We start from the raw sequence: 288,358 nt of genomic DNA on the forward strand, positions 1-288,358 counted from the left end.
TTAGATCATGTTCAAGCTGCTGCCCACAAGGCCCAGATCCCCTGGCCCTTGTGCAGTCTCTTTCTGCTCAATGCTGGAAGCTGGGGTGGGGCCCAACATCTAGTCCCAGCCAGGGTCTGGAAGGGGCCACTTGTTCTGCAAGGCATCTGAGAATGTGCTGAAGCCCTGCTTGTTGTGCAAGCTTGAGTGACCCCACTTGATATGGGACAGGTGTGGACAAGGTGGTTTCTTGTCCTTTCCAGTTAGAATGATCTCTGATTCTGTGTATGTACGTGGGTTCACCTTCAATCCTCAATATATGCATTGTTTAAAACCCTGCATGTGTGTGTGTGTGTGTGTGTGTGTGTGTGTGTGTGTGTGTGTTACTGGGAATTGAACTCAGGACCTGTGAAGTAAGCTACTTTTCAGCTGTTTTTATTTTTTTAAATTTTGACATGGGGTCTTGCTAAATTACTAAGTTACCCAGGTTGAGCACAAACTTTGTGAACCTCTGGCTTCAGCCTTCCAGTGTGCTGCAATTACAGGTGTACGCCACCATGCCTAGCTTCTTTAAAACTTCATATTGTGTGTTTGTTTGGTTTTGTTGTTTTGAGACAAGGTCTCATTATGTAGTTTAGTCAGGCCTTGAACTCATAGCCATCCTCCTGCCTTAGGCTCCTGAGTGCTGGGATTACAAGTGTGTGTCATCACGCATGGCTAAAGCTTCTTATTATGTTTTACTGTAGAAAATTTGTTGTATATATATTTTAAGTACTTTATGAAGTGAAAAAAATATTTCAGGCATCACAAATTGAGCCTAGCCTGGACAACTTAGTGACTTGCCGAGATTTTGCCTCAACAAATAAAATGGTTGGGGATGTAGTTTAGTGTGAAGGTCTTGGGTTCAGTTCTCAGTACCATAATACTATTGTAACTTCAGACTAGTGTAACTTCACTCAAAAAGAATCTAATCTAAATCAAGAATAAGATAAGGCAACCAGCAGCAGCTAATCGAAACTTAAAAAAAAATTAAAAAGATAGAAAGAAAAATGTTATTTACATTACAAACTTATTAGAGAATTGCTATAAAATTAATAACCAAAAGTAACCAGGGCCTATGTGATAAAAATTCCTATACTACAAAAAGGGAACCTATGCCACAAATACAATTCCCTGCTTGGCAAGCAGCCAGAGTTGGCTGTTAGTTGTTTCTTGTTGGTTACTTAAGGTGACTTGCAGTCAGATCTCTGAACTGACCCTCTGAATCATCCTGTCCTGTGTTGTTGGTGCAGTGGATCAGCCTTGTACTGTGAAGAATCTTAGAGAACCAAGTTAGGTGCTGGAGAGCAAGATGCAAAGACCAGTTCAGTGAGGCCTTGCATTTTGGAGCCAGGAAGGAGATCTTTAAGTTATTTAATAAAATCCTTCATTTTTCAGTTGAGGAAATGGATCCAGAGAAGACAAGGATTTACACAAAGTCATTTACAAAGTATGTCGTCAGTCTGAGAATAGGGCCTGCTCTCCCCACCCCATCCCACTGAAAGATTTGCTGTTTTCCTTCACCCATCTCCTGTGAAGAACCATCAACTGGCTTCACAGTTCTAGGACTCTGAGCTGCAGGACTCACAACCAGCCACTGGAAACTCAAATTGTAGCTAGACTTAAAGGAGAAGAAGCTACATGGCTTCCAGCATAAAATCCTGGTGTTTCTACTTACTGTCTTTGTCGGCTTTGGTAAAACATTTTATCCCTTTAGGTTTACTTTCATCATAAATAAAATTAAAATCCCAAAAGGTAACTATAAGCAGGGTACATGGCACATGCCTGTAATCCCAGCACTCTTGGGAGGTAGAGGTGGAGGAATTGCAAGTTTGAAGAGTCCGAGCAAGTTAGTGATTTAGCAAGAGCCTGTCTCAAAGTAAAAAGGGCTGGAAATGTAGCTCAGTGAGAAGGCTCTAGTTTTAAACTCCAGTATCACCTTAACAACATTTAATTTGCATACAAGTAAAATTATAATCTCAAAGTAGTTCAAACAAACTGTCAAAACTACAAGAAGAAAATGAAAACCCAAAGCCATAAAGATAGATTTTTAAATATTTGTATTAGTAATTGATAAAGTAAAATGGCAACAAAAAATCAGTAAGAAATAGAAAATTTGAATAATTCAGTTAAAATTATTTAATGCACAAATATAGAGTGCTCCACAATTGCAGAATAACATACACTTTTCAGGTACATGCAGGTTATTTATGTACTTTTAAAAAATATTCTGGGCCTTAAAAAAGGACTCTCTTGCATGAGAAATCTAAATTATAAATAAAGAGCCAAATAAAAGATAAGAGGAAGTAGGGAGATAGATCTTTCTCAAAAGTGAAAAACAAGAGATGGAGAGAAGTTGGAGGGAGGAAAGAGACAAGAGATAAAAGAAGGAATGGAGATGTGTTACGTACCTGAACCAACTTCACGAAAGGTAAACGTTATGGACTCCAAACACGTACTTTAAAAAGGGTCTCAAAATATTTAAATGCAAATTATGTTCTCAATATTTAAAGTTATTTGTTATGAATTAAAAATGACAATTATAGAATTTCCATATATTTCAAAATTTCAATGATAACTATAGAAGCTCTATATATTTGAATTAATGTCTAAATAAACCATGGGTCAAACTAGAAAAGACAGTAGAAACTAGAGAAACTATTAAACTTGATAATGAAGAAATTATAAATCAAAACGTGGGATACTGCTAAAGCAAATCTTTGAGGGAAACATACATGCATCTTTAAATGCATACAGTAGCTGGGCATGGTGGCACACACCTATAATCCTGTAATCCCAGCACTTTAAAAGGCTGAAGCAGGCAGATCATAAATTTGAATCCAGCCTGGGCAACTTAGGGAGACTGTCTTGGAACAATTTTTAGAAAGAACTCACAATGTAGCTCAATGATAAGGCCTAGGGAAAACAGACAATAGACTTCATATTTATTGATAAATATAATGAAAGAAACTAAGATAATGAAAATAATAAATATTTGGAATTAAGGAAAAAGAAAATAAATATGAAATACCAAAGTAGCTAAAATTGTTTCCTATAAAAGCACTAGTAAATTTGACAAATACTTGAGCTGGGTGTGATGGCATAGTCCTATAATCTCAGAATGTAAGAGGCTGAGGCAGGAGGATCTTGAGTTCAAGCACAGCCTGGATAACTTAGTAAGACCCTGTCCCAAAATTAAAAATAAAAAGGACTGGTGATATAGCTCAGCATAAAGGCTCTGGGCTTACTACCTAGTACCAAGAAAAATTTAGAAATTGAAAAACCCCCACAAAATTTGGATGAAATAGACACATTCCTTAAATATTTTATCAAAATTAACTCATGAGGAAATAGAACACCTACACAAAAACAGAATCAAAAGGCAAAATCTACTAAAAATAACATTTTTAAGGTCAGTTTGTTTTACTGAAGATTTACAACAAGTAGTTCAATAAAAATAATCCCAATTTAACAAAAACTTTCGGAGAAGAAAAACAATCTGGGGCCGGGATTTAGCTCAGTGGTTCCACTGCCTGCCTCGTAGGCACAAGGACCTGAGTTCAATCCCCAGTACCAAAAGAAAAGAAAAAAGAAAGACAATCTGCAAAACAGTTCAACTCATGATATCAAGTAAATATGAGGTTGATACCAAAATCCAAAAAGGGAAAATTATAGCCCAACCTCAATTATATGTATAAATGTATATGTTCTAGATAAGCATTATCAAACCAAGTCCATCATTATGCAAAAAGAATAAAAAATCATGATCAAGCAAGTATAACATTTCATCATATAATTCTACCATAAAATTTGATCAGTAACTTATGTTAAATATTTAGATCATGTCTCATTTTGTGTATCTATTTCTGTGTGTGTCCATGTATATTTGAATATAAGTAAATATCTCTCATTATTAGATTAGAATCTTAGCACTATGGGGTCAGAGATTTATGTAACTTCCAAATTTTTTTGCATGTTACAAATTTTCTGATAAGGTTGTATCAATCTTTATTTACTGGGGCCCCTGAAACATCACTGCAAACCTCTGCAGTAGAGTCCAGCCTCCTACTTGGTGTACAATGCAGGCCCAAGGGAAAAAAATCCCTAAAAGACAGAACTAAGAGAGACAGAAAGCAGGATGCCAGGACGACCAACGCTGGTACAACTGAAAAAGGCCTTGGCCAGTCCAAGCTACTGATTTTTATTGGTAATTAACTGGGGTAAAGTTGAGCTAAGTGCACGGGCAGAACTATGTGCAAGGATGCAGGTTGTGCAGTTTCTGTGGAAAGTAATGTAAGCAAGGCTCATGAAAGACAAGACAAAGCATTCTCAAATTAGGAACAGAATAGACAAAATATAGGTTGTAATTAGAACATTATCTTTCTAGCAAGAAGGTTTTAGTTGTGGGAATGGAATTTGGGTGTGAATTACTCTGACTTCAGCCTGTGGGCTTTGGCTGGACTCACTTCTATAAACAAGCTAATTGTGGGGTTAACTCTTTACAGCCTGCAATGCCACAGTCTGTTTGGGGGCATAATCAATATTGCCATCTCCTGCGTTTATTTAAAGCAACAATTTCATAAATATATCTTTATCAATTAAGTATTTGTAATGTTTTTTCAAACTAAAGGTAAACAATATATGACCTAGTTTTTAAGTTTACATTATTTTTATTACTATTGAGGATTATGTTTTAATCATATAATTATTTATCATTATCAGTAATTTTTTCTTCTGAGAAAATTCTCATGCATACCTTTTATTTGTGTTTCTATTGAATGATTTTCCTTGTTGTACATGCATTCTGTAATATGAATGATAGCAACCTTTAATATTATGTTTTAGAAACATATTCCAGTTGGCCCATGATACTCTGGATAAGTAATTTTGCTTGTCTCCTTGTATAGACTTCTTGGGTGTTGTACAAAACAAATGCAGCATATAAAAAGCAGATTAGCAGCTCCCGGACATGGTTTGCCAAAGCATAGGCATTGTGTTGGAAAGTACAGCAGGTCATAAAAAAACTCTTCTAGCAATTGAAAACATTAAAAATTTCTTGAATACTATAAAATAGAGACAGATTGCACATGAAAGAGCACTGTATTTAATATTGGAATTCCTGAATTTAATATCAGGTCTGAAACTAGCTAATAACTAGGCTTGGCTTAGAAAGTGGCTCTTTGATGTGAGGTGCATTGAAAATTGCTACTTAAATATAAGGTAATGTTTCTAGCATATGTGATCTCTTCTATTTTTTCAAGAATTTTCACTTGTGAATCAATTTTGTGGAAAATTTAGAAATGCAAACATCACAATAACTTTCAATTCTGTATTAATTTTTAATGTGTAAATAGCAGTTGTCTGGTCCATTCCTTTTAATCAATTATAAATTTCTTTCTGAGTGACTTTAATATGCCTTTAGTAAACAAATGGTGACATTTATTATAACACAGGACCTAAGGTTCAAAGGCTAGGCTTGTAAATAATCTGTGCTGTGTGTATGTGTGTGCATGTATGTGATTACTTTTATATGTGAAAAAGAGTTTAGAATTTCAACTAAATATGAAACACACACAGACACACATTCACCCTGAAAAACATAAGACATTTTTTAAAAAGTCATGTATGGTAAGCTGTTTCTTTAATATATACATATATATGTATATATATGTATATATATGTATATAAAATTCCTTTTGATTTATTAATTTTATTGGTACACCTTAGGCATACAATATGTTGACATTCATTATTGGGAATTTGTACCTTTACATAATATATCTTGGTTCTTATTTTTTTCCCCCCATTCCCCTTCCCTCTATTCAACTCCTCCACCCCCCCCATATACAAAGACTTTGTTTCCATTTTTACCTTTTCTTGTATTTGTTCCTTTCCCTTCTTTCCAACCTTACCCCTCCCACTTCTCCTTCACTTTAGACATTTTCTTCCTATTTCACATGATCTATTACACATTTTGATCCTCATTTACTCTTTCAGTTTCTAACACCAGAGAAAGTATTCGGTATTTAAATATGTGTGTCCGATTTACTTCACTTAAGAGTATAGCCTCAATGTGCATCCATTTAGCTATAAATGTCTCCAGTGTCTCATTTTTTATGGCTGAGTAGTACTCCTTTTTATTTTAAAAAAACAACATTTTCTTTATTCAGTCTCCAGGCGATAGGCAATTGGGCTGTTTCCAAGTTTTAGCTATAACAAATAGTGCTGCTATGAACATGGGTGTACATACATCACCGTGGTATGATTCTCTTAATTCTTTTGGGAAGACACACAGCAGGGGAATAACTGGGTCAAATGGGACCTCTCATCCTAGAGTTTTGAGGTAGCTCCATACCGATTTCCATAGTGATTGCACCAGTCTACACTCCCACCAACAATGGAGAAGGGTTCCTCTTTTCCTAGAGCCCTGCCAACATTTATTTTTGGCTGATTTCTTAATAGCAGCCATTCTTTCTGGGGTGAGGTGGAATCTCAGCATTGTTTTCATTTGCATCTCTCAAATGAGCAGTGATTTATTTTCTATTTCTATATCTTTGTCTGATAAATGGCTGTTCATTTCAGATACCCATTGTTAGATTGGGTCTTTAAATTTAGGAGGTCTGATTTTAAAATTTTTTTTATATATTCTAGATAGTGGACCTTTGTCTGAAGAACAGCTGGTAAAAATTTTGTCCCACATTGTGGGTTGTCTCTTCACATTGTTAGTGGTTTCTCTTGCTATGCAGAAGCTTTTTAATAAGATGAGATCCCACTTGTTGATTCTTTGTGCTAGTTCACTTGCAACTGAGGTTTTTTGTTCATGAGATCTTTTCCTATGCCAATGTCTTCAAGAGTTCTACCTAGGGATTTAGCTCAGTGGTTCTACTGCCTGTTCAATCCCCAGTACCAGAAAAACAAAGTTTCTACCTAACCTCTCTTCCAGTGGGTTTAGTGTTTCTCTTTTAATATTTAGATCTTTGATCCATTTTAATTTTAGTTTAGTGCATGGTGAGAGATATAGCTCATTTTAATCTTTGGCAAGTTGAAACTCAATTTTTCCAGTACCATTTATTAAATACCCTCCTGTAAGGGTATTTGGCCCCTTAGTCAAAGATGAAGTTGTTGAGTATGTCTGGAGTTGTTTCTGTATCTTCTAATCTATTCCCCTTACCGTGGGGCCTGTTTCTTTGCCAGTACCATGCTGTTTTTATCATAGTAGCTTTGTAGCATAGTTTCAAGCTGGGTATTGTGATACCCTCAACCTTGACTTGGCTGCCTAGAATTGCTTTAGCTATTCTAGGTCTCTTCTGGTTCCAAATGAATTTTTGGATTTTTTTTCAAGGTCTGTGAAGTATGCTGTTGCAATTTCAATTGGGATTGTATTAAGTCTATAAAATAGTTTTGGAAGTATGGCCATTTTCACTATATTTGTTCTTCCTACCCAGGAGCAAGGGATGTCTTTCCATTTTCTGATATCCTCTTCTATCTCTTTTTTCAGAGTCCTATAGTTTTCAGAGTAGAGGTATTTGCTTTCTTTCATTAGGATGATTCCTTGGTATTTCATTTTTTGGATGCTATTGTGAAGGGAGTTGTTTCTCCATTTGCTCTCTCAATCTGTTGTTCATGTACAGGAAAGGTGTTGATTTTTGTGTGTTGACCTTGTATCCAGCCATTCTACTGAATTTGGTTATTCAGTCTAGAAGACTTCTGGTGGAGTTCTTGGGTTCTTCTATACAGAGTATCCTGTCATCTGCAAATAATGACAATTTAACTTCTTCATTTCCTATCTTTATTCCTTTTCTGTTTCTTGTCTAATTTCTGTGGCTATTGTTTCCAGAACTATATTGAAGAGGAATGGTGGAATGGACATCCTTGTCTTTTTCCTGATTTTTAGAGTAAAGGATATCAGTTTTTGACCATTTAGTATAATGTTGGCTGTTGGTTTTTCATAGATGGCTTTTATTAGGTTGAGATAGAGACCATCTAGGCCAATTTTCTATAGGGTTTTTATCATGAATGAGTGTTGGATTTTGTCAAATGATATTTCTGCATCTATTGAGATGATCATATGGTTTTTATCCTTGGCTTTATTAATATAGTGTATTAGATTTATTACATTTATTGATTTGCATATGTTGAACGATCCCTGCATCCCTGGGATAAATCCCACTTGGCCAGCATATATAATCTTCTTGATGATCTGCATTCTGTTTGCCAGAATCTTATTGAAGATTTTTGCATCTAGGTTCATTAGGGAGATTGGCCTATAGTTCTCTTTTTTGGTTGGGTCTTTCTCTGCTTTGGGGATCAAGGTGATACTTGTTTCCAGGAATGAATTTGGGAGTATTGCTTTCCTTTCAATTTCATTGAAGAGTTTAAATAATAGTGGAAATAATTCTTCTCTAAATATTTTGTAGAATTCAGCAGTGAAGCTATCAGGACTTGGGGTTTTCTTAGTTATTACGTTTTTATTCATGTTTTCGATTTTGTTGATTGATATTGAGTTGTTTAGAAACTTTCAGTCTTTTTCATTCAGCTTTGGTAATTCATATGTATCTAGAAATCTGTCCATTGCTTCTGTGTTTTACATTTTTTTTTGGTGCACAGGTTCTCGAAGTAGGTATTGATGAGCCTCTGGATTTCTGGTGGGTCCATTGTAATTTCACCCTTTTCATTTCTAATTGAATGGATTTGGGCCTATTCTTTGCTTTTTTTGATAAGGTTGGTTAAGGGTTTATTGATTTTGTTTATTCTTTTCAAGAAGTAACTCTTTGCTTCATTGTTTTTTTCTATAGTTCTCTTTGTCTCCATTGCTTTGATTTCTGCTCTGATCCTTATAATTTCCTCCTTTGTATGAGCTTTGAGTTTGTCCTGTTCTTCTTTTTGTAGAAGCTTCAGGTTCAGCATTAGGTGGGTTATTTGAGCTCACTCTATTTTCCTAATATTAGTATTCACTGCTATAAATTTCACTCATAAGGCTGCTTTCATTGTGACCCATAGATTCTGATATGTTGTATTGGCATTGGCATTTAATTGTAAAAACTGTCTGATTTCTTCTTTAATTTTCTCTGTGACCCATTGGTTGTTCAGAAGTGTGTTGTTCAATTTCCATGTGTTTATGAAATTTTTGCAGCTTCTTTTGCTCTTGATCTCCAATTTCATTGCACTATGGTCTGATAATGTACAGGGGATAACTTCAATTCCTTTGCATTTACTTAAACATGTTCTATGAGCGAGTATGTGGTCTATTTTGTAGAACAACTTGTGTGCAGCTGAAAAGAATGTGTATTCTGATTTTGCGGGGTGGAATACTCTGTAAATATCTGTTAAGTTCATTTGTTCAAGAGTTTGACTGAGTTCTAGTATTTTGTTGCTTATTTTTTGTCTAGTTGATCTATCTATTTGTGACAGCGGGGTGTTGAGGTCCCCTACCACTATTGTACTAGTGCTTATTTGATTTTTCATGTCCATTAGTATTTGTTTTATATAGTTGGGCACACTAGTGTTTGGTACACATATGCTTATGATTATCATCTCTTCCTCTTTGATTATTCCTTTACAAGGATGTAGTGTAGTTGTTTGTCTCTCTTAATCAGTGTTGGTTGAAATCCACTTGAACTGCAAAGAGGATAGCTACTCCTGCTTTTTTTTTAGTTCCTGTCACATGGAGTATTGTTTTCCACCCTTTAACTTTCAGTCTATGAGTTTCTTTTTGAATGAAATGTGTTTCTTGTATGCAGCTTACTGTTGGATCTTGCTTCTTGCCCCTTTCTGCCAGTCTGTTTCTTTTGATTGGGGAATCGAGACCATTAACATTGATGGTTATAACTGATATATATTGACTTATCATTGTCATGACGATTTCTTTTTGTTGGATTCTCCCTCTATGTATGCATGTATTTATTTATTTATTTATTTATTTATTTATTATATTTTTGGTACCAGGGATCGAACTCAGGTCCTTGTCCTTGCACAGCAGGCGGCCAAACCACTCAGCTAAATCCCTGCCCCCCTCCTTTGTATTTAATTTCTTGTCTTGCCTGATAGATTCATTCTGCTGGGCTTCTTGGTGTCATGATCCTCATTGTTTTTTCCTAGGATCTTGTTTAAAATTTTTTGGAGTGCTGGATTTGTATTCATGAAGTTTATCAGGTGTTCTTTGTCATGAAAATATCTTATTTTTCCATTGATTTTGAAAGATAGTTTCGTAGGCTACATAAATCTGGATTGGAGTTTGTTTTCTTTTAGGGCTGGAAATACTTCACTGAAGGCTCTTCTTGATGTGATGGTTTCTGCTGAGAAGTCTGCTGTGATTCTGATGGGCTTTCCTTTCTATGTGATTTGTTTCTTTTCTCTAATTGCTTGTAGTATTTCATTTTTCAGTTGGGTTTCTGGATTCTTGATTGTTATATGCCTACATGTAGATTTTTTTTTTATTATGGCTATTTGAAGTCCTATATGCCTCACTTATCTGTATGTCAAGTTCTTTTCCTCTGTTTGGGAAGTTTTCTGCCATTAGTTCTGTGAAACGTTCTTTTAAGTTATTTGCATTCTGTCCTGTTTCTTCATTGACTTAAATTAGTCTTATATTATTCTTCTTACATCATCTAGCAGGTGCTGCATTGATTTCTTATGGTCCCTTACTATTTTTAAGAAATTTTTCTTTTCCTGGTCACTAAATGAAATTCTGTCTTCTATATCTAATATTCGGTCCTCACATTGGCTCATTGTCCTGTGTAAACTTTCAATGGAGTTTTTAATGCCTGAATATCTGTTTGCATCTGTTTTATGGATTCCATTTGTTTTCTATACTGGGATTCTATCATGTTTCTCAGCTCCTCTATGTTTTTTATCTGTGTCTGCTCTAGAGTTATTAATCATGTCTTTCAAAATGGACACAATATTTGTTGCTACCTGTGAAATAATTTCTGATTTTATTTTTTCCATATCCTCTTTCATTGCCAGTTTAGGGAGTCCAGGTGGTCTCCTTGTCCCTTGGAGTTCCCTTAGGTGATCTGGAAGGCTGGTTTTGAGTCTTGTTTAGGTGTCTTCTTATTTCAACAGATGCAGCCTGTTGAACCTTTCTTGATGCAATTCTATGCTTGCCCAGTGGGCTTCATTTCTTAGCAAGCCTCAGATAGGCCTTCTCTCTTCTGCTTACCACTGTGCCAATTTCTGAGTTCAGAATGTTGTCTTTCTGGATCCCTGCATTGCTCTGTTCTCTGGACAGGCTTCTGGCTGGAGCCTGTGCACACTTAGGATCGTATCTGTGCATCTCTCCAGCTGGGGCCTACCCCCTGCGTAGCTGTTGTCTGGGAGGGCCTTTGGCTGGGGGCTGTGTACTGGAGTCACTGGTGTCTGAGTGGGCTTCTGACTGGATGGCATGCACTTACTGATGGTATCTTGGTGGGCCTCTGGCTGTTCTCTGTGTGCTGGCACAGTTGTTTTCCAGGCAGTCCTTTGGCCTGTGTGCCCAAGTTGCTCATTTCTGGGTGGGGCCTTGGCTGGGACCTAGGTACCTATGCTGCTGTTGTCCAGTCGGGCTTCTGGCTGTGGTCTGTGCACACTTACTGATTGTATTTGGGTGGGCCTCTGGATGTGGCATGCACACCTCCATGCTTTTTTTCTGCAAGTTGTTTCTTTTACACCTCAAATACTCATTTCCATTATTGAGGTCTAAAAGTCATGGTTGCAAAGGTATGTAGCTTTCTGTGAAGTAATTTCACAAAGCAAGAAGTCAAAGAATAATATAATATAATATAAATAATATAGGTAATTTTCTCAGTTAATCTCAGAAAGTCTATATAACCCTGATTCTTTCTTTCTTTCTTTTGCCTTGTGCCATTTTGCCTTCCAGGAGATTGAAACTCTTAGCCAGGGCCTCAATAATAAATAAATACACAAAAATTCTTAGCAAAGTGCAAGCAAATAAAAAACACCAATATCGTCGGGGATTTGGCTCAGTGGTTCCGCTGCCTGCCTCGCAAGTGGAAGGAGCTGAGTTCGATCCCCGGTACAAAAAAGAAAAAAAAAACAAAACACCAATATAGAAAAATAATAGCAACACATTGGTTAAATATGAAAATCAAACAATATGATTTATATATTAACTTAAAGAGAAACATTATATAATAGTTGAATAGGTACAGAAAAAATATTTGTCAAAATCCAACTCCAATTCATGATTAAAAATTATAAAATAAGAGTAAAAGAAAAGTTATCAGTCTAATAAAAGGCCCATATAAAAATCTAGAATTAATCCCACTCTTAATGGCAAAATACTAAATGTTCTTCTTCAAATATAGGGAAGAAACATGACAACCACCATCCTAATAGTTGGGCATTAATTTTCAATTCTGTAGTAACAAATGATGTAGGGCATCTTTTCATATGGTCACATATCAGTTGTATATTTTCTTAGGAGAGGTGATTGTTCAGGTATTTTGCTCATGTATTAATTGACATATTCATTTTCTTGTTATTGATTATTAAGACTTCTTTCTATATATTGGATATATATCCTGATTGGACATATCTTTTGCACATATTTTCTGCCAGTCCACAGGAGGTGATAGAAAGATATCTATCATATAAAAGGCACATTACCAAGAATGATGGAACAAATGAGCTTAAAGTAAGGATGGGTATTTTGTGGGAGATTAATGGAAATGTGTCTTTTAGTATAAGAACTGTTCTTTAACTTTAAGCCTTCATTGTATGTTTTCATCATACCTCATAGTATGGCTTGTATTTTAACTCTCTTGAAAGATGTTCATTTTTGTAAGTTTATTCAAAATCATAGTACGGACCATAGCTAATGCAATTTTTCAAGAAAAAAACTAAAGACATACAGATAAAAAGGAAGCAATAAATCTACCTATATTTGCAGATGACATAATTATACTGTACTTGTAAAAATTTCTAAGTCACCTGCATAAAAGGTATTTGAACTAATAAATGACTTTGACAATGTTTTATAGTTAAATTCAAAAAACAGAGGGAAATTGTATTTGTATTTTCTCAAAATTCAAAGTAGATTAAAAATAGCATTAACATCAAAAACATAAGATACTTGGGCTTAATTTAATGAGATGTAAAACTTCTACATGAAAAACTATAAAATGTTTATGAATGAATTATTGATTTTTGCTTCCTTTTTTTCTTGGTATTGAACTCAGGACCTTGCACTTGCAAGGCAGGCAGTGGCACCACTGAGCTAAATCCCTGGCCCTGTTTTTTTTTTTTTTTTTGAGACAAGGTCTTACTATATAGTCCATGGTGACCTTTAACTTGCTATATAGTCCATGTTGGCCTTGATTTCATGATTCTCCTGCTTCAGCCGTCTGAGTGCTGGATTACAAGCTTGTGGCACAGTGCTTGTCTTTTTAAATTCATTTGGAGGTGCTAATTTTACTTGTATGCAATTTAAGCATTATTAAGTTTTTCTGATTAATTAAACTAGGATATTCATTGTAATGATTATAAAATTAACTTTAATATCTAGTAATATTTTACTTAATATTCTATTTGTAGTGACACTAATATAGCTATGTCAGTTTATTTTGATTATTGTTTGTACCACACCCAGCTTGATGAGAGAAATTAAAGAAATACATACTATATATAGAGGTAAATCATGCTCATGAATTGTAAGAATCAATGCTGCTAACATGTGAAATTATTCTCAAATTTCCCTAAATTATCTGTAGATGTCCTGTAATCATAATTTTAGCAGATTTAATAAAAGTAGAAGCTGACAAGATACTAATAAGATTTATATAGAAATCGACACTACCTAAAATAAAACAAATTTAAAGTGCAGTTTTATTTTCAATAAATGGTACTGAAACCATTGCAAATCCATATGGGAAAAAATGAAAGAACATTGATCTCTATTTCAAGTCAAACATAAGTATTATTTTAGATGAGTCATAGCCATAAAAGTAAAATTCAAAACTCTGAAACTCCTAGAAGAAAACATAGGAGAACATGATCTAATTTTTTGCTGGAAAATATTTAATAGAGGTGACACAGTAGGAAGCATGGAGATAGATATTTTTGCAGATGGGAAGAGAACCAAGAGAGGGAGGGAGTAGGGCAGAAGGGGAGGGGAAGAGGATGTAAGAAGAATTAAGCTGTATTATATACATGTATCAACTCCCCATGATAAATGTAATCATTATGTACTGCAAACATGTACTAATAAAAATAAAAATTTTAAAAGAGGTGACACAGAAAGCTGAACTTAAAAAAATTAGATAACAAAATTTAACATTTCTGCTCATTAAGAGACATCACTAAGAAATGAATATGCAAGTTATAGATTGAAAGAAAAGTATTTTCATCATGTATATCTGAAAAAAGGATTATTATGGTCAGTAGACACATGAAAATATGTTCAGTGTCCTTAATCATTTGAAAACTGAGAATTAAGACTATCATGCGAGATCATTACTGGAAAGCCTAAGATGGGATAAAACAAGCAAAACAAAAAATCCTTACAATCAAATGTTGATAAAGATGTAGAGCAAATAAAACTCTCAATAATTTCTGATGGGAGTGTAAAATGGTTCAATCATTTTTGAAAACTATTTGGAGAGTTCTGAAAATTTTTTTTTCTGTACTGGGGATTGAACCCTGGGCCTTCACAGCACTAAGCTACATCCTCCCACCTCCCTTTTTACTTTGACACAAGAGTCTCCCTAAGTCATGGAGTTGCTCAGGTTGGGTTCAAGCTTGCAGTTCTCTTGCCTCAGGCAGATAGAATTCTGGGATTACAGGCATGCACCACTATGCCCAGCTTAACACACTTTTATCCTGGTCCCCCTCCCAATCCCTTTTTAGATTTTTAATTAAGAGAAATAAAAATCTATAAAAATCTACCCAAGAAGTTTCTCTAGTGTGAGAAACTAAGGATGAAAATGATTAAAATGAATAATTGATAATTTGAAATAGGAAAAGGTCCAAAGGTGTAGGGGTGGCGGGAGGGGAAGGGGAAAGGGAAGAAGGGAAAGGAAAAATTATGAGAAAGGAAAAAAAAATGGAAACAAAGTCTGTGTAAATAGGGAAGGGTGGAGGGGGTGAAGGGTGCACAGGTAATGGAGATAAAATAAGAACCAAGATACATCATGTACAGGTACAAGCACCCAATGATAAATGTAAACCTATTATATACCTAAAATGTACCAATAAAAGAATAAAAAAAAAAAATCTACCCAAGAACATTAACAGCAGCTTTACTTACTATAGTTCAAACCTAAAACAGCCTAGATTGGTATCAATAAATGAATGGATAAACAGAAATATAATGGATTAATAATCAGCCATTAAAAGGAATATATTAAAGCTACATATTACACAGAGTAAAAGAATCTTGACAAAAATATGTATTCATATGAAGTCATAGAACAGGAAAAATTAATTCATTATGATGATAGATTTTGAAGTGAAGTTGCTTCTGAGACAGAAAGAAGTGTAAGGGAACTTTCTGGGGCCATGTAAATTCCATTTGATAAAAAGTGGGTTGTATGAGATTATCTATTTGTTAAAATTGATAATACTGTACCCTTATAATCTTTAATTCACTGGAATAAAACAGATCTCAATAAAAATCTTTAAATGGTAAAAGCATATATTAATGGGAAATCAATGTTATTAATACAAGGTACTGGTCTTTCTTTAGATAGTCTACCTGCCGGGCAGATTGACATGAAAACTTTTCTTGTCCTCACCTCCCCAGACCCTTCAGGCTCTCAATGGTCCACTGTCTTCTCAGGCAGCAGGAGATTCATACAGAGCAGAGGACTGACACCCATGACGGAAGCTGAAACAGTCTGCCTTAGTCAGTCACTGGAAACCAGAATCACCTCCTTTGTGCATATTCCTTTCCGATTCTGCTAGGCTGCCATTATTAGTTAACCTCAACTCTGACCTGGCAAACTCAGGACATTACAAAACATGATTTCCCAACATTATTCCGAGATCGGTCACTGAGTCTCTGTTGCTAAGATATATTTCTTTCTTGTCCATAGACTATTATTCTTTTGTGGTCAAAGTGATCTTTGATGTGATATTTCTTCTGCCCAAAATTTTAAGGCCATAAACCAATGTACAGTCTGTGGTAAAGGATTTTTTATTTTTACAGCTGTTCATTTTTGTCACTTTCTCTTTGATTCAGTGGCACACAGGGAGAAATGAGTGGCAAGCTGTTGGTTTCCTAGGTTACAACAAAAATTCCACTTTTGTATCCTATTGTGTTTTGCATTATTCTTTCCATGTTATTATCTACCCATTGTATGAGACTGAGTGAATAGTGCTAATAAGTAACCAGTAGTACCATAGAAACTGTGCCCCAGGCTAATAGTATATCAGAACTCTATGATTTATGGTCTAAAACCTTTTATTTTCATTTTACACAGATATATTCTATAGAGAGAAGATACAAACATTTTGTCTTAACTTGGTGGTATGTACATCTACTAAGAGACATTACTTTTTCTTACTAAAGAAGCTTTCATATGGCAGCAAAGTGCTCAGGATTGCAGCTTTTTTCAGGAGGTATTTCCTTCCTTTAGTGTGCTGCCTAATTCATTGTTTCAGTTGAGTATGTGAGCAAACATTTGGAGACCTGGATTATTTTGGTTACATACTAAACAACCAGATAAATGAAGTAGACTCAAACATCTACTCACTCAGCCTCCTGTGAAAACCAAACATTGTTTTAGGGATTCTGGCAATACTTGTGAGTCTGAACAGGAAAAAAAAAAATACGTCATTGAAAAGCTCAGGTGTAGCTGAACTACACTAATGACCTTTATTAAAGATCTGCCAGTAGAGATTGGTTTGCCTCAAGCATAATCTCCTGGGATTTCTATGCTTGAGAGATCTAGGACATGTTTTCCATTTAAAACCAAATTCAATACTTATTTTTTAATATTTACCTATCTGAGGAGCTGAGACCTGATAGAACTCACTCTCAATGTGTTGACAGGTAAGGTTGGGTGAAAGACAAGTAATTCAAAATTTAATATTATGCTCCCCATGAAGTCTTCTCTGTTCTAGTCCTTTGCTTAGTCCATTCCACTTCTGTAATTTGTACAGATCACAGGTTTGAACTTAATTACTGTAACTATTTTTGTAAGTTTTTTGGGATATAATTCTTGTCCTATAAAATTCACTCCTTTATAGTGTATACTTCTGTGGTTTTTACTATATCCTAGAAATGTGCAACCATTACTACACCTTAATTTTACACTATTTTAATCACCTATGAAAGAAACTTCATACATATCTGTAGTCATTTTTAAATTGGCTCCTTTCACTAACCTTTATTAGCAAAGAACACTTCATTGTTCTATTTATTCATTCATCAGTTGATGAGCATTTGGGTTGTTACCATTTTTTTTTTTTTTGCTATTACATAGTGCTGCTATGAATATTTGTGTACAAGTCTTTTTGTGCACATGTTTTTCTTACTATTGGGTAGGTACATAGAAGTCAAATTGCTAGGTCATTTGATAACTCTTTAATATTTTGATGAACTAGCAAACTGCTTTAAAAAATGACTACCTCATTTTACATAGCTAATCAGAGTGTGTAAGAATACTAGTTTTTCTACATCTTTGCCAATATTTGCTATTGTATCTAATTTTGATTAACATCATTTTTTTTTTTTACATTGAAAGGCATATCTTTTTATTACTATCAGGAAACATGAAGCCCAGGGGCATTAAAGGAAGAAAATAACTATATATAAATTTTTAACTGATGAAGTTAAACAAATCCTTATATAAACCAGATCTACATATTTTAATGTTACATGCTGCATAGTATTTTAAAATTTTTTAAATAAATGCATCATCTTATTTGGTGCATTTCCCTAATGACCTGTGGTTTTGAGCATATTTTAAAAGCAAATTGGCCATTTTTTGAGAAATGTTTATTCAAATCTTTTGTCCATTTACAAATTGGGTTACTTGAGTTTTTTATTATTGAATTGTAAGAGTATTATGGAATATATATATACATATATATATACACACACATATATATATGATTTACAAATGAACACATTGCATTTTAAATATTGTCTCCACTTGCAGTCACAACCTTTTAGAGCAGGCCCAATAGCATATGTGGCTGACTGGAGATAGATAGATAGATAGATAAGATTTATATGGGAACTGGTTAACAGGATTATGTAGACTAAGAAGTAATTTATCCTCATATGGAAGAAACAGAAAAGCCTGTGGTGTATTCAATCCAAGAAGTAAGGCCTGAGGACCTATGGAGCTTGAAACCGTAGGTCTTAGAATGTGGGGGTTGCCAGTGGAAATCTCATAGTCCCAGGGGTCGACATCTAGGTGTTCTTATGTCCACAGCAAGAAAAGATGGATGTTCTAAGCTAAGGAGAGACCACATCTGTCTTTTCTTTGCATTTTTATTCTATTTGGCCCTCATCAGACTGGGTAATGCCCACCCACTGGTGAGGACCTTCTTTACTCAGTTTATTGATTCAAGTTCTAATTTTTTCAAGAAACTCCTCTACTAACACATTCAGACATAACATTCTACTAGCTACTTGAGCATCTCTTAGTGCATTCATATTGACACATAAAATTGTCAGGTGGCTTTTACTTAAAAGTGAAAATCTCAAGAAATGAGTCTGATTGTTTGATTGTTCAAGCTTGTATACTCATTCCCTAATTGTGCCCTGGGGTTGACAGGAAAAGAGAGAGAGAGATCTCTTTACTTCCTGAATGGGAGGAAGCCTCCCAGCCAATTCCTCAAGTGAGATGATTCTCTTAAGAAAGGGGAATCAATTATGAATAGCAAAAGTAACTGGAAATATTCTATGTTATTCACTTGGCATTCTTTCTTATACCATTGCACTAAATGACATTCTCTTGGGATCTCTCTTTCTTCCTGGTAAATAATAAAACTCAACAACAAATTAGTTTAACGATTGGCAATTAATGACAATTTGTTAATTGACATCTAAATGCAATGTTCTTTTTTTCAATCATTCATCCTTCCATCCATTTATATACTTGTTAATTCATTCTACAATATATGTGTGATAATAGTTGTTTGCCATTCATTGAGCTGAGTGCTCAGGAAAAGGACCAGCAAAAAGACACATAATTCCATCCCTCATAAAGCTTATTGTGGGCAATAAGTAGACAACGCTCAAGTTAGGTGCACAAGTTTAGTGATTAATGCCTTTAAAGAGATAAAGTGCTCCAGTCCAATTTATCGAGTCAGAGTAGGGTTTCCTGAGGAGATATTTGGACAATTTGAGGGAAAAATAAATTATTAGATGAAAGGACTTATGAGAGATATCCTAGGAAGAGGAAACAGCAGAATGATCCTACAGTTTAAGGGTCATGGTATATTTCAAATCTGAAATAAGCCAATAAGTTTAAATGAGGACTATTAGAAATAAAGTAGCAGGCAAGAAAACTGGCTGAGGTGACTCAGGGGTATCCATTGAGAGATCCATAAGATACATTAAAGTGTCTCTTCTTTATCTCAAGAGCAATCTGTTACCTTTGAAGGGTTTTAAGAAGAGAGATGACATGATGAGGTTTGTATTTTAGGCAGTTCATACAGATTGCTGTGTGGAACAGAACAATTATAGCAAGCAGAGGTTTGGATGGGGGAAATTAGAGAGGAGGTGCTGTAGGAGACATTGTTGCTTTACTGTAGGGTCAGGAGAAAGGGAGAGAGAGAGAGAACGATTGGTGAATAGTTTAGAAGCACTGTAAAGGGCCTGGTAATAGAGGGTATCAAGAGAGAAGATATCATGGATCACAATAAAATGTATATCTTTCAATGAGAGAAGTGACACCAGGAGAGGATCAGATGTGAGACAAATCAAGTGTTAGTCTCACTGAGTGCGTCATACCTAAGACATAGTTGGCGATGTCAAGTAGAATGGTGGATGCACAGGTCTAGAGCTTGGAATTTTAGATACCTGGAAAGGTCAATGAGAAGAAAAGATATTTAGTTTACTAAATCTCATAAGGAAAAAAATACCCTGCTTATTACAATGTGTAAAGGCCTTATAATTAAATGTGGGGATAATAGTTACAAAAATTACAATACATTTTTGTGATAGTGAAAGAATAAAATAAAAATACCCCAAAATAATAGTCAACTTTTTCATAAAACCTTATCAAACTTGTTCCTCTTTCTCAGTACCTTTGATTATGGCAGAAAGCAATTTGTTTGACTTTATTCCCAAACTGCTAATTTTTTCCCTTTCTGCTTAGCAAGAATTTTTGTGACATACCCCAGAGCTTTATTTATTAGTTTGGGCTTGTTCAGGTGTATTTCTATGTACTTGTATTTTCCTATACTTTTAAATTTAATTTATTTTAATTTAATTTTGTGTTCTTGAGGCAGGGCCTCACTATTCAGTTTACTCTGGTCTTGAACTCACTATGTAGCACAAGCTGGATTTGAACTTGCAGCAGTGCTCCTGCCTCAGTCTCCGGCAAACTGGGATTAAATGGATCCACCACTAAGCACATCTTTTTTTCACTTTATTATAAACTTTTCCTTGAGTAGCACAGGATGTTATGTACTAAAGAAATTATATAGCCACAAGCAGACCCTTGAAGAAACAATCAGACTTTCTCAGGTTAAAAAAAATCCAATAGCTCATGTAACTCATAAACCTTAATGGTCATGATAATTCTTCCCACTCACTGGGCTCTGCTTGCTTTTGGGTTTCCAAAACACCAGTAAATATTTACTTTCCTCATTCAACGTTGTCAGTCCCGAATCAGCTTTTAAATCTCTCAGGAAGAGAGACAGTCCTTCTCAAATGATCCTTTATCAGCTTAAGACCTCTGTGGGAGTTTGAGTAGGAAATTGTAACTCATTTCAAACGATAACATTTGGATTTACAAATGGAACTCCTGACAGTGTCTGAGAGTAGGAAATTTTACAGTCAGTTTCAGAAGCCAAACTGAGTTAGACAAGAAGCAGTAGTATAGTGCTCCTTAACTTTACTATTTGCTATTTTGGAAGTATTCTTTACTTTATGCTGCATATGGTTCCTCACTTTCTAGTTGTTGTTGTCATTTTCTTTTAACAGCTAAGAGACCTCTAGAGTCTATCTTTATGTAGATTAGTGATCATCTCTCCACAGCCCGCAGGACACTCTGCCACTGCTTCTAGCTGGGTCCAAAACAAACCCTTTCACACAAATGATGCCTGAAATTTCACCATTACTTTTTCATTTCTTTATAGTAAAGTTTATGTTTCCTGATACAAGTATTTTGAGGAATGGTAGTTAGTAGAAACCTAATTTTTCAAGTATATCTTAGTGTAAATCAGATAACTTCCTGCAAAGTACTTGAGCAGGAGAGAATAAAATAGGATCTCAAAGAAGCCAGGGCAGAGAAGATGGCATCAGGAGGGGAGAAAAGGTAAGGGGAGGCTCAGACAAGCTTTGCAGGTAATTTTTTCTCAAACCATGTTTTAGTATTTCTTATACAGAACACTTCTCACAAATCTTTTAAGCATTTTATCATTTACAGATTTCAGTGCTCCAGTATTAGAGGGTAATCAATCCTCCAACTGCCTAGAAAAGTGGACAGCAAGGGCTAAAGAAAAAAAAGACATGGAGCGGGTGAAGCGTGCACAGGGAATGGGGAAAAAAAGAAGAACCAAGATACATCATGTACAAGTACAAGCACCCAGTGATAAATGTAAGCGTATTGTATACCTAAAATGTACCAATGAAAGAATTTAAAATCCAATAATAATAATAATAATAATAAAAAAAGACAGCAGCGACTTGCGTAATTTCATAGTACAGGAGGGGCTGGGAGGTTAGTGCCTCAGAGCCGACAAAGACAAAGACTCCCCGAGCTAGCCGTCATTTATTGGATACACATAATAATTGGAGGGAGCATCAGGTGATGCTTAAGGGGCAGCAGTAATCCCAGCACAGTGAGGAATTTATGCTGATGAAGATCTTAAGTCACTAAGATTTTATGTGAGGAGGAAGACTGTATGGAGAGCATTCTTCAGTAGTGGGTGGGATGAGTTAAATTATATAAAGAATTTGTCCCTCCCCAGGTGAAACCTCTCTCTCTCTCTCTCTCTCTCTCTCTCTCTCTCTCTCATTACTACTCAGTTCTCAAAGAACCAGGATGTCTTCAGCTGACGCAATCCTGCCATGGAGTGCCAGGACCATGACGGGACCATTGAGGCCTTAGCTATGACTGGAGGCAAAATGGAGTCATGTTTCCACACGCCTTAGGCAGCTCAGAGGCAAGATGACATCAGGCCCTAGACAGCTATGGTCATGCTTTAATTATGAAATGATTTTTCCCTGAAATTTACGTAGAATTGCTCTCAACATTCCAGAACCTTCAGTCTCACTGTTGATTTAATAACACTCTCTCCAAATATTTCTTAAGTATGACCTTGTAAACAACATGGGGTGAGTTGTTTCTCTTTTTGAAAATATAGGACAAATTCATGAGACAATTCATGGTGAAGGAAAATCACAGTCAGAGAACCAGAGTTCCTACCCATTGTTTGAATTTCCCCAACTGATTTGATAATGTTTTATAAGCTAATGAGATGTTATACATTTTGGCTGTTGATTTAACCATGCATCAGTGATATGAGAAACATATTCTACCCTTAGAACAATAAAATAGAATGAAAGTGGAGTAAATTTAAAATATTACATTTGAGACTATTGATTATATTACTGTCAAATAATTAAAATAATGCCAATAATTAGTGAGTGGGAAGACCAGGGATTGTTTAATTCCTTTCAACTCGAAGTTCTCCTAGCCACTGAGTAAACAATTCATTTTTATTTATTCATAGTTTTATAAACTTAAGTAGTATTATGTTTTTGTAAAAAAATTATTCCTCTCATTTGTTGTGGGTTATGGTATTCTTTTTTTCCTTCTTCTCTTTCACTTCAACTATATTTATTTTATTACTGATTTTCAAATAGGATTTTTTTCTAAGGATGTTGGGGAAAATCTGGGCAGAAAAACTAACAATAGTCTCTGAACAGACCAATAATTTCATTCATATTTAAGAGTAAAAATATAGTTGAAGTGAAAAAAGAAGAACGACAATGTAGTGAGACTCTGCCTTAAAATAAAAATTTAAAAACAAACGAAAACAGGGTAAGGAAAATAGCTCAGCTCTCTTGGTTCAATCTCCAGCACAGAAAAGCAAAAACAAAGCAAAAACCAAAAGAAAAATTATGAACCATGGCTGGCCCAAAAAAGAAATCTTTTGAGCATCCAAACTTTAAGTTAAATTTTAAAAAATCAGAGATTTGAGACCAATGAGTTGAATTCACAGTCTATTACTTTTTTCTCCCTTCTACTGTTATGACAATATAATAAAAATCTTGGATGGAGAGGGCATGGTTATAGGCAAAACACACAAAAGAAGTGCCTAAACAGAAGTAACCACATGACCTTTGGTTGCAAAATACCCTAAGATGCTGGAGACATGTTCCATTTTGAGTCTTGTCCCAGGAGACAAAAGAATGCTTATAATGTGTTTCAAACTCATTTCTTAAAGGAATATTGACCAAATACCAAGAGAGACTCCCTTCTTTGTACACAGCCAAAAGGTATTTATTTGCTTTTCACATAAAATATTAAGCACTCTAAGAAAAATTATCAGACATAAGTATTTTTTACCATTGTCGTTTACATATTTTATTCCAGATAAAAATAAGATAATTATTACCCACTCTTGATTCCTTAGTTCTCTACCTCAACTCTTGCAAAGGCTTTTTTTAATATGACAAGTTACAACTTCTCTTTTTAATTTGGAATTTTAATACATAGGCTTTTTCTTTTCTTTTTTTTCCCTACAGTACCAGGGATGGAAGTCAGGACCTTGTGCTTGCAAGGCAGGTGCAGCGCCACACTAAATCCCTGGCCTTTTCTCTTTTCTAACAGAAATGTGATAGAAGAGCAACCAATAGCAACTTATAATGCTCTTTTTTCCCCCCAAGTCACCACCTAACAGCCTAAATGCTTGGCCAACCACAGAAGATTTTCCTAAGGGTCTTCACGGAGTATTTTCTAATCCGGAAATGGCTGGTCCAGAAAGCTGGTGCAATGTCTCCTGAGGTTTTGGCCCCTGCCTCTGGGGATGGAGCTGCCTTCGCTGAGGGAAGTTTTGAAAATACCACATCATTCCCCTGGCCTAACGCTCAGTACTCTCAGGCAGAAGGGGCTACGCTCAGTGTCTAACATGCACTCACTGGGCAGGGTCAGCAAATTTCCATGGTGTGATATCACAATATTAAAGGTGGCTCCCGCACGTCGGCATGTTGGCCCTCTCTTGCCTCTTTTGCTTGTGAATCTGGTGTGGTAGGTGGGCTTGAAGAATCTTTCCCGTCTCTGTCCTTGAGTCCAATTATTCAAGGTGGGCAGCCATTTTCACTGTGTCCTCTAACTTTCTATGGCCAAGTGGCTGTAGGTATAGAGCTTGTGGTTTAGAAGAGAGAGCTAAGGCTGTGGCCTTGGTTGAGTTCTCCAGAGTTCTTTAGAGACTATGTTCAGGGGTTGTGCAGATTAGTGAAACTGCTGCTTTGTTTCTCATTTTGTTAACGATAGAAATGGCTACAAATGTGTATTCTGTCTTGCTCTGAACACCAAATAGAATAAATGATATTCCTTATTCTTAGCTTATAATAATTTTAAAATGCTAGATTATTCAGTTCATATTGTGGTGTTTTCCAAAAATGGAAATGCTGATTAAACATCACTACAATTTTTTAGCTCTAAAATCAACTATTTCAAAATGCTTTCAGGGTTTGACATGAACTTGTGTAATGGTGTAATCTGGGTCCATGTTTCATGAAGTCAAAGGTTGAAGTCTAAAACAAAAGAGGTAGACAGGAAGAACGTTTATTAAGAAGAGAAAAATAGCCCCCAGTAATTGGGAGGAGACCTGAAAGTGGGTTGCCAAGGGGACTCTTTGTGTAGGAGTTTTTATACCAAAAAATGCCAAGGACTCAGACCACTCTGAGTCAAACTAAAGTCAACCCACAGGAATAAAACAAGCTTACTTAAACTAGAAAGGGGTGGATGAGGAGTCAAGGCACATAGCAAGTATGTCTCAGGTGCATCTTGGCCTCTATCTTAAAGTGGTTTATTAAAAGAACAAAGTGAAAAGAAAGGAGGGTAGGAGCAGGAGCTGTTTTAGTGGGCAGCCATCACCTTGCTTGCCCCCCGCCCCCCAGAGATCGAACTCAGGATTTTCAGCTTGCAAGGCAGGTGTGGCACCACTGAGCCAAATCCCCGGCCGGCCCTCACCTTTCTTGTTATCTTGCTTCTTACATCCTGGATTGAATCTGATTACTAACTTGATCTCAGGCTCCCGATTATCTGACTAAGGCATGGTCATCTTGACTCTATCTTGGGCTCAGTGACTCTCTAGCTGCCTGCTATCTTCTGTCTAACTTGTCTGTGTATAACACTTGGGTGCTAAGACTTTTTTTACATAGCCTTTATAAGGCAATAGAGACTACGAATTAGAAATGTTCATTGCTGCAACTCTTACAAGAACACATCTTTTCCCTTTATTCATTATCTCTGTGGAAGGTGCCATAATTAACTTTTATCCATCTACACATCCAATCATTTAATGAAAATATATATTAAATACTTAATATAAATGAGATACTACAACTGCTGCCTTGCAGAAACTTACCTAGAAAACAGTCTAACTAGAACTTGGGCATTATTCCAGTGTCCCTTCTTCTAACTATCTCCAGGATTCAGATTCCAGGTTCTGTAGATTTTTCTCTTTCCTTAATTTTATTAGATTCTATTCTCTTTTTCTTTATTCTTACTGCCACCAGCTAGCCTAACTCCCAGCCAGTTCTCACATAGAAAACCACAGTATCCTGTAAGGCAGACATCATGATTCTCCAAAGATACACAGATAAGAGATGGGAATTTTTTTTTAATGAGAGAAGTCTTTGAAAATCTTCTCTCTTAAGTCTTCAAGAGGAAAAGATTTCAGGGGCAGATAGAAACATACTAGCCCATACCTATGTGTCAGTATTTGAGTTTTCAAATTTTACTTTCTTTATAGTCTCCTTTTTATTGCCTACAATTGCTTTTCAAAGGAGAGCCTTTAAATTCATTGCTCGGAGAAGTTGAGGTTTCTATAAATGAGTGCCCATCCATATGTACTTATTTTGAGGTCTTTTATTGAGTGATCATCTTGGAAAATGTGGTCCTACTGGGTACTAAAGGATGAATGGATGCTACTGAAGAAGAAAAGTTAATAAAGGAGGTGTTAGAGATACTGGAAAACAAACATCTAGGCTTCAAACTTGATCTTTTTTTCTTGTGGCTGGTTGTCATTATTTCCTGGAAAAAAGTTGGTTTATGTCTGGTTCTCTTTATATAATAGTGATTATGGTATATGCTATGACTATGAGAATTCATTGGTATCATGGTGTATTCTAAAATATACCGCAACCTATTAAGTCAGTTTTTTTCAAAATAGTCAAAAGATTGAAGTAGTTATGAAAGTTTATTGGAGACCCTGCTCAGAACAATGGAGCCACAGCTCCACAATTATTCTGAATGAAGTTTCACTCTTCAGTGTGTGTGTCAGAGTTCCAGATCTCCAAACAGGATATTGCAATTTAAACAGTTTCCTTGGGGAAAGGGAAATAGTTATGGTGTTATTCTTTAACCATGACAAGCTTTGAAATAACTGAATAGAGTACTGTATCCAGAAACCTAATGAACTATGCTGTAAATTCTATTGAAACTTCAGTTTCAAGAGAGGACACGGTTATTATGCAGTCATTTTCTCAAGGGCACACAGGGTTATTCACACCACAGCCTGTTGAATACCTACAACTCACAACCCCATGTAGTGTTTTAGAAACATATTATAAACAGTGAACACACTTAATAGTACAGAAATTTAGTGCAATGTGTTTTGAAATACTTATGACCCTAGAATGTGAACTTCTTTGATAATAATAATGAATCAATTTGTCACTGAAAATCTTCAAGCACTTAATGTTTATATTCTTGCACTCTTTTAGGGGTGGTTACCTATGTTAAATAGCTAGAAAGTGTATATTACTTATGTTGACTGTGTATACATTGGTAAATAATTAGATACAAATTTAGGCTGAAATTTTTTTGTGCAATATAGTTTTCTTTTCTTTGGAAGCATTAATCTTTACTCAAACATTCATGAATTGTCCTAATCCATCTCTTGAATCTGGATTTCCTGACTCACTTTAGGAGTAAAAATAACTAGCCTGATGAAAACTGCTTCCACGATGAAAGAAGGTCCAAAGTCCAAGTAGGTCCTGAGTGGCTGGAGCTATTTTTACCTACTAAAGGAAAAGACATTGTGTAATTAGCTTTCTTTCCACCTTCTCTTCATCATACAAGTTGCTCAAATCAGGTTGCAGTAATCCTGGAGAAGAGATAGTAGATGCGAATGAGTGCACAGATCCCAGGAATGGCAACATAGCATGTGCAAGGCCAGGTTCTAGTTTTCTTTGGTAAACAAAATGAAATGAGAAGACAGCAAGGTTTTTCCTGATTGTTCTTCCTCAAATACTACCTTATTCTTATCTTTAATTTTTTAGGGTTTGAAAAAAGTCAAATTGCAGTTTGCTTTGTTTTATATTTGGGCCCGTGAAACGTTTTAAATTTCCTCCTCCTCTCTTTCTCCTCATCTTCATGTCCTCCTCATCTTCTTCTTCTATAATCAAAAGGGAAAACTTTCTTGCTTTATGTCTCCTACTCCTTGCCTTGTCTTCAGTTCTGCTACCTTCACACACCCAGAAGATTTTGACATCACTTGTGATGACCATGTGAGATTTTGATATCTTTCAACATGTCAGGCCAATATGTATTTGTACAGTATGAGCTGTATCTCTTAATTGCATGATTTGAATTTCATGGAAGAAAATCTTGCCTGTTTGCTCATAATACAACTGCATGTGTCAAAGTTCCTAAATGATTACCCTCTGCAATGAGAAATTTTTCTTGAGCTGATTTTGTTATTATTTCTTTTAGGTTTGACTACATCAGCCTTCTCATTGCTGGGATTACAGGCATGTACCACCACACTGGCACTATCTCTTTTGAGAAGCACAGAAACCTGATTTAATCATCTTTTGAAGTAGGAGGATTTTTTTCTTTTTTCTTTTTTTTTAACATTTTCATATTTTATTGGTACATTTTAGATATACAATATAATGACATTCATCATTGGAAATTTGCACCTTTACGTAATCTTTCTTGGTTCTTATTTTTTCTCCCTTCCTCTACCCTCCCTTCAACCCCTCCACCCCTCCCTATTTACAAAAACTTTGTTTCCGTTTTTTCATTTTCTCATATTAATTCCATTCTCTTCTTTCCTTTCCCCTACCCCTGCCACTTCCCCTTCCCCTTTGTCCCTTTTCTTCTTATTTCACATTATCTATTATACTTTTTAGTCCTTATTTACACTTTCAGTTTCTCACACTAGAGAAACTATTCGGTACTTACCCATGTGTGTCCTATTTATTCCACTTAAGGTTATCGCCTCAATGTGCATCCATTTAGCTATAAATATCTCTAATTTCTCATTTTTATGGCTGTGTAGTACTCCATTTTATTAAAAAACACATTTTCTTTATCCAGTCTCCAGTTGATGGGCACTTGGGTTGTTTCCAAGTTTTAGCTATTACAAACTGTGCTGCTATGAACATGGGGGCACATATATCACTGTGGTATGATTCTTTTAATTCTTTGAGGAAGATACCTAGCAGGGGAATAGCTGGGTCAAATGAGACTTCCAGTCCTAGTACTTTGAGGTATCCCTATACTGATTTCCACAGTGGTTGCAACAGTCTACACTCCCAACAGTTGTGGAGCAGGATTCCTCTTTCCCCACAGCCCCACCTGCATTTGTTATGGGTTGATTTCATGATGGCAGCCATTCTTTCTGGGGTGAGGTGAAATCTCAGTGTTGTTTTCATTTGCATCTCTCCAATGACCAATGATGTTGAACATTTTTTCATATGTTTATTTGATATTTCTATTTCTTTGTCTGAGAAATGTCTGTTCATTTCAGATGCCCATTTTCGGATTGGGTTTTGAATTTGGGAGGTCTGAATTTTTTAAGTTCTTGATAGATTCTAGATAGTTGACATTTGTCTGAGTAACAGTAGGTGAAAAAGTTTTCCCACATTATGGGTTGTCTCTTCACTCTGTTGGTGGTTTTTCTTGCTGTGCAGAAGCTTTTTAGTAGGAAGAGATCCCACTTGTTGATTGTTTGTGCTAGTTCACAAGCAACCGAGATTTTTGTTCATAAAATCTTTCCCTACACCAATGTCTTCAAGAATTCTACCTAACCTCTGTTCCAACCAGTTCAGTGTTTCTGTTTTAATATTTAGATCTTTGAAAGTGGGGTTTTTTGACAGTGATAAATGAACACATGCTTCTAAAAAATAAGCTAAGAATTTTAAATATGGCAAAGTATTAATTTTCTACAACCTTATTGGAAAGTAGTACTGAAAATCAAAATAAAACATTAAATGAATGGAAAAAGCCAACATGGAAGAGTCACAGCTGCGTTGGATGAGTTTCACTTGGATACTTGTTCATTTAAAGATTTCTTCCATGATTATAAGGTAGCAAGAAGAAGGCTGGTTATGTGCCACCCTCTGCTGACCTGCAGGAGAATGCTTGGTCCTCACCTTCAACACTGAGGCCAAGGCTCCAGGACTTTTCCATCAATCACTCGGGGATTGGTGACGCATTATGCTTTTCACTCAGATTTCAGTGCAAGTTGGAAATTGCAGAAAAGCTTACAAAGTTTGAGATCTTGACCGATATTTGTTCTTTACTGGTACTTTTCTGGCACCAAAATTTTCTTGAAATTTAACATGAATGTGCTATTTTGGAATTACATTATATTGTCAGCTATGAATCATTCTAAATTATTTGTACCAATTGTATCAGACCAATTTTACAAATACATGGAAACTAGGTTTATTAAATATTTTAGATAAAATGACATACGCTAACTAGATTTTTGTGTGTTTGTTTTTGTTTACTCAGTGTACTCTGGTGAAAAGAATTTCATTTTACATTCTCTCCTCTACCTACCCTTCCTCCATTTGGGTACATCCACATTTTTCATTAAAGTGAAAAAGATATCAAATTCAAACTTAATTCAGTGCGTAGGATAGAAGTTGGAATGTAGTAAAGGCTCATAAATAACAGCAATTATTTGAATGCACTAGAGTAGCAGTTTTAAAATGTGACAGACAGATAATTGCATCCCCTGAATTCTGTCAGAAGCCTACAAGGCAAAATATTCTCTTAGTGTGATAATACTAAACTACCGTTTCCCTTGTGGTTATCATTTTTATCTTTTTTGTTTTTTTATTGGCACATATTTGCAGTACATAATGCTTACATTCCTTGTGGGGAGTTGGTACATGTACATGACACATCTTAATCTTTTTTTCATTCCCGCTCCCTACATCTCTTCATCCCCTTCCCTTTTGCAAAAGACCTATTTCCCTGATTCCTCTTGTCTTTTATTTGGCTCTTTATTTATATTCATATTTTGAATTTCTCATGTCAGAGAAACCATTTGATATTTAAACTTGTCTGTCTGATTTATTTCATTTAACATTATGGTCTCAAGGTGCATCCATTTTCCTAAAAGTGACTCAAATTTATTCTTCTTCATGGCAGAGTAGTATACATTGTGTATAAATGCCACATTTTCTTTACCCATTAATCTGTTGATGAACATATGCATTGCTTCAAGGTTTAATTATTATTAATTGGATACTATAAACATGGGTATGCATATATTACTGTAATATGATGTCTTTGACTATTTTGTGGAGATACCTAGAAGAGCGATAATGGGGTCAAATGAAATTTCTAGATTTAATTTTTTGAGGGAGGTCCATACTGGTTTACATTTGAAGGACTTTGTGTTAAGGACAGAGAAAAATCTCAGTCTATTCGCAGTCCCATGGTCCCATTCCAGCACCATTTGTTAAAGAGGCTATCTTTCCTCTAGCAATATTTTTGACACCTTTCACAAAGATCAGATAGCTGAATGTGCCTGGAGTTGTTTCTGCATTGTCTATTCTGTTCCACTGATCCATGTGTCTGGTATTATTTTTTTTTACAATATCATGCTATTTTTATCACTGTAGCTTTGTAATGTGAAATCCTGGATTGTGATGCCTCCTGCATTGCCTTTGTTGGCCAGGATTGCATTTGTTATTCAGGGGTCTCTTCTGGTTTCATATAAATTTTAAGATTATTTTCTCTAGTTCTGTGAGTTACATTATTGGTATTTTCATTGGCATTGCACTGAATTTGTATATCAGTATTATAAGTATGGCCATTTTGACAATAATGGTTCTGTCTATCCAGGAACAGAAGGTATCTTTCCATTTTGTGATGTCGTCTTCAATATCCTTTTTCAGAGTACTACAGTTTTCATTGTAGAGATTTTTCACTTCTTTGGTTAGGTTAATTCATAAGTATTTAATTTTTCTTGATGCTATGGTGAATAAAAGTGTTCTCTTATTTCTTTCTTGGTGAGTTCATTATTGGTGCACAGGAAAGCTACTGGTTTTTGTACGTCAATTTTGTATCCTGCTATGCTACTGAATTTGGTTATTAATTCTAGAAGGCTTTTGGTGAATTTTTTGCTCTTATATATAAATGATCATATCATCTACGAGTATTAATAATTTGATTTCTTTCTTTCCTATACATGTTCCTTTTATTTCTTTCTCTTATTTGGTTGGCTTGGTCAATGTTTGGAGAATTACATTAAACAGGAGTGGTGATAGTGGACATTCTTGTCTTATTCCTGATTTACAGGGAAAGGGTTCAGCTTTTCTCCATTTAATACAATGTTGGCCATTGGTTTGTCATAAACTGCTTTTATCAGATGGAGATAAGGTCCTTCTATATCTATTTTCTTCAGGGTTTTCTTTGTATCATGAAATGATGTTGAGTTTTGTCAAAGGCTTTTTCTTTATCAATTGAGATGATCATGTGATTTTTGAACTTGCTTCTGTTTATGTGGTATATTACATTTATTGATTTTCATGTATTGAACCATCCCTGCATCCCTGGCATGAATCCTACCTGATCATGATGTATGGTCTTTTTTTATGACTTGTTGCATACTGTTGTGAAGTGTCTTGTTGAGAAATTTTGTGTTTATGTTCATTAAAGAGATTGGCCTATAGCTCACTTTTTTGGTTGGATCTTTCTCTGGTTATGGAATCAGGGTAATATTAGCTTCCAGATATTATGTTGGGAGTATTCCTTGCCTTTCAATTTCATTAAAGAGTTTGAGGAGTATTGGCATTCCATGTTCTCTAAAGTTCTTGAGCTTTCTGCTGTGGTTGGAGGGGGTGACACCGATGGCCATCTGCAGCACCATCAGTGCCAAGGAGCAGAGTTGCTGCCAGGGCCAAGGAGGTGAGCCATGCGGGCACCAGCAGCACACTCCACCCCCACCCCACTGAAATGAGAAGACAGGTAAACAAGTTGCAAAACCAGACTTTCAGATCACCTAAAGCAACCCCAAAGGGAAACGAGATGGAACAATCTGATACTCAACCACCTGGACTCCCTGAACTGGCAACAAAAGAGGATCTGGAAAAAATGAAATCAGACATAAATTTACAGATAACAGCAGAGATTATGGCCATAGTGTAAGACATGATTAATAAAATTAGAGAGGACACTGATAAAAAAATAGAGGAGCTGAGGAACGTGATGGAATCCCATCATAGGAAATCAATGGAACCATAAAATAGATGCAAGCAGATTTCCAGGAGATTAAAAACTTCACTGAAAGTTTACACAGCAGAATAAGCCAATGTGAGGACCGAATTTCAGATATAGAAGATAAGATTGTAATTAGTGACCAGGGAAAGAAAATTTTCTTTAAAATAGTAAGGAACCACAAGAAATCAATCCAGAAGCTGCTAGACAATGCAAAGAAGAATAACATAAGACTGATTGGAGTCAATGAAGAAACAGGAGAGAGTGCAATCAACATAAAAAAAAAAACAAACTGTTCACAGAAGTGATAGCAGAAAACTTCCCAAGCAAAGGAAAAGAACTTGACATACAGATAAATGAGGCAAATAGAACTCCAACTAGCCCTTGATCAAAAAAATCTACACATAGGCATATAATAGTTAAGATTCCAGAAACCCAACAGGAAAACAAAATTCTACAAGCAGTTAGAGAAAAGAAACAAATCACAAACAAAGGAAAGCCCATCAGAATCACAGCAGACTTCTCAATGCAAACCCTTAAGGCAAGAAGAGCTTGGAGTAATGCATTTCAAGCCCTTAAGGAAAACAGCCTCCAATCCAGATTGATGTACCCTGCAAAGCTATCTTTCAAAATGGATGGAGAAATAAGATACTTTCATGACAAAGAGCACCTTAGGAACGTCATGAATACCAAACCACAACTCCAAAAAATTTTAAACAATATCCTAGGAAAAGACAATGAGAATCACAACCCCAGGAAGCAAAGCAGAATGAATCCATCACGCAAGACAAGAAATTAAAAGCAAAGGGGGAGAATCCAACAAAAAGAAAAAGTCATGACAATGATAACAAAATACGTATCAGTTATGACCATCAATGTTAATGGTCTCATTTCACCAATCAAAAGAAATAGACTGGCAGAATGGGTCAAGAAGTAAGATCCCACAATATTCTGCATACAAGAAACACATTTCATTCAAAAAGAAACTCATAGACTGAAAGTTAAAGGGTGGAAAACAGTACTCAATGAGACAGGAACCTCCCAAAAAGCAGGAGTAGCTATCGCCTTTGCAGATCAAGGAGATTTCAAACCAAAACTGATTAAGAGGGACAAAGAAGGACACTACATCCTTGTAAAAGGAACATCCAAGAGGGAGAGATGACAATCATAAACATATATGCACCAAACACTAGTGCACCGCCCATCTATATAAACAAATACTAGCAGACATGAAAAATCAAATAAGCACTAATACAAAAGTAGTGGGGGACCTCAACACCCCACTGTCACAAATAGATAGATCAACTAGACAAAAAATAAGCAATGAAATACTAGATCTCAATCAAACTCTTGAACAAATGAGCTTAACAGGTGTTTACAGAGTGTTCTACCCCATAAAATAAGAATATACATTTGTTTTAGCTGCACATGGGGCATTCTCCAAAATAGACCACATATTCGCTCATAGAAATATTTAGGTAAGTGCAAAGGAGTTGAAGTTATCCCCTGTGTACTCTCAGACCATACTGCAATGAAATTGGAGATTAATAGCAAAAGAAGAATTTCATAAACACATGGAAACTGCACAACACACTTCTGAATAACCAATGGGTCACAGAGGAAATTAAAGAAGAAATCAGACCATTCCTACAATTAAATGACAATGACCATACAACATATTGGAATCTATGGAACACAATAAAAGCAGTCTTATGAGGGAAGTTCAGAGCAGTGAATATACATATTGGGAAAACAGAGTGAGCCCAATTAAATAGCCTGATGCTGAGCCTCAAGCTTCTAGAAAAAGAAGAGCAGAACGAACCCAAAGCTCATACAAGGGAGGAAATTATAAAGATCAGGGGAGAAATCAATGCAATGGAGACTAAGAGAATGATACAAAAAAATCAATAAAGCCAAGAGTTGGTTCTTTGAAAGAATAAACAAAATTGACAAACCCTTAGCCAACCTTATCAGAAAAAGAAAAGAAAAGGCCCAAATCCATGCAATTAGGAATGAAAAGCATGAAATTACAACACACCCAGCAGAAATCCAGAGGATCATCAATACTTATTTTGTGAACCTGTACACTAATAAGGTATAAAACAGAAGAAAGAGACAGATTCCTAGATACATATGAATTACCAAAGTTGAACAAAGAAGACCTAAAAATTCTAAACAACCCAATATCAATCAATGAAATTGAAAATATTATTAAAAATCTACCAACTGGGCCAGGGATTTAGCTCAGTAGTTTTGGTGCTTGCTGTGCCAGCACAAGGACCCAGGTTCGATCCCCGGTACCAAAAACAAAAAACAAAAAACAAAAACCAAAACAAAAAATAAACAAAACAAAAAATCTACCAACTAAGAAAAGCCCGGGTCTTGATGGCTTCACTGCTGAATTCTACAAGATATTTAGAGAGGAACTCCTCCCACTACTGTTTAAATTCTTCAATGAAATTGAAAGGGAAGCAATACTCCTGAATTCATTCCTGGAAGCAAGGATCACCTTGATCTCCAAAGTAGAGAAAGACCCAACTGAAAAAGAGAACTATAGGCTAATCTCCCTAAGAACATAGATGCTAAAATCCTTGATAAGATACTGGCAAATAGAATGCAGAAGATCATCAAGAAGATCATACTCCCTGATCAAGTGGGATTCATCCCAGGGATCTAGGGATGGTTCAACATACGCAAATCAATCAATGTAATACACTATATCAATAAAGCCAAGGACAAAAAACATATGATCATCTCAATAGATGCAGAAAAAGTATTTGACAAAATCTAACATGCATTTATGATAAAATCCCTACAAAAAATTAGAATAGATGGTTTCTACCTCAATCTGATAAAAGCTATCTATGAAAAACCAATAGCCAATATCATACTAAATGGTCAAAAACTGAAATCCTTCACACTAAAATCAGGAACAAGACAACCACTCCTGTTCAATATAGTTTTGGATTAGACAAGAGAAGGAAATGAAATGAATAAAGATAGGAAATGAAGGAAATGAAGGAAAGAAGGAAATGAAGAATTCAAATTGTCATTATTTGCAGATGACATGCTACTCCATATAGAAGACCCCAAGAACTCTACCAAAAGTCTTCAAGACTTAATAGCCAAATTCAGTAAAGCAGCTGGATACAAGGTCAACACACAAAAATCAATAGCTTTCCTCCACATGAACAGCAGACTCACTGACAGGGAAATAGGGCAAAAAATTCCTTTCACAATAGCATCCAAAAAACTGAAATACCGAGGATTCAACCTATCAAAAGAAATCAAAACCTCTTCTCTGAAAACTATAGCCCTTTGAAAAGAGAGATTGAAGATAATATCAGAAAATGGAAAGACATCCCTTGCTCCTAGGTAGGAAGAATCAACATAATGAAAATGGCCATACTTTCAAAACTGCTATATAGATTCAATGCAATCCCAATTGAAATTCCAGCAGCATACTTCACAGACCTTGAAAAAACAATGCAAAAATTCATTTGTAACAAGAAGAGACCTGGAATAGCCAAAGCAATTCTAGGTAACAGAGACATGGCAGGAGGTATCACAATCCCCAACCTGCAACTATACTACAAAGCTACTGTGAAAAAAACAGCATGGTACTGGTAAAGAAACAGATCTGAAGATCAGTGGAAGAGATTAGAAGATGCAGAAAAAACCCCAGACACACTCAGCCATCTCATCTTTGACAAAGGAGCCAAACACCCTCACTGGAAGAAAGATAGCCTCTTTAATAAATGGTGCTGGAAAAATTGGGTTTCAACTTGCCAAAGAATAAAACCAGACCTATATCTCTCACCGTGCACTAAACTAAAATCAATAGGGATTAAAGATCTAAATATCCAAACAGAGACGCTGACCTGGATGGAACAGAGGTTAGGTAGAACTCTTGGAGACATTGGTGTAGGAAAAGATTTTATGAACAAAACCGCAGTTGCCTGTGAACTAGCACAGACAATCAACAAATGGGATCTCTTTTTATTAAAAAGCTTCTGCACAGCAAGAGAAATCGTCAACAGTGTGAAGGGACAGCCCAAAATTTGGGAAAAAAATTTTACCTGCTGTTCCTCAGACAAAGGTCTACTATCTAGAATCTATAAAGGACTTTAAAAAAATCAGACTCCCCCAAATTTAAAGACCCAATGCAAAAATGGGCGTCTGAAATGAACAGACATTTCTCACCCAAAGAAGTAGAAATATCAAATAAACATATGAAAAAATGTTCAACATCATTGGTCATTCAAGAGATGCAGATGAAAACAACACTGAGATTCCACCTCACCCCAGAAAGCATGGCTGCTATCATGAAATCATCCAATAACAAATGCTGGTGGGTTGTGGGGAAAGAGGAACCCTGTTCCACTGCTGGTGGGAGTGTAGACTGGTGCAAGCACTGTGAAAATCAGTATGGAGATACCTCAAAGAACTAGGACTGGAAGTCCCATTTGGCCCAGCTATTCCTTTGCTGAGTGTCTTCCCCAAAGAATTGAAAGAATCATACCACAGTAATATATGTGCACCCATGTTCATAACAGCACAATTTGTAATAGCTAAAACTTGGAAGCACCCTAATTGCCCATCAAGTAGAAAGTGGATAAAGAAAATGTGCTTTTTAAAAAAAATAAAATAGAGTACTACTCAGCCATAAAAAAGAGAAATTAGAGACATTTATAGCTAAATGGATGCACACTGAGATGATAACCTTAAGCGAAATGAATAGGACACACATGTGTAAATTCTGAATAGTTTCTCTACTGTGAGAAACTGAAGATATAAATAAGGACTAAAAGGTATAATAGATAATATGAAATAGGAAGACAAGGGGCAAAGGGGAAGGGGAAGGGGGGGGTTGGGGAAAGAAAGAAGGGAATGGAATTAATATGGAAAAATGTAAAAATGGAAACAAAGTCTTTGTAAATAGGGAAGGATGGAGGGGTTGAAGGGAGGGCAGGGGAAGGGGGAATAAATACAGACCAAGAGAGATTATGTAAAAGTGAAAATTTCCAATGATGAATGTCATTACATTGTATACCTAAAATGTACCAATAGAATTAATTTTAAAAAAATTAAAAAATGAAGTTCTTGTGAAATTCAATGGTGAATCCATTGGTTTTTGGGCTTTTCTTAGTTGGTAGTTTTTTCTTTTTACCACTTCAGTTTCATTGCCTGTATTTTTTTTTATCTTGGTTTAGTTTTGATAATTCATATATATCTAGGAATATACCTATTTCTTCAGAATTCTCCTATTTATTAGTGTGTAGATTCTTAAAATTGTTACTAATAATCTGGATTTCAGTGGTGTTCATTGTAATTTTGCCTTTTTTGTACCTACTTGCATTGATTTGTGTCTTTTCTTTCCTTTTTTAAGGTAACATTGGCTAGGGACTTGTCTATTTTGTGTATTTTTTTTGATGAAACAGCTCTTAGATTCACTGATTCTTTGTATGTTCTTTAGTCTTAATTTCATTAATTTCTGATATGAACTTTATAATTTCTTTCCTTTGGCTTTCAATTGGGAGTTTTCTTGTTTTTCTAGACCTTGAGCTACATTGTTAGGTTATTTATTTTGGTTCACTCCAGTTTTCTAACGTGGGCATTCATAACTATTTATTTTCCTATTAATAGACTACTTTCCTTGTGTCTTATAAGTTCTAGTCTGTTCTACTGGCATTATCATTTGCTTCTAGGAACTAAGTTTTTCCTTGGTGTTTTTGGTGACCCAGTGATTACTCAAGAGGGTATTGCTTAATTTCCATGCATTTGGATAATTTCTGTGGTTTCTTTTGCCATTGATTTCTAGTTTCATTGTACTATAATCTGATTACACAGGATAATTTTGATTCTTTTGCATTTATTTAAGCTTATTTTATGGGTTAGGATGTGGTCTATTTTAGAGAAAGTCCCATGTGCTGAGAAGAATGTGTATTCTGCTGTTCTTGGATGGAACATTGTGTAGATAGCTATATTATTAAGTCCATTTGTTTGAAGATTTGATTCAGTTCTGATATTTCTTTGTTGGTTTTTGCTGTCTATTTGATCTGTCTATTTGTGTCAGTTGAGTATTGAAATCCTCCAATATAATTATGTTGGCATTTGTTTGATCTTTTATGTCTAGGAGTGTTTGTTTCCTGAAGTTGGGCATGGCACTGTTCAATGGGTATATGTTTATAATTGTTATTTGTTCCTGTTGATTATTCCTTAAGTCAATATCTAGTGACCTTCTTTGCCTCTTCTGATCAATTTTGACTTGAAGTTCACTTTGTCAGAAAATAGAATACCTAGTCTTGCTTATTTTAAGGTTCCATCTCATGGAATATTGCTTTCCATCCTTTGATTTTTAACTGATATATTACTTTTGGCTTAAATGTGTATCTTATATACAGCATATTGTTGGGTTTTGTTTCTTGATCCATTCTGCCAATCTATGTCTTTTGATTAAGGAATGAGACATTCACACTGAGATTATATCTAAAAGGTATTGCCTTATTCCTGTCATTACATTATGTATTGCTGGTGATTTCCTTTTTTCTCCTTTCTGCTTAACTGCTTGCCCTGCCTAGTGTGTTATTTCTGTTAGAATTTTTGGCATTGTTGGCTTCATTGTCTCTTTCTAGGATATTCATGAGAATTTTTTTGTAGTGCTGCTTTGGTGATCATGAATTTATTAAGGTATTCTTTGTCATGGAAGTTTGTTATTTCTACATCAATTTTTTTTTTGTATTGGGGATTGAACTTGGGTCCTTGTGCTTACACAGCAGGCGGCAAAACCACTGAGCTAAATCCCCAGGCCTCTACATCAATTTTTAAAGATAATTTTGTAGGATATATAAATCTAGGTTAGAAGTTGCTTTCTTTCAGGACTTGGAACACTTCCCTTTTGTGTTATAAAGTCTGCTGTAATCCTAGTGAGTTTACCTTTACAAGTCATTCATTACTTTTCTCTTATAGCTTTATGCCTTTATTATCCCTTTGTGATTTTGGCTTTCATGTGTTATAGAGAGATTCTGTTTGATTGTGGCTATTTGAAGTCCTATGTGTCTCACTAAGCCATATGTTTAATTCTTTTCCTATATTTGGAAAGTTTTCTGCTATTATTTCTGTGACTAGGCTTTTTATGCCATTTGTGCTATCTTCTGAGTTTTTCACTAGTTCAAATTAATCTTAGATTAGTTTTCTTTGAATTATCTAGTAGCAGTTGGATCCGTTTTTTCATGTATTTTGTGTTTTTGTTTTGGCTTTTTGAGATGGTCTCGCTATGTAGTTCAGGCTGGCCTCAAACACACTATGTGATCCTCCTGCCTCAGCCTCCTTAGTGCTGGGATTAAAGGCATGTGCCACCAAGACCAGGTGATGTATTTTAAGGTGTTTCTGAATAGCTGGTCTCCAACAGTAGCCCTATCTTCTAGTTCTAACATTCTGTTTGCATGTTGGTCACATCTGTTGCCCATATTTTCAATAGAATTTTTAAACTCCTAGATGTTTTGGGTACATTTTCATGGGCTCTGATTCTTTGCTAAACTGGTTATTCATGCTTTATATCATTTTGTTTAGCTCATCTAGCTTTTTATTACTATCTTCTGTAAACTTTTTAATCATTTTGTTTATTACATCCATTATCTGTTTATTTATATCTTCTTTAAGCTCACCAAACATATTATTGATCTGGTTTTTATCTCCTTTGTTATTATTTTGAATAATTCAGCTGCTTTTGATTTTATCCACTGATGGCTTGCAAATTGGCTTTGGGGGATTTGGGAGTTTAGGGGAGGTTGCCTTGTCTTCTAATGTTTCTATTTTGTTTTGTTTTGTTTTATTTTGTTTTGTTCTTGGGTTTGTAGGTGCTTCTAGTGGAAAGACTTTTTTCTAACATGGAGATCTCTTTAGTTAGAGTCTGCTTTTCAGAGATGCACTCTGGGCATAGCTAACTATAGGCCTTTGCCTCTGTCCAAAGATCTGACCACCTCCATTACTTTGGGCAAGAAGGATGTAGTATAGTTGGCCAATCATCCAGTTCTCCAGGGAAGGATTGCTGTATTGTTAATGACACAAAGGTAATTGGCATACAGAGAAAACCTATTAATAGCAACAACTATGCCACCCTGGCAATAGCAAGTAAGTTAGCAACAATAATAGCATGAGAGACAAACTGGATATTGACATACTATAAGAACCAACAATGTACTACCCATAACTATAGAAGAGATATACAATCATAATATAAATAAACACTAAAACAAACCAAATATTGACACATAGTATCTACTAAATGTTACAAATATATCTCCACTAACAGGAGAAAAAAATTTAACACTAGTAGTACAGAATTAACTATCTAAAGATTGAAAACTTAATGGTTATACTGGTATAGATAGAGGGGGTGGAGAACAGGAGAATTAAAGAAGAAAAATTTGAAAAATTAAGCCATATAAGATGAGAAGGCAGAGAGTAAAGTGAGCTAAAGTATTGTATTAAGGTTAGAAGAAAATTAGTAGAATTAGATAATCAAAGAAGAAAAGGAGGAAAAAAGAAAACAGAGAATAAAAAGAAAAAAAAATTAAAAGCAAAAATTATGCAAAAGAGAAAAAGAAAGAGAGAAAAAAGGAAAATCCTCCAAGCTCTCAAAAAACCAATAAAGAAGAATGAGAGAAAAAAAAAAATGAGACCAAAACTAAATTTTTCTTTGTACTTTTGAACGAATGGGTTTTTTTTGTTTGTCTGTTTTGTTCTATTTTTCAATGTGTATAGTTTTGGTATCCAGGAAGTCACAGTTTTCTCTGCCCAGCTTTTTGGGCTGTGGATTCATGAAGCGTACCCTGTTCCAGAAAGCCTTTCCACCCTAGCCTGAGGCAACCGTAAAAGCTGAGGCATATCCTTGCTCACATTGGCGGATGGGGAAAGCAATCAGACCTCTAATCTATACTAGTGGTAGGCAGCAAGGCAAGGGTTCCAGAAGTCTGCTGTACTTAATGCTAACACTTTCAGTCTCAGTTGTTTCTGGGAGCCACACAATCCATGTCTGGCTGCTCACCATAAAGGGTGGGACCCCATGTTTAAGCTCCCAGCCTGAGCTTAAACTTCTTAGGGGGCCTATGTGTAACCTGCACATTCTCCATGACTGTCTCTTATGGCTGTCTCTCACTCAGTCACTGTGGGACGGTTACACTGAAAACCCTGAAGTGGAGTTGTTTTTCAGTTGTTCTGAGGTTCAGTCTTAAATAATAAACCCTTTCCTGAAATGCACCTGATTAAACACTCTGGCAATGTGGCAGGTTTTGCACTGGATTCCTACTTCACCTGTTGTGTGGAAGGAATTACTTTTAGATAAAAATTCCATGCTGTTTTAGCAATTTACAATAGCCATGGGTGTTTCTTAGGGCTAGAGCTACTGGCGTGGTCTGTTGTTTCTCCCTGGAGATGCCAACCCTGGGGGCTTGCCTTGTGTGTGTAGAGACAGGTTCCCTTTCCAGGAAGCCATGTTAAGCTTCTAGACAGCTTTGTTCTTTCCTTCTAATTGTGATCCTACAACTTCTCTGTATCTTCTAATTTTCCTGCCATTTCCTTCACAATTTTTAGAGATCTATTTTTTTTTCCTGTTCACCATATTCTTCTTATTTTCTAGGTGTCTTGATTTTGGGTCCTGGAAAGGCTGAAGTTTGTTACTGATTACTACTTTGCCATTTTGGTTCTCCTTTGCTTTGCTGTCATCATTTAACCACTACTAGCAATTATTGTACTCTCTCTATAAGTACAGTTACTGATATTATTAGTCATTTCATTCTGTAGCAATTTTATAAAGTGACATTTATTTATGTCTATCTTTAAAAAGTAGTAAAAATTAGTAATTTTCTTAAATCTCAACTCTAAAGTAGTGATTTTTCTTTTTTTGTGTTACTTTAGATTGAACCCAGGAGAGGTCTACTACTGAGCTACATTCTTAGCCATTTTTATTTTTATTTTGAAACCTGGTCTTTCTGAGTTGCTCTGGTTGGCCTTTAGCTTGTCATCCTACTGCCTTAGAGTCTCCAGTAGCTGAGACTGTAGATGTGTGCTGCTGATTAGGGACCTCTTAAATATGCTGCATGATGAAAAGGAAAGCATGCATGAAACTCTTATTTTGCTGCATTCTGATGCATATGAGGAAAAGCACATGTGCAATTACTTGAATTGTGAAACAAACTACTGATATTTTTCATGAAATACTATTTTTAATTGAAGGTTCAAGTAGCAGATAAAATATGATGATTTAGACTTTAGCATTTGGCAGATATTTTCTAAAAAATGAATGAAGTAAACCTGTCACCTCAAGGAACACAATAATATTTGTTGCCAATAGTAACATTTGAAATTTCACATGAAAAGCTTTTTAAGATTTGCCTCCCCACCCAAGCTTATATTTAAGTTTCATTATACTGAAGTTCCATTCTACTCATTTCTATCAAGCGGTAAACACAGGCTGAGGATTTAGCTCCGTGGCACTGTGCCTGCCTCACAAGCACAAGGTCCTGAGTTTGATCCCTGGTACCAAAAAAAAAAGAGGTAAACAAATCCAAATGACACAAAATAGGGAAAACATAAGGATTTGTTTTGTTTTTGAATAAGAGCTATGAAACAACAGAAAATTCTTTGTAGAAATACATAAAAAAATTTTTTCATAAAAGTTGATAGACCTTCCTCAGGCATTAAGACACATCTCTGAAAAAATAATACAGCCATATTTTTATTCAATGTGAAAAACAAGTCTATCAGTAAAAACAAGGTATTTTACCACATTGATCTGTAAAGTTCATCACTAAAAGTGTAATTACACACACCAATTTCTGACCTTTTTGAAAATTCTACATAGTAGCTTTTAATCATTGGAATGAATAATTGCTCAGAACATCTGTCCTGCCTCTTTGGGATATGGTGGTTAGTATTCCAGTTTTCCAGTAAAAACAAGATTTCATGAGGAGAAACACTGAGCTGCCTGTAGTTTCACTGTTGAAAGAATGTTTCTGAGGAGCTTCTAACCAAATATTTCTTCACAGGTTGATCACAGATCTAGCACCTTCACTCCGCATAATAGGATATACACAATCATGTTAACTGCTGCCCTGCACATTTATGAGCCCTGTTAGGACTTATTCCAAGATCCACCTCTATACAGGAATTACATTCTTTGTCAGTGAATCTCCTACCTTACATTATCAATGAATTCTTTTCATCAAAACCTGAGTTCCTTAGTCAGAATGAGTCATAGTGTCAAATATTGAAATATAGTTTGGAGTTTGACAGCAATGTTAATCTTCATCCCATTCTCTGGAAAGTCTTTAATCAAAGCCTCTGTATTCTTGGTAGCTTGGAGATGAGAAGTATAAGTATATTGATTGGCTCCTGATACAGCCACTTGCTCACCTAGGTACCATCACGTTCATCCTAATGGAGAGGTTTGGGCCTAACTGATTCCAGAGGCTTTATAACAGAGTGACACAAAGGCAATATAGGGAAAGGAGAATGCATAAAATCTACCTTCAACAATAGCAGGGTACCTTCAGATGCAGATAATATTCCCAAGTATAATATCTAGAATCACTTGTTCCCTGATTTGGCAAGGTCACAGTAAAGGATGGATAAGCCAATCTTTCATCCTGAAGCCATGGTTCTAATGTTCTGATAATTATAATTCTGAGACACTTATATTCACTGTTGTAATCTCAACAGCTTCCCAGTGAAGACATTTCTAGTGATATTGGCCATGATGTTAACAAATCTCATTTTTATAGTGAAAGAACTACATAGTGATTTAACATTTTCAAAATGATTTTACAGCACATCATGCAGAGAAGAGTAGCATTATTGAGCATTTTCTGTAAATATTTTTTATGTTTGGCTGAACTGAAAAGAACTAGATTCTTACATTTCTTGTAAATTTGGGATTTTGTAATATATTGTTTTAGTTAAAGTATGTATGTGATTCAGAAATCCAGTCTCGTAGAGATATGCCATTGAGAAAAGATAAATATTGTAGTAGCCTTTTAAAAAATTATCAGTACTGTTCTTTGATATAATATCAAAACTCAGTAAATGGTGGATTCTTAAAGGTTATTTGAAATCTAATATCTGAATCTAAGTATAAATAAACTTTTTGTATTTTTTTTTACACTAGAACTCACTGGTCTGTCTTAAACTTTATAGATTTTTTTATTTGAAAAATGTAATTATTTTCCTAAAAGCACATTAAGTTGAATATACAATGGATTTATTATTGTTATCTTAAGTGAATATTTAATTATTTTAAATATTTATGTTTTGATTTCAAACGTAGTAGATATCAACAATTATAATCCATATTATCAAACGCTTGCTTTCTGGGGTTCTCATTAATTTTTTTTTCACTGTAACTATCACACTTTATTTTAAAATTTCCTCTTCCACTTAGAAAATGACTTTACTACAGATTTAATTGTGTACTGGTATTAAAACATTGATACCCCAAGTACTGATTCATCCGTAATTGAAGCTGGATCAAAGAAATGAGGCTTCAGTTCTGTTCTCTTTCATCTGTTCTTTGATGTTCTCTTCCATTGTGTCAAAATCCATCCCCTCATTAAGATCCTCAATTCTTCCTTCTGAGGGCATCATAGCATCTTCAACAACTGGCTCTTCATCCTCTTCCATTAGGCTTGTACCACGCCAAATGACATGCTGAAAATTAGTTCGCAGTTTAACATAGCTCATTGCTGCTCTCTCTTGCTGTTGCCTTGCTTCTTCTTGTTGTCTTTGAGCTAGCATCTATGTTACCTTATGTTACAATCAAGAGGTGTCCAACAATGCATTGGATAGAATCATGAAGCTATCCTCAGGCCATAATCTTTTGAGTTCTCTCATAATAATGCAGGTAAGCTGTGGTGTCTGCCTCACAACAGGGATGAGCAGTGTCTGTTTCTCACTAACTTACAAGAGTATAAGAATTCCTGAGACCAAAGAGTTTGAGAAGCACTAGTGTAGAATAAATGCTTACTGTGTGCCCCTTCAGTCCATAGAATTACTTCCATCTAGGACTGTAGAAGATGAGGACTACAATTCTGTGCAAAAGATTAGCAAAAATATGATAATAAGAAATTGATTCTAGAAATTATTTGCTTTGAAATAAAGGAGAGATTGATTTTGATTAAGGAGATTAATGAACAAAATGTATTGAGAAGTTGTTTATAAATCAGTTTCATCTAGGAAACAGTCAAGAACTATTCACTGTTCTTGGCATTATAAGGATAAGTTACCAAGGACAAGATTTAGGAGCATATACACATTTCAGTAATTTTAAAAGAGAAATCTTCTTGAGACTTTGTCCATGAGTGCTAGCTTCACAATACTAATTTCTTAGGTTTTCTTCTCCACTCTTCAAACCAATATAATAACTTCACCACTGTCTTTGTCTATTCTAATTATACCATTACCTGGGCTAGAAATCTCATGTGGTCTTTGATGTTTTTCACTACTTTATTTCTAATCAGTCACAAAATTTTCCTGTTTGCTCTTCAGAAAGTTGTTTCATATTTGTTCTTTCATTCTCCATCCCCACTGCTCTCCTATAAAGCAAACAGTCATCACTAGTGACTAGATTTTTATAGCAGCTTCTTAACTCTCTGCTTCACAAGGCACAGGCACACAAATCTTCCTGAAATAGGGATTTGATCATCCACTTCCACAAAAAAGCTCTTGCCGAAGCTCACCGTTGCCTTAAAAGTAAAGCTCCTCAGCTCAGTATTCAGGGACTGTCTATATCTATCTCAAGACTATGTGTTCACAGCAACTTTCTCTACAGTTTTTCATGAACCCTCTATCTTAGCCAGGGAATCTTTTCCACTGTCCTGCATAAGACATAAGAGCTTTACTTATGTTACCTTTCTTCAAGCTTCCTCCTTCTTCTGTTATGTGTCCCCTTCTCATTCTTTTTTGAAAGTTCAAGTCCCAATTTTTCTTTGAAATGCTATTTCCTTTCTTGTAACACATGAAACAAAAAATGTCAATCAATAATATGATCAGAGGGCCAGGGATTTAGCTCAGTGGTTTAACCGCCTGCTGCACAAGCTCAAGGACCCGAGTTCAATCCCCAGTACCAAAAAAGAAAAGAAAAGAAAAGAAAAGAAAAAATATGAACAGAGTGCTTACTTTATGTCCCACTTTGCTCTAATACTATGTATATATGGTTCATGAATGCTTCTGTTGGCAAACAGTTTGGTTCATGAACAGAAGCGTTCTGCAAAGTTTTGCTTCCATTCACAAACTCCCCATCGGGTGGTGATGAACACAACTGTGGCTATCTTCCCCAGAATCGTGGAATGAATTAAATTCATGAACTGAGGTGCTACTGCAGAAAATACTCAAATAGCCAAAAATAATGAAAAAAAAATTTTGGAGCATGTGGCTTAATGAAGAATGAAGTTAGGCATGATGGAGAAAATAGTTGCAGAGAGGCAAATATTCAGTTTCTATTGTAAGAAATTAAAATATAATGTTTAAAATGGAAAATAAATTACACTCTAGTTGTACTGTTTACATCATACAAGTAAATATCAGGTAAATATTGCTTGAGATAGAAAAAAGTCTTTTCTCTGAATCTCAGAAATCACACTAAGTAACAACCTAATTTTAGTACGTACTATGGTAATAATTTTAAGACTGAGCTGATGCAGAGATGTGAGATTCTCCATAATATATCTAATGAGATCAAATTTTCCCTTTTTCTCCTTCTCTACTCCCCATCCCCTCATTATTCCACAGGCAGTAACCTCATGTCTTTAATGAGCCACTTTGGATATTTATCTCGGGCCATTAATGTCAGAGAAGTTTTCTTCAGATTCTTAGTTGATTTCTTTTTTTCTTTTTTGATGATTTCCTTTCCTTTCCCACCCATCCTGGAAATTCCTGAATTCAGGATAAGTATTCATGGTAATCTTAGTTATAGTCTTTCTGAAATGTTAGCCAAATAGAAGTTTAAAATCCATAAAATAATATATAAAGAGCTTCAATCAATAAATACATATGAAAAAGAGGAATTTTCAATTGCATCATTTCTGGACTTGTCTTGGACATCTCACTTGTAGTACAGTGGTACCTTGGTTCACAAACTTAACTCACTCCACAATTCTGGGGAAGATGGCTGTGTTGGTGTTAGCCACCTGATGCAAAGTTTGCAAGGGATGCAAAATTTTGAGGAATGTTTCTGATCTCTAACAGACTTGTCACAAACAGAAGCATTCATAAATTGAGGCATATACGTATTATATACATATATAACTAATATCACCTTTTTAATATTTGGTTTCTCATCTATAAATGAGGATACCAATAACAGTCACCTCTCAGAATTATCATAGGATCGACATGAGAATGTCCCTTGAAAATAGTAAAAGTTCTCCAGAGAAACAGAACAATAGGATGCGTGCGTGTGTGTGTGTGTGTGTGTGTGTGTGTGTGTATGTGAATATGTATTAAGGGGAGATTTATTGTGGCAACTGGTCCATGTGTTATGGATGTCACAAATTGCCATCTGCAGGTTGGAGAACCAGGAAAGCTGATAGAGTCATTCAGTCCTAGATCAACGATTTGTGCACCAGGAGAGCCTATGTGTAATTCCCAGCCTAGGGCCAAAAGTCTGAGAACTTGGAAGATGCTGGTATCAAGCCCCAGAATCTAAAGTTCCAAGAACCAGGGGCCTTGATGTATCAAGCAGAAGCCAGCTGTCTTAGCTCTAGAAGAGAGTAAATTCACCCTTCCTTTGCACTTGTGTTTTGTTCAGATTGAGTGATGGTGGCCCACATGGGTGAAGGTAGCTTTTCTTTTCTCAACCGGTTAATGTAAATGCTAATCTCTTCCAGAAATACCCTTAAAGACACACCCAGAAATATTGTTTTTTCCAGTTAACTGGGTATTCTTAGCCAAATCAAATTGATGTAAACTTTACCATCACACTGTATATGAATGCTTATTATTATTGTTTCTGTGTCATAGCTTCATGTGTGTATATGTATTTTTATATCTCCAATTAGTTTATGAGCTATTGGAAGGGAAGTGTTGAGTCATTTGCTTTTGAATACTCCACAATAACTAGTATGTAATAAAGACTTTAATTACACATATTGAATGTATAAAAGAATTTTTACAAAAAGAAAAACCAGGAGGGCTGTGGTATCCCACAAGTAATTTTCACTTGTTTTGTTAAGGAAAAGAAACAACAGGACAGTGATGTTAGTAATGTGGAGACTAATGCTGCTTTTAATGAGGGATTGTCTCATAGTAATAAAAATAATCTTACTACTAGAATCTTTAGAACCACAAGAATTTTTAAAAGATTCCAAGATAAATCATTCATAGCTCCTCAATTGAGATGAGGTCAAAATTCTACAGGGAGGGAATGAAACAAAAAAGAGACCTAAGTTGAATCAACAAGAAAAATAAAAATGTAATAGAGAATAAGTTTAGCTGAATTCTGGGAAGGTAAGTTGTCTCTTACACAAAATAATTTATTAAAAGATTAAAGCTGAAGTCATTTATATATTTAAACCACCAATATTTAATCAACTGAAAAATAAGCAATTTATATGAAAGCTCATGGTGCTATAAGGAGGGTGAGATTAATAAATTTTGGCACTTCCAGAATTAAAAGACACACTATTAAATTTCCAATGAAATGCCGACTTCAGTCAGCATATACTACAACCATAACTGAATTCTGATCCAATCAGAAGGTGCAACGTTAAATGAGGCTGAAATAGGCTCACATGAAAAGGGGCACAGCATCATAGATATGTGCATTTATGAAAAGGGAGAAATAAGCCTCATCAACAGAAGAGTCAGATGGGCATGGTGACATCAGAGGGGACACCTCTTGGAGAGTCCTGCCTGATTCTTTCTCCAGTCTTTATCCTGGGGCCTGATATTCCATGTAGAGCTGACTCTGCTTTAGACTCTGGAACCAAATCAAGGTGAAGTGTAGAGTCTTACATTAAACATTTGCTGGCTCAGGCCTAAGTAAAAGATGGTACCATGCCTCTCTAACTTTGAGCCTTTTCTCCTTCTTGTTTGTCTCCTGGGTGATGGAAGTGAGTTCCTCCTGCTTCTTTATTCTTTTGTTCCCAAGCAGTGGCTCATTTGCCATCCTGCTCAGAAACTTATAACTCTTCACTGTTTTCTTCTTTGCTACAGACACACAACCCGTTCTTTATTTTAACTTTGCTATACAATTTCAAAAATTGATCACAAGACTTTAAAGTTGTAAGTTGTAAGTTGAAAAAACTCCTATACTATTAAAAATCAAACTTCCTTCCCTTTAAGGAAGGAGTGGATATTCTGTTAGGAAGGAAAAGTTAAGAAGAGCATTGGACCATTTATCTTTGGTACTAAAGTGTAGGGTCCATGAGCAGAACCATTTGTATCTGACCCACTGAGTGCAAAGTTAGCTTTGTCTACAGAAACCAAAGCAATGGAAACAGTGCTTCAGTGTCAGACTCAAAACTGTTAATGGAGTAAGCATTCTGCACTGTGCTCCCCAACACTTGAAAATATTGTCTAGGCATTCAATAATGTTATCCTATAACTTGCTGTATTCCAACCACTATGTTGGTTATTAAGCATTTATAGACACATGTGGTATGGTTTCTACCCTTAAGAGGTTTACTATCTTGGTGATGTCACATGAAGTATTATTGATGTAAAGAGGTAAAAAAAAATGATTGAGGATCTGACGAAATTCAGTCACTGAATAGTCACAACAGCAAACAAAATTGCACAATGTCTAACATTTACTGACCATTATTATGTTCCATACAACGTTCTGTGATGCCATAGGGAACCAAACACAGTTGGCTTCAAACCTTCCTGCAACTTATGTTTAATAAAAGGAGTCCAAAATGAGTGACAAAAATAATCCCATGAGAAAATTACCTGATAATTGCAATGTAGGCAGTGAAAACAAATAATACAGAAGAGAGAAAGACTGAGTTGCTATTTGAAATTTGGGGGTCAGGAAAAGAGAAGAGAAGGATTCTTTGAGGTATCATTTAAATAACTAAGACCTGGAGTTACACACTCAGGGATATGTGACTGGAAAAATCATAGTTGGGTAGAGCAGAAAAGTTTGTAGGAGATGGAAAAATTCAAAATCCTGTGAGACCAATGTGGTCAAAAAGGGTCAGCAAAGAGACCAGTGGCTAAGCAAGCAAGATGGGTAAGAGGTTTCAGGAACTTAGACTACAATTCTGAGGTAGATAGAAGGAGAGCCTAGCTCACAGTGAAAGGAACAGGGACCAGGGCGAGGATTTAGTGACAGACAAATTGAGTAGTCAGAATTCAGTAAACAGTTTATGGTAGGTAAAGAAACTGGAAGTTAGCTTGACAATGACAATGAGCAGACAGCTCGTGATTGTTATGAATTTTTTGATTTTTTTAGGCAATGAAGAACCATTTAAAATTTTGAGGGATAATAATAGTAACAACAATGGCAGTAATCTATTCATATCCATAACAGCCTTTTTTCCACTTTTTGCTTCATGATTTTTATTCATCTTTGCCTATCGACTGAAATCAAGTGTCCTACCATCCTTGACAGAGCTATCTTCTTGTATATAGTTTTACTATTCCTACCTAATTGCATGGCTTCAAATTTGTGAGTTTATATGTTGCTTCTATGTGAGATTTTTTTTTTTAGAGTGAAGGAATAAGTTTTAACTTCTTCATATCACAAGTAACTAACATGGTATCTAGCTTGAGGAAGTGCTCAGATATTTATTGATTGAATAAATGAAAGAGTAAGTAGATGATGGCTTTCTCAAATTTTCTGGGAGATTAGGCATAATAATAAATAATAAAATTAAAGTACACAGTGAAAAGTATATCTAATACATGCCAAGTGCTTTACTCTCATTATGTCTATTAATTCCCTCAGTAACTCAGTGTAGTTAAGAGTGAAATCATCCACTTTTTAGAGATACAGGAGCTGCATCTCAGAACTGGTGGAGTAGCGTAAAGGTCATATGTTTAGTTCCATGCAAGGCTGGGAACTATGTTGGCTCCTTTCCCCAACCTCACACTGCATACCCTTTCTACTTTGCCCATGTAACAGATTAGCCTACAGCTGCATGTGCAAGAAGGGCATTTTTCTGCAGGGGAAGAGACAGATCATGATTGCTGTGTACTTTTTGAGTTAGTAGTCAATAAATCATTTAAAATTTGAAGGCTAGGATTATTTTATAATGGAAATGATTATTTGGATAATTTTTCTCATTATTTTGTCTATTTTGTAAGAGATTAAATTACAGAGACCAGATAGGAATTTATGATGATCCTCCAGTTATAGAGTTATAAAGAAGTAGAGTGGTGGCCTTTGACATGGAAAATCAAGAAAAAATAATTTAGGAGATATTGAGTAGAAAAAATAATAGAACATAAAATCTAATTAAATGGGATAACAATGAGAGAGTTCATTCAAACACCAGGATTATAAGCCTCTGGGTCTTAGCAGCATCAAAGAATTGGGGATGACATTTAATTTAAGGAAAGTGTAAAGTGCTGTGTAAGAGTCATTACAAGTTTTAGATGTTCTAAAATCCTCTTTAAAGCCATGGAATGGTTTAATGTAGCTTAGTGCAACACCCACGGCTCAGTTCCTCACCTATGTACTGTAACGGTTTTCTTGGGTGATCTCAGTGGTTACTGTCTTCTCCAAACTTGTAAGATTCTTGTAAATTGGAGCTCTTTCCTTCCTGTAGTCATTGCTCCCCTTTCTTCTCTCTTTTTTATTTCAAAATAATGTCCCTGAAAGTGATCATTATCTGGATGTGCAAATATGCTAAAATAAGGGTATAAATAGAAATTGTTTCCAGATTTTGTACCTAAAAGAGTGCATTTTTTGGTTTCCAGGGCCTAGAAATGTTTGTGACTTTGCTTCTTGACTCCAATAAACATTGCTCAACCACTGGAGTTTTCTTTTTTAAATCATTACTATTATTACTTAGGATGGGACTGATCTGCTTTCTATTGTGGCTTCCTGTACAGAAATTACTTGACAAGGTGGGGGGATTTAGCTCAGTGGTTCTGGTGCCTGCCATGCTAGAGCAAGGTCCCGAGTTTGATCCCCTGTACCAAAAAAAGAAAGAAACCCTGCAGAAATTACTTGACATAATGCACCTTCTGTTTATTCTAATTTAAATCATTTCATTATGGCCATTATGTTGTCTTCATTCATACAGTTCAGGCATATTGCAGAATCTTAAATATTTTTTCTAGGGCCTTCATGAAAGAATAGCACCATATCAGCTGATGTTAACTATAGTCAGAATTCAAGCATTATGACTTTTTTTAAAAAAACAAGATTTCAGCAGAGTAAAGGAGTATGATTTGGAAGCACAAAGGAGAGACACAAAAGAAAAACATATCATTATTATATATTGATGAAAGAGCAGTGGAGCCTTGGAAATTGAGATGTTGTTCCATCACATTATACGTTTTGAATTGAGATGAGTTGTGGACTATAATAGAAAACTAAAAAAAATGAAAGAAGGGCTTAGAAGGTCAAGTAGAGGCAATCCACACATTTTAAAAATATTCTTTGAATAACAATTATTCACATGTGCAGGCATCATGTTAAGCATTGGATATACAAGAGAGCACACAACAGTCTCTGCCTTTTGGAGCTTATAGGCTAGAGTGGTAGGGAATGTGAGTATTGCACAAATCATTAGAAAGTTTAAGACGGAAAATTGCAGGTTAAATAAGAAAAAGGACAAAAGTCCTATTTTAGGTAGAGAAATGAGGTGTTGACCTTGTGAGATCTTTGAGGAAAAGGTGATCTTTAAATTTAAAACTGAACGTTACATAGGTGTCAGTATGTAGAGCTGTTGGGGAAGAAATGGGATACAGGTGAAAAAAATGAGATAAGAAAGCATACAGAGTGTTCTTGATATTGACAGAAAAGTCCACTGTGGTTTTGGAGTACAGAGGAGTGACTGACTTGAGCCAAACTCAAATCCAGGTATCTTGAGCCCATAGGAGACTCCCAAAGGAAGTGTGGAACCATTAAGGGGCAGAAATGAGAGAGATTTGTATATTAAGTATTGTGGAAAATATAGCTACTTGCTCTAAATCTGCACTGCAAAAATGCTATTTGGTGGATTAAATTAACTGAAAAAAGAGTGTGGAAAAGCGTAAGATAATGATTTATCACATTGTTGTCCACTGTAATGATTTCTGCCTTCTAGATGATCACATGCGTGAGCTGATCAAAAGCATTTGCGCTGCTGAAAGGGTTTTATGAGAGTAAGGTTCTTTTGTCCTGCACAGGTTTGAAATCATGGTTCTCCAACTTTTGGATATCAAGTATCAGGAAATCTCTTCTCTCTCCCACTCACCAAACACAAACAAACGAGGCAAAATAAAACTTTGCAATGGCATTTAACACAAAAGTTAAGAATGACATACTCTCACAAGCATTAGTAAGCCCTCTAATTCTCCTGAAAGGACGGCAAATAACATTATTGTGTACATAATTTCCCTCAGGACCTTGTGCTTGCCAGGCAGGTGCGGTGCCACTGAGCTAGATCCCTGGCCTGCCGATTATCTTTTATTTTGTTCTTTATCTATACTTTGGCTTTCTCATACAAGAGAAACCATGGGATATTTAAGCTTCTGTGGTATATATAACCCCAAATAGCCAAAATCTCAGAAGAACTCCACGACACATCATAGTCAAAATCCTGTAAGTCCAACACAAGGACAGAATCTTAAAAGTGGTTAGAGAAAAGCAAAAATAAAAATCCAGTATAACTGCAGCAGACATCGCAACACACACCTGGAAGGCTAGGACAGTTTGGAGTGAGGTGTTTCAAACTCTGAAAGAAAACAATTTTCAACACAGGCTGAACCTATATATTGCAAAACCATCTTTCGAAATTGATGAAGAAATAAGATATTTTCATGAGTTTACTGTATTTTAATTTATATGGTAACTACTATTTCGAACATCTAGATCATGGCCCTCTCTAAAAATGTTTGCTTTGTATTACGTTTTTGTTGTTACAAATAAAGTGAAAGGGGGTAACAGGTATAGAGAAAATTTGATGAGTACTGTCTTCTTTTAACTTTAATTCATGAGTTCATCAGGTAGAAGAGAGGTTTGCTACTAGGAAAATGTGTAAAAGCAGGTTTGTGAGTTTAGTCCTAACCTGTAGGAGAGTAAAATATGCCCACAATTCCCATTATCAAACCAAAAATAACTTTTCCAGAAACTCAAACCTTTTGTTTCATCATTCTTTTTTAGAATTTAGAGTAGAATTTATTTATTTTATACCAGAGTGAATACCATTATTATTAGATTAAGTCCTGCTTATACAAGATGATAGTTGTTTGAATTATTTTATACATTTATATATGTAAACAAACAAAAAGACATGAGCTGTGAAATCAGAAAGACTGATGTTTGCTTGTCTGCTCTAAAATAGTAGAGTATCCTAGGCAATTTAATCAGTTTATAGTTTAGTTTCTCATTTATAAAGTATGGATATTCCTTTGTTGCAGTGCAGTTGAAAATTAAATGAGGTAGTATAAATGTGATTTCTGAACCCTCAGAATGCTAATGTCCTCTCATATTCCTTCTCTCTATTTTTGCATCTAAACCTCCCTTTCTACATATGTTCCTTTGAATGCTCCAAATGTTTTCCACCCATCTGCTTGATGAAGACATAGAAATATTAGCATTCTTATTACAGTCACATCAAAACTTGCTCCTTCAGTTAACCATGGTATTAAACTCAGGTTTAATTTCAAATGTTTTATCCAAGTTTTGTTTGCAATAGTGAAAAAAAATTAAGACATGACTTCTTAAAATAAGCTATTCTTTAATATAATGTACATATATATTGCAATATAACACCCCATTAAAATATGTTATTGGCGTAGAAAGACAACTCTATCATTCTGTGAATGAGGAAAAATAGAGATTATAAATAATGTATAAATATTTCTCATTTAATGACCTACCTGTTTAAGGACTTTCGGACTTAGGAATGAGGCACACTGTTTGGATTTACAACTCACTGCTTGGACTTAAAACCAGTCCTTTTTTTTTCTTCATGGTATAGTTCTGTACATCTTGTTGATAGAACTTGAATGTCTTTTTTTGTACCACACACTTTGTTTATACAATACTATAATTTTTACTGATTGTACTATACAGCAGAGTACTATAGTTTTATGTTCTGTCATACATTATAGTACTGCATGTAAGAGTTATGCAAATAAAAACAAAGTCATCAAGTTGAAGTTTCTTTTAACCATTTCTTTGTTGTGAATATTGTAATGTACATGATAGAGTTCTTCATTTAGCAATGAACTCATTTAACAACCTAGTCTCAGCAATAAAACCGCATTAAATGCAGAATGCCTGTAGCCTACTGTATTTTAGGCATGTTCACTAAGACTGTTGTGCAAATAAACACAGCATTCATGAAAAGACAAATACCTTCAAAATGTGTATTATTTCACAATATCTGATACTGGGGAAAAATAAGCTACCTGACATTTTTTGGATATTGATATCATATGAGGTTGCTTGTTTGGCCTCAATAGCCACAAAATACATGGTTTGCCTGTTTTGATGCAGAGGGGAGTGATTTGGAGCATGGTCTCATGAGACCTGTGGATCACCTATGTTACAGGCAGAGCAGCTGTGCCAAAGGGGCCAGAAAAATCTGTCGGTGCACTCTTTCTACTGGGCTCACTTCTAAGGAATATTTGCTTCTAACAATTCCTCAGGTGATAATAAAACAGACTCATTTGGAGGTAAATAAATTCCCAGATATAAACAAACTCTTTAGAAAGTGTTGTTACCTTTAAAATTTTTTGATATGTAGAAATGTCTCATATCATATGGATGTACCTATTTTCTCAAGGGTTATATGACACGGGAAACAGTTGAACATTAGTTATCATTGTTACTCTTGGCTCTGTGATTGTTTTATGTGTTTAATAATTGTCTTACACTCCTGGCTGGTAAGCTCCTGTACTACGTATTGTATCTGTCTTTCTAACCTTCAAGGTATTTACTATAGAGGTGGACAGAGATGTGGCTCCCTTAATGCAGGTTTCACTGTTAAGGCTATTTGGCATTTCCAATGATTTTTACAGAGTCAAGTAGGTTCAAAGTTTTGTGATATCTTTTTTTGGGGGAGGAGGGTTGAGATAAGATCCTGCTATGCTGTTCAGGCTGGACCTGAACTTGCTATGTAGCCCAGACTTCCCCTGAATTCACGTTGATCCTACTTCCACCTCCTGAGTACTGGGATTATAGGCATGCACCACCATACCTGGCTTTGTAATATCTTATTTCATAGTATTTAGTTTCTCTGGTTCCTTGCAATGACCCTCAGAAGCTCCTTCATTAATGAGCTAAAGCTGCAAATCCAAACCACAGCTCCCAGCAACATCAACTACATGATCAAAGTGACCTTGAAGGAATTACAGAAGCTGCTAAGATGCCAGGAAAGGGCATGTGAGGAAATATAGGAATAGATGTTTTATTGATTTGCTAAAGGTCATTATCTGGATTGCATCTATTTCCCACTCATAATTATTGATGAGCACTTTATATCATCACTGTATCATAAAATATCCTGGATTTTCTGAATAATTTTCATCCTTGCCTTTTCTGATATGTGATAGATCAATATTGCCTGAACCTGGCTGATGTGATGATTTATTGGTGGATGCTGTATTTCAAAGGTTATTGGAGAGCATGTGTTCTTAAGAAAAACAATTTTCATTGAACTATTTTGATAATACAATGTCTAGTGCTGATATTCCTTGTTTAATGACATAACTTTTAATGATTGTTCCGACTTGTGATCAAGGCATGCTGCTCAGAATAATGACCAGTCTTTTCTTTCCCTTTTTTAATACAGTTCTATGCATCTTGTTGGTAGAGCTGGAATGTCTTTTTTATATGGTACACCTTGTTCATACAGTACTATAATTTTTGCTCATTGTACTGTAGAGTCAATTACTGTGGTTTTATGTTCTGTTATATATTACAGTACTGCATATAAGGGTTGTGCAAAGTTATCAAATTGGAGTTTCTTTGACCATTTCTTTGTTGTGAATATTATAATGTACATACTATAAACAATTCCTCAATTAGTGAACAATTCATATAAAGACCAAGTCACAGGGTGGAACTTGGTTGTTAAACAAGGAGTGTCTGTATAAACCTATTAAAATTACATCTACATTTCTAAATGAAAATAAAAATGGCATGTAACAAAATCCTAACAAGTGTTACTTCTGAGGGATGTGTGATTTTATTCCCTTTCTTTTATACAGAGTCTGCCAAAAAATGTATACATCAGGAAAAGAAAAACTTGTATAAATATTTTAATACTTAATTTATTGAGACGTCATGAGATTAATACAAGCTACCTTTGGACTCTATAATTTACAAGAGGTGCTCAAAGTGGTGGCCATTTGCTTCCAGACATTTATTAGTATGGTGGACTGCTCAAGTGTGCATACATTTTTGGGGCAGATTCTGTAAGAATAGGTACAGTGTGTATGTCTTTATAACAGGATAAAAAATGCCACATTGTTTTTATTTTAATAAGTTAGACTTCTCCTAGCCTCCATCTAGATTGGAATTTAGTTTTAGGGATTTGTGGAGAGCAGTGTGTGGAGAGCGGTGTTAGCCAAAGAGGCTCCATTTTGAATCTTACCCTCCATTGTATAGAGCAAGGAGACTATGTTACGAGGAACCGCGTCCTTGCCGAATTAGATTGCCCTGGAACGTGATGAACGTTCTGTAACCCCGAGAAACAAGGAAGCCCATGAGGGTGGGGAATTCCCAAAGAACTAGAAAACAAGGAAGCAGGTGTCTCTGGATAAAGGTCATGATTAACAACCAAACTCACCTGCTGTATAAAAGAGAGGAGAAAAATAAACTTGGGCGCTCGGTCTCTGGGAGCCCTCCCGACTCTATCTCTTTGTCTTTCTTTTTCTTCATCCTCACTCCCCCATTCAGGTGCTGTTCGACAAGTGACGGCTGGCTCCCTCAGGGATTATTGAAAATTCTTTCCACTTTAAATTATTCTAGTGTCCTGTGGGTCTTGTAAAGTCCAGACATTTAAATAGCATCTTTTGGTTCTGTTCTATACTGATTACCAATGACAGAACAATATCTGAGCCACATCATGAATACCTTAAAATTGAAGATCTGTGATCTTTCCTCTATACCGAGTTTGAGTCTAAAGAACTCTTGAAAACACACATATAGTGCAATGTTGCCATGGGCACCATACATTTTGCAATCTTAAATCTCTTCACTCTCCCTCAAATTGTTTTTCTAATTTTCATACAGCAAAATTATTTAGCAGTAAGAATAAACTCATTTGCTCAGGCATTAATTCATAAAGTAAGTGGCAATTTGAACATATTTTAAATGTCAAATATTATTATGTTCATACTTAATACACACTGCTGCATAATACTTAAGTATTACTAAGTATGGTGTATTACTCTGTAATAATGTGTTACCCTACCCTATATAAGGCACTGAGTCCTTAATTCTAAACTAAGTCTCTGAATCTTGAGTCGTATATAAGTTATCTTCTGCTACCACATGGCCATTTTGCAGAAGTCTTGTCCCCTGCTGTTATCTGGAGAAATGGAGGTTGCAGGTGCTCTCTAAATGACACAGGTCACTTGCATCCTTTCTACTTGTCTAGGTGTTTGTCATTCTCATGGTTCCCTATAAGAATTTGAGCTGTGCCAGCAGAGTTCAGGGGGTGATGGAGAGAAGTGAAGAGGAGGAGGTAGCGAGTTCCATGCTTTGTGCTTTTTTTGCTGTAGTTATCCAAACTTAAAAGACTCTGCCAGTGGAACATCAAGTTACGATTTGGAGTAGACAGGAAAAAAAATAGCCATAGCCATAGCATGAAAAGGATAGAATATACATTTTCAAAATTTTACCAATGAATTTACTTTTCTAATACAAAATTTTTTAAATAGTAAAAGTTGCCAAAAAACAAAACAAAGCACAATAATGTTTCTCATGATGACATTTTGGTCAGTAATTGACCAAATATGTGACTGTGGTCCCATAAGATTATAACAGAGCTGAAAATTTCCTTTTGCCTGGTGATGTTGTATCCCTGGTGGCCTCTGGGCACAACATATTAGTCATGTTTGTGGCAATACTTGGTGTAAATAAACCTACTGTGCTGTTAGCTGTATAAAAGTATAGCACATAAAATTACAGTATGTAATATTTGTTAATGACAACAAACCACTATGTTACTAGCTTGTGTATTTATCATAGTTGATTTACAACATACTCCTAATTATAGAAACAAAGTTAACTATAAAGCAGTGCTTTATGTCCTTCAGGAGACATCCAGGAGCAGGGTGTTGTTTTCATAGAAGGTGACAGCTGCATGACCGTTATTGCCCTTGAAGACCTTCCAGTGGGTCAAGATGATCCTGGCCAAAAGTTAAGAAAAAAAATTGAAATTTATGAAATGAAAAATTACTTTAAGCTCAGGTTAATTTATTATTGAAGAAAGATTTTTGAAAATCAATTTAGTGTAGTTGAGGAGTACACTGTTTATTAAATCTACAGCAGGGTACAGTCATGTTCTAGGCTTCATGTTCTCTCACCAATCACAGACTGACTCCTGCAGAACAACTTTCTCTCCTGCATGATCCAGTCACAGTATGTGTCCCATACAGGGGTGCCATTTTTAAATCTTTCATGCTATATTTTTACTGTACTTTCTCTATGTTTGGGTACATTCAGATACACAGATATTTATCATTGTATTACAATTGTGTTTCACATTCAGTACTTTAACATGCTGAACAGATTCTGCCACACAAACTAGATGTGTACACAGTAGGCTATACTGTCTAGGTTTGTGTGAGCAAGCTATGATGTTCGCATAATGATGACATCATCTAACCACGTTTGTTAGACTGTATCCCTATTGTTAAGCATAATATGTGATCAAACATTTATATAAAACCACTAAACTTTAATTTTTCATTTCCTATTTACTTGGGAAATGTTTTACTTAACCTCTAAGGTTCAATTGATTTATCTGTGTAGAGGCACTGAAAAATAGGGAAAAGATAGATAAATCGAAGTCAAAGGTTTGGTTTGAATTCCAACTCTGATGTTCTATCTTAGGTAAATCACCTCCCTCTGGAAGCCTATGGTTTTTTTCCTTGATAGTGCAGCTATCTCAATGAATGCTGCTAAGATTTTCCAGATGGCCCTGGCTCATGTCCAAGGTCACAGACACATGTGTGTAGGACTCCTGTATCCTGGGAGGACTTCTTCCTTAAGCACTCAAGTCTGTGTCTCTGAGGACTTAGACACAAAGGGTACATTTCCTAATGCTCCCCCAATTTTTTTCCATGTTGGTCTCACAATTTTCAAATGACAAAATTTATTCCAGCTAAGACTAAACTGGCTTCCTAGTTTGGGCATAATTTCTCAAAGTAAATGGCAACTCAAAGATAAAAATCTTAATAAAATAATACATTAGAGTCTAAATCATCAGTCTTAAATTATGTTTTCTTGCTGTGTGGTATGGTTTATTTATGTAGTTGACTTTCATCCAACTATATTAACATTCTGCTTCTATCTTTTCCATCTTTTCTTGTTTGTGGGTTTATTTAGTTTTTTTCTTCTTCTGTTTATTTATTTATTTAGTATTTTTGTGATAGGGTCTTGTTACATTGTTCAGGTTGTTCTCGAACTCTCTATGTAGTCCAGGTTGGCCTCGAATCCTTGATACCTTTGAAATGGCTGGGATTACAAGCTTGTGCCACCATGCTGGACTCTGGCTGCTGCCCAGTTGTATTAGCATTATACTTTCCTTTTATCCAGCTTGCTGGGACTCCTCCCATTCATCTCTTAGTGCACCACCATTGCTTGTAATCACTTCATTTCTTCCCTTTTCATATTACTGTCTCCATTATATTGTCTACACTGCTATCTTCCTGCATACCAGTTTAATGATGTTATTCTCTGCTAAGAGCTAAAAAACCAATACCTATGCTCCAACAATCAACTGCCAAAATCAAAGCAAAAATAGTAAAACTACTCACTGACATGTTTAATAGCTGGAAAGTTTCTTGTTCACTCTGGGTCTAAATCCCTGTATTTGTTAGCCAAAACTTTTTAAAGTGTGACCCCTTCCCCCCATGTATGTTTCTAAAATTACCTCCTACTGCTCTCCCTACAAACTCTCTTCTTCTCTTAAAATTGTCTTTGGATTTATTTTACAACCATTAACTCCTCCTCCCTTTGCCTTTGGTACTTCAACTTATCCTAACTACACACTGAATTCCAACCCTGGCTGGATTTCTGATTTAATTTAGTCCTACTTTATTTCTCTTTGCTTGTTTCAGCACTTGCTGTTGAAGGCACGCACAATGGCACTGCCATGTGTAGCTTTCAAATTCCACATGTCAATTTAGGTTTTTATAGGCACACTTCCTGTCTCCTTTGTCTGGAACATTCCTCCTCCAGTTTCGTTTTTCAAGTCACAGCTGAACTATATCCTCAGAGAGAACTTTCTAGGATATTTTGGTGTCAAAAGTATTACTTTGTTCTGGGCCATCCCTGTCCACTAGGATATAAACTCCACGAAAATATGGATGTCATCTATCCTGATTCTCTCTCTCTCTCCAATGCCAGGCAATATGCTATTTTGTTCTACTCAGGCCTTAGAGGCACTGGATGATGCTATACCTACATGGGCTTAGTCTATTGATTCCAATGCTAATCTCTTCTAGTAACACCTTAATGGATGTACCCAGAAATAATGTTTGACCATGCTCGTTAAGTTGACAGTTAAGTTGACCCATAAAATTCAGCTAACATAGTAGGGGGTTTATTTAAGAAATAAATATTTATGTTGGTTGTGCCATCATTGCTTTTCTTAATGGTCTTATCTTTAGAGAAAAGCAACTAGATCATTTTGCTAACGTTGGAATGAATTTGATTAGGATTAATTATTTTCATAGCAGTTTGGGGGATTTTTTTTTTTTTTTGTACCAGGGATAGAACTCAGAACCTTGTGCTTGAGAGGCAGGTGCCAGAACCACTGAGCTAAATCCCTGGCCCAAATGGAGCATCTTTTTTTTTTTTTTGGTACTGGGGATCGAACTCGGGACCTTGAACTTGAGAGGCAGGCCCCGGAACCACTGAGCTAAATGCCTGGCCCCTGGGGGATTTTTTTGTTATGGATTATCTTAATTTTTACTTCACTTTAAAAAGTAAAATTGGGATAAATTGTGGAATTTGAAGCTATATCCTAAGTGTAATGAAACTGAATCCTGGTATATGATGATTTTTGTTACTTGGGTAAAGATTATGAGGTTACTTGTTTGCTTTGTTATATTTCCAAACAGAGAAAAATTACACATATGAAGAATGAAGGAAGAAATATTTTTCCAAAAACTGTTCTGGTGGCTGACAACATACTTGAAAAGTGAAAGAGTAAAATCTTCCTGAGGCTGCTGAGTCACTGGTTTTATAAACATAAGTATAGGAATGCTGTTATTATCTTAGCCATAGACAAACAAAAATTCTATAAAAACCCTCTAGTGACATCTGTGAGAGTTGTGCCTTGAGTAACACTGGAAATTCACTTAGCAGTCATTCTTCTTACTCAGGATTACCTCAACACAAAAGACAGGGGCTCAGCCTTCCTCCTTGTCATCAGTACATTTAAATTCCAAGAGCATAAATATTTTTAAAATCCTGAGTTGTGCCTTCAAGTCAGTCTCCAAGCTGAGTAATTGGTCCTGTGCCCATTCTGACAGGATTACCAAAACTACACGTTCACTTACTTTACCAAATTTAGAGGGATCCTGGAGAATAGGAAACAACTTGTCAGATGATTGCCATTAGTACTTAAATGAATTAGGACATCCTGGTTTTGTCAAAAGTTCTTGAACGGGATTTGTCTGCAGCCAAAATTTTCTACTGTGGATATGACAGGTTAATTTTGTCAGCATTAATCTTTCCATTTGTACAATATAAATTTATGACTTATGATAAAATCTAAAGGAATCGTGATGTGCTTTTACTTCCAGTTTGTGAATGAAAAAGGAATGTCTTTAAAGTGTGACATAAGTCTATAGGGACTGGAGAAAACTGGATCATGTGATTAAGGCAGTGGAATGAACTGACTTGGTTATGGGAAGGTGAAGATATTAGTGAGGCCCAGAATGACTTTAAGAGGGGGAAAATGATACAGGAGGAGAGAATATGCAGTCGTGTATGCAAGAAACACTAAAGCAAAGCATAAATTAATATTTTGACAGTAAAATGGGAAGAAAAGCAAAAACGCAGAAAAAACTGAAGACAGCAATCAAAAGGAGCTGAGCTCGGTGGCTCGCACCTGTAACCCCAGCACTCTGGGAGCATGAGGCAGAGGACAACAAGTCTGAATCCTGCTTGGGCAATGGTGGTGAGACTGTGTCTCAAAAAGAAAGAAAAACAAAATAAAAGAAAGGAAGAGATAGATGAAGGAGTTCTGGGGGAAGATGAAGGGGCAAGACAGTGACCATGCAGACAGGGAAGAGAACAGCCGAAAGTTCCTAACCTGGTACTAAGGGTAATAGGAGCTCTGTTTTGTACTGGTAGCTCCACTAACACCAAAATCTAATACTCAGGGATTTTGATTGACTTGGGAAAAAGCTGAGAGATGAGTAAACAAATCTTGCTGTAAGAGAATATGATATACATATAAAGTTGTGGGCCTTGGAAATGGGCAGAATTGGATTGAAATCCCAGCTTCACTACTAACCTTGAGTGCTTACATAAAAACAGAATTCTAAACAAAGATAGTAATGTCTAATTTCCCAGATATAATGATTAGTGATATAGCAAATGTAGTAAGAATATAAAGTATCTAGTTCATCATATTACTAGAACATTATTTGTTATCATCCTTTTATATACTTTTTAAAAATAAAAAAAGAATTACAATGTATTATGTACACATACCAACTCCCCATGAGGAATATGATCATTATGTACTACAAATATGTGTTTATAAAAATAAAAATTGAAAAATTAAAATACAAGAATTAAAAAGAAGAGAAAGTTTAATAAAATTTTAATAATCTACCTAACATATCCAACTAAAATAAAGTTATTGTTTTTGCTTTTTAGGTCAAAAGATTGATGCAGATGTGCAAGAAACTACTGATAGATTTTAGCTCTTAAATTTTAGTTTTATTGCTCATAAGCACTCTTTCTAAAGAGTTATGCTTTCAATATGATAACTAAGTTTTAAATTCATGACCCATGTATTTTAATTAGGGTCCATTTCTCCCTTACCTCTGATTAGTTTCATATTTCCATTTATTAGTATAGGAAGGTGGTATAAAAAATAAAATTTCTCTTGAAAGAAATGATGCAGATGGTAGTGGTGAGTTGAATATTATTTGGGAGTGGTTTTAAAATTCATTTGATTCAACATCATGGACAACAAATTCAACAACCATCCATTAAGCTCCACATGTGTTAGGGATTTCAGGTGGAAAGTGTGTCTTCTAACATTTAAAAACATTTTGTCTTCCTATCTCATGGAACAAAAGCTTTTTATTTTCTTGTATAGATATAGATAAGTACAACACATAGCCAGGGCTACGAGTGTTCTTATTCAATTGGAATAATGAATTCTGCTGGGTTCTTATGGAGTTTATCCCAAGCACTTTCTCCATGTTGAGTTTATCAAGCATCTCTCTTTACACTGAAAATTTCCAATTCAACCCCGTGTGATTTTTTTGGAAACTAAATCTCAATATATGTATCACAGTCTTCTGAAGCCTACCTATAATCCTAAATTTACAAACAAATGATTATGAATTCAGGTGTTTTCAGTATGGGGAGAAAATGTTTGAACACATTCGATTTTTAAAGTAGCCCAACATTTTTCATCATATATATATATGTATATATATATGGTATAATATTATATTTTGCCTTTGTTATAAACTTTGCTTTAAAAATAAACAAAATGCTCAAGCTCATCCACTATCTTGTCAATTTTGTTCTTGTTTGGAAAAAGGAGGAAGTACTGACTGCTTAAGGGCAAGATGTAGCTGTAGACACACACATACACACACACATACACACACGCAGAAACGCATGGTTCATACAATTTAGAGCCAGCTAATTTACGTATTATTTAAGCATGTTTTCTGACTTCAAACGCCTGGTTCTGAAAACTAAAAATTTGCATTTAAAATATTAGCTTCTACCAGAAGAGTGCTCTGCCTCTCTTCCTCTTTAATTCCACCTTAAAACTAATTCTCAAAAGCTTAAGGAAACCAGCCCCTATTTTAGCCCCTCCCACCAGGGATAAGACTTCGCAGAAGTCTGGACTGAACTTGGCTCCTGACAGAAAGCTAGAGACACACAGAAGCCTGAGGATTCTCATGTGACTCTGGGAACTGTAAGCGATATATTTACTCTTCCCCTGTTCCGCTTCTTTCTCCCACTCCCCTGCGCTGTTACTGTGTAGCTGACTTGGAAGAAAGGACCGACGCAGGGGAAACCGCTCTGCTTTCAGTCTGCTTGTCCTCAGCCAGCTGAAATGATGCACTGATCAGGGAACCCAGTCTTTCTAACCAATGCAAGTTTGCTTTCCTTGGTCTAAGTGCCTTGCGGAGTCAAGGATAAGTTGTTTCCTTCAGTGGAAGCCCGGAAATTTAGCATTTAAAAGGAGCGGTGAGGTAGCCCCTTTTTTGTGTTACACGTGGTGCCACCCACTATTAAAGATTCCCAGCCTTGAGCAGCTGCCGTGGGACAGCCCTAAGAATCTTTAGTAACAGACTTTGTTGAGTCATGTGTTTTAATTTACAAATATAGTCATTTTGGTTACTTATGCACAGCACCCCTGGGTATTTACTGTGTTGCACTAAGTGAAAGAGAGTATTGAAACATTAAATGTAATCGTCTGGTTTTCTGATTCAATTTTCCCTTGGGTTACTTGGCATGTTGAGAGAACAGCTCAAAACTAGACTCTCGAAAAGATTTAATCAAGTTACACAGTTACATTTTGAGTATGAATACTGTCTTAGTAATTTTATTTCAGAAGAAGCAAGGGAAAAGGCATTTGGTTTTGAAATAACTGCCTTAACCTAGTTTAGTCTCCTACAACTTATCATGATGTTAGTCTTAAAAATAATTACTTTTTTGTCTCAAAAAATAGAACAAGAAGTATTCCTCATATGGTTGATTTAAGCATTTGTTAAACTAAGGGAGGTGGAGACTATGAGGCATATCATTTGAATAGGTGTCAATTTCAAAGTTGTATTTGCAACTTTGGGTACAAGGAAGATTTGTATTTTGTTTCTGTTTGTTGTATAAATTTCAAATATTGAGAGAGATATTTGCAGAAAATCTAGGGAAACAAACCTGTGAAGAGTACATCCCAAAGTTCTCTAGACCTTCCCAGTCAAGTTAGATGTTGGGACAAGAAAAAAGTATTTATTTTCAATGAGCTCCGAAAGAGTTATATTTTAAATTAAGCAATAATTGTGCAATGCATAGAGAAGTGTTTGATATGCATTGGCTCAGAGGAGTTTTACAAACTTCCTGTAGGGTCAGCATATTTTATGGGACAAGAAACTACTCCTTTTTATCCTTTTAAGTTACTTTTGAAGTATTTTGCATTGTGTTACATTAGGAAAAAGAAAATTAGTAAATAGACCTCTTAGAACCTGATAAAATTGATTGCATAGAGTTATTTGACTTGTGTTTCTAACCCATTATTATCTTTTCTAGTGCTGCTGCTTAGAAAGCAAAGCCATAAAACACAATCATTTACATATTAAAACTGTTCCAGGAATAAAAAACAGGAAGACAATTCCTTGTGGTTCCTTTTTCCCTTGTATACCTTTTATTTATCATAACTTTTTTCCTCTGCTTGCATGCTGATTTTATATTTTTTGTTATTCTCAATCTTTTGTTTTCTTTCTTTTTGATCATTGACCCTCTTACAAATCTTGTAACAACTCGGACCCCTCCCTTGAATAATGCACATATGAATTTCCAACACACACACACACACACATTTAGAAACACCTTATGGAAGTTCACAAACTCCCAAAGGCAGTTTGTATTACATAAAAATGGAATTTGTTAAAGCATTGGAGTTTTCTTACAATCTGAGATAATTACCAAACCACTGGACTTGGACGTAAGGACGTGCCTGTCAGTGGCTGTTGCAATGCCTGTTGTCACTTATCCACCAGTACCTTGGAACTCCAGGCAGCTTGATGCAGTAGACACCAACTTGCCTGGAAACCAACTGACCTAGATTCTAGTCTCAAGCTTCATAATTACTAGCCATTTAATACTGCATTTCTTTTTTCTGTAACATCTGATTTTTCAAAATTGCTTGAATCCAGTAAGTGAAATATGATTCAGGGAACTAAACCGCAAATTTTTCACTGGATTGTGGGCTGTTTTTATTTTCTACTTTTATTCCAAAATGCCTAATGATATTTCCCATAATGATTATGTTTCCTTAAATCATTATTATAATAATAACATCATGCTTATTGTTTAAATTTTGTTAAATATAAAAAATGTAAGAGAGAGACAGAAGAATTACCTACAATCTTCATGAAGCAATTATTTTTGAAATCTCATTCACCCATTGGTTCAATCAATGATTTGTTTTAAAAAGGCACTAGGGATTGAACCCAGGGCCTTTGCATTGAGCTACATCCCCAGGCCCAGCTTTTGTACTTTTATTCTTGGACAGGATCTTGCTCAATCGCTAGTTGCCCTGGCTGGGTACCAATTTGCTATCTTCCTACCTTGGCCTACCAGACTGCTGGGATGATAGACACGTGTCAGGCCCATCTTAAATCAATGAATATTTATTAAAGAGCAGGTATCCATCAGGACAGAGACAGGCAAGGAATTCATGTATTTACATGTGTTTGGGCCAACTCTTCATCTTCTACTCAACTCTTCATCTTCACCTTCTCCTGAACTGTTAGGACAGTTAAGAGCTGAAGGAACCAGGACTGATTCCCGAGTTCTTTCCAGAGAAGACAATAAAAACAGCAGACATTGTTCTGATCTTTTAATACTATCACTTCCCTAAGGAAAAAAAAAAGAATGTGCTGTCTTTTTACTGCTCCTGTTATGTGAGTTTGTTTGTTAATTCTTAATATAACCTTATAATATTCTTTAAAAGACAGTTTAACTCTCCCTTTACACAATACAAAATAATATAAATATACAATATAAGTAATTCATTTCTTCCCATAAGCAATTTTGCAAAGATGCACTACCAGTTTAATTACAAAATGAGTACGTTTGACGTTAGAGAAACCCAGCAAACAGAGTGATCCACATCCAAGTTTGGCCCCCTGTGGGTCAGCGATAACAGGCCAGGGGGCACTCAGTTTTCTTCCCATTCCGCAGCACATGTGGCTGTAAAATAGCTTTTCCCTTTTCCTTAGTCTGACTCCTCATTTTCCTAACTTCTGGAGTGTGCGGGAAAATTTAGGTGTTTTGAGCTAGAAAATAAATGTCAAGAATATATGTAATTTCAGTGTTCTCTGGTGTAGAAAGATAATGTGTTTGCAAGACTCAACTTATCCTTGCTCTCTTTTTCATTTTGTTATTATGTAATGTATGAGCTATTTTTGGATTATGTAGTTAGAAAAAATAGTAGAAAGTGGATAATATCTCCCATTTACATACACTTTATGGTTTATAGAAAGACCGCACCAGAACTTCATGAATTCTCACAACAACTACACACATTAGCAGAACAGGCATTACCACACACATTTTACAGATGTGAAAAATAGATGGTTAAAACAATCATATGGCTTTTTTTGGTTCAGGTCTTATGATTTCCATTTTGACTAATTTAATATTTTGATTCATTTATTGCTTCATATTCTGCATTTTGATGTATAGTATTTAAATTGTGAGGCTCTTCCTAATCAGGTGAAAAAAATTATAAAGGAAGGTCCAGAAAGCAAAATGTCCCAATGCACATTTCCATAATAGCCCAATTGTTTTGCCTTTATAACTTGGTTACTGATTGACAGGATAGAGGAAGCAGCACAGACCCTGGAGAATGACTGAGAGCATAGTGTATGATTTGAAATTGTTTTTTGGAACTGCATCGTATTTTATATAGGTATATGCTGTCTAAAGAAAATAAAAGGCAATGATATTTTATCAGAAATATAAGAAACACATTAAGGAGCGATTTTATAAGTCATGTAAGAAGTATTGATTTTACCAAAGGTTTTGCTTCCAAGTTGATACTAGAGAATTTTCTTAGAATGTACTTTTAAGTAGAATCTACAGAACCGACAGCTCTTCATGACTCTTACTGTTCCTGTCAGTTGGCATTTTGCAACAAAATGGTTACTCTGATCTGGACTTATCATTCGTAGAAAAAAAATTGTTTTCTTTTTCTTTTTTTTTTGTATTAAATTCTTTTATTGGTACATTGTAGGTATACAACACAATTACATTTCTCATTGGGAATTGTACCTTTACATAATGCATCTTGGTTCTTATTTTCTCCCCATTCCTAGCCTTCCCTTCACGCCCTCCACCCTTCCCTATTTACAAAGACTTTATTTCCATTTTTTCCATTTCTCATCATTTTTTCCTTTCACTTCTTTCCTTTCCCCTGCCCCTCCCACTACCCCACCCCTTTGGACCTTTTCTTCCTATTTTACATTATTGATTATTCATTCTAATAATTGGTACATTTTAGGTATACAATATAATGACATTCCTCATTGGAAATTTGCACCTTTACATAGTCTCTCTTGGTTCTTATTTTTCACCCTTGCCCAGCCCTCCCTTCAACCCCTCCAGTCCTCCCTATTTACAAAGATTTTGTTCCTATTTTTCCATTTTCTCATATTAATCCCATTCCCTTCTATCCTTTCCCCTAGCCCTCCCACTTCCTTCCCCTTTGCCGCTTTTCTTCCTATTTCACATTACCTATTATACATTTAATCCTTATTTACACTTTCAGTTTCTCACACCAGAGAAACTATTTGGTATTTACACATGCGTGTCCTATTTATTTCACTTAAGAGTATTGCCTCAATGTGCATCCACTTAGCTATAAATGTCTCTAATTTCTCATTTTTTATGGCTGAGTAGTACTCCATTTTATAAAAAAACCCACATTTTCTTTATCCAGTCTCCAGTTGATGGGCATTTGGACTGTTTCCAAGTTTTAGCTATCATAAACTGCGCTGCTATGAACATGGGTGCACATATATCACTGTGGTATGATTCTTTTAATTCTTTGGGGAAGATCCCCAGCAATGGAATAGCGGGGTCAAATGGGACTTCCAGTCCTAGTTCTTGGAGGTATCTCCATACTGATTTCCACAGTGCTTACACCAGTCTACACTCCTACCAGCAGTGGAGCAGGGTTCCTCTTTCCCCACAGCCCCGCCAGCATTTGTTATTGGTTGATTTCATGATAGCAGCCATGCTTTCTGGAGTGAAGTGGAATCTCAGCATTGTTTTCATTTGCATCTCTCAAATGACCAGTTTTGTTGAGCATGTTTTCATGTATTTATTTGCTATTTCTACTTCTTTGTCTGAGAAATGTCTGTTCATTTCAGATGCCCATTTTCGGATTGGGTCTTTAAATTTGGGAGTTCTGATCTTTCTAAGTTCTTTATAGATTGGAGATAGTAGACCTTTGTCTGAGGAAGAGCAGGTGAAGATTTTTTCCCACATTGTGGGTTGTCTCTTCACACTGCTGGTGGTTTCTCTTGCTGTGCAGAAGCCTTTTAATAAGAAGAGATCCCATTTGTTGATTGTTTGTGCTAGTTCACGGGCAACTGAGGTTTTGTTCATAAAATCTTTTCCTACACCAATGTCTTCAAGTATTCTACCTAACCTCTGTTCCAACTGGTTCATAGTTTCTATTTTAATATTTAGATCTTTAATCCATTTTGATTTTAGTTTAGTGCATGGTGAGAGATACAGGTCTAGTTTTAATCTTTGGCAAGTTGAAGCCCAATTTTTCCAGCACCATTTATTAAAGAGGCTATCTTTCCTCCAGTGAGGGTGTTTGGCTCCTTTGTCAAAGATGAGATGGCTGAGTGTGTCTGGCATTGTTTCTGCATCTTTTAATCTGTTCCACTGGTCCTCAAGTCTGTTTCTTTGCCAGTACTATGCTGTTTTTATCATAGTAGCTTTGTAGTATAGTTGCAGGTTGGGGATTGTGATACCCCCTGCCATGTCTCTGTTACCTAGAATTGCTTTTGCTATTCTGGGTCTCTTCTTGTTCCAAATGAATTTTTGGATTGTTTTCTTGAGGTCTATGAAGTATGCTGGTGGCATCTCAATTGGAATTGCATTAAATCTATATAGTAGTTTTGGAAGTATGGCCATTTTCACTCTATTAATCCTTCCTACCCAGGAGCAGGGGATGTCTGTCCATTTTCTGATATCATCTTCAATCTCTCTTTTCAGAGTGCCTTAGTTTTCAGAGAAGAGGTCTTTGATTTCTTTCGTTAGGATGATTCCTAGGTATTTCAGTTTTTTGGATTCTATTGTGAAAGGAATTATTTGCCCTATTTCTCTCTCAGTGAGTCTGTCATTGGTGTAGAGGAAAGCTATTGATTTTTGTGTGTTGATCTTGTAACCAGCTACTTGATTGAATTTGGTTATTAAGTCTAGAAGACTTTTGGTGGAGTTCTTGGGGTCTTCTACATAGAGTATCATGTCATCTGCAACTAATGACAATTTGACTTCTTCATTACCTATCTTTATTCCTTTTATTTCTTTCTCTTGTCTAATTGCCATGGCTAATGTTTCCAGAACTACATTGAACAAAAGTGGTGATAGTGGGCATCCTTGTCTTGTTCCTGACTTTAGTGTGAAGGATTTCAGTGTTTGACCATTTAGTATGATATTGGCTGTTGGTTTTTCATAGATGGCTTCTATCAGTTTGTGGTAGAGACCATCTATTCCAATTTTTTGTAGGGTTTTTATCATAAATGCATGTTGGATTTTGTCAAATGCTTTTTCTGCATCTATGGAGATAATCATATGGTTTTTGTCCTTGGCTCTATTAATATAGTGTATTACATTAATTGATTTTCGTATATTAAACCATCCCTGCATCCCTGGGATGAATCCCACTTGATCAGGGTGTATGATCTTCTTGATGATCTTCTGCATTCTGTTTGCCAGTATCTTATTAAGGATTTTTGCATCTATGTTCATTAGTGAGATTGGCCTATAATTCTCTTTTTCAGTTGGGTCTTTCTCTGCTTTGGGGATCAAGGTGATGCTTGCTTCCAGGAATGAATTTGGGAGTATTGCTTCCCTTTTAATTTCACTGAAGAGTTTAAACAATAGTGGCAGCAGTTCCTCTCTAAATGTCTTGTAGAATTCAGCAGTGAAGCCATCAGGGCCTGGGCTTTTCTTAGTTGATAAGTTTTTAATTACATTTTCAATTTCATTGGTTGATATTGGCTTGTTCAGAATTTTTAGGTCTTCTTCGTTTAACTTTGGTAGTTCATATGTATCTAGGAATCTGTCCATTTCTTCTGTGTTGTCCATCTTATTGGCATATAGGTTCTGGAAGTAGGTATTGATGAGCTTCTGGATTTCTGCTGGGTCTGTTGTAATTTCACCCTTTTCATTCCTAATTGCATGGATTTGGGCCTTTTCTTTCCTTTTTCTGATAAGGTTGGCTAAAGGTTTGTCAATTTTATTGATTCTTTCGAAGAACCAACTCTTGGCTTCATTGATTTTTTGTATCGTTCTCTTAGTCTCCATTGCATTGATTTCTCCTCTGATCTTTATAATTTCCTCCCTTGTATGAGCTTTGTATTTGTCCTGCTCTTCTTTTTCTAGAAGCTTGAGGTGCAGCATCAGGTTGTTTAATTGAGCTAGTTCTGTTTTCCTAATATGTGTATTCACTGCTATGAATTTCCCTCGTAAGACTGCTTTCATTGTGTCCCATAGATTCCGATAGATTTTATTGTCATTGTCATTTAATTGAAGGAAGTGTCTGATTTCTTCTTTAATTTCCTCTGACCCATTGGTTATTCAGAAGTGTGTTGTTCAATTTCCACATGTTTATGAAATTTTTTGAGTTTCTTTTGCTATGGATCTCCAATTTCATTGCACTATGGTCTGATAATATGCAGGGGATAACTTCAATTCCTTTGCACTTACTTAAACATGTTCTATGTGTGAGTATGTGGTCTATTTTGGAAAATGACCCATGTGTAGCTGAGAAGAATGTGTATTCTGATTTTGTGGGGTGGAAGACTCTGTAAACATGTTAAGTTCATTTGTTCAAGAGTTCGATTGAGTTCTAATATTTCATTACTTATTTTTAGTCTAGTTGATCTATCTATTTGTGACAGTGGGGTGTTGAGGTCCCCCACTACAGTTGTATTAGTGCATATATGACTTTTCATGTCCCTTAGTATTTGTTTTATATAGTTGGGTGCACTAGTATTTGGTGCATAGATATTTATGACTGTCATCTCTTCCTCTTGGATTCTTCCCTTTACAAGGATGTAGTGTCCTTCTTTGTCTCTCTTAATCAGTGTTGGTTTGAAATCTACTTGATCTGCCAAGAGGATAGCTACTCCTGCTTATTTTCGGGTTCCTGTAGCATGCAGTATTGTTTTCCACCCTTTCACTTTCAGTCTATGAGTTTCCTTTTGAATTGTGTTTCTTGTATGCAGCACATTGTTGGATTTTGCTTCTTGACTCATTCTGCCAGTCTATTTCTTTTGATTGTTGAATTGAGTCCATTAACCTTGATGGTTATAACTGAAATGTATTGACTTGTCATTGCCATGACCTTTTCTTTTTGTTGGGTTCTCCCCCTTTACATTTAATTTCTTTTCATGCCAGATGGGTTCATTCTGCTTTGTTTCCTGGGGTTGTGATCCTCAATATCTGTTCCTAGAATATTGTGTAAAATTCTTTGGAGTGCTGCTTTGGTGTTCATGAAGTTCCTAAGGTGCTCTTTTTCATGAAAGTATCTTATTTCTCCATCCATTTTGAAAGATAGTTTTGCAGGGTACATCAATCTAGGTTGGAGGCTGTTTTCTTTTAGGGCTTGGAATGTGTCACTTCAAGCTCTTCTTGCCTTGATGGTTTGTGTTGAGAAGTCTGCTGTGATTCTGATGGGCTTTCTTTTGTGTGTGATTTGTTTCTTTTCTCTGACTGCTTGGAGAACTTTGTTCTTCTGTTGTGTTTCTGGAATCTTAACAATTATATGCCTATGTGTAGATTTTTTTTGATCAAGGCTATTTGGAGTCCTATATGCCTCACTTATGTGTATGTTAAGTTCTTTTCCCCTGCTTGGGAAGTTTTCTGCCATTATTTCTGTGAAGAGATTTTTTATGTCATCTGCACTCTCTCCTGTTTCTTCATTGAGCCCAATCAGTCTTATATTATTCTTCTTTGCGTCATCTAGCAGCTGCTGGATTGATTTCTCATGTTCCCTTATAATTTTGAAGCAATTTTTCTTTTCCTGGTCACTAATTGCAATCTTATCTTCTATGTGTGAAATTCTGTCCTCACATTGGCTCATTCTGCTGTGTAGACTTTCAATGGAGTTTTTCATGTCCTGGAAATCTATTTGCATCTGTTTTATGGATTCCATTTGTTTCTTATGTTGGGATTCCATCATGTTCCTGAGCTCCTCTCTAGATTTATTAATGATGTCTTGCACTAGGGGCACAATTTCTCCTGTTATCTGAGAAATTATTTCTGATTTCATTTTTTCCAGATCCCCTTTTGTTGCCAGTTCAGTGGGTCCAGGTGGTTGAGTATCAGAGTGTTCCATCTCATTTCCCTTTGGGGTTGCTGTAGGTGATCTGGAAGTCTGGTTTTGAGACTTATTTATGTGTTTTCTCATATCGACTGGGGTGGGGGGCTGTTACTGCCTGCGTGGATTACCTCTTCTAAGCTGGGTGAGGTGGGACAGGGGCCGGGAGCAGCGGTAGGGATGGTGACCCAAAAGCCCTTTCCTGTGGGCTGGGAGCAGCGGGAGGGATGGTGGCCAGGAAGCCCCTTCCTCTGGGCCAGGAGCAGCGGGACAGAAGGTGACCCAAAAGCCCTTTCTTCTGGGCTGGGAGCAGCGAGAGGGATGGTGACTGGGAAGCCCCTTCCTCTGGACCAGGAGCACTGGCACAACGGCTCAGAAGCCCCTACCTCTGGGCCGGGAACAGTGGGACTCAGTACCTTGGTCTGGTGGTCTGCTGTCCTCTGAGTCTTTGTAGTGTGGAATCAGGTGGCTGCCTGTCTGCAGCGGGCTGATTCATCGTGTTCTGTGTGACTCAGGACCTAGATAAGGGATGGGCAGACCTGCTTGTCTGCAGCGGCGTGATTCGGCGTCTTCCGCGCGACTCAGGACCTCTGTTTTATTTTTCTAAACAAATAAGTAGCATGTGGTAAAGTAGTTGTTCCTTCTCAGGGCTAAAAAACAACTTTTGTTACAAACTTGGCATAATTCACATATGTATGACTTTGCAAGAAATGCTACGTAATTGCTCCGGTTTGACAGCTGGATGTAACTTTGTCACTAGAAACATTAGATCAGCAAAAGGCTTCTGAATTTCAATCAGTAAACTGACACACTTCCTATTGCCCCTGTATGTTTTTGCCCACAGCTTTGAAAAACTAGCAAGTGGAGCACTGTACATTGCTGGCAAACTGAGATGTATCTGAAATGTATCTTTTTAATGCTTAGAAAGAGAACAGATATTGTATGAAGCAATTTAGTTTGTACTCTCCTTTTTTCATATAAGAATTTTCTTTCCAAAAATTATTGATTAATGGGCTGTGTTCATTTATTCTTTCTTTAATTCAGTAAGTTTTAATTAACGCTGACAATGTGGTAGGCACTGTGCTACATTTCAGACCTACTTGCATTAATAAAGCACATATGAGTCATTCCCCATTGGAGGAATCCGAAAAGTAAACAAACAGGTAGTAGGGAAATGGGCTTCCACAATAGAGAATAACATGGGGCTGAGAGATAAAATTTCAGCATCAAGATTGGGATTGAAAAACTCTCTGGGAGGTGAAAGGAGTGAGGATAGCAGGGCTCAGGAGGGGCTCCTGGTGGGGCACAGCAGTGTAAAGGAGTCCACAAAGAAGCAACTGAGAAATTAGATGGAAAAGTGGGGATTTAGGGTGGTATCATGAGAACACAGGAGGGAGAGCAGGTTCAGAAGAAAGATGGAGCTTAAAATGTGGTTGGGAAAGTGAGCACGAAGTTTGAAAAGCACTGTGGTCATTCAGGAAAGAAAGCCATGGCTGTAGAATGAAGCTCTTGAAGAAGAGAGGGATTTTCCACCCGGAAAGCCCTGTGGAGCCAGCTCTGTCCAAGAGAACTACCTCTTTGTGACAGGGAGGAGGGGCACCCATGTGCACATGTACAGCAGTTTGAAGATTTGCTGAAGCAGGAAGCTGAGAAGCTTCCCTCTGGTACTTCCTATTTTCTCTCAGTAAAGAAAGATGAGGTTGGGGCGGGGATTTAGCTCAGGGATCCCTCCACCTGCCTCACAAGCTCAAGATCCTGAGTTTGATCCCTGGTACCAAACAAACAAACAAACAAACAAACCAAAGAAAGATGAGGTCACAAGCTAAGAGTAGGTGTACGGTGAGAGCCTGGAGGGAGAGAAGAGAACAGTCATTTTCTGGACTGGGAACCAAGCTCACTAGAGAAACTCAGAGAGATAACTGCTAGTGTGGGGAGGCTCGTTAGGCTTTGAGAATGTGAACCTAAAATAAAACCAGTCCACCAGGTTCCATGGTTCCTCTAGCTATGTTTAAATTCTAGGTGCATAAAAGCTGGAAGGTTAAGTTCTTTTGAGTAGGAGAGGTTTTCGTTGCTTTTTTAGAAACAATGCTGGACACCCTTAATGAACCAGTTCAATAAGCAAAGCCAAAACCAAAACCAAATGAATAAACAAAGAGCACCTCAAATCCAAATGATAGAAATCCAAAAGCTTGTAGAATACAGCTCTCTTTAAGGTAATTGGTGACTGGTGGGGAGTAGTCACAGCTTGGCTTAATTTGCAGCTCCAGTGGGCAGGAATTCAGCATTTGTTCTTTTTCAGACTTGGATTCATTACCTTGCCAGTTGCTAGGCCTGTTCTACACATCATCGAATCTAAATGGCTTTACCGTTCCATGAGAAGCCATCATTTTGGAATCTGTTTTCTTAAAGTCCTCATCTGTGGGATTGTTCCTATTGTCCTTTGGAGTTTTGAATACTTTTGCCTCCCCTGCCTTTATTGGATCCCTAGCCAAGTTCTTGGGTCTGGCCTCTAGTCCTCTGAAACTTTTGTCTGCTTCCCCATATTCCTGAGGGCATATTAGTACTCCCTCAAGATAAGGCCTGCTTGCCTATTTATTTATTTATAGTCAGGGTCTTGCCTTGTAGTCCAGGCTAGCTTTAAACATGCTATAGAGCCCAGGCTGCCCTTGAACTTGGAATTCTCCTGCCTCAGCCTACTGAGTGCTAGGAGCATGCTACCATGCTCACTGAGATAAAGTTTCAGAGAATTTGAACCATTACAATTCTACGATATAGAGGTGAGACTGTACCTTAGTAGCAGAGCCCTACCTGAGCACAGGTGAGGCCCAGGTTCCATCTCTGGCATAGAAAAACAAAATAGAACAAATACATTAAAAAAAAACCCCTATAAAGTAGAGATTTCTAAAACAATTAGTATTAATAGTTGGCCATTAAAGTGAGGCTCTTCTTACAACACTGCTATCAGGATGTTCTTTCTTCGACCTGACATAAACCCTTCAATTGCTTCCTTCTTTTTCAGTTGTTAAAGTTTTACAGAGCAGCTGGTTATCGTAATCAGTGTAGCATCTTCCCAAAGACCAAAATAATATTATGGAAATATTGGCTCTCATGTTTCTTCAGTACTAAAAAGTTCTTTTTCTCTCTTAAATCCATTATCATTTCTCATAAATTCTTTTAGGATGAAAGTGTTTCATTTTGCACTCGCTAATGAAGGCCAAGCTCTTCCCCAGAGGGGTCACCCTGGCTGGTGAGGTGATGGTAATGAAGACCCCTTGAGGTCAGGGGCACTGGGGTTGTCTTCTGCCTCTGCCCTTTGCAGTCCTGCTGAGGGCTCATGAGCTGCTGTTTTCTTCCATTGCCTCCCTACCTCTGTGAGACATGTCTCGAAGTGAAAAGTTATTGTGTGCTTTATTCCCAGTTCTGACCATATTTGATAGGCAGTGGTTTAGCTACAATTATCTAACTTCCTCCTGTCTAATTCCCTAATCTGTAAAAAGGTGGAGTATAACAATTTCTTTTTTGCTAACTTTTTTATTTTCAAAAAATTCATTGTAACTCATCAGTAGAAGTTTCAACTGAAACCTTCTTAGAGATTACTACAGTCCTTGGCACAATTTTTTAGCTCATTGACCAAGGTTGGGGAAATATTAATTTTGTATTTTGGAGCAAATCACAGTACTTCTAATTTACTTCAATTTGTTTTTACTGTGCATAATATCTAAGTTCACCGTGCTGCTGTCAGAGGCAGGTAACACAGAAAGAGTGTCTTTTCTATCATTTTACCCCTTAGGGTACTAGAAGTTACGCTGTCCTCAAAAATTTTATATCAAACTTAGGGTGGAGGAGGGAGTATAGGGGAAGGGGAAGTAAAATAATTAAGATGTGTTATGTACACATACTGCCTCCCCACGATGAATGTAATCATTATGTACTGCACACATGTACCAATAAAAACAAATATTTAAATTTTAAAAAGATTACAACTGCACTAGTGTTGATCATTGCAGCCTTCCAAAGGAGCCAGAGATGGTGCTGTGGTGTAGTTACATTTATGAGCATAAAATTTGTATGCTGGAAATTAACCCAAGATAATAGTGCTATATTAAGAGTTGAGACATTGTGGAAATAATTAAGTCCTGAGGGCTCCACTCTTGTGAATTAGATCAATGCCCTTGTAAAGAAGATTCAGAGAGCTTCCTTTTATTCTGTGCCTTCTACAAAGGGAGGAGCCAGCTATAAGGCGCCATTTTGGAAGCAGAGAGAGCCAGTGTTGCTGGCCTTGACTTCCCAGCCTCTAGGGCTATGAGAAATCAATTTCTGTTTTTTATAAATTAAACAAGCTCATATCAAATTTTCAAGCTATGTAGGTCTACTGCACAGAAGTAGAAGGGGGGAAATGTGCTTCAAGGCTCCCAAGCATACAAAAATATCAGTTAATATCTACTGACTGCCACAATTCCACATATTTTATAAGAATTGGTTTCCTTTATAATTGGTGCTTTTATTTAATGAGTTTAAAATATCATAGTGATATAGTGATGTACTGATATAGGACCTCCAAATGATATATGGGAAATAAAATAGCTTCCAACCTGCTAGATGTCAAATACCCAGAGTTTGTATTTCCCCAAATTGAAGGCTTCTAAGGAACAATGGAGGCTAAGAGTAGGAAATATTTATTGAAGGAGATAGATTCTGAGAGCAGGAGGGGACTCAAGTGGGTTGCCACAGACCCCACTTTACAGAGGAAGTTCTATAGAGCAAAATCATGAGATTGGTACAAAATCACAAGGTAGGTACAACATGGGACAAAACTATGGTCAACCGATAAGATTACAAATATAGCTGCTTGGGTAATATTGACCCTGTGGGGAAGCAGGTCACGTAGCAAGCATACATGGAAAGAACAAAGGGTATTTTGGGAAGAAATGAGTCAGGAGGTCCTGGTCACCCACCTGGGTGGCTGATGTCTATCTAGACTCTATTGGACCAGGTGATGCCAATTATAATATATTACTTATCCCTGGAGGCATGTAGGCCTGATCATTCTGTCTTTATCTTGAGACCTGGCCTTCAACAGATGCTCCTGCAGCCACAGTTGTAATATATTCTCACCTTCTACACTGACTCCCTGGAGGGTCTAGCCCTGTCTGACTGCCTCTAATATTTCTAACTTAGCTGTCTGTGATAATAGGATCCCTATGCTTCTCTAGGCTGTGGAAAAATATGGAACAAAAGAAGATTCCGAACCCCAGGACACTCCTCTCAAATGCTTACATTTTATTTACAGAATTCTTAATCCTGTGAAAGATTGGGTTTATTATTCATTTAAAAGTGAATTGTTTGTCATTCACAGCATCTAGAAGCGCATTTCTAAAATTTAGAAAAGAATGATGAACTTGTATTTCTCCTTCATGGACCCATAGAATGCTGGCACAGCGGTGCCTAGTAACAGTGACTCTAGCTCTTCTGATCTTCCACAACTCCTGTCGTATCGTTCTGTCAGTTCATCCTATTCCGAGGTCATAATCAACATTCATATTTTTAAACTACAAGAGAAACCTCACCAACGGTCTGAACTAGTCAGTGTGCTGGTGGAGAAGCAAAGTAAATCCAGAATGCTGATAACTACATCCAGAAATAAAATACGGCTCCTAGAAAACATTTAAGCCAGTAGGATGACTTTGCTGGAGGTTTTCCCTGGATTGTTTTCCCTAGAAAAAGGATAGGGCTTTCCCGCTGTGGCAATTTTAAGTCAATCACAAAAGCCAGCAATTAAAAAGGGAGTGGAACCCTTAACAAAACACAAATACTCCCTAGGGAGCATTTTTGGAAAACTTTCAGTTTGGAGAAAGTTGTAGAATTGAAGCAGTTCTCAAAACACATTTCATTTTTTAGCATTTTGTGCTCCATTGTTTAAAAAAAATTTTTTTTTAACTAACATTGTTAGTTTCTTTCAAGTAGAAAGAACATTATTCTGCATTTCCTGAAAATGAACTTAATATATTTGACAACTGTAAATATGATGTTATTCCATAATAGTCTGTGTGGGAAAAGGAATTTTTTTTTTTTGGTACCGGGGATCGAACTCGGGTCCTTGCGCTTGCGCAGCAGGTGGCAAAAACACTGAGCTAAATCCCCGGCCCCGGAAAAGGAATTTTTTTAAAAACAATCTAATATTTATAACTAAAAAACTTGTAACTATGGTTCAAACATAGGAAAGTATAAAAGATGAAAGTAACTCTTTTTAAGGTATCTTTGACTAATAATACAGAGAAGTTTGGTTTTTCATTTCTCTCAAATTCATATATTGAGCCTTTTCTACACAACCAAACAATAACGTAGTAACATAAAGTTACGGCTGAGCTAAAAAGTATACATGTCCTGATTTATTTTGACTGTTCCTTTTTTATCCAGGGCGTGGGATTGTGCAGGTATAAGGAAAAGGGCATGGTTGGAAGTAAGAGGTATGTTCAGTTGTTTCCTTAATTGAGGAAACTTGGCTTAGTTTGTTTATTCTTTAGGCCTCAGCCTACAGCCTTGCACAGTGAGCACTTTCTAGGTGGTGATAGTGAATATTTCCTCCAACTTCAAAATTTCATAACCTTAAAATATAGCCAGAATGGCCATTTGTTTTTTTGGCCACCATGAGATGAAACAATGGAAAGTAACAACAAGCCACAATGATCGGGGAAAGAAAGCTAGCAAAGTGGATGAGGAGGCAGTCTCGGTTCATTTGTACAGCAGTGTGTAGAAATGGGCTGCAAGAAACCTGACTCTTAAAACGGACAGTTTCCCTGGATGAGACTATCTCAGTTGTGAAGTGGTGCAAGAAACTTCATTCTGTACCATGTTTCATCTATATGGAATGTTTGGGTGTGTGAGCTTTTAAAGTCAGGTGAGGAAGGCTGCCTATCTAAAAGGTGCTATGCTGTCTCCTTTAGCATATCCACAGTCCTGGCTTAGATGCCGATCATATCGCATACTCTGGATGAGTATGTTTTTCCCTCCTTGAGCAACATCTCTTTTCATTAACGATTGTGTGCTTCTTTTTTTAACTGCTGTGTTTACACTACTGACATGTATAATGAATAAAATGATGCCCTTCCCAAGTTCATACTTGAAAGATCTAATCCCCAGAATATGACTGTTTGGAGATAAGGCCTTCAAAGAGGTGATTAATTTAAATCAAGGGGAGTAGGGTGAGTCCTAATCTAATCAGACTGGTTCCTTACAAGAAAACGAAATTTGAATGCACAGAGATACCAGGGGCCACTGTGCATGGGGGAATGGCTGTCGAGCACACAGTGAGAAGGCTGCCATCGCCAGAACTCCAAAGAACCCTGACCCGTGGCATTTTGATTTTTCACACCTAATCTCCAGGACTGTGACAAAATGAACTTCTGTTGTTTAAGCATTCAGTCTGTGGTATCTTCTTACAGTAGAGAATGGCACTTCCATCATGCCACCTGCCTGCTAAGGCTTTCTGATAACACTAAAGCTTATTTTATAATTTCTCAGCTCTCTCTGCCTGTCCTCCAGAGTCATTTGTGGAGTGGCAGAAATGATGTAGAAAGAAAGAATTGGTCTGAGGCAGGGAGGGTCAAGGTTCATTGAGCATGGGTGTGAAGGTCTGTTTCAGTTTGAGCTGTCAACTACACCATTCACTTAGCCTTTGTGGACTCCACTTGTTTTAATCTCAAATATGGCAGTAATAATTCCCATTTTGTTATAAATATTAATGAGATGGTAAGTATCTGGTATATGAGAAATGTTTAATGAGTGAAATTTTAAGAGTCTTAAAATTAGCAATTACTAAGATACCCTGCAGTTTATGAAAAGGTTCTACTTCCCTTTGATTATTTCTTAACACACTATTTCATCTATCATCTGGCCAGTTTTCCCCAGTATGCTATGCAACTTCCCAAGTTTGTTTATTCATTCTTCTATCAGTAGTAATTGAGCAATCCCTCTGGGTCCAACAGGAGTACCAGGAGGAGAAGGCAGAAGGCCCCTTTTGTTGCTCATAGTTAGGGGAGAATCACATGATATAGAAGGGTGATATAGGATAGAACATGGTGCTACGAGGGATCAAGGAGAAGTACAGGGTGCTGACCCAGTAGACAGAGATACCTTACCTCAGAGTCAGTTTTGGCAGAACTCTGAACAGCAGGCAGACGTTCCCTGGTAGGGCTGTAGGGAGGGGGACAGCACCAGCGAAAGCCTGAGGAGAAAGTGTGCATGTCCAGTATGGTGACGTTTTCCCATAGCAAATGCTTCCACTTTCCTTTCCTGTACATCTATGCCTTTTCAGCTCAGATATTTATCATTTCTATAAAGCCTTTTCTGTTTTAAACTATTGGAATCTGTCCCTTCTCTAGTAGATATTCTATGTATACTTTTCTATTTAAATAATGAGCTTTCAATAATAACAAATCTGAGAGATAAAAAAGTAGTATCAGATATCTAAGAATACACCTGGGAAGAGAAAAAATCAGTTCAGGAGAAATCATGTGGATGGCAGCACTAGTGCACCAGGCACCTCACTGAGGATGGGGTATGAGATTGTGTTCATTTTGGTTCCTGGCTTGAGAAGCAGATCCTGTTATTTAACTTGGGCCTTTGCCTCTGGGGACAGGGCTTGTACATTCTCTTGGGAGCAAGGAAGTTCTCCCCAAGTTTTCTATACTAAACTGAGCTATGGCTTGAGAGACGCTTCTAATACAAAGCAGCTCATTTAAAATCTTAATTCCTGTGTGTCCACTCCATTTCTGAGTGCTTGTTGGTGCTATCAAACTCTTTGCTTAGCAGAGGTTTCTAAAGCATTAGCAAAGCCATCTATTCCTTTTAGAACATCTTTCTATGGTATACATAATGGAGAAAGCTTGGAATTTGGCCCCAGAGAGATCAGAGGCCTAATGCTTTTAATTTTTAAATTTTTAGTGGCTAGAAAGAGCAATATTTTAAAGTTTTCATGAAAAACTTTTTTTAAAAGTATGTAGTCTTTATAAGAAGTTACTGGAAACTTCTTAGAAATCTCCATGGAGCAAAACAAGTCTCACAAAGTTGAGGCAGTTTGGGGAAAAGCATCAATTTCATAAACAGCAATTGTAATAATAAATGATCATTTTATTTATTTATGATCTCCTACATACTGTGGTTGGAATTTACACTCCTCTCCTCATTTCACCCTCCTGATGCCTCTGTGAGATGGAGGGGTCATTTTTCCATTTTATAGGTGAGGAAACTGAAACTCAGCTTCCCACAGATAGAGAAAGGAGCCAACCTGAGCCTCAGTTGGGCTCCAGTTGAGAATGTGTCACTATTTCCATGCAGAGCCTCTTGTTAACTGCTGTGCTTTACACTTGGCATAGAGGGAAAGAGAAAAGGATCTTTTGTATTCCCTTTCTTCTTCCCTCCAGATGCTCTAACAACTAGTAAAATCCTTCTTTTACCCTTGTCACATCGGCCTACGAGGAGAGAGGTGACAAAACACTCAGATCTGGGTTTGGGGCTATTATTCACTTTTTCTGAGAAGTCCATGTTGCTCTGACAGCATGACTAAAAGGGTAGTGGTCAGACCACACGGTGTTGAGCACTCAGTGAAAGCCAGCAATTGCACTGCATGGGCAAGTGTGTGCTGGAAGGTGTATGCAAATTCTCCCTTCATAGTGGTCAGGAAGTTTCTAATTATGGACACACACAGATACACAACACACACACACACACACACACACACACACACAAGCTTCATATCTCTTACCTCAGACTTGAAAGACTGTGTACACTCATCAAGACTGATTATTTAGCTTAATCCTAAGAAACAAACAAACAAACAGAAAACCCCATTGTTTCACCACAATTCATTATAGTGATTATGAAACCTAGTTGCAGTAAAGTTTCTAGGACTGAACTAATTGTGGGGGATAAAAACCATTTCCCAGGGTTTAATGTGGATTGTTGGATAGAAATGATTTAATGCCACAGAAACCTAAAATATTTGCTCCTGCTATTAAGTTATAGGAGGAGAAAAAAGGGTGAGTGAATGTCTATCCTAACTGGAATTGGAAATGTAGTCACTGTCTGACAATAATGACCAGTAATTTTGTCCTGAAAAAAGTGACCATACACCAATAATTTTCCCATAGGACTGCTTTATTATTTCCTTTGAACATAACATTGGGAAGAAAAGTATACATATAAGTAAGATTTATCCACATGTTAAGGATTTTTGAAAATAAAATTTAAAATTTTTGAAATAAATTAAGAATTGCAAAAGTATCGCGGAATTTCCATATAATCTTTACTTAATTTTCTAATATAATATCTAACATAACCATAGCATATTATTAAAACTAGGAAACTGAAATTGTTACAATTTTATAACTAAACAATAGACTTTATATAAATTTTACCAGTCCTTTGTATGTATGTATTCTATTTTATTCAATCTGCCAACTATATTTTTTAGTATATGTACTGCTGAAGCGAGCACTGCCAATATTCATTTTTGATTGGTGCTTTAAGTCAACTCACATTTAATATTATTAGAGATATGATTGAATTCCATGATTCTGGTGTGCTTTCTGTTTTCTATATATCTCATTTCATTTTTATATTTGTTTATTTTTATTATCCTCTTTGTATGAAGTAGATATTTTCTGATGGTCCATTTTAATTCCTTTGTTGATATTTTAATTGTATATTTTGAGTGATTTTTCAGTAGTTGCTTTAGAAACTATGTACCTTAGTTTATTAGAATCTGCTTCACATAAACAGTAACTTAATAACGGTAAAACATAGAAATTTTGCATGTAGTCACAATCCTTGCCCACTCCTTTGTGTAATTGTGGTCATGTACATTATGTCCATTAGTTTATAAGCCAAATAACATAGCTTTGGAATCAGGTGCTTTTTAAGTTCTATGTCTTTTAAAGGAGTTTAGAGATGAAAAGAGAAAATTATATTTATAGACTATCTTATATTAACCTGTATTCTTTATATTTACTGCTTCTGGCACTTTTTATTTCTTCCTATGGATTGAGCTACCCTCTGTGGTCATTCATTCACTCCATTGTAGTACCACTTTCTCCCCTCTTTGTGCCTAACTTTCATGTGTGTGTGTGTGTGTGTGTGTGTGTGTGATCATTAACTATATACATATATCTGTATATATAAATATTCAAATACATGCACGTGCATGTAAAAATACACACATGCATATATCTATATATACGTCACATAGAACATGTACCTATATGCACACATGAATATATATACATACATGAGCACAACAATACAATTTGTATAGTTATTATTTTATAAATTTGACTTATCCATCAGCTAAGAGAAGAAGATAGAAAAAAAAGATTTGCCAATCTTAAAATTATCCATATTTTTAATTTCACTGGTGATCTCCTTCTTTTTGTGGATTTTATTTACTATCTGCTGTCTTTACTTTTTCTTTTTTCTGGTGCCGGGCCTCAAACCCAGGGCTTTGTGCATGCTAAGCAAGTGCTCTGTCCCTGAGATCCAGTCCCTGGCCTCTGCTATTTTCAGTACTGTTCATCTTGTAGCAATGAATTCTCTCAGTCTCTATTGATGTGGTGATGCTTTTATTTCTCCTTCATTGATCAATATATCACCCCACAGGCTTCAGACCTCTGCTGGCTCTGATGAGAGATTGTTAATCTTATTTTGGCTATCTTGTGTGTGAGGAGCCTTTTTTTCTCTTTTTTGACTCCAGATTGTCTTTTTGTCTCTATAAACAGATTGGCTACAGTGCGTCTAGGTGCAGATCTCTTTGTAGTTATCCCACTCAGAATAACTGAGGTTTTTGATTTATAAAATCAAATTTGCAAAATTTTCAGTCACTATTTGTCACCCTTGTTTTTTCTTTTCTCTCTCTGTAACTTTTTTGTGTATGGTTCACATTGTTACTTGTTTTTTTTTATTTTGAAAACTGAAATATTTATTTATTTATTTATTTATTTATTTATTTATTTATTTAGTGAGATACTAGAAATTGAATGCAGCCATATCCTCAACTCTTGCCTTTTTTTACTTTTTATTTTGAAATAGAGTCTTGGTAATGGCTAAGTTGCCCAGGTGGGACTTGAACTTGCAATCCACCTGTCTCAGCCTCCCAGAGTGCTGAGATTACAGAGTTCTCCACCATATCCAGCTATGAAAACTGGAAATTTTACACTATATATTAAGTTATAGATTATGTATTGTAATGTATTTGGATTCTGATCTTTCCTCTTGGGAAGTTATTATTTGCTGTTTGTTTGTTGACTTTCCTTGACTTGTTCTCAGGACTCCTCTATTAGGGTTCAGCTTCTGATGTGTCTTCTTTGGTGGTTTTTTTTTTTTTATTCTTATTTTTATTGCAAGTAATTGTATTCTCAGAGTATTCTAGTGAAAGAAAGGAAACACTTAATGAGTGTTCTCCATGGATTAAAGAGAACCCTGAGGAAAGATCTTCCAAGAAATTGGTTTACCTACTGGAGTGAAAAAATCTCAGAAAAATAAAATTGGATGTGGACCATAGGCTGCACTGGGACTGTTGAAGGAAGCACAAGTTCCCAACTAGAACAGAGATACATTTGCACAATTCAGAGGACACGAGGGAAATTCTTCATTACTAGAGTTCTCAGAAGAATCCACAAAAAAGCATCCATGAGAAAAGGAAATAGTTTTAATCCATACCGAGGTCACAAAGCCATTTCACAGCAAAACTAATGAAGTAATTACTTTCTGGTTCCTGTTATCTCCTCTTCTTCTTCTTTTTTTTTTTTTTGGTACTCAGGTCCTTGTGCTTGCGAGGCAGGCAGCAGAACCACTGAGCTAAATCCCCGGGCCTATCTCCTCTTCTTTATCCTTCTCTAACCATGAAGGGCTGAACGCCAGCATTTCTGAGTTTGGAAGTTAGGCCTGAGTCAGGGGAGAAGTCAATAACCTCATCTTCCCTTTTTTTTCACACCTCTGGCTTCTGCTGTAAATGGGCTTGGCATTTCAGTATATGAGCTCAGTTTTTGTTTATATCCAAAAGTTAATAGAAAAGTTCTAGGGTTGACCAAGGTTTCATTAAAGCAGGAGAAGTTTTAACCCTAGATAGATTTAAAGAACAAAATAGAGTTACTGTAAGACCAAAAAATTAAATTCCATAATCATGGTTTTTTAATGTCTCGTTGTTTTATAGTTCCTAATATAGTAGTTCTGAAGAAAGAAAGAGAATATTAAAATAGTTATACCTGGACAGTTAGCTATCTTAAGTGTATTTCTTGCTTTTGGCTTTAATATCAAGGGATTCTCTGTCCAGGTCTGGCTGCAGGTTACAGTTGTGGTTGATAGGTGCTAAACAGGGCAGCTATGAATTACATTACTAGAAATAAAAAGAGGAAATAAAGTTGCTGATACAGACTTTGTGTCCCAACAACAGATGTCCCTTAAATATTTTGAGCACTGATCTCACCCCTTTCGGAATTTTATTGTTCTGCTTTTTATTTTTATGAGTAGAGATTGATCTTTATTAGCTTTTGGTGTTAATAATATTTCAGGGTGAACAAGAGGAACATCAAAGAAGAATGTCAAAACTATTCTGTGAATTTTCTTCAGGCATAAACCCGGGATTACTTTGAGTAATATCATTCATAGTGTAACAGTCCATCTAACAAATCTGTACCTTGAACCTACTATTTTTAAGCACTGTGCAGGCACTAAGGAAATCTCTGTGAACAAGATGAATGTAGTCACTGACTTTATGCATCTTCAGTTATCTCAGGAAAGGCAGAAAATTGTGTAAGTGAAGTGAAAGTGTTGAAGTCCCGAGCACAAATGGCCCCCATGCGAGACAGACCAAACAGACTCCAAGGTTACAGAAAGCTCCTCTGTGAAAGTGACATTGAAGCAAAGTCAAACTGGGTCAGATTCAGCAAGGTGCCCAGAGATTGTCTACAGGACCCTACACGATCACCTCTGCCTGTATTTCTAACCTCATCATAAGCCACTTCGCTTTTGGTCACCAACTCATCAGCCACTTCCTCCAACTGCATGGCTGGAACATTATATTCTAAACTTCTTTTTTTTTTTTTGCTCTCTATGGCCCACTCCTTTCTACAGCCTACCTCAGGGGATTCTTTATTTCTGCTTTTTGCTTGTTCCTATCATTTTATAAATATCTATTCCAATTGTTGCATTTACTTGTTAGATTTACTTGTTTTCTGATTGCCTTTGAGAAATGTAAGGCCCAAGAGGAAAAGGAATGTATCTAATATCACTTTTTCCTCTGTAGTTCTTAGGACAATGTTTAATATATATTAGTTATGTCTTAAATCTTTGTTAAATAAGTGGGTGGATAGAAGAGTTAGGTTACAACCCTGGATGGGAGATAACATGACACACTGGAGGAAAGGAAAGAAATCCATTCTGGCTGTACCATAGAAAGAAAGAGTAGAGTAGCAGGATGAGGATAAGGAAGTAGATAAAAATTCAATATTGGTCTTTTAGAGAACTTTCTAAAAGTGTTTTTAGTGAGTCTTGAATTTAATGGATTGCTGCTAGAATTTAAACAAATGAACTAGAATAAAAATCACGGGACATTGTTTTCAGTAAATCTTGTATTAAACTTGCTTCCATATTTAATTTATGCATATTTGTGTGTGTGTGTGTGTGCACGTGTGCATGTGTGTGTGTTTGTATATTGTGATAGAGAAAGCTTTACCTGCTTTGGTTTGCAGTAAATAGGTGTGAAAGCCATGTTGCAGATCATGTTAGGGACTTGTCATTTTCCATTGTAGGGACAGGTACTCATGGAAAATGTTTTCATAGTGTTACAAGATTTCTTTCTCACTGAAGACATTAATTATAGAAAATGTTATTGCTTTTAGCAACCTATGAAAATTAAGCATAAAACTAGGCTTCATTTATTGCCATCACTAGAGTACTAATGTTTCTGTTTTCTTTTTCTTTTACGGTATTAGGGACTGAACCCAAGACCTTCACACTGAGCTACATCCCTAGACTTTAAAATTGTTTTTTTACTTTGAGACCAGGTCTTGGTAAGTTGTTGAGTTAGAACTTGCCATTACCCTACCTTAGCCTTCCAGAGTGCTGGGATTATAGACATGCGCCACTGTTCCCGGCAACTCATTAAGGTTTTGGAAGGCAGGAGCTCTTCCTTACTCACTCCTGCATTCCCAGTGCCTAACATAGAATAGTTAGCAAAGATACATTTGTTGAATGAATGAAAGATCTCTTATATAAAGCTATTGTTTGTTAAAATGAAGGTTGAAGCCAGCAGATGCTCTTCTGCCATGCCACTTTTTATGTATCTGCAAATATATAATGTTATTATTGATCAGTCTTTGTCATCTTTATCTGAAAATAAAAATTTACGTACTTTGAGCACCCGTTAGATAGTTTCACCATAATTAGCCTATTTAATGCTTACTATAATACTGAAGGTATGGTGCTATTCATATTTATGGGACAGTCATCTGAGTCTTAGCATGTGAAACTACAGGGTGATTCAAGGCCGTTCTGATCCCATAGTCAGTGGTGTTTCAACAAACTATGCTGCTTCAATACATGAAGTAATGTGATTTTCCTTCAGACATTGAACCCTTGATAGCATTGCCCTACACAGATGTCTGAGCTCTGGAAAGGGAGAAAATATCTCTTTGGAATTACTACTGCAGCAGTTTCAAGGCTCATGCTCTTGGGATCAAAAGTTTCATGTGGCCTAACATATGCCTGGAAGAAGGATTCATATTTTAAAAATTACTTCATTTCTGAGGGGAAATAATACAAAGGACACATGGATGGTTAGCATGAGAATAAGGCAGATGATTTTCATACTGTGTTACATATAAGAATATTCCTGTAGCTACTCCAGGGTATTAATTGTGTTCTGACTTGGGAACTCATGTAGGAATAGCTTGAATTAATCAGCATGGAAGCATCAGGAATTAGTGATAACTCAGGTCTTCATTGGCCATTATAAATAAAATGGAATAAAAAGTTTTGATAATGGGAAGTGCTAAGTAGGATCATTTGCTATTTTTTATTTTTATTAGTACATGTTTTTATTTTTTAGTAGTACATGTTTGTAGTACATAATGATTACATTCTTTGTGGTTGGTACATGTACATAACAGATCTTAGTTCTTTATTCACCACCTTGCTCTTTCTTCTCTCTCCCCTCGCTTCCTCTCTTGGTCCCTTTCCCTTTTGCAGCTCTATCTCCCTATTTTCTGTTACTTATCTTTTATTTTGCTCTTTATTTACATTTTGAGTTTCTCAAATAAGAGAAACCACGTGACATTTAAGCTTAGGTGTCTGATATATATGTTTCTCATGTTACAAAGTTGAGTAGAAAAATCTAGAGCCACAGATTACCCTATTGTAGTTTTGCCTGTATCTTTTTATGCTGCAACTTCTTAACATAAAAGGTAGCTTCAAAAATGCTTAGAGTGGGGGCAGGGGATTTAGCTCATTGGTTCCACCGCCTGCTTTGCAAGTGCAAGTCTCCCGAGTTTGATCCCTGGTCCCAAAAAAAAAGAATGCTTAGAGTTTAGTCAAAGACACAATATAATATAGTAGTAAGTGAAGAATCATATTTATGTGTTTGTGATATGTCCCTACTTAGGGAAAAACAGTCAGTGGAAAAATAAATGTACACAAGTATTGGTTGTGCAGCATGAGATGGTGCGATTGTTTGAATATGGTTTGTTCCCTCCGAAACTCATGTGGGAATTTAATCCCCACTGTGGGTATTAAGAGAATGGAAACTCAATCTGGCTGTGGTGTTCAGTGGCACCTTTGGAGGGGATTAGGATTAGATAAGGTCATTAGACTGGAGCTCTCTTTATTGAATCCCAGTCTGCCTACCTTTCTTCTTTCTCTCTCTCTTTTTTTGTCTGTCTTTCTTTCTTTCTTTCTTTCTTTCTTTCTTTCTTTCTTTCTTTCTTTCTTTCTTTCTTTCTTTCTCTCTCTCTCTCTCTCTCTCTTCCTCCCTCCCTCCCTCCTTTCTTTCTTTCTTTCTTTCTTTCTTTCTTTCTTTCTTTCTTTCTTTCTTTCTTTCTTTCTTTCTTTCTTTCCTTTCCCTTCCTTCTTCTCTCTGTCTCTCTCTCTCTCTCTTTCAGTACTGGGAATTAAACCCAGAATCTCTGCACAACCTACCTCATGAGCCCTTTTTAATTTTGAGACAAGGTCTCACTAAGTACTAAATTGCCCGGCCTGGGCCCAAACTTTCCATCCTCTTTCCTAGGCCTCCCAGCAGGCTGGGATTACAGGCCTGTACCAGCACCCCTGACTGAATCCTGGTGGTTTTGGTTGAAGAGATAGAGAGACCTGACGACACACACACACACACACACACACACACACACAGTCCCTGTCTTTTGTCATAGGATGGCCTGTACTGCCTCAGGACTCTGACAGGAAGAAGGCCATCAGTAGATGTGGGTCTTGGACTTTGGACCGGTCCTGAGCCAAAATAAATCTGTTCTTTATAAGTTACCTAGCCTCAAGTATTTTATTACGGTAATGAAATGGACTGATACAGATGATGTAAAGAAGAAGATTTCTGGAGATGGCTTTATTTATTTATTTATTTATTTATTTACTTTTAGTACTGGGAATTGAACTCAGAACCTTGTGCTTGCCAGGCAAGTGCAGTGCCTTTGAGCTACATCCCTGGCCCCATTTTTTTTTTCATTTTTTTACTTTTTATGGTACAATTTATTGTTGAGCAGAAAATTAACTCTCCTCAGCTGGACTGAAATGATTTAGTGAGGGAACAGATAGCAAGGCATGGTAGTAGGGAGGGTGGGTATGACCGAAGCACCACGTATGTGTACAAGGTAATGGTACAGAGGAGTCCATCGAGTTGTATGATTAACAGTGGTTAATAATTATAATTAAAAATAAAATATAAAAAGTATAACTGAGCTTAAAAAATTGTTCCTCTAATGTAAATATATTCTCCCATTCATTCCTTCATTCATCCTTTCATTCATGTAACAAATATATATGTATTAAGGACCCATCTGTGCCTACATAGAAGTTAGGAATTTCATATTGAATAATGCAAAGAAAAAATATGTCTTGGTGGAGCTTATATTCTAATGAAGTTGACAGGAAAGCAGATAAAAAAATGCCACAAAAGTACATAGTAGATAGTAGATGGTGATAAAGCAAGAAAGCAAAGTTCTTATCACATGAAGTACAAGTTGATTTAAGTCCTTTCCAATCTCATATTTACTACTGTTTTCAACAAATTACGCTGCTTCAATTAATACTGTAAAGAAAACTCAGAGTTAGTGACAGTCATAGCCAAATGGAACAGAAGAATAAAAGTCTGATGACTAAGTATCTTAGTTTGGTGCTGTGATAGCAGAATACTTTGGATTGGTAATCAGAGCAGAAATGTATTGCTCAGAGTTCTAGAGGCTGGGAAGTCTAAGGTCAGGGTGCCAGTAGGCTTGCGGGTTGGAGAGACCATTCTCTTCTTCCAAGATGGCACCTTGAGTGTGGTATCCTCTAGAGGAGAGGAAGGGTGGATCCTCACATGGCAGAAGGGCCAAGAAAGAGTCTCCTTCCACAAGGCCTTGTGTAAAGACATTGACTCTCATAGCCTAGTCACTTCTTAAAGATGTCATCTCCCAAAACTAGTACATTGGCATTTAAATTTTATCATGGGTTTTGGAGGGGCTGAACATTCAAACTGTAGCACAGAGGTAACTGCTGACTGGCTAATATTATCATCAAAATTTTCTATTAGGTTTAAAATAAGCAGATACAAAACAAAGATTATAGTGACTCATTAAGATAGAATTCTGGTTTGGCCTCATTTTGATTTTTAAAAATTAGCCTAAAATGCTGTGTCTATTTTCAGCCTGATGAAAATGCATGATGAAAAGATAAAAATAATCGTGGTTTGGGAGCTTAAGAAGTAAGAGATTGGTGTAAATAAATGTTTTACTTATAAACATTTTTTCTGATAAAAATAATGATGAGAGGTAAGTCAGAATGAGGAAGACAGGGGATTCTCATTCTGATCATTATTTTTTTTGTGGTACTAGGGATGGAACTCAGGACCTTGCACTTGCCAGGCAGGTGCAGTGCCACTGAGCTACATTTCCAGCCCTCTGAACATTATTTAATTTTTTTTTTTTTTGATACTGGGGATTGAACTCAGGACCTTTCACTTTCAAGGCAGGTGGCAGAACCACTGAGCTAAATCCCCGGCCAGACATCCCTGTGGGTGATTTTCACCTTTCTTATTTCTTCATGGTTTTTTATGTTAAAAGTAATGAAGGAAATGAGTTTAAACCAGTAAGGGCACATGAGGAGATCCCATGTTTTCAAAAAGTCTCAAATTTTCTCTTAGCTGCTTTCAATGAAAACATTTCTTTTTAAAGTATGCTACTAACTTTCAGATTCAACATGAATGTATTTTTAAAATTTCTAACAAATAGCTAAGGTGAAAAAAATCTTCCTTTCTTATTGTGAATTTGTGTAATGTTGAACAGCTGAGAAAATAGTATGAGGCTATTTAATTATAAACTCTAAGAAAATAATTTTAATTTTCTGTAATTTCAATGCATTTCTCATAAAATACTTGGCAAATGAAATTTAAAAACCCTGTAGTTTCCTAATAATTACATGATAACTTTGAATAAATAAATATAAAAATTAAACAGTACTATTAAAATATGCTTCCCCTTACCCTAAATTATGTGTTTATAGTTGCTCTTACAGTCTGAGAACTCAATCCATCTGAACCCCTTGGGTTTACTTTGACTTCCTAAGGTGAATACTCATCATCCTTTACATCTTGGAACTTCATCCAAGAGGAAGCTTAACACTGGTGATTGTTTATTTTGTAGGCTTCAAAGAAGCTAGAGTGCCAGAGAAGACCTTTGAAGTGTGAAAATTCCTGTAGTTGAAACAAAAATGTCATTTATAGATCCTTATCAGCACATTATAGTAAGTCATTTACTGGTTATGTATTCTTTCTGGGAGGGTGGGCTGATATGTTTCTGGGTATGTGTATTGCTGGTGTTGCTAGTAAAGCAAAACTCTATGACAACTCCTTGAATTTGTTATTAAACTCATGAACTTAATGTGGTATAAATAGGCTATGGTACATAATAAAACTAACTCCTAATCTTCTTTTTATCACTGTAAGTTTCCAGAGAAGAAGAACTTGGGAAAAATACCAAAACATCTGTAACAATACTGAACTTCCAGAAACAATATAAAATGTGGTTAGTACTTTGCAACTATCACACTGTATAATTACACCCTTCATATAACTTAGTGGAGAAAAGATAAGTGCATTTCTGAGTTCAGGGTATATTTCGGTATGTATTTCCAGAATAACTAATTCTGTAAAGTTTCCCTTAGAAATGTTTAAACAAACTCTTCTATGGTTGGCTAGGTTTTAGTGAATAGTTGAGTAATACAAATTTTAGTAATTGAATGTAATTTTCCTAACTACATAGGAAATATACATTCTCTTTTCTGGTTAAAAAAATAAAGGAGAGGCTTTCTTGTTGAATTGAACACAAGAGACTCAAGTTTATATGAACTTGAAATGGGCTTTATGGATATTAAAGAATAATCAATCTACTGCCCCATTGTTACTTAAATCGAAACACTTGCCTTCCTCTAAATCCTTTTCTAACTACAATCCTCTTTCTTGCACTGGATGGATGGTAAGATTAATACGTTACAATTTTTAACGTGAATCCTTGAAAATTACACTCAGTCCTTCCTTATCCATGACAGTCTTCATGAATGTATTCCTCGATGCTAAATCTTATGTAATCTTCAGTGTCCGCTGCCCTTCCCTGCTGGTTATTCCTCTCTTTCTGAAACTCTTTTGGTAATTCTTTGGTTGTTTCTTTTCTGTTTTCTTATTATTAGATATGTCTCAGTTTTCTTTTGCAAGTTTATTTTTTAAAAATTGAAGTGTAACAAATGTAAACCTTATAAATCTTAATTGTTAGGCCTGATTGATTTGTACATATGTGTTTCAACCATGAAACCATCAAGCAGATAAAAATGTACATTATAAGTACTCCAGAACACTGGCCCATGTCTCTCCTAGTCAACAAAAGTTCCCCAAAGAAAAACAATGTTTCAAATTTATTATCACAGGTTAGTTTTTCTTGTTTTTGACCTTCCTATAAATGTTTGTGTTTGAAACTGTAATTCACTAGCTAATCTACTAATAGTTTTCATATCCTCACTGAATGAATGGCAGCACTGGTTTGCTGTAAATCAGGGAAATATATGTATCTTTTCTGTTTTGATTGGTCTGTTAGTCTGTGTTCACAGTGATACCAAGTTATCCTGATTTCTGTAGCTATAAAATGTGTCTATATAAGATGCAGTGGTATCTCAATTTATGCACTTAATTTGTTTTACAATTCCAGGGAAGATGGCTGCTTTTGTGTTTGTGTGTGAAAGATGGTTTTCTTTAACACTATCTTGGTTATTTTTACTCTTTTGCATTTCTCTCTCTCTCTCTCTCTCTCTCTTTCTTTCTGTTTTTTGTTTTTTCTGTTTTTGGCCGTGAACTCAGTATGTAGCCCAGGCTGGTCTTGGACTCTTGGCAGTCCTCCTGCTTCAGCCACTTGAGGGCTGAAATTACCAGCATGTGCCATTATGCCTGGTTCCTTTCAATATTCATGTAAATTTTGGAAGCAGTTTGTCCATTTACACATATACACTCCCTAAAAAATCCTGCCTCACACATAAACCTGCCTGGATTTTGATTGAGGCTATAATGATTTTATAGATTAGTTAAGGGAGATGTGATGTGATCATATTAAATTTTTCCAATCCATTTACAACCTATTTGAAAAGAAAATGTTATTAAATCTTTTATCTTTTGTTCACTCAGTAATATATTGTAATTTTCAGGAAGAAATTATATATATATGTATTTCTTGATATAGTAAAATATAATTGTGAGGGTATTTGCAAATTTTATTTCCCAATTAGTTGTCTTTTAGGGAAATACCATTGAGTTTTGTAAATCTAGTGATGTTACAGCTGGGGATTTAGCTCAGTGTTACAGCTCCTGCCTGGCAAGCATGAAGTCCTGAGTTCAATCCCTGATACTCCACTCCCCCACAAAAAGAAAAACAGTGATGTTACTGATTGTATCAGTTTCTTTGTACATTCTTTTGGGTTTTCCAACTTAATGATTTCTGTTATTTGTGAGTAATGCCAGTTTTACTGCTTTTTAAACCTTCAAATGATTTTCTTTCTGCCTACTAATTGCAGACCATCTACTTAAAGTGTATCTCAGAAGTTTCAAATGTCTTATTTTAATAAGTACTCAGCTCAAATATTTTCTTTTGCTGTTATTTATTCTTTGACATGAGTTACACAAATATGTGGTTCTTAATTGTCAAACACTTGATAGTGTTCTAACTTACAGTATTTTTGTCATTGATATCTAGTTCAGAAACTATATTGTATATTTTTATAAAACACTTATACTTGTTTATGCATTTCCTATTTTGGTAAGTATTTTACATGCAGAAATATGTTTAATATATAACTTTTGTTTTTATTTTAATTTGGATTCTATTCTTAAAATATATTTAAAAGTCAGAAAATACTTAAAAATTAGACTGCTCTGATACTAGCACATTTTCTTAAAAGTTTTATTAACTGCAGCAAAATTTTTAGGCCACAGTCATTACCTTTCTGGCATCTGAATGTAATAATATGTTCCAAAGCCACATATTTGTTCCAAGTTTTTCTTTATCTTCTACATCAGAGTTAGTCAGTATTCTAATTTATACCCTCTTAAAAGGAGAGAATCCTATGATCTTTCTTCATTGTAGAAGAAAAGTTTGTGTGCACATGGGTAAGTAAAAATTGTTTTAATAAAAAAAATGTGTTCCGGTTTTCACAGAAAGATAGCTTTCTAAATATATAGGTGAACACACTCAACACAAAACACTATTAGTAAAAAGACATGATACAGGATCCTGTGGGCTGATGTAGCAGTTTGCAGCCAGCAAGCTATCTTGCTTCTAGTTTTGCTGGCTTTTAAGACGGTGACAGAACCTAGAGTAACACATAAGTGATAGAGTTTAGTACCCATTGTCTAGTATCATTATTAAGTGCTTTATAACCTCAGCAGACATTTGTGCCTTCAGCATTTGTCAAACCTTTTTGATTAGGGAAGCATTAACTTTATAAGGAAAGATCAAGTATAAAACATTAAAGAAAATTTCCATCTTTTTACTCTGAAAATGTGAGTCATATCTTTGGAGTGAAAAAATTCTCCACCTCTTAGTAGCAGGGTTGGCCTCTGGTCATATCCATCTTCGTGTTACAGTCAGCCACGTGGATCTGCTATCCTGATTACCTGCTATAATACAAGGACCTTTAAAAATATCTTTGTGGGATGACTGCAAGGTTTACCAAAAGGGTAGAAATGTATTATTCCAGATTATTACCGTAATACAGGAAAAAACCACCACCACTGGCTAAGCAATCAAAGAAGTACTGTTTTCCTGACAGTTCAAGTCTTACCAGTTGTGTGCGTATGAGCACTTGGGCTCATCTAGAAAGCAGACTCTGAATACTGCCTACTGTGTCAGCTTCACTGGGCTTTTATAAATCATAAGTTATTATGTCCACACAATTATATTTTTGAAACTTAAAAAAAAAGTAAAACTTTTCCGGGGAAGTCAGAAAGAAAGATGCAGCTCCTGGAAAATCACATTTATAAAAATGAGTTTTAACAAAAGCACAGCACTGTATGCAAATGTATAAGTTTTATGAGTTTTATGGCAAATAGCTTTAGTCTTGTGTATTAATCATTTTAATAGAAAGAATATCAATATTTAATAATCAAAAAACTGATCCCTTTCTTTTCTATTCTTACTTCTTTCTTTATATAGTCATTTATTTCTCAGAAAAATCTTATGAAGTTGGTAATATTATGATTACATCTTATAGATGAGAAAACTAGTCAGAAAACTGAAACAGAAAATATAATGTATTTTCTTATAAATGCTATTTTATGCCTGTGTCTTTTAGCTATGGACCTTTTACTTATTGCTTAGTAAAAAGAACAAGTAAAGCAAGGAGAATAATTTTTAAGAAGTCCTTCAAAATAGTGTCTCAGTATCCAAAATGGCTTGTACATATCTATAACCATCTTTTCCAGTCTGTTGGATCTACTCGTTTTCTGGTTCACACCTGAAATCATCACCACAGTAACTCCACTCTGAATGAACATGACGTATCATCTAGGCCAGGAATTCTAGACCACATAAATATGTTCCCCCAAGTGTCTTTAAGAATATGTGGGGAAAACTCCAAATGCTGTGCTGCCTTTTCCACTGTAATGAACTCTCCAAAAGATGAGTTGAATCCAGCCTCCACATCTTCAGTCAAGGACAGTTCTTCCTTCAACAGTGTAGGTTTCTTCAGGAGTACCGAAGTAGCAAGAGGGTGATCAAACATGTGGAGGGGATGGAATGGTTATTTCAATAGCATAAGGGAAGAATCTACATTGTAATTCAATTAAGGTACTAAAATTTTGGGTAATTGTTTCATTTTAGGAATCCTGAGATAATTGTACTTACTATAAACTCATGATGGATTTTTCATGAAATATTTTAGACCCAAGCTGACACTGTCAAATATTTTCTTGTACTAGTTTTTACTGCCAGAGTCAATTTCCATAATCTTGATTCAGGTAGACTTAAAATCTTATTGCAGCCAAGGTAAACTTTTACTTACTCAATTTTTAAAGATATATGTATATATATATATATTTTATGAAATTTGTTGTCTGTAATTATGGAAAAAGTGACAAGTTTGTTGCTCATGGGGAAGAAGAACTTACCATATTTCTGATTATGATTTTCTTTTAATGATTCTATTAGAGTTAACAGTCTATGGCTAACATAGGTGTTTTGGATATCAGGATAATGTGTGTACATAGCCAACCCATGACTGAGTAAAGCATCTCTGTTATAAACGGTGCACATGAAACCACTCATTTAAACAGGATTTTAGAAAGACAGTTTTATTCCAGTGAACAGATACTAAAATCAGGGACTAAAATCAGGAATAGATTCTAGCAGTTAGCTGGGAAAAGCTGAGCTAATTACATCCATGTGTCGATGGGCTGACAATGGGAGAGAGAAATAGCACCAGCTAGCTGGAAGGGATTTCATCCATGAGTAGATGGACTAACATGGAGAGAGACATGAGCAGCTACCTAGGAAAGGAATTAGGCTTATATAGGTATTGAAGGGGTTAAGGAATCTGGGGTGAAGAGTTTAAGAACGAGTCAAGGACAATCAGCACAGGTGTGTAGACAATCACTGGACTTCTCAGCACTGGGGAGATTGTCTTCTCTTTACTAAGAAATAGGCCACTGTTTGCTGAAGGTGGCCTTTTTGCGTGGCCTGTTAGCTTGTGCGGATCTCATTTAAGTCAAGCTTGACAATCACTAGGTCACATCATAGACAGTAAGTAGAGTAATGGTGGTCATCTTTAAGTGGAAAGAATAACAGAACAACGCCTATGCTTCTTTTTTGTGTTGGAATGAAACTGCACACAAGGAATTGAAACTGAAAATAAGTAAATGAAAACATGTCATGACTTAAGAAAATATTAACATAGCATTTTTTTTTTTGGTACCGGAGATTGAACTCAGGTCCTTGCGCCTGCAAAGCAGGCTACTAAACCACTGAGCTAATTCCCCCGCCCCTAATATAGCATTTTAAAAATACTTCTGAAATCTGTTTGAAGTTGCCTGTTGCTGATTATAGTGATCGCTATCTCTGGGTGCAGTAATAAGATTCTGTAGTCCCTATCACACTAACAATCTTTGGTCTTAGTTTGGGTGAAGTTAGGCAATAGAAGTTGAGCAGAGAAAAATAAAGTTTGTATGCAAAAATCTACCTTCTCTTCCATTAGATTTATTTTATGTTTTTCTTTCTCTTTTCTTTTGTTTTTGTTTGTTTGTTTGTTTTGGTACTTAGGATTGAACCCAGGGTCTTTTTCTAATTTTGAGACAGGGATGTAACTTTCAACCTCCTGCCTCAGCTTCCCAGAGTGCTGGGAATACAGGCATGCACAACCATTATGATTACTTTTTTGGTTCTTCTAACAGAAGTTTAAACATCACATTGATTACTATTGATCATAAATTGGTTATCTTTCACAGGGCCCAATTGTCTTAGTTATGGATACCAACATAATTCTCTAGAATAAATTTAATACAGTGGCTATTTTCCTAATGTTTGGAAAATGGTAATTGTGAAAAGGAAGTGTCTTGGTTTTCACTATGGAGAAGATTGTAGATGAAGGCAGTTACTCAAAGTAAGGTAGTTCAAGATCAGTAGGCAAAGCTTACTTTGGTGACTAAGTCAGTGTATTGAGTTTAGATTTGACATTTCAATAGAAACATGACATCTTTCTCTGGGAACTATCACCTAGTACTCTTCTGAGTCATTGGTTTCTCCTGGAGAACACTGGCTGTGGATTTAATAATATCATTTCCTCTGGCACCATCCCTATACCATAACTAAAATTCTCCAAACCAAGTCGGAACCTAGACCACTCTGGGCTAGTTTGAAGTTATATATGATATTGGCCCCAGGAAAAGTGGTGAGTTATTCTTAAAAGACTATGTGGAAAATCATTTATTGAAACAGAACACCTTTCTCCAAGAATGCCCTACACTCACTTATAGATACTCTCTTACAAATCTTTACAATTCTTAGAAAAGGATGGTCAAATTTGACACTTCTGTTCTGAAAATAATTTACAGGTGACCTGAAGACTTTCACATTTCTCAAATTAATTTATAAACGTAAGGATGCGATCAGTTTGTCCTTACTCCCTGTGAATAGTACAAGAATATTTTATTCCTTATAGTTAAGGAAGAGAAATTGAGGCTGATGAGAATAAACACAGATTGAAAAGGAGAGCTGAAAATGTAAGATTGAGAACTAATACTGGGTCTTTAGATAGATCAAGTACAGCTACAATAGATAGATTGTATGGTCAACTATCTACATTAATTTAATAAATGCAAGCAGTTCTTATTACTGCTACTCCTGCTTACTCTGTCAAAGTTATTGGTGTTGGTTTTTAATTATCTATGTAAGTAAATGGAAGTAGCAATAATAAAGAATTAGAATAAAGACAGGTCACAGCAAGACTGGAATCTAATAAAAATTTATCATTTTTGATCTATGAGTTACTGGGCAATCTCTTAGCCTGTTAAAATCTCTCTTTACTGATCTATAAAATAAATAATAATACCTGGTATTTTATATGCTAGTAGTACCTATTTATGATAACACTAATTATTTATAAATAACAAAGCTGTTGGGCATGTGTTAGGATGCAGAGCGTATGGTTCATACACAGTAAGTCGTTTCTTTGGTAATGCTGGGGATTGAATGAACCTAGGGCCTTCACACTGAGCTTTAGCCCCAGCCCATTTTATTTTATTTTTTGGTTTTTTGAGGCAGGGTCTCCCTTTGTAGTTCAGGCTGGCCCTGAACTTTCTATGTAGCCCAGGCTGGCCTCGAATTCATGGCAATCCTCCTGCCTCAGCCTCCCGACTGCTGGGATTACAGGCATGCACCACCATGCCTGGCTCTAGCCCTTTTTATTTTTATTGTTTAAACTAGGGTCTCACTAAGTCACTAAATTGCTCAGGCTGGGCTCAAACTTGAGATTCCCCTACCTCAGTCTCTCAGAGTGCCAGGACTACAGCCTGCAACATGTCCAGCTCAACAAGCCCTTGTGATACTAACAACATCAAATTTCTGTACACATAATTATTAATAAACACTTGGCATACCAATACACTTGTAGCAACTTGTAACAATTTAAAATAAATAGTTAGGGCCGGGGATTTAGCTCAGTGGTTCTGCCACCTGCCTCGCAAGCACAAGGTCCCGAGTTCAATCCCTGGTACCAAATAAAATAAAGTTAAATAATGGATAAAATTATTATAATTTCTTTTTCTGTCAGAAGAAAATTTTAGGCATTTCAAAACTTTGTAGTATTAGAAGTTTTAAGATACAGAAAAAGCATAGATGTTTGGGAGAGAGGAGTCTCTCTCTCTCGTGTGTGTGTGTGATTATGATTAAGAAAGTGGAGAAAACTAATCCCCTAAACTGTTTCTAAAGGTAGTTTCCATTTTATTTCAAGTCCAGTTATCATTTTCCTAGGCTCTTGCTTATTTTTTGAATGTAAATACTTAATTGTTGCAGCATAATTTGTTAAAAAGACTATCTTTTCTCCATTGTACTGTGTTTGCTTCTTTGCCAAAGATTAATTAACTATATTTGTGTGTTCTGTTTCTAGCTGCTATATTCTCTCCCATTGGAACATTTGTATATTCTTTCAAAATACTGCATTGTCATTATTACTATAGTTTTATAGTAGGTCTTACTATAGTAGTATAGTAGTATAGTAGTATAGTCAGGTAGTGTCAGTCTTAAAATTTAGGTTTTCTCCAATATTGTATTTGGTTTTTTGGTCTTTTGCCTTTCTCTATAAATTTTAGAATCAATTTGTCATTGCCACAAAATAACTTTCTATGATTTTGATTGAGACTGTATTGAATCTGTAGATCAAGTTGTATTTTAACAATATGACATTTTGAGAATTTTGCATCTTATTATCAATGAACATGAAATATTTCTCCATTTATTAGTTCTTTGATTTCTTTCATTCATGTTCTGTAGGTTTTCTCATGTAGATCTTATACACTGTTAGATTCATAATTAAGTATTCCAATTTAGGCGGTGCTAGTATGAATGGTATTATGTTTTTACTTTTAAATTTTACTTATTCATTACAAGAATACAGGGAAGTGATTGACTTTAGAATATTAACCTTATACTACAACTTTATCACAATTACTCATCACAGAGCTTTTTAAATGGATTCTGTTTAGTTTTCTATCTAGATATTCATGTCATCTGTGAAATGATTTTTTTCTTTCCTCCCAATCTCTATACCTTTCTCCATTTCTCTCTCCATTCCCTTCCCTTCTCTTCCCTTTTTTACCCTTCTGTCTGGTTTTTCACCATTATGTGTGGTTTTAACTGTGGGCTCCTTGAAGATATTCTTTGTCAAGTGGAGAAATTTTCCTTCCACTCGTAGTTTGAGGAAAGTTCTTTTATCATGAATGAATATTGAATTTTATCAAATGCTTTTATGTATCTTTGGATAGGATCATTTGATTTTTCTTTTTTAGTTTTTTGATATGATAGATTATGTTAATTAATATTCAAACATTGAGAAAACCTTGATTTACTAGAGAAAATAGCAAGTTGGCATGGTGTATGATTCCTTTTTACATTTCTGGACTCAATTTATAATATTGTGTTGATTAGTTTTGGATCTATGCTCACAAGCAGTATTAGCCTGTGATTTTTTTTTTTTTGTAATGCCCTTGGTTTTGGAATTAAGGTAATGCTGACCTATAATGAATTAAGAAGCATTCCTTTTGCTTCTATTTCTAGAAGAGCATGTGAAAAATTGATATAATTTCTTTTTAAATGTTTATTATAATTTACCAGTTAGCCCATATAAACTATCGTGCTTTTAAATTGAGAACGCCTTAGTTGCTTTTCTTGTTGCTGAGACAAAATATGTGATACCCAAAATTAAAGGAGGAAAGGTTTATTTCAGTTGAAGTTTATAGAGGTTTCAGTCCATAGTTGGCAGGTTCCAAGGCAGGGTGGCATAGCAAAGGAGCATTGTAGAGAAGAAACAGTTCATAGTGTGGCAGGCAGAAGGCAGTAAATCAATGAAGTAACAAAGAAGCAGCAGCAGCAGTAACAGCTTACCTCTCCCTTTTATCCTTTCTAGGATTACCCACCTGCCACCCACATCCAGGGAGGGCCTTCCCATTATCCACAGCCAGAACTATGCCAAATCAATCAGTGGAGTAATTTAGTAATTACGCACACTTAATCCCAGCATCATACAATTTGACCCCAGCATCACACAGCCTAGGCTCAGCTACCTCCCAAAATTCCCAGCTATGAGTTAATAAGTGAGGGATTGGGGGGACATCTAGACATAAGCCCACAGAAAAGATTATTAATTATTGGTTTAATATATTCATTAAATGTGAGTCTATTCAATTGTTTATTTCTTTTTTATGAGTTTTGGTAGATTGTTTTATTTAGAATTTGCTGGCATAAAATTGTTTATAATATTCCTTTTTGTTATCCTTTTAATGTGCATGGGATCTTATTGTTATTCCTTTTTTATTTCTGAGATTGGTAGATTGAATCTCCTCTCTCTTTTTCTCAAAGTAGCCTGGATAAAGGCTTATTGATTTTATTGATCTTTTCAAAGGATGGACTTTTGGCCTCATTAATTTTTTTTTTGTATTCATTTCTGATTTTCAATTTATTAATTTTTGTTAGGTTTTATTATTTTTTTCGGCTTATTTTAGATTTAACATCTTCTTTTTCTTGTTCCCTGGGGTGGAAGCTTAGTTTATTAGTTTTGAAACTTTTTTTAAATATAAGAATTGAAAACTATAAATTTATCATTAAGCACTACTTTTACTATACAAATTTTGCTAAATTATATTATTTTCAAAATATTTCAAATATTTTTAAATTTTTCTTGGACTTCTTTAACTTGTGTGCTATTTAAAAGTATATGGTTTTAAAAGTTTATGGTTTAATCTTTACTTTTGGGGGATTTTCTGGTTCTCTTTCTATTATTGATTTCTATTTTGCTTAATTTCATTGTAGTCTGAGAATAAACATTGTGTGAGGTTTGTTTGTTAAAAATTTGTTAAGTTTGCACAAGGACCTGAGTTCGATCCCCAGTACCAAAAAAAAAGAAAAAAATTTGTTAAGTTATGTGATATGGCCCACACCACACACTATCTTGGTGAATATTCCATGTGAATTTGAAAAGAATGTGTATTTTGCTGTTTCTGGGTGAAAGATTCTACAGAAGTCTATTGTATCCAGTTGACTGGTGGTGCTATTGAATTGAATTGTTTTTATGTATGCTGTATGCGTCCATTTCTGATAGAAGGGTGTTGACATCTTCTAATAATAAATCCTTCTATTTTTCCTTGAAATTCTCTTAGTTTTTGCCTTTTGCATTGTTACTACATTGTTTGGCACATACATATTAAGTATTAAGTATTATTATGGTTTTTTGTTTTTTGGTTTTTTGAGACAGGGTCTCACTGTGTAGTTGAGATTGGGCTTGAACTCATTGTGCAGTCCACACTGGCCTCAAACTCATGGCAATCTTGCCTGAGCCTTCTGATTACTGGGATTACAAGCATGCTCCAACCTGCCTGGTTTATTATGGCTTCTTGAAGTATTTATCCTTTTATCATAAGTATACTATTTTTATTCCTGATAATTCTCTTTGCTCTAATTTCTCTTTGTCTACTCTGTCTGAAAATAATATAGCAACTCTAGCTTTCTTTGATTAATGTTAGTATGGTATACTTTTCTCATTTACTTTTAATTTTTGTGACTTTAAATTTAAAGCGGGTTTCTTGTAGACAGTATAAAGTTGGGTCTTGTTTTTTGGTCCACTTTGATAATCTCTGTCTTCTATGACAGAAACACTTCTAAGAGTGTCTTCATTCTTTCTGTTTCTTTCATTATTACTGAGCATTTAGTGAAAATATTCTATTTTCTTTCCTTTCTTAGCTTATCAATAATAATTGTTTTTTCTAACTTGAAATTTTAAAATGGTGGAAAAAACCACTTTTAATTTTATCTTCACATATTCCTTGTCCAAAGCTTTTTTTCCTTATGTAGATCTGAGTTTCTGTCTGTAACCTTTTCTTAAGAAGTTCTCTTAGGGCCAGGGATGTAGCTCAGTGGTGCCACCACCTGCCTTGCAAATGCTAGGTCCTGAGTTCAATCCCTTGTATCAAAATAATAATAATAATAATAATAATAATAATAATAATAATAATAATAATAATTTTTAAAAGTTCTCTTAACATTTTTGCAAGGGAGATCTAATGATAGCAAATTTACCCTTTTTATTTATTTTTTTGAGAAAGTTCACTTCTCCTTACTTTTAAAGTTAACTTTATAGAATACACAATTCTATAATTTTTCTCACTCAGCTTTTATATATTTCACTCTGCTTTCTTCTTGCTTGCATGATTTTGGAGGAGAAACTGGATGTAATTTTTATTTTCGCTTGACCGTGCTAGTTATAATCTGGAGCTTTATTCTGTTATGTATTACCTTAAAGGCTCAAGAATTGATGGTAATATATTCAAAGCAATTTTGTACCCTTTGTAGCCTGGCTCATTATTTACATTTGACATAACCAGACATATTTAACATAAGGTTTAAGGTTTTCCTTTATGAGGTTTGCATAGAAAATATGTATCTAAATGTATTTTTGTAGATTTTGGTTTTACATAGCAAAAATTCAAAATTATCATCATTTATGAAAATGGTCTTTTCTTGAGGGAAGGAGTACCAAAGTTTTTATTTGTAATACACATTTTTAAGCATTCATGCTATATCCATGTTTAATTATTTCATTAATGTAAAATAATTCTTGGCTATTTAGAATTTTTAGATGTTGAAGTTATTCCTCTGGTTTATTTGTATCTTAAGTAAAGACTTTTATTGCCAACAAAAATTTCAAATAAATAAAAAATAGATTAAAGGAAAACATTTTAATTTTATAAGTTATATCTTTTAAAATAAGTTATTTAAAAGATATCTGAGCACAGTGTGTGCTGTATAATAACAATTTGAATATATATTTTAAAAATACAAACCTATCCCTTCTTTTATACATACACACACACAGACACACACATACAAACATACACACATCATACACAATACACATAGTGCATTATGGGCAGAAACAATGAATTTTTAGTGTTGGAAATGTAGTTTTTTATGCTTTGTGAATGTGTGATTTTACAAATAAGAACACTAATATTGAATAATATTGAATAATAACACTAATATTGAATAATAACACTAATAATTATAAATTTCTGGAAAAAAGGCAGAGGGAATTTTCAAAGAATTTATGTTGAAACTGTAGATAAATCTGAGAAGTATTTCCAATTTAACAATATTAAAGATCCCCACTTATGCATTTGGTATATCTTTTCTTGATGTAGTGGTTTTTCAGTTGGGTTCAAATATATTTTGTTTTTCAGAATACAAGTCTTAACATTTCTTCAAAAGGAATTTATGCTTGATTTTTTAAATTACTATTGTAAATGTAATTATATACTTATCCCTTTGAAAATAAAGTTGAGTAAGCATTGCCTTGAGTATTTTTAGCATACCTTTCTAAATAAGATATGTTCGATATAAGTGACTTCACCTCTTTACCTCTTCTTCAATGCTATTATGTGTATACTATTTATTGTTTAGAAAGAGCGATTTCTTCAGAAGCCGCTGAGTACTGCATAACTTTTGACTTTATATCCCACTCCTGATGATCATTATGAATCTATTATCTTTATAATGTTTTCTTCCCTTCTTACTTTTAGATTGTTGTTAATTATTTCACAGTGTTGTCATTATCTTAGTTTCTTTTTAATTGCAGACTTTTTAAACTGGTACATATGCTTATAAAAATTTAGTGAGAAAGACTTTTCTAAAATTAAACAAAAAAATGGCTGATTTGTAAAGATTTTGTCATCTTTTTAGTTATCTTTGACAGAGTTCAAGCTTTTCCATTCTTTTTTAATGATTAGGCTTGATTGATAACTGATACTCATCTAGGTTAAGTGTTTAATAATGTCTTCTACCTATTAATATTTATAATGTAAATGCAATCTATTAGGTTAATAGGAACTTTTAACATTGTGGTGTGTGGTTTTTTTTTTGGTACCAGGGTTTGAACTCAGGACTTTGTGCTTTCGAGGCAGGTGCGATACCACTGAGCTAAATCCTCAGCTCTGTGGTATGTGTTTTGTTAAAAAAAAAGAAAACATTGACATTAATATACGTAGTTTCTCTAAACTATGAATAAACTGTGTTGGGTTCAAACTACTTTGAAAATTGCCCTAGAAGTGTCTTGTAGATAAAGACTTTTGATTGTATGGATTGATAATAAAAACTAACTTAGGTTATTCAAACATTCTGCTCTGAGTTTACTTTTCTAAGCCAGGGCTTCCTGGTCAGTTAGTACAAAGCCTGCTTGAGTTCCTAGAATGCCTTAAATCCTAATTTACATTTTTCCCCCTGGAGTACTTGATAAATCTACAGCAAAGAAGGGCTCCTAGTAATGTTGTAGTGACATTTGAAAACATGATCTAAACTTCTCAATTATTCTATGGTGGGAAAGAAGAGTTGGAAAAGGAACTACCTTAGCATCAAACAATGTTTCTGGTATGCATATTAGTTGTTTTCAGGTAGAATATTTTTAATTAGTCTCAAGACATACTGAGATTCTATACTGAAAGCTTATTTAAGTTTGCTATTTTTTACTTGTAGGTGGAGCACCAGTATTCCCATAAATTCACAGTAGTGGTATTACGTGCCACCAAAGTGACAAAGGGGGCCTTTGGTGACATGCGTAAGTATCTTGTTTGTTTTTACTTTTAAAAATGTTTAGTTATGGTTCACTTTTCAGTTGCTTGACTTCCTTGACAAACCAGGAACTCTCTCTTCTTTAATTATGGTTATATTTGGGTATTCGCATTTCAAACAGTGCTCTGGTGGTGATAGCTGTCAGAATAGCATTTTACTTTGGTTTCACACTAGCTGAAAGCACTTGCCACCAGACAAAATGACTAGTGTGTGATTGTCATCTTTTGCAATCCAGAGTTCTGTTTGGAGGGAGTTCTGAATCAAGATTTCAGACAAGCTGCCTCCATGAGATACTGTGCTTACAGGAGTAAAACTACAGTTAATTTCTTATGCCTCTGAGTGTGTTTATTATGTATGGGATAGCTATAGAAACTGGTGTAGGACAGCCCGGAATGACACGTACCACAGTCTGAGGATAAAGTTGGTGGTATTCTCCTTGCTTTAAAAAATGAGTTTCCTTGTTGCTCTTGAAATTCAAATGATTGGGGTTCATAGAGATAGAAATGTAAAGAAAAATATGTGCTAGTGGATTTAGATTACTGTCAAAATATGAGAAGGATAATTTGCCCTTTGAACAAGTTTTGCAGAAAGAATAAGATTATAATTTATTACCATGGAAAACAGGAAAGTCTTCCCTACATATTCGTTGTTTGTTTTGTTTTCCTTTGCTCTCTCACAACAATCAACAGGACTCAACATCAAACAATTGACTCACACAGCAATCAGATGACTTTTGGACACAGCATGTCCAGGGATTTCTCTCCAGCTCAGGAGCAGACACCAGCTGGGAGTCCTCTAATTCAATTCAGTTCTGCCATTATTTATGTGGAGATACTGTCCTATCCCACAGATCAAGGACTCAGTTCCTACTATCTCCCCATAATTCCAAACATACTTTAGATACCAATTGCAAGCCTGAGGTTGTTTTACCTGTGCTTTCAATCAACCTGGCTATCAGTCCAGATTCCCATAAGCTCCTCCTTTGGTGTGGTTAATTTGCTTGAGCAGCTCACAGAACTTAGGGAAACACTCATTCTGGTTTGTTTTGAAGGATACAGATGAAAAAATACACAGGGAGAAGTACACAAGAAAGGGTACAGGACTGCCATGCTTTCTTCAAGTATCACCCTTCAGGATCATTTTTGTGTTTAGCTACCTGAAGCTCTGTGAACCTTGTCCTTTGGGTGATTGTGCAGACTTCATTCCATATCCAATACTAATGGACTGGGTGGGGAAAGCCAGCAAGAGCTGTCTGCTTTAGGATTTTTTGCCTCTTTATGTAGCTTTCTTCCGTCTAGTACATGGGGAGGACTCCTCTGGAATGATAGAGGTTTTTAAGACCTATCTGGAGATCAGAGTACTTCTCCCTAGCGGGGCTCCAAGGGGGAAAAATGAAAGAGTTTTTGTGACCTCCCTTGAGGAGGGGAAGTTCTAGTTTTTATGGGTTGCCTCAGAGAGGGAGTTATAAACCCAAAGCAATGGACTAAAATCAAAGAATATATATCATAATATCACACCTTCTGATGTGACATTTAAACCAATATTTTCTTATTATGGATTTTTGTATTAGTGCATATTTGTAATACATAATGTTTACATGTATTGTGGGGAGTTTGTACACGTATATAATGCTTCTTATTTCTTTTTAAACCAATATCTGAAAGAATATGTTGGTGGTGACAGCAACAAATTTCAGGGAGAGGAGACAGCAAAGGCAGCAGAAGAGCAAGGTGCTTCTCAGAATCTGCAACAGATCCAACATTACTGAACAGATAGCAAAGCCCTGAACTGGAGGAGACACAAGACTAGCAAGATAAGGACTAGGACTGATATTTTATTAAATGTGCAAAGAAAGGATTTGATGGCATTAAATTAGTAAGTCACACGATTGGACTTTCATTTAAAAATAGTCTGACCATAGCATATTAAATATTTTGGAGGATAATGTGGAGAATACTTGTTTGTTTGTTTGTTTGTTTCAAAGAATAAAAAACACTTGGGCTCACTGAAACAACAAAAGAATTTTAAAAAGACTTGGGCTCATTGAAACACAATGGAAAAGGGAACAGAGAGAGAAAAGTTAAATCCTAAAAGAAAGAATGTGAGCTCTTTGTCCAAGCCATCAGTGCATGTAGAAATGAATATAAAACTTTTCAGAAAGTTGGTAAATGTCAGAAGTAAGGAGAAGAAGGAGAGCTAGAATCTAATGGCACAGGTTTTGGATGAGCAGTGGTTTTCATCGGAGAAGAGGAAAGCAAGGGCAGTCTCTTCCAAACAATTCTGAATCAGTCTCACATTTGAAGTTTTAGACTTTAGCCCATATAAACATATTTTTTGCCAATTTTTTTGAGTTGTTTTGTTTGCTTTTTTTCAATTCTTTGCATTTTCATCGTTTAAATAGGATTAGTGGAAAAAAATGCCCTGCAAAAGAGAAGCCCATTAGAAGGCATATTTAATGATCAGCACCCCTGTGACCTTAAGAAAAGGTACAGACCTTACAACCCAACAGTCTGTGCTGTTAGCTAAAAAAGTCATTCTTTATTCTCTAAAACACTATGCCAGTAGCTCACCAGGCATGCAAAGCACAGGCCTAATTTGACTTTTAAAAATATAGTTGTTATCTCCTAGACAAAGCAGCTGCAAAAGCCCTTTGGTTTCAATGTTGAATTCTATTATATAGAGAAAATGGGCGTCACTATGTTTAAGATGAGTCTAAAAGCAGTTCAAATTCCATACTCTGCGATCCTCTCAAAAGGTATGGATCAAATTCCTTTTATAGGCCCCTGGGACTTGGACAGTGGTCATTTATTCTAATGTACGAGGAAGGGAGTAATGCTGTTGTCATTATGCATCCCTGTAGCGTAAGTGTAACAAATTAGACTGTAACTATAGGCATTCCCATTTTAAAGTAAAAGATCTACGGAAGAAATAGCTGCTAGAGATTGAGTGGATACAGGAGAAAGGGCACTCTTAAGGCATTATGTTAAAATATTTATTCAGCATTTGTAATTCAATGTGGCATTTGTTTTCTGAGGGTTGGGGAGTTGTGCCAACCTCTCATAAAAGCATAATGAGTTTGCAAGAAGTCAGAGATAGGGAAAAAGTTCAAGAAGTTTTTGAGGAATGAATTTCCTGATGTTTAGTTTAAAAGAATGAAGGGATAATTTACACTTCAAAACACTTTATTTTTGAGAAGTTTTAAGAGGCTATGGTGGGGAAAAGATATGGGTATACTATTCTGAGAAGGTTTTTGATGATATTGCTTGATGAGCTTGACCTATACAAACTACCAAGTATGTAAGGTGTATTTAGCATATTTGTATATAACAGTTCTTTAAAGACAGACAATAGAACTTCAAAAACAAAAAAAAAATCATAAGACCCAAAAGACCAGGATAACAGAATCCTACCTTCTATTCTGTTTTTATAGTGTCTACATTTATTTTAAAAGGCAGATTTCCATAAAGTTCTATTTGTTGGTAAAGAAGAATGGAAGACTACTATTGTGGTTCTCTGTTTTGTTTGTGTATATGTGGACTTTCTGAAGGATACCACACAAAACAAAAACTATTTCCTGGTTAAGAAAAACTATATTAGTTTTCTTTGTTTAGATAACATTAAAATTATATCAATTTTTATTTTATTCCTTAGTGAATTATTCTATCTTAACTAGTTATGCCTACAAATAGTCTCCTACATTGTTAAAATTATCACAACAAATCCAGTAGTACTCTATGAACTGTCTTTTGAGGGGACAGAGGAAATATTTTAATCATAACTTCCCACTCATTTCCTTGTTTTCACCTGAAGGCACTGAGTCAAGCAAGAGCAACACCATCACCAGCCCTTTCCTAGAGATGATTGCTAATCTCCGTATATTGAAAACTGACACTAAATGTACCATCTATCTGCAGAATGTAGTGCCAACCCCATTTTCCATTCTTATGTTCAAGATTCATACGAGGAAGCAGTTTAAAGTTCAAATTGACACTTGAATCAAAAGCATTGTCATATTCTTGTTTCAAAAGTAAGTAGTTTCCCTTAACTTGGAGATCTTAATAAAACTCTTACTTCTAAAGCTATATAGGAAATTGTAGAAGTGACACATAACAGGCAGTGTGGTGACATAAGTTAGGGCGTAAGTGTTGGGTGGATGTGTTAAGGAAATAAGACTCGAGATGAAATATGAAATATTGTATCTACCAACCTGTTAACTGTATGATATGCTGAGTTCTTGATCTCTAGAAATCGATGAATGAGTCCCAGGAACAATGGAGGATAAGCGTAGGAAGATATTTATTGATAAGAAAGCTCCTGAAGGGCAGGAGGAGTCCCAAGTGGGTAGCCTGGGGACCCCACTTTACAGAGGAGTTTTATAAGATACAATGTGGGCCACAGCTATGAACATCTAATAAGGTTACAAGTGTAGTCACTTAGGTAATGGTGGCCCAATTGGGAAACAAATCATGTAACAAGTATGGATGGAAAGAACAAAGATTCTCCTAGGAAGTGGTGGGTCCAGAGGTCTCTGGTCACCCACTGGCATGGTTGATGTCTATCTAGACTGCATTTGGCCCAGTGTTTGTTCTTTGAGCAAGCATATTATCTGGTCACCTTATCTTTATCTTTCAGCTAATGTGTCTGTGGAGCAGCTGTGGTGTGTTTCACCTTTGTCCTGACCCTCTTGAGGACCTAGCCCTATTTGATTGCCTCTAATATTTCTATGTAGCTCATCTATCTATCATCTATCAGAATTTCAGAATTTCGGCTCATCTATCAGAATTTCAATTGGTCGGAGTTTTCCCTGGGCCTATATGAAATGGAACTGACCAAAACCCTCATTTTATAATCAAATGAAATAGCTTACACAGATGTGGTAGTTACTTCACTGAATTTTTGCTCCTTCTAAAAGGTGCTAGGGAGAGCACAAGAGGGCTTGTCTCTGAATTCAGAACTAGATGGCACCATGCTTCCTTCTCTAAGATCAGTTAAGAAAATTGTGTTTTTTAAATGATAAAATACCATGTGAATATTATATATTTTTAATGTCCCAGGTACAGATATGTACTGAGAATTTTTGTATGTCTGGTCTCTTTAAATACACACTGAACTCATCTCTCTGCAGAATTAGATGATAAGAATTGGAGCTTCCAAGAATAATTATCAGATTGAGGGTGGATCTCACTTTTCATATTTATTCAGGAGACAGTGGAGCTGATTGTCTGCATTTAAATCTAAAGGAAAAATAAATATCTTTGGGAGAAATATGAACTCATCTTATTTAAGACAAGTTTTATAAGATTGTATTACTTGCTATCTCACAGTGTTCTTTTAAGATTTTCTTAAGAACATAAGACTTTACTTTTTTGTAATGACTGAATCTGTGTGTAAACAATATTTTATTTCAGGTGAACTCAAAGCAAGGCCCAGATCAAGTTCTTAATTTCCAAATAGCTGCATCATTTGCAGGTCTGAGGTAGACTTAATCTTCCAAAACAATGTTTCTTAAATTTTAATATTTATGTTAATCACTGGGAAATCTAGTTCAAAATGCAGATTCTGATTCAGTAGGTATGAGTAGCTTCACATTTCTGCCACACAAACACTGTAGACACTTCTGAACATGCACTTGGAGTAGAAATAGAGGTCTAGACAGCTTCTTGTATTTTACCCTCGGCGCAATGGGGCTTTTGTGCAGCACAGAGTCTTAAAGTCTCCATAATGGAGCAAAGGCTCTAAGAGTTTGTTTTTTACTAATTTTTCATTTTTTAAAAATAAAATGCCATAATTACCTTACTATTTATTTGTTAAATTTCTATAAAGTATTCCTAATTATCTAGCTACCTATATTATCATTGACAAGACTGATAGAAATAAACACCAGTGATTTAAACCCAAACCAGTTGCATCTTTAAATTCTGACATTATTTTTATAGTAGAATCATGATCAGAGCAGATTCCAGGCAATAAAAAAAGAACATTTATTTTTATTATTCCAATGATTATAGTGCTTACTTAAAGTCAAATGGTCAAACATATGGGAGATCCTATATAAACATATATATTCACAAATATAGAGATATAGCCCATAAATATTTTAATAGTGTTTAATGCTTCCTCGACTTAATTTGTAATTGGGTGAGATATTTGGAATGTATGCAAAAACCCAGCAATAAAGCTGCTTTTATGTGCCAAAATTTTCCTACAAATGACTCAAGTTTATCCTTCTTCATTGTGTGTACATACATTTTCTTTATCCATTCCTGTGTTGATGGACATATAGACTGCTTTCAAGATTTAGTTATTATAAATTGTTCTGCTATAAACATGGGTATGAATGTATCACTGTAATGTCTTTAACTCATTTGAGAGGATACTTAGAAGGGAAATAGGTGGGTTAAGTGGAATTTCTAATTTGAGTTTTTTAAGGAATCTCAATACTGATTTTCATAATGGTTCCACTAGTTTACTTTCTCACCAACAGTCTAGAAGGGCTCCTTTTCCCCTGCAGCTTTGCTCACTTTTGTTTTCTTTCTGCATTAAGATGGAATCTCAGTGTTTCTTAAATTTGCATTTATCTAATGGCCAGTGATGTTGGACATTGTCTTAGTTACTTTTCTTGTTGCTGAGACAAAATACCCAGCAACCAATGTTAAAAGAGAACTTTATTATATAGGGCTGGGATTTAGCTCAGTGGTTCCGCCGCTTGCCCTGCCATTGGAAGGACCCAAGTTCAATCCCCAGCACCAAAAAAAAAAAAAGAGCTTTATTTAGCTCACAGTTTCTAGAAATTTCAGTCCATAGTTAGCTGGCTCTATGGCAGGGTGGCATGGCAGAGGGACATTGCAGAGGAGAAACAGTCAATGGTATAGCAGGGCAGGCAGAAGGCAGCAAAGCAGCAAGCAACCATGGCAGCAGCAGCAGTAACTTCTTTCTGTCATTTTATATTCCATCCAGTCTACTCGCCTTTTGGGTGGTGTCATTTAGAACTAAACTAAACTAAACCAGTTAATGAACTCATCCACACACCTTTAATCCAAGAATCACACCCTTAATCTGCATTCATGCATCCTAGATCCAGCCACTGCCAAAAAGCCTCACCTATCAGTGCATGAGGCTTTGGGGGGAACATCAAGATACAAGCCATTATAGACATTTTCCATGTATTTATTGGGCATTTGTACTTCTTCTTTTTAGAAGTTTCCATTCGTTTCAGTTGTTAATGTTAAGTGAAATAAATCAGATACACAAGCTTAAATATTATAGTTTCTCTTATATGAGAAACCCAAAATATAAACAGCAAAATAAAAGATAGATAATAGGAAAGAAGCATAGTTTTTTTTTTTTTTTTTTAGAGTAGGAACAATTTATTGAGAGAAAGAAAGCTTCTGCCTAAGAGAGACAGAAGGGGGATTGGAAAGTGGGTTGCCTGCCCGCCCCACTTTCAAAGATGTTTTATACAGCAAAGCCACGTGGTGAGGTGGGTACAAAGTGGGATGAAGCTATAAGACCCAATGGAAATTTACAAGGTGGGCATGAGGTGGGACAAAACCATGACCAACAGGTAATATTGATTAAATGGGGATCAAATGGGGGAGCAAGTCACATAGCAAGTGTACAAGGATTTTCAGTAAGGGTGGGTCAGGGATCTTTCCTGGAGAGGCTGGGTTAAGACGTTGACCCCCAACCAGGTGATTGATACCTGCTTAGAATGTCAGTCACTGCTATTCATCATAATGGGTATGGTAGTCTCTCTCCTTTTACAGTTCTGGCCTTCAGTGAATGTTTTTTGTTTGTTTGTTTGTTTTTAGAGACATAGGTTTTTTTGCAAATGAGAAGGGTACCAAGAGATGGAGGGAAGGGCAAGGGAATAACAAAGAACTGAGATGTGTTACATACTTGTTCCAACTCCCCACAGGGACATAATCATTATGTATTGTAAATATGTACTAATATAAATAAAAATTGAAAAATAAATGAGATAGGCAACTCCCCAAACTGGTTTTAACCACTGTAACATTGTTTTTATTCTCTTCTGCAAAGACCTGTTGAGATGCAGCATAGCTGTGGTATGAGTGTGGCAACTGGATGAGGTTTAGATAAATCCTTACTGCTTTTGAAATCCTTGTTGCTATCGAAAATGTGTTTGCTTTCACATAATGTCAGAGAATATACATACTAAACCGGTTGATTCAAACAGAATGAGACACTACTACAGTCCTTTCTGTCACATGCCTTCATGTGGGAATTCATGAAGAACTTTGTGATTGTATTACTTCATAGTCTAGAGATGTGATGGTGAATCTTTTAGAGAGCAGCGCTCAAAATGCAACCCCAAAGCTACTTACTTATTGCAAAGTGCCAACACTGCAATTAAACCTGAATTCTGAGGTTTTAGTTAAAAAAAACAACAACTCATACTTTAACATATTTTGTCTTAAAAGGAAAACAAATAATATGCATGCCCTAGGCCACTGGTCTGGAGGAAAGAAAAAACACAGGTGCTTTCACTTCTACCTTCAGGGGAGATGAATCAATAACAGTTCTGATGTTGGCCTTGTGACTCTAGGAATGCACATTGAGCCTCTGTAAGATTATTTGAAATAACTATTAAAGTACCTTTACTTGTTGGTTTTGGGTACTCGTTTATAAGTAGTTGAGTGTCAAGTATTTGCACTCTTATGGAACAATTACCCTTGAAGTTAACACATTACAGTATAGTGGTGTGGACATTCTCCTTATTCATACTCAGGCCCACAAAAATCTCACCTTACATGACTTTCCTAAATCATACTAATTTTGCTCTGAGCCCTGGCTTGCTAGATGGTGGGAATGTCAGTAGTCTACCTTTCTCCAAGGACCTGCAGGGATTTTAGACATTTAGCACTGTCTGTAAACTAGGAGTAGGGCTGGCTGTAAGCCTTAGTGTTGGCCATGATTGGCATCCAACCTTCTGCTGGATTCTGTTTTCATGGATCCTGGTCTTTCACTTTTGGCAGGCAATGTAGTGTTCTCCTGACTCTACACACCACACTGGAGACCCTACACTCATTCTCAAGTTGATGGTGGTGCTCAGAGCTCAGTCCCCATGGCTATCCTGTGGTCACGATGCCAGGAACACTAGACAAGAAGCATGGGTTTATTAAAATGCAAGAAATTCAAACCCTTAAGAGTTTTAGGAAAGGTTGCCCTCATTTTTTTGGTCTTGTCTTTCTAAAGTAGCAACTTGAATCCCAACTCTAGGACTAACCAGATTGATTCTCTTCAAAAGATCTGGCTTTCAACACCAAATGTCAATAATTCCCTAGGAAAAAAGAACTTCAGGAAAGCTCAGGGCAAAGGCGGAGCGTATTGGTGAAAGAGCTTGGTCTCCAGAGCGAGATTACTCACTAGCTCTGTGTCCTCAGAAGAGTTGCTTTTCCGTCTTCCTTCCCTCATCTTGGAGATGTGACAATTCAATGACCTGATGTATAGGAAACACTTATATTTGTGATGCATAGTACATGCTCAGTAAATATTGTCTATTATTATTAAAATCATTCACACACCAAGATAAAAACATATGTATTCCTTCAACATTATCATATCATGAAACAAAATAATATTCTTATGAGTTGTTTGTGCACTGGATAACTTGTAGATTTTTTTCACCTTGGAGGCAAGACATTTCTATTCTGAATTTCTATGTTGAGAAGATTTATAGATCCTTCATTCTCAGCTTGAGAGAAAGAAATGATGGAATGATACCTTCATTCTTTAGCTTTTTCTGAAAGCACTGGAGCATGGTTTTGCTCTTGTGCATCTCTGCCAACTGCCCAGACTGTTTAAATTGTGTCTCGTCGGAGCGTAATCAGGTGGGTCGTGTGGTTTCCTTGCTTCCTAAAAAGAATTAATGCATAAACTTGAGTCTGTCATAGTATTAAGATCATAGGGAAAACTGAAAAGAAAGAGTAGAATAAATGAAAATGTGCAAGTAGTAGTATCTTCTTAAAAATTATTTTCTTTATTGCCCTGATAGAGAAAAAAATTTTTTTTGGTACCAGGGGTCGAACTTGGGTCCTCGTTCTTGCAAGACAGGTGGAACCACTGAGCTAGATCCTCAGCCCACTGATAGAGAAAAATTTGAAAAATAATTTCATTTTTTGTCTATTATAGATTACTGTTATTTATATACACAGCTAATTAGATTTTTTCTGATGCAACATGCAGAAAACCTTATAGTACCTTTCCATTAATTAATCTTTTCTTAGGTTAATTATGGAGTTTCAAATCTTATGTTTTATTTTTTATGTTTTTGGTACTGGGGATAGAACTTGAGACCTGGCGCTTGTGAAGCAGGTGCCAGAACCACTGAGCTAAATCTCCGGCCCTCAAATCTTATTTTTTAAAAGTGGCTTTGTTGTTGGCCTACAGCTACTTGGTCCCCTAAGTGTATCTTTTTCTACTTTAAACATTTCCTTTTATCTGCTTTTGGATTTTGACTGAAAATGATTTTTAGTTTACTCATAATTTTGGAATGTTTTTGAGTATCCACCCAAGATTTTAAAACCTCTAAATATATTTAAATAATTTCCCAATGGTCTTTTCATGGAAGATAGTTTGAAGATGAGTAATGTGTCCCATAATCCATGTCTCTTATCTTCCATTTTTAAATGTTATGATGAAATATAATGTGTTAAGAAGGCATACTACTTCTCATCCACCTAGAATGTCATGTAGTTTATAAAGTTGCCAAATTGTTTATGAGTACATTTAGTTATTTTTCTTATTTAACTTTCATCAGTATTTTTTGTCTGTCCATGTGTATGTATGTATTAATGTATATTAGGTCTGGTGAATACAGTAAGTAATACCATTCTATGGTATTTCAATAACATCAGTTGATTTTGGGGGGATTTTCATTCCATTAATTAAATAGAATGAACAGAAATAGATTTCAGTAGTATATTTGGCAGCAGTGGTCCTGTAGTGTAAGAAAATAGGATCTCATCAAAATGAGTATATTACCGATTCAGTATTTTTTAAGATCTAGCTGTGATGGATCCTACTCATTTAGGTATTTATCATATGTGTCTCATACATGAGCGCATTCATCTTAAATTACTTATCGTATTTTTATTTATATAATTTAACATATTAATATTCTATGAAGTAAAAGAGCTGTGCCATTTTAATTAGTTATGTTTTTAAAGCTGAGTGGTAGACAGCCTTCTTTCCTTATGGTAGGTAAATTCTTTTTGCCAAAAAACATATATCACTTCTGTATTGAAAAGGTGTCATTAAAATCCAATGGAATTCAAGTAAAACTCAGGTTAAATGTTTTTTAAATTTCAAGGACAGTATGTTACTAAAGTTTCTATTCTAAAAAGGATTCCTCTGCTGCTCTAAAAATTTGAGGATTTTTGTGAAAATACTTTTTGTATATGCTAATAAGGAAATATTTTCCTATAATATAATATTTTCCTATAATATAATATTTTCCTATATGCTAATGCTTAATGTATCTTAAGGATTAAACTGTTTCATAAAAATAAAAAATTATGTAGATAGTGAAATGACAGTATTAAATTTATAAACTTAGCTGGGAATATTTTGAGAGTCTGAAAATTCTACTGGCTTAGTGGAATTACTTTTCTATTCTCTTCATATATCAAAAAAATTTCTTTTCTATTGCCAGAATTGAACTCAGGGCCTTGCACTTGAAAGGCAGGTGCAGAGCCGCTGAGCTAAATCCCAGCCTTATCAAAATGTTTTAATGAAATATTTTGGAAAAATTATAGACATAGGCATTTTTACTTGGTGTTAAGGATAATCCAGATCTCCAGATGCAAAATGAGATAATAGTTTTGAGATTTTAACTTTAGAAAAGGTATGTTAAAGAAATATAACCCAGGGCACTTTCTTGTTTATTAATGTCTTCATCAATAAATGCTCAATGTCTACCATTTGCTTAGTACTCATTCAGTCCCTTGAAGAACAACAAGGGAAATAAAGATAATATCCATGTTAGGTAACTGTATTGAATGTTTATTTTATAACAAAGAGAAAGCATTTCCCAAAGTTTAGAGCAAGGTGTTGGAACTGTCATGCTTAGGTCCAAATGTCTCTTCTGCTGTTTGTTAGACATGTGAATTTGGGCAAGGCACTTAGCTATGCTGTGTCTCAGCTTCATCAGCTCTTGAATGTGAATAATATTTTTACCTTCCTCCTAGGTTTCTTGTAGGATTAAATGAAATCATGACATAGAGTGGACAACATAAATGGTTTGTTAATTAAACAAACAAAAATACTAAGCAGTTCTTAGGACTTTATTCACTTAAGTGGCATTATGAAATATGTGTTTTTTAAAATTTAATCTTACACATAAAGAAATTTAGAGGCGTTAAGTTCAGAACCTCACAGCTGTTGTGTATTGAGACTAGAAGTCAAAACTGCCTCACTGGGTTGCTTTCTTTTGCAGCCTTTTGCCTCTCAGTGGTTCACAGTTGGGGTGGGAAGATGAAATGGGTTTAAGTCATCCCCTGGGAAAATCTTGGCAGTAAGTCTCAGGGAGGACTCTACAGCTTGGATGGAGAGTGAGATAAGCATTGCAGCTGAGGGAGATGTTTAATGTGTGGAATAGATGTGGGGGCATTTCAGTTTGGAGAACAAATACCCTAAGAAAATATTGATATAATATCCAATATATGTTATTTAAGGAATTTAGCTTATTATATGGTTTGTTCTAGTGAATAAATGTCATGTACAAGGGTTTGCATTTTCCTTTAGTGCAGTAATTCTAAACTACTGATTTTGCCTCTCACAGCAGATTTCTAGAGAGACTTTTTCTCGTTGCTCTTATTAAAAATTGGTGATTCTTACTGGCAGAGGTCGAAAAATCTAAGGATCACATTCCACAGCCAAGATATCAGTAGGACTATAGTCTGTTGTTTAAGTGAAAAAAATATTCTAGCCTACAATGGAGTGGAATTAATATAGAGCTAAATACATACAACTAAATTCAAAATATAAATAAATTGATGTATTTCCTAATACACATTTATGGAGAGTTACTCTTTATTTCCTGTGTAAGTAGAGTGCAAGAAACATCACATCCTTTGATTAAAAGTATTTTAAATGTTCTAAGCATAGGTACTGATTACAAAAATATTTTTGTTTCCTTCCTGGACAGTATCATAGAGATTTAAGTAAAACGACAATATAGACAGTAACAAAAATTTCAATTTAACTTTCTCTTTTTTAGCTTCTGCACTTTTGGCAATTCCCAGGAATTGCTTTAAAGTATCTATAGCCAAGCACTCCAACTTTGGGCCCTTTCTAGAGGGAGAGGGGGTTGCTACCTGTCAACCGTTCCTCTGTCCTGCTGTTTGTTCTTGGGAGTTGTGATTAGGAAGATAAGATAAGATTCAGGAATTTTTTTCCATTTGGTACTTGGAAATAAAGGTGAAGTAAAAATACACTAGGAAGAAAAGACTAACAGTGATTTATATTAAAATACAAAAGAATGGTGTCAGGACAAAATATCAGGACCATGGAGACATACTCTCAAAAAGTAAAAAGTTGGTCGCGCAGAACACGCGGGGTCAGCCCGCTGCAGGCAGGCAGGTCTGTGGATGCCCTACCAAGATCACAAGGTGCACAGAACACACTGAACCAGCCTGCTGCAGACAGGCAGGTCTGCAGACACCCTACCGAGGTGGTGAGTCGCGCAGAACATGACAGGTCAGCCTGCTGCAGACAGGCAGGTCTGTGGATGCCCTACCGAGGTCATGAGTCATGCAGAACACTCTGAATCAGTCCACGACCTGGGAGCAATCCACTGGACAGCCCCCCCCCCAACTCCTCTGTACAGCCACCTGGTTCCACACTACAAAGACGCAGAGGACATCAGACCACCAGACCGTGGTACTGGGTCCTGCCGCTCCCGGCCCAGAGGTAGGGGCTTCTGAGCCATCATCCCACTGATCCTGGAACAGAGGAAGGGGCTTCCTGGCCGCCATCTGTCCTGCTGCTCCTAGCCCAGAAGAAAGGGCTTTTGGGCCACCTTCTGTCCCACTGCTCCCAGTCCAGAGGAAGGGGCTTCTGGGCCACCATCCCTCCCACCACTCCAGGCCCAGAAGTAGAGGCTTCTGAGCTGCAGTCCTACTGTTCCTGGTCCAGAGGAAGGGGCTTCCCAGCCACCATCCCTCCTGCTGCTCCCAGCCCAGAGGAAGGGGCCTCTGGGCCACTATGTCTACCGCCGCTCCTGCCCCATGTTCCACCTCTCCCAGCTCAGAGGAGGTGATCCTCACGGGCGCCAACAGCACCCCCTTCCCCCCTGAATTGAAATGAGAAAACACACACATAAATCTCAAAACCAGACTTCCAGATCACCTACAGCAACCCCAAAGGGAAATGAGATGGAACACTCTGATACTCAACCACCTGGACCCACTGAACTGGCAACAAAAGGAGATCTGGAAAAAATGAAATCAGAAATAATTTCTCAGATAACAGGAGAGATTGTGCTCCTAGTGCAAGACATGATTGACAAATCTAGAGAGAAGCTGAGGAACATGATGGAATCCCAACATAGGAAACAAATGGAATCCATAAAATACATGCAAATAGATTTCTAGGAGATGAAAAACTCCATTGAAAGTCTACATAGCAGAATGAGCCAATGTGAGGACAGAATTTCAGATATAGAAGATAATATTGCAATTAATGACCGGGAAAAGAAAAATTACTTCAAAATTATAAGGGAACACGAGAAATCAATCCAGCAGCTGCTAGACAATGCAAAGAAGAATAACATAAGACTGATTGGCATCAATAAAGAAACAGGAGAGAGTGCAGATGACATAAAAAATCTCTTCACAGAAGCAATGGCAGAAAACTTCCCAAGCAGGGGAAAAGAACTTAACATACAGATAAGTGAGGCATATAGGACTCCAAATAGCTTTGATCAAAAAAAATCTACACATAGGCATATAATTGTTAAGATTCCAGAAATTCAACAGAAGAACAAACTTCTACAAGCAGTTAGAGAAAAGAAACAAATCACATACAAAGGAAAGCACATCAGAATCACAGCAGACTTCTCAACACAAACCATCAAGGCAAGAAGAGCTTGGAGTGACATATTCCAAGCCCTAAAAGAAAACAGCCTCCAACCCAGATTGATGCACCCTGCAAAATTATCTTTCAAAATGGATGGAGAAATAAGATACTTTCATGACAAAGAGCACCTTAGGAACTTTGTGAATACCAAACCAGCACTCCAAGGAATTTTACACAATATCCTAGGAAGAGACATTGAGGATCACAACCCCAGGAAGCAAAGCAGAATGAACCCATCTGGCATGACAAGGAATTAAATGTGGAGGGAGAGAACCCAACAAAAAGAAAAAGTCATGGCAATGACAAGTCAATATGTTTCAGTTATAACCATCAATGTTAATGGTCTCAATTCACCAATCAAAAGAAATAGACTGGCAGAATGGGTCAAGAAGCAAGATCCAACAATGTGCTGCATACAAGAAACACACTTAATTCAAAAGGAATTGAATTAGACTGAAATTGAAATAGACTGAAAGTGAAAGGGTGGAAAACAATAGTCCATGCGACAGGAACCCCCCAAAAAGCAGGAGTAGCTATCCTCTTTGCAGATCAAGTAGATTTCAAACCAACACTGATTAAGAGAGATGAAGAAGGACACTACATCCTTGTAAAGGCAACAATCCAAGAAGAAGAGATGACAATCATAAATATCTATGCACCAAACACTAGTTCACCCAACTATATAAACAAATGCTAACAGACATGAAAAGTCATATATGCACTAATACAATTGTAGTGGGGGACCACAACACCCCACTGTCACAAATAGATCAACTAGACTAAAAATAAGTAATGAAATACTAGAACTCAATCGAACTCTTGAACAAATGAACTTAACAGATGTTTATAGAGTTTTCCACCCCACAAAATCAGAATACACATTCTTCTCAGCTGCACATGGGTCATTCTCCAAAATAGACCACATACTCACACATAGAACATGTTTAAGTAAGTGGAAAGGAATTGAAATTATCCCCTGCATATTATCAGACCATAGTGCAATGAAATTGGAGATCCATAGCAAAAGAAACTCAAAAAATTTCATAAACATGTGGAAATTGAACAACCTACTTCTGAATAACCAATGGGTCACAGAGGAAATTAAAGAAGAAATCAGACACTTCCTTCAATTAAATGACAATGACAATAAAATCTATCGGAATCTATGGGACACAATGAAAGCAGTCTTATGAGGGAAATTCATAGCAGTGAATACACATATTAGGAAAACAGAACTAGCTCAATTAAACAACCTGATGCTGCACCTCAAGCTTCTAGAAAAAGAGGAGCAGGACAACCCCAAAGCTCATACAAGGGAGGAAATTATAAAGATCAGAGGAGAAATCAATGCAATGGAGACTAAGAGAATGATACAAAAAATCAATGAAGCCAAGAGTTGGTTCTTCGAAAGAATCAACAAAATTGACAAACCCTTAGCCAACCTTGTCAGAAAAAGGAAAGAAAAGGCCCAAATCCATGCAATTAGGAATGAAAAGGGTGAAATTACAACAGACCCAGCAGAAATCCAGAAGCTCATCAATACCCACTTCCAGAACCTATATGCCAATAAGATGGACAACACAGAAGAAATGGACAAATTCCTAGATACATATGAACTACCAAAGTTGAAAGAAGAAAACCTAAAAATTCTGAACAACCCAATATCAACCAATGAAATTGAAAACGTAATTAAAAACTTGTCAACTAAGAAAAGCCCAAGCCCTGATGGCTTCACTGCTGAATTCTACAAGACATTTAGAGAGGAACTGCTGCCACTACTGTTTAAACTCTTCAGTGAAATTGAAAGGGAAGCAATACTCCCAAATTCATTCCTGGAAGCAAGCATCACCTTGATCCCCAAAGCAGAGAAAGACCCAACTGAAAAAGAGAACTATAGGCCAATCTCACTAATGAACATAGATGCAAAAATCCTTAATAAGATAATGGCAAATAGAATGCAGAAGATCATCAAGAAGATCATACTTCCTGATCAAGTGGGATTCATCCCAGGGATGCAGGGATGGTTCAACATATGCAAATCAATCAAGGTAATACACTATATCAATAGAGCCAAGGACAAAAACCATAGGATTATCTCCATAGATGCAGAAAATGCATTTGACAAAATCCAACATGCATTTATGGTAAAAACCCTACAAAAAATTGGAAAAGATGGTCTCTACCTCAAACTGATAGAAGCCATCTATGAAAAACCAACAGCCAATATCATACTAAATGGTCAAAAACTGAAATCCTTCACACTAAAATCAGGAACAAGACAAGGATGTCCACTATCACCACTCTTGTTCAATATAGTTCTGGAAACATTAGCCATGGCAATTAGACAAGAGAAAGAAATAAAAGGAATAAAGATAGGAAATGAAGAAGTCAAATTGTCATTATTTGCAGATGACATGATACTCTACATAGAAGACCCCAAGAACTCCACCAAAAGTCTTCTAGACTTAATAACCAAATTCAGTCAAGTAGCTGGTTACAGGGTCAACACGTAAAAATCAATAGCTTTCCTCTACACGAATGACAGACTCACCGAGAGAGAAATAGGGCAAACAATTCCTTTCACAATAGCATCCAAAAAAATGGAATACCTAGGAATCAACCTAATGAAAGAAATCAAAGAACTCTTCTCTGAAAAGTATAGCACTCTGAAAAGAGAAATTGAAGATGATATCAGAAAATGGAAAGACATCCCTTGCTCCTGGATAGGAAGGATTAATATAGTGATAATGGCCATAATTCCAAAACTACTATATAGATTTAATGCAATTCCAATTGAGATCCCAGCAGCATACTTCATGGACCTTGAGAAAACAATCCAAAAATTCATTTGGAACAAGAACAGACCGAGAACAGCAAAAGCAATTCTAGGCAACAGAGACATGGCAGGAGGCATCACAATCCCCAACCTGCAACTATACTACAAAGCAACTGTGATAAAAACAGCATGATACTGGTGAAGAAACAGACCTGAGGACCAGTGGAGCAGATTAGAAGATGCAGAAACAACTCCAGACACACTCAGCCATCTCATCTTCGATAAAGGAGCCATACACCCTCACTGGAGCAAAGATAGCCTCTTTAATAAATGGTGCTGGAAAAATTGGCTTTCAACTTGCCAAAGATTAAAACTAGATATATATCTCTTTCTATGCACTAAACTAAATTCGAAATGGATTAAAGGTCTTAATATTAAAATAGAAACTCTGAACCAGTTGGCACAGAGGTTAGGTAGAACCCTTGAAGACATCGGTGTAGGAAAAGATTTTATGAACAAAACCTCAGTTGCCCGTGAACTAGCACAAACAATCAACAAGTGGGATCTCTTCTTATTAAAAAGCTTCTGCACAGCAAGAGAAACCACCAGCAGTGTGAAGAGACAACCCACAATGTGGGAAAAAATCTTCACCTGCTCTTCCTCAGACAAAGGTCTACTATCTCGAATCAATAAAGAACTTAAAAAGATCAGAACTCCCAAATTTAAAGACCCAATCCGAAAATGGGCATCTGAAATGAACAGACATTTCTCAGACAAAGAAGTAGAAATAGCAAATAAATACATGAAAAAATGTTCAACATCACTGGTCATTTGAGAGATGCAAATGAAAACAACACTGCGATTCCACCTCACTCCAGAAAGAAGGGCTGCTATCATGAAATCAACCAGTAACAAATGCTGCTGGGGTTGTGGGGAAAGAGGAACCCTGCTCCACTGCTGGTGGGAGTGTAAACTGGTGCAACCACTGTGGAAATCAGTATGGAGATACCTCCAAGAACTAGGACTGGAAGTCCCATTTGACCCCGCTATTCCACTGCTGGGGATCTTCCCCAAAGAATTAAAAGAATCATACCACAGTGATATATGTGCACCCATGTTCATAGCAGCGCAGTTTGTGATAGCTAAAACTTGGAAACAGCCCAAATGCCCATCAACAGGAGACTGGATAAAGAAAATGTGTTTTTTTTATAAAATGGAGTACTACTCAGCCATAAAAAATGAGAAATTAGAGACATTTATAGCTAAGTGGTTGCACATTGAGGCAATACTCTTAAGTGAAATATATAGGACACACATGTATAAATACCAAATAGTTTCTCTGGTGTGAGAAGCTGAAAGTGTAAATAAGGTCTAAAATGTATAATAGGTAATGTGAAATAGAAAGAAAAGGGGCAAAGGGGAAGGAAGTGGGAGGGGTAGGGGAAAGGATAGAAGGGAATGGGATTAATATGAGGAAATGGAAAAATAGGAACAAAGTCTTTGTAAATAGGGAGGAATGAAGGGGTTGAAGGGAGGGCTGGGCAATGGTGAAAAATAAGAACCAAGAGAGACTAAGTAAAGGTGCAAATTTCCAATGATGAATGTCATTATATTGTATACCTAAAATGTACCAGTGAGTAGAATGAATAATCGATAATGTAAAATAGGAAGAAAAGTTCCAAAGGGGTAGGGGTAGTGGGAGGGGCAGGGGAAAGGAAAGAAGGAAAAGGAAAAATGCTGAGAAATGGAAAAAAATGGAGACAAAGTCTTTGTAAATAGGGAAGGGTGGAGGGGGTGAAGGGAGGGCTAGGAATGGGGAAAAAATAAGAACCAAGATGCATTATGTAAAGGTTAAATTCCCAATGAGAAATGTAATTGTGTTGTATACCTACAATGTACCAATAAAAGAACTTAACAAAAAAAAGAGTAAAAATTTAAAGGGAAAACAGTGTTAAAGATCGCCTCTTCTTCATTATCACTCTGAGTTAGTCCATCACCTATTCCTTCAATAATATTATATTTTTATAGTGTTTCCAAAAAATTTCAGATTCTTGAATCAGTAGTAAATAGGAAATACATGCTCTCTGCCACTGTGGAGTTTATAGTTCAGTGGAACCAAAACTGGTGAGTTGCTGGTATAATTGCTAAAGCAAGGACTTTGGCTTCACTAGGTCTGGGTGAAAATCTTGTTTCTTCTGGGCCTGGGAATGTGGCTTAGTAGTAGTCTACTTGCCTGGCACTGTACACACACACACACACACATACACACACACACACTCACACACAACTCACTAAATGTCTTCATCTCCCTGATATGAATAATAGTATCTAATCAACAAGTCCAAGCTTTATGTGGAATTATCTTTATTTTATGGAAATGTGCATAGATAAAGCCTTTCTGGAACAGGACTTATAGCTGCTAGGTTTACCCTATGGGAAAACAGAACAACCTGCTAGTTAGCTAGAGGAGTAGGAAATAGATAAGGAAAAACTGAAGATAATATCTCATTGGCCTTATCCCTTCACTGTATAGTTGTTGGACTCTTATCTTGGATATACAAAGGGCAAGCAAGGACTCCAGTAACTTTTAGTTATCAGTGTCCAGTGAAAACAGAACGATATGCACAAGTGAAGATCTGGTCCTGTTCTGCTAGAGTGAAGGTTTCTGCCTTCAATGTGCCTGTGTGGAATGTTAAAATGGGTGGACTCCAAGGTGCCCTTGGCTAAATGTTGACTTGCGAAAGGGCTGTTCCAGTACTGACTAGAAGGACAGCTGGCTTGTGCTGCTTTTCAGCTTTTTCTCTCCATGTTTAGGCCTGACCTCAGGGACAGTGAATGTGAAAATGTGCTTCAGAAAGATAACTGTGATGGTATTATGGAGAACAGCTTGAAAATAAGCAGCGCAGGATTGCGTTGTCTAACTGAAGCAGTGGCAATTTCAGTGGAATTAAGGTGCTGTGTGAGAGATGTTTTAGAAGTGCCAAATCTAAAACTTGGAGACAAGTTGGATATAAGAGCTCTGAGAAAAACGAATGACTCTCAGGTTTCTAGTTGTGACAGATAGAAATGATGGTACCATTAAATAGAATAGGTAAGTCAGGGAAAATAACAAGTTTTTACTTTTAGTGTTTTATGTTGCTTTCTTTTTGTTTGGTTTTATATTAAAGGAAAGAAGGATGGAAGAAAATACAATCATTTTGTACATATTGAGTCTGAGGTATTTGAGTTATTTTCAAGGCATTCAAGAATAGATTTAAAACCCAGAATAGAAGTGGGGTTCATAGATGGGAGATTAGGAAGGCGGTGATATTTATATGCAAACCAGAGCCAAAAGAGGTAAAGAACATCTAGAGTTGATTCAGAATTATTTAAAAAGGTTGAAAATTTCAAAACGTATTACTCAGCAGTGAATTTAGAAGATTCATCCATACTGACATGAATAGAATAATATGTGAAGAAATTATTGCAGTTATTTCAATAGTCTTAAAAACACTCAATCTGTACTCCTCCTGTCACACAGCATATTACAACCATATAGTCTAATCATCTCAGATCCTTTAAAGTTGATTATGTCCAAGATTTGAATGGCACCCGGGACACATTCTTTTATTTCCTCCAGGCTGCAATGAGAATGTGGCACAAACACAAATACAAAGTATGAGTAAAGAGGCCAGACAAAGAAAGTAGACTTGTATGCTGTGTGATTGATTTCATTTATATAAAGATTTCAAAAATTTCCTGTGCTGAGAGAAGGCTGGGTAGTCACCACTCTAGTGGCAGAAGAAGTTAAGGGAATCTCATGAGTTTTGGGAAATGTTCTATCTTTTGATGTCATGAGTTTTGGTGTCATGAGTGAGTTCAGTATAAAACAATTCAACAATCTGGACAATTTCAACCTGCCAAATTTTGTACCTGTATTTTCTCCTTTAGATAAAATGTTTGCATTAATAAAAGAACTAAACTATTTTCTTTTGAAATTCGTAACACTTACAATACATCCATTACAATCCTAGGGTTTGTGCCAGCAATTCAGCCAGTTTAGTACATGCATAGTGAAAAGGTTGGCAATCTCCAAGCAATGCTGTAAACTCTCCATATTGAATTGCCACTACACTAAAATGATAAATGTTTCAGAGGAACAACTATATTTGAGAATATTATTCAGAAGCATTTCTTTCAACAATTATTTAATTTTTGTTCTTACTGTGGCGTTTCTACTTTTGCACATAACATGTGAATATCTGTCTGTCATCTTAAACAGCAGTGAATACGCCTACATGCTTTTTATTTTTGGATTTGTCTTTGTGTAGCCACTTGAAAATGTATTCATAGGGTGGAGAGAAATAGAAATGATTAACTTGATTTTGCTTAACCTGATCTACAGGCAGAATGACTCCTTGACAAAAGGCCAAGAAGGTTGTTACCCTCTTCATGTTTAATACTATGCCTCAGCCCTTCGCATTCAAAAGTGTGCATAAGAATCACCTGATCAAGTTGTTAAAAATGCAGATTTCTAAAGCCACGATGAAGAATCTGATTGGAGACTCAAGGGATTTGCATTTTTCTTTTTTTTTTTTGTGAGATGCTAGGCAATCTAACACTGAGCTACAACCCCCACCCCCAGTCTGGACTTTAACAAGCACTAAATGGATTGAGTGGTGAGAATCGCTGTTTTAAACTCACAATCATGGGACTTGCTATAGCTATTCAGAATTGTGATATTTTGAATATACATTTGAGGAGATTGATATTAATTAATTTATTTATGGTACTGGAAATCAAACTCAGGGCCTTGAGCTTGCCAGACAGACACTGTGCCACTGAGCTATATCCCTGGATCTGAGGAGATTGATTTTTTAAGGAAGTTTTTGCAGTTTACCACAAGAATCACAGCAAGGGTTTAAGTCATTACTGAATGAAGTGGAAATGAGAAAAGCAAATGAAGAATTTAAAATAGAACCAGTTTGGAAGTTATCATCAGTTCTTATCTTGAAGAACAAAACATATTACTAAGATAAAGCTAAAATGACGGGTGGACCTGTTATTATTTTAGGTAGGCCCTCCTTAAACTCTGGAGGTTTATAATTTTTTTCTGAGTAAGTTTTACAGTCATAGAATTCTGGAGCCATTCCTAGCGCATGTAGTTTCATGTCATCTTTACGAGGATAAAAAAGATCTGTATCCCACACCCCTGTCATTTTAGATAAAAAGATGAGATGTGTTTCTGCCCACACAGTATGTCTTTACTACATGCTTAGTTGGAAATAAGGTGATTCAATATCCAATTTCACTATAGGCATTTAGTCACAAAATGAATATACGGGAGAAAACATTATTTTCCTACCATTTGCCTGTTTTCCTTAATGCATTTCTAGGAACTTCTTTAAAGCACTGAGCTCTTTTTTGTCAAATGGGCTACTTTCCATTTTCAAAGCTTCCATTTCTGTTTCTATTACGCCAATTCCAATTATAGAGTACGCCACAAAAGTGAGCTCAGATCTGATTACCATAATCAATTTTTGAGGTAGCCCTCTTAATACTTCATCTCATCCTGTAGTGTTTTCCACGGCGACAGATGTGTCTCAGTTTGTGACAGCACTGACGCAGATTGCAGTATCAGAATTTGCAGCTGTCCGTGGTTTCCACTGCCCATCACCCTTTGACATCTTAACTTTGAATCTCTTGCTAAAGAAGCAACAGAAGTAGAACTGTCACTCTTGACAAGCATTTTAAAATACTGACTTTATTTAGAAGTAAAAATAAATACTAAGAATACAAAACGATGCTGGTAAACTGTATTCTAATTTTTTAAAAGTCTATTAATATTTTGAAATGTAAGTGCGGTGCATTTGTCTTTTCTAGATGGCATGTGGCATTTTGTCAGTTAGAATACGTGAAAGTCCACGACCCATGGAAACTCTACAACGACTGAGCGGTTGATCCCATCACTGACTAACACATGCTATTTCAATTTGTCTGGTTCCATCTAAGAAACTTTACTTTCTGCTTCTACTATTTGTTTAGTCTAAGAACTCTCCCTTTTCATGAAAGATTAAGATGAAAATCTAGCTGCAAAGGGCAATTTCTCCACCTACGATCTGGCCTAATTCATGTGTAATGATCTAGGTGAGTGTGATACTAGTCACTGGCATAGTGTATCTGCTTGTCTCCCATTTATCTTGCCTTTAAAATTAGTCCATTTGCGTTTGACTCACTTTCATAATTTAAATTTGCTGTGCAGAGGTTAGCTCCTTGTCAGAGTCAAATTGCTTTTTTTGATGAGGCATTTCTGGTATACAGTGGCCACTTAAGGATTTGTTGAATGAATGAATGATGTTTACCATTGCATGCCTCCCCTTCTCATATAGTTTTTTCTTTTTTAAATCTAGATTAGTTTTTACTTGGCTCTGTTTTTTTGTAAGATTTCTGGGAAATTGGTAAACAGTGGCATTGGCCCTAGGAGTAAAAACCCAGGCCTATAGAATGATAAGAGATTCCATTTTTTACATTTAACTTGAAGCGTCAGATAAATATTCTTTTTTTTGGTATTAAATTCTTTTATTGGTATATTGTAGGTATACAACACAATTACATTTCTCATTGGGAATTGTACCTTTACATAATGCATCTTGGTTCTTATTTTTTCCCCATTCCTAGCCCTCCCTTCACGCCCTCCACCCTTTCCTATTTACAAAGACTTTATTTCCATTTTTTCCATTTCTCATCATTTTTCCTTTCCCTTCTTTCTTTTCCCCTGCCCCTCCCACTACCCCTACCCCTTTGGAACTTTTCTTCCTATTTTACATTATCGATTATTCATTCTACTCACTGGTACATTTTAGGTATACAATATAATGACATTCATCATTGGAAATTTGCACCTTTACTTAGTCTCTCTTGGTTCTTATTTTTCACCATTGCCCAGCCCTCCCTTCAACCCCTCCATTCCTCCCTATTTACAAAGATTTTGTTCCTATTTTTCCATTTCCTCATATTAATCCCATTCCCTTCTATCCTTTCCCCTACCCCTCCCACTTCCTTCCCCTTTGCCCCTTTTCTTCCTATTTCACATTACCTATTATACATTTTAGACCTTATTTACACTTTCAGCTTCTCACACCAGAGAAACTATTTGGTATTTATACATGTGTGTCCTATATATTTCTCTTAAGAGTATTGCCTCAATGTGCAACCACTTAGCTATAAATGTCTCTAATTTCTCATTTTTTATGGCCGAGTAGTACTCCATTTTATAAAAAAACCCACATTTTCTTTATCCAGTCTCCAGTTGATGGGCATTTGGACTGTTTCCAAGTTTTAGCTATCATAAACTGCGCTGCTATGAACATGGGTGCACATATATCACTGTGGTATGATTCTTTTAATTCTTTGGGGAAGATCCCCAGCAGTGGAATAGCGGGGTCAAATGGGACTTCCAGTCCTAGTTCTTGGAGGTATCTCCATACTGATTTCCACAGTGGTTGCACCAGTTTACACTCCCACCAGCAGTGGAGCAGGGTTCCTCTTTCCCCACAGTGCCACCTGCATTTGTTATTGGTTGATTTCATGATAGCAGCCATTTTTTCTGGAGTGAAGTAGAATCTCAGTGTTGTTTTCATTTGCATCTCTCAAATGACCAGTGATGTTGAACATTTTTTCATGTATTTATTTGCTATTTCTACTTCTTTGCCTGAGAAATGTCTGTTCATTTCAGATGCCCATTTTCGGATTGGATCTTTAAATTTGGGAGTTCTGATCTTTTTAAGTTCTTTATAGATTCGAGATAGTAGACCTTTGTCTGAGGAAGAGCAGGTGAAGATTTTTTCCCACATTGTGGGTTGTCTCTTCACACTGCTGGTGGTTTCTCTTGCTGTGCAGAAGCCTTTTAATAAGAAGAGATCCCACTTGTTGATTGTTTGTGCTAGTTCACGGGCAATTGAGGTTTTGTTCATAAAATCTTTTCCTACACCGATGTCTTCAAGGGTTCTACCTAACCTCTGTTCCAACTGGTTCAGAGTTACTATTTTAATATTTAGATCTTTAATCCCTATTGATTTTAGTTTAGTGCATGGTGAGAGATACAGGTCTAGTTTTAATCTTTGGCAAGTTGAAGGGCAATTTGGAAAAGATGTCTTAAAGAAAAAATTCAAATCCTTATAAGACTTAAATGTTATGGTAGTTGCTTTCTGTTGTGAGGTTCTGAAATATAAAGGTAAGGTAAGATCATTGCCCTCAAGATGTTTGTACTCTTGTAGGAAAAAGCAGATATATAATTGTACTCATAAAATAGAACATGTGCAGTATTGGGAAATAGTAAAGGATTCTGTGGAATCCTGAAGAGGAGTGACTGTTATTTAGACTGAGTCAGTCACTGTGTTGTTTTATATATAAAGGGAGGAAATTTAAATATTTTCTTTATTTGCAATTCTTTCTTTCTGTTTTAAGAAGGCACACATATGCCTGACTCTAGCCGGCTTCTTTGTGAAATAGCAAAACCTTTCATTTTCTGTAGACACCTCTCTTTCATCTGATTGCATACCGCTGTAGTAAATACAATTTGACATATACAACTCTATTGGCAGACCTATTAACACTTTCATATTTTGTTTGATAAACAAATTCACCGAGCTGATTTTTCTAATGTACACAGATGTGATCTTGAAACCCTAATGTTGTCACTATCACAGTAGGGCTGTGCAGTCAGCTGAGCAAGATTGCTATCATGGTGTAGCAGCTGTACCACGATGCCGGCTGCAATGCAAACATCCGCCGTGTGGATGGAGGAATTCTGCATGCTTACCTAACAAATGGTGGCTCTCACAAGCCTATTATGAAGTGAGGGGATATAATATGTAGTAAGTGTATAGCTTGTGATGTTCTTCTATTATGGATTATCTTATTTTGATTACATTACTGCAGATTTATTGAAGACAACCTGACATCTATTAGAAAACTAAACTAGGCTCTGTGATTCACATTTTTGCTCCCTAATGTTGTTTCCTACCTGTAGTCGACACCCCAGATCCCTACGTGGAACTTTTCATCTCCACAACCCCTGACAGCAGGAAGAGAACACGACACTTCAATAATGACATCAACCCTGTGTGGAATGAGAGCTTTGAATTTATTTTAGATCCTAATCAGGAAAATATTTTGGAGGTGAGTGAATCATCTGTGGGCTGTTGGATGGTCATCATTCCTGTGGAGAGAGATGCTTGATTCTCTTCCCTTGCTGCTTCTTTTTCCTGTGACTGGAGTCAAGCTGGCAGCACAGTGGACGTGGTTCTAGAACGGAGCACATCTGAAAATATGAGCATGGAGGGGATTCAGGACTGCAAGCAGGGTGGGGGAGGAGACTCCTCATCATACACCTCGGAGAAAACACTTTATGTTATAAAGAGGAAAGTCTTTTTTTTTGTTGTTTTTGGTACCAGAGATCGAACTCAGGACCTTAAAGTGGAAAGTCTTTGTACAATACTATAAAAATATTTTCAGTTGCCTTTAAGATCAGTTTAAATATATTTTCCCCAAAGTAATTGTATTCAGTTTCTACATTAATTTATTTTTCATATTTAAAAAATAAAAGGGGAATAAAATTCTATTTTTGGAAACATGATAAATTCAATGGTTCAGTCAGGAATATGTAAAAAATTTATTTTATGAACAAATGTCGTATTGAGAAAGAAAAGATAAAAAGTATTTTTATGAGTTAAATATTGAGGACTTCTAGGGGTGAGTGTGTAGCTTAGTGGTGGAGAACCTGACTAGCATGGGCTAGGGCGTGGGCTTGAGCCCTAGCATAAAAGAAAAACAGAAAAAGCCCTCAGGAACTGTTAAATATCATTTGACAGTTTTCATTTTAAAAAATGTAGTAGTGGGCCGGGGATTTAGCTCAGTGGTTCTGCCGCTGCCCTTGCAAGCACAGGTCCCGAGTTCAATCCCCGGTACCAAAAAAAAATAAAAATAAAAATAAAAATAAAAAGTTGGAGAAATTTTAAATATAATTTCCGAAGATCCCTGAGAAACTACATTGATGTTCTACCTTTTGCTCTGTAGATCACGCTAATGGATGCCAATTATGTCATGGATGAAACTCTAGGGACAGCAACATTTCCTGTATCTTCTATGAAAGTGGGAGAGAAGAAAGAAGTTCCTTTTATTTTTAACCAAGTAAGTACAGTAGAATTGTTTTTCAAATCAATGGCAGATAAAAATAGTTTAGAAATCTGGGTTTAACACCTGAAAAATATTTATTCATTTATTTGCAGAATTTGCTAAAGCAAAAATTTTTTTTTATTTCCTATCCTTATCTTTTTAATTCTGTTATCTATAAACTTTGGTGAAGCTATTACACTAAATACTACTGAGGCATTAATCTCTGTTCTTGTTCCAAATGATAACATTGAGATTAGGCAATGGCTCTGAACTCCATTGGCAACTCTACACAAAACATTTGGAATGATAAATGCAAAGTCTGAGAGGAAGAAGAGAGAGAGATAGAGAGGAGAAAGACAGAGAGGGAAAGAATAAGTAAACTCAAAGAAAATGAGTAAACAGACTTAAAGCAAAATGGAAAATCGAAACTATTCCAAAATTACGTGTTACTATATTATAACATGTATTTACTATTTTATTATCATAAATGCATATATTACTATAAATTAAATGTTACTTGAGGGATGGATATTTGTATTAAATCAAGGCCAAGGCAGTAAAAGGTCAGAAATAATAGTACTGAGGTTATTTCTATATATTTTATGTTATTCTTTCTTATTTGATTCTCCACGATAATTATCTGCGGCGTTCACCAGGACTCAATTATTTTTACTTGTTCAGTTTTTTATCTTCTACAAAGTAAAACCCTAACAGTTAGGATACCTGTGCCTGTCCTCTGATGACCCAGGGACCAGAGGACATCCCGGACTCTGCCCTCCCTGGTGGTCCTTTCAGTTGCTCCACGGAGCGTGTCTTGCCTGCAGCACCAGTTGACACACTCCTCACATTTACCTTGCCCCCATCTAAATCTGTTTTATTCATTCATTTTACAAACATTTATTGGAAATTCTCTGTGCCAGACATTATTTTTGTGTGAAGAAATAAAAGGATAAGGTGCAAGAAGTTCTTCCTGTGATTATCTTCTTCTGGGGGTGGAGGTGAGACCGGGGTTGGAATGGGAAGTAACAGTGGGGAGACTTATACATAAAAACAAGTCACTGTGTTTGAGGTGAGCATCAATGAGGTATGTGTAGAACACAGTAAGAAGACAGAATAAAGAGACTGCACCATGAGATGAGGTCAGGGACAGGTCCATGTCAATATGTGATTTTTGAATACGTTCAGCAGTGAGCACAGGAATTTACACTTTGGCATTTAAAGGTGATCTAGTTGGTGTTTAAATACCAGCTCTGCCCCTTATCATCTTTTTCAACCTGAGAAATCACTTATCTCTTGGTACTTCAGTTTATGCATTTGTAAAAATGGAGATAATATCTCACAGGAAAGATATTATGATTAAATAAGTTAGTATTACATATATAATGTATATGTAATGACACAGTGACCATTACATATAATTGTATTTAATTATAATTTGATATAATGTATTATATAAAATGTAGATTATCATTTAGCTTATATATTAAGTATACAGCTTATTATATACCACATGGATGATGATAATTGATTGAAACATGTAAATACTAGACACATTATATTAGCATACATACATATAGTGCTTAGAATAATGCCTGCTCTATATTAGGCACTATCTAAGGGCTTTTTGCTTTTGCTGATGTTATTATATTTGAGTAAGATTTCAACAGGTAGAGAAGTAGTAGTGAGCATTACAGACAGAAGAAATTCCAAAAGCACAGAGTTTTAAAAGAAGCAAGCAAAATAGTAAGTTAAAGGGCTCAGCCAGCACATGTTGGTAAGTTCCAGGAAAAACAGAACATAGAGGTAGTTGAAGGCTCAAATCCACAGGTCTCACCTATTGCTAGGATAGATTCTCAGTAAATGGTTATTGAGGGCTTTATAAACAAGGCTTAGACATTCCAAAGTAAAAATAAAAAATAGTTTCACTTCAGTCCGTGATATAAAAGCTGTTAAAAGAGAAGATATTGTGGAAAAAATGTATTTCCTCTCCTCTGTCATGTCCTATGGTTAAGTGTATATACCCTTGGGGTTTAAAAAAGAGACTTTGTACATTTCTGAATTTAAACTAGCTTACATAATTATTTTCTTTAGTGTACCTGATAAAATAGTTGGCCTAACAGCTTACTCTTTTCTTGAGGGTCTGGTGTAGTTTGTACCTGAATCACAATTCTCTGAAAGGGGAGTTGTTTTGGTCCTCAGGAGAAAGGTAAATGCTTGGTGGCTGAATGGAGAGCCCCTGGGTTCTGCCCCAGAGCATGTGGCAGGGCCCATGCAAGCCATCCAGGCTCTCCTCTTCTGAGCTGCATCTGTCCCAGATGGACAGTGTTCCTACCACATTCACAGAGGAGCCACAGCAACAGGTGCCAGGGGAATTTGGGAGCAGAGACTTAGACACACTGTAAAGATGGTTATGGCAGTATGGTTGTCTTCGTCAGTTTGTACATTGCTGAGACACAATACCCAAGACCCACAACATAAGGGAAAAGAAATTTATTTTGGCTCATGATTTCAGTCCATGGTGGAATGGCTCCAGGGCAGAAAGACATGGTGGAAAGGCCTGGGTGGAGGAAAGCTGCTCACACCATGGTGGCCAGGGAGAGAAGGGAGGGTTTCAGGAGGGAGATGTTCCTGCCTTCAGTGACCTGCTCTAACCAGGCCCCGCCTCCTCACAGCACACTCGGAGACTGAATTCATTAGTGGATGAGTATGGTGCACACATGAGCCAATTACTTTCTGAACACAGGAGGCTTTGGGGGACAATTTAGGTCTAAACCATTCCACTAGTATAATAACAGAAGCCCTTGGACTTGATGCTTCAATTCAAGATATTGTTAATAAAAGAACCTTGAAACTTTTGCCATCTGAAAGTTAATACTGAGTCAATACAAAGTGATTTCTGTAGCTAGGAGACAGCTGGAGGATCTTTGGGAGCCTTCTGGTGGAGACTGGCTGACTCCCCAGGGATTCTGCCACATATTTGCTGTGGAAATTGGAAATTTGGAACTGGATTGTTATTGTGTGTTTGTCTCCAATCTCCCTCCAAATATTTGAATTGCCACATTCTGAGTCTGGTTTTCTTTCTCAAAATGAAGGTTCAGGTTAAATTATTTCTAATCTCTGTTCTCATATATAAAATTCTGTGAAGATCTGGAATATCTTATTTTCAGTTTGTTGTCTTCAACAAAAAGTTTTCGGTCTTCCCTATTTTGTAGATATTGAAGATAAATAATGATGTAAGAATAAAAATCTTTCATTTTAGTAGTATATAGTTTCCAAAATACTGACCTGTCAATAGATTGTGTTATTTATTAATAGGAGAAGGACATGAGCCTGTATTGAATGTGTAAAACTGTCCTAAATACTAAGAAAGCCACAAAAAGTTCAATTTTTCAGAAAATTAATAATTTCTTTGGAAAGTAGATGCTCATCAGTAAAATAATCAGTCATATAATAAGCAGTACCGGAAGCCATATATTCACTGATTTACTCACTTAAGAAGTTATTTATTAAACCCTTGTTATGGTCCAGGAAATATGCTAGGTAATGAGGGAGCAGCACAGGACAAGCTAACAATACTTTGACTCCGGGGAGCTTGTACTCTGATCAACAGGATAAACTGGCAACAGTGGACAAAAGAATAATCACACTGCATCAAGGAGGGATCAATACTATGCAGGAAATACAATAGAGAGATGCGATAAGAATAGTTGAAGGCAACCAGATTTTGTATGGTTAGAGAAGACCTCCACTGGGCATTATAATTTTTCCCCCAAGTTTTATTATGAAAATTTTCAAATATATAAAAAGTTGAAGTATTTTTATTATGAACAGCCATTTAATTGCCACCTACATTCTACAATTAGCATTTTACTGTATTTGCTTTCCACGTATTTCTCTGTCTATTCACTCAAACAAGTTGGAGACAACAGCATGCTTCACTCCTAAACACTTCAACATATCACTAACTAGCGTTCAGGATTTACATATGATAATTTCAAGTACCAAACAATAATTCAGTCTTATGTGCCGAGAGAGTTATAAGGAGAAATAATTCATTAACTCATTCATTTCACAAGTAACCACAGAGCACCTAGTACTTGGCAGATAGTCTTTAGACACTGCTTAGTTAGCACTAAACCAACAAGAATCCCTGTCTTCATGGAATGAATATTCTATTTAGTAAAATAGATGAAAAGCAAGCTAAACAAATAAAAGATACATTTTCTAAGTAGTAATTATGACAAGTGCTAAATATACCAAAGAAGGTGAATGAGGGAGCATGCATAGGTGTTTGAAGTGGATCACAAATGCAGTTTCCAAAGATGTTGCTGACAGTGGATGTCTCTGAGGATGTCAGAGCAGAAGGCACCCCATGCATAAAGACTCTTCCTAAGGTTTGCATGCGACTTCCCAGGGTTCCTATGTTGGAAGCTTAGTGCTCAGCATGGAGGTGTTGGGGAGGTAGAAAGGCCTTTAAGAAGTGGGGCCTGGTGGGCAGTAACTTGATCACTGTGGGCACTGTCCTTAGAAGAGATCAGTGCTGGTCTTGTGGAGAGATTGCTTGTTGCTGGGGAATAAATTGTTGTAAATGCACTGACCTCTTCCCATTCTCTGGCTTCCTTTCTCATCATGAATTTCTCCCTTTGCCTACACTTCCGCCATTGTGATGCCATCTGCCATGGGGCCCTCACCAGTGGCTAAACTGATGAGGCTGCTCAATGTTGGAATTTCAGCCACCAAAGCTATGAGCCAAGTGAACATGCTTTCTTTATGGAGCACCTTGCTTCAGGTATTTGGTTACTGCAAAGGAAAACTGACTCATATAGACCTGAAGATCAGGTTGCTTGGCGTGCTGAGTAACAATAAGGAGAGGAGTAAAGCTGGACTGCTGAGAAAGTACAGCAGTGAGAGCGGCAGGAGATGAGATCAGAGCAGTTCAGTGGGGGTCAGGGTGCCGGCCATCATGGGTTACAGTGAACATCAAAGACTGAAGCTTGTCTTGATGAAAGGGTGTGATGGGGTGAGTCACTAAAGGAGTGGGAGGCAATTCCAGTCAGAGCAACCTGATGGAAGTTGTAGACTAGGAAGAAGCATACTGGGAAAACATTTTCTCACTCGGTGTGATGGAGCAGAACACTCAGGCATGGAGGAAGAACAGGTGGAGTAGATCAGACCCCAGCAGGGTTTACATGCAGGATGCAGGAATTTGGATGTTATCTCACCGATAACAGTGAGTCATGGAAGGTCTGTGAGCAAGTAAGGGTGAACCTGAGAGCAAAAACAGGGTTTGGCTTTCTTCTCAGAAGCATTAACAAGCAAAATGTTAGGTTAGGATACAGAGAATGTTGCTTTTGAAAACACAAAGATGGATGCAGCTTACAGCAGTTTGTTCCTGTGGAAAATGAGTAGCAGGGCCTTGCAGGTGACTTCAGGAAAGTCAGTGCATCAGCGAGAGGTGTCCAACAACTGCCAAGTACCACTGAGGATTGGCTAAGATTGCAAAGCAGAGTTTGACAGTGGGTCCGACTTTTCCTTAGACTGTGTTTTATCACTCAGCTTTATTTAAGACTTTTACAAAGGAGAAAGTCAACCTTAGAGTTGGATTCACAGTTTTTGTTTTCCAAGTGACATCCAGAAAGTCTAGTTAGGTCATTAGAGTCAGAGTTTAGAGAGCTTCATAGTTGTCATCTGAGAGAAGCCAAGGAACCCCTCTGCTTCCATCCCAGGCTGAGAATCCAATGGCCTCTACTTGGGTGGGAGTCGTGATTCCTGCCCATAATTAGCTGTGTGGTGTTAGACCTGTCATTTTTTTCTCTCTTTGCCATGCATCCCCATTGCAAAACAGTGTTAGGTATAGCACCTCCTTCCTAGGGCTGTGGTTATTGTTAAATAGTTTAATACATGGAAATTGTTAACACAGTGCTTGACTCAGCAATCACTAAATAAATATTAGTTATTCTTATTATAATTGTAACTGGCCAGATGTAAACATGTATCATGAAACTTACTTAACCAGATATTAAACTTCATTGTTTGACTGACAAAAATAAAATTTTTAAGCACAAGTAGAGCCTATAAATTGAATGATAATTTGCTTGAAGAGTTCAGAATGCTCTAGTTTTGTACAAATGTGGTGTTGGGTTACATTAGCCTATTTTAAAGTGAAAAGACATCAAATCTTAAGAATTTAATGTTTTGTAATTCCAGCACTTGGGAGGTTGAGGTAGCAGGATTGCTGCAAGTTCAAGGCCAGCATGGGCTACACAGTGAGTTCAAAGCCAGCCAGAAATACATGGTGAAACTCTTCTCGAAGAAGAAGAAGAAGAAGAAGAAGAAGAAGAAGAAGAAGAAGAAGAAGAAGAAGAAGAAGAAGAAGAAGAAGAAGAAGAAGACGACGACTAAAGGAAGTCATTGTGTTTTGAGTAAACAAAATAGCCTCCTTCAAAAGAACCATAAAAATGGTTTTGAAGTCAGAAAAATTATGGTCCTTTATTTCTCTGGATCAAATAAGTTTGTTTTGACCAATATTCTTAACCTGTAGGTTTACATTGTGTTTTAGTTCTCCATCTTTATTTAGAAGTTAGTATTATTGTTTAAAATAGCCATGTTGCATGGCTTCTGTGGCATTTGTCTAATTTGATTGACTGGGTTTTTTTTTGGTTTTTAGTCATGATTATGACTTGAAGATGAATAAGGTAGTTCTGAGAAGAGAAGTGGAAAAGTTTGATGGTAAATTCAGAATGTTAAGATAGTATCAGATGATTTCATTGGGGGATTATGATTATGTGTTAATGTGTGATGACAAAGACTGCAATTTAGGTAAGTTAGATGAACAAAAGGGAGGTTGGAGGGAAAACAAGAGAACTACAGACGGTTGCCAGTTTACCAGTTCAACTTAGAATATTTCATCACTTTTTTTTTTGGTACTGGGGATTGAACTCGGGACCTTGCACTTGCACTTGTGCCACTGAGCTAAATCCCTGGCCCTAGAATATTCCAATTTAAAGATAGTGCAAAAGTGATACACATTCAGTAGACACCATACTTCAAATTTTGAAGCTTGCTCTTTTCTTGGGCTAGCCATAGGAAGTATGTTACTCTTTCATGATGCTAGGCAGCTCAGGAGCTGCAGCTCTCACTTAGCTACACCCTCATCTGGGAAAAAACCAACACTCCACAATGTTCTGTTTTGCTAAGCTATGGTCTTCTGGTTCATTAGGTATATTCCATGCATTTTAACTTATATTTCCAATCTCTGGGCTTTTCAACAGCTAATCCTACCCTAAGTGAAGGACATAACATTATGAGAAGTTTGGGAGATCTTTTGCTAAGATATGAAGGCCATCAGGCTTTCATTCAAGAGTGAGTTCAAATGTGGGTCAAACAATTCCGGGTTTTAAGAGAGATTCCACTTTTTCATTTGGGTTATTAATAATGGAAACTCAAGTGATTTTTTTGTTCATACTTCTGCAATCAAGACCTTTTAAATTATAGATCAGTTTCAAATGCTCTGGCATTCTTAGGGGTCTTTTGTTGGGTGGTAAGTTCTGTCAGAGAGTGGAACGCATCCTGCTTATTACCATTGCATATACCATACCAGGTATGGGTGCCTGAATAATTTCGGGGTAAGAATAAACAAATGCACTTACGTGAAGTGCTGAAACTTTAGGGAGTGCTCTGAAAGGAGCAATGAAAAACATTTACTCTCATATTTTAAGAGAGAAAAGCTAAAGAAACTGAAGGATTCTCATTTGGAGAAAAAGATAGTAGAGAAGTTTGGTAATAGTGTTATAGGAAATCTCGTTTATTGTATGAAAGCTAATGATTACACATCTCTTAATAATTTCCACTGATGTCTACATGAGGAAAAAAGACCTTAAAATGTGAGATTATCATCAAAAGTAAAGAGGAAACTTTATGTGACAGAGTAGAACAGAGTCACGCATTTTTTAATCGTTCAAATCTTGAATTCTTGGCTGACATATTAGGTGGTTCCTGGCAAGAAATACTAATTTTGACTATCAAATTCTGTGTATGTTAAAATGATTGTGTTGTGTGATTCAATTTAAGACGTAGAAAAACTATGTAGTTGTAATCTAGCTGGTATTGCTGCACCTGAGCTGCCTCCTGTCAGATTTACACTTGTTCTTTGTTCATGAGATGGAGTTACATGTATGGAAAAATGATTTTTAGTAAACAGGACCTTTACTTTTAAAAATCACTTTTTCATTACTGTGTACAAGTCATGGAAATACAGATATGACAGAAAGTATGTAATTCTCTTTAAAGAGCCAAACGAGTATTGAATCAAAATAGTGATTATTTGCTGTGTGTTTCTACCTAAAAAAAAAAAAGAATAAATTGCTTCAGAGGGATCAGAAATCCAAATAATGTTATTGAAAAGAAACAAGGTAAATATCAGCATACATGAGAGAATGTGTGATGGACTTCAAGAACTTTTTACTAGTAAGAGAGAGTGTCAAATTTAAATTTATTTAACGGTGCCTGTTTATTTATGTAATAATAATTTTAAAATACCTCCCTATTGCCAGGCACTGTGTTTGTTGTTTTAGCTTAATTATTTCAAAACAACCCTTGAAAGTTTACAAGAGAATTAATGGGTTAGATACTTTAAATATTATTTTAAAGTTTGAAATGAATTTTTCTAGAAATAATTTCTCTCTTCTAATTTCTCCCATGTCATCCAACTGAATACCTTCCCTTATAAGCATCAAAATTGTTTTTCACTTTAGAATCCAAAGAGGATATTTTTGTTTTCCACCATAGTGAGTATAGCCTGCTTTGTACATTTATAATTCCTAAGAGGTAGAGGTCTCATTTGTCCTGCTCCTTGCTGAGGTTTATGGGGTTCGGGAGAGCCTGGGAGATTTGTCACCCTTCCTTCTAATTGCCCAGATAATGCAAGCAACGTGGAGTAATGCAGAGATGTTTTGTGTGGTGTGTGGGAAGGTAATTGTATAGGAATTGTTTAATGCCTCTCAGGCACAACACGCTCGTGTTGCTATTTTATCTGAGTGACACTTTCCGGTAAAAGGTGCAGAGAGATTATGAGTGCCAGGCTTCTCAGCATGTCTGTACACAGTGCATCAGGTGGGGGAAAATAGTTTAAAATTTCTTCCTGCTTGTTTGTGTTCCATTTGGGCAACCTAAGGAAGTGAAGATCCCATCCATTCAACAAGACTTTTGACAACACATCCTATACATTCAAGAAGGACGGAAAATCCTGTCTTCTCTCATCTTGTCTTTACTTAAAGAGTTAAAGGATCATTAATATCTAAACCAAGAAATGTTGATGAATACAGAATTGCCATTTTTATGTGAACCAAATATGGTCATCAATAGAAAGGTTGATTATCCTTTTATTTACATACTGAGTTCTCAGGACAGGTAGGGTTTAGATACATTGACTTTAGATACATTGACTCTTAAGCTATAAATTACTTAGGGAACTTACTTAAATTACTTACAGAACTGCTGGTTCAGAAATTAGCTTTTCCTTGAATAGAAAATCTATTTTGGTTTTGGAACTTTCCATTTGTTAAAAAAATATGTGTTGAGTTGTAATAGTGTTCATTTCATTTCCATTTACCTTTGGTGGCTTTGCCTTCTGGAGACAAAAACATTATGTCTAGTTTAATTTTAATGGCAGCTTTGTGAATTTCTTTAAAAACCAGAGTATATTTTACCATTGTCTGGTTTTCTTACTAAATAGCCAACATAACCGTAATCAATATAAAATATTTCCAGGTAACATTTGGGATAGAATCTGTTTGAAATTATGAAATTGGGAGTAGATGTGTGGGGGTGTGGTCTAAGCTGTGCTTTCATTGATAGAATGGATGATGACAGTTTCATCAATTCTTCCTAAGCCGATCATCTTATTTTACTTCCAGTTTTTTTACTTATAATGAAATACTGAGTCAGACCAAAAAGATTTTATCTATAGTAAGGGTGGGGAATTTTATAACAAGAGAAAATTGCCTGATGTGCTTCTCAAACTCACATGCCTGGTAACTGAACAAATGTTTATTGTCTATCGAATGCCAAATACTAAGCAATGAATTAGTATTAGAATCTTATTTAAGATGGAAGTTAGTTTAGTGGGAGAGGTATATTTTTATACAGATGATTTCAATTCATTTTGTTTACTCATAAAACTCCTACTGAGGATCATCTATGGACTTGCTTGAATCTTCTGGAAGGCTCCTATTAGGTTTTTTTCCATCCCTTGAAATGTAACAGACCCATCATATTAATATTTTTTTTATATCTCAGGCATTTTAAAAAGTCTTGTGAATAGTAATTGTAGACTAAACTACTTTGCTTTGGTAAGAGGAGAAAACAAACAGGCAGAGGCAATTCTTATGGTTGCTAAAGTGATTTATTAAGTAGGCTTAGATTATAAAAACAAAAATATTATTTATTGAAATGGATCTAAAGTTTAGGAACTTCATGGAATTGTATTACTTTTCTTTTTAAGTGTTTTTAGGTTAAAATAATGTGATACTATAGCTTTCTCACTTTTTTAGTGGTTATACGATTTAATGAGTTTCATTTTCACAGCTCCGTACATATACATAACATAGTTCAATCATTTTTACTCTCCCCCATTGACCCTTTTGCCCCATCCTCCCTCCTGGTTTTATATTTTTGGGGAGCTTCAATGTATGGAACGCAATCTGTTCATATCTCTCCCCTCATTAACCACCCTTACCCTGTTTTATTCCTTCCCTCTTGGCTAATAGTAGTTCCCTTCTCCTTTCTTGGCATCGCTTAGATTCCACCTGTGAGGGAGAACACGTGATATTCATCTTTCTGAGTCTGGCTTATTTTTGCTCAACATAATGGTCCCTAGATTCACCCATTTTCCCGCAGACAATAGAATTTTATTTCTCCTCATGCTGAATATATATTTCATATTTTCTTTTCCATTCATGTTGATTGGCACATAGGCTGCTTCTCTATCTCCGCTATTGTGAGACTTAAATTGATCTTGACTTCGTTTGCATTATATAAAACACACCAATTTTACGATCTAATCTGATTCATTTGTCTTTTTTAGGTTACAGAAATGATTCTGGAACTGTCACTTGAAGTTTGGTAAGTTCATTTATTTAATTGGAAGGAAAATATTGTGAATGATCCAGTGATTATTTTTGTTAAAGATGCACTTTTTATATATGAAATAATTTCAATAGCTTTGAATATATAAAAGTGAATACTTTGATTTGCTTTTCTTTAGCTAACTCTTATTTGCTACAGAATTTAAAAATCGTAATTCTAATGTTTTGAGGGAAGTAATAATTACTTCCTTAGAAAATACAGAAAAAGAGAAGAAACCACAAAACCTCTGGGCATTATTCACTATAATGGCATATGATCATTTCAAAAATATTTTGATGATTATTTCCTCAAAAATAATTTATCTAACAGAAGATATTGTTGATAATGAGAAATACAAGAATAAATATTTTATTTTACCAGCAAATTAAACCAAAACTGTTAGCAAATTTATAATTTAAAAAATCTCTTAAATATCTATTTTGCAGTTCTAGAAAAGGTAACATAGTACTATTGTTCTCATACATTCATTTTGGAATATAAATTTGCAAAACATTTTGAAGTCAGCTAGGCAATGAACACTACAAATAAACTGTCAATTACCTTTGATTTTAGTAGCGCTGTTACTGGATATCTACTTTAAGGGACATGGTTGTAAATTTTGAAAAGATTAATTACTCTTTATTCAACACTAAGAAAATAGTCATTAAATTATAGTATATCAAAGCGTTTATTTATATAATTATTAAATTTAGATATTATGAAAAGAATATAAAAAGGGGTCAAAAAAGCAAAATAATGAATTTACATTTTTTAAGTCTAGTTTTGGGCAAAATTTTTTCTATTATGATGTAATTGGTTAAGTATCATAACTACTTTAGAAAATAAATTTTCACCCATACAGCTGTTCCTGTAAATTCTCAATTTTATTGTCTTTTCTGCTAGAGAAAATGACTAGTTTAAATTTCATTTTTATCATTCCAGTATATTCTTTTAATTAAAGTATTTTGTAATGATCATATGTCACTATAGAAATATAGTTCAAAGATTTTGGGCTCTCTTTTCTGATCTTTTATTTTACCAGGAACTAATGAACAATGCGACAAAATGGATTTATTATTAAGGAAAAGATTTACTTTTATGAATGGTTTAAGAGATAGTATTCCTATTGGTGCTATTGTGTTTCTCCATGTTTATTTACTCACGTTCCAAGATTCTGATACAGATTGCTAATTCTTTTTGAAAGCAGCTGTTAGCAGCTGATATTTAGTATCCAGTCTTAGGACAGTAGGATGTCTTATTTGTGAGGCCTTGTTGCTTGGTAGAAAGTATGTCACATACTTGCTATGTGGTCCTAACCTTTCTTTTTTTTTTTTACAGTACTAATTTTTTATTTTTATATATTTATATTAGGATATTGTACAATTTTCAAAGCTAGTAACAGATTTTTGGTGTGTGTATTTAAAGCATAACAAAATAAAATATTTCACAAAACTCATTATAGTACTATTGAAATTATGCATTTGTGGGTTATAAATAATACATTCATTTTAAAGAATAAACATTTAATATGAATAACATTTCGGTTAAAATAAATATCATGGTAAATGTCAACAGCAACACCCGAACACATGAAGAAGAGAGGTGTTTTGTAATAGATACGATGTAGAAAGCTAGAGTATTCATGAATTGACTGTTACTAAATTTACAATCACTGCACATTGTTAAGCACTTAATTTACATAGGGATACCCTTCATTCACTATTCCTAAACCTCAGCTACAAAACAAAGTTACTCCACATTTTCCCTGGGTAACTGGTACCAACACCTAAATAAGGATTAGAATCAGGTGTACCACTCATTTTACTGCTCCAAACAATTGAAACATTTTAATATAGAAAAATGTACTTATAAGCAGAAACATAAAGATAACATTTTATAGGTGATCATGAAGATTAGAACCTCTAATCATCTCTATAATTCTTTGCAATGATCCCATTCAAAATTAAATTCAGATTTACAAAGTCTTCAGGAAAATTATAATCAAATGGATTATCAAAAGATATAATATCTGAAACAAAAAATGTCCCTGCATGGAAAATAGTAACGAACTTCACTGACCATTAAATTCTTTCCAGCTATTTCTTTTTAGTAAATATGGCACTAGGGTTTAGTAAATAAGACAACAAATCAATATCCACAGAATTTTGAAGCAAAATTATTTTAAACTTACTATTTTAGAGCCAATTAAGCTGTGTGAAAATACAATGTATATAATTTCATGTATGATTGCACTTATAAAAATATAATTCCCAATGTCAGGAACTATTGGAGAAGCTCATGCCCTAAATGAGAGCAAGCCATGTGTCTTAGCTACTTTTCTCATTGCTAAGAGAAAATACTCAACACCCACAAGTTAAGAGAGGAAAGATTTATTTAGCTCACAGTGTGTAGAGGTTTCAATCTGTAATCAGCTGGCTCCAAGGCAGAGTAGTGGGCAGTTGGTGGGCAGAAAAAAACAAGCAAGGGATGACCACAACTGTTTCTATCCCTTATATTTTGTCCAGGCTACTTAGAGTGATTTGGCCTCACACCCTTAATCCTAGTGTCCTTGAGCCTAGCATCCGCCATGAATCAATCCAGTGTCACACATTCTAGATCCAGCCACCTTTGAAAAAGCCCCACCTATAGCTGCATGAGCCTTTTAGGGGACTTCTAGACACAAGCTGTAACACCAGCAACAAGGGAATCCAGGAAGCAGCAGACCTGGCTCAGGATGGTGCTGAAGGGATTTCCCAGATCAAGGAAAAGGTGCTCCCAGCTGAGCCTCAAAGAGTCCCAGACAGAGCTGGAAGATAAAGCCTTGAAAAACAATGCTTCCAGAAAGAGTGGGACCCAAAAGAGGCACATGAGGTATATTCAATTGTAAGAAATATATTGAAGGGTGTTTTATGACTCTTTTGGTGAACTTGGAAAGAATTAGTGATAGGTATGCAGTAGCTGAGGCCAACAAACTAGCAATTAAATGAGATGTTTATTAATTCCAGGAAACACAAGGAGCTATACTCTACAGGAAACATATTCACATTTCATACTTGGCTCAGAATGAAGCCAATTAAGTTATAATACTATAAAACCAAGATATTGATTCTCTGAAGTGGTGATAAGAGGAAGTTAAGTCAAGAGGAAGGTGGTTAGATTTAGGTTAAAAATGCTAAAGTTTCATCTATTGTTATATGAAATAGTAAATAATGCTTAAAATAAATACATTTGAAACAGGTACACAAAATTATTGTTTGAAAATATGATTATAAACACAGGAAGAAAAATTAAAACACGAAAGTTGGTATTTTAGGAAGCAGATCTGGGTAGCACCAAAGGATGGAGAAGGAAACTCCTATTTTTATTGTTTTATGGTACTATTTTATTACTTTAATAAAATAGAACCAATTTTTGAAAGTAAATGTTTTGTACAATATAAAGGATTAGTATCACTGAAGTCAAATGTATGTTTATTTAAGGACCAAGCCAAAGTGTATGAGTGGCAGTTTGAGCCAATTAATTATCTCCATATTCCTTTATTGTACAAAACCAGATTCAATTTCCTAAACACCAAAAGTAGATGTAAAATCTATTCACAAGTGACTATTACAATGAAGCCATAATTCTTCAGTATCATGATCCCCTAAATTCTATGTACAATGACCTTAATAGTAAGAAAAATCAAAAGAGAAAAATAAGACACTAGGAAGAAATACTTAAATCTTAAAAGTCACTGTGATGAAGTTAAGTTAATGAATTTTAGGTCCATGTATTCCTAAAGATTGTATGAAAAAGAAAAGTATCTGTTTTAACCACAAGACATTTCACTGCGGTCAATTATATTACATTAAAGTGAACATGACACTAATGGTTAATAGAAACAATTCTACTCACACTTCTCGGGAAAAATCTACTGAAAATTAGTGTAAATGTTATGAGTCACTAGACCGGGAAATACAGTGCATTCAGCCCTCATACAAACGACCGACCAGGTTTTTCCTTTGCTTATTCCAAAATAAAATTACCCTTCAGATATCGTACACAACCAATTACATTTGGAAAAATAGAAGATTTTGTACTTTTGCCCTTTATATTTCTAAAGTTTACAACTGACCTGAAATACTCAAATGATCTAAGAAAAACATTAGATGAGAAAAACAAAACTAGTTACATGGCTAAAGGTAGGTGCTCTCTGAATAGGAGATTTCCTCGTTGGCAGGATAATCCACCCCAAGGTTTTATAGTGGCATCCAGAGTCCTTTAACAGTGCCTGCCACTTGGCCATTTGTCTTCACAATTCTATGAGGAACCGGTTGCTACTAAGATGAAGACATCTGAGGGAAATGAATCTCCGCATCTCCACAACAGCATTCACTAAACTCTTCCTATTTCCTAAAACTAAATTAAGCATTACCATCTCTCATCTTCATGTACAAATACAAGTACTTTCCTCAAAAGCTTCCCAACAGAAAGGTTAATGTCATAACAATTCTGGCTCCAGTAATGGCCAGTTTTCATTTCCTTGAACATGTTCTAAAATTGTAACCACATCAAGTGAATTGAGACTTTATCAACATTCACAGGTACAGTATAACACACATTCTTTCTTCCTCTCTTAACAGCATATACATGCATACAGGTGGCCCAAATTTTAGAAAGTTAAAAAAATGTTTTCAATTGAAGAGAGCATTGCTATATCTTTTAAAAGGGAAATGTTCCCAGAAAATTGGAAACATTATTGGGTAAAATGTACACGCGATATAAATAAGAAAGTAACTTGAAGAATAAAAAAAATTTCTGAAGGGAACCAATCAGAACTTTAATAAATAATAAAAACATATTCATTTAGATTTATAAAGAAACAAATATAGTACTGCAAAATTATTCAAAGAATAATTTTCAAATGTACAAAGAATAATAAAAACACACAAAGAGCCTTGAGCAATGTGCAACTTTAAAAGCTATCACCCAAGCCAAAGTAACCCTTAACCACTTTATAATGGATTCATTTATACCATCTTACTGTAAATAGAATATCAAAGATATTAAATAAAAACTCTTCAGTGCCTGACACACATTTCGTCCCCAATCTTTTCACATTTAATAGTTGCATTTTGAATGTATAAGCTAAGAATTTAAATGTCTCTCAGCTAGTTTATGCTTACGTTTCTTATAAGAATTATATCTGAGAGCAATAATGCTAAGAACTAAGACATACACTTCAAGCAATCTTGATGTCTATGAATGACTACAAAAAGCAAACAAATCAGATATTCAGATTTGCAAGTTTTTAGAATGTTTAAATTATTCCTAAAGACACATCTTCAAGGCAGAGGGGTTTGAGTATAAAAGATCATATACACTTATGAAAACATCTAGTTTCCTAAACTTACGGCAATTAGAATTGAGAAGAAAACTCTATCCTGTTTGGTGGCTCTGCAAATATTCAGGTCTCGCATCTACCCTGATGTGTGCAGGATGCAACTTCATTATTTGGCACCGACACTCTAAGCACAATTTATCATCAGAAAATGTATTGCATATACAGTAACTCCAAATCTGAAAACCTTTGGCGATTGCTATCAGAACTGGTTTCTTTGCTAACATGTAGTTTGGTGATCCTGAAGTCATTTTGGGGTTGCAAGAAGGTGATTAGAATGGTACAAAATGAAGCTTATATGAAAACTGGTTAAGGATTCAAAGGACATTAGCTCTGGTCCTAACCTTTCAAAGCTTCAGATTTCCAATGTGTAGAGCTACAATATATAATGATATTTTTATGATAATGAGTAATGTTTACTCCTTTAATCACCACATTTGCATGTAATATCACTTTTAGTGTATGTAGATTTCATTGCATGTAGTATAACTTTTAGTGTATGTAGATTTCTGAGAAATTGCTGCTGCCATTATTAGAAAAGGAAGAATGTATATAATTTAAGGGTTCCAAAGTCCTTTGGGTGTCAACACATTTGTGGTCATCTTAAGTTCTACTATTAGAAGTTTCTTTCTTTGTCAGAGAAGGGCATCTGTCAGACAAAGCAGTTTATCAAGGCAGTACTTCTGCAAATGTGTCCACAGAACCCAGGCTCTCGGGAATGTTAGTGAATGTTGATGATGGCCAGGTGTTGGGGAGAGGGGAGAGGAGAGAATTCCTGATCAAGTAAGAATGGGAAATATTGTGCCAAAGAAATATAAACAGGGTTCTTTACTGAAGCAGCTCCTAAAGTCTTTATTATCCTCATAAGCAATTTATTAGAGGCTGCTTGCTTGTTTGTCTTTTTCAAACACCTCAAACTTCTTTTTCTTTTTTCCCCTGAAAACATGGTTTGGAACATATTGCTTTGAAGTTGCCATCATTTTGTACTGTGCTTTAGGTTCCTTCCTAGGAAATAGCTTGAGAGAAGAAGTCGACATGTATCTCTGCAGCTCCTGGGCATGGGAAGAGGCTCGCTACATGTAAAGAAAGGCGAATGGACACACTGGCTTATGACTTTGTTTTCTATCACAGCTCATGCCCTGACTTACGATTCAGTATGGCTCTATGTGATCAGGAGAAAATGTTCAGACAACAGAGAAAAGAGAACATAAAGGAAAACATGAAGAAACTCTTGGGTCCAAAAAAGAGCAAAGGACTGTATTCTACACGTGATGTGAGTTAGAGATTTTTCAAGTGTTGTTATTATTTAGTAACAATTTTTCAATGATTTTCCTAAAAATTTCACTCAAATATGGTAATCTGGGTATTGAGCATTATTCCTTCAGCTTTTAAGGTAAAATGCTTAATAAGTAAAAACTCATTGAGGAAAGTCATCCTGAGTGCTGCTTATATTTGGTAATATCTATTAGATATGGTATTTATTGTTTTTTCCTTTAACTTTTACAGCAGTGTTAGGTTCACAGCAAAATTGAACAGAAAGTGCAGAGGTCCCAAATGCTTCCTGTTCATACACGTGCACAGCCTCCCAGTATTGGCATTCTCCAGAGAAACTGAACTAACAGGATATATGTAGATATGTATGAGATTTATTGTGGGAATTGGCTCATGTGATTATGAAGCTGAGAAGTCTCCCGATATGCTGTTTACAAGCAGGAGGACCTGGAGAAATCCTGGTGCAACTCAGTCCGGTGCCAGAAGCCTTGGAATCAATGGATCCAATGGTGTAGGCTGTAGTCCAAGTACCGGGGATGGCTGGGACCGGGAGGTTCTGGTGTTAAGACTCAGAGTTACAAAGCCAGGGAACCTGAAATACCAGTGTGCAAGGGGAAAATGGTTGTCCCAGCTCAAAGGAGAGCATTTGTGCATCTCCCTCCTTTTTGTTCTATTTATGATTGGATGATGCAAGCCTATATTAGTGGAGGCAGGTATTCTTTATTCAATCTACTGATTCCAATGCTAATTTTTCAGCAAACCCCCTATAAACACACCGAGAAACAATATTTTACTCGCTAGCTATGTGGATTTCCATTAACCCAGTCAAGATGACACATAAAGTAAACTATCATATTCTTGGACTATCAACACCCCACAGCAGAGCAGTGTGTTTGTTGTAACTGATGAACCTACACTGACACATTACCACCAGAGTCTGTAGTTTATGTTAGGGTTTGCTCTTGATGTTGAATATTCTATGTATAATGACATGGATCCAACATTACACTATCATACAGAATGGTTTTATTGTCCTGAAATGCTCATATTCCTTGTTCTTACCCAGCACCTAAAAATCATGAATCTTTTTACTGTTTTCATAGTTTTTCCTTTTCTAGAATATCTTACAGTTGCAAGCATATATTAAATAGGCTTTTTAGATTTGGTTCTTTCATTTAGTAGTATGAATTCAAGCCTCCTATAAGTCTTTTCTCGGCTTGATAGCGTTCTCTTTTTAAAATTTTAGCCTTAAGTAACATTTCATTGTCTGGATATACTACAGTTTATATACTCATTGAATAGTGTTTTGTAAGAAACATGCTCAGGCAAAATGTTTATTTCATGAATAGAAAGAAATTGGCTTACATAAAAATGGATTATTGAGTTAGTTTAAAAAATCTTTTAGAAGTTATTTTTAGGTGAAAACACATAACATAAACTTTGCGATCTTAACCATTTTTAAGTAAACATACAGTTCAGTTGTGTTATGTATGTTCACATTTCTGTCTAACAGCACTACAAAACATTTCGAAAATTCAAATTTGCAATACTGAAACTCTGTTCTCTGAACAATTCCACATTTTCCTCCACCTTTACTGTTATTAACCATCATTTCACTTTCATTGTTAATTTGAATAGTAATTTAATTTGAATAGTAATCCTCTATTATTATATTTTTGTATCTATTATATTTTTATTTTACATTGCATAATGTCCTCAAGGTTTACTCATGTTATAGCACATGATAGCATTAGCTTCTCTGTTAAATAAAACTTTGTTGCAGGATCATACTACATTTTGTTTATTTATTCATCTGTCAGTGGACTTTTGGGTTGTTTCTGCCTCTTGGCTATTGTGAATAATGCCACTATGAACATAGGTGTATGACTATTTCATGGAGATCCTGCTTTGAATTCTTTTGGATATAAGATAGTAGTATTCAAAACAGTTCCCCTCTTAACTAAACAGTAAGATAAACTGGTATTCTCCATTTCCTCCTCAAAACACTCTGCCCAAGTCCATGGCATGGGAACTACTCAAAACCAAGAGGCTGCTTTCAACAATGCCCGGCACTTCTGCTACTACTAGTCAAGTTGTGAAGTTTTCTGACAGTTCTGTTTTATCCGATAGCAGGTCTTTATGTCAGTTACATTTCTTGTTGTAATTGCTTTAACTAAATGTTACACAAACTGAAACCCTCCTGAAAATGGGATCCACATTTGAATTACAAATGTGAAGGGGGAACATTTACAAAGCTGAGTGCTTATGACAATTTTTAAAAAGTGAAGCCAAGCATCTATAAATTGGATTAAATATTTATAAATTGGATTAAGTATAGAATACGCAATTGTAAAACAATTGAGAAGGATTCAGTACATAGTTTGCTTAGCAAAGGTATTTAAAATATTTTTGAATATTGGTTTTCTACTTTTATTTTATTTTTATAATTAGTATATGTTTATAATGCATAATAATTACATTCAGCTTGGGGAATTGGCACATACACATACAGTGTCTTCATCATTTTTATTCCCTCCGACCCTCACCTCTATACTCTTCCCTAGATCCCCTGCCCATCACCATAAAGTCTACTTCTCAGTTTCCTTCCATCTCTCTTTTATTTGACTCTTTAAATTATTTATAGTTTGGGTTCTAATAAGGGAAACCATGTGGTATTTAGCCTTCTGTGTCTAATTTATCTTATTTAGCATTATGGTTTCAAGATTCATTTTTCTACAATGAATGGATTTCTACAAACTTATACTTCTTTGTGGCCAAGTAATACCCCATTGTAGATATATACCATATTTTCTTTAATGCTCCTCTGTGGAGATATACCACTTTTCTTTATCCATTTATCTATTGACCACTTTCAAGATTCAGCTATTATGAGTTTTGCTGGTATAAACATGAGTATGCATGTATCACTGCAATATGATGTCTTTATAACTCTTGTAGGAAGATACCGACAAGAGGAACAGATGGGTCCAGTGGAATTTCTAGTTTTAGTTTTTTGAGAAGTCTCCATACTGATTTTCATAGTGGTTGTACTAGCTTACATTCCCATCAACAGTGTAGTAGGGTTCCTTTTTCCCCACAATCTTGCCACAATTTTTTTTTTTTGTTATTTGAGTCCTTGATAATAGTCACCCTTACTGAAGTAAGACAGAATCTCGTGGTTGTTTTGACTTGCAATTCTTTAATGACCAAATATGCTGAACATTTTTCATTTAATTATTAGCCATTTCAACTTCTTTCAAGAGATGTTTATTTCAATTGCCCTTTTTTTTGGGGGGGGGTACCAGGATCAAACTCAGGACCTTGTGTTTTCGAGCAGGCAGCGGAACCACTGCACTAAATCCCTGGCTCAATTGCCCATTTTTTGATTGCATCTTTTATTTTGTGAGGTTTAATATTTTTTGAGTTCTTTATATGTTTTAGATATTAGTCCTCTGAATAGTAGCTGACAAAAATTCTTCCACATTCTGTGGGTTGTCCCTTCATTCTGTTAGGGGTTTTCTTTTCAATTTGATATAATCACATTTGTTGATTCTGGATATTAATTCTTCTATAATCAGTGTTCCATCCAGAAAGTCTTACCAATGACTATGTCTTCAAGAGTTTTATCTGTTTTTTCTTCTAAAATAATACCTGATTTCTTCTGTGACTTATTGATTATTCAAGAGTGTATTATTTAACATATGTGCTTGCATATTTTCTGTGGTTTCTTTTGTGTTAACTTCTAATTTCATTGTGCTGTGATCTGAGAGTGTGCAAGAGATCATGAATTCAGTGTTGTTTTGGGCTCACCAGAGCCTGCTAAGAATTCAGTAGTGTTTGGGGGCCAGTGGAAGGGAACTCACATGGGGGCAGAGCTCAGCAGCTTTTGGTGGGCAGTGGGTTGGATCCTGCATCAGCACTGAGCTTGGCTGTGTTTGCAGGGTGAGGTGCAGGCAGGGCACCTCAGGGCACAGAGCTTGGCAGTGTTTGTGGGCCGGAGGGAAAATGCCTACTCTGGCATTGCTCCAGTGTCTTTTCTCCATCCCTAGATCACACGAGTCATAACACTGCACTCCCCTGCAGCTCACTGCCCCTTGGATTCCTCATTGCCTGGTTCTGGGTCCCTAACCACAGGCCCTTGATTCTTTCTGACCTTAACTCAATCACTGCTCTGAGTGATTCTGTGGCTCATCAGTGGATGGAACATGGATTGTGGGGGCAGGAGGGACCAAGTTAGTTTTAATATAGACTAAAATTAAATTGTGGAGACTCATCAGTGTACATTAAGAAGAAATACTATAGATCCTGTTAATGATACTACAATTAACAATATAGGCAAGTGATGGAGAGATAAAAGGAAGTATTACAGATTTTTCATGTTTTATGACAGGGAGTCAAAACATCATCCAAAATTGAACAAGTTGTTAAAAATAATGGGTTCCACTTTTTAATGTTTTTAATAGGTTCAATTATAGTGAGATCTTAAAATATTTTCTGAATACTAAAAGAATCATCCTTTAATTGCACTTTACATTTTTCTTTTCTAAAATCCTAGTAAAATATGTCATTTATCAGTCAATAAACTATTTCAATTTACTTTTTGTCTACCTATTCATCTCTTCTTCCACCTGTCATCTAATGTATGCATTTACTTCTCTTTCTTTCTTTACTATATTTATCTAAGTGAAATCTGCAGATACACTGCCACAAGGATGCTCATCAAATGACAATGATGAAGTTTCTTATTAGTAGCATATCAGGTTATTTTGATTTATTTCCTGAGTTTTTCTATTAGCTGAATATTTTAAATGAGCATAATTTATTTTCATGAAAGTAACGTTTTTATTAAACACTTAAGTAAATATATATGTGCATACTCTCATGTGTATACTCATATGCACACAGCAGAGATTCAAGATGATTGCAAATTAAAGGCAAAATACAAGTGGAAATTGAAATTCTGAGCCAGGTGAGCACCAACACCCCAGAGGTGACGGCAGTTTGCCAGATATGTTTTGAGCAGGTTGCAGGAATGAAAGCCAATCTGATGAGGGAGTGGCTTATTTTGGAAGTGGACTCTAAGGTAAAAAGGAATTTCTGTTAGAAGGGAACTAAGGGAAGAAATGAAACTTCCATTTAAGTCTCTATTTGAGAAAGACAGCACACTGAATCTTACATCTTGTTTGTCACTCCACCAGATTCATGGTAACACTTGGGGTTCATCACTACATCGGGTTAATTAGTATTGAAAATGCCTTCTCTATGATTTGCTCAGAAATTTCTAGCTTCTCTGGAAGTTTTTGCCTTGTTTTTCTTCTAATATAGACAATGAACTTCTCAGCAGCAATTCTACCACTTCTTAGTGTCTTCATCCTTATTTGATATTACACCCTTAGAGAAGAGAAAGATCATTTCAGGTTTCTTTCATTTCCATCACTTGTCATTTATTGAGACACTGTGCTAGATACTGGAAATAAATGAAACCGAGATGGTTAATGCTGAGCAGTCACTGTTCTTACTGAGTTTGCTTAGTTTGGGAAAATGATATTCAAGCAAATAAAACCAGTGATGTGCTATCAGAGATGTAGATGGAGACACATGAAAAGAGAAGTCCCGCTCTGTCTGGATCTGGGATGGCAGAAAGTCCTTGTGGAGTTGGAAGACTGTTGCCTAAGCCTCTAAAAATGAGCTTGATAGAAGGAAAAGGGGAAAATGGCATACCTCTGTTAATTCATGGCCATCAGTATCATTTGGGAGACCCTGCTTTGTAATTTCATTTCCTTTGCCTAGTTGCTTTCCAATTCTGGAACAATTAATATTTTTTAAGGAGCTCAACTGCTGACACAGCTTCTGCCCTCTCACTCCCCACAACTGAGAGACTTGTCTCATAATCAAAGAGAAACTAAAAGTCATGTGATGACAAATCCTTCATTTTTTGCCATAAGATTGGCTTACTTTGTAGCCTTTGCTTATTTTTTGGAATTTCCCTCCTAATTCCACAGAGAGGGGTTTCCTTTTCTTCTAATGTAGATCCATGTGAGACATGGATCAAAAAATCTCTCTTAGGAACCTCAAGATATCAGTTATCCAGTCCTCCTCAGGCCACTCCCCATCTATGTAATATCTTCAGCCTCTACCTGCATATATATACTTTGAACTGTAATATTTAAAAAAATATCCTGGATTTCCCTTCTCCTTTCTGGTCATTCTCTGTCCTTACTTCCATGGACAAAATTCTCCATGTCTGTCTTCATCTTCATGCAAGCCCATTTTACTTCCTTATGTTCTTCAGGGTTTTGACCTCATTATTCTATTTTAGTGCTTCACTAATCACTAGTACTGACTAATAAATGCAAATGCAAATGTTTTGTCCTATCTTGCTTACCCTTGCAGCTACTAATAGAAACTTTCTCTTCCCTTCTCTTATTCACTTTTCCTAATTTTCATCATGTGTCTTTGATTTCCTTCACCAGACCTTTGACCTGTGACCATTTAAAAAATATAGTAATTTGTCAAGACTCAGCCAAAGAGCCTCTTTGTCTTCATTCTATACTATTTATAAGACATTTTTTTCCCTTCATGATGTCACCCACCCCGTGCACTAAGGGCTTTTACATGTGTATCATCAGGTTAGTGTGGCCTTTTGAGCTTCAGACCTGAAGATCTATACACCTCCTTGATTTCTTCAATAATATGTACCTCCTAGTATCTCATGTCTAAACTAGAACACAGACTCATCTCTATATATCTGCTTGTGCCTGTCCTCCCTCTTCTCAGTTTCTGTTCACAATGAATTCAGAGAGATCACCTCAAGCATAAATCTGATTTTATCAACTCCAAACTTAAAATCCCCTCATTTTGTTTTTAGGGTCTTAGCTTCACAGCATCTCTCCAGTTTCACCTTTGTGAATTTCTTCCAAATGCATATCCCTTCTCTCAGTGAGTACCTCTTCGTTCCATGTCTCTGTAGAACCTTTTCCATATATCCTTTCTTCTCACTGGAGTTTATTCTCATGTATCAACCCTTTGTGACATTTAAGTGCACATTATGTTCTCAGCTTTAACCACAGCTGGACCTAAAAATGCCTGAGTAAATATTCATTTAATGTCTGTTCCTGCACTAGAATGCAAGTTTCAGGAAGATGTGTAGGGCACATAGCAGTTACTCAATGAAATAGTAGTTATAAACAGATGCGTGGATGCTGCTGTTCTCTCACAGTGCCCTGGGACTATAAATGTCAAATTTAATGCATTACTCACTTTCCTATGGATGGGACAAAGTACCTCACACTTGTACCTTAAAGGAGGAGTGGTAGCTGGATATGGTGGTGCACCCCTGTAATTCCAGCACTGTGGAGGGCTGAGGCAGGAGAATCACAAGTTTGAGCCCAGCCTGGGTAACTTGGGAAGATCTTGTCTCATAGAAATGGCACAGGAAAAGGTGGCAGAAGAAAGCTGCTCATGCAACCAGAAAGCAGAGAGAGTGCAAGGGTCTGGGAACAAGGACGCATTCTTGATGGTTTGGTCTTGTGGTCGTCTCTTCCAGTCAGGTCCCACCTTCTAACAGCACATTCAGCCACAAACTTTCCACGGATGAGTTTAGCACCCAATGATCCAATCACCTGCCCAGAGCTCTGGCTCTGAACACATGAGATCTAAATCATAGCATTTAATAACCTTCGTTTTCCTGTATGGACAATGAGCTAGTCAAATAGTTAAAAATTTCTAATAGCCCAGAAGTTTATTCTACTAAGCACTAATACTTTTAAAAAGCTTGATCTTAATGATTTGGATGGAAGTCTTTCTAAAATATGTAATTCCTTGTTCAGATAGAACAAATTTGGGCCTTGTCATGTCTACTTCCTTCAAAATCAGTTGCCCTTTTTCCTTGCTTTGTGGACCACCTGAGGTAATTTCTTCAAACTGACCCTCTCTTTCAACTTTGTTGCTATGGAATTTAAATCTGATAAGCAAATTTGTTGTTAGAACACTGTCTCTAATTTGTTTAATTTCTCCCTGAACAAAGGCTGAGGTCATTCCTATGAGCAAAACATATAAGACTTTGAGTACAGGAGTTTTTTGATGTATTATGATTATTCAAGGGGCAGTCTTAAATTTTTTGTTCTAATACAGTTTTTGGTCCGATGATATATCCAGATTATGGTATTTTAAGGGAAAAGAAATGTTACTAGGTAGTCTTTATGTTCTGTATAAACTAACTGTAACAGAGAAAAGTTATCTGGGAACTAAAATCTGGAGTAAAAGTTATAGGGAAACAAGTGAAGGAAAAACCCAGTTTTCATTAGAGTACAGTAGAAAGAAATACTTCTCTTTCAGGATGGCTGTAAGCACTACCTTTCAGTTTAAACAAATAATTGTGGATGAAAATGAAAGGATAAAGTGGGACATAATATACTCTCTCAGTACTACTCTGCACTTAAATTTATCATTTAAGTCAAGTGAAATACCAGAAAAGAGAAGGGGACTAGTAGGGGAGAGGGATAGCGTAGGAGGTTCTGAAGGAGGTAACAGAAATCAGCCATGAGTAACCAATAATAATTATTCCTTTGTGTTCCCTTCATCTAGAATATCCTTTCTCTTATTTCCACCTTCAATCTGACAATGACACTTTGTACCATCAGTTCTTTTTTTATTGATTGATTTTTATGTATTTTTATTGGTATATGTTTGCAGTACCTAATGATTATGTTTATTGTGGGGACTTTACACATCTTCATTCTTTTTTGTCTCTTCCCCTCTTGTCCCTACCTGCTCCCTTTAATGCTTGATCCCCTGGCCATTTGAAAAAACTCTATGTCCATCTTTTTCTTAAACTTGAAGGGCAGCCAGTGGAGGATCCCTGTGGTGGAGTTCAGGAAGACTGACTGAGCAGGTGTGAGTTTCCAAGGGTAAAGTTGCAGGATTCAAGACATGACACTGAGTTGTTTTTCTCTTTAACCTGAGGTACTGGGATGCCAACCTCCCAGGAATGAAACAGAGCTGGAAAGTGGTCTAAGCAACATGTGTTAAAGAGACTCAGACTGGAGTCAGTAGGGTTCTGCACTTTGAGGAGCCTAAAGACCCTTGTCTATGGGGGATATAGACCTATTAGGATCAGGATGAGGCAAACAAATGCATGCATAAAAGAAACAATAAATGAGGAAGTGTACAGGAGAAGATGCTAGAATTGCTGCAGGAGTTACTGTTTATGAGTAGCAGAATACCTCCATCATGTGGGGGAGCCTTCTCCAGCCACTTGAAGTCCCGAGTACCACAGAAAGACTGGGTTCCCTGAGCAGGAGGGCATTTTACAGCACTTGCTTTGGGCTTCATCCGTCCATTGGGTCTCCTGGATCTGAAGCTCACTGGCCCATACTGCAAATGTGGACTTGCCAGTCTCCACAATTGCCTGAGCCAATTTCTTATAATAAACCTGTTTCTTACGATAAATCCCAACACATCCTTCTAGTTCTGTTTCTTTGGAGAACTCCACTATAAGGGCCAAGACACAAATATCGTTTTATACAATAATACCTCTGTTCACCAAAGCTTCTGTTCATGAACACTTTGGTTTCCAAAGAGAAGTGTTCATCAAAATTTTGCTTCTGTTTTTGAACTCTGGATTGGGTGATGAACATGACAGTATCCATCTTCCCCAGAATTGTGAAATGAATTAAATTTGTGAACCGAGGTGCCACTGTAATTTCAGATCTTAAAGTCTATGAAAATGTAAAAAGTCTGAGTAGTTCATAGAAGTTTCTTTAATAAGGAAAGAAATTAATATTTGCAAATCTGTGCATCATGACAGATTAAAACAAAGCACAAAGTTTTTGGTAAGTGAAAATTCATTTCCTGTAATCATACGAGTAAAATTGGTAAGTATTTACCAACATCCTTTATACACAAATACTAAGATAATATGTCTAAACATAACCAAAAACTTTCTTAACATTTATTTATTTGATTCTTCTAAGATTAGAGCCAGGATTAGCAGCTGCCCTTTATAACTTCACAATTGCTTGTTTGAACATTATTTCAGAATGACTAAAACTATGAAAACATCCAAATTTAGCTTTCATTTATTGCATAAAATTCTGTTCATATTAGTTGAAGTCATAGCTGAGTATGAAATATAGCTTGGCTAAGCATCCAACAATTTTTCTCAGTAATGACTACTCCTTTTTCCCTAAGCAGTCACAGAGAGGAGGTGCATGGATTTGAGTGTCTGTCACGCCCTGGTTCAAATCACAGTAGTACTTCTTATCAGTTCTTGTCTGAACATGATATTATGTGTGTTTAAATCCTTTGAAAAGTGTAGTGGAAAATGATTTCCTTTTCAGAACTAAATAAATTATGTGAAAATGTTCATGGCAGTGCCAGGCACACAAATACGTTCTTGATGCATGTAATGTCCTTTGCTTTTTTATAGTTCATATAAGCATTTATAGTTTTTAATTCATATTTCTGCATGAGTTATGAAATGTAAAATTGTATTAGTTACAGAAAGCTTCAAGATCATCAGCGGTGGCCAGTACTCTAAAGTATAAGAAAACTGAGTTTCTAGAGAATTTTCTTCACTTCAAGGCACAGCATTAGTTGGGGAAAGCAAGGCATATTTGTTTTTAGAATATAAATGGAGCCCAATGAAGTAACAGCTTACTTATTGGACAAATTAAGTTTGAAAAGAGACACTATTTTCTAATTTTAAAACATTAGAGAAACTATCTTTGTGTCTCTATTGCTTTATCTTTTAAAAGAGGGCAACAATATGTGTCTCATAGAGTTGTGAAAATTAAATATGAAGCATGAAAACAATCTAATTCACACTGGATAAGTGAATATATTTATAAGCTCCACAGTTTGATTATTCAAGTTTTATGCACAAAAATGTAGCATTTTCTTTCAATTGATGACAACTCATGTATCTGAATTGTCTTCCTTGAAAATTCTCTTTAAGAATTCTTTGAAGCAATAATGAGAACAATGTGTTACTTTGCAAATGAATTTCAGCTTGGTAGAAGCTATTTCCAGAAAATTCTGTTAACACCAAATAAGTTTAGTAAGTACTGGTATATGAAGAAGAACATGTGAGAATTAGAAGTCGCATGTTTATTTTTCCAGCTTCTCTCATTAAATTCCCCTTTGAATAACATTGCAGGCTATGTGCTATAAGATGAAATGAACAATATAATTTGTTATTAAGAACTTTTATTCTCTGTGTAAATTACCAAATTATCTGAATTTTATTGGGCTTGTTGTTTTTAATAATATATTACAATTAACCAGACAAATAGACTCAGTGCCCTCTAGTGATTTTTGAATATAAACAACATTCCCTTCTCTTGCAATATGAACCTTAAACATTTTCTTTGCCTTAAACCTTTTATAATCCTGAGTTTTTCAACACTCTTGTTTACCCCCTGCTGCAATAATAAAACAGGGCTTCTGGACCCCAAATCACATACTCTTTCCTGCTTGTATCTGTCTTGGCCTAACTAACCTTAACCCAAATGCTGGACACAAAAGCAATGAGAAATGTTTACAATTGGTATTATTTTTATTACACTTTAATATACTCAGCCTTTTCAAGGCCTAATTAAAAACCCTGCTCCTTGATCCAACTTCTTATCTGGCTGGCTTTCTTACAACTACCACTGTAACTAATGCTGTACTGTACCCCATTCACCCACTTTATATAATCATTTTAGTTTTCCATTTTAACTTTATTTCCCCCTTCCAGGTGAGCTTTTACAGACTTACATATTTTGTTTTATTCACAATTTTAAAACCTATGCTTGAGAGCATTGGGTTTATCTGTATATACACAGTCTCAAAGTCATTTAAATTATTCCACTGCACTGAATTGGTGAGTGTGTTTTCACAATGAGGTCATGAATTTGCATCTACTTTGATGCCTATCTTCTTTTGTTTTGAGGCAGCATGATGTTAGGAATTCAGTCTTAAGTGACCTATCGTTCACTGGTCTAACTCCAATAAGACCAAACCTATACAGGCTTCTCTTCCTATATTAAGAGTTACCTTATCATTTTGGTCTTTTTAGTTATAAAATAATCATTAGGCGACTATGTGAATATGACACATCACATTAGTAAGTGGGCACTCAGAGGTCAGTTTCCAAGCCCTTGAAACATACTGTCGTGAATTCACCAGTTTTAAGACTTGAGTGCTCTACTTCCTCCTCCACCTGGCTTTGTGCCCTGGGATTCTGGTTCTGGGTAATGGCAGCATCATCTGTGTATGAGCAAAACTGAAACATCAACAGTCTGACCACATTCCTTTCACTCTTTACTCCTAGCATTAGATTCATTACCAAATCCTAAAGATTCTCTCTGTAAATGTAACTTGAAAGCAAGGTGCTTCCTCAAGGACAGATCACTAGCTATCAGATCTCACACAAGGAAAGGCACCCTTTGAGAGCTTTTATCTACAAAATGTGAAAATGCTCCCTGTTTACTCACTTTACAGAATTACTGAGAGAATCAAATAATGTACCTGAAAGCAAGCCAAAAGCTGCAAAAGGTTGAATAAATATAGAGTTTTATTGCTGTTATTATTATTGTTATTAAATAGATTACTTGGTCATTTTAATAATATCTGCTTCTCAGTTGACATTGATTCTTGATTGTCATAGATGAGACATTATTTTCTTAGTTTTAAAACTTAGGCATTATCAAAGTGTGAGTGAACTTATAATTCTTTATGACAAAATGTGGAATGTCTAACATAAAATTAATACTAAAAGGAAATATATTCGATGGCTTTTAGTCTTTGTACAATCTCTGTGTTTCATCATTCCAGGTGCCTGTTGTGGCCATTCTAGGCTCTGGTGGGGGCTTCCGGGCCATGGTGGGATTCTCTGGTGTCATGAAGGCGTTGTATGAATCAGGGATTTTGGATTGTGCTACCTACGTTGCTGGTCTTTCTGGCTCCACGTGGTTAGTATGCATTTTTAATTTTGGTTTTACCATTACAAAGGTTCAGAATTTATCTAAACTCAAACATTGGAAAGGGGGATTTAGAAAATTGAACATTAGCTTTAAATTATTGAAATATTCCAACTTGTTGCCACAATCTAGTAATGATTTTTGCCATATATTTACTTCATTTTAGCCTGCTGGTAACTTATAATGTAGTTAAAGCTAAAGTAAAAAAAAAAAAAGACCAGCTGAAGATAATTCTACAAAAATATTGCAGAAGTGGAATAACATACTCCACCCATAATTAATTTAATCTTTCTATAACTTGCTGATTTGTAAGTTTTCGACAAACATGTCTAAGTCTACATGATTCACTAGGTATTCATTTTCTTCTTTAGGGCAAATAGAATGAAATGCAAGATACTATAGATGCTATACCATAGAAAGAAGGAAAATAACTTTTGGAAGCAGAGATGCAATAAATTTTACTGATTTATACATCACAAAACATAAAGGCAGTCTTTTAAATGTAATATTCATATGCACGACGTTTGTGCCCTGCACATTTGCCTTCTCATGAATGTTCTTATAAAGCATTTTCAAAAAAGATACTACATAATTTTTTGTTTGCCTCACTCAATAAGCACATTGAAAAACAAGTAAAAGTTCTTGCTCAGATATGATAGTCAAGAGAATCACCTTGTTACAACATATCTGTCTGACTAATAAGGCCTTTTTAGACACTCAGCTATGGCAAAGTTCATGTAGCATATTATTACATTTTATATGTCTAGCACATTAAAGTGTCTGTGTCACTTCTTTCCTGTGAGACAGATATGAGTTTCTTCATTTTTTTAGGTGAATAAAATTTAACACACAAGCCAAGTGATTTGTCCAAACATCACTGGCAGAGCCAACATAAAAACTCAGGCTTTGAATCCCCATTGTAACATTCTTTCTAGTAAACCACAATCCTCTCATGGACAGTTAACTGTGTGTACTGTATAGAGCTCCTTATTTAAATAATTTGTAATTTCTTAAATATTTTGAACCAGACCCTGTAGTTAAGAAATAATCACCTAGTGCCATGGTTGTCATCTTCTCTTTATGCATCCTCAAAATGATTTATTTCTTCTGAAAGAAGGGTGTAGCCCATTATTACTCTTTCCCTTGAAGGAAGGAGCAGGCCCTTGCCTGTTTTATGAGTAATGAGAAGGAAAAACTCGGACCCTTACATTCAATATCCTGCTTAATCACTTTTCAAAGCAACTATTATTTGAGTAGTTTTCTTTCTGTGTATTCAATATTGGGTTAGATCACTGTTGTCTATCATTGACTAGTACTCTTCAGAAGCTTACTTTTTTAAACTAATCTAAAAGTCTAGGCTTCGAGTGCTGCTTCGGAGGTATGATGGTGTCACATGTGGGCTGGATTAGAGCTTCAATCACTGCTTTGGTTATGGACTTGGGTCAATATCTTCATATATCCTCCCATTACAAGTGTGAAGACAAGTCTTGTGAAGTGTAATTAGGAGAATTTTAAATATGCACAGTTTTCCACAGATACCTAACTTCTTTTTCTTGCAAAGTCTTATTTCCTGAAAGATTAGCTTTCTCTTTTTTATTCTATTTCCTTAAAGGCCACTCACTCTTTAAATCTTTACTATAGATTTGCACTCATTGGCTACTTAATTTCCAAATATGGAAATTATATTCAAATATATTTTGAAGTTCTTATATTTCTTCAGTTCTTTGGAGGGTGGGCTGCTAACGGTTGAGGCATGTCATACATTGATTTGTTCTTTCGAATTGCTCCTGTCATGCCTTTCTGGCCTCATTTCATCTTTGCTGGTTGCTCTCACCACTGTATTTTCTTTACTGCTTCCACCACTTTTCTCCTTAATGGAAGTTTGCTTCTGGCATCTTCATTTTCTTCTGTTATATAGACGTACCTTTCCTTGGCAACTCCACTAGCTACTACCTTGTCAGCTATGACCCCCAATAATGTAATTTGTGGAACCCCAAGATCCTAAAACTTATTAGACAAAATGAAAAAAAAAAACCCAATAGACACCTAATTAACCCCTAAAAGAAGCCCTCTTCAGGAGAGTGAAGGAAAAGCTGAGATACAGAGAGCAAGCGTAGATATTGCTTCAACTAGTATTTTAAAAAAACTTTGTGCTGGGTTTGGAAAGCTTTAGTAATTTTATCTGGAATCACTTGATAAAATAAATAAGATACTTCTGATCATGAAAGTGTAAAGATTACAAGTGAATGTAAAGTGAAAATACAGGAAGTGGGGATGTGAGCCTTGTACAAGCCGTCTGTTATTTCACCAATTTGGCCAGAAAGGGAAAAGAAATGAGTAGTCATTGTTCGAAAAAAATATAGAGTTTAGGGAAAAGTTTTTATTTGTTTTGTTTTCAGAATTTAAGAGACTTGAGATTTCTGTGCAAGTCTGAAGTAAAGGAAATAGTGCAGAGTGATAGATGGGAGGTAAGGGAATAAAAGAAACCCATGGAGAAAAAGATACAGGCAGAAACAATATGCAATAGAGAGCATAGGTGAAGATGTTAACCACGAAAAGAGGAGACACTTCCAGAGCCAAAGTGAGCAGGATGATTCATGCTAATGCTTCTCTCTTGAAGAGGACTGGTGAGAAAGTAAAAAGTTCAAAGGAAGAAATTCGGAAAGACTTGAAAAAACAAATTACACTCCTGTGTTGTGTAAGTTTTTATATTGTGCAGATATATGACCATTATTTGGCATAAATGAAGTCATACAGAAATATCCAAAGACACCTTGGACCTCCCACGAAGTTTTCTATGATCAGAAAATAGAATTGCAGGTAGGACAAAGCTTCCCTTGTAACTGCTGCTGCATTTATGGTAATTTTTGAAATTATTTTTGGGTGATACTTGTCTTTCCTTAAATATAGTATTAACCAACCTGGAGTCTTGGCATGTGTAAACTGGGAGAATCATGATAGTAACTCTGCGTTCTCTGGGAGTTTTAGTACAACTCTCTTTCTCAATAAAGCTGTTCTACTGTAGCATCAATAGGAGCTGTTAAATATTAATTGCCATGTTTCATGGTATTACCATTGCTAAAAAGCAATGAATGTCTCTTTATATTTATAGACAGTAGGGACCAATCTACTGAGTTTATTAAAATAGAATTTGAGAATGAGAACTTTCCATTTAATAATATGAAGGATTCCTGGAACATTGAAAAAGAAACAATCTTTTTTTTGGTACCGGGAATCAAACTCAGGATCTTGGACTTGCGAGGCTGGTGGTGGAACCACTGAGCTAAATCCGCAACCCTCAAAAAAACCCCAATTTTGACAGAAGTTGTCACATAGGAGGTGAGAGGCTCAAGGATCTATGTATATGTAGGAAATAATATGTTATTTGAAGTAGGCCATAATTTTGAATTGGTCCCTTATTTCACCAGCTGAGAATAGTGCCTGATTTGCTTCAGGATAGTGGATAAATGAAGAAATGCAAAGTGACTGAATTTTATGGAAAAATTAGTCTAGGGAATTTTTTCGGGTTTCAGGACATTTTCTTTACAAATGTAGATGGTTTTCTCACATCATTCCAAATCTTACTTGTATGTGAGAATCACTTTGACACTGTAAGCAAAACATTATAAATGCATAGCCCTAAATATTCTGATTCAACAAGTTCTAGAAGTTAGTTGCTGGTATTTTAAAATATTGACTATGAGAATTGGAGGATTGAACTGAAACTTCTTTCTCTTTGGCATGAGTTAGATTTAAAATTTTATAGTTAATGTAAAATGCAGGTAGGTAAAAGAATGAGGTGTCCCATCACATAAATATGTTGAAAAATGAGAAACAAATAGTCACAGATTCATGGATTAAATACAAAATCCTTTCATTCATTATTTAGACATGCACTTTTTCCCATTAAGTTTGTTGGTACATTTTAGGTATACAATATAGTTACATTCATCATTGGGATCTTGTACCTTTACATCATGTATCTTGCTTCTTATTTTTTTCCCCATTCTCCTGCCCTGCCTTCAACCCCTCCACCCTTCCCTATTTACAAAGACTTTGTTTCCGTTTTTTCCTTTTCTCATATTTTTTCTTTTCCCTTCTTTCCTTTCCCCTACCCCTCCCACTTCCCCTACTCCTTTAGACCTTTTCTTCCTATTTCATATTATCAATTATACATTTTGATCCTTACTTACACTTTCAGTTTTTAGTACCAGAGAAACTATTTGGTATTTACACAAATGTGTCCTATTTATTTCACTTAAGAGTATCGCCTCAATGTGCATCCATTTAGCTATAAATGTCTCTAGTTTCTCATTCTTTATGGCTGAGTATACTCCATTTTACAAAACAAAAACAAAAACAAAAAACGCACATCTCCTTTATCCAGTCACCAGTTGATGGGCAATTGGGCTGTTTACAAGTTTTAGCTATTACAAATTGTGCTGCTATAAACATGGATGCACATATATTACTGTAGTATGATTCTTTTAATTCTTTTGGGAAGATATCCAGCAGAGGAATAGCTGGGTCAAATGGGACCTCTAATCCTCATTTTTTGAGGTATCTCTATAGTGATTTCCACAGTAGTTGCACCAGTCTGCACCCCCACCAACAATGGAGAAGGGTTCCTTTCTCTCCACACCCCCGCCAACATTTGTTATTTGTTGATTTCTTGATAGCAGCCATTCTTTCAGGGGTGAGTTGGAATATCAGTATTGCTTTCATCTGCATCTCTGGAATGACCAGTGATGTTGAACATTTTTTCTTATGTTTATTTGCCACTTTTACTTCTTTGTCTGAGAAATGTCTGTTCATTTCAGGTGCCCATTTTTGAGCTGGGTCTTTAAATTTGAGGGGTCTGATTTCTTTAAGTTCTTTATATATTCTAGATAATAGACTTTTGTCTGAGGAACTGCTGGTGAAAATTTTTGTGGGTTTATGTGGGTTGTCTCTTAGCTCTGTTGGTGGTTTCTCTTGCAGTGCAGAAGGTTTTTAGTAAGATGAGATCTCAGTTGTTCATTCTTTGTGCTAGTTCCCATGCTACTGAGGATGTGTTCATAAAGTCTTTTCCTATGCCACAGATACTGAGTTTTTGAAACATGATAGATATAATTAAGAAACAATTGTTAGTAAAAAGATCAAATTTAATGAGTTAAAAATTGGAATATTTGTGTGCTTTAGATGATGTTTTGTTCACAGAAAACAATTATACCCAAATCCAGGCCTCATAAAACCAAGAAAACAGGAAACCAAAGAAAGCTATTTAAGCTTTAAAAGCTGCACCAAAAAACTAGCTGTTGTCTATTATTTCATTTTTAGCCATCACCAAAGGCAAAACCTAAGTCTTGGATGTAACCACAATAACATCATGGAAAGGATGTCCAATTCACTCATGTAAATTCTAAGGACTGTGTTTTCATAAATGTTGAGCAACAGAAACCATTAACCCATTGCCAATGACTGAAGTATTCTAGGTTTTTTCTGTTTCTTCTTGTTATTTCTTTTTTTCTTTTTTCTTTTTCTTTTGAGACAGGTCTTGCTATGTAGTTCAGGCTGGCCTTGAGTTCACTATGTAGACCAGGCTGACCTAAAACTCACAGAGATCTTCCTGCCTCAGCCTATGTAATGCTGGGATTATAGGTGTGTAGCACCATGCCTAGCTCCTGCTAATGTTTCTATTCAAAGTCAATTTCTTCAAGAGAGGGAAAGAAAGAGGAAGAGATAGAATACAATCAGGTGCCTTTGCTTCTCCATTCAGGGAACAAAAATGGACTGTAGCCATTCTACCTGGAACACATAAAGATAATTGGGTTGACATCTACATACATTCTGTTACCTTAAAAATATTCACCTCTAAAACTGTGGCAAAGAGTCTGAAATATATGCCACCTCTGCTCTCAGGAAGAGGTTTCATAATTTATATGTAGTTGTTAATGTGAGAAAGAAGGGAAGAGAGCAGAGAGCAGCCTTTTGATCTTGCTAGCAGTAACCTGTTGGGCAGAGGTACCTGGTAGAATCATAAGTTGATTCATTTGAAGACCAGCTAACTATAGATGGAGAAGAAAAGTCAATTTAGTATAAATAAGATTTGAAAAATTACACTATTTTGTGAACAGAAAAGAATGACAATTTTCAATAGAACAGTCATATAGTTGCCTTTCACTTGGCTTTGAAAATATTCAGTGACTAAATTGATTTCTAATGACATTGAGTCTTTGTTAGGTTCTTTTGCTTATACTTAACCTGACGCATTATATAAGCATTAATGTATCAATATAAAATGACTGGACTGGATACCTTAAAAATAGAAATAAAAGGAAGCAGAAATGGACTTGAGAATAGATTCATAATTCATGAGGTAAGTTATGACTCTGGTGTGACACAGATTTAGATTTAAGCTTTCCAGAATTCAAGAAAAACATGGAAACAATATAGAGTTACACAATACACAGTTTTAATAAGTTAAGACCAGTCCTCCATGGAGAGAGAATCATTCTTGATAGTAAAATGGGTTAAGAATTTGTTCTTATTATTCTCATAAAAAATGAATTATACTGTGAATATTTTCAGAGCTGATCACCTTGAGGTTAAAAAGGATCTTTTATTTTCCTATTTTTATGTTGTTTTAAAATACAACACCATATTACCACAACAATATATGTGTATATTAAACATATGCCAAGGTCTAGAAAATTAGATCTTTGTTCATGTGGGTGAATTGTATTGTAAAATGTAGAATAACTATAGGAATGAATGGATACTTTATGTTCCAAGTACTCTAAGCTGTATTTATATAGATCGAGATTTGTATATAATGTAAACATATTTCATTTATCTTTACCACATGGGTGGGTATAGTTGAGAATTCAATTGTGCTATAAACATCTTTTAGGAAATTTGCTTTTAGTTTTTTAAGCATGTGTGCCACTCTAGATCTGTCACTCACCATTTTTTAGCTCTCTTATTCTCAGTTTGTCTCCAAAATTCCAAGTCCAGCAAGAAACACTAATTTGTTGTATGGTGAGAAGAGTTTGGTCACTAAGAATAGAAATCTTAAATCTTGTATAATAGATTAAAAAACTAGATCCTATTGGAGGAGAAAGATTGATGTTAAATTCTAGTTCTGTTGTTACTAATTGGGTAATGCAAACCTGTTATTTAAATTAAGTAATATTTTCTTCCCTCACTTTTAAGGCAGAAAAATTGGCTTTAGGATAACAGCTTTTGAACCATTAACTAGCATGATGTTTAGAGCACAGCAGATCTCACTAAAATTTAGGTTTCTCCTCTCCCTGAAGAGAAGATTAGCCATTCTGGTAGGCATTTTGATTTGAATTCCAAGAAAACAGGAGCGTAAAATATGTACTATTTTGTCTTTGGTTGGGTGAAGTGGTGGAGTATTTCACCGTATTTCATTCTCTCAGTTTAGTAAGCTGTGCTCACTATACACCAGTAATTAACCAGTTACTGAGGCCAAGGATGATAAAAAGCAAAAGTTATTCTTCCTGATGATAAAGGCGTATTATAAGTAAAGGCATAGTTAATATTTAATATGAGGGTCTACCAGAGCAGATTTTGGTTCACAGGTAAGAAGCCACTAACTGAATGTTTATTATTTAGTTTATAAACACCAAGACTTGTGCTGATTTTCGGTATCACCAGAAGTGACCAAATGCCTGCTGGCCAAGAGGCTTCACAGCAAATCATTTACCACAAAATCTTCCATGAGATTTTGCCTTTAGATTCATATATTGAGAAATTCTGAGTCCCACTTTTGGTAAGGTTTGAGATTTTTGTTTATCTGGACAACGAAAACTGAAAAAAATTCGTCAAAAGCGTTTATCAGGAGAACTAGCCACTCGCAGTAGTTGGGAGAGCACATTTTCTGCCTGTACCCAATCATCATGGAAAGCCAGAGCACAGATTATCAGCTTGCTCGAGTTGAGTACGATTACATCCAGAGGAGTCAGTTGTTCACTTACATGACTCAAGTGTGTTGCTTCGTGAGTCTTTAATGGGCTTGCGGGGATACTCATTCCTGGCAGACTAGATAGTAGACAGTGGGCCTGGTGGGACATTCCCTCCTCTTGACTGTATGTGGTAAGTCCAAGGCTTCCTCGGAGACTTCTCCTATGGCTTTTTCCCTTTGCACTCCTCTACTTTGCTTCTGTGTGCAGCACCTCCTTTGCAACTGACACATTCTTCCCTTAAGTAGGCTAACACCACATAAGTAAGTTAACCAAATGCATCCACCTGCTTTCTTTGGAGATCACGATGTAATTCCCTTTCTCTTTGCTAATTATGCTTTGATTTCTTTTCAGGTACATGTCAACCTTGTATTCTCACCCTGATTTTCCTGAAAAAGGCCCCACAGAGATTAATGAAGAGCTAATGAAGAATGTTAGCTACAACCCCCTTCTACTTCTCACACCACAGAAAGTGAAAAGATATGTTGAGTCTTTGTGGAAGAAGAAAAGCTCTGGCCAACCTGTCACCTTCACTGATGTCTTTGGGATGTTAATAGGAGAAACACTAATTCACAATGTAAGTCATTGTTTAATCTATAGTGCCTTTAACACTAGTACACATTTTACATCATGATATTTTACATGAAGGAAAATGCAGTACGTTTTATGAAAGTCACTCAGCTCAGTTTACTTTTTCAACAAAGTGTAGTGCAAATATCTTCCCTGCTCAGTATTATAACTCTTCTACATTTCAAACTTGTGCTTATTAATTCATTCCAATGATTATCCATTTTGATGTGTAGAGAAATGCTTTTGTGTTCCTTTTCTTGGAAAAGTCATATTTTTTCCTGCCAATTCCACACAAAAATGATAATCTCTTTCAATGAGGAAGTGAATGTAAGTGATATTTTAAAAGTAGAAGAATGAAATTTGCCTGGAAAGCATCAGAAAAGGAAGTGAATTACAGGAAACAAACTCACTTGATGCATAACCACAGGATGACATTTCTTCTACAGATAGAGCAGGGGAGATAGAGAAAAGCCTGTGGCAGGGACTCCAGGGCATACATATTTTCCAGGACCCAAAGTTGCCAAATCATTCTCTAGTCCAAATGTAGAATTATGATTGTTTTTAGAATGCAGAGAACTATTTCCATGGAGCTGTCTTTTTGTTGTTGATTGCAGAGCCAGAGATTTCTAAACGCAATAAGACATTTTTACTTAAAAATTTTAAGTATTTCGATTGAAGTTCTGCTTTAAATAGGTTTTATCTATATCTGTTTTTATATTTAAAGCCATTCATTCTTTGTTCTGTGGACAGAGAATGAACACTACCTTGAGTAGTTTGAAGGAAAAAGTCAATGCTGCACGGTGCCCTTTACCTCTTTTCACCTGTCTGCATGTCAAACCTGATGTGTCGGAACTGATGTTTGCAGGTAAATTGTGTCCTCTCCCAAGACATCTCCTGGGGCCTGTGAAGTGTTTCCAGTGATTTTCTTTAGGAGAAGTTCGTAAGGAAGTGCAGTTACTTATTTTAATACATTTTCTATATAACATAAGAACATCTGAAAACAAGAAAATATTAAGCTAAATGATTTTCTGATTGTAGAGATATTTCATGAATTTAGTAAGTGGTATTTCTTCCCTTAAGTTAGTGGGAAAAAATAACAGTTTTAATCAATAACTCAGGTTAGTTACCTATTTCACAATGACCACTGACAACAGAGTATGCCTCATGGTTTTTAGACCTGGCATGGTCTTTTACTTACTGGTTATATTTTCATTACTTGGTGTCTGCTATTTAAGTACTATTCTAATTTTAACATTCAACAACTAAGAAGTAGTAGTTTATACTTGTGGCTGATGGATAAAATGTCTCAGTTTTGTTAAATATGAGAAAACACCAGCTTCTATAGCTCCAGGTCTTGGGTACTCTAAAAGTACATAACATCACACTTCTGGAGAGCCTCTGCCACCTAACTAGAAAGCAAGGCTTCCAAATTAGAATGTAGTGTTCGATTGACCATATCATAATCGTCCCTGGGTGAAAAATGATTTATTTAGCCATACAGAGATGTGACTAGTGTGCTAGTGCTATTTATCAAATGAGTAACAGAAGACCTCATGGATCTTGGAATTATTTGGCTTTTGGATTGTTGTGTAAGAGGTTTTGAACATACTTTAATTTCAGAAAGAAAAAATGGGAAAAAAAGAGAAGACATTGTGTTTTATGTTGGGCAGTGGGTATTTGTATTAGTTGGCTTTCCTGTTACTGAGACACAATATCTAACTACCACAACTTAAAGACGGAGAGGTTTAATTTGGCTTCTGAGGATTCAGTCATGGTTTGCTGATGTTCTTTTTGGACATGGTAAGACCAAGATCACTGTTACACACAGTCATGCCATGGGAACCCATGACATATAATAGTGGCTACTGTTTATCAAGTGATTAAAACATCTCATGGCCCTGACTATGCTCCTAAAGTTTCTTAACTCATTGAATCCTCAAAACAACCATATAAACCACCTATTGATTTTGTTCATATTTTACAGTTTAGAGAACTAAGAGAGCATAGTAAGCACAATTAATGGGCAGCAGAATGGGCTTTGAACCAAGACTGTCTGGCTGTGGACCCTCTACTTTAAGACAATATACTTTATTGTCCCAATTACCATGTATTTCTAAGACATGAGCATAGAAAAATTAGGCTGTGATTTTCCGAGTTAGAATAAATGCTTAGTAGGCAAAATTAAATGAAGATAAATTGTTAGAAAACATTTTTCCTATTTTCATAGTCTTGCATTGTTGGAAAGAGTAATTTCTTCTGTCTCTTTCATAGAGTTCATATCTGAGACAGTAGCTTTCAGTTTTACAGTGTTTAGAATTGAGGTAACCTGTATAAAAGGTGTTTTGAGTCTTTAAATTGAAAAATATATTTATTTTGTGAAAATTAGAAGGGATCATTTTGTGTGGTCTCATCTCATTCATCCATAAGCTTTTTCCCTCCAACCTTTACACACGTCATATACATAAGCATTTGGTTAATTTTTTAATTTTTACAATCAACCAATGAGAATAATCATGGTGTTGTGAAAGTATTTATTAACTGTGTACTTCTGTTTAACATTTTCGTTTTCAAAATGCTTTCAGATTGGGTTGAATTTAGTCCATATGAGATTGGCATGGCTAAATATGGTACTTTTATGGCTCCTGACTTATTTGGAAGCAAATTTTTTATGGGAACAGTTGTGAAGAAATATGAAGAAAACCCCTTGCATTTCTTAATGGGTACGTGATCGAAATCTATTGCTAGTTCGTTTGACTATTTTAAATCTTGGTAACTTTTAAGTTATTTTCTTTCTTGGGTTTATTTCAGGTGTCTGGGGCAGTGCCTTTTCTATATTGTTCAACAGAGTCTTGGGAGTTTCTGGCTCACAAAATAAAGGTTCCACAATGGAGGAAGAATTAGGTAGGTAAAATGATGCTTACATTGATAAGAAATCATGCTACATTGTTACATTTCACACATATACATACAGAGAACAGTAAATACTCATAAGGATTTTCATTATCTTAACTTATCAGCAATATGGTTGAATAAACCTAAATATTACCTAAATATGTAAGTTTTTTCTTAAATAATATTTAAATAATAAATAATTCAAATTCAAATTATATTTGAATTTGGGGAATCATAAAGATCATTGATTTTAAAAAATAATTTGTACCAGAGCATCTCCATTCTTTTTTTCTCATTATGTTTCTAAGCATTCTTTTTTGTTGTTGTTAGAGAGGGTTTCTCTTTTTTAAAAAAATGGTAACTTTTTAGAGATTAGATTCATTAGTAGTTGAACATAATATGCTGCATATAGATAAGTTCATTCTTGTCAGAGTTTATCTCTTAACTAACTCACCGGAGTTCTATTAGTATCTTCTGGGAGGCTAATTCATACTAAAGAAAGAGAAACACTTTATTTTACTTTTCTTCCAGCCTAGACTGTTTTCAGTGGGTAGTTATGGTAGCATCCTTGAGCTGGCTCACATGCATGTGGTTCCATGCAAAGCTGAGGTACCAGTTGGGGAAGGCAGGAGGAGTAGATGCCCCCTCTGTTTTCTCAGGTCTCCATCTGAATTCTTGTCAATGCTGGTCTCCCTGACATGACTGGGGACATTGTCAGAGAAACATCTCATGGGGGTACATCTGGCTGTTCACTCTCAGTTCAGCTCTATCCATTCCATCTCCAAATCAATTCTTGGCTCAATTCAAGACCTTTAAAACCAAGATTTCTTTTTGCAGGAAAGCTGACTTGGAAACATAGGGAGGTGGGAGGCAGGGGCAACAAGAGGGACCCCAGCAAGCAGACAGGAATGTCTCGGTGCCTACAGTAAAGAACCTTTGAGGCATGTACCTTGGGCCTGGAAAAAAACCATGCACTCAGGTCCTTCCCCTCTAGGAACCAAAAGCAAAGGACAGAGGCGAACTCTGACTCCATGTTCTCCTACCCACCTTTCGGCAGGCTTACATTTATAATTAAAGGATAATTTGGAGAATTTATACTACTCAGCCCACTCTGTAAGGATCAGGAAAAGTGAGACTGCATGACACAGAATGGAAATGATTTGGAGAATTTCTAATCTCTTCACCATTCCTTTTACCATTCCTACCCTTTACTTTCTGGAAAGGAGAGTGGAGGAATCATTCTCTCCAAAGACCAGTTACAGACCCTACAGCTTGCAAAGATCCCAGCAGTGGCTAAGGTGTGACTACAACCTTTGCATAATCAGACCAGGTGCAGCACAGTCCCTGCCTGCTGTCCTCAAAAGGGGGCACAGTGTACACTGAGCCTTGGACTGCCCAGCCTCATGAGTGCCTGGAATGGTGCGTAGCTTGAGCACAAGAGTGAAGGTCCAGTCTCTACTGTAGCTCAGGAATAAATTGAGACCTGCTGATACTGTCAGGTCCAAGGGGGTCCTACCTCAGGCTAGAGAAGCTGACGTCCAACAGGATCTTGCCAAGGCTGCCATTCATTGTATATAGAACCAGGCATCTGTCAGAGAATGGTTGGGTGAAAGGCTGGGAACTTGAGGTTCTGCAGAGCCTGGCTCGGGTACTTCCAGATCGGAGGGGGAAGAGTTGTTAACAGGGTCAGAGGAAAGTTCAAAGGGCACTGAAGTGAGGAGCTCTAGATGTGAGTCAAAGAGGGGAAAGCTTTTCATTGGCATGGTGCTCAGATCTCTCAGCCCCTGGGAGTCAGGGAGGGGGCCAGAGTTGCCCTGGAGGTTTGTACTGGGCTGCACTCTAGTCTGCAATCTTTGGCTGGGGGTATTAGCCCCTAGGATTCAGGAGAGAGATTTACTCAAAGTAAAGGATATGGACATCATTCCCTTAATGGGGGTCTTAAAAGATCCTCCCTTCTCCTGGGGGCAACTGAGCTGTGGGGCAGGGTCCAAGGACTTTGCCAGGATAGGGGCTCTGTGGCTTGTCAAGATGCACAGGGCCCCTCTGAAAAGACAAGCTTGGGCTCATCCACACAGGGAGGCAGCAGATGCTGTTTCCTTACAGACCGGCTCCTGTCCCTTCTCCCCCTTCATTTAATCATAAGCATTTTTGAGACATGCCATGCTGGGAACTTAAACTCCTTGTAGGACTTCTTGGGTCTTCAGGTGGGAGAGCAGGATGAATTCTCCCAGGAGTGAGGTCTTTGAAAGATGGGCATGGAGAGGGCCACTCTTCCAAGGGAGGGCGCTCCACCTTGCTGGGTCTCACTAAGGGCTTCCCAGGCTGGGTTTCTTCCTCATTGACAGACTGAGCTGGAAGCACAGGCAGCAATCCTTTTCCAAGCAGGGTTTCTCCCTTCACTTCCTGTCTGGCCACAGGAAGACAGACTATGCCTTCATTAGCTACCAGCACTTTAAGGACAATGTGGACTCAGTTGCTATGGTGGGCTAACTCTGAACAGAGGAGCGAAGCAGCCAGAGGCAATGTCACCTTCACCATAGGCTACAACACCAGGGACTGATTGATTGGGAACTGAATGGGCATCAGGTTCAAGCTGAACTGTGGTAGCAGTGACTTCATCTTCTACCATGCGTCCAGTGGGAGTTTCGGTGGTCACATTCAGTGGAGCTCAGCATTGGGACATTTCTGCTCTTTAAACACCTGTTCCAAAGTCAAGAATGTATTAGCACTGGGGTGAATGGTTCAAAAAGAGATATTAGCAGATGTATCCTAAAGAAACGTGTCACAGAGAAAAAGGTTGTGATGAATGGAATTTTTCCAGCCTAGGTTGGCAAGGTGCTTAAAAGAGGGCAATGATCCTCAATCTAAGTATAGATGTCCTTCAGGGTCATGTATGTCCTCTCAGTGCTGTTGATGGTGAACTGTATCATGGCCATGTAAGAGTACAGTGGCCTCTCAGACACAGAATCCTGTTAGGATGTTGATGCTCATAAGGGCTCCTCAACCTTACCCCGATTCTGCTCCAGGTGACAATTCTCCTCCTCTGCTTCATACTTGATGGTGCAGGAGCCCAGTCCATCAGAACTAATGTTTCCAAGCCACTGGATATTGGTTAAGCTGTTGTTCGGAGTGCAACCTGCTGCTGTCTCTGCCTTGCAGGGGCTCCAGGTAGCCTAGGAATATTCATATCCTGTGCTGCAGGATTTGGCCCCAACTTCTCAGTGAACACTTTTGTTCCCTGGGAATCACTGCTGGTTTTGGCTTGAGGTGGGGTCCTAGAGAGTGAACAGGGCTCCCCCACACCTGGTAATGAATTTGTTGGGTCCACTGTTGCCTCTCTCTTTTTCTTTGGTAGTGATCCTAACAGTCCTAACATCCAGTCAGCATTGTTAGGGATGGCCAACACTTGTGTTTTTGACATGCTGGGGTGGTAAATAATCTTGAACCCAGTTGGAAACTTTCGAAAGCTGGACTCTGCTACCTCTTTGGAGGCCAGTGATTGACTAGGCTCCTGTTGGGTAGGGTGGCCCATTAGGCTCTTCCTTTGATATCTCTCCTGGGGTATTATGAACAGAAAGAGGCAGGCTCTCCCTGTCTTCTGAGAATCAGTGACTGATGGGGGCTGGTTTTCATTATGGATCTGTGTTTTTATTCTCCATTGAGAATCACAAGCATGGACCCTCAAACTGCAATGCCGCCAGCCAGTCATGGCCCCCAAAGGTGGTGTGGGGGGTGGACCCCATAGGGAGGGGTCCGAAGCAAAAAGCATTTTAAATGCCTCTATAGGTGGTAAACTGAAACTAATAATTTTCCTTAAATCTGTAAGCCTAATCTGGGACAAATCATTGTCCCTTAATAAAGTAAAAATATGTTACAAAACTTGAAAAAGTATACAAGGTCAACAAAAGATGAGTGGTTTTCATTTATTATAAGAATAGTACTATTGGAAATGCATTTTCTTTTAAGTGCATCAATTTGACTAAGAGCAAACAAAGAAAAACACATATCCCTTTTCTCTCTCAAAGACTTGCCATGTGTATGGAATCAATGCTAGTTTTTTGTTATAGCTATTTTGACTGTTGTAGGAAGAAGCAGTGGAATTCTCAGTCTGAATTTAGGGCCAGACCAGCAGAGACCAGGAACTTAGGTCCTATGGATCATCGGCACCACTACCTGTGATCTCTTCTTTACCCATGAAATAGCACAGGTCTGTCTGAGAACAGAGAAACTGACAGAATAAGAGTAGACTTTTTCAATGATCAACTCATTGAAGAATACATTCATGTAAAAAGCTTATAGGATTTTTTTAACATGATGTCCTTTGTTATCATAGGCAATAACAGTTGACATAATTAAGCTTCATATGCAGAAGGCAATATAGTTGTAGCACACTGTGAGGATGATTACAAGTGGTTTTATCTCTCCTTCTGCAAGAATTAATTTTAGTTACCTGGTAATTTATTTGATATTTATGTTTAGTGCAGTTAAATATTCCTTAATATTTTTCATTTGTACTCTTGGATAGCTTTTAGAAGGGAATAGGATATGATGTTATAATTTCACTAGAGGCCAATATTTTTAAATAACAACAAAACAAATGCATGGAAAAACCAGTTTGTGCTTGTAGTTGCTCCTGTCCTCCGAACAACGCTCATGTCCTGAGCACTCTAGCTAGTCCGCAACCCTGTGCTCACTGCAACCCGTGACACAGAGCTATGTTCCCTTGGTGGTTAAACTGCAAAGCAGATGTATAAAAATGCAATGGTTTTGGTTGATTTATTTTCATAAATTTTATATCCCTGATGAATGTCCTCTTCTCAAATGTAATTTTGTGGCTGTCACTGAGTCTTCTGTAAATTATGCGAAGATTTCAGAAAAACAGAATGTGAAAGATCAGAAAAACCCGCATGTTGGGAGGCTGGCTTCCTGTGCTACTTCTCTACTGAATAATCCAGATAACTCAGGTTTATTATGTTTTTAAATTTTCACCCGAGGCAGGAAGAGAACAGGACTGAAATAACACATCAGAAGGTGGGCGAGACAGTGGCTAAAGGCCAAGGGAAAGGAAGATGTTTGTGTTGAATACCTCTGAGAAGACTCTCTATTGAGAAGTCCCCTTTGAGGCTGGTGGTCTGGCAGCCTGCTTACTTTTCTGCGTCAGACTGAGGGGGAATATTGTGGACCTGAGATCTGGTCAGCAGGACGCGTGTTACCCCAGATTATGTAAGGGTTTCCAGCAATGAAACCGAAAGAGTCAATCTGGATGGGTTCATCCTTTGGCTGACTGAGTTCTACCTCTTAAGTGGGGTTAAGAGGTTGTTTTGTTCTCCTGGTTGTTTTCTCTTCTGAAAAGAGATTTCAAGGTAAATTGGACTGCAACTGAGTTAAGTGAAATTATTTACTTTCTCAAAGAGTTTTGCATGTGAGCAAATTATACTTTTGAAAAGATTGAGCTGTATATTGCACCACAGAGATACAAAATATAAAAGTTCAGAATATTTAGCTATTCATGCCGTGAATACTTCCTTGTAGAGAAGACAATATTTTGGTGAAGGATTTTCTTAGATCAAAGTATTGAATATGACCAAAATAGACAAATAAAACAAAACAGCAACAACTACAAAAGGAAATGTTTGAAGAAAGAAAAGAAAATACAGGTAGCATCAGAAACACATTCTGGAGTGGTTTATTCCTTAATATTCCTCCTCTTTGGAACCCTGCTCCACTGCTGATGGGAGTGTGGACTGGTGCAACCACTGTGGAAATCAGTATGGAGATACCTCAAAGAACTAGGACTAGAGGTCCCATTTAACCCAGCTATTCCCCTGCTGGGTATCTTCCCCAAAGAATTAAAAGAATCATACCACAGTAACCCATGTTCATAGCAGCACAGTTTGTAATAGCTAAAACTTGGAAACAGCCAAATGCCCATCAACTGGAGACTGGATAAAGAAAATGTGTTTTTTAAAAAATAAAATGGAGTACTACTCAGCCATAAAGAATGAGAATTAGAGCCGTTTATTGCTAAATGGATGCACATTGAGGTGATACTCTTAAGTGAAATAAATAGGACCCTTATGTGTAAATACCTAATAGTTTGTCTGGTGTGAGAAACTGAAAGTGTAAATAAGGACTAAAAGGTAAAATAAATAATGTGAAATAGTAAGAAAAGGGGCAAAAGGAAAGGGAAAGTGGGAGGGGTTGGGGAAAGGAAAGAAGGGAATGGAATTAATATAAGGAAATAAAAAAATTGAAACAAAGTCTTTGTAAATAGGGATGGATGGAGGGGTTGCAGGGAGGGCAGGGGAAAGGGGAAAAAAATAAGAACCAAGAGAGATTATGTGAAGGTGCAAATTCCCAATGATGAATGTCATTATATTGTATACCTAAAATGTACCAATAAAATAAAAAAATATTCTTCCCCTTTCTCTACACAACAAAATTGCTTTCTCTAACAGACAAATTTTTTTTTAAAATGAACTTGTGAACATTTTATTTTATTGAATTTTATATTCATAAATCATACCAGTAAATGGTAAATTAATACTGCAATAATTTATTAATATTTTCATTAATCATTCATGAACATGTAATTTACATCGGTATAACAAATGTGCATAGTAATGTGAGGAAATCAGTTGTCAGACCTATATTTCTCTGAGATTAAGCCTCCAAAATATTTCTGTTAATAAAATTTGTAAATTCGGAGTTCAGTTTTTAAAATTAAAAAAAAAAACCCACAAGCTCTATTTATTTATACAAGAGAGGAAGAAAAAACACTACTGATAGCAGTTTTATATGAGACCAAAAAGTTTGATTTTTTTCAAATGGTGATTATGAGAATGATTTCCAAACTCCATAATTTAAGTATATTTTACTTGGAAAAAGATAACTAGTTGTGCTAAATTTTACTACTATCTTTGTGGTAAAGATTTGTATTTGTTATTTTAATTTATACAACTGGCCTGAAGGAACTACAAATTTTTGACACTAAAATGTGCATTTCATGTCAACAGATGATTTACAATACTATTAAAACTAAAAATATAACATATTAATTGCTTTTATTCATTTCCTAAAGACTGAGCTATAGACTTTCTTCTATAGGTTTTAGATTTATCCTTTATTTACCTTCATAAACACTACTTAAAGATATATCAAAGTTAAGACAAATAAAAATTATTCCCTTAAAATTAATAATGAATAAATTGAAACTAATTTAATTTTCATACCCCGAGAGATTTTGCATTCTAGTGAAAAATTTGAAAACACTAATAAATCTAGATTAAGCTGATCTACATTTCGTAGATCTAGTAGTCTTTGTGGTATGATTTTTCTCAGATTATAATGAATTCAGGGTTTTTTTGTTTTGTTTTTTGGGTTTTTTTGGTACCGGAGATCGAACTCGGGTCCTTGAGCTTGCGCAGCAGGTAGCGAAACCACTGAGCTAAATCCCCGGCCCTATAATGAATTTAGTTATGAATTTTGACCCTTGAGATAACATCATTCATTTTTTTTTCTGCAGAAAATATTACAGCAAAGCACATTGTGAGTAACGATAGCTCGGATAGTGATGATGAATCTCAAGAACCCAAAGGTAAGAGATCTCGCTCGGGGCTTTCCTGGTGAGGGCCTGGGAGAAGAGGCCATGGGCGCTGCTGTGATTTTCCTGTTCAGTGAAGAGCTGTTGGTCACCTGAGCTCTGAGCTGACAGCGCTGCAGCTTTTTGTGGAGAGGACTGAATATTGCATCTGTTACAAAATAGATGGCAGATACATTCCTTTTCTTTCTAGTATCTCAGAAGTATTTTTGAATAAACAAATGAACGTATCTGAAATGGCAGAAATACTGAATTCTGTTTTAAGTCTGATTAGGGAACCATGCCTCTCAGCATCCATATTTTGATTTGGACACACTTTTAGATGGCTTTCCAAATGAAGATCTCATCTTTAAAATTTTATTAAATAACATTAGAAAAATTGTATCTGTAGTTTCTTTTTGAGTCTTAAACCTTATATCTTAGGAAGAAGTAGTGATGAAGTGAGTAAAATTATCAAAACTTGTTGTACATTGGCTTGGTAGTGTCAGTGAGTCTTCTTACATTTTGCCAACCACTTTTCAGTTTGGAGTGGCTCTTAATAGTTAGCAGTGGGTTTGGAGCAGGAATAAGGTGAAGATCAGAGATATTTATTTCCATGTAGTATTTTGTTTTCATAAGGTGAAACGAGTAGATTTTACACTTTGGCACTAGGCAAACACTCTACCACTGAGCTATGTCCCCAGTGGCTGGGAGGTGTTTTGGAAGTTTCTTGTTTGCTGTATGTATTGCTTTTCTCTTTTCAAATAGTTATTTAGAGTATATTTAGCTTCAAAGCAAAGTTGAGCAGAAAGAACAGTGCTTACATATGCTGACCCTGTTCAGTGCTGACTCTGTTCCCTAAAGATGATCTTACCTTCCATTATAAACATTTTTCACTGGAGTGGTATATATGTTACAATTGATGAACCTACATTGACACATCATTATTATTCAAAATCCATAGCTTCCATTAGGATTCACTTGGTGTTATACATTCTAAGGGTTTTGATGCTTCGATATACTTTGACATATATCTACCATTATAATATCACAGAGTTCTCCACATATTTTTTCCTCCCTGATAACTGCTGGAAAGCACCTGTCATTTTATTGTTCATAGTTTGCTTTTCACAGGTTACTCTGTCTTCTCATGGCTCAATAACTCATTTCTTATTAGTGTTGAATAATCTTTTTTGTGTAGCTCTATTATAGTTTGTTTATATACCTACTGAAGGATGTCTTGGTTGCTACCAAGTTTTGGAACTTATGAATAAAGCCACTATAGACATCTGTGTTCAGGTTTCTATGTGGACACAAGTTTTCAATTGATTGGGTGAAACCCAGGGGTCATAATTTCTAGATCATAGAGTAAATTTAGTGTTGTTAGAAACTGCCCACTGTCTTCCAATGTGGTCGTACCATTTTGCATTTTCACCAGTAATGAATGATGAGTTCTTGTGGCTCTGTATCCTTGCCAACATTTGTTTTTGGTGTTTTGAATTTTGGCCATTCTAATAGGCAAGCAGTAGTATTCCACTGTGTTAATTTCCATTTTTCTGATGACATATGATGACATATTTACCTATGCTTATTCACCATTTGTATATTTTCTTTTGGGAGTTATCTGTTTAGCTTGTTAGTCCATTTTTATTGGATTATTTTCATATTGTTGAGTTTTAACAGTTATTTGTACATTGTAGATAATAGATCTTTATTAGAGTGTCTGTTTTTGCAAATAATTTCTCCCAGACTGTGGTTTGTCCTTTTGTTTTCTGGAGAATCCTTCATTTTTAATCATATGATTTTTGAGCAAGGTCTTTAACCATTTCCAACTTTAGATCCTTTAAACCTATGCTACAGTCATTTACTTGCTTTTACAGAGCTGTTACAATCATCAAAGTAACAAAAGAGCACAAAAAGGCCTTAAGTTGTAAATTGTTAAACATATAAAAATTTACTATTAGTATTACATTGAATAAACAATAAATGTCATATGTTGATTTGAAGGTTGGTCTTGAAAGTGATTACAAAGAAGATAGATCCTCTGCTGGTACAGAGTAGGATTTATTTAAGATTAGGAATAATATGAATCCCTAAAGCTTTGGAAATAATTTGAGTCTCTTATTCATATCCTGTGCTACTGGTGATATAAATCAATCATTTTAAAACCTGATTTGTTCTAGTGAAAGGTTTTCTTTGTCATATTTGGCAACAGAAAAGTGTGGGAGTAGAAAACAGTCTTTGTTTTTAGTGATTATGTAGTCATCTGGATTAGTTACCAAAAGAAAGCTCCCTTTACTCAGCTTGGTTAAGCTATTCTTTGTGAAAATAAAAGTCAGTATTTATTGTGCCTTTATGTGTGTGTTGTAAGCTGTACATTAGTTGTAAATTATAAAGTTTGAGGGTAGATTCTGTCTTCTCCCAAAACACAGAGTTTTTATGTCGATGTGTATATTTATACAGAGTTCCTAAAATTAGAACAGAAGAGGTTTAGGCAAGGAGAGCTATACTCTATCATAAATTGTTCTTTGGCTTTAATTATGAATGGATTGTATCAGTGATGATGATTATGTTGCAGCAGCTGCTATGATTGTTTTTGTTACTAGCTATTACTAGGAACTTATGAGCCACGTACTTCTCTAGAGCTTTGTATAGATGCACAGATTCAGTTAATCTTCACAACAGCCCTATGAAGTTTACTGAAGAGGAAATGGAAGAAGAGAAGGGGTAGGTAACTAGTAAGTAATGGACAGGGGATTTGAACCTTGGCAATCTGATTCTGCAGCCAGTGCTCTAAATGACTACATAGTATGGCCCAGCAGTAGTGATGATTCTCAGAAAGTTATTTAAAATTGCTTCCTTTGGACTATTCCTGAGTTTTAAAAACATTTTAGAGCATTTGTTTAAATTACAGGGTTTTAGGTCTCCAAATTTTGAAAGCAAGGATAAAATGATAGGTCATACAACTGATTCTTTGTTTTTTTGGTACCAGGGATCAAACTCAGGACCTTGTGCTTGTGAGGCAGGTGGAAAGCGACTGAGCTAAATCCCTGGCCCCCATACAACTGATTCTTGAGGGTGTTTACTGAACAAATGCATGTTGAATCTTTTAGCTGTTGGTCCTCACTTTGCATAATTCCTAGATGCTTGACAAACAAGATAAGGACTCTATAAAAACCTTAAGAAATGTACAGGAAAGACTACTGGGTACTATAGGTTCTCTCTTTCTTTTTCTGTGTGTATGTGTGTGTGTTTGATGAAGCCAGAGTAAAGGAATTAAAGGACTAAGGAAGAAGAAAAAGGGAAAAACAGAAAAGTTTACCTGCAAATCTAACAATAGATCAAGTAGAACTGTCAATCATGTAACCTTTACACCATCTGTAGGTAAAAAAGATAGCTAAGAACATTTAAAAAAATGTTTTTCAGTATTGGGGATTAAACTTTTTTTGAGTCTTCTCCCTGAGCTACATTCCTAGCCCTTTAATTTTTTATTTTTTATTTTGAGGCAGGGTGTCACTAAGTCACTAAATTGCCTAGGTTGGGGTCAAATTTATGATCCTCCTGCCAGAGTGCTGGGATTATAGGACTGCACCACCACACACAGCCAGCTAGTAGTTACTAAGAACATTTTAAGAACAAAAGTGATTATTTGTTATATTATTTATACAAATTAACATGTGTTAAATCAAAAACCATAGAGTTTTATTGTTGATTTTAATTTTCAATTAACCAAAGAAGCTTGCTCGATTAAGTGCATATTGGAGTGTTTATAACGTTGTTTCCTTTTTCCTTAGGCACTGAAAATGAAGAAGCTGAAAGGGAATATCAAAATGATAATCAAGCAAGTTGGGTGCAACGAATGATAATGGCCTTGGTGAGTGATTCGGCTTTATTCAACACGAGAGAAGGACGCGCTGGCAAAGTGCACAACTTCATGTTGGGCTTGAATCTCAATACGTCCTATCCGCTGTCTCCTCTGAGAGACTTTGCCTCACTGGATTTCTCCGATGATGACGAACCAGATGCGGCTGTAGCAGGTAAGTACACAAAGCATAATCAGCGCAAGCTAATTCAGGCCATTTTTATTCTTTCTCTGGAGGACAAGTGTTTTAATTACTATTAACATTTATTTTTACTCAATTACAAGAACATACATTTAATATGTGAGGGCCTTTAAACTACTTTTATTTTTTAAGAACAAAATGGCATTGAACAGGAAAGAGCTTAGTCATGTCAGTGTAGGTAATATTCATTGAATGTTGAAAGAGATCTTAGATCCTTTTTGTCCCGATTTTAGTATATGTGCATCCAAAGCAAGCGTGATCCTTTTTGTCTTGGTCAAGTTCTCTCCTAGAAAATAGAGAAGCCTCTACTTTCACAACTACGTGGGGTTTGAAGTCGGGAATTAGGTGCCTACAAAATTGTTCCAAGGATTAGAGCAGTAAGTTCAGGCTGAGCTTGCCAGAATGACTTTAAAAATACGAGTCACTCTCACAAAGCCCCCACAAGTGCACTTGGCAGTGGAAAGAGCAGAAAAGGCCTCTGTCTCATTTCCTCCTTGGCCCAGGCGCCCTCAGCCCAGCTGGAGACTGAGGGAGTCTGGTGACCCTTGCTCCTGGCCTGGCGCCCTCTCCTGGTGTAGGAATGCACGCAACACGGCTTGCAGGAACCGGGGTAGGGGTTCTGTCTCTCTAGCTCTCGGAAAGTTTTGGAAATTTTCTTAAGGCTATCTGGTAAAAACCTAGTCACTTTCAAGTTTTTCGCTTAGCCAAATCTCCAGGAATAATCCCCTTTATTTTTCAGTTCCATGTGAGTTATGGATTAAGAGTTATTTTACCTTGGTATATAATTGATATATATAATAATCTTTCCTGTGAAGGCCCTGTCATCTTAAATTTTTCTACTTCATCATACTGTCATCTTTGGATTAATTATCCTACTGTCATTTTTCAACCTTTTCTGGCTTAGGGACATTCACAGGATGCTGTGTACTTAAACGAGATATTAAAAAACAAACACTTTTTACTGCCCTTTATATTATACCTAGAAAATCAAGATATAGCTTTAGATTTGGTTGTTCTGGTAGTGTCATTTCTATTTATTGTTTGACTTTAAGGGGAATTACAAAAGCAAAAGTAGTGTCTGTTGTTTGAAAAAAGTGAGTACAAACTTACTCTACTTTGAATTTTGTTTGTTTGAAACAGGGTCTCATTACATATTACATACAGGCTGGCCTTAAATTTGTAATCTTCCTGCTTTGGCCTCCTGAGCGTGGGATAGAGGCGTACCACCATATTTAACTTCTACTTTTCATTATGTTTATGGCATTTAAACTCTAGAACACAAGATATGTCTTTCGTATTAACCATGATAAAAGTATACTTTTGAGAAAATGAATATATGTATTTTAAAATTCATCTAAACTAAAAAGCTCTTAGCCAGGCCTTAATCAGTGACATTTTTTTTCTTGTCTCATGGCATGTGGTTGGGCATATTGATATTATAGTAACAATTAAATGTGTTTCCTCTATTGATGAATGATGATGGGCTTAAAAAAACATTGTACACACAGCATTTCGAACGCGAAAGAATCTTCAGTTGACTCAATAGAAGAGGAAGAGCAAAGAAAACAATTCCATCATCTTTGTCTAAAATTGCTCAGCAGATCTGAAATTAAGACACAGGTCTCTTGGGCTAGCTCCTAATCCTTTCTCCTCTGCTACTCACCATGCCCTGGGGTTTTATTAGTCATCGTGTTGCTGATGTAAGACTGGAAGTTTTCCTCGCTGCTTTCTTGCCTGTTATGTGTTTTTACTCTGGCAGTATATAGTTTCTCTGTGGTCTGCACAGCACGCTTTCTACACCCCACAACTTCCTTGTAGTTTTGCAGTGTTTTGTGTCGATTTGTTGGTATTAGGTTGCCAGATAAAATATAGAATTCTCTGTTAAATTGTAATTTTCAATAAGATGTACATGAATAGTACATATAATCTTTGTAACATTTGGTACATACTTAGATTAAGCAATTATTTGTTGCTTATCTGAAATGCAGTTTAAAGTAGGCATCGAGTATTTTTATGAGCCAATTTTGTCAACCTTAGGAAGTGTGTCTCTTCCTCTTTCTCACTTGCTTTCAAATCGTTTTGTGTTTTTGTCTTTTTTATTTTCCTTCATGCCTTCTTGGATTCATATAGTGTTCACAAGCACTTACTAACAGTGTCTTGATCTGTGGGATCCACTGTTGAACAAGGGAAATAATAATCCTTGCCATTATAAAGATTAAAAGCATTTGATGGCTCATTGTCAAAGTTTGGATTTATGGAAAGACTTACACAGTTTGGTTAACAATAATAGAGAAACAAAACTAAAACCCAACAACCCTGGTCTTGATGGAGGTCTAAGTTGGGGAGGATAAAACAACTTTAATTGAGGGTATGGCTACAAACTAAGAATGTAAGTTAAATGCGAGTGTTTTTTTCTCTCAGTGTCTGGTTGGGAGATTAATAGTTGCAGATCACCTTGTTTGACTCCTTTCTTCATTTGATGTCCTTTGAAATAAGATTTATGAACAATTTTCATAAAGTAACATGAGGAAATGTATACAATATCAATCAGCCCAAAATATGAAATTAGAAAATTTTTTTTGAGATATTTTGAAATGTTCTAGCCTAAAATTATTTTAAATTAATGATATTTGGGGAAAATTTATTTTTATTTATCAGTGTATCATTAAAATTACATTTTAGTTAGTTTGTACTTTTTCTCTTGAATATATTCTATTGCAGGGGGACTAGTTGCAACTAGTAGCCAGTGAGATCAAAATTACCATAATGACTGCAGCTGTCTTGGAGTGATGGCTATATTGCTCAGCTTTTCCTCCTTACACCTAGAATATAAAACACAAAACGAGGGAGAGATGTGACAAACAGGCCGCTTTCAGTTGCACATAGGCTTTCTGTTTGACAGTTGAGTCTCTGGGTGGGTTGAAGAACACTTAAATATCAGTAATGGGAATTTAAAACAAATTTTCAGGCAGTTTGCTATGTCAGGATGCTGGAGCATAATAGAAGGATGTATTTGGTGTGTTTGTTTTGTTTCGTTGGTAGAACTTATTAGGTGAATCTTCTACAACTTTCCTTCTGATGGATCCCAGTGATGTGGAAGTCATCAGAATCCCACAGTACTTGGAGTACCTCTGCACAGAGATGTCTGGCTGATTTTCTGCTCAGCCACAATTTTACTTGAAAGCAAGAATTGTCCTAGCTCCTTTCATTATTCCAAAAATTTTAAGGTTCAAAGCAGAGTCTAATTAAAAAAGAAATCACTGGTTAGTTAATATAATTGAGGTATCACAATTTCAGAATAAAGATTTGATTAAAGACAAGGAACTCATCAGTGAATATTGTATTTAAAAGAATTGGTGGCTACTGTGTGTAATTTTTTGGAACTTATCAAAAAGCAAACACCCCCTGTAAACAGATACAGCCCACCCTATTCTATTTAAATATTTTGCTGAATTCACAAATAGAATTTGATTTAAGAAAAAAAAAAACTACACTAAGTGGGGGACCACTTGCATAAAAAATCCAGTTTGTTAAGTGATAAATTCACTCAACTTCGTTGTATACACACTAACAGTGGTAAAAACAATTATACTTTAGACTGAGTTTACTAAAATGATTAATACTTTTTAAATACTAAGATGCATCCTATTTATCTCCCACTAATTGTTTTCCAGTTTTAGAATAATTATGTTTGATGTGGAAGTTAAAACGTTTATTACAAACTGTAATCATTTTGGTTCAAAAAGTCTTCATTTAAATTTCTGTCATACAACTAAAATGCCACAATTAAAACATTAATTACAGCTATTTATCTTTTAATTTTATACACATTTCATGCAAAAAATGGGTAGAGATTTTTATCTAATCTAGATATTATATTAGAAACCTACTTTAGTCTACTTTATGGCAGCTTTATGGATACAAGTGAAAATTTGTGTATCTGAAAAAGTCTTTCCATAGGAAACAAAAAAAGTACTCTGTCTTGTGCCTATGACTTCGCCTTGCAGATTATCTTTTGAAAACAAGATAAATTATAAAATCATAAAATTCCACTCATTAGTTTACTAAAAAATAAATACCTACAGGACTAATTTTAGGAAGTTGTTCATTAGTTACATGACTGCTTTCCTGTTTACTTTTGTGTTTGTATTATTTACTGTGACATATGCCATCTGGTATAAGAAATGAAGACATGAGTTAATTTAGGCCAGAATTCAAAACACAGATATCCAAATATTTGTCATTGTAAATGGAATCTGTGTGATATATTTATAAAATGATCATCACAAATATCCACAGTTGAACTGCTCTAAGGAAATGTTACATAACCATAGAGCTTGTTTCTGTACCTATCAGAGAACCTGATTAACTTACAGGTTTGGAAATTTTGGATGGTTTAAATGATGGGAGAATATTCTTCCATGATGTCATTTATTCAATTTTCTATGATATTTTAAGAGATATCCTACAATTAACTGAGTCTACATTAAAATACATTTAAGAAAAAACCCTTACCACTCTGTCTCCCTCTCCTCAAAGCAATAGGATATTGAATTGATATACAGACTACTTAAAAATGCCTCAAATGTAGCCCTGTAAAAACAGACTGGCTTATATTTGAATTCCAGGTGGGCCTTTTATTAGGTGGATAACTTGAGCACATACTTAGCATAAGCCTCAATTTACTTGTAAAATAGCAATGATGATGGTATGCACTCATAGAGTAAGTGTGAATATTCAGTGGCATATTCACACAAAGTGCTATTAGTTCCAGGAATAGTAAGGAGAATATGGAGCACACAATAGAATTGGCTATTACTTTAATTTGCTGAATTTTGTCTTCCTCAAACCAATTTAGGCATGGAACTCTTATTTTATGTATGAAACATCTGTTACTACTTTGCAAAGTGATGTTTTTTGCAGTACAATTTAGAAACACTATTTAATGTCAGTCTAGCTGTAAGATTGGGAGAATAGTGTTCTGCCATGTGCCGGAGTTGGGAATTAGTCTACAGCATGTTTTTTTGTTTGTTTTGTTTTTGTTTTCCCTTGCAATCTTGGATTTATGATTGCCTGATGAGAAGGAACAACTCAAAAAGAGTATTGGAAAAATGATTTGCTTTGGTTAAACTTTTAGCTGAAATTAAAATAAAAACACTTACCTGGGTGTGGTGGCACATGCCTGTAGTCCCAGCACTGGGGAAGCTGAGACAGGAGGATCACCATGAGTTCAAGATCATCCTGGGCTACATAGTGAGTTCAAGGCCAACTTGAACTAATAGCAAGACCCTGTCTCAAAAAACCAACAACATCAAAAAAAATAAAAACACTTAGTTTGCAAAGGCAAATAAAAACATTTATGAATTGTTATGTTTTAATTATATTAGGAAAAATTACTGTACCTAAAAACACTCATAAGTTATTTGGTTAGTTGTAGTAAAATGCTATGTGGTTTTGCTAATTGATAGAAATATGTACAGCTAGCCTGTATACATCATAGTTACTGTTTTTGGAGATTTAAATTTTACTTTCAGTCATTTGGCCACAGTGCTTTCTAAAGTTCAATCGTTCCTCATTTTCAGTGGTTTCAATTTCTTCAGGTCAGCAGTGGTCCAAAATTTAAATGGAAAATTCCAAAAATAAACAATTCATAAGCTTTAAATAACTTTCTTACAGCATAGTTATAATTATTTAATTTTAATATTAGTTATTGTCACTTTATTACTGTGCCTAATTTATAAATTATGCTTTGGCATAGATACATGTATATAGGACAAAGGATAAAGGGTTCAGTACTATCTGTGGTGTCAGACTTCACTGGGGGTCTTGGGACTTATGCCTGGATCCCCTGGGTAAGGGGCCCCTACTATAATAGTGTGACAGTCTGTGTGGGGCTTAGAATTCACACACTAGGCTTGGAACCTTAGCCCTCACTGTCTGTGTAGAACTATGCTATTTTATCTCTTTGGACCTCAGTTTTCTTATCTTTAATATGACTATCTCTTTTGTAAGTGTTCTAAGGACAGTAAACCTCATATATGAAATTTCCAATGTGCAATAGACACTAGCAATAAATGGAGTTGCTTTTAGAAATGAGAGTAATCAAGTAATGAAATTTTAGCTTTGTTGTAAAGTCTCTAAAAACTACTATCAGCCAAAGATTAGACTTTTTACCTTTGAAATTTCGAACACATAATTGTAAAACTAAAAATCTCAGAGGAATAAATATTAGAGTTTGATAATCTTTACGTTTTTCATTTTTGCCATCTTTAGAGTCTAGATTCTGTGATAGAAGGTTAGCATCTTGGCTGGTGGCAAAGTACACTGTTGTGGCAGTCTAGAGGTGCTTTATAAGAACAGACTCAACCTGTAGATAATTATTTAAAGAATAATTTCTTTTCTTTGTCCTTAGTGATGGAAGAGACATAGTAAAGTCTTACTATTTTAGTCATTTGGCCTGCCTTTATTTTCAGGCATATGGCCTTATGGCCTTCAAAAACTGTGGGATTTTTTTCAGGACTTTTTTTCCATTTTAGACCATTTATTCAAGACTTACCCAACAATTATGGGCCATGTGAGTTGCTCGGTAATAAAATCTTTTCCTTCTTATTCATGAAATCACTAGTAAATGTAACATTTATTTGTTACTCAATATTTTAGAGATCAGAAATTTTGATAGATATGGGAAACACAAATCTTTTTTAATTATAGACACTTAGCGAGATAATGCTTTTTAAAGTAAATGTACCAACATCTAACTTAAACAGCCTATTGCAATTTACACTGAACAAATTTTATGGCTAATTGCTTTGTTAGTGTTTAAATTTCAGCTTTTCTTGATGATAAATGTTGTATTTAAATTGTACGGTAACAGTTTGAAAATTGGCTTTCTTTTGTGATTTCTTATATTTGAAATGTAATGAATAAAATTGGCTATCAGAGAATCACTATCATTCTTGCTTAGAAAGAGAAGAAACTTCATGGAGTTCCTACTGCATGTTGATTATTTTTCTGAATATTTTATGATTTTGAGTAGAATGCTCATAATTCATAAAACAGGTATTGACTGTTCTTTATACATGATTCTATAAACAAAGTTTGCTCTGAATCTCTAGTTTTTTTTCTCATTGTATCCCTTATGAAAATGCTTACCAAATGAGATTTAAGCATTTACTTCGAGACTGTCACACATGTCTGCTGTGAGCACCTTCACCTCTGTTCTATTGGAATAGACTCTGAAGCTTGGCCAGCCTTCTTCCTAACTGGGAAGTGGGAATGCAGGTGTAGACAGGGAGACAGCAAAACAGATCCCTGGCATTTCCTTTAGTTCAATTCTGGTCATATTTTTCCCCGTGAATTAGGAGCAGCACACAGGAATGCGAAGAGTAGCATGTTATCAATATTACTTTTGCATAAAATTAACAATCTCCAGGGTTCCACTGCTTTTCAGACATCTTGTTATCTCATTCCATTTTCTTCTTCTACTGCAGCCAAGCTGCTCCTCGCTGTGCCTCAAGCATACCGAGCCTATTCTGCTAAAATTAGGGTCTTTTGTTCTACTTTGCCCCGCCTTGGAAAGCTCCCATCCACCTTGTCCTGCGCATCTCTAGTTCACCAGTCTGTATCATTATTCTTGTTTCCACTCACGCTTCTTTCTCAGATAGGTCTCCCCTGACCTCCAACAGAAAGGACTTCTCTCTTCAGATTCTGCCACTCATCAGTTATGTCAATTTAGGACTGACTTTCATTTGTTGAACTCTCCATTATAGATGTTCTCTCTCTCTCTCTCTCTCTCACCTGTCTAAAAATTAAACAAAAGTACAGATGAGGAAAGTTTTTAAGCCAGTAAAGACTCATAGAATGGGAGATAATACTCTTAAGGAAGCTGTAGCTTAGAGTCAATTCTAGAGCCAGAGCTAGTTTCTTTTTACGTGTTGTCCTACTTAATTATCACAGCAATCTAATTTGATAATTACCTTTATTCTGATGATATAGGTGAAGAAACTAAGTCTTAAGACAGTACTTAACATAATTTTCAAGCATAGATTCATGCCCAACCCTGTTTATCTCCAAAGCCTGAGGGCCTGTGTATATGGAATTCTGTCTCTTAAAATTACTACAAACATTTTTCATATCTTAAATAATAATTCATTCTTATCTTTTCCTTAAGATCCTGATGAATTTGAGCAAATATATGAGCCATTGGATGTCAAAAGTAAAAAGATTCATGTGGTGGACAGTGGGCTCACATTTAACCTGCCGTACCCCTTGATCCTCAGACCTCAGAGAGGGGTCGATCTCATCATCTCCTTTGACTTTTCTGCAAGGCCAAGTGACACCAGCCCTCCATTCAAGGTAGGGGGATTTTATGTATTAGAGCATTCCAGACTTTGCTACATTCTCTTGCAAACCTTTTAGGTGTCTTAGATCTCTTGACCCCAGTTTCTGATTTTACATTATATTCCACACTGTTAGGAGTAATACTTCTCAAATGCAAATGTTATTGACTCACCTTCCTGCATAGGGAAATGTTAAGTGAGTCCAATGAGCAAAATGAAGCTCAGAGTCCTGAGGAGGGTAAGAATGGTACAGTGCCTCTGAAGTTCAGGAGGGAAATTAGGCTGTGTCATGGTTTCTCAGTCTTTATGGAAAGAAATGAGACATCAAAAAGGAGATAATTTTTTCATCTCGTAATCACCATCTTTATAGTCATATGTTTTTAATCTTTTCCACATTAGAATCACGAAGGAAAGGGAAAGTTTCTACCTCTTCCTGATTCCATTGTAAATTCATCTGACTAAATTTAGCCTGGCTTTTACCTCACGTAGTTCCCTTTTCCTCTTTCTCCACACAGCCACACATCATTGGTCATGGCCCTGAGTCATATTTGTAAACACTAGAAAGCCCTTTCTTTCCTTTGCCCTCACGCAACTGCTTTACACTGTGAACTTTTGGTTTTATTTTGATGTTGAATAATCATGAATGAATAATGGTGAACACTGCTAGACATGAAATAAGCTAATTAATCCAACCAAACAGAGGGAAATAAAGGAAGGGTTAATGATACAAATTTTCTCAAATTTCAAACAAGAAATTACTTATACATAGATGGGATTCACAGCAAAATGTAACTATTTAGTCTAACAGTTTGTGAAGTAAATGCTTTTATATCCATTAAATCCTTGTTCCTCTAGATTTTCATTTCTTTGTAAATGGTATTGAGAGAGTTGATCAACTTAAAATTCACTACCATCTCAAAATATTAAGAATAGTGAGAGTTTCACAGGAAGCATATTTTCTTTGAATTTAAAGTGCTATACTAAAGTACTTATTTACTCTGAATCCGAGTTACTGAGGTTTTTAGATGTTATCTCCTGTGATCCTCACAGCAATCCTATAAAGATAGTAATAGTATTAGTTCTACTTTACAGAGGATAGAAAATGTGTTACTGAGAAGTAAGAAACAAATGAAACATGAGGAGATGAGGTTAGGGTTCTGTTGTTTCAGAGACAGGAACAACTTAGTCCTTGTCGCTCAGGATCCCTGTAGTATCATGAAGGGCATGTCACTCTGTATTGTAACCTCCCCTCCCCAACCATTTGCTTTTTTGCTGGGCTGTGATGGCTAAGCAGTTTGCTCCAAGCCCCCCAGCCCTGAGTTAAGGTGTATTGCTTAGCTAGACCTGTGGTGCGCAGTCCAGCCACATGGCTGTCCATCACCTTCCCGGCCTCTATCCTGCTGTACTAGCATGTCGTTTACTCTCCAGTTCACTCATATGCTGCAAAGCTTCAAGTACAGCCTCTCTCTTATGCTTCAAACATAGCAGACACTCCTAATAATTACTGAGTGAATAAATATGCAGAGGAAATAGTCCAAGTATGATATAAAATCTCATGGCCACTTTAGAGTTTTTTCATGGCATTTATCAGAGTTTTAAACATAAAGGGTTATTTGATTACTTTCTTTCACCCACCAAGCTATTGTTCCACAGTGATGAGAACTATAAATAACTCACTGTTATGTCCTTATATCCTTCTAGCATGGAACTTTGACCAGTTAGTAATGATATTGTTGAATGGATCAATATGATAACCAAAACAATTCTGAATGGTTAAAAATGGTTAAAAGTACTTTAAAAGGCTATAAATACTCTGAATCCATACATATGTGATATATATATATATATGTATATATATATGCATTTTCCCACTAGCAGTATCTCTATCATAATTTCATTCAATTCAGATCAGTAATTTTTAAAATGCAGCTAGCCTTGGATGAGAATTAACATGACATTACTGAGTTTGCTTGTAGAATAATTTTATAGATCTTTGAGACTGATGAGCTTCTTGAGAACATGTTTGTTATTTATCCTAGCAAAGAACACACTGCTGGCAGGTAATAGATATCTAAGGAATACTGAATAATTGTCAGGCCAACTGAATAAGAAGAATTCCCAAGTGCATCTTCCTTTCTTTTCCACAGGAACTTCTACTTGCAGAAAAGTGGGCTAAAATGAACAAGCTCCCATTTCCAAAGATTGATCCTTATGTGTTTGATCGGGAAGGATTGAAGGAGTGCTATGTCTTTAAACCCAAGAATTCTGATGTGGAGAAAGATTGCCCAACCATTATTCACTTTGTTCTGGCCAACATCAACTTTAGAAAGTACAAGGCTCCAGGTATGCTTGGAACAAATTTTATTCCATAAAATAGAAATCTGTCAGGGGAGCAAGGCTGATATTAAGCTGTTTCACAGTGGCACTGTTCTACCAGGTTTTACAACATTGAGTGCATCCCCATGTTGATAAATAGCTACTGTCTGAGACCCACCCCTCCAGGCACTTCTTTTAGTTACCCCCCAAACCCCTGAGATCCTCCAAATGCAGGAACTGAAGACTAAATTGGGTATCTCAGGAGAACTCTTTATGTCTTTACTCCAAGACCTTGGGATATGTTTTCCTGATTGATTGCTAACCTTGTCATAGGGAATGTTACATATTTTAAATATCATCCTTCTTAGAAAGTTTATTTTAGAACAAATTATGCAAAAAAGCTCTGGGAATTTTTAACTGATCACAAAATAATGTAACCTAGCAGGATGGCATGGCTAAGAATTCCAGGTTGCTGTGTTGTATTCTGCAGAAAATGAGAATCAAGTTCAAGGCATGGTTGCTCAGTTTTATCACAGCTAGAAGGTCTGGACTTTTCCATGTATTGGGAGGTAATGATTAGCAAAAGGAGATCTACAGATTGACAGGCAAAATGCTTAAGGTTCTAAAAACTGTATTATTTTAGTACCAGGAAAGGTAGTTACTATTTTTTGAAAATGAAGACACACACACACACACACACACACACACACACAATGGAGAAGATTGATGAGAGCAATATGGAGAGGAAGATTGTCTTTCCTAGCAGGGGTGGGGGCAATTGTGATGGAACCTCAGCTCAGAAGAACTGACTGTATTTTTAGATTTCAAACAGTGACACACTTGAAACTGGAGAATTCTCTGTCATGGACAGTTCTCAAGGAGAACTCAATGAATAGTTGGCATGTATGGAGATTTCTGTGCCTTTGAAGTCAATTAGATAATATATTGTTTAGGGATTCCCCCAGAGAAAGATTCTGTGAAAAGGATTCAAGTCCAAACAGCTTGTTAGTTACGAAGTGGGGAAGTGATACAGGGGAAGCAGATGGACAACAAAGCTACCACAGTTGGAGCCTGACCCTCCTGGGAAAGTCTAGGAAGTGAAGAGAACCTATGCTTCAGAATTAGCCTTCCCACCCTACACAGAAGGCAAAGCAGCTGGGGTGTTTATGTACCAGCTTGCCAGAGACTTTGGTGGAGCTCTGCCTGGGGGAGTGTTACTTATGAGAGTTTCCACTCTGAGGGTGGTGGGCACAGCAGCTCTATACTTGCAAGGAGAGGAAGAAGGCCATCAGGCCAGAGATGCAGACACTGGCAACGAGAAGGCAGCCAGTCAGAACACGCAGAAATAATAGAGTCTGGAAACATTACAGATTCCCAGGGGGGCCTTCTGGGAGCTCCCAAATCTGTCTTCATGATGACTAGTATGTTTCATTCCCTGGGTTTTAGAGATATGTTGTACTTTTCAAAATAATACCATTGGTGACTCTTTTGGTATTTAGGTGTCCCAAGAGAAACGAAGGAGGAGAAAGAAATAGCTGACTTTGACATTTTTGATGATCCCGAATCACCATTTTCAACCTTCAACTTTCAATATCCAAATCAAGCATTCAAAAGGCTACATGATCTAATGCACTTCAATACCCTGAACAACATTGATGTAAGTATCTCCTGCGACTATCAGTAATATCACGTTACTTTCATATAACAAAAATGCAGTAATATCCCTTTCATGTAATCAAAAATAAAAGTAAGGCTCATGATTGACAATACTGAAAGTATGAATTATTTTATTCACCTCAAGAATAGCCCTAAAAAATTACAAATAATGAAACTAATGCCTCCAAATTGGAAGAACCCACATTTTATACTTTTTCTCATTGAATGGTGGATAATTCTATATTTCTTCCACCAAGAATCTAGTATATTCATCATATGATTAAATAAGTATTAAGACTAAGGAAGAAAAATGATGAAAAGGAAATACAAAAGTAGAAAAGTCCGTGTAACCAGAATTATAGTTAACCTGCAAAAATATCAGGATGTGAATTTTAATGAATACATTTATGCCTTTAAGTGTTCTATTTTTGTGGATCTTGGTAATATTGCCAAGTATAACAACTTCCCCCATTTTTAGCCTTTGAGATATCAAGTGTCCTTTGATTTAGAAATTTCAGAACAAGTCATTCTCTTCAATATTAATCATTCCTGTCCCTGGTATATCTACTACTAAGATTCTGTGCTTGTGTGAAATTCTTTAGTGCCAAACTCACTATTTAGGAACACAGTTTTGTAATGGAAATCATTGGTTTGTGTTCCTAAGGCAGTGACACATTATGATCAGTTATGAAAGCTCAAGTTTATTGACCTTAGTGGATTTTTCACATTACAAACAAAAAAGAAGAAAGAAATTAAGTGGAAAAAGGTATCATGTTTGATTTGTTGGTCTTTTTAAAGACCGTATGAATGGCACAAGAATTCATAACGTGGGGATCTGTTGTATTATATAGTATTTAACTAGGTTTTGTGAGCTAACAGAACTCGGGGACATTGAGTTTGCTTACTTGTTTAGCTTGTTCTGGTACTATTAAAGATTAGTTGGGTGTAATTATGATGGTAATACTTATTAATCTGTGCCTTTAGGTTTTTAAATATATGAAATTTTCCTCAGTAAGCTTCAGTTCCTAAAATTATTTTCAGTTTACATTTGCAAATATATCATGGTCAAAACAAAACATGCTCATTTTCTGAATATATTTATTGCTCTTTTAAAAAAATATTATAAGCAGTGAATATCTTAAGGCCCCATACATTATTTCTTTGTAATGGTTAAAATTTTTAAGATATTAAGAGAGAAATGAGCATTTTAATATATGAAATAGAGAGGAAGTCAAAATTTTCAAAATAGAGTTGTATTTTATAAAGCACCATACTACTAAAAAAGAAGAGAGCTCACAGTGATATCACAGTAATCTCATTTTTTCAGTAGGAAGCTAATAATCTAAAAAAAAATCCCTGGGATTAAATGTATTAAACTTGATAAATCATCTTCAAGTGAAAAAAGCTAGATAGTAAGAATGTATAAATACCTATTGGTCATGGAAATACATACACATAAACACATATGAAACAATTACATTTCTCTTGTTATTTTCCATTTGGCTTATATAAAACCTGCTAAACTATTTGCTACTAGGAATGTTATAGTTATATATTTTAGAAGCATTCTTTAAGATAGTTTGTTTGACACAGGTGAAAAAGTTAAAGCCTGAACAAAAATATACTGAATTCCAAAATAACACTATTACAGCTCATTGAATGTTGATTCTTTACAAACCATTAACTAAACATTTTAAAATTGCTTCTGCTAACATCTGCAGGACAGCATATAGAAGCAAGATCATGGTTGTATTATTTTAAAATCTCACGTGGGCTACTTGCGTGACACTAAATAAGCTACTCAAACTTTTTGAGCTTTTGTTTCTTGTCTTAAAATATGTTTAATAGTAGGACCTATCATATTGGCAGTCGTGAATATTTAATTAGGTAATTTACAAACAAAGTCCTACAAATACAAGCTGTTCAATAAATGAGAACCTTATCTATGTGTATCCATATTCTGTATCTCTGAAGGTCCATAGTAAATACGCTCCCCGAGACTTTTGCAAATGTTTATAATTTACAATGGAAACCAGTTTGTACAGGCAATAGCAGCTTAGACAGTTGTAAATGTTTTTTCAAATGAACGAAATTAAGCATTCTTCTGTATTGCATGACCACTGAAACTCATGTTTAAGTCAGTCTCCTCTCTCTCTATCTCTCTATCTCATCTTATCCAGGTAAATGTTACAATTTTAACTGATACCTTCCTCACTCCTTTGCTGATGCCCCCCCTTAACCAAGAAAATACATTTCTATCATTATCAGAGCCTCTTTTAAGTGAATGATACATTAAGAACAACAAAATTGTGTGAGGTTGAGATGTTAGACAGTCCATTAGGTGATCCTCAGCCACATCTTTCATTCCCATGCCACCTGAATAGAGCAGGGAACTGATTTACATTTCAGCACATGAACTGTCCCAGTTGTTTGCAGTAGCAGACACTGAATATAAATTGTTCGAATGTGAAGTCACCTGTGTGTCAGTCCCTAATAAGGCAGTTTTCAACTTCGTGGCATAAGGCAATGTTTCCTCTTCAGTTTATATTCTGACCTGAGATTACTCTGAAAAGGCCACCTTGTCTCTAACACTTGCATGCTTCATTTTCCTAGGACATCCTAGCTTGCCTGGATTGTGGATGCTAAATATCTTTAGAGAACTTCAGCTCTGTTTTTGCTCACATCTTGACAGCATCCAGGCTTTCTCATTAGCATCAGCTTTCTGCAATTTCTCAATCCTTCCAGATTCCCTCTCACTGAACATTGCCTTCGTGTTTTCACAGTGGCAGTCTTTCTTTTCCTTCCTTCCTTCCTTCCTTCCTTCTTCTTTTTCTCTTTCTTTCTCTCTTCCTTCCTTCCTCCCTCCCTCCCTCCCTCCCTCCCTCTCTCTCTCTTTCTTTCTTTCTTTCTTTCTTTCTTTCTTTCTTTCTTTCTTTCTTTCTTTCTTTCTTTCTTTCTTTCTTTTGGTTTCCTTCTAAGAAATTTAACATATAGTGACTTATACTTGTAGACATGTGGTATGGGGGTGTATTAGTCACTTTGCTGTCCCTGGGACAAAATACCTGACACCCACAACGTAATAGAGGAGAGGTTTATTTTGGCTCACGGTTTTAGTCCACAGCTGGTGGCTACAAGGCATAGTATGGCAGAGGGTCAAGGTGAAGGAAAAGGTGCCCAACCTCAACTCAGAGCAGCCAGGAAGCTGAGACAGAAGGGAGGAACTGGGGAGAGAGATTAACACTTTAGGTCACACCCACAGTGACCCACTTCTTCCCACCAGACCTCCTACCAGCACATTCAGCTCTGAACTCATCATGTATTCATTCCCTGTGCACCCCTGTGATCCAGTTATCTTCTGGAACCCCACCCCTGAACATGAGACTCTTGGGGCAACTTTCTAGATCAAAACCATAATAGTGGGAGATGCATAGGTTTAGGAGTCGGATCAAATTGGGTGTTCAGATTCAGATTCCTGTTCTTCTGGTGCTGGGTGATTTGGGGCACGTTGGTTAACCTCTCCAAGTTTTATTTTCCTCATTTGTAAGGAGAAAAAGTAATACCTGTCTTATAGAATCAGGACAGAGTTTATGTAAAATAACATAAGGGCTAAGCATGTAATAGACACTCAGGAAATTGAAGCAGCTAATATATTAATGATGATGATGATGATTAGTGTTCATATTCTCGTTTGCTTTTAATTACCAATTATCAACACTTTAATAGCAGCAACTTATTTACTTTGTATCTTCCAGAGATACTGATCACAGTGTCTGGTACCTAAAACAAATATACAATTAAGTTTCCAGGAAGTGTCACTGTACAAGGTGCTATTGATTGGAGGCAGAGTCCTGACTGGGGAATCCCTACAGTGTGCGGGGCCGTGTAGCCTGGCTGCACACTCAACTCCTAAACTACCACTTGGATCTAAACAGAATCCAGCTCTTGAGATCTCATGTGTAGGACCCGTTGATTCATTTATTGCAAGAAAATATGTTGCTCTCCAGGCTCAGTCATTCAACTGACTAACTCAATGGGTATATTCTAAGAACACATTATGTGTCAGTTTATTTGGTGTATGCCAATTTTGCATAATGAACTTAAATTTTATCTCAATTAATTCTATAAAATGTTAAATAGTATACGTTAATAAAATGAAAGAAAACATATGATTCTTAATTCTTTTTTTAAAATTTATTTATTGGGCATTTAACCCAGGGCTTTTGCACTGAGCTACATCCCTAGTGCTTTAAAATTTTTTTCTTTTTAGAAACAGGGTCTTCCTAAGTCTTAATTCTTAATTCAGTGATATTTCATCTTCTTGGTAAGAACATCTAGGTACAAGTTAGGTTCTTGTCTTTTTAAAAATAACTTGGAAGCTTATTGCAGTGTGTCATGACCTAGATTGAAATCCTGTGGGAGAGGGACGGCAGTGACTCCTTCTTGCCCATTGGGAAGAATCATGGCCACCACCTCTAAAACAAAAATCCTGAACAAGAGAAAAGCATAATAAATGTATGTGACTGTAGTTTTACATGACACCGAAAATTTAAACACCCAGGGTGAGCTTCCTACTTTTGTTCTTTTCTGGTGGAAAGGGTGGGTTAGGGGAATACTGGAGATTGAACTCGGGGCTTTCACAGTGAATATGTTCCCAGCATTTTTCAATTTTAGTTTTTGAATTCTGAAACGTAAGTGCGATGAATCATGGAAAGTATGTAGAATATGACCTAATAATGATTGACCAAGTGGAGAAACCCAGACAGCCCTGTCCTGTTCAGCTGCTTCCTGAGACCTCTGTTCATTTTCCTTACTCTTTTCTATAGGATAAGAATCCTCTGAAGTGTGTGCATGCATGCATGGGTGTTTATGTTTAAATTTGTAGGTGTGGAATTTGAGCCATGAATTTTTTAGGCAGATTGCTGGAAGTCACAATTATGTGAAAGCTGAGTTCACATGTTTTTTCCCACTCTAACTTGCTTCCAGACCATCTGTTTCTTGAGTAGCATTCTTTCCTTTTTGTTGCTGCTGTTGTTATTTGAGAGAGGATCTATGTAGTTCAGGCTGACTTGAACTCACTGTATAGCTTGCACTGGCCTCAAACTCATGGTGATCCTCCTGCTTCAGCTTCCTGAGTGCTGGGATTACAGGCATGTGCCAGGATGTGCCTGACTTCTTAGTGTTCCTTAGACATAACCTCCTTTCCAGTCAGGCTAACTGATGCCCAAGTGTGACTTCTGCCTACTTGACGCTCCATCTTCAGCCTCGGTTTGCATTTACTCACAGAGAAGCCCGGTCTTCCCTCTCCTCTGATAAAAACTGGCCCACCCTTCAACTCCAGCCTCATTTCCTTCATGGATTGAAATTTATCCTGTGTGATTCAGCTTCAGTGAGCACCTTCTGTATAGTTATTAAATTTCCAAATATTTATTATGTAAGAAATGATAAATCTACGATTCCTACTTTGGTGACATTTCAGTTCTTATTGGGAAAGCGGGCATTAACCAGCAAATTCACAGTAGTTTAGACCAAATATTTACTTGTAATCTCAATCTTCTATGTTAATTATTTTTACCTCTCTTTCAAAATACAATGTAACTTCCTTTTTTGCACTCATTTTAAAAAATTCGCATGGGAGTGAGAACTCTGTATTTACGTATGTACTACATACAATTTCATGTCTCTAAATTTGTTCTTTTTGGAGAGAAAATCACATTTCACATTTTTTTTTCTTATTCTCTACCCTTATTGCCAAAGTCTTAGGGCACTGGGTTGAATACTCAGAAAGCAATTGAGTAGCACCAGTAAAAGGTGGTACAAGTCAGACTTCAGGGAAGGGAGGGATGGCAAGGTTGAGAGATTAGAACTTGTCCTGGGATAACTCTGTCAGGAAGGATTTGGAATCTCAGGGAAGAATAAGAGAGGAAATTAGATATAAATGCTGTAAGATTATTCCTTATTACATTTTTTAAAATATAGACTCAAATTTTTGACATATTGCTTATTTGATCTATCTACTTATACCAGACACCATGCCAAAATGTTTAAATTTATCAATTTACCTAGTGTAATTTCTGAAAGTGTCGTAGAATTATAACTCAGAAGTTGGCTATGTCCTCAATCTAAAATTTGAAAAACCTGTTTAATAGTTTCATAGCGTCAGTGTGCCACCTAGTGGCTCAATTGGCACATTCTAATTGCACACGACTTGGATTTTTCAGTAATAGCTGCCTGTGTTTGTTTCCTTTATAAGAATGGGCTGTTTACCAGGAATACCAACTGGGGTCCAGTTCATTAGTGTGTGATATTGATACTTCTGGGTTTTTTGAGTGCTGTTGAACTCATTCTAAAGGAACTGATTGCAATCATTGTCAGTATAGAGCCGGGGATTTAGCTCAGTGGTTGTGCTGCCTGCCTCACAATCGCAAGGACCCGAGTTCAATGCCTGGTACCAAAAAAAAAAAAAAGAAAAAAAAAAAATCATTGTCAGTAGAATTTCCTCTGTGGTCTTTTCTACTTTAAAACTTTCTAGGTGTTTGAAAAATAGACTTGATTGTTTTTTATTTGGTACTCCTCTGCAATTGAGGGTTGATGTTTCTCTGGCTGTGGAGAAGAAACAGAAACCAGCTGATAAATTTGCTGACTTGGATCTCTAGAAAGGCAGTGAGATTGTTAAAAGGAGATATAGTAAGACACTTTGAATAGCAGAATTAACTTGCTGGCTTATACATCTAATAAGTCCACTTGTGCCTATACACGGTGTGTTTATTTCTTGTAAAATGTATAGCCTAACTTCAATTTAGAGCTCCCGATTTTCATCACATACAGTTTTAAACAACATTAATAAATGCTAGCTATGGACTGTTTTCTATGAGCCGAGGATTATGCAAAATGCTTTACATAAGTGATTTCCAGTCCTGCTAATCCAAAATTATGATTATTCCCATTTTAAAGAAGAGGAAGCAGGCTTGGGTTCCAAATGGCCAAGAAGGGCCTTGCCTGGGTCTCCTTCCTAGGGCTGAGGCACCTTCTGCCACTGCAGGATTACTTATATCTCCCTTACTCATGTGAAAATGAGTTCAGTAAGTATCTGCTTTACTTACGAGACTCAGTAAGATGTAAGCCCATTTTCCTCCAGAAGGTAATTATATCCTTTATTTTAAAAAGCAGAAAAAAAGAAATCATTTTTATGACAAATCCCTCTTTCCAGAATAGGACTGTTTGTTGTTTAGAACATAGACGGACTTGCCTGCTGGGCGACAGACTGCGGATCACAAGTCAGCACCGCTGAGGGCTTCCATCCCTCTCCTCTAAGCACTGGGCCACACTTAGCTAATGAGGCGGTGCGGATGGAAAACCCTGCTGTGCATCTGCCTGCAAGGCCAAGCCACATCAGCTCTGGGAGGAGGCCATGGGCTCCGGAGCAGCTCAGGCTTGCCAATATTCCTGCCCATATCCTAGGGCTGGAAAGCATATGCACAGTGCCTTAATGTTGGCTTACAGTCCCTGGGGCAGAGAATAATGGGAACTTTGGGATAACCCTGTGACCTGACTTTGTATCTTGGCTTGGTCTCTGATGTGCCAAATGTCTTATTTTATTGATCAATAAGATGAAATCCTATGGTCTTGTCCTGGGGAATGGAGGCTTCCTGGAGTTGACAGAGGCCTAAAGAAGTAGAGCCACTGTCACTATCCAGGCCACTTTCCAAGCCCATCCCTATCACTCTGCAGTAACTACTCAGGCAAAATTCCATATTTACTCTTCTATGTTGAAATTCCTAGCAGTAACAATATGCGACAGTAACAGTATGTGACCAGTAACAGTATGTGACAACCGCAGTAAAAATTCTTAGAAGTTGTAGATGCCTATATTTTCTTCTGGTTACCATCAGTTTGGGCATAGATAAAGACTATTTTGAGTAAAACATAGCAGTCTACTTTCATCAGTGAAATCACAATGTATGGTGTTTCCTAGATAGAGGATAGTCATGTTCCATTGGTGTATTTGTTTAGCCAAGAAGCGGGGTCATTCTTCAAGACTGCATTCTCTGCTATTAGGAGGAGTCTTACTTCCTTGTGGTCTCTCATTTCCACTTGCCCAATCGCTACAAAAAAACTCACATTATAGATTCAGTGTGTTGACTTGTTTCTCTGATATCACCCTTCTTGTGAAGAACCAAAGACATATCAATATACCATATTATAAACATTTTATTCTCAACTTCATCAGCACACACTCCAGAACGCTCCAACAGGATGAACAGCTGGATGTGGGTGTAACAAGAGAGTAGGAGGAATGTTAAATTAAAATATATATGCGTGATTCAGATTTCTTTCAATATATTTCATAAAGATTATTCTAACTAAAAAGGCAATTAGATTTTCGTTTTGTGTCGACACATGTTCAGAGGAATTCATAGCACCACTAATTATATATCTTCTGTCTTCATCTTCAGGTGATCAAAGATGCCATAGTTGAAAGCATTGAATACAGAAGACAGAATCCATCTCGCTGCTCTGTTTCCCTCAGTAATGTTGAAGCAAGAAGATTTTTCAACAAGGAATTTCCAAGTAAACCCACAGCATAGTCTGTGTACCAGAAAGAGCAGTAATTTCTGATACTGAGGCAATTTGGAATTCCATGACTACTGGATTTAAAAATTCAGATAGGTGTGCTGTATACAAAAGACTGGCTAAAACTCAGAGCTGGAGTTGTTAGGTGCATGAGAATAATACTGTTACAAATTTCTTAGGTGGATGAATGATTTGATTATGTAAAAATACACTTGTCAACAGTCTCTATCAGTACGAATTTCTTCATGCAAATGCAAGGATATCGTTACTGTTTTTTTAAATATTCCTTACCAACTTTCTTATGTGTGTTCTTTTTAAAAATGTGGTTTTTCTTTTTGAAATATTTAATAGTTCAGTCTCAGTAAGGAAGGTTTCCTGTTGTGTGTGAATGTTATTCACTGACTAGATTTATTCATGCCATGCAATAACACTATTTTTTATTTATATATCATGTGTATGAAATAAATGTATCAATATGCAAATTAACATGAGATAATTGAGTTTTCTGTTACGCTTGTTAGTGAAATATTGTACTGTTGCTATGAAAGATTTACAGATTCACTGTGTTCAAACCCAAAAAGTGTCAATCCTAAATGTAAATGTGAAACTTTTAAATTTAAGTCCTGATTGTTTTTCCTGAAAATGAAAGTATATATAATTTGTTCAGCAGGTAGTATATGTTTACTCAGTAAGTACAAAAAATATATAACCACCTCTGATGTAGCATTTCACTTTGCTGATATCATCCTGGGCTATTCATTCCCAAGCTAGAGAAGTTCACGCAAAACAATTTAGAAGAGGGCAAGGGCTGTACCAGGCTTAGTGAAGTGGGCTGCATTTTAGGCATCTGCAGGATTAGTCTTAGGATTCGTCTGTATTGCGGACTGTGGCTTCAGTCATAGTTGAACTGCTGAGGCTCAGAATTGATGCTCCAAACCTAAGGTCTTTTTCCTTCTTAGCTCTCTGCCTTCCTCTTCCTATGAATTACTTTTTGTGTTGGTCAGCTTTCTAGTTGCTGAAACATTGTACCTGACATAACTTAAAGGAGAAGAGCATTAACTTGGCTCATAGCTTTGAGGGATTCAGTCTATGGCTGACTGGCTCCAAGGCAAGGACATTGTGGCTGAAGGGCATGGTGGAGAAAAGTTGCTTCCCCATGGCAGCCATGAAATACAGAGAAAAGGGGAGTTGGGGACAAGAAGGTACCCACTGAGGTTGTGCTGCCAGTCCCCCACCTTCAACCAGGTCCCATTTCCTAAGAACATGGTCAACTATAAACTCATCAACTGATGAGTGTAGTGCCCCCATGATCCCATTTCCAAACACCCTACTTCTGAACACATGAGACTGTAGGGGATATTTTAGACCTAAATTATATGCCTTTATTTACATTCTCTATTCTTTTATTTTCTCTTGCCTTTCACATTTCTGCTTATGAAGAAAGACTAACAACAATGATGAAGAAAAGAAGGCTTGAAAGTTCATTCTATTTTTCACCGATGTGCACAAAAGGCACATGGTGTCTCTCAAGTGCCCTCAGGCACATTGTAGGATCTGAAGCACACAGTGGACAGAATGGTCCAAAGTGTTTTCCTAGGGGGGGCCCTCCAGTTTAGTGAAGCTGACTTAACAATAAACAGGAAAAATACACATCTGACATCTTAAAGAGTGGTAAGTGCTAAGAAAATTAAAGAAGGGAAAAGAGATAGAATGAGCTGGAGATGTGAAATTTTAAATGAGGTCCTAGAAAAGTTCATAATGTGCAGATGATATCATAGTAAAGATGTGAAGAGCTGAGGCAGCCAGGCCGGTGGATATCCAAGGGAAAAGCATTCCTGGTGGAGGGAAGAGTGCATGCAAATGCCTTCACACACGGAGCGGAGCACCAGGCACATTCTGTGAAGGGCTGGTGTGTCCAAGGCAGAATGAGAGGTGTCAAAAATTTTCATTTGTTCAAAACTTGGCAATATCATTTCTATTCCTATGCCCTTGACCTTGTGACCTTAATGCAGTCTATGGTGACCCATAGAAATGAACTAGACGAACACTTGAAAGAGCATGGGTTATAAAGTTGGAACCATCCAAGACTGTTTTACCTTTGTTCACACACTTTTAGTTTTTTAACTACAATAACGGAAGCTCCTTATCTAATGCAGCTTTGTCAGTTTGTTCGGTTACAAATTCATTAGAGCTACACATCTTAATGGCAAATTAAATCTATATGTTTACATTTTATTCTTTTTCTATCCCAGAGAATGAATGATTAGTGAACTGGTCTCTTAGTTTTTCCAAAAATAATCCACTTACCATGCAGTAATTACAACTTGGCTCTGTGCCTTCTCCACATAAATACAACCTTTCCAATCTGCTTGTTGTTTATGCCATGACAGGGCTCTTACTTTATCTTGTCCATGTACAAACTGACCAATTTCAGGTTATTTTTGGTAAGCTATAAAAATGAAAAAATGTAGCACATGTGTACATAATTTTATTCCCTTTAAAAGATAAAAATTTAGGCTTCTCATAAATACAATTTTTCTAATAGTAAAAGCACTTCATGAAATTTTGGCACCAGTTATTCCTTTTCTTTCCCCTTTCCTTCCTAAAGATTTCAATGTCAATGCCCTTAGCTGAAGTGGAGACTGATAGATGAGGTTAGCGGTGGTCATGGGGAAATAATGAGTCACAATAGGATGTAAAACCTCAGCAAAGTCTGGAGGGCATTCACACCTGTGTGGCATTCACAGAACAGATCACTTACACACAGGAGGATTGATCACATAATTAAATGTACTAAGTGTTATAAGTATAATGGAAGCCAGTTTTCTTATTGAGAATAAAATTACATATATGGAAATGAAAACCAGAAGGTGTCTGTGATGTTAGATTGAAATTGAAGGTAATATGTAGTCATTCTTTTTTGCATATGTGGAGACATAGACAATGGAGATAAAATGTGTCTGTGTGGGTGAGGATATTGTCATGCATGTAAACTATTTCACAAGTATGTCACTGAGGCTCTGGGAATCGTGACACCCAATAGCAGTAAGCACACATGGTTCCCAGATCTTGGCTTTTGACTTTTATTATTTTCTAGGAGAAATTTATTTATCCTCCTTAGATAAGTGGCTGATTCCAGGACTAGGGTAAGCAAAGTACAATTTTAGACCATTTTATTTTTCCAGAGAACAAAAAACTGCTCAGAATAATAGGAGCATGCCCCCTTTCTCCAAAGAGAGAAGCCATCTTGAAGGACACCTACTGGTTTGACTTGGGACACATTAAATATTAAAGTAAATAATGATAGTAACAGATTATGATGCATAAAATAATATAGAAAAACATGACTGCATTTTGTTTAAGTAGATAAATTAATTGACAGAGTAATAAAAAATCAGATGTTTCATCAATTTAAAATACTTCCTTTTATAAAATAATTACAAAGAATAAAAGAGTAATGTTATGGCACAAAAACCTGGGAGACCAAGTAGACAAAAATTAACATAAACAGTATTAGCACAAAATGAAATTTTGTGCCACCTGATAGAATGCAATAATTTGAGCAGAACATCTTTTGTGGTAGTTCTGCAAAAGTCCAAATTGGGAGCAATATCAATCCTAAATGAGTAACGGTCAAACTTTTTAAGATTGGGGAAGTCAAAGAAAGACAGAAAAACAATTTTAGGTTGAATACTAAAGAACCATGACAATTGAGAGCAATATGTGATCCTGACCTGATCTTTTAATATTGTTATATTAAATGGTATCAATGAGACAATTGATAAAACTTGAACAGGTTCAGAGGATTTCATTGTAGTAATGCATTAATATTAATATCTTGACTTTTATAGTTGTATTATGATTGCAGAGTAATCATTCTTATTTGTAGTAAATACACATTAAAATATTCAGGTTGATAGAATCTCTTATTACCAAATGGCTCAGAAAAAGAAAATAAAATCTTTTCATATCATATGCTAAACTTTTCTGTAAAGTTGACATTGCTTTAAAATATCAAAAATTGATTAAAATTTTGTCAATAGAATTTCAGTTGGAAATTCTCTAATAAAGAAGTTTACTTTAGTGGCACCCTTTGCATATTCACATTTTCTTCTTTTAAATCTTTATAAAGCTGAACAATGGAAATGCTATTTTTTATGTTTAATAAGAGCCAAATAAATCATCGAATAAAAATTTTAAAGAATTGATTTTGATAGTTTTTCAAGCATTAGAGTTTTATAACATCTTAGTGGTTGTTAAATTCTATTATTCAATGCCAAATTAAAATCCAACTAATGCTATAACTGCATAAGAACAAAATAAATAGCAAATAATATAAATTTGGAGAATATATAAGTTGTGGCCTTTTGGTTGGATTCTCTAAACAGTGCAGATGAGTAGACATTCCTTGTATCTCACATGCATCACATGCTATGCTTGGTTCTGGAGGGAAAGTGTATCAGGTATATCTGGTATTCTCCCCAGATCCCCTTTACTGGGTGGGAGCATGCATCAGCTAGGTGCTTGAGTATTGGGTGCCCAAAGCCCATAGCTACATTCTTCTCATGGTTTCTGTAGCTCTCAGTTTATGAGTTTTGCTTTTTAGTTAGGCTTCCCTCCTGAGAACCTTCAACCAGTGACTAACTGATGTGAAGGTACAAAAGGTGCCTTAACTTAATGTGAGACAATTCTCTGATGTTTATCATGCTCCAGAGTCCTCTCTGGGCATAGGATGAAGCAAGGCATAGACTAAACCCATTTCTTGTCTAGCTTTTCTCCCTGTGTTATCCTTCTTTCTTCTTTATGTTTTCAGAGTGCAATGTGCACCCACGTAACATATTACTTTCACAAGAACCTTCAATTTTGTCTCTTTTGTTGAAGAACTTGATCTAACATATACACCAAAATACATGAGACTTGATTCTTTTACAAAGGGTTTGCAAACTGGTGAAAGTGACACAAAGAAAATATAACTCATGAAGTAACAAAAACCAAAAATTACGTATATACAAATTGCTGTTGGATGATTCATTAGACAGATTACTGCTATTCTGAAGTGAGTTTATTTTCTTTTTTTATTCTACGTGCTTGAATGTATTTATTATTATGTTAAGATTTTAAGGGCACTATGTATGTTACTTTTTCTAGTTGCTGAGACAAAATAACCAACACTCAGTTAAAGGAGGAAAATTTATTTGACTTACAGTTCATAGAGGTTTCAGTCCAAAATCAGCTGGCTCTAAGGTAGGGTGTCATGGCTGAGGGGAACCACAGAGGAGAAACAGTTCATGGTGGGCAGAAGGTAGCAAAGCAACAAGAGGGATGACCGTAGCTCTTTCTATCCCTTATATCTTATCCAGGCTACTTTGGGTGGAGAGCACTCACACCATTAATTTTAGTGCCCTTGATCCTAGCATTGCACCATGAATCAATTCCAGCATCACACACTCTAGATTCAGCTACCTCTGAAAAAGCCCCACCTATGACTGCATGAGGCTCTGGGGGAACATCTAGACACAACCCATAACAGGCACCAATGCACTGACTTAAGCAAGATTAGAAACTCTAAAACCTCAAAGTGTTTTGAAAAGTTAATATTTTACACGTTGCAACAAGCTAATTCTATCACATGAAATTTAACAAAAGCAAATTGGATATCCCTGTACTAAAATCTAATAAGGCGATGGTAAAGTAGGACAGCAGATGTATGACACAGCATTGTCTGAATGCCAAAGGACTTGTGCCTGGTGAAGGGGCAAGAAACAATGTCATGAATTCTTTTAAAAGATTTTAAGGTTTTCTATGTACTAGGTGTTTCTATGTGAATCATTTAACACAAAGATGGTAGAACTTTTATAGTTGCTTTTAAATAGTCCCAGTTAAAAATGAGCAACATATCATGTATGTTGCCAATCCCCCTTCCAGAATTTCAGGTAGACATGGCCTCTTTACTGATAAACCTGGATACAGTCCCCAATTTCTGCTCACTTCCCTGGAATTGAAAAAGGAATTTATAATCTCTATTGGGTCTCTTATGGAAGAGGAATTAAAAACTATGTGCTCTGAATAAGGAAAAATGTTTCTAACAATTAGATTTCTTCAACAGTGAAATAAAAAATCTTCTTTGTCACTGTGCTTGTTCAAATATTTATAGGACATTAATTCAGGGGATTTATTTACTAGTTGAGTAGTGGGGGTTAAGTTTAGATGATTTCTTGGTGCTTTCTACTCAGAGTATATAATTCTGTAGTTCTGTTTGTATTTTAATTGAGGTTGCTTGCTAACCTGTGGAAATAAATCTGTAATGGTGTTGGAGATGGTGATCTGGCTGGAGAGAGAGATGTTTGAGGCAAGCTCTAACCATTACCAAGTGTTGAAATTCATTATGTAAATTATGTCTGTACCTTCTGACTGAGAAGTTTCTAACAACAATTATATTCTCCCAAAGTTTAAGACTGAGCTAATTTCCTCTTATTCTATGGTGAGTAAAGATATGAAGGGTTAATAAATATCATATCTTCATATTGAAAATACTCCTGAGAATGAAGGCTAAATATCTAACAGTTTAGGAGCTCCTTTACATCTAGTGCCTAGCCAACTCAGTCTGATTTCATTCTTTCCCACTCACTCTAAACCTCAGATACACTTCTCACCATACCCTGGTCATTCATCACACTATGCTTACTCCTAATTCCTTTGTACATTTTTTTCTTCTGGTTTGTTCTAGATCTAGTCACAGTATTACTTCTTCAGTGAAGATCCAAATTTCTTTTAGTGCAACTGAATGTGACTCTCTATGTCCTCACCACTGTGCCTCTGTAACAAGATTATGTTCTACATTTCCACAGAGGAAGTAGAAAGCCATCTCAAGTTTGGTTTCTGATCGTCATCAGCTAAGCTCTCATTCAATTGGCTCAAAGTGTAGGTATTAGCATTTTCTTTACATCTACTGGTGGCAAGTTGCTGTCTATTTAACATTATACAAAGATCAAAGGAAATCATGATAATTCATTAACTCTAGGAAGTCATGATGAAATAAGGTTAATAGAATACCTCTGTGATTATATTAAACCTAAAGAAAAAAAAAACTAGGAAAAACTAAAACAAAGGAAGTCCATGATAGGCTGAGTCATTAGAAGAGGGCGAAGATTGTCTGAAAAGGGATCATGCTCAGCATGTGTGTGACTCTATTCAATTCCCATCCTCCCCAGTTTTTTAAAGAGTATTTATTTGATTGTCATTTACCTGTTGAAAAGTCTTTAAAGGCTCTTCATTCCAGGGAAACAGTCAACACTCTGAGGAAATACAGATAGCCTACTGTTGTCTGGTTTCTACCTATTCATTTGCCTTCACTTTTCCTTTCCTCTCCCATCACACACACTGCCCTTTTGCAATTTTCATTCCAACTCACCATAGCACTCTACCTCCTCTCTCATAACTCCTTGCCTTCGCATTTGTTGATTACTCCATGAACGATGGTTTTCTCATCCTGTTGGTTTAAAAGCACACCTTTATTGTTCTACAGATACACAACCTCCTCAGGAGTGACATCTTTTCTCTGTTATCTTGCTTTGCCACTTGGAGCAGACTGAATAGTTCATTTCTAGAATAGGATCTAGCCCACAATCAGTAATAATCCTTTTTTGAATAAATTTAAATGAGAGAAGAGTTAAATTAGCTGAGTGGCATGCTTTGGGAAGACACAAAGAGAACCTTAGATTCATCTGATGCTATGAAATCATCCAAGTTTACGGAGGGAGTAAATTGTCAAGGTTAACACAGTTTTTGTTTGAAATTTACTTGCTTATCCTATAAAATGTGCTGTTTCTTTTTTCCAGTACCCACATCAATATCTTTAAGTAGCAAGAACGTAATCTCCAAACATTTGACCAACAGACACATGAGTACACACACACACACACACACACACACACCAATGGCTATGTCAGTCACTAGGTGTATCTGTATCACGAAGTTAGCTCACAGTGTCTATTGGGTCATTATAAATAGTGCCTGTGCTACTCTGTGGTTTTAAGCTCACGTGTCTCTCCAAATTTAGCACAATCATGGTCTAATTTATCAAAATGAGTTATTGGCAACACAATGAATGCTCTCTTTGTGTGAATTATAGCAGCTTTTGTTAATTGCCTGAAGTCTGCAAACCTGTGGGAAACATTTACAATAAATTGACTTTTCCAGACATTGTCTCAGTAATAAATAAATCCTCCTGGTGATTAATAAGTACTCATTTTGATTTTTTTCCCTTTTAATTAAAAAACCTGAAGACAATCAAGAGAAATCTCAAAACTACATCTGCCAAAATGCCACAGCAAGAACATAAACCAGGCCTGAGGCCCCAAAATTGTTTTCATTAGAATCTCCACTGTTGAGACCCTTTCAATTGCAAATGAAAGAAACAGACTTCAGATAAAATAAGCCCCCTGCCAAAAAAAAGAAAAGAAAAGAAAGAAAGAAAGGAAATTTTAGATCTTGTACAACTGGAAGTGAGAGCAGTTTTAGGTTTTGTAAGATTTGAAATATTGTTAGCTTTCCATCATTTTGACAAAATACCTGAGTAAACCAACTTTAATTTTTTTGGTAGTCCTGGGGACCCAGGATCTTTGCATTGAGCTACATCCAAGCCCACACTCATCCTTTTTTGAAACAGGGCTTGTGAAATCACTATGATGCCAGGGTATGCTCAAATATGCAATCCTCCTGCCTTAGTTTCCCAGAGTCCCGGGATTTCAGGTGTGTGGCACTGTGCCCAGTTGGAAAATTCTATTTTGGCTCATTGTTTTAGAGGTTTCAGTCCTGCTCAGCTGGCTCCATTGCTTTTAGGTCCGTGGTCAGACAGAAACATTGTGTGGAAAGGTGTGGGAGAGGAAATCTGGTCACCTCATGGTAGCCAAGATGCAGAGGGATAGAGGAAGGTGCTGGGACAAGACAGAGTCCACAAAGGCACATCCTCAAGGACGCACTTTCTCCAATTTAGTGCCATTTTCTGAGTTTTCATGACTTCCCTCATCCCATCAAATTAGGAACCCATCATTGGATTAATCCACTGATAAGTCAAAGCCTTCATGTCCAATCGCTTCCCAAACACCCACCTCTGCATGCTACTGCACTGGGGATGAAGCCTAAAATAGACAAGGGCCATTTCAGATCCAACCCATGACAAATGTGAAATATATTTCTCCCCTCTTGTCTCTTTGTAATTGTTGTCTTCTCTTGGAATCTTTCTCATGCACTTTCTCCAGCTGGCAAAGAGCTGGCCACTAATAACAGTCCCCGGCTTAAGTCAGTCTTACAATTGTGGATCCAGAGAAAGATTTTCTTTCTCCCAGACTCCACACATCAACTTTCCAGGCAGAACTTTGAAGTGTAAGTTAGATATACCTACTTAGGAATAGGGACCAAAGTAGGATTTGTGCTCATGAGCACCTGCTCTATTGGCAATGCAAGGGGAACAAGAGAAAGTAAGCCCCATGCCTCTGAGATTTATGTTCTTTTGGAGAAAATGGGAAATAAGCCAATCAACCAGCTAACTGATTTCTAATAATAGTAACAACTCTATATTACAAATATGCCTTGAATAAAAGGAAGTAGGATATAAGGAAGAAGATCTTGTGGTATTGTTCAGGTGCTACCAGTGGCTATTTTAGGTAGTGAGTTCAGGAAAGGAGTCTTCAGAACATAGTAGGTGGCGTGTGAATGGCAATAGCACACAGACCCGTGGACTGTGTTGTGACCTCTCATTTCTATTTTAGAGGAGAATACAAAAGGGGACCATTGGCCTCCTGTATCTCAAGTTTATTATAGTCTAGGACATTTACCAGATATGTTAGGTTGCTTTCTTCTTCCTGAGGTGTGACATCTTGTTTGACATACTCAGCTTCCCTAAATTGAGCTATATATGATTTCCAAGGTGCCTTTCAGCTCTAAAATTCGTGATTCTGAATTCATTCTCAAAGTAATTCATTTTCATAATTTAAAAAATATTCAATAATGTCAAATTGAATGATGCAAGGAGGACAAAATTAAATTGCAGAATTATAATTTACATTAGCTAAATTATAGGAGGACATTATAAATAACCTTATTTTAAAAAGACAAAAGTTTTATTCTTTAATGACTCATATGTCAATATTTGTAAATCCTATTAAGTAACTTTAAAAATGCCTAGTGACACAGAGTAATTATTTATTTTCTAGCTTCAGAGCAATCTGTGATTAAATTAGCATCTTTCTGATCAGTAAACAGCCTCTAAGTGTAGTTGAAATAACCTTGGCAGCCAGAGGAACAAATATTTAAAGAAAAACAATCATAACATTTTCTTTTTTTTGCTTTATCAGTACTGGTACTATTTGATTTAATGGGGACAAAAGAAATACCTGAAGAAATGCCACTCTGAGAAGCCTTTTCTTTTATTTATCCATCATGCTTACAAAATGAAAATACTAATAACAAAAATAGCTAACATTAATGGTCCAGTTGCTATGTGACATCCACTCTTCTGGGCGTTTTGTCATTTTACTCCTCTCTGCACCCCTAGGAAATTCTTCTACTATTAACCTATTTTAAGGATGTGAACAGAAGCATAAGGGGAGGAAACTCCCCCAGCTCACAAGCACGAGTGATGGCTGAATGAGGTTTTGCATCTAGGGGTTATGGATCATAAGTCACATTCTTAACTACATGTGATAATTAGTGTGTTTTTCTATCAATGAATGAGGAATAGTAGTTTTATCTTGGTGTGACTCTAGTTGAAAAATGGAGAGGAAGGTGACATACTATTCACAATCACTTTCTCAAGGGGTGCTGGTTTCTTCTCTGCCCTTTGGCCCCGGCAGATTTTCCTCCTTCTCCCTCTACGCTCTTCTTTTCTGTTCTACATTCAAAATGTGTGAGCCTCCAAAGAACGTAGCATTAAGTGTTTACAGCGTAGTATCATCTTAAATCTGTGGTTTGCCTCTTTCAGGTGGACCTAATTTATTATCTCACGCTCACAGAGGAACAAGTCATTGTTTTGGCTAAAGCAATTCCAAGTTAATCAAGTGAATGGGAGCAGTATTTGGAGTGTCAGACTGAAATCTCACTGTAGAAGCAAAGCCTTGGTCCCATCTGCTTACTCATAAATGACATTGTAGGAAAGAATATCTAAGGTAATCATATTAAGTATGCAAAATTATGAACTGGTGACTGGTGACATAATTATCAGAAATCATTCCCCAGGATGATCATAGGCTGAAAGACATATGAGAAAGCCTTTGAAAACAGTTGGAAAAGAAAAAGTTCAATTCTAATGGTTCTACTACTTTCAAATGTGACATGAGACATATAAAATATTACTTACAGGAAAGGAGGGATACACAGTGTGCCAGCTGGATTAATGCTTTTGGTGAAATAAAAGACCGAATTATCGGGCAAATGGGAAGACCTCTCTTTCCCTTGAGTGACTGCGTGGACTCCTCAGGTGTCCTTACCTCTGTACCCATGACCTGGGCAGGAGAGAAGATCTTAAGGCAGGCCAGCACTAAGACAGAGTTAAGTAACAGCCAGTAATTCAGTTGTTGAAATTTTCTGCTCTGCTTTGTGGGGTATCTGTTAAAATATTTTCCATTTATTTACTTCCTAACTCTTCTGAATATAGTCTGCTTAGCAATCAATTCTAAGTAGATAGTGAGGCTTGGGGAATATATATACATTTCTTCTGCCCCTGTCTTCCTGTCTCTCTTCTTTCCTAACCATGGCTCTGGAGCACAACTGTATGCCTTTGAATTACAACTTTAGTGGCTTCTGGCTGCATGACCTTGGGCAAATCCTCTACCTTTAAATTCTCTGCCCATCAATACTGATCCCACAGGATAGTGTGAAATGCTAAATGGATTTTTAAAAAAAATGTGAAGCACTTCAAATAATGCCTGACATATAGTATATATTCAAACATTAAGCACTATCATCTTTTTAAAAATAAAAATTTACTGAGTCCTCACTTATGTTTTAAATGCTGCACTGAATAGTTAAGCTGGGCCAATGATAAGACATTCCACCTGAGCACCTTCCCTCTGGGTACTCACATGATTTCCAAAGCCAAGGATTATACTTGCCACACTGTTCACTCTTAGACCGTCCCTATTCATTTCCTCCTCAAATTACTATACTTGATTTGTTTTCTCATTCCTAGAGAATGTTCTCTGCCAAGTGGCAACAGGTGATTAAAACGGGAACACATGCATGCAAAAATGTTAGTTTGAACCCAGTAAAAATGCACATGTTTCCAGAAGGTTTTCAAGGAACAAACCTCATGGCCATTATTTTAGATATTCACTCCTTATTCAGGGTTAGATACCAATTTGGTTATTCAAAACACTCCAAACATAACCTAATAGCTTCTCCAACTAGTTAATTTTTCAATTAGCACACAATAGGTAATATTAGGAGAGGAGATTTTTTATTTTTTTTTCCAGTGCTGGGGATGGAACCTACATACACTAGGCAAGTGCTATATCACTAAGCTGCCTCCATTTGTTCTTCTTGATTTTTCCTTTTTAATCATAGGAGATACTGAAAGTTTTGTTAATTGTATTTTCTTTCTTTTTTTTTTTTTTTTTCGAATTTTGTTGGGCTCATTTTGGTTCCTACTAAACAGTAGTTCTTGGAGCTTCACAATGCTCCAAGTAATTTTTATCAGAATAACGAAAAGGAGAATTTCAAAAGGATATTTTCTTAAAAGCTTGCTTTGGTTTCAGTACTCACAGATGAGAAAGTACATACTTTCATTTTTCTCTGTCATAATTTGTTCATCCATGGCCAATAAGAATCTAGATTTCCGGTCAATATTGTAAGACACATTAGACACTCCCTGGGTTTATTCTAACGGATGGAATCTATTCTGGTTTCCTCCTTAGTTCTGCTCTGCTTCTCAGACATCAGAATATCCAATTCTGGTCTATTTTACTCAGTCTACCAGAAGCAGCAGTCAGACAGAAGGACTCAGCAGGAAGCCTCCGCAGTTTTTATCTACTAAACAGAAGCATCCTCTGACTGAGAGCACAGGGCAGAGTGAAAAAGCAAGATTACAAAGACCTGCTCTCAACAGATATGCTCAGTGTAAAGGTCGAAATGGGGTTGCCCTTCCTGCCCTTCGGGGTTCTGCCTGTGAAAAATGTTTAACAGTTTATAAAAATAAACTATAATGGAAAGTGGATTACTCAGGCCAGCGGATTTCCGTAACTCACCATCTCTCAGCTACACATTTGAGACATTTCCTGAAGTTGTATTCCATTCCATTTCATTCTAATCTTTTCCTTGGATTAATCAGTTTTGTGTAACCTGCTGGTGAGTCAGGAGTCTTAGCATGAGGAGAGCCTTGCCACGATGACGACAAATTACTAACCATGGGCTAATAGGGTCATTGTGAGGATTAAAACAAATAAAATGTAAAAAACATTTAAAATAGCGTCTGGCATCCTTTTATACTCGTGTTGCTTGTTGACTGTTTCCTTATTATTACTGTTGCTAATTACTCTGGCCTCACTTCACTTTATGGCACTGCCTTACAATTGTAAGAACAAAAAATATATGAATACAATATGGGGACCCAGTAAGAATGATGATTTAACATTGAACCATAACACTCCCTGACATAAATAATAATTTATATCAATAACATTGAAAAATCAACTTTAGAGGGCTTTACCGGTTATTTCAATGACTGCACCTGGCTACAAGATAGTATTCCACACATGTAATTATTAGCTCCTTTTTTTCTCACCTTGCTGACTTCCGGTAAGATGGCGGAACTGTGAAGAGCAGAGAAACAGCCTGAGAGTTGGTGTCCAGAAACCGGAATATAGCAACATGAGGAAGAGAAGAAGGAGGGAAGGATATGATGCAAAAAATGAAGCCCATGGGGAGAGCGAAGATAGAGACCTCAAGGCAGAAGGAGGTGGCAAGCATGCTTTCTCCCAGCGGCTTGAACCTGGGGAAATTGAGTGACTCCTCGCGACCCCAGAGCCCTCCACAGAGAACGCACCAGTTGAGCGGAGCAGTGAAGGCAGTGGACTACAGTGAGTGGTAAGTTATTTTCTCATCTTGATGAGAAAACCCGAAGTTCAAAAAGTTTTTATTTGGTCCGGGGATTTAGCTCAGTGGCACCATGCCTGCCTGGCAAAGTTTTCATTTAGTTACTCAGTGTACACTGCTAGAGAGTGGTAAAATTGGTTCTACTTTAACACAGTGGGTTACAAAATATTTTTAAATTCATCATTATGATATTTTGAGGTACAAATTGTCTATTAATTTCTTTTAAATACTTTTGGGTTATTTTACAGTTTTAAACTATTAAAGTTTCTGTTAGGTACCTTATAAAATTCATATTGATTTCTACTTCCCAGGAGTTCAGATTGCACAGTTCTTCTTACTGCTTCTTCAAATCGTTCACTTTCAGTGGTAGTTGGAATTTTAGATCCCAAAGATGTTTATGTCCTAATCCCCAAAACCTATGATTACACAAGCACTAGAAAACTAATATATCCTCATTGTAGCATTTACAATGTGTTCCCTTTTTTATTTTAATGCTCCTACGAGTTAAGGCAATTGGCTTTTTAGCACCTAGATAAAAGTTTTGAACAATTTGTTTATGACGTGCACCTGAGACATGCAACCCATTTTTCAGAGTAAAGAGGTTGGGGGAAAATTATTTTAATATATGAATATAGTAGAAAGAAAGATGGGAGATGGGAACATGGCCCATTAGAGCTTATAGGAGATCTTAAAGAGCAAAATGACTTCAGTCTGAAAGTTCTCCAAGTAATTCTCATAAGACCTTAGTAGGAATTTGATCTACACTATTAAAAATCATTGATCAAGTAATAAGATTACTAACAATTGAGTAATGTTGGGCTAACTACAATTGTGAGTGCTTCTCTAGTGTAGACTTGTGTATTTCTCATAGCAGTTCTGTGAGGTAGATACTATTGATATTATCTCCATGTTAAAAATAAGGGAACCCATACACAGTGACATAGGTTTTATTTAATTGGGCATTTTGCTTATAATAGAATTGTTAACAATGAAACATTTGCCAAATTATAGAATACATGCGCATTTATGATCACAGAATTATTTTGTGTTCAAATTTTAAGTTTTTAGAATTGTTTTCTATTTTCTTTTGTCTTAAACTTGTTATTTGGTTTACTGGAGTGCCGCTGGAATATAACTAGTAATATTTGTCCACCCAAATATTAAGAAGTAGCCTTTGCGTAAAATGTCCACTGGGTGGCAGTAACTTATAAAGACTCAGTGAATCATTTGTTTTGGGCTGTTTAATAGTTAATCTTTGGGCTTATTTCTTTTTTTCTTTTAAGGTAGAGTGTTGTACTCTATTTAACATCCTTTCCAAATGAAAACAGTTTTAGCAGCTTAACACATCTGAGTTAAATAGATATTCCTTTAAACAAGAACTTACTTTGAAATGCATTTTATAAATAATCAAGTGTATCTAGATGACACTTGAATACATGGGCAAACTTATAAAACTGTTCTCGAATCTTTAAAATCAAGCTATAATAATACCAACAATGCTTGTGATTTTTGCCTCCAGCAACGTGGTACTAAAACATTATTATTTTTTTTTAGGAAAAACTGGCAAAATGTGATAGATGCTATGAATTTATTACATTTAATTACATGACTATTTCTTCCCTACCTGCTTAAAACTTTCATGTTAGTGAAAAAGCTTTTCTTGTTAACTTTTTCCAGGGGTTCTTGTTAACTTTTCCACTGCAATAATTTAAGGGAAAAAAGTATTTTGAAACCTACTCCATGAATACATAAATATTATTCCTATCAAAATGTGATTGGTGCATTTACCAGACCTCAGTTCCTGTCCCAATACAATGGAGGTAAGAATGCAGCCTCTATGAGGCGCTGTGCCTGACTCCATGTCCCTAAGCCTCTTTACCTCAGTGTAGGGTTGCAATTATCCTGCTGCCCTCCTCATCTTCCTTACTCCATTTTCCTTTGGGCTGTGCATCAAGTTGTTATCACACTACTTTAGATGTTTCTAAGACATTCCAACTTCTTACAAATGCCTCATCTTCTACAGGGGGAGGGGGACTGGTTGACTAGCTTTCAATATGTAAATATGCTGATTAATGAAGGTAAATGTACTCTAAAATGATCAGTGCAGTAGTTCATCCTAATCACCGAAAAGAAATGATTCTGCTCTCATCCCCCAATTTAAATGTCAATGGCTTTACATTTAATAGCTCTTATTCTAGCAATTCAGCTGAATTTATGTACTGAATTTTTGAAGTATAAATATTCATATATAGTTGAACTTTGATCCTATTCCAGCATGCATTACCCACAAAATAAAAACAGTGAAGTCTGTCAGAATATGTTCTACATGCTGTTGAGCTGTTTCACACATCTGAAGAATGAACTCTAGTAGTAATTTATTCATAACCAGTTTTGACAACTAGTTTTAAATATGAAAAAAAGTTCTTATGTTATGCCTTTACAGCGATGTTTTAAGTTCAAATCTCACTATTTTTGTATCCGAAAAAAAATGAACAGGAAGGGAAATGTCAAGGATTGGTACTAGTGGACAGAGCAAAGTGTTGTTAATCAATTGGGGAGAAATAATTGAGTATCCACTCAGGGCTGCAAATGTACCAGGTACTCAATATCTCTCCAAATGATTAATTGTCTTTTAACATCAGGAAGTGATTTGGGGATGGGGGGGAGAAGAAGAAGAAAAGTGAAAGAATAAGGAAGAAAGGAAGGAGAGTGGGAGGGAGGGAGGGAGGGAGGGAGAAGAAAAGACAGGAAGGAAGGAAGAAGAAAGAAAGAAACTGCAAGGAAAATATGAACCAACCTCAGCACTTGACTTTTGTTTTTCATTTTGCCAACTCTTTTCTCTCATTTCTGGAATTCTGGAAAATATAGGTTAGCATTAACTGTACTCATAACTATTATAACACATTTAGTAATGTGTTGTGTGAGATGGTGAGCTAAGTTATTGCTATGGTAGATGTAGAAATTTTTCTTGTTTTAAAATTTATATATATCACTATCATCAAATAACTCACAAAATTTTGGGGAAAACAAGACAAACTAAAGATGTGGCTAATAAAGGGGAATATAGCAGGACTACATGCCAGTGTGCATAATGTAGCACTCACGGTAAAAGAAATCATAATACAAAGCACATATCCAAATAGACCACTACTCAGAATACTATCTCTACTTCTCTTCAAATGAAATCCTGTAGTATATCATTATTTGGTCTTTGGATTCAAACTGAACAGAAGTTCTCCTTAGACATGGTCTAGCTAGTAACAGTAGTTCAGGTTGGACTTGAACTCACTATATAGTCCAGTCTGGCCTTGACACACAGTGTCCTGCCTCAGCCTCCCCAGTTTTGGGAATTCCAGTGTACACTACCGAAGTTATTAATGCAATTTTAAAAAATTATTTTTCTACTATAATTTTGAATTATAGATTGATTTGTTTTTTTAAACATCCAAGGAGATAATATTACCTCCTATAATATATGGAAAATATACTTCAGAGAAATCCTTTTCAGACTTACTAGTAATTAGATTTAATTACCCCCAGAGGGTGGTTATAGTAATACTAAAAGTCAGCATTGAAGACCATATTTTATTTCTTCTAATTATTTATCTGTGTTCTGAGTTTTCATTTCCAAGTTGTGGCCTTGATGCGAGCTGAGGACTGAGAGAACTGGCAGGAGACAGGTGCGCTGGGCTCTTCCTTTTTCTCTGGGGAGTGTTCTCAGCTCATTCTCTGGGAATGGCAGGTACACGATGAAGGAATGCCTGCCAGAGGCCTGACGTTTCCTCACGATTTAATGGAAACCATCAGTAAATGCTTTGTGGCTCCAGGGCTCTGGTTCTGGAATGGAAAGAAAATGGCAACACCAGCGTATTGGCCTTTGGCATACTATGCCACTTCAGTGCGGAATCCAAAGCACTGAATCAAATGCCCATGCACTTGTCCACCCCTTACATAAAGGAGAATTAATGTAGCTTTTAAAGTTTGACTTACAGTAACATCTACTTTGAATTGCCATTTAATGCCACCATAGTTTCAAAATTACAAGCATTTATCTTGAAATACATATATGAAATATAACAACACTGCAAAATAATTTATTATTCCATTTTCACAAAGAGTTTAGATTTGGATCAAACCCTGTTAAAGTAAAATTAATTAAATAAAACAAGAGCTACTGGTTCACACATTTTATTTTCTGTCTTTGTTTATTCCCTCATTCCTGCTACTCCTCATTCATGTATCAAGCTTTCTAAATACTACACAGAGGTTCTTTTTGTGGACGTTATCCGGGAAAAAAACTGTAGTTAAATCTGCATCTATCAACTATTTAGCTATGTGGTCTTGGTCAAACTTATTGGATTATTTTAACCTATTTCCTAATCAGTAAACTGGAAATAAATAAAACTTGTGAAGTTATTGTAACAAATACGAGAGTGTCTATTTCCTGCTGCTGTAACAGAACATCATAGCTTGGGTAAATTATAAGAAATAGCTGTTTATTTTACTCATGATTTTCATTGCTGAGAAGTCCAAGGTCAAGGGACCAATGTTGAGTGAGAGCTTTCATGCTACAAGCACTCACAGGACTAAGAGAGGGCAAGAGAGGGACAAATTTAGAACAGAGCCATTTTTGTCTTAGATCTCCAGATGGCTTTAATCCATTCATGAGGGCAGAGGCCTCAAGACTGAATCACTTTCAACACTGTGAATGATGGCAACCAAATTTCAACATAAGTTTTGGAGGGGACATGCCAACCATAGCAGAGAGTAAATACAAAATGCCTAGACTACAGTATGGATTCAGTAGAAGTTTCCTTTGCTTTTTTTTTTTTTTAACAAGCAATTCCACTTATTAAAAATAGTAACACTCAAAGAATTATAGGATGAACAGAGGCTTTCCAAATTGAAAGACACTTTTAATATTATTAATCAATTTCCATCTCAATCTTTCTTAGGACATTATTAAAATAGTCCAGTAAGATTGTTAAATCTGCAAAACCTGAAAAGCACACTAGCCCTGACATTTTCAGCTGGGAAACTCCAACTGTCTCAAACAGACAAACTACATTCTATTATAAAAAGGCCATTGGTAAAGCAGTTTGGTTTACTTAGTAGCTGAGGGCCCAGTTATTCCCAATTTCTTTGCTTTGTCATTCTATGTCTGTCGAGTTTTGTCTCCAGCTGGGTTTCTCATGATCTCAGAATGCTTCAGCAATGCTCAGCATCTTATGCAGAGAGGACAACTTCCAGGGGGGAAAAGAGACTTTATCTACAAGTTTGTCTACTTATTTATTAAAGGAAAAAGAATCCATTCTTAACGATCCCCTCTCACTTTGATTGTCCATGTCTATTTCTAGACCAAATATTGGCAAGGAGACCACATAAGGGTATTATGATTATTTAGGATATTAATTTAGGGAGAAAGATTGTTGGTGAGTCAAACATTTGTTATTGTATTTCATTTGTCAAAGCAAATCTCTTCCAAAATATGGCTTGCTAGTTCTGCTATTCAACAATTTTTCTTTTATGTTCTAATTAAGAAAAACAAAAATCTCACAGAATAGTAAAATCAACTGAAATGACTTGTTACAGAGATTCTTTAATGAGCGTGCACACATGTTAGCATACAAATTAACCCAAAAGATCCTAATGAGGAAAGTTCACATGCTGCTGATCATTGTGACTTTTTTTGTTTTTTTTATTTTAATCTTTGAGCTCTCTCAGGTTTAATTTGGAGAAAAATGAAGATAGCTATTATAATAAATTTTGGGCCTTACATTTTCCACTGAGCATCAATTAAATCATCACCTTCAAAATTCTACACATTCATTTTTGTTTCTGTAATCAGTCTTCTAGTGCTTAGGAGGAAGATCAGTAGGTAAGAATTTAGGTATTAAAAGGGTAGATTTATATTTTAGGTCATCAGTGTATGCTTGGATCTCCCTTTAGTATCTTGCCTGGCATAAGCAAACCCTGTTTTATTTCCTGCCAAAGCCATCCATTAATGGGAGAAAAAGAAGCATAACTTATAGGTCAATGAAAGAATTGTACCAGTTGGATATATATCTCTATTGTCTGTTAAACAATACAGATTCTTCAGTATTGTGGAGAAATGAAATGGAGGATTCTGCCATTTGTTGTGTTTAAACAAAACACGAAAGAGTAGTAGAAGAAAAAGGAATATCATTTGTAGAATATTTACCTTTAAAGTTATATGATAATGTTAGTGATAACATTGGTTAGCATTGTTGTTTTAAATAAAGGAAAGGAAAAACAAAGAGAAAATAAAAGGATTTGGGTAATCCTTATTAGGGATATATATGCCAGTTTCATTTTAAAGAATGCTTCCCTGATAACAACAAAGATTTTACACATACTATTAATACCTAATTTTAAACATGATATATTTAAGAAAAAAAATTCTATGATTCAAAATGGCCAAAAATAAGACTTTTCTATATTAATGCCTAGATTCACGCTAGGTGTCAACAACAGAACAAGATGAAATGTATCTCTTATAATCTAAAAGTTAGCCTGTCCCAGTTTAATAGATGCAGACAAAACATACAAGACTCCTGGGTCAAAAGGAATCTATTATTCATGGCACAGCAAGCATAGTCCTCCTTGTCTCCAATCCTCCACATGTAGTGTCCCACTGAGGAATATGAGCTTAGGAGACTCCTCAGTTCAGCGTTAGAAGAAGACTGCCAGGAGGCCTGCGCAACCTTTGTCCCAGAGGGAGGCTGTATTTTCACTATCCTTATTGGAAAACAAATCTACCTTCTGTCTCAGAGGGAAATACTACCTCTATTTTTTTTAAAGCTTTTTGCCTATAAACAGTTTTAAAAAGATAGTCCAGAACATAATCCCAGCACTGAAGCAGGGGGATCACTGGATTTCATAGTGAGTTCAAGGTCAACCTGGGATATATAGCAAGACCCTGACTCAAAAAAAAAAAAGTCCAGAACACAGGCCATCCAAGGTATGTAAAAGTGTGATAGTCTCACAGGGAATTGTCTCCTGACATTAGGACACACACGCACATGTATGATACATATGGTATATCTAAATATACAAGGTATAAGTGAAAAATGTGAATGTTTAAATTTTAAAGCATTTTTATGGCAAAAGCACATTGGCATAAATCCCTCTCAAAATATTCTACTTTACTTCTAATATGCATAAATATTTTAATTCTCCCAGCAATTCTTTATAGCAAGGTTTTAATTATTATTTAGATGTAAAGAGGCCTTATTAGTTAGGCATCTTGCCTAATTTCACAACGACTATACTGAACACATTAAAAAATTCAACCCTTTGTTGAACTCAACAACCTATTCTCTTTCTGGTCAACCAGTACAAATTGCCATGACAAATAGGGAGAAATATATCTATTCTTTGACACTGAGTTCTAGAAACAAGATCTATTGACTTTTTATATTAGTTCCATCAGAATTAAAGAAATTCCTATATTGTTGCTCTCTTCAAAATTGACCACCTTACTAATTATATCATGTGTCATATCATTCAAATAAGTTTGAAAATAGTGGTCAATGAAGCAGTATGATTTTTTTTCTCCCTTCAATCAAACCAATTGCTAAATGTAATTATAATCTCAGAGGATACAGTTAAAAAGATGTTGAATTAAATTGAGCTCTGAAAATTGCTCACCTCATGATTCCTTCTGATTACATCTTGGCATGATTCCACCAAGTTTCAATATGTAATTTAGGGATAATATATAATTGGTATTGGAACCATTGCGTCTTCTCTACATTTAAATGGGAGGCTGATTTTATTAGTAATAACTATAATAACTCTGCTAAATAGATTATATGACTTAGCTGCTCATTAGGAAATTATTTTTTCACTAGGAACACCTTACCTTTATATATTTAATTCAAATTTTAAGTAGGCAATTTATTAGCAAGACAAGTGTTTATAAGGAGATTTTTTTTTGTGGATATTACAGTCAAGTCCTAATCAGACAATTATTTTCTATGGTGTTCAATTTGGGATCTTTTTTTCATGAAGTCTTACTTGCAGGAAAACTTACCACCCAGAGGAATTTTAAAGATACACAATGTGGCTTAGACTATTGGATTGAAATACTAGAAAATTAACATACCTCCTTCACCTTTATCACACAACATTTTAGTGATATGTTGCATGGGTGACTACCCATTTGGTATTAAAAAATGAATACCAATATGCACAGTGAACCTTGGTATTCACCAGAAGTGAATAGTATTCTCTACTAGTGGATTAAAGTTAATTCACTCATCTGAATGGTAGCTACTTAAAGGAGGCTCACTAATAAAGCAAAAGTGGGAAAAGCTGGTTGTAGTAGTTTTAATAGGAGTCTTATTGAATACTAAATAAAGAGCCTGAGAGAGCCTCCTATGTAGAAAACTTGTTTCTCGTTATCTTTGAGATTTGTTTTCTCACAGACTGCTCTTATTTGGCAAACTTCCATATATTTGAGGGTATTCTGAACACTCTTTATTGATCTTTTTATTCCACTGGATTGCCAAGGATCATAATCTTAAGGATCTTTGTGTTCTTACCTATTGCCTCAAACTATTTCTTCATTTGAAAAGCTTCGGTGTTGGTGTTCAGTATCCCTGCCAGTTCGCAGGCCTCCTGTGCCCTCAAAGGGACCTATATGAAGAGCTCAGTGTGGCGGGTGGAAGAGTTGACTGGAGGGACCAAGAGGTTCAGAGAGGGTTACTGACGCCAGGGAATGACTGATAGAGGCTGAGTAGTCATTGACTCTGAACTCTTATTCTCCATGTTTTAAGGTAGAAATAATGCCTTCTTTATGTGCTTAGTAGAAAGAGGAGCAAAATTATCTCTTTCAAGAAATGACCATTATAATTATTTATGACTCTGCCCATCAAAAAGTGATTCTGGAAGTTAAATAATATGGAGTAATTATTTTTTTTTGTTGCCTGAAATGTACTTTCCTATTAGCATTTTTGTGATACTTGCATGAAGTAGTGTGCATAAACCGCTTAACACTATGTCCAACATGAAGTACAAGATACATGTGCACTTAAATTCCTTTGGAAATTAGAACTGAAATGTAGTATATTTGTTTAGTTTACTCAGCAATATTTTGAGATAACACCTAGCAGGCATTTCTTTTATTGCTACAGGTGAATCAGCAAGAAAAAGGGGGAAAAAAAGAAACAAAAAAACCCCGCTTTCACACAGCTTATGTTTCAAATTGCAAGCCAGTTTTTATAATTTTTGTAAAAGCAAAGGGAACTTATAAAGTTGCAAGAGTAGCTTAACAATAGAGTATGAACAAGACAAATAGGATTGGACTAGCAGAAAGCCAGACCTGATGTTTTTTAAAGAATCTTAGGTCATTCTTGGCACAGAGCGTAGGAATATTAGATTATCTATAAAAAAACCACTAAAGCTCTGAACTGATTTTAAGACAAAATTTTCATTATATTTCTAAGTTATTATTTATTATTTTACTTTTATTAGTAGCATATGTTTGTGATACATAAGAGCTACCTTAATCTTTGGGAAATTGGTACCTATGATATTGCATTTTGATAATTTCTATTCCTTCCCCAGCCCAGACTCTCCTCTTTTCTCTTCCCCAGATCAGCTTCCCATCTCCACAAAGTCCACCTCCTTGTTTCCTACCATCTCTCTTTATTTTCATCTTTAAATTGTTTTTATATTTTGAGTTTCTCAAATTAGAGAAACCAGGCAATATTTAACCTTCTGTGTATATGTATTTCACTTAACACTTACTATGTACTTATTTGTCTACCCACGTTGCAGATACTTTTTTATTCATTTTAAAATTTCTTCTTAGAACATGGACTGTGTACATGGATTGTGTACAACTAATTCCATTTTACAAGTTTGAACCTAGGTTTAGAGCAGACCTCTGCATGTTAGCAGAGACAGAAGCTCAGTATTGGCAGAAGAAGAAGAGAAATTCAGCCTGATTTCTGGCCAAGGGTGCTTGCTCTTCCTGATTGTGGAAGGAAAGTGATAATGTGGTCTTTAGCAGGCAGTTGCTGCAGAGTGTGACTGCTGACTTTTGGTATGCATAAATGCCCTTCAGAAAGATTATTTTTTCTTGAAAAGACATAATTATATTTGAAATGAGATCTTGGGCATGAGAAACAAATCAAAGCGGTATAGTCTTTGGTCGTTTGTTGCTAATTATTCTAAATGTAATCAAGAACTTTACATAAAGGGGCTACTAAATTGGGAGTAAATTATCAACAAATATGAATACATTTCTGCTTTTGAATAACATTCATATAATTAAAAAATAGCCAAATCATGGAAAAATTTGGCTTGCTGATTTACCACATGACCCCTCTCGAGGAAGCATGGGAGTTAAAATTCCTGATGATGAACCCAGGGCTGGTCTCCAATCATAGGTCTATTAATAGAGCTTAATTTGTGTGCTGTAAGCCTCATTCTTCTCAATGTACTATGGAATTAATGATATCTACTTTGTGACTTAATTGTCATTTAAAAGAGATACTACATACATCTGATGTTATCGCTCAGCCAAATGTAAACTGTTATTTTATTTTGAATTTGATTGAGCAATTCAAATTATGTTCAACAAAATTCTTAGTCCATTAGGCAACCTATCTCCTGCTGCTTTCGAAAGATAAGGCATTCTACACTGACAGCGATCTGAAATTATCATAACTATACGTGTTTGGGTGGGTGGTTGGAGAGGGTTCCTGTTGCCTGGAGTGCTTCATCAGCAGGGAAACAATCTGAGAGCAATGTCTGGGGTATATCAGACAGTTGTAGAAAACATGATATCAAAGGTGGGCAGTGAGGCGAGGATCTTATCATAGATGAAAGTAGAATTGCAGATTGCTCACCTAAAAATAGTGCTTCCTCAAGAGGACTTTTTTTTTTTTTTAAAAAAAATCATCATTATGGAAAGTAAAGGAGTGGAATGCAGCAGAACACAATGGCCTCAGGATCCAGGCTGCCTGGGTTCATAGTCTATTCATATCAGTTTCTAGTAGCCTGATTGTGTACATTCCTTGCTTTCTAAGCCCTTCTAAATAATGACTTTTATTTCATTGGGTTTTCTAATGACTACATCAGCCAATGATAATGAAGGATTTAGTATGAAGCATAGTAAATGTTTAAAGCATAGCACTTTACACTTTAAACCTTTTTTCATTGCTTCATTTAATCTCCATGCCTCCTAACCTAAGAAGTTCAAGTATAATCTTCCTCCCTGACAAATTAGCAAATTAAGATGTGAAGAGACCTAGTGTTAGTCCATATGGGTGGTCATAACAAATAGCTTAGCCTGGGTATTTTGTAAATAATAGAATTTCATTGCTTGTCATTCTGGAGGCTGAGAAGTCCAAGATCAAGATGCCACCAGATTTGATATTTGGTGAGGTCCTGTTCCTCCTAGATGACACCTGCTGTGTTTCCTCTCGTGGCAGAAGGCAGAAACACACTCCCTTCACCTTTCTTTCTGAGGTCAATAATCTCATTACTCACACCCCTAAAGGCCTCATCTCTTAATACACCAACATATGAATTTGGGGAGGGACTCCCAGACCACATTCAGACCATAGCATTTACCCATGTTTTATGATGTTTAAATGATGAGATTTTATAGTGAAATGTCTACTGTTTGTTCTTTAACATCATCTTTAGTAGGGCATATAGGGCATGTATTAACTATCATCATGAGTGATGATTTATTGCAGTATACATATTTGATAAGTTTAATAGATGTATGATATAGAAAATAAAGTCTACAGATGCAAAGGAGAATAGGCTATAATAACTAACTAGAGAGCTGTGGGAAGGATTCAAGAATAAACGCTTTAGAATTGGGCCTCAGTAGAATCTTGGGAAGTATAATAAAGCCCTTGCAAACCTGAATGGTTCATCTGTGGAGACTGAAAATAGATTTATCAACTAAAATTGTAAAATATTTTTACATGTAATTGAAATGTGTATAATGAAGGAGAAAATATAGTATCTGTTTAGTTTCCACAAACCTAGAAACATCTGATTTTGTTTTCATTTTGTAATTTTATGTGGAAGGAATAAGCCTATATTCAATATTTGATTTGCCTCATCACTCAGTATAAATTGCCTGTCTTCAACAATTATGGGAGATATTAGGGACAGCAAGATAGGAAGAAAATTAAGTCATTGTAAAAGGAAATACTCCCTTTTCTATAGCTTTTATAAATGTCACTTTATCTTGAATATCTGTTTTCCTATTCAATTATTAAAAATGGTATGCTCATAAGACTTAGTACATTAATGTGAAGTTTGTTTCATGCTGTTTCATATAGGAAAATGCCACACTAATTATCTTGGGCAATAACTTAACCCTTCAATATTTTTCTTTCACTTGTTACATTCTTAGAGTGATTTATGCATGCTCAAGTATAATTACTGAGATCTTTTTTTGCATATTTAAAAATAATTGAAAATGGTGAAAAGAGTTTTAGAAACCTCTGATTTAAACATAAAAGCTTTGTATTCCAATTAAAATTTCTGTATAACCCTAAAGCTATTGGCACATAAACCTTTGGAAAGGCAAATTAAGTTTATTAAAAAGAATAAAATACTTGGCAACAAGCACATGCTATTTTGGTAATACATATGAAAGTAGATGTGATAAAATAAAATGTACTAAAATTTTAGCCTAGTTAAATTTTACTCCATGATAACATTGATTATTATGATGAAAGAAATATTACATACAATTTATCTTCTTATAACTGCTGTGCTCATACACATATAAAAGTCAAAGCCTCTTTTTTATATTTAGAATAAAATCAATGTCACCTGGAAGAGAATTGTGATGCTTTCATTACTTACTATATTTTTTCTAGCAGATATCAACTACCAGAATGTCACATGTAACCTTCTAGGGAGGCAAATACAATGTTAATGACCATAATCTCTATCTATGTCTAGATTATGAAGTCTTCTGAGACCCTGATGAAAACTATTGCTCTCTTTCAAGAGTAATCCACATATGCACTATGAGTACTAGCTTTTCAAGTAAAATAACTTGTGCCAAAGGAAGTTGCCTTGTGAATTGCTTGATTTCTTCAATTTGTATATTAAGAATACTCTCTCAGAAAACTGCGGGAGAGATAAGATTGATGTTTTGCATTGGCCATGATGGCAGGACAGAGAGCACAGCCATTTGAGCTAATTGAAAAGAGTCTCAGAGGGACTATTTATGGAGACATAGGGAAGGGTAAGAACACATATAAAGGTTTATTGAACACCAAGTAACTAGCAGAGGATGAATTCTTTTTCTCAGCTAGACATGAGAAAAAGGAGGGATGGTGTCATGGAAATTTCCACCACAATGCCTGACAACACTGGGTTTTCAGTGTCTTCTTCTTTCATATGATCCCTATCTATTGGAGAAAACCCTTCAATTTAAATGACAGAGGCCAAATAAGACAATAAGAAATAGATGAAATAGACAACTTAGGAAACAGAGGAAAACTTAGCAAAAACCATGGTATAGTTAGTCTTGTTATGCAAATGATAAGAAAAGAACTGAAATTTATCCAAATGAACAGTGAGAGAACAAGACCTCTTCGAAGTTAAAACTTCTGGCTAAGATTATAAAAGAAAAGGCACAAAGAAAGATAAAGCTGAATAAATCTCTCCAAAAGAGAAAAAAAAATTAAAAAACCATGTTGAGTGCGATGGTGCCCATCTGTAATACCTGCATTCTGAGAAGCTGAGCAAAGAGGGGACCCCACGTTCCAGCCCACTTTGGGGAGTTTAGCAACCTAGCAAGACTGTCTCAAACTAAGAAATGCAGAAAGCGTTGAGGGTGTTGCTCACTGTGAAGGCCTAGGTTCAATCTCAGTACCATTAAAAAAAAAAAAAAAAAAAAAAGAAGAGAAAAGAAGGGACATTATGTTAGACATGAGCAAGACTGAGGGACAGAGGTGTAAACAGGAGGGCAAAATAGCATGCTTTGCCAGTCACAGTTAGGAAACAGAGACCTCAATGTGTAACACATTTAGAATCATTTGTTAGGTTTCACATCTAAAATGATCTTACCAAGTGCAGTGACATTTTAAGGTTATACAACATCCTTCTGATATTGACCACTTGGACATCTATTTCCAAAACAAGAAATATCATGTTCCTGGGTGCCATGACCTACACCCAGTGATATCAGAAAGGGAGCATTCTTTAGAGACCCTCCCTTCTCAGGCTGAGACCTGATTTAGATTCTTACATGACTAAGGCCCCAAGGGAACACTGACCACTGGAAAGGAACAAGAGAGATATTTTTGAGATACTGAAATTCTAAAGTAAGCCCTAAGAAAAAAATCCATGCACATCTGCATTGTGTAAAGAAAACAGTAATAATCATTGTAGTTCCTTGAACTGCAGGAGTAACTTTTTTGTGCATAGAAATGTATCCATGCCGATGTCTTTGTGATGCTGCCTGCCTTCTCACTTGAAGGCATCACACTCTGTATATCTCTTGTACAATGCATCCTGCCTATACTTCTGCATGGCTGCCTATGTGTCTTAATAGAATTCTTTCATCAAGGATACAAGACCAAGGTGTGGGGGCAGTTCCTTGCTGCATCAGGAGCCAGATTCCTGGTGGGCATAGGATGAAAAAAGAAGAAAATAAAATGGAAAGTGGAGGAAATTTGGACACAGAGACACACAGAGGAAAAAAATCTCGTGTTACTGTCAAGAGAGAGATCAGAGTGATATTTCTAGTAGCCAGGGAATACCACAGATTGCCTGAAAACATCCAGCAGTGAGAGGAGAGGCACTGTGCTGCTTCTCCCTGACTGTGTTCCGAAGAAACCGACTCTGCTGACACTTGGATCTCAGACTCCGCCAAACTATGAGATAATAGCATTTTCTTGTTTAATATACTTGCTGGTACTTTGTTATAGCAGTTCAAGAAAACTAACACATATACTCAATTTAAAAAATGAATTAACGAATCTATACAGTACTGATGAAATATTTCTAGTATTTTTCTTCTATATTTTACTGAATTTTATACTTTGATTAATTTTTCATCATATTTTGAAATGATTCAATCCATTAATTTATTTCATCTTGCTCATTCTATATATTCATTTTAATTCTTTTCAGTTGTAATTTTAATTTTTTTTCTGGTCATTGTTTCTACCAAACCTATTTTCCCTGAGTTAAATATTGAATATCTATATTTTGTCATGAAGATTTGTCTGTCGTTTTAAAAACTGTACAGTTTTAGCCTTGTTGATTCTGTTTTATGGTTATGTGTATCAGTTGTATTCACTATGTTTTTATATGAATAACTGTGGTTAGTTCTTTCATGAGAAGATTGTAAACAATATTGTGAGACAGAATTCATTTTATTGTTTTATCATTAAGTTTATTGGTACAGTTTAGATATACATAATGATTACATTCATCTCATGGAATTTGTATGTGTACATCATATCTCTTGATTCATATTTTTTCCATTCCCCTCCCCTCCTCTACTTCCCTTTTTCTTCTTATTTACAAGAGCTTTGCTTCCACTTTATCATTCTTTTCTTATTTTTGCTTTTCCCATCCTTCCTTTCCTGCTCTCTTCTCTCCTATGCCCCTTTGCATTTAAATATTTTCTTCCTATTTCACAGTGTCTGTTATACATTTTGGTCTTTATATTTTCAGTTTCTTGTACCAGAGAAACAATGCAATATTTACACGTGTGTCCAATTTATTTCACTTAAGAGTATGGTCTCTATGCGCATCCATTTAGCTATAAATATCTCTAATTTATCCTTCTTTGTGGCTGAGTAGTACTTCATTGTATAAAAAGACCCACATCTTTATTCATTCATCAGTTGATGGGCATTTGGGTTGTTTCCAAGATTTAGCTATTACAGACTGCTGCTGTGAACATGGATGTGCATATATCAGTGTGGTATGATGCTTCTAATTCTTTCAGGAAGATATCGAGAAGGGGGATACCTGAGTCAAATGGAACATTTAGTCCTAGTTTTTTTAGAAATTCCCACAGTGGTTGCACCAGTGTACACTACCACCAACAGTGGAGAAAGGTTCCTTTTTCCCCAGAGCCTCACCAGCATTTGTTATGGGTTGATTTCTTGATAATAGTGAGACAGAATTTGAAAGGGGGAGGGGCAAAGACAATTGTATGTTAAGTACGCTTAGCAAAAGAAAAAAACTTTGGGAGGATAAAAGGTAGAACATAAATAGCAAGTTCATTTTAGAAGATGTGTCAAGCTTTATGTCTTAGACTGGCTAAACAGAATACTTTATGTGTGTGGAAATTATGAGACAATATATCCAAGACTACTGTACACTAAATGGAGCCAAAGTTGTGGTTTTCATATCTGCCTTGTCCCAAAAGTCCCATAGAGGATGTAGGAAGTCCCATTGCCAAGAAAATTCTGCCTGTAACATCTGATAGTAGGACTCCGAAAGCATTTTCACTGAAGCTCACAAGTGAGACGACCAAGCAAATTATGTGGCAGCTTGAGGTAACTTTCAACATAATTTAAAAAGAAACATTCCTGTGGGAATGAAACAAAATGATCAAATTTTTGATATTTGATTTTGTTTTATAAAGGATGCAGTCTCTTAAAATCCCATCCTTCCTTATAGTATTTGAAGGAGAAGCAATTTGGTTTTTGGTTTGCCAAATCTTGGTTAATTCTGTTCTGACTCAAGCATTTTTGGCTTTCAAAATGTTAAAAATTATTGATACGACTGTTTGGATCTCAGAGTCATCTGTTCATATAGTGTCACTTAAATATCCAAAGTTCTTTTTGCTAGTGTAAGCCCTTGAAGAAAAATGTATTGATTTTCCATGTTGATGTGTACATGCTCTAAGGGGAACGTTTGAACAAACAATCTCTACATTTTGAAATCAGTTATAAAATAAATAGCATGTTGGAAGAATGGATACTTTTACCCTTGAATGCTTTATTGAATCGATGATTGCTTTTTTTTTGATGTTTGCTTATTTTTTAAATCTAAAAATATTTACAGTTAAAGAGCAACAATATCTAAACAACAACAGCAACAATGAAAGAAGGATTCCTTGCTTCCTAAGTTTTAGACTGAGAGCTGAATTTTCCATCTGAATGTTAAAGAGCCAGTTTCATGCACACATTCATTCAAATCTAACTTTTATAGCAGAAAGAATTTTAATTTCTTCTCCCATATAGATGATCTATAAAAAGAAGCAAATATGATTAATTAGCATAAGGTCTACTGCAATAGTTTTCCAATGATTATGTGGCATTTGACAATTTTTCAAATCATGATACTGGCAACTTTTCTTCTTTGTCATATATAGTTTTCATCCATCAGAAATTCCCGCAATCGAGTAGAGCCAAAGTACTACCTATCTAAACTCTCCTACCATAATCATAAAATTTGCCAAACTCTCAAACCTAAAATATTTCTTTGGGAGACAGAGGTATTTTTCATAATAAATGTGCTTCCCTTTTGGTAAGCCTAGAAAGACAAATTGAAAATATATGGGTTTTTTGTTTGTTTTTTCTTTATTCTTTGCTCTCATTTAAACAAGAAAAAGACAACAACAGCATGAAAGTTATTCAGTTTTATGGTGCATTACTATAAAGTTATAATAATTATTATTCTGAGGGAGTATAACTTAGATAACAAACAAAATCAAATATAGGTCCTAAGGAAAAATAAACTGTAGTATTTTATTTTTATATCTGATTTGAATTCATGAAGTAGCCCCAGAAAATTTTTCCTTAGTTTCAACTTTCTAATGCTATAAAGTGCATGAAATTGATGTAATAATTTTTAAACTCCATTTTAATTAACTTAATGAAATGGTACTGGTTAGTTATGCGCTATTTCCAGGCAAAGCAGACATGAGCTTAATGGGTATTAGCTCAATTGACTCATATTTAGTATGTCCTTTAAGAAAGTAGGAGAGCTGCTAAGACTACCTTGTGCGGCATAGCCATTTTCTTGCAACCTCTTGTGGCATGGGAGCACTGCTTCCTGCTTCTTTCTGGTCCAGTTCTGGTGTAGCTAGAGAGATTCCTCATGGTCTCCTTAGCAAGACTTAGGTAAACTCATTGATTCTAAGTGGAGATAAGTTTATCTTTCACATAGATTTAACCTAACATTCTTGCAATATTAAGTCTTTTTCATACTGATGATAAAAAATCAGAATGAGAGGAGTGACTTAAAGTTTCCACTCAGAGGTGGAGGGAACTGCTGACATTTTCATTGTGCAGAAGGACACATGGTAGCAGCAGGGAACTTCCGCAACTATCCTGACAACTTGATACTTTGACAGTTTCCCTGAGAGGCCCAGCTGTGACCAAGGTAAGCAGGATAGTGCCACTTTGACCCTGAAACTGCCCTTTTTGGAACTAGAGTTTCGTGTGATCTCTGAGAAAACAAAATGTGTAACATTTCAAAGTGGGACCATTTTGCTACTATAGCAGTACCTATAATCTTTATTGAATTGACTGAGAAAAGCTGTCTTAATTCATTGTTGGAAGAACTGAAACTATCCTGTGCCTGTGAATTTGTCCTTAGTTTTACCAGAAATTGAAAGAGAATAAAAATGAAAGATGTATGACCAGTTAGATATGTCAGACTACTTTCTTCATTTTTGTGCTATACATGATTTCATAGCTTTGTAAACCTATTCAAAATTAATGGACAAAGAAGTTGATTTACACTCAGCACTCAACTTTCGAAAGAAATTTAGAACAGAGTTGAGTAGTTACCTTGGTCTATTTGGTCAAACATGGCAATTTATAACTATTTAAAGGCATAAATATGGAGGGAGAAAGCCAGGCATTTAATGGAGTAGAAAAATGCAATAGTGAAAATTGAAATAATGATTAGGACTTAGCTGCAATATCAGAAATAATTATGTGACATTAAAGGCTTCTAAAAATGGGATATTCTCATGAGGAAAGATGTGGAAATTTCACTTTTGCCAAGTTTGCCATTGAATTCAGGTAATGGAATGCTAATGGATTGGATAATAGATTTGTAGGAAACATCATAAATAGCAGCTTAATTATTTGGCTATTAACTTCATGTTTGATGCCTGCTCTTGACAAGTATTGACTTATGCCTTCTCATCGCTTCTTTTAGGGTCCCTCTCTTTCTTGGGACCATAGACGTAGATATCCTGCTCTCTCAAGCTGTCCCCATGATTGCTCCATGTTATATACTCCTTTCTCTCAGGGTTTGGAACAACTTTTACTTTTGTCACACCTTTTTATTTTCCATCTAAAAATTACATAACTGACAGCAAAATGATAATGATTGAAAGAGCTCACTATGTGGCTTTAACAAGGCCTTCTGCATACGGAGCTACTGCAGGGGTAATAATTCGCTGAAAGGAAACTCCTGACCTTGCCAAGTCAGAAGTAACTAAAGCCTTCGTGTCCCTTTTTTTTAAATAGTTGAAAACAATGCTATATAATGTGGCTTTAGTGCAAAAAAGAAGAAAACATCAGCAGTGTTGGTAATCAGTTACAGTTATAGAGATGAAAGTTTTACAGGTTTATTATTAATTATGGGGATATTACCATTACCAGATATTAGGTTGTATTGGTCTGAAAATAATATATATGTCAATAGATATATAAAAAATGCCATACGACACTCTCATTTTTTGGCTGTCTTGAACTATTTACATTTCTCTTACAATGCAACATGCAGAACTGATGATCCTTAAATTTAGAAGAATCATGGAAGAAATTATTAGTACATTCAAGAATGCAGTAAAACCTGGGAAAATGTAATGATAAACAAAAAGTATGGTTTTATGGCAAGGATGTCATTTTCACCAATACATCAAAGGAAAAATGGCACAAATATGGGATATCTGGCTAATGCATGTTACTTTTTAAGCCAGAAGACACTCCATAGGCTAGCAATTTTTTTTTTCTTTTTTGGTACCGGGGATCGAACTCGGGTCCTTGCACTTGCATAGCAGGTGGCGAAACCACTGAGCTAAATCCCCGGCCCTAGGTGAGCAATTCTGTACATCATTTCCTATAGGGACTCAAATTATCAGGTAGATTTTGAATTTTCATGCTAATTTACTGGATATGTTTATTAAAGTAAGCTTAGTATTGACTGTGGGATTCCCCTATTGAGGGAAATAAATATTAGGGCAAACAGTATCTATGATGGCTAGAGATGGATGATTTCTACAGTTTGTGAGCTTCCTGCCTAACAAGCTCTTTGGAGATAACAGTTGGGGTACGAAGTCCCCACTTTGCCTTCTACTCTTCTATTAATACTGAATTTAACATTTGAAAATAGAGTTAAGATTAGAAGGAACTTAATTCAAAGAGGGAAATTCTCAAGGGGTATGAAAAAAACTTGCTGATATTTCAGCTTTTTTGTGTGTTTTAGAAAATAACCATATTATTCTTTATATTGGACTTTTTAAAAGTAAAGCATACATACACCAGTTCATCATGAATTTTATTCCCAAATGGATAAGTTAGTCATGATTCAATTTAAAACCTTGTTCTGAGTTTATGAGGTTAAATTATGTAAGATTGTTCAAACTTCACCATTTGTTCTGCTAAAAATAGGAAACTAAAAGCAGTTTAATCCTAGGAACATATAATTCAAGCATCTTTGTTCCTTCACTAAATATGGGCTTGAAAATTAAATACTCATTTTTAATAGAGATTGGCTTGTAGATTAAAGAGATGAAGGTAACTGGAGGACCTTAACAGCATATGTATTTGAGGTTTTCCAAGAATAAACCAGCAGATTAAAGTAATTGTAAAGTAACACTTTTTTGTATTTGAAGATTTATCAAAATATATTACACAAATTGTTATAGGGTAAGTAGTATTAGAAGAGTGAATCTTATAATAATTTGTATTAAAAATTAAATGAAATAATAGCAATAAAAAGAGATATGGAACTGTGAAAATACAAGAGCCTTTGAGTATTCTAAATTTTATCAAAATTTTAAAATTTGCTGCAGTGGATTTTATACAAAATCAAGGTTCAACTATTTCCAGGAAAATTGACTTTAAGTATTCTAGAACTCAAGTTTAGCTATTAACATCTGTTTTATATAGTTAAATCATATTACCTAAAAACTGCCAGTCAGTTTTGAAAAGCTGTCCTAAAGATTTTATTATTCAAGCTAGAGAAGTAGCTTGACAGAATTGCTTTAAAAATCTGTATTCCCAGAGAAAGCTTGTGCTTTGGGTTTGGGCTTGGAGTATAAAATGGCTTAAGTAAGTTCCATTAAAAGGAGAGAATGTGCACTTAAATGGTCCTTGTAGGAAAGGAAAGAGAATACTTTAACTACAGGGAAAGAATAGCATTAAAATTTTAAGACTTACTACCATCACTTCATTGTCTCCAGAGAAAGAAAATGTTCCTTCAAATCCGAGTTGTTTGACTAGGATCCAAAATGGAAAACTTCTCTTGTACTAATTCTTATCTTCTTCTTCATGTTAAACATCTTTAAGAGATACAGACTTTAGAAAAGTGACTTTATTCATATTAGAAAGAAAATTTTTCCCCTCTTTTAGTTTCCCAAGGCTGTCCTAACAAAAGACCACAAAAGTGGTGACAACAATTTTTTTTGTTATTATGGAAGCTATAAGTACAAAATCAAAGTGTCAGAGGTTGGTTTCTCCTGAGGCCCCTCTCCTCAGCATGCAGATGGCTGCCTTCTTGGTACATCTTCACATGGCCTTTTCCATGTGGGGTGCAACCCTGTTGTCTCTCATGTATCTGAATCATTTCTTCTCATAAGAACACCAAATGAGTTGGATTAGGGCTCACTCTAATGATCACATTTTAAATTAATTACCTCTTTTAAGCCCCCCTAGGCAAATATAGTGACATTTTGTGACACTGGGTATTATAGCTTCAACACATAAGTTTTGAAGTGACACAATCCAGTCCATAACAAGCCCTTTGTCTAAGAATAAAGAGAAAAATTAAAATAATTCCAGCCAGTGATAATTGGAGACTAGATCTTTGATATTTGTCACTTTCAATAGTACTATTGATGAAACTTTCAAACACAAGGACAAAATAACTGTTTAGTTTTTCTTTTTCTTTCACATAGTAGACTGGATTCTACTTCTTGTTGGTTCTCTTGAAGTATTTAGTAGTAAACCCTCCAGACCTAGAGACACGTTAAAAACTTTAATTAGTCAGATACTGGTTTTAATTTAGCATTAGAAACAGTTTATAAGATGAAAATGAGAAAATAACTCGTATTTGTTTGAGAAGTAAAAGTAATATGAAGCTAAAATCTAAGGACATAATAGTGAAAGAAGAAAATAAAATACTAGAAATTCAGTCGTCACCCTAAAGAACTTGTTGGGAAGGAGAGATGGGGCCACCATGTGTACAGGACTGGGGTAGTGGACCTGGAAAATAACTATCTAGGAAAACTGAGCAATATTTGCCACCATCAACACCTAATGATGAGTATCTGCAAAGGCAGATTGTTAGTTTAGGCATATTTATAGTCATGGGAATTATCATATATATCAGTTTGTTCTGTCTGTCCTATTTCTGATTCAATAAGACTACTTTCTTTAAAAATGATTAGGATAATTTGGAGCTTGAAATATGCAGGCCTACTCCCCTAGGCCATGAGGACAACCCTCCAAGTTCTTGTGTCACTATGTCATTCATTCCCTTAGGTAGAGGCACAGCAATAGAGAAAGGAAACTTGGCCCAACTCTGAGTTATGATATGTGACTAAAGAGCACTAAGTTCTCAGCAATGTGACCAGAGTGTTTTCATAGGTATTAAAGTCTTGTGTGAAACTAGAGGATTTTAGAACTTGCTAGGATGTTATAGTACTGAGTACGGTGTCCTGAAGAAAATGGTAGAATATTATTTTGTTCTTGAGAGCACTCCATATTGTCTTTAGTTGTGTGATGGAGAGGACCTTGAGTTGACACAGTGTGTGTGTGTGCGCGCGTGCGTGTGTGTTTGAATGATCTGAGCCTCTTATCTACCTGTCTTCTCATGTTCTTGCAAGTAGATTAGCATCCTGTCACTTTGATACCCTTCAACAATCAAGTAATTATTGTTAGTGAAATGTTCTCATTCTGAAACAGACCTAGTTTCTACTTGAATTTCATTTTGGCATCATAGAAGTGAGATTAAATTTCATTATAAAGAGTTAAGCTTGCTCCAGTACTGGCTGGATGGATTATTTTAATTCATTCCCTGAATAATTGTGCAGTTCCTTGATGACTTCTCTTTTTTGTTTATCTCAAATCAGAGACGGAAAAGCAGCCAAGAAATGTGGTTCATTGACATTCATACTGATGGTATTTGGATAATACTAACAAAATAGGAAGTGTTGGCTCCATTTTTCCTTTTGCTCTGGGGAACATGTCTCCACATGTTTGACCTTTCGAATAAATATTTCTAGTTGGGGGCAAGCTTCAGAGAGGATAAAAGGAAGTCATGGATTACTCAACTCCAATTAGCTAAAGTACTTCTCAAAGCAAGTAGTTCTAGAATTCCCCTACCCTCACTGCACACTAGGTAAAGGCTGGCTGGAATGTTGTACACTGGTGCATTTCCCAGCATATTCACTCACTTTTTCCTATCAGTAGACCGCATAAGAAAGACTATTCCAATCTATTTTAAAACAGTCAAGATCTGCCAGAGGAGACAATGAAAATAATTTTTCTGAGTACAAGAGCCATTAAGTTATAACAAAAAGAAGAAGTAGGCAGAAGAGGGTATGGTGGAGTGGGAAATTTAGGGAAAAAAGTCTGGAGGAGAAAGCACTTTTGGTTTGTACATTTCAAGGGTGCACCATTAAATGTCTGTGTAAATGTCACTCCCAGGAGCACAACCTCATGAAACAATAAATATGCATGGTCTATTAGTGTAAACTGGGAATCTAAAGTCTTTGAGGGGGAAAGTTTTTTCCCCCACAGGAATATATACATATTCTAGAGAAATGCATACATTTCTCATTAGTGTACATTAGTTGTAAATATTCATCTTATGGAATGTTCTCTGCCATGGCTGTAAACTACAGTTATTTTTTACCCATTTCTAGTTAGTAAAAAAATAAAAGACTATGTTTGAAATGTAACTTATAGGGAATTCCTTTCTTGAAGTTATTTAATATCAGCAATAGGGAATGAATTCCATAGAGAAACATGGCAAAACCCTTTGGCTTTAAATCACCACAACCATCCTTGTGTTTTGCTGATGTGTTACTACAGCACCAACAAAAGAAAATAAGGATTTACTGAAAGACATCTTTATAGTAAAGGTTGAGTCAATTCATAAATATTTAACCTATTATTGAATCTATTAATATTTATTCCATTAGATTAAATAAGTACTTAATAAATATTAATCTTGCTATGAAATTTAGCACAGAAAAATTTCTTTCACAGAAATTGTTTCTGAAAGATAAAATTTTAACTTGATAACTAGACAAAATGAAGGTAATATATGGTTACAATAAGGATTACAATAAGGGATTACAATAAGGATTGATCCTAGAGGAGACAGTAATAGAGGGCTTGTTGGGTTAAATATACCTCTTGAATTTTTCATTAGATTCAGTCTTTTCCAGAACTTGTTGAAAAATGTCATAAATTATTTCAGTCATATGTTGTGGACTTAACATCAATCTTCTGTTCTATGAAGATCACTCATTAGAATCCTTCTGGCAGATGAGCTAGACTGGAAAGCACAACATGGCTTAGTTTGCGCATCTGATACCTTGGTAGGGAGGCTGAAAGCAGAGCTCCTTTGGATGGTTTTCCAGAGCACTTTAATGTGGCATCCTTAGCACAGTGGTCTCAGGTTGGTCTAAGTTCTTACATGACAGGTGTTATGGCTTGTATCTAGATGTACCCACAAAGCCTCATGTTCTCATAGGTGGGGCTTTTTGGTGGTGGCTAGATCTAGGGTGTGTGATATTGGGATTAAGGCTGTTGTACTGGATTAGTCCACTAATTGTTTATCATAGTTCTGGGTGTGGATAATGAGAAGTCCCAGCCTGGGTGTGGGTGGTGCCACCCAAAAGGCTTATAGCCTTCATGGAATAAAAGGGAGAGGGAAGCTTGCTGCTTTGCTGCTGCTGCCTTCTGACTACACTGCCATGCACTGTTTCTCCTCTGTGACGCCCCTCTGCCATGCCACCCTGCCATGGAGCCAGCTACTTATGGACTGAAATATCTGCAAACTGTGAGCAAAAATAAACCTTTCCTCCTTTAACTTGTGGGTGTCAGGTGGTTTGTCTCAGTGATGAGAAAAGTAACTAAGACAGTAGGTCAAGGCATTCAAGGACCATGTTCCCCAAAAGCCAGGGAGAAACTGAAAGACCATGTGTATCTTACCCTTAGAAATCTTGTCCCTTCATTTCCACTATGTTTTTATTGGTTAAGCTTGTCATTAAGGCCACGTCACATTTAAAGGAGAGGAGATTTAGAATCCACTTCTCCATTAAAAAAATACTCAAATTGCTTCATCAGGCTACCCATAAGCAAAAGTAATTCAGTAAACCAGAGTCCAAGAAGTCTTTAAAAATTATCAGTCATTCTTTCTCTACCTCTTTTTTCAGAAATCTCATCTCTATAGAGTAGAAAAAGTTGTTCAATAGGGTGATATTATCTAATTTCTTTTTCCAATTATTAGAAAAATTGGTTTGTATGTCAACATTTATAGGATACTTAGATTTCATGGTTGAATAAGAGCATAAAGATAGTTCTCAATTCTTGGATTCAGTTATCATGCCAGGTAGCACTAACTGAAAGTATCAGCTTTAAGTAAATCAGAAAGAGAACCATCTAGCAACTGTGATGATTGCCCATTTCTTTTGTACTCATTAAATGGCAATATTTCATGGCCATGACTCATAAACCACCACCACCTTTGATAAATTTGCTTTATGAATAGACTTATTTTGTAACTTCAGCCATAGATCTTCAAATAGCTTGGGGACAGAAGCTGTGATCTGAAGTTTAAGATGCATACTTCTGGAGAGATTAGTTGTGATATATTTGGGACTCAGTGGGGGTGCTAAAGTACCCTGGAGTCACTAAAAGGATCATCACATTTTTGGAAACAGATGGCAGAATTGATGACAAGACTATGTAGAAACTCATCTGTGTTGGATAATGAGACAAAGTTTTAAATGAAGAAGATAAAAAGAACTGATGGTTAACTGTAGGTTATTGGTGTACTGAGATGAGGCAAAAAAGAGAGAAGATAAAGACAGATGCAGAAGTAAAGTCTCACATGACATGGAGAAAATAGTGCATCTAGGATAGTGCAATTGCCCCAAGTCTCCTTGGAGTGAGATAAATTGTATATTTACTGATGAGTACAGTGAACAAAAAGAGTTCTTTAACTCAGAAAGACATACAGAAGTAGATAACCATTGACAAAGGAATATAGACATGTCCATCTGACATACAGATGGCCAGATACATCACCTCCCCACATTCATATCCACACATGTATGAATACAAAAGGCCTCACCTACTTTAGGCCCTTTCTGGAAAAAGTAAACTGTCAATTAGCTAATAACAAGAAGGTATTCCATAAAGAGAGATGTATCAAGGTTGATAGAAACTCAGTAACCCAGATAAAAAGTACTGACACGTAGCTCACAGAGAGACACCTGCACCGCTCTTTAATGACATTGCTACCTCTAGAGTCTTTTTGGATTTAGCTTTTAAAGCATTTAAAACCATATTTCATTTTTAGCATCATGTAAAAATGTCGCTTCCAGGCATTTCCTTCAGAGACTCTATTAGACTTATCAGAGGTCAGATTTTAGCTCAAAGACTGTGATTCCTTACTTCTGGCTTACTTTTAGTAATATTACCATTAACTCACAATTACTTGAATGGTTTAATCCCCTTTAAAATTGCAAGATTTGTTAATGTCCTATTTGAGAAGGATATTGACAATTATATAAGTAATAATGACTGCTCATTGTACAATTCCTTACATTTATATTTTGGGCACAGCAAATAGTTTAGTGATACAGGATATGAGAAATGAATCATTTCATTGATAATGGATAATTTATTATTTCTTAAAACTATATACAAAGTAAAGATGATTTTAAATGTATTTTTATTGAAGAGTAAAGAGCAAATTCTTTTGACATTGCAATATTGTTTTGTAAGTTGAAAAATAAGAAATTACAGTCTCTTAAACATTAAGAGAAAAAGAAAACAGGGCTGGGCTGGGTAGGGTGTTGCTCAATGTTAGAATGCTTGCCTGGCATTTGTGACACCCTAGGTTCAATCTCCAGTACCACAAAAACAAAAACATATTAAAATAGTACTAATTTGTTAATCCACACCTTGCTTTATTACTTGGGTTCATGATGATCTCAGATGAGAACTGATTCTTTTGTCTAATATAAATTATATTTCATGGAAACTGAGAAAATTTGCTTATTGGGGAATGGAAAAGATTACATATTTTTTCAGAGGAGGGAAATATTTTTTAATGCTTTTAAAACAAAATTTCTCTGCTTAGAATTCTGAGATCACTGAAAAGAAGAGCATGCCTTTTAAGATAAATGCCAAAATGTCAAATGAGATCAATGAAAATTTTGTCAAAGTATCACATTATTGAAACACTTTTTAAAACTCTGTTTTCTCAACTTGTTAATAGATGACACATTGTCAAACCAAAACATGAAATGTCAGGTTATAATAAGACACCACCTGTCATTTATTGGTAGCAAAAACTTTACTGGATTGTAAAGGATTACTAGAAACCTCCAATTTGTCATGTACTATGAGCTAAAATTGAGAGGCAGAGTACTCAGATACCTATGGTAAGCAGCCCCATGATGGCTCCAGTGGATTCTTGTTTTCTATATTCATATACTTTTATATTGCCCTCCTACATGGAGGAAGATGTCTGTGTAACTAATAGGATATTGGAAATAAGAGGCAGTGTACCTTCCAAACCTATCGCATAAAACAAACTGAACCTCTCATTTTGTTCCAGTAGACCATGAGCTCTGGGGAGTTAAGCCATCTGCTCAGTCAAGAAGATGGACAATCAGCCACTGGGCTAAGAAACTGAGACCTTCTGAGAGTAGCTATGCGAGTGACCTATCTTGGAAGCAGTTCTTCCAGTCTTAGTCAAACATCCAGAGATAGAAACTCTGACCAACATCCTGATGCCAACCTTCTAATAGGCAGTGAGTCAGAAATAACTACCTGTGTCACTCTTGAATTCATGACTCAAACCGTGTGATATTTTAAATGTATGTGTGTATTTCAGTGCCAAAGTTTGGAATGATTTTTTATATAGCATTTGTTAGCTAGCATAAGTACATTATGATATTGTAGCACTAAATCTAACACTTGCTGGCTAGATAGCATTGTGGTTAATACTTGATTTTTCTAGGTATCAATGTCTTTATTATATAGTCGTATAAATTATAAATTATGATTAAATGATGTCTAGAACCTTTTCTATATACTATAATAACTGTGAAGCTTACTGAGTCTATAACACTTTAAGTGTTGGATTAATCAGGTCCCATGATATGATTTGAATAGTGAAGAAAGATTTTTTATGCATGATATTGTTCTTATTTTATATTTAGCATCATTCAAAAGATAAAAGACAAAAAGAGAATATATTATTTTGAAACACAGACTTAGCAAGTTACTCATGATGCAATAATTTTATAACTGACTAATTTTTTATGAAAGATACGTTATATAATAGAGCTGGCTTTATTTATTAGAGGTAAGGGAAAAATGAGTTAACATAAGATATGATTCTTAACTCTGTATTAATATTTGAATAAACTGGAGAGTTTTTAAAAAATATTGATGGTGGAACTCCACCTCAGACCAATTACATCAGAATTTCTGGTAAGGGAATAAGGAGATCAGGAACAATTTTATATACTTTACAGATAATTCTAATTTTCATGGGGGAAATTGAGAACTGCCAAGACATGAATATCCATTACTCACCAGTTAAAGAGGTATTAGAGTGTCCCCACTGTGGATGGAATGTAAGGGCATCAGAAGCTCTGGCAAAGATCTCCTGTAGCTTATTAGCAGAAAGATTTTCAGTGCCTATACTTGGGTAAGGCAAATAGCTGATTAAGTTCTCAGCAAGAGTAGGGAGGAAAGTGTAAGGATCCAGTGATTACCTGGCCTTTTCACTTATTTATAAGTTGAATATTACAAACTAAACTGAGAAAAAGCCTGAAGTTGAGCATACAGGACATATAAATTGTGTGAGTAGTAGATAGAGTATTGCCAAAATATTGGGATCCTTATTATTAAAATAATAAAATAATAATAAAAGTAATAGTGTTTGGTTATGTATTCTGGAGCAATTTAGAGAAGATTTTTATAAGTTTATTTTGTAACCACAGCATGAAAACATAAGAGGTATAGGTCAGCTTTTTGGATCTAATGATCTTTATTATGTCTAAAGACAGTATCATCTGGCCTTTACTGTTATTATACAGGCATAAAATCTTAGTAACTTTGCAAATACTGTTAGAAATAAATCCTACACATAGCAAAAGAAAGCACATTACTATTTAAAAATTAATAAGTTAGGAAAGATTTGCAGTATAAAAAAGTGAATAAATCAGAAATAAAGTAGATTATATCATAAAAATATGGGCAGAAGACTAGAGTTGGCAGTTGAGAAAAGAAATAATAAGAATGTTTAATAAATAGATGAGATGATATTACCCTTATTGCCTAAAAAAGTTGCCATGTATAGAAATCTTCTACGTACATGCTATTTTCATTCACTTATACCAAGTGTTTTAATTTAAAACCAATGTATCAATCTAAATTTACATGTCAATATATGCAAGCATATTTAAACATACTTAGAAATTTATTTTAAAAATATAAGTGAGTAAATATAAAAACAACTCTTTCCATGGAAACTCATTACATCATCACTAAAATGCAAACAATTTTAAATGTTTCAAATGACATGAGAAAGTGGATTAGTATTATATTATCACACATATAAGACAGATAAAAGAGCATAGCATATCAAAAAATGAAGTTAACATTCATCCTGTAATCATAATATTATAGTGAATATTCATTGGATTTTTTTCCTTTATTAGTAAGTCCAAGTTACATATTAAATCATTGATGATGAGAATATGAATATAGGAGTGGATAATAGCGAGATTGTATTTTTGACAACAGAATTCTCACCACCAACCTAAGAGCAGCCATTCTGAGAAAAGCAACCATAACCTCTGTGGTAAATAATTTGAAACAAACAAGGCTTGATCAATGGGTGCCAATTTTCTTATTTATTTTTTAACCTCTGATCCATGGAGAAAAAGTGAAAACAAGAAAAGAATAAATTCTTTGTTGTTCAGTAATATAATATGCTCAGCTCCTCTTTAGCCATCCTCCAACTTTCCCATGCCATAAACCTCCAATCCGAGAATACCTGGAAAATTTTTCCCCTACAACACTTTTCCATTCTTCTGCCTGTCTTTGAGTCTCTGCCAAATTCAAGTAATGGTGGCCGAGTGCATTGCTATAGAAAATTCTAAATAAATGCCTCAGTTTGTTCTCATTTGGGGAATCTTAGATTTTGTGGGTGTTTGTGTGAGAATGATTTGTTTCTGCCTATATGTCTGGTGAAAAATCTGAGAGCTAGTTACTTGTACTGTGTTTGGTTACCTCTGGAGTTAAGAGGTGGGGTAGTTTTAGTTTACAATATTTATTTGCCTTTTAGAAAGGGACACAAAGCCGCTTTAACTTTACAAATCAAATTATCATTGTCAGTGAGCTCTTTGGCACTGTGACAAAATACCTTAGATAAATAAGTTACAAGGAGAAAAGCGTTATTGTGGCTCATAGTTTCAAGGGTTTTAGTCCATGATTGCTTGGCCCTGTCATTTTTAGCCAGTAACAGCACAATACATCAGAGAGCACATGGTAGAGCACATGGTGGAAGAGATACAGTTACTGCATCACAGCCAGGAAACAAAAAGAGAGCCTGGAAAGGTCCAGAGTCCCAATATCTACTTTAAGTGCATGCACTCATAACCAAGCTTCCTTCTGCTAGGCCTTACCTTATAAAGGTTTCACAATCCCAAGTGATGCCCTGGCTGAAGAGTTCAGCACATGGACTTTTAGGGGGCATTTAAGATCCAACCTATGGCAATACTTATATTTAATATTAAGATTATATATATCATAACTGTGATGATACTGGATGGATTGGACTTTTCTCTTTTATCATCATTCTGTAAAAACAACTTTCTCATCTTGTATAGCTGAAAAGCGTTATTCTGATGGATGTTCTTTAGGTATAAAAAACAGGCTGAGTTGAGAAATACATTTTTAATTATAAAAATGATTAATGAGTGTTAACCATAAGGGGACTTCCTGATTCAATAGTCTCCATTATTCAGCCTTACCTCAAATAAGTAGTACCATTCCAGAGCTAGAAAAAAATCTCCTGAGATTAATAAATATAAATCTTTATGATCAGCAATTTCCCCTGATGTTCTCTTAACAAAGGCCAGAAAGATTAGATTTTTGAAGGGAGCATTGCTTATTTTTGTCAACATCTGACAAAAATATTTATCCTTGTAAATTAAGCAAAACACTAGATATGACCAAGACTAAACTTAGAATAAATCTGAAATCTTAAATTACCCAGTGGAGAAAAGGAAGTTTAAATTTAGGGTTTGCTTTTATCAGCTGAGCAAATGCTGTACTTCTTATTTAAAGATGATGCTGTGGAGCATGGAGCCAGTCACAGAAGTGGATATGCTTAATCTAATTTAGAGGCAGTGAGTTTCTGATCTTACAGCCATCCTCCTTCATTTCCATGATCTTCCCCTTGACTTTTTCATGCATAACAAGAGTTATAACTCTTGGGTCAGGGGCAGCCATCTGGGAAAGACAAATGGTCATCAAACAAGTATCTGCTTTCTCTTCGGTGCCATTTTTGTTTCTCATATCAATAGTATTGTTGTAAGGATTAAGCACACACACATGCACATACAAGTTAGAAGATACACACACACGCGCACACACACACACACACACACAAGTTAGAAGGCGGCCCCCTTTAGCCAAATGCTATATTCATTATAGTTACTACTCTTATTTCACATTCCAAATTGTTTTCCAGTCAACTCTGATTCATTTTAACATATCACCAGTATGTGTCCTTTGCTCAGCTAGAAGTATAGAACAAGACCCTGGCAGGTCTCTCTCTCTCTCTCTCTCTCTCTCTCTCTCTCGTGCACACACACACACACACACACACACACACACACACACACACACACACACATGAGATCACAATGCCTGAGCAAGCATCCCAAGACCTGAACTCAGTTCTCAGCTTGGAGAATGCTCTTCTCCTTTCTCTCCTTCTCCCATAATCTCATCTTGCAGCCAATGCAATACTTTAGGTAGGATCAGTTCCAAGGCCCAATTGGTGGAAAGAAAGTGAAGTGGCCAAAATCCTGCCTTATGCCCTCATAATTTCGAATTCTCCTCTGCATGGTGTTAGAGATGAAAGAGAGTACTTCTAATCCACGTTAGTCTTCCAGGGTTGCCTTAGAATGAAGAGCTATGGATGGAGGACACATTATCATAACAACCAGAATAGTGGGGAGATTTGAAAATAGGCCCGAGATTTCTTAAATGTGATTTTTTTGGGGGTTACCGGGGATCAAACTCAGGACCGTGTGCTTGCAAGGCAGGCGCTGGAACCACTGAGCTAAGTTCCTGGGCCAAATGTGATTTATTTAAAAATTTTTTTTAAATACTCTTCTTCAATGGCTCAACTATATCATTGGAGAAATAGGTTAGTAGTCTCTCATCTCCTGCTGAGACACCTGGTTCAGCCTCATCTTTCTTCATGCTGTGTTCTATTCTCTAGACAGAGGTAATTCATGGCTCATAATTTGAGTGAGTCTTTAATAATAATGATTTTTAAGGCTTTTGCTGATAATTTGTTTAGCTAGCATAGTTGCCATTAAAAAGCTCAGTAAAAGACCTTGAAGAAGTGACCTTTGGCAAGTTCTTCTTTGGCTTCAATTAAGGATGATGGAAAACAACAAGTGAAAACCATAGAATCCTTGCATGGCTGTACATTAGCAGTGGGAATAAAAAGTACAGGACCTTATAGCCATGATTATAGTGAAGGCCTCACTCCTGTGATAGAGTATCTTCGCTAATGGACATTTTGTGATAAAGTGTAGGAAAACATGGGTTGCATTTGTGACGGGGTGATTTGGTGATTACTTTTGCTCTGAGAACCAAGAAAATACAATTTGCATTGTTGACAGGATGCTGTTCACAAATCAGACTCTAGAGGTAGTGCTAACTTCCAAGCCAGTGGGGGAATCCTTAGGAGAACTCAGCCCCTGCACAGGAGACAGGCTGTGGAGGAATTTTCTGACTTCTTTGGCAAGATTCAGAGAAGAATTTGACATGCTCTAGTTTTCAAGGAAATTATTCACAAAGATAACTACAGATAAGACCAAATTAACTTTCTGCAAGCCCAAAACAATGTAACATCCAGAATCTTCTGCATTGTATTGTGTGTTGAATTATCAGGCACTTATTTTATATGGATGCCAAAAGTTGATAATTTTTTACAGATATAGATAGAGGTAGTTTTTTGTTTACTTTTTTAGCCAAGGTCATTCTTTTCTTTATAAATGGAGGAACAGGTTTTAAAGATTTCTGGAGAGCAGGATGGATAGGTATAAACTATAGAGTGTATAAAGCATACTGTTATTAAATTGCAGAGATGATTCAATATCGTGTCATCTTTCTCCAGAGATTAAGAAGAAAAATGCCTAAAGTTTTCTCTAGTAAACATTTTCAAAGGGATCCCTTCCAATATTTCTGCAGTGTTAAGATGTATTATGTTACTCCTGGCAGAGAGATCCCTGAGACCCTTTTCAAAAGTCAGTTCAGCTTGTGACTTTGTCAGAATAGCTCGAGTATTGCTATTGACCTGTTTCTTTAGGTAACTCACCACGGAAACCTTCCACAGACCATATCTATTCATTCAGTTTATTTCCAGATAGATGCAGCCAACAGGCACAGTGTATCAAGATGACAATCTCACATTTTAGTCATTTGTAGGAAAATGGATGTACCTTGAGTCCATAATGCTAAGTGAAATAAATCATACACAGAAGGTTATATTACATGACTGTCCTTATATGAGAAACGCAAAGTATAAATAATTTAAAGAGCAAAATAAAAGAAAGATTATTGGAAACAGAGAGATAGACTTTGTGGAGATGGGGAAGGAATCTGGGGTTGGAAGGAATGGGAGAGAGAAATAAAAAGGATTAAGATATTACATGTATGTGTGACAATATCACACAGTTAATATATTTATTATGGATTGAAAGCACAAACTAGTAATTTTTTAAAGATTATAATCTCTCTCTCATGGGCTACACTTGCTAGTATATTTTCTGTTTTAGAACTTAACATAAGCACTTCTTTGTTAAATATATATATATATTTAACATACATTTACAGTAAATATCTGAATTTTCGTGATAAGCAAAGAAGACTTTTTAAACATATGATATAAAAATAAAGTATAGAAGGGGAATTACAAATTGTTGTCAAAATATTATTTGCACTTACATGACTCAGTAGCATTTAGGAAAATGAAACAATTGCTCAAATGAGAATTTTCACATCAAGTAATAATTTGTTCCTCACTTTTTCAAAGTAATAATCTAATTCCCCATATCTAGGTTATTCCTCTCAGTGACAAAGCCAACCCCCTACATCTGATAATAGACACTAAAGCAGCTGTGTCCGAGCCATGACTGGCAGGCCACACGCAGATGTGGACAGCTAATAATGTGACTCCACAAGATTGTAAATTTGAGAACACACATTATTATGTAATTTTAGCTATATTTCCATGACTCAATTGCACTGTGCTCTAAACACAGTGAAGCCCCATGTTTATCAGCTGTTATATTCACCCAGGCAACTTGCTGAGTAAAGTGCAGAGATTACCACTGATAGCATTGCAACCTACCTACACCTTGTATGTTTGCCTATGAAGACAGGCATTTCTTTTTTTTTTGGTGCCGGGATCGAACTTGGGTCCTTGTGCTTGCGCAGTAGGCGACAAAACCACTGAGCTAAATCCCCGGCCCTAGGCATTTCTTCTTATTAAGCAGACATGTAAGTTTTCTCTTTTGTTAAACTTGGGCTTGTTGTGTTGTTTCATGAAATAATTAACATAAGTTGAAATAGTTTTTTAGCAGCTGTGGTATAGAAAGTATAAAAATGTACCAACTTGTTTTCTGCTCATAATATTGTTATAGTTACATATATAACATTGCTAAGAGTGAAAAAGAAGTTGTTTATCTAATAATTTTTGCATTCCAGCATGAGAGTTTCATGGCTTACATACACTGACTATATTATATACTTTATATGCAGCTTCAGACAGTTCTTACATTGTGGCTCAGGGAAGCCAGAAGGTTGGGCACTTTTGCTGCAGAGGTACATAGTTGAGATGAAAATAGGCAAGTGGCTACATAAAAAAGCAAAATCTACACATCAAAGAATACAGCAGAGTACAAAAATAGCCATCAAAATGAGAGGGATTATTCTCAAAGCTTTTATCCAATAAGAGGTTAATTTCCATAATGTATAAGAAATGCCTACTGCTCCATAGAAAACGCACCTGATAGACCAAATAACAGATGGACCAAAGACTTAAGTAGACATTTCTCTGAAGAAACTGTACAGTGACCAACAGGTGTATGGGAAGATGCTAAATGTCACTGATCATCAGGGAAATGCGATGAACTAGCATTTCACATCTGTTAAGAAAAAAGGACAACAGTGTTGGGGAGGATGTGGGGGATCGGGAGCCCTTGTATGCTGTTGATGGGAACACAAAATGACACAGCCACTACAGAAAACACTACAGTCCTTCCTCAAAAAATTAAAAGTATGATCCAATGATATTACTCACTTGATTTTATGAAAAACATTTGGAAGTTGGATATTAAATAGATTTTAGCACTTCTATGTTTGTTTCAGTATTATTTACAATAGCCAAGTTACGAAAACAACTTACATATCCATTCATAAATGAATAGATGGAGAAAATGTAGTATGAAAACACAAAGGCATATTATTCTGCCTAAAAAAAGAAGAAAATTCTGCAATATAAGTCAAGTATAAATTTAAGAACATAGCCGGGTGTGGTGGCGCATGCCTGTGATCCCAGCACTTGGGAGGCTGAGGCAGGAGGATTGCTGCAAGTGCAGGTGCAGCCTGGTGTACATAGTGAGTTCAGGGCCAGCCTGAGCTACAAAGGGAGACCCTGCCTCAAGAAACAAAACAAAACAAAATTTAAGAACATTGTACTAAATGAAACAAGCAAGTCACAGGACTAATGCTGTATAATTCCACTAATCTAAGGTATCCAAGATAGTCAAAATCATGGAATCAAAGGTTGGAACAGTGGTTACACAAGGACTGGGGCAAGGGAATGAATTGTCCATATTCAGCAGGCTTAAAGTTTCTATGAAGCAAGGATAGTAAGTTCTAGAGACTTGCTTTTAGCACTGTGCCTGTAGTAATCAAGACTGTACTGTACACTTAGAAGTTTTATGAGGGCATATTTCATGTTAAGTGTTCTTAGCACAATAAAACAAAATTTTTAAAAAGGTGTACTGTAGTCATTTTTTTTCTTAAATTCTTTTATTGGTACATTTTAGGTATACAACACAATTACATTTCTCATTGGGAATTGTACCTTTACATGATGCATCTTGGTTCTTATTTTTTTCCCCATTCCTAGCCCTCCCTTCACTCCTCCACCCTTCCCTATTTACAAAGACTTTATTTCCATTTTTTCCATTTCTCATCATTTTTTCCTTTCCCTTCTTTCCTTTCCCCTTCCCCTCCCACTACCCCTACCCCTTTGGACCTTTTCGTCCTATTTTGCATTATCAATTATTCATTCTAATAATTGGTACATTTTAGGTATACAATATAATGACATTCATTGTTGGAAATTTGCACCTTTACATAATCTCTCTTGATTCTTATTTTTCACCCTTGCCCAGCCCTCCCTTCAACCCCTCCATTCCTCCCTATTTACAAAGATTTTGTTCTTATTTTTCCATTTTCTCATATTAATTCCATACCCTTCTTTCCTTTCCCCTACACCTCTCACTTCTTTCCCCTTTGCCCCTCTTCTTCCTATTTCACATTACCTATTATATGTTTTAGTTCTATTTTACACTTTCAGTTTCTCACACCAGAGAAACTATTCGGTATTTATACATGTGTATCGTATTTATTTCGCTTAAGAGTATCACCTCAATGTGCATCCATTTAGCTAAAAATGTCTCTAATTTATCTTTTTTATGGCTGAGTAGTACTCTATTTTATTAAGAAAAACCACATTTTCTTTATCCAGTCTCCAGTTGATGGGCAGTTGGGCTGTTTCCAAGTTTTAGCTATCACAAACTCTGCTGCTATGAACATGGGTGCACATATATCACTGTGGTATGATACTTTTATGTCCGTTAGTATTTGTTTTATATAGTTGGCCACACTGGTGTTTGGTGCAAAGATGTTTATGGTTGTCATCTCTTCCTCTTGGATTGTTCCCTTTGCAAGGATGTAGTGTCCTTCTTCGTCTCTCTTAATCAGTGTTGGTTTGAAATCTACTTGATCTGCAAAGAGGATAGCTACTCCTGCTTTTTTTCGGGTTCCCATCACATGGAGTATTGTTTTCCACCCTTTAACTTTCAGTCTGTGAGTTTCTTTTTGAATTAAGTGTGTTTCTTGTATGCAGCGTATTGTTGGATTTTGCTGCTTAACCCATTCTGCCAGTCTATTTCTTTTAATTGGTGAATTGAGACCATTAACGTTGATGGTTATAACTGAAACGTATTGACCTGTCATTGCTATGACTTTTTCTTTTTGTTGGGTTCTCCCCCTTTACATTTAATTTCTTGTCATGCCAGATGGTTCATTCTGCTTTGCTTCCTGGGGTTGTGATCCTCAATGTCTCTTCCTAGGATATTGTGTAAAATTCTTTGGAGTGCTGGTTTGGTATTTACCAAGTTCCTAAGGTGCTCTTTGTCATGAAAGTATCTTATTTCTCCATCCATTTTGAAAGATAGTTTTGCAGGGTACATCAATCTGGGTTGGAGGCTGTTTTCTTTTAGGGCTTGGAATATGTCACTCCAAGCTCTTCTTGCCTTGATGGTTTGTGTTGAGAAGTCTGCTGTGATTCTGATGGGCTTTCCTTTGTATGTGATTTGTTTCTTTTCTCTAACTGCTTGTAGAAGTTTGTTCTTCTGTTGAATTTCTGGAACCTTAAAAATTATATGCCTATGTGTAGATTTTTTTTGATCAAGGCTATTTGGAGTCCTATATGCCTCACTTATGTGTATGTCAAGTTCTTTTCCTCTGCTTGGGAAGTTTTCTGCCATTACTTCTGCGAAGAGTTTTTTTTATGTCATCTGCACTCTCTCCTGTTTCTTCATTGACTCCAGTCAGTCTTATGTTATTCTTCTTTGCCTTGTCTAGCAGCTGCTGGATTGATTTCTCATGTTCCCTTATAATTTTGAAGCAATTTTTCTTTTCCTGGTCATTAATTGCAATCTTATCTTCTATATCTGAAATTCTGTCCTCACATTGGCTCATTCTGCTGTGTAGACTTTCAGTGGAATATTTCATCTCCTGGAAATCTATTTGCATGTGTTTTATGGATTCCATTTGTTTCCTATGTTGGGATTCCATCATGTTCCTCAGCTCATCTCTAGATTTATTAATCATGTCTTGCACTAGGAGCACAATTTCTCCTGTTATCTGAGAAATTATTTCTGATTTCATTTTTTCCAGATCCCCTTTTGTTGCCAGTTCAGTGGGTCCAGGTGGTTGAGTATCAGAGTGTTCCATCTCATTTCCCTTTGGGGTTGCTGTAGGTGATCTGGAAGTCTGGTTTTGAGACTTATTTACATGTTTTCTCAGTTCGACTGGGGGGGGGGCTGCTGTTGGCACCTGCGTGGATTACCTCCTCTGAGCTGAGCGAGGTGGGACAGGGGCTGGGAGCAGCAGTAGGGAGGGTGGCCCAAAAGCCCTTTCCTCTGGGCTGGGAGCAGCGGGAGGGATGGTGGCTGGGAAGCCCCTTCCTCTGGGCTGGGAGTGGTGGGATGTTTGGAGCTCCAGAAGCCCCTTCCTCTGGACCAGGAGCCATGGGACGGCGGGTCAGAAGCCCCTACCTCTGGGCCGGGAGCAGCAGGACTCAGTACCGTGGTCTGGTGGTCTGGTGTCCTCTGAGTCTTTGTAGTGTGGAACCAGGTGGCTGTACAGACGAGGGAAGGGGGTGTCCAGTGGATTGTTCCTGGGGCACGGGCTGATTCAGCATGTTCCACTTGACTCGTGACCTCAGTTTGTAGAGGTTTCAGTCCATAACTGACCAACTCCAAGGCAGAGATGACAAACAGGGATGGCAGAGCAGAAACAACATGGCATGCACTAGGCAGCAAAGGCAACAAGGGGGAGTACTGTAGTCATTTTGATATGCATTTAATGACAATTTTTGCCTCAAGTATTAGAAATTTATGCATCACTTTGGTTTTACTTTCTTTAATGAAAGATGACATTTAAACAAAGTTTATGAAAACAGTGTTCCTGATGGATCTGACAAATCAGCACTATAGATGAAGAGCAAAAATTTTAAGTGCTTGAATATTCTGCCCTGGATTCATTCATCTCAGCATAAAAAGACCTTTCTCCTATATCAATCCTTTTTACCAGAGCAACAGATAGGTATTTCAACATACAAACTTGAATAAACCAAAAGATTTTTTTTTTGCCTAAACACTTAATTCTCATTCATCATTTCCATTCCAGCAGTTGTAACAGATTCTTGTTATCGGTTCATCTAATTTCCTTAAAATGTATAGATGTGCATTTTGATGTGAGCTATGTTTACTCTCTTGGAGTTTTTATGTTAAGAGTTCTCCCAGAGGCAAATGGGCAGAACCAGTAGGACGATATATGAACTCAACACACATGCACATACATGGAGAGAGATTTTTAGGGACTGGGTTGTGAGATGGTGAGGTTTGGCAAATCCAAAATCTGCAGAGAAGATTGACAGGTTGGAGAACCAGGGAACAGTTTGAGTCCACAGTTGGCAGAACTTTCTTTCTTCAAAGCCGGTCAGTCTTCTTCTACAAAGGTCTCCAACTGATTAGATGGGGTCCACTGCCATCCTGGTGTGTAATCTGTTTTAACTCAAAGTTTAGCAATCTAAATTTTAATCTAATTTCAGAAACACCTTTACAGAACAGAATGATGTTTGAGCACATATCTGGATACTGTGGTTTAGCCAAGTCTATACATAAAATTAACCATCACAATTTATGTCATCCCATGGTGGTGGGAGGTAGGACGGGAGCTTATCTCATTTTTGGTATTAGTACTCCATGTCGATATCCATGGAGATAGGCAAGGCCATTGTGTTCTTTGCACTGCTTCCCTGTCCTTTGCAGATAGGTGCTCACTTGTGCTTCTGTGGGTACAGGAGCAATCTGCTGCTGCCTTCATCACTAGCATAGAAGAATTGGTGAAAAGCTCCCTGTGCTTCATCTGCTCATAGATAATCAACAGCCTTTGCCTGACTGACTCCGGAAGGTGTGATTGTGTGGACTGATTGTGTGGACTGCACCCTTCTGGGGACGTGATGAGCTTATGGACTCCATTTCCCTCCCACTCTGAAGCCCACAGAAACCTCCCTGCTGGAAAAAACCCCTTCTCTTAATTTGAATGACTCACATTTTTGCCTATTTTTTTAATCATCACAATATTTAGACTTTTTGAGCCTCAAAACTAGATATCAACAGTATTTTCTTTTTGTTATTTTTGTGTTTTTGTTGGTTGGCTCTGTTCTTGTTTTGCCTAACATTATTATTTGGCTGTGTACTTCAATAATAATAAAACTAAAGGTAAATAAAGTATATTTTTCATTTATTTGTTACACAAATTGAACGTACTGTCTTAGAGAATAATGAGCTACAAAGGAGACGACTTCCAGTCTAGAAAGGAATAACTTCCTTGTGTAGTTTATAGCCATTTTAGAGCTGTCTTGACTTTCATAGAATCTTATTTAGTATTCTCTTTCTGACCTTCCCTCTCATGCTAAGAAGTGTATCTAGTTTTTAACCCGCTGCCCTATGTTAGCTTTCTTCAAGGCTCTAGTCAAATGAAGAAATTTTTTAGGGATCCACCAGGTGTCAGTGTTGACCAGAGAAACTTTAACTTGCTTCATCCTGGAAACAGGTGTTAATAGTAATTTGATTCCTAAAATAGGAAGAGGGAAAAGTCAGAGAAAGAAACAAGTAGATAACCCCTTCTTGAACTCCCTTCAGCCCAAACTAAGAAATGAAAATCCTTCAGATGTTTTTACACTTCCACAAAGCCTAGTTAAGTGACAGGCAGGTGCTTCCGTTTCACTATTCAGAGGATAGTGTATTCGAAGCTTGGGACCTGGGCTCTACCCAGGTGTTTGCACTTAGAATGAAAGTGTCACTGACCACATTCGTTAATCAGTCTTCAAATTCTTTAAATATAAAATAAGAATTAAAATTTGGCAGTGCCTCTCAAATTGAAAATATAATCCTGCTTTAAAAATTTCAGAGAAGTAACCCACTGAGCAATTTACCTTCGGTAGCTATTTTTCTTTCTATACTCTTAATAATAATTACAATTAAAATGGATCTATGCAGAATTTATTTAAATGATTTCCTCTTTTGCTTTCAGATTTCCTTGTTTGGGAAAAATAGTGTAACATATATTTACATATGTGAGTAATAAAAGGAACACATGTGAACATCACTCAATTTTACAAAATAGAACATATTTCCTATCTTATTACCCAAAGGAAGTCAATCTTTTATTTCATCAAACTATAAAGATTTGAAGATTTTTCTCACAAAAGTTCTTTTTCCCCAAATTTTGGTTGTTGATTACATAAAACTTATCACAGCCACCTGTTTTGGAAGGCAGATGCAATAGTATGTTCCTCTCAGCTCATCCCCTACCCTCCATCACTAGAAAAATCAAGTTAATATTTAAAGTGCAGTTTTTAAACTTGTGTATTCTATTGCTGTGGCAAAACATCTGACTTATACAACTTAAAGGGGGAACAGTTTATTTTTGCCTGTGCTTTCAGATGACTACAGGCTCCAAAACAGGAACACTAGGGTGCAAGGTCATGGTAGAGCAAACCCGCCCTCTTTACCTTGCAAAGGTATCTTGCCTCCTACCAGAATGTTTTGTTACAAGCATCCGTGGTCTAATCTTTCTGAGGAGTGTACCATCTCAGGATCCAGTAACCTCTCCAGGAATCTTTCAATCCAGTCAAATTGACAATTACTTCACTGACATAGCCCAGAAACTTTATTTTAATTATTGTCGATATTAATTCTATTTAATATTCAATATAAATTGTTTATTTCAAATGGGTCATTGAGAAAGAACAAAATTTCATAGTGGGCCAGAGAGAAGAAAGCACTGGTGAGAATTTCTTTAAGGAAGGTGATATTTCCATGGAAAATTTCAGGACCTAGAATGCAAACATGTAATATTTGAGTTTACCTATCATTTTCTTAGTTTTCTATCACTGTGACAAAATACCTGAGAAAACCAGGCATTGTTATTATAAAAGGGAAGGTTTACTTTGGCTCAGGGTTTCAGAAGTTTCCTCCACGATCACTTGGCCCTGTTTTGGGGCAACTGTAGATCACAGCAGGAGCACGAGGCAGAGGAAGCTGCCTCCCTTGTGATGGTTGGGAAGTAGAAGAGAGAAAAAAGAAAGAGCTGAGATCCCAACATTCCCTTTAGGGAATAACATAAAGATCTTCCTTGCACCAAGTCCTATCCCCTAAAGTTCCTGCCGCCTCCTAGTAGCCCCACAGGTGGAGGACAAAGCTCTTCAACATATGGACATTTTAGGGACAATTTGGCACCAGCAGCCAGGAAATAAATTCTTCTACAGCACTTGAACTTTCCATTGAGGCTCAAATCATGTGAAGGTAGCACTTTGAGGAGTGAAAGGCCTAAGGTACTATTGGAGTAAGACAAAGGCCAAGAACAGAAAAGAATTTAGATAAAAGGAATTTGAGTAAAAAAAAAACCAAAAAAAACAAAACATGAGGAATCCCATAAGCCCACCATTTCTCACTCTGCTTAAGGTAGTTTTATGAAGTCACCAGAATTTAAAGATTACTAAAAAGGTTATCCTTATTATATTGAAAGATTGAGACCCAGAGAGATTTAGTGTATGAACGATACATATGCAGAAAAATAACATGCATTTATTGGAAATCTCAGAGTCTTCAAGGTTGATACACATAAATAATGAGGTTCACCAAAAAGGAGTTTTGATTCCCTAGGAAATTCATTTTCTTTAAGTTTCTTTGTGGATCACATTTCTTTTTAATAAAGCTTCTTGGAAGGTCTGGGACAATTCTCTCATTGTTTTAAACCTGAAAGTGCACTTTTCATTTGTTGGCTACTTTGGCAGCCTCCAAACCAATAATCTCTGCTGCTCTTCCTAAGGGTCAAGAGAAAACTCATGCTGGAAATGGAGCAGTAATTATACACTGACTGGGAAAATTGCCAGTCATTTCTGGTCTCTGACCCTCTCTACAAGGTGCCCAGTTACTATGACTTTGAAATTTATACCTTAATCATACTTCACATTTGACAGTATTTTGCATTTTTCAAAGCATATTTAAATAATCTTTTCCCTTGAACATTATCTCCATTGTAGCCTAGATTGCTATGGTAGATTATTATTAACTGTGTTATGGACATAGGAGTCTAGGTTTAAAAATTGTTAAAATTTCATGCTTAAAATCAAACAAAATTCAGAAAAAAATACATTTCTTGTGCTCAAAGCTGATGAGTGTTGGGATGTAGGAAGCTATTTTTTGTTACTAAATGTAACTTTGGTTTCATTGTTGATGATTTAACTCACCAAAGCAAATATCTTTCTAAGTTGCAAATTACAACTATCACTGCTTTCCCTTCTGTACTTATTCTTGCTTTCTCTATTTTTTTTTCCTTTACACACTGGGAAATAAATTCTGGGGAAGTTAGAATAAAGTGATGCATTAGTTGCTTCTGCAAAATGAATAGTAAAATTTGTGATGGGATTTTCAGCTCAACTTTCAAGTTTCTTCTTAAATAGAAGTGTTGAGATCATTATTCATGGAGTTGCACGATGCATCAAAAATTAAGATCCATGTGGAATGCTAACAGCATTTCCCCAAGTATGGTATTAATGAATGTTTTATTAAAGAGAAATAAAGATTCCATGTTCAAATCAGCCAAAGCCCTTTGTCAAAGTACCTGTCCCAGCATTTTATGTGTGTACTGAGGCACAGGATGATTCAAGAATCCATTACCCAATTTACTTTGCCACAGAAATTGTTTAACAGAAATGTGTTTGCTAAATTATATTGTGTGGAAAGTAATGCTACAGGAAAGAATACTGTGACGTCTCCAGAATATTTCCCCATCATCGTTCTTTCTAAGAAGTTCTCCACAGTTCCAAGTTCTAGAAGTGTCAAATCAAATGACAGTTGCATAGAGTCTTCATATAAATTTTTATAAATTAAGTTTTAAAACGTAAAAGGTTTAGTTTTTCTGGATTTATTCAATAAAATAGAGTGAGGGAATTTAATCTGTACTATATATCTGTGCATGTTACAAGTTGCCCACACTATAAAATATGAACATGGCAGAGTTCTAGAACTCCCTGAGCAAGATGACTGTGATGAAAATGGAAGAGGGCAAGTTCACAGAAAAATGTAATTTCCTCAACTGTTAGTGGAGAGGCTACAACTTGAACAATTGGAAATCCTGGTGGGCGTGTTTACTCCTTCAGCTTCTCTCTCCGGTTGAGACTGAATCTCCCTGGATACTCTTAAGGCCGATTGGGAGTTTAAGTTTCTCTCTGCAGCTTGCTGTGTGCAGTGATTCTAGTAGCAAATTGAAGATGTCCATTCCCAGATAAAGTGTGTCAGGTGGGACTGGGCGTTCAACTCAGGCTTTGAAAAGCAATGCTTTAACTCCTACCTCCTCAGTATCCTTACAACTGGTACAGTATGAAGAGAAACAAAATCAGTCATTTCACACACACCAGTGTTTGATGGTTGTAACCATAATGATTCCAAGTATTTTTCTGTGACTTTGGAATTTCAGAGCACTTTCACTTACTTTCACACTCACTCTAACTTCATAAGAAGTTGTGCACAAAGCAGGGGCCGTGATGTCACTGACATCAGAGATCAGTTGACTGATTTAGAGTGGGGCGGGCACTGCTCAACAGAACTTGGATCCATGATCTTTCTGCTCAGTGTTTTGTTCTTCGCTATACATACCAGCCTACTTGGAATAAGGCACCATTTCTGAAGTAACATCATGATAAAATATTTATTTATCTTAATAATAATATTTATTTATATTAATAACTATTTATTAGTTTTGGAAGCCATTGTGTTAAGTTCTGACTTAATGCAAAGGCAAAATAAATTGTGTTTACATGTCTCTAGAACAGGGTTAAGAACTTTATATCAACTTTGTATGACAATTGAAAAATGTCCTCTTTTCTTAAAATATAACCATATTCAGATTTTAAAATTGTAAAATTTTTTTAAAATTCAGATTTTCTCATATATAATAATCTTCAGTGTTTGAATCAAAGTCTTTTGACAGTTGCATATATCCATGCAACATCACCCAAGACAAGGTATAGAATGTGTCCTCTACTCCTTAGCAGTCAACTTACACTCCTCACCAGCCCAGGGAGAAAATTTTTAATTTATATTACCTTAGCTGCTCTTGGACTTCCTCTAATTGTAAACACATATTAGATGATCTTATGTATCAGGGTTATTTTACTCAATAATTTTTTAAAATTTAATTTTAATTACAGTGTGTCAGTTGTGCATGTTCATGGGCTTCAGTGTGATATTGCCACATATGCATGGAGCATGCGTCGATCAAATCAACACATTACTTTCTGACATTTTTCCATGTTATGTTTCAATGGTTTGTTCCTTTTAGTTGTTAGTGATATTCTATTTATATACTATAATTTATTTTCCCATCTGATATTGATGATTTTATTTTATTTACAACGATTTTTGTAGATGTTTGCTTTTGCTTCTGTAGTAAATGCCTAAGATTAGAATTCCTGGGCCATAAGGCAGGTGTAGGTTTAACATTATAGGGAGAAGACATTTTTCCATTTTATTTCTGCCAACAGCAATATGTGAGAGTTCTGGTTGCTCCATATTTCCAGAAGTTTGCTGTTGTTGGTCTGTTTAATTTTAGTCATTCTATATGGTATAAAACAATATTTCCTTTAGGTTTCACTTTCAGTTTTCCTGATAATTGATGAAGTTGAGCAACTTTTCAGGGTTTAGTGATTATTTGCTTATATTATTTTGTAGAGTGAATCAGCTTTTTAATTTCTATAAAAATCATGTTGATACTCTTTAATTAGACCTGTGGCAAATCTGTGAGTAAAACAATGGAGAGCTTAACAATATGGTATCTGCCATACATGAGCATTGGCCACCTGTCTTTTTATGTCTTAATTTCTCTCACTATTGTTTACTGCTTTCCAGGGTAGAAGTTTCTAGAATGTTATTGTAAATAATATATCAGTAGAGTTTATTTTCTAATTACTTTCTGCTAACATATACATATATGGTTTTTTTTTCTATTTTGATCATATATCTTGTGCCCTTGCTAAATTAATTATTTCTTGAAAATTTTGGTAAATTACAATCCCCTAGAATTTTTACTATGTGCAATCATGTTATTTTGGATAAAGAGATTTTTTTCCAATTTGATTGCCTTTTATTTCTCCATACAAAGCTATGACCTCCAAAATAGAAATAGAAATAGCAGATATTCTTGTCCTGTTTCAGCTTTTATGAAAAAATGTATTCTACTGGTTCACCACTAATTATAATGATATTTATAAGGTTTTTATAGTTATCTTTTAACAGACTTAAGTTCCCTTTTATTCTGTTTTTTCTGAGAGATTAAAAAAATCTTGAATGGTTGATCTAAGCATGCTTCGAGATACTCATAATTTATCTGTTTGCTTATGTTAACATCATGACGTGCATTGCCTATTTTCATGTGTTAAAACAACTTTTGCACTGTATTTGGAGTTTATGCCTTTTATGTGTGGCTGAGTTAAATTTGCTCATTTGCTTAAAGATTTTATTTCTGTATTCTTAAGGATTGATTATGTTTTTTCCTTGATAATACCGTTGTTAGAGCCTCTCAGAGTTGAAGCCTATCCCACGAGGAAGAGGTCCCTGTCAGCCCTCATGTTCTCCTCTCAGCCTTTGGAACTCTCTCTTTTACACATGGTGAGGGGGAGCAGATTTGCTCTGTTGTTGGAGACCCTTGTGGTTGTTTGATGATAACCTGTGTGAAGGCATTAAACATCCTTAGAGGCTTGAGTGAGACAGTGGCTTCCTTTTGTCCCTCTGCATGGGATGAAGGCGCCTTTGGTTCTTCTCTCCTACAAAAGGCTCATCAGTTCTGGTTTTAAGTTCATTTAGATTTCTTTGCCTCAACATTTTTGAGTGTTTTTTTTAAACTATGATGTTATGATGTAACTAGATTGCTTTCACTTTTAAGATAGGAGTGGTGATTTTATTAACTTTCTGCCCTCTGTCCAGAAGACTAACACAGAATATACTACCACTACCCCCATATTATGAATGAGGAAACAGAGCTTACAACTATAAGCTGATAATCACGGATCTAACTTATCTGACTCCATTATCTATTTGCAGTGTCCATACTCATCACTTTACATGTACAGAAGAAAAAATAAAGAATTACTTTTTGGGGCAGTAAATCACACTCTAGTTTTGCCCTTTCTTAAAACATAACTGCCTTGATTGGCAAATATTTTCTAAATTAATTCTATATTGACCTACATTGATCCACCAAGAATCTGAAAGCATATTCATGGAATACTCACAAAAGAGTCCCCATTTACTTTGTGCTAAACACAAGTGCAGAGAAAACTCAGCATGCACTCTATCAACACCTCTGAGAATAAATCAAGCCTTTGTTTGAAATGAAATACAGACTTCTGAATCGTTAACTTTAAAGAGAAGAAAATCTGTTTTTCTGTATATTCATTGCTAGAATGTTATAGTATCCAGGACAGCATTTTTGCATGCTTTCATACAGTTGGAAAATTTTTGTGAAAATGCAATCAAAATAGAATACAATCTTGGCATCTTTTTTTTTATAGTGATGACATCCATTTTATTCCTGTGTATAATCTGGGCTTCTGATTCTGTTAAAACTTAAATTTACTGTGTCAAAAGGCTGGAATCCAGGTTTAATTTCCTATTTATCTCAGTATTTTAACACTTTATATGAAAGACAACATTTGGAATCCAAAAGTAACTATCATCTCCAGGATAGAAAACACAAGTTATTTCTGTTTCTTACACATATATCCATATGCACATGGCCGCAACCCGTCTTCAAGTCTTGGTGTTATAGGTAGGATCTCCCTCCAGCATTAAATAATGTTAAATATGTAAACTTCTGTTCACCAGTAAGAGGAAGTGAACATTTTATCTTGAAGTTCGTCAGTTTATTAAGTTCAATGATGAAAGTTATCAGAAGAATATTCTCCTGAGAGTTATTTTTTCTTAGAAAAAAAATAAAGGAAAATTAAAAGCCTCTCAGCACAGCCACAGATGCTGTGGCTGTGGAGCTCTCCGGAGATGGTGCATCAGTCCTCTGAGTCTCTCCCTGGGCCAGCAGGGCTGTAGTCTGGGTCGTCCTCAACATCCTCCAGCTCCAAGTCATCCAGTTCCTGGAACAAAGACTCACTTACTTCCACATTATTTCCAGCATCCTCCAAGAACTGGATAGCAGATGTGTCAAGATTATGATCAGTTTCAAACAGCTGTTTGCTACTTAATTTATTTTTTCCTGCTTGCTCTTCTTCTTTTATCCATTTCTTTTTAATTTCCAAGAGTTCTGCATCAAACTTGTCTTTCCAACATAAGAAATTCTCAACTGTAACAAGGGTGCCATGGAATAATTTCTTCTCTGCTTCTTCTGCTTCTTTTTCTTTTAGTTTCTTTTCTTCCTCTCTTCTTGTTTTTATCTGATCTACTATTTCATTTAATTTTTCTTGCACTGCTGTCACTAGAGTAAAGATCATGACCACACCAAGATTTTCCTCAGCCTGTAATGCTAATAATTTTCAAATGCCTATGACATCATTATCTTCTAGGTTTTCCTGGGAAAATATTTCATGAAGAGGAGCTTCATGTGGGTATTTTTCACTGTATGTAAACTTGAGGGCAGTCTGGACAGTTTCATCATTTGCTCCAGCCTCAGATGCCACAGTGATGGTGAAGCTGGGTGGATTTTCTGATGATACTGTGAAGGAGTCGGGGTAGATGGACTCCAGGGCCTCCAGCTCCTTTCGCTGCTCCTCACTGTAGTCTGTCATCGGGGCCCTGGCTGCTGCCCATGGAGCACGCCGACGCTGAGGCAGCACGCCACAGCCGAGTCCCGAGGCCTCCGGCCCGGCCGGCCTCCAATCTTGGCATCTTTTAAATGGGAAAGATAATTAACAAAACAATGTGTTATAAATGAAGACAAGATTTGTCTTTCTTACTCTGTTGTGTTGTGTCTGGGAGAGCATACAGGGACAATGGCTTTCTTCTCATTATAAATTACCCCCAAGTACTTTTCAGCTAGACTCAATGAAGCCCCTTTTCTATCTACTAGTTAAATCATCCTTTTTTTCTCTTTATTTCCAGGAAACAGGTTTTCTAATACTAATTTCCTATGTGTGAATTCTAAGGTAATTGCTTTACTTTCTAAGTTTCAAGGAAGAGCTGACTCTAGAGAATGAGACATTTTGGGGAAGTCTAGATTGAAGACTTGGATAAATTTAGAAAATTTAGGCAATTGGGAAAATATAAAATTTTATTTAGGAAAGAACTGGAGAGATTTTAATTGAAAGGGAATTAATGCTGTAAAAGTTTAACTTCTTTATAATTTATAATATAGCTAGCCCAGAATTTAAATAGAATAAGTATTTTATATGATTTATTGATTATAATATATAGTTTCTTATAATTTTGAATAATTAAATAAGATTCTTTAAAAATTTATTTCTCTATTAATTCACACAATGATCTTTCATTACATATTGTATTAGTCAGCTTGCTTGTTGCTGGGACAAAATACCCACAATTTAAACAGGAATAGTTTAAGTTGGTCTATGTTTTAAGGACGTTTGGTCCATGGTCAGCTGAGTCTAAGGCAGAAACATGGTGAAAGGGAATGGTAGCAAAAGTACTTAGTTTATGGCTGCTGGGAAGCAACAGAATGGGGGAGCAGTGCTAGAGAGGAAGGGACAGAGGGACATATATAGTACCCATGGTCATGTTTCCCTCCATGACACACCCAGAAGTATGTTTTACTAATCCCCAAGCCAATCAAGTTAACCAAATTAAGCTTCATCACTACATTCCAACCTTTGTGAAGTTGTCACCCAAGCACATCTCCTTAAACCATGCTTAGTCTACAAATTAAGACGATAATAAGTCTTAATCCCACTTTACACAGTATGACTATCCTGCGCACAACTGAGAATGCAGTAAGTTCTTCCCCAGTTTCAACAGTTCTAGCATTTTCTACAAGTCTGAGTCAAAGTCTTTTCTGAGACAGGAGGCAAACTCTCAGCTTTGAAACTTTACAAAAATCAAAACTAAGTTACATAGTTCCAAGATACAGTGATGCAGGGTAAACATTTTTATTTCAAAAGGGAAGAATAGAGAGATAGTAAAGAAGACTTAAACCCAGCAGGGCAAACATTAAACCTTGTGGCTACAAGTCTGGTATTTGGGGCACCAGGTAGTGATATGTGAGTTCCAGGGGACTCATGTTATCCCAGCCTTATGGTCTTTCTAGTTACTGCACACTGGCCTTTCCTTTGACCTGGCTCCACTTACTGACTGCCTCAAGCTTTCTTTGTCAGACATTCCACATTTCTGGCATTTCTGACTTCCTGGGATCTCCAGTGCGCTTTTGGTTTCATCCTCATAGATTCATGTTGCCCCCTCTGGAGCTCCTTGCCTGGTTTCTCAGGCCTTTCTTTGAAATCTGACACCTGCAATCTAAGGAGGAAAGATTTAATTTGGCTCATGGTTTCAGGGGATTAAGTCCATGTTCATCTGTCTTCAAGGCGGAAACATCAAGGCAGAAGAGTATGGCAAAGCCAAGATGCTTGGTTCATGGTGCCTGAGAAACAGAGCAAGACAACATTGCCAGAGAGGAAGGGGTCAGGAACTCTATATAATACTCAAGGTATCTTCTGTGACCCATACACACACATCTGAAATTGTGCTCCATCAATCTCCCAAGAGAATTCCAAGTCAATCAAATTGACACAATTATGCATAGCCACAACACATGCTATATTGCAGATCCTTTCATCATGGTGTTCAAAATTCATATTCTTTAGAGAGTAAAAAACATACAGATAATGAAACTATAAAATCAAATCATATGTACTGCATGCTATATAGGATGATAGAGGAGAAAACTCAATAGTTAGTTACCCTTTCAGAGGAAAAGATTGGGAAGACTCCAAATAAGTACAAGTTGATTGGAATTTGAAAGTGAAAGTAGTTTTCAAGAACATAAAGGTGGAGGCAACTTCAAGCCAAAAAGAACAGGATCTCTTTACTATGATGCCAAGGAAGTAGTACAGAGGTCTTAACAAGGTAAATACATGTGGTAGTTTATGTAGCTAAATTTTATGGATTTGAGGTTGGAATGACATAGAGGCAGGTGGTGAAGGTATTTCTAAGGTTTCTAATATACAATGTTGAAAAGAGAGATTATTTGAGAAATGTAAGCTATTTTAGATAAACTGAGATTTTACAATAAAATATAAAAGAAAATTCATATAATTACTTTCGCTGGGTCAACAGAGATGGATTCCCTGGATACCAGCCTAGTGTGTCAGAGAAGTTATGGGGTAAGGTGTATAATTCTATTCCATGGACTGACAGTTAATTAGGACTTGTATTATTTTCGTTTGCTCCATCTCCCTGTCCCTTTACTTGACTCTATCTCCATCTCTATCTCTTTCTTTAAAAAGAAGGAATTACAAAGGATGGGCATGTTTTGTAAGCATGGTCACAGAGACCATATTTTTCTTGGGAAAGCCCTGTCTGATAAAACTGTGGTAATTTTTAGTGCTCAAATTTGGGTTTCTTTGTCAATATGAACCCATTGGTCTTCATACAGAAGAACAAAGTGACTGATGTTAGTAGGACAGGGAATTTGAACACAATTTTAAGAGTCAATAAAGAAAGGAAACATAGGCCCCTTTCTTGCTTTTCAATACTTTGGAGACTTGGATGCTATAGCCTGTTAAAATGATACTTTTGATTTGCTAATATATAAAATAAATGAGACCATTTCATTGGTGATTAATTTTAAGTGACATAAAGGAAACAAAAGTGTTAGGATTGTGTTCTAGATAGAAAGCTGAAATAAATTCATTCTTAGATATTGAAAATTAACTAAGCAAAGGGAACACCTGTTGCAGTTCATTTCTACATCCCCTGAAGCCTAAGGAAAAAATCAGATCATATTTATCTACCTCCTAATAGCAGTCATTCTGCTCTCCTCATTCACAGTTCATCTTGATCTACTGAGTTTTTACTGAGTCTAAAGTCTCTGTTCTATAATTTTGCTTTTGCATTTAAATGGTTTAATTGACATAATAATTGTAAATTATCTGTGTGATAATTCACATGCATGTAATGTGTAATGATCCAATTAGGATAATTAGCATTTCATTTCTTTATGATTCTTTGTGTTGGAAGGTTTCAAAATTTTCTTGTAGTTTTTCATAAAGAATATACTAGGGGGCCAGGGATTTAGCTCAGTGGTACCATGCCTACTTTGCAAGCACGAGGTCCTGAGTTTGATCCCTGGTACAAAAAAAAAAAAGGAATATACTAGATTGCTATAAACTGTAGTTAACTGCATACTGTAGAACAATAGAACTTATTCCTTTTGCCTACTATGTTACCTATTATCTAACTTCTCTGTATCCCTCTTCTCACTATCCTGTCTTCTTCCTATTATTCACTACCTACTTTCTTATTTGAGATAAACCACTTGAACTTTAATAAATGAGTGAGAATGTGGAGTATTTGTATTTCTGTGTCTGCCTTACTTCACACAGCATAATGTCCTCCAGTGTCATCTACTTTGCCACAAATAACATGATTTTATTCTTCTTTATGGACAGAAACCATTCAATTATAGATATATACAAAACATTTTCTTTATCTATTCATCTACCAACAGAGACCTTGGTTGATTCCATACATGGCTCTTGTGAGTTGTACTACAATGAACATGAGAGGGCAGGTATCTCTTTGGGATGCACATTTCATTTTATTCACACAGGTAACCAGAAGTGGGATAGCTGGATCATAAGGCAGTACTTTTACATTTTTGATTAACCTGTTCTCTCCAGTGACTACACTAATTTACATTCTCAGCAAGAGTGTGTAAGAGCTCCTTTTTTTTCCATATCCTTGCAGCATTCATTGTTTTTTGTCTTTTTGATAATACTCATTCTAACTTGGAGGAGAAAGTGCATCATTGTGATTTTGATTTACAGTTCCCTGATGGCTAATAATGTTGAACATTTGCTCATATTTTTATTAGCCATCTGCATATCTTCTTTTGTGTAATGTGTATTGAGATCATTTTCTCATATTGAAATTTGTTTCTTATTCATGGTTGATTTTTTCCATTAAGTTTATTGGTACATTTTAGGTATACAATACAGTTACACTCATCATTGGGATCTTGTACCTTTACATTATGTATCTTGGTGCTTAGTTTTTCCCCATTCCCCTGTTTTTTGAGTTAATCATGTATTCTGGATGTTAACCCCTTGTTGAATAAATAGTTAGCAGAGATATTTTCCCCTCTTTTGCAGGCTCTCTCTTTACACCATTGATTGTTTCCTTTGCTCTGTAAAAGCTTCTTAATCTGGTACAATTCTATTTGTCTATTTTTGCTTTTTTTGGGGGGGTCTTATCCACAAAATCATTGTCTATACGATACTTATGTCTTGAAATGTTGTCCATATCTTTTATTCCAACAATTTCATAGTTTGACATCTTAACTTTTAGAGCTTTGATTCATTTTAACTTGATTTTTGTACATGATGAGAGATAGGGGTCAAGTTTCATTTCTGTGATTTCTCAAGAGCAATTTTTTTTTGGTACCGGGGATCAAACTCAGGACCTTGTGCTTGTGAGGCAGGCAGTGGAACCACTGAGCTAAATCCCCAGCCCTGTGTTTTTGATACATGGATTTTTGTAAAAAAATTGGAGCTGATCAGGTACTCTCCCAGGTTAAAAATATTAACATATTTTCGTAAAATTCAGATCCTTAGAAAAGCATAAATGAAATACCAGCAAATCTCTGAATACTATTGACTGTATTTTCTACAGATGCATGAGCTAGATCAAAACTTCACATCACAAGTAGGCTGGCTGCAAGTTTATTTTCTTCTGGGATTGATTTTTATATTTTTCTTTACTTTTACTTTTTTTCTTTTTTTTTGGTACCGGGAGATTAAATACTCAGACATACCCTAAGCCCTTCCAGGCATGTCAGAGCTGGAACGCGTAGGAAAGGTGAAATAAGAAAGGCAACCAAGTATCTAACTTTTTTTTTTTTTGCTGAAAAACTCTGGTGCTTTGACATCAACTTTGTAAAATTGTAACAATTAATATTCTAAGAGTACTTCCTATTCTCAGAAACATAAACTCAGAGAATTTTATGTACTGTATTTATTTAATTTATTTAATTCCTACTTTTTAACATTCACATCTCTTTTCTCCCCTTTTTTCCTTTCCTCCATCAAAACAATATACAGTGTGTAACAAAAATGTGCCAATTAATGTGAACATTATTTGATTTAATTGATAGAATATCTGGTAAGATATAGAATATGAATTATTTTTTTAAATTGACAGATCAATGAATACATTAGGCATGGCAATAGAAGATAAGCAATTCTTACAAATTAATTGGTGTTAAATTAAAGTTGGCCAATACCTAAATGATATATTCTAAATTTTTCATGTAGATCACATTTCTGACTATTTAATATACTTTATAGTCAATGAAATTGAAAGGAGAATTACCAATAAGACTATAGAATAGCACAATTGATCTTTTATTTTTTAATTTTATTTCAATTTTTTTGGTACCAGGGATAGAATTCAGGACCTTGCACTTATAAGGCAGGTGTGGTGCCACTGAGCTAAATCCCTGGCCCCACAATTGGTCTTTTTTTTTCCCCATTAAGTTTATTGGTACATTTTAGGTATAAAATACAGTTACATCCATCATTGGGATCTTGTACCATTACATGAGTATCTTGGTTCTTATTTTTTCCCCTTCCCTTGCCCTCCCTTCACCACCCCCCACCCTTCCCTATTTGCAAAGACCTTGTTTCCATTTTTTTCCTCTTCTCATATTTTTTCCTTTCTCTTTTTTCCCTTCCCCTACCCCTCCCAATTCCCCTGCTCTTTTAGACCTTTTCTTCCTGTTACACAATATCAGTTACACATTTTTAAAATTACAATATTAAGATCTAGGAGACATTACCACAGATTTTACAGAATTTAAAAGGATATAGAAAGCATATTACAAAAATCTGTTTTGAAATAAATTTGACAACTTCTAAGAAGTAACTTAGAAGACAAATTAATGAAACTAACTCTGGAGGAAATATAAAATTTGAATAGCACCTATTAAAGAAAGTATATTCCTAGCTTGAAAACCTACCTATATGATAACAGCAGGCTCATATACATTTTAACTGATAAATTATATCAAACATTTAAAGCAGAAAAAAGAAGGAACACTTCTCCCCTCATTTTAGGAAATCAACATTGTGCTAATCCTAAAACTGGATAAAGATAATAGAAGAAAAAAGTATGAACATAGATAGAAATTTGTTTAACAAAACAAACTATTGGAAGTCAGATCTGGCAGGATGTAGAAAGTGGTTTTATTATAGGGATGGCAGTGTTGGTTCAGCATTGGAAGATCCACCCCCGTAAGTCATCATTTTAACAGAGGAAAGGAGAAAGCCATATGATCTTGTCAGTAGTTGGAGAAAGAGTATTGGACTAAATTCTACAGCTGTTCATGGTAAAAGCTATCAGGAGACTAGAAGTAGAACAGAACCTTCTCAACAGATCAAAGACATGTACTCCGTACTTCCAGCAAAAACTCCTTCTATGAATGGAGATGATACAATGCTTTCTCCCTAAAGTGGGGAACAAGGGCATATATGCCTACTCTTCATCTGTCCATTAGACTTTGAAACATAGGTCTAAACCAAAATAGTCTGGCAATAAAATGACACAACTAGGATAGGATTGGCACGGCAGAAGCAAAATCTTTATATGTAGATGAAATGATCGTCTACAGAGAAAATACTAAGAAATCTCTAGGAGCCCCTAGAACTTGTACTTGAATTTAGCAGGATTAGAAAACACAAGGTATATATAAAAATTCAGGTCTGTGTATACTTGCTATAAATGGAGAACTGGATATTGAAATGTAAAAGTTATGTAGGAGTACAAAGGACCCAGAAAAGCCAAAAACAAAAACAAAAACAGTGTTGGAAGACATTTAGCACCTAATTTTAAGACTTCTTCTAAAGCTACAGTAATCAAGGCAGTGTTTCAAGCCCTAAAGGAAAACAGCCTCCAACCCAGATTGATGCTCCCTGCAAAACTATCTTTCAAAAATGATGGAGAAATAAGATACTTTCATGATAAAGAGCACCTCAGGAACTTCATGAATACCAAACCGGCACTCAAAAAATTTTAGACAATACCCTAGGAAAGGACAATGAGGATCACAACCCCAGGAAACCCAGCAGAATGAATCCATTGGGTGTGACAAATTAAATGCAAAGGGGGAGAATCCAACAAAAAGAAAAACTCATGACAAGGCTTTTAAAACTTTTGACTTCATCTCCCTAATGAGTGTATAATTCAATCTTATTATTGTACTGATTAGTATTTTTCTGATTCTAGAATTGCACACCATTCCTTGTGCTATACTGGCTATTTATCATCTTCTTATGTCTACATTTTAATTGGGTTGTCTATTAATGAGCTCTAAGAATTCTTTATATATCCTGCTCATAGGTTATATGCATTGTAAATATGGTCTGTTTAAGGACTACTTTTCATTTTAATGATGTCATTTAAAGTTCTAAATTTTGATGGAATCTCATTTATCAATTTTTTTCTTTTATAGATCATGTTTTTTGTATCCTAGGTAGTTCTTGCCTTCCCTGAATTCATAAATAGTTTCCCTTATAATTTCTTCTTAAAGTTTTATACTTTTAGGCTTTCTTATTTAGGTTCTTGAATCCCTTCAAGTTAATTTCATGTATGGAAAAAAAGGGGTTGAGGTTAATTTTTTATATACAGATACCAGGTGTTCTAGTGCCGTTTGCTGAAGACACTATCTCTTCCTCGGCTCTTGAATCAAGTTTATAGTCTCTAAAATGCTAATTTTAAATAATCTTTCAAAACTCAGTGGACCATATATGTGTGGTTCTATTTCTAGATTCTCTGTATTATTCAAATGAGCTATATGTCTTTCCTTACACAATTGGTCTTTTAAAGGGGAAAAATGACAGCTTTTTAAACTAAAGTTAAATAAAACAAAACCACTCAGGACATTGTCCCATAAGAACAAGAAAACACTGAAAAGTTCATAAAATTAAGCCCCCCTCCCAGAATAATATAAAAACAAACAAGAACTAACCAATTTTATAGTGGCTTATAGCGTGTTTCCTTTTCTAGAGCTCCAAAGATGTTTTTTCTGGGCCACTAAACTTAATGCATGGATTTCAGAATTAGAAAAATGGAGGTAAATTAGATCTCATGAGCAGAAAGATAGATAAAAGCCTGGGGAGTTTATCCATTAGGAAACATAATTGAGTGAAAAATATGGTTTGTCTCACCATTAATGTAAGATATAGCCTCTGTGATAAATGTGAGTAACCTAGACCCATGGAATTTAATAATTATGTGTTAGAAGCACATTAGTGTGAACAGGTTTTCCATCACATGGGCAAAGAAGTCTCCACCAGAAAGCATTGTTGGTTATATATGTATGTCCTCAGGCTTCTATGAAGGTGACTAGAGACTTTAAGGCTAGATTGTTAACCTTAAGAGAGAAGCAATCCATGGAGAAGCAGAGAAATCCTAGTTAGAAGAGACTCCTAGCAGCGCTCAGAGTGTGAGAGACTCTGCACTGGTATATCAGCCCTGAATGAGAGAGAGCCAGAGGAATCTCTCCAAGAATGTCCTGTTCTCAAATGGAGGGAGTTGTCAACTTGAGATTATGTGTGGAAATCAGAGAGCTGCAAAAAGTCTAATTGTCCTCTTTCATATTGTGCTTCAAGCCTGCCCCAGAAGCAAGGCCTCTGCCTTCTAGCTATGTTGTAATTCCCCATGGGGATGACAGAATTTCAATCTCTCAGTAGTGACAGCAAAGGGAATTATGTCAGCAAAAACAGAGGCAGAAGTGGCAGGGATGTGGTCCCAAAAATTTTGGAGGAGGTGAGAACTCGGAAGCATGGTGGGTGTGACACCGAAGAGTTGTGTATTGATTGTGCGACCAGGAACCTTAATAGTATAAGGTTCCCTGACTATTCTAGACCCAAGGGAAATTTGAGAGCAAATCATAGCACCAGTCACACAAACTACTCTTTCCCCAGAAGATGCTGAAGACTACCAGTAGTGTTGCAATGGATGTCATTGGAAGCTCTTCTGGAGCAAGAGTGTGCCTTGGGGTATGTGACAAAATAATTCAGAAACTTTCAGAAAACCTAAGTAAATCAGTTGAACTGAGATGGCATAGTCTGATCTCCATGAAATCATGTATAAAAGCTTGGTTTGGAGCTTCTTATATCATAAAATACTTGAGCCAGGGTTTTGTTTTCAAGGAGATGATTTTAGCCCCTTTAGTATTTATAAATGAAGGAAGTCAAAATGCTCCTTTACTAGCTTTATACAATCTGGAGAGCAGGTGACAGCAGCCACATGTGCTAGTCTGTAATAGTGTGCATTCATATACATTAGAAATATCTGTTTCATTCATGTATATATATATATAACTGTTTAATCTCTTTTCCTTTTCTAAAACATATTATTGTATAAGGTAAACAATAGCAATGTTGGCTGCTTTTATGCACAGTTACTCATAATTCTAATTCTTGATGTATGTATATATACACTCTTGGCAGTGAAGCAGAATCTTATATGAAAGAAAACTATATATATATTTGAATAATGTGATATAAATAGTAATTTTTTATACATAGGCACAGTATTTACTACTACAAAATAGTAGTTATGGCAGCCCTTTTTACTTTGCACCTATAGCTCCAAATTATGTTTGTTTGTATATATAAATCTGTAATTATTATAACATGGTGATCATTACATACAGGCTGAAAATTTATGCAAATAATTAAAAGATAGTTTTAATATGAAGTGTATTTATGCACCTTTTTATGATTTTATATGCGTTAATATTCTCCTATGGGCAATTACCTAGGCTACGTATTGGAAAGTCTGCTTGGCCTCAGGATCTGGCTTATGCTACTGAAGTACCTACCACCATGACCCCATGATCAGCAAAGAGTAAAAATACTATTCTTGAAGGAAACAAGCCATAAGACACTTACAATTAGAAAATAGGTGTTTAGAAGCTAGTTCATTGAAGGCGAATATGGTAAGGATAGGAAACATGGAGCGTTCTTTGGAAATATAAAAAAAATGGGGCTGAGAATGGCAGCATGGAGCTTATATACTTAAAATATTCTTTCCCTGAAGTAGAATATATGAAAAAAGATGAAGAAATGAAGCTTAACTCCTCACAGATGTGTCAGTTCAGATTATAAGACTAAAGGATTTTGATGGCTAATATGAGGTTTATTGGTTCTTGTGCTTTTTTGGAGAACTTCTCTGGATACTAGCCTAAAGTCTAAAATTATTTTGTGAGAAAAGAGAACCATTTCAAAAGCTTCAACGGTGTGACTTGAGAGACACTGGTAAATAATGTGTCAGAGGGATAATTTTCTAGGTTGAAAATAGATTAGGAGTTAAAGGGAAAATTGAAATCATTACAAACCAATGTTTAAAGAAGATTCAGTTTTTCTAGCTTACCTTACTAAGACACTTTCAAGAATAGTTTTAGAGAGATACCATGTCTCTTTCTATATGTTACTTGGAAAGGAGGACTGAATTGTGAGAAAAGATTCGTCTTGGCTGAAAAGAGATTCACTTTTTGCAGTGAACCAGGATCTTTAGATCAAAGAAAACTAGATCATGCCAAGGAAAACGAATTGTGCTCCCTAAAGGACACTGCAATGGTATCTTTATTGTTTTATTTATTTTACCAAGAAAGAAAGATAAAGAAAACACATCAATTTAGAAACATGAGTATTTACTAAATTATTCTCTCTCCTTTTTATATTTTCAAATCTTTCCAAATACAAAATATGTATTGATTAAACAGAATTGTTACATCACAATCTCTTGTAGCTCACTTCTGCACTCATAAGGTACACATTTAAATGTAAAAAAGGAGAGAATGAGCAGATGCTACCAAGAAACCATAGATAAGAACTTAAGGTAACAATTTACATCATCTTTGTTGCCACTCAAAATGATAGCTAAACATTTACAGTTTCCATGTCTGCTATCTGACCCCTGTCCTTATCCTATCATTTCATAATTACATTGGAGTCAGTGAGCACTCACGGGCTGTGTCCTGTATCCTGGACACCATGTGCTGTCACTGGGGCTTGACAGAAATCTGACTACTCAGTGAGTAGCGGTGAGGAACTGGAGCTGCCTAGCCTTTGAAGCTTGAATCGGCTCGCAACTGTGTTGTTTTAGGAAAGTTATTTCACTTTCTATACCTCAATTCCTC

General features: G+C 36.0%; 1 protein-coding gene and 2 pseudogenes across 4 annotated transcripts; 1 reads left to right on the forward strand and 2 right to left on the reverse strand.

The window, feature by feature from the left end:
* Positions 1-66,212: 66,212 nt before the first annotated feature.
* On the forward strand, positions 66,213-213,554 carry Pla2g4a (phospholipase A2 group IVA). 4 transcript variants are annotated; one of them, XM_004862779.3, is made up of 18 exons: positions 66,213-66,358; positions 95,626-95,725; positions 110,245-110,326; positions 137,229-137,377; positions 138,275-138,388; positions 149,457-149,494; positions 156,009-156,150; positions 168,969-169,105; positions 177,436-177,658; positions 178,402-178,516; positions 180,234-180,371; positions 180,460-180,552; positions 188,069-188,140; positions 191,917-192,159; positions 200,357-200,541; positions 202,673-202,868; positions 204,341-204,498; positions 212,951-213,554. In XM_004862779.3, exons 2-18 carry the CDS (start codon positions 95,693-95,695, stop codon positions 213,080-213,082), a joined length of 2,250 nt encoding a protein of 749 aa, XP_004862836.1. In that variant the 5' UTR covers positions 66,213-66,358; positions 95,626-95,692; the 3' UTR covers positions 213,083-213,554. The 4 variants fall into 4 exon arrangements, with proteins under 4 accessions (XP_004862836.1, XP_012934358.1, XP_021098553.1 ...); XM_021242894.2 differs by lacking the exon at positions 95,626-95,725 and adding an exon at positions 114,151-114,367 and having other exon boundaries at positions 66,255-66,358; XM_013078904.3 differs by lacking the exon at positions 95,626-95,725 and having other exon boundaries at positions 66,253-66,358.
* On the reverse strand, positions 181,999-184,176 carry LOC106010899 (forkhead box protein M1 pseudogene; annotated as a pseudogene).
* A 62,487-nt stretch (positions 213,555-276,041) lies between the features above and the next one.
* LOC106010903 (RWD domain-containing protein 1 pseudogene) lies at positions 276,042-276,773 on the reverse strand (annotated as a pseudogene).
* Positions 276,774-288,358: the final 11,585 nt, after the last annotated feature.

The sequence above is a fragment of the Heterocephalus glaber genome, unplaced genomic scaffold (assembly GCF_053883595.1).
Source record: "Heterocephalus glaber isolate CG9 unplaced genomic scaffold, H.glaber_assembly_v1.0 deba00001600, whole genome shotgun sequence".
NCBI lineage: Eukaryota > Metazoa > Chordata > Mammalia > Rodentia > Bathyergidae > Heterocephalus > Heterocephalus glaber.

What these genes read in the sequence shown, in the direction of transcription:
- Pla2g4a (XM_004862779.3), top strand. Translation starts at nt 95,693, where the DNA reads ATGTCATTTATAGATCCTTATCAGCACATTATA. An exon ending in GTCGGAACTGATGTTTGCAG is followed by an intron (nt 178,517 to 180,233) that starts GTAAATTGTGTC and finishes AAATGCTTTCAG; the next exon opens with ATTGGGTTGAATTTAGTCCA. An exon ending in ACACCAGCCCTCCATTCAAG is followed by an intron (nt 200,542 to 202,672) that starts GTAGGGGGATTT and finishes TCTTTTCCACAG; the next exon opens with GAACTTCTACTTGCAGAAAA.